A 288,358-nucleotide genomic window follows, 5' to 3' on the forward strand; every position below is an offset into this window, starting at 1 on the left:
ACAAGTCAGACATGGAGAGACTTCTGAATATAACGGAAATTGCTCTCCACACAGTTCTGAACCCTGATGTTCCAAGGTTCTCTGAAGACCCTCCACATGCAGAGGTTCTGCTTCAGAGTTGTTACCTTTTATGTGAATAAATTAAAAAATGGAGGTAGTCCCTATTCATATCTATTGCTGACACTTGTGCATACTTTCTTCCACTGCACAGAATAGTGATGGCTGACTTCCCTGCCTATGGGGCAGTGTATCCACTCTGGGCTTTAAACTCTAAACTCTGAGAAGATCTGAATAGAGCTCATGGCTTCATATAATCCTATGGGAAAGTACCACATGAGACACTGAGTGCACATCTGACCACTGCATCTTAGCACAAATATTGTAGAGTTGAAAAGGAGAAAATTACAAGTGATTTGATATGGCAAGAAAACATTTGGGGATTCTTTAGTTTATGGTGTGTGAGGGATGGGGGAAGACAACCAGGAAGAAACATAGTTGAAATAACTTAATAAAATTATGCTGGAGTAAACATATAATTTTTCTGTCCTAAACTTCATTTTATTTAGGTATCTCACTCATGTCTTCTTTGTTGTTGTTGTTTTCTAAACTAAAGAAATGCATTATTATAACTTACCTGGTGCTTGGCAACAGATACAGGAAAGATGAAAATATTTCTTTACACAATACATAATTTAACTGTCATCTTCCGGCCTACTATTCCTTCCAGCTATGCTCTGACTGTGTGGGGGAGAGGCTTGAGTACCCTAATGAAGTTGTGAACTATGCTGGCAGTGGTATAATAGCCACCGGTAGGGCCTCCCATGCCAGACAGGTCACAACCGAAGGGTCTGACCAAGAGCGCCAAAGGGCAGGATGGGCTCTCTAGCTTTATGGCAACCATCCTAGGAGAAGGAAAACTCTAATCCCAGACCCGGGCAGATGGTGCTCGTCTAACCCTGTAAGGTCAACCATCTAAGAGAAGGAAACTCTAATCAAACCTACGACCCGAGGACCTCGCTGCCACCGTCCATGCTTGTCAAGGCCTCAGCAGTCGAACCTCTGGTTTAAAGGGTGGGGCCAGTTCTGTGCACGCTGCGCTCCACCAGAAAAATCCATTGCACAGGCTGGAAGGATACATTCAACGTCATCAACGCACTTGTAGAAAGCATGGATGAATCCTTCCTGAATCTTCATACGTGAAGTAAAGCCAAGTTAAAGACATAATTTAATGAGGAAACTCCCTGTCATAGAATTTAGCAATGGCCAACAGAGTCGATATAGTTAAAAGGGAATGAGTCAAAAATTGAGGTGGATTTATCTATCAGTCTCTATTGACCATGTACAAACAAAAGCCCGTCAGTGGCCAACCAAAATGCACAATATACTTGTTGCAAGCTTTCAAAGCTCCAAGGGCTTCTCCATCAGGCAAGATATTACAAACCAGAAAGGAGGGGGAAAACAAAATAATAGGAGGTGTTAGTCAGATGCCTGCCTGTTATTTCAATCTTTAGTAAAGATGCTATGATGGGGAGGATATCTTTTGCAGACAGGCTCCTCCTCCTTCTGGCCATGCAGCAATAGGAAGATTTTCAACGTCCAGGAAATTTAAAGCCCATTTGAATCACAACAGGGATGCCTCTTTTGTAATCCAATATGTCTCTATTCCAGTGAGGTCACAGGCCTCTTTGTAGGAATGGAGACATAGTTGATTGCAAAAGAGGAGTCCCTGTTGAGATGCAAATGGACTTTGAATTTCCAGACTTTGAAAATCTCCCTATTGCCTGCAAAATATATCTTTCCCAGCATACCATCTTTACTAAGGAATGAAACAACATGCAGGCATCTAACATTTCCAATTGTTTTTATTTCTTCTCCTGTTTGGTTTGTAACATCTTGCCTGATGAAGAAGACCATGGAGCTTTGAAAGCTTGCAACAAGTATATAGTACAGTTTGGTTGGCCAATCTGCCATTGCCTTTTCACCCACATGAAAAACAACATATATGATATAGACTCAGTTCCATAGCCTGGAACAAATGTCCCTCACAACTGAAGGCAAGAGTGCCATAGAAATGCTAGTATGGATGGAGTCTGGACAGGGAAAAGAACAAGCACTGAAGAGTGGGTTCTTGCCTTGCAGGCCATGCATAAAAGGCTCTGAAGGGCCAGTGACCGGCAAAGTTTTAACCTACATGCAATACATTTTAATAATGAAAGCAAGAATGAAGCTCCTCAAATTGTTACAGGTCAACCAGCAGAGGCCTATCTTTTCTTTCTTGAGAATGAATGAACCAGCTGGTTCTGAAGATATGGATCATTCTTCTACATAAGCATGTGGCAGAAAATATATGGCTCTGAGAGACCCACAGTGGATTCTAGGTAAATGTGTATTTATGAAAGCATTTGTGTCAAAAAGATTTTACTGGTTGGCTTTCACTGATTGGCAATTTTAAAAATGCCCTTAATTGGAATCACTCGAGGTTATATTGTTGAACTTTTGAGGGCAAAGAGTATCTCTTTACATGTTTTAAGAGTTTAAAACTGACCATGTGTTTGCCAGTATAATTGTACACCTAAATCAACCCCCACCCTTTATATAGCTATTCCTCTTCTCTACCATAAATATATTACTGTACAACTTGGTTACTGATTTCACACTTTTTAATTTGCAACATTTTGATAAAGCTTTCACCTTGAGAAGGCAGAGAAGTACAAGATTGTCAAAATAAAATTCAGAGACACCACGAACATAGACATTTGACACCAAGTTCAGTTTAACAATACAAACAATACCGACAAGCAATTTGTTTTAAACTTAATCGTGTTTGACCTGAAGACTGGGCAGCTAATGCCACTTCTGTGTAGGTCAGGCCCTGGTGTTCACTAGAGATGCTGCAAAATGATGCCTGCAAGATATTTCCTTTTTGTTAAAAGTATATAAATTAACATTCCATTTCCAAGCATTGTAATGCCCGAGTAATGGATCATAAAAGAGGATAGAAGGTGCATGATGAAACAGAGTATGTTTTTTAAAATGATAATATGAATAATGGATACTGAGGCTATTTGTGTGCATGTGCGTATGGCTTAAATCTTGTCTTGGAGTAAACTCAAGCTGTCAATGGAACCTAGCTTGCCCATGTCACTTGCTGTATATCCTGAAGGCTTCATGTATTACTAATGCCAAGGATATGATCAAAGAAGGTTGAAATTTTGCAGGAATGCAGTCCCCAGATCTTAATGTCCCTATGCAGTCCTGTGATAAACATATTCTTTAGTTTAGCTCTATGAGATGGACATTCCAGTACTAGTGCTTTAGGATTGGACTGCAAGCCTCCAACCCACAAGTCACAAAATTCACGCAGAATGTACAATCACACTTAACACTGAAAAGGGTCCATTGAAAACTGAGATGAATTTCTAAGTAACTGTGCAGAAGATCAGGATATTTCTGAGGCATCAAGAGGTAGTCGCTATTTCAGCTAGCATGGGGCAAATTGCTACCCATGTCTTCAAGATCAGAAGCCAATGGCCTATTTATTCACATCTGAAAACTTGCTTTTGGTACCTGGAAAAACCTCTGCTGTTCCTCTCACAAAAGCTTGATGTGGTTAGTGTTAAGAAGGAGCCATTAAAGCAAACAAGTAGTGATGTTCCCAATGGAACTGTTTCCAATTATAGCTGTAGCACTTTAGGAAAAAAGATAACAGTGAATTTCATACCCTCCAACATTTCAGAAATGAAAATTGGGACACTTGTGGCTAAATAATACCAGAGTATGTTCAAGACTGCAAAGGTTATTAAGGAGAAGGACCACACAAGCTAAGAGAGGATGTTGCAGTTTGATTTTGCCTGAATTTATTGGGAAGGCCAAATTTCACACACTCCTCTTCCTGAGTTAATTCGGTACATACTACTTTTGCACTTTGAACTCAGATTGCAGCTTTGCAACAACTGAAGAAAACTGATGACAAATGAGGAAGGTGGAAGGAGGAGAGAAAAACTGGGACATTTTAAAGCAGCTGGAAAAGAAGGATGACAGAGGATTAAACTGGAATAGTTCCTGCCAATCTGGGACAGTTGGAGGGCATGGAATTTCTTAGAAAGGCTGCTGCCACATTGCAGAATTAATGCAGTTTGGCACTGCTTTAACTGCCATGGCTCCATCCTATGCAATGCTGGGATCTATATCTTTTTGTGGCACCAGGGCTCTCTGACAGAGAAGGTTAAATATCTCACAAAGCAACAAACTCCAGAATTCCACAGCATTGAGCCATAGCAGTTAAAGCAGTATTGAACTGCATTAATTCTGCAGTGTAGATACAGCCTATGCCAACTCAAAAGCTATAAATATAGGTTGAACAGGCAGGCCAAATCTATCTGGAAAATGTGAAACACTGGTTCACCTTTAATTGATATTAAAAACTAGAACTATCTTTTTGTAATCTATGTAACATCCTGAATAGCAGCTTGAAAAGTGTGGACATATCACTTTCTTAACTGGGAACAATTCAGTGCAGGCCCCATTGAAATGAAGGAGAGGATGCCAGCACATGGTTGTGCTTAATTGTGCCCCAAAGTAATTGCACTCAAATAAAAAAAAATATCCACATTAGGTATTCAAAGATCCAAAAAGTTAGCATATAAAGTATTAAAGAGGGGAGGACACACATGTCAGGTGAAATTTAAAGTCCCAATGAGACTCATAAAGTAAGCAAAGAACCTGGAGGGTTTGTAGTAGATCTTGATATGATACACTACCTCATACTTAGATGGAAGCAAATATTAAGCAGCCCAATGTAGAAGGTCTTACTTCCACAAGTCCTGAAAGGTAGAGGGGATGTGCCTCTGAGCAAACATACTTTGGAGAGTACTGTCACTCTGGCATTCAAATTTAGACTACCTCTAGTTCAGTCAAATGTGGAAGTACCTGGAAAAACCTCCCCATGGAGTCAAAAGGCCCTAATTCTTCAGCCCACAAGAAAATAGATTTCTCCAAAAACAAAACAAAAAAGATAAAATCTTATGTCTTTCTTTGATAAAATTACCAGCTTGGTAGATGAAGGGAATGTAGTGGATATAGTATATCTTGATTTCAGTAAGGCCTTTGACAAGGTTCCCCACGACATTCTTGCAAACAAGCTTGTAAAATGTGGGCTAGACAAGGCAACTATTAGGTGGATTTGTAACTGGTTGACTGGCTAAACCCAAAGGGTGCTCAACAATGGTTTGGTTTCATCCTGGAGAGAAGTGACCAGTGGGACCAGTGCTATTCAACATCTTTATCAATGACTTTGATGACAAAATGGGGGGTATACTTATCAAATTTGCAGATGACACTAAATTAGGGGGAGTAGCTAATACGCCAGAGGACAGGATCAAAATTCAAAATGAACTGAATAGAATAGAATAGAAAGCTGGGCCAAGGCTAAGAAAATGAAATTCAACATGGAGAAATTTAAAGTAATGCACAGATATAGGATGGGGGACACCTGGCTGAACGAGACGATGTGTGAAAGTGATCTAGGAGTCCAAGTAGACTACAACTTGAACATGAGTCAACAGTGCAATGTGGAAGCTAAAAAGGCCAATGCAATTTTAGGCTGCATCAATAGAAGTATAGTGTCTAGATCAAGGGAAGTACAGTAATAGTGCCACTGTATTCTGCTTGGTCAGGCCCCACCTGGAATATTTTGTCCAGTTCTGGGCACCACAATTCAAAAAGGATGTTGAAAAACTGTAGCATGTCCAAAGGAGGGTGACTAAAATGGTGAAGGATCTGGAAACCATACCCTATGAGGAATGACTTAGGGAGCAAGGGATGTTTAGTCTGGAGAAGAGAAGATTAAGAGGTGATATGATAGCCCTGTTTCAATATTTGAAGGGATGTCATATTGAGGAAGGAGCAAGCTTCTTTTCTGCTGCTCCAGCGAACAGGACCTGGAACAATGGATGCAAGCTACAGGAAAAGAGATTCCACTTCAACATTTGGAGGAACCTCCTAACAGTAAGGGCTGTTTGACAGTGCAACACACTCCCTCCTCGGAGAGTAGTGGAATCTCCCTCCTTGAAAGTCTTTAAACAGAGGCTGGAAGGTCATCTGTCAGGGATGCTTTGATTGTGAGTTCCTGCATGGCAGAGGGTTGGACTGGATGGCCCTTGTGGTCTCTTCCAACTCTATGATTCTAACCTTGAAAGCATGGAATTCTGGATATGTTCCAGGCTGGGGACCATGTGCAAATGGAAAGACTTATTTGTCCATCTCATTATCACAGATCCATCTGTGTTTTGTATATATCTATGATTAGGGTTGCAAAATAGTTTTTCTTAAGTTCATTTCTCCAAACACTTGCCAGTTACCAATAACACAACATCTTCTCTCAGTAAGACTTATTTTTGATTCTTTGTGAGCTCAGTGTTAAACACTGTTCTATCTCCACTAGCCTATATTTAACAGCACAACTGCAACATCAGAACAGTTGCTATCCAGCTCAGAGAAAAAGAAAAGAAAACATGGCTCATTATTTAAATTCTTGCATTGCATTCCATTTAAATTCTACATTTAATTCTATTTCTAGCTGTAAGAGTTAAAAGGTTTTGAAGGGTTCACACATATATTTTAATCACACTTTTCCATGGTAACCTCTAATCCAATCTCCTACTGTTTGTGCTTAGGAGATGAATGGTAAGGATGGCCTGGAAGTAAGTATTTCCCTTTGGAAAAGGGTCAGATCTTGGATTATTCACTGAAGATCTCCTGCTCAGTTAGGGGCAGCAGAAGCTGGTCCATTAGGGAAGATGGGGCACTACCTCAGTCTCTAGCTAATCCCTCTTCCCAGCCTGAGTGAATGCCTGCCTGCCTGTCTTTGTGTGTGTGCCTGTGTGTTTTTGTGTGTATGTATTCCCATTTTGCTCTTGAGTTTGCTGGTCACCCTGGCTCTGCTCATCACTAGTTGCTCGGCTATCCATTCAACAAACAGAATGGATACTAGCAGCTGCTAGGTTGAGAAAGGAATGCACCATTGGCCTTTTAGCCAGAACTTTTTAAAAGATGGAGACTGTCTTTGGTGCTGTGAGAGGCGACAGGGAGAAGGCAGAACCTTCAAATGAGCAGTGGTGCTGATGAGCCTGGTAAAGCAACAGTCACCCAAGTGAACATCACTTATGGAAATATGCAGCAAAAGAGCACAGAAGCTTTCAAAATAATCACTGAAAAACCACAACATGAGATGGCCTTGAAGGGCAGGAGAGGATGGATCATGACACTGGGGGTTGTCAAGAGGCCTGTGTGGCCATGCAGGCATCACATTTCACACAGCCCTCCAAGATTAATTTATCATGGAGGAAATCATGTTTCCCCAACAAATAAAATGGCCCTAGAATCCTGGAGAAACAGAATAGTTATACAACAGAAGTGCTATTGTGGATCCCACACCACCCAGACAACTAGATGAATCCTCTCCAGCACAAGAACTATGTTTGCACATTTCCTATGCAAAAAAAGAAAAAAAGAGGGGGCAGGGTGTCTTCTGGAAAACTATCCATGTCTGACAGTCATTTGGAGAGTTCCAAAGAATGCGTCTCTCTCTCCACCATTGCATAACTTTACTGTACTAAACTTAATTACTATCGAGCTATTAACTGGTGGTTGGCAGTTCCAAGACTGATATCATTAAACATTAGTGAATATATTACCTCTTCTAACATCTCATTCACCCTTGTAGTGACCATTTCAAAAAGTCCCTAATATCTGGACTGTGCATAGTCAGCTGTTAGACTGGGAACAAATCTATGCTTGCTTTTGTACAAACATAAGATTTCAGGAACAACCTTTTTTGAGGGCAAAGGCAGAAAAGACCACAGGAGAGTAGCCTAGAAAAAGAAGAGTAACAGATACCTATTTTAACAATCCATACAAATATATGACATTCAAGATGCTAAATAAAGTATTGTCAACAGCTACATTTCTCATATTTGAGAACTTGACATCTATAGCAACCTGGAATTTTTTTTTATTGCTTGACCAAAATATGTATAGAAATGCTTGGTTGTTTTTTTGAGGAAAATATCATACATTTTTTCTTTTTGTTTTAACAAAATAAATTAAATATACATGTCTTCTGTTAAACTCTATATAGAATTAAAAAGGTTTAGACCTTTGACTGACTTCACTTCTACGCCAATGGGATATTTACTATGGTTCAGTTTTGTTAATCCCTTCCCCAAAACTGAACTGAAATGAGACTGCATGATTTACTTCACAAAGTGAAGCTCTATTCCCTTCCTCCCGCCTCCCCCCATGCCCACAAGTGCATATTCAGCAAATTCATTCTTCCCTGGAGACTGATTATAGCCTTTCTAGTTTAAAAACTGTTTTTATCTCGCTTTGTGTTGTCATTTGTCAGCTCATAGTTTTACCACTATAAACTATGAAAATCCGATGACAGGTATTTAAGGGGAACATGATAAGTTTTGTTTTGTTTTTTTAAAAATTCAGCAGTTCAATTATTATTAGCATTATTATAATTAAATATAAACATAAACATGAGATGTAAAATGTCCTTTGTTTTTGTGGCAGCTGCGGGAGGTGGGGTGGGAGCAAGTAAAGCCCTTAGAAGGTTTTGAAAAAAGCCCTTAAGTGAAAGAGGGACGCCCATTCATGAGTAGCTTTCTTACTGCTAACTCGCAGGCAGTATTACAACTACCCTTCTCCATCCCCCTGGAAATAGCCAAGATGGTGTTTTCCCTCTTTGCAAGGCCCTCTGATGTGTCTGTGTTGCTTTGGCTTTGGGCCTCTGGTGCCTTCTTGCTTTCACTTCCGCTGAAGGAAAAAGTTCTTTTGTGCATGATCCAAAGGAAAAAGCCCTGGGAGCCTTGCTCATTTTCAGGTGGCTCCAGAGCAGACGCAGCAACAGAAAGAGAAGGTGACCAGACCTTGGTTTCCTTTCCTTTCTTCCTCTTGCTTGTACAATGGACCTTTCTGATTTCTCAGGGATACAAGTTGCTGTCTTTCACCCTGGAAATTCCTTCATTTTTCCTTGTCACAGTAAAATCAAACAAACAAATAAATGTTTTACTCCACATTTATCTTCTCTTTCTCTTTTTCTTTTTGGTTTAATTTAAATTTGGTTTCCTTCCCCACACATTGGCAGTATAAGCTGACCCAAAACAGTATCTATCTGTCTGTAGTACCACAAGATAAGCACCCAAACGTGGCTGCCTCTTAACATTGGTAATGAATGTGCTGGTGCTGGTGAACTTTTCCCTCCACATGTGAATGAGTGTGAGTATGAATGTCTGTATAAATCTTTGGGTACATTTTGGAAGCCACATTTGGAGCCAGGGCTGGCCCTTGGGCTAGCAAGTGCTGCTGTTGTTGCTGCACGACATATTCCTCATAGTTTATGGAGGAGATGCAGTCTTTATCTGGAACCTGGGGCACACAGACTCGGTCCCGGGGGTGAGGTCTATGTAGAGGAGTGGATGAAGGAGGAGAACACGGCTTCTTCTTGGTTTGGCAGAGCCACAGAAGGATGGTTCCAAAGATGAAAACAGCTCCTGCAGGGATCCCAATGATCACAGGCCATGGGAGATTGCTAGCAGAGGAAGGAGCCACTGGTTGGCTGGGTGGTTTGGGATCTGGATGCCAAGTTGCATGGGACACACACACAGAAAGAGAAATCGAGAGAGAGAGAGAGAGAGACAAAAGTTAATTAGAACCAGGACAGGGAGATTTAGACCAGATGTCAGGCATATGCTCTTTCAGATGAAGCTTTGTACAGTATTGTGTCACTTTTATTTCAGCCAGTTTGACGGATAATTTGCTAGCACCAGCACTTAGTCAGAGGGCAACTCAAAGAGGCAAAAACAAAACTCCTGTCAACAGTGCCTTCCTCTGATCAACAAACCAGAAATCTAAACTTCTGTTATATGACTTGCTCATGCAGTGACTCCATCTGGATGTGAGTCAGCCCTATGCCATGAGTTTTGTTCACTCCTGGATCCTCCTGTTAACCACAACAGGATACCTTCTGTTGAGCTGGTGGAACCGCACAGAGTGCTAACCCTACAGCCTGACACATTCAGAAGCTTTTGTGAGAAGCTTCTATTCTAGTTGGGACAAACCAAGGCTTGCTAGCCATACAGTCGTGTATTTTTGGATATGTATTGCTATTCATCAGTGCATTCAAAGTATTAATTCAAATGGCATAGTGGGAGACAAAAAGTTGGTTGCACAAAGTCCATGTTTTGGCAAGAAAGGTGGTACAGTGCAACCATAATCAATATATACTATGCAAACATGATACAGAATCTTGGTCAAAGACTTTCAAAAGCGTGCATTTTCAACGCTATTAAAAGAAAAAAAACACAAAAAAAAACCTCTTATATAGAACACCAGTTTAGAAAAATTTAGTTCTAGATTTCATGATTTGTTCCTTTTTCTGCCATTTTCATAGAATTGTTCACTGGTACAGCCTTTTAAATGGGGTGGTTCTGTTCTCACAAGATTCCACAAGGGAAATAGAAAAGAGTTGATGGACATAAGATGCCAACAAAGAATAGTATCCATGGGAAACATATCTCAAATTAATGAACTCTTTTTCTATGCATCCATTCTTTCAAAGTAATTTTTCATTTTTTTTCTTTCAGTGGTCTGTGATTTTTAACAGAAGGTACAAGGGAAAAGAGGCTTGCAGTGCACTGATTTCTAATTCTTATTTAGCAAGTGGGTTAATATGATTCCATAGTACTCTACCATGAGATCTTGTGAAAGAATCTGCCAGAATAGGTGTGTTAGCTTCATTCCCCCATTAGTGCAAATATGTAAAGCTGTGGGGCCATTTCACAATTACAGCACAATGGCCTGTTACAGACTGCCAAAATAAAGCTGCTTCGGGTCTCTTTGGAGGTATGCTATTTAAATGATGCATGGGTCCTAAGAGTCCGGAGGTTGCACCAAAGCCATACTACATTCCTAAGCACTGGAGGGCAACTTTTGGTGCAGCTTCCGGATTCTTAGGATGCATGCATCATTTAAATAGCATACCCCCAAAGAGACTCGAAGCAGCTTTATTTTGGCAGTCTGTAACAGGCCAACGATTCCTCGTTTAGTGCCATGCTCCATCCTATGGAATCCTGGAACTAGCAGTTTAGAAAGAGGCATTTCAAAGCCAGAGAACTCCTCTGCAGCCTGATAAAACTACAAACCACCAGATTTCTTGGAAGCAGCCACGGCAGTTAAAGTGGCACCATAGGTCTACAACTGTGCAGTGTGAAAGGGCCTCCAGTCAAGCTGACTGTGCAGAGTAGGTTGATTAGAATCCAGGCAGTTAAGCTCCAGTAGCAACATCAATAAACTGAGAGCCAGAAAATATACAAATAAAGCTGAAATCCTATGTTCCCAGGAAAGCATCCTAAGGGCCACAGGAAGATCTGTGACAATGCTGAACAAAGCTCTAAACATGTAGGAGGAAAGCCAGTTCCCAGATTCCACCTCTCAGCCTCTACCAGCAACAACAGTGATTTCTTGTTTGGCAGGGAAGAGCACATCAGGGTTTTGATCATGTCAGAGTACAGTGGGCCTTTTTCTTATGTGGGGCATCTATTCCGGATCCCACCGTGTAAGGGAAAATCTGCCTATGCTTGAGCCCCAGAGGAAATAATGGGGCACGTGCATGTGGTGGAGCGGCACATGTGTGCTGCAGGCACGCGTACCATTGTTTCTCTCCCGAAGTGGCTTTTCCATACACTGGAAGCTGTGTGAAATGCATCCGCGCATGGCGTGGGCGCACTGTACTGCACCCTCCCGTTTATAATGGAACCCTAAATGAAGAGGAAAAGAGAGGTGTAATGATCAGCAACAAAGGAAAACCCTGCACCCATGGTATCTTACCTGGCAGCACAGTGAGAAATGCACTTCGGAAGCTGTATCCCATGGTGTTGGCACCTAGGCAAATGTACATCCCAGCATCCTCTTCTTTGGCTCTAGTGATCATGAGTTTGTTCAGGTAGGAGCCATCAGGACGTGACCAGACCTCCCCTGTGGGCAGCACCACAAATTTCTGTCCCCCAACATCGATGGTGGAATTGTATTTGTTCTCAGTGCCATACTCCACTCTCTTCAGCCACTGAATGACAGGCTTGACATCACTTCTCACCTTGCACTGAAATGAGGTTGTCCCTCCATAGTCAACTGTTGTATTCACAGGGTGCGTTCCTGTAAGAATTGGCTTGGATCTTGTTCTCTCTAAAAGTAAGTACAAAAACAATAACTTTTTTTAAAAAATGCATTCAGAAACCCTTTAAGTGGTGGAGTGTTCAAAGGTTCTTTATATCAATGTTAAATAATAAAAATATCTATTAAGAAATTTTTAAGATTCTAAAGAAGCAATAAAATAAACCCTCTTTCAATAGACCATAACAACCTGGTGTCAGGTTAAATTAACTTCAGTCTTCTCTAAATTAGAAACCAAGGGGCTCGACAGCCTGCCCGTTTTTCCTCCTGAGGGACACCGCAGCAGTCAAACCGTGTGGTATCCCTCTGCACCAAAAAGACCCTGCTAAAAGCAAGTTCTTTTTATTGCATGCACCGGGCACCAAGACTGTGCCATTGGCGTACATCAATGACACAAGCATGGTGCCGCGACATGTGGATGCTGTGCCGCAGATGCGTTATGATGGCAGCCCCCATGTGAACCCTAGAATCGGCTCCAGGATGGCACTTCCTGCCTGTTTGTACCAGGCCTACGTGTGTTAGTTATAGGAATATGGAGTGTTTGCAATCAACTTCACCGTAGAAGTGATGGCAGCAAATTAAAGTGGACCTAATATTTTTGGTGGAAATGTATACGGCCATAAACTTTGCTCATCCAGCAAGTAGGGAATTCTTGTCTGATATTTCCTCTGCAGGCCAAGAAGGTTCCATATTGGCTTTAAAATCAGAACGAGAAACAATATACCTGCATCTGATTCTTGTGTGGGGATCCATATTAAAAACAACACCTGTGGTAAAGAGCTCAGAGTCCAGGATGTGAGACTGCAAATCATAGCACTGTATTCATGGCAGTTATAAGGGATTAAAGCTGGAAACAGAAGTTTCAATAAGCAGCTGAGGCTGACAAGTGACCAGTAGCTTCAACAGACGGTTTAGGTGAGGAAATGGGGTAAATCCTGAACTATCCTATACCATGCTGTCAAAATATAAAGAAGCCCTTCAAAAATATGTCTGTCCAAGTCTGGCAATTCTTTATACTTAGTTCACAAAAGCTAATGAAAACAAAGGATATATACATCATTTTCTTGATAAAAACCAAGATAAATGGGAAAAGAAAACTGCCTGGTTCTGATGAAGTGAAAATATTGCATCTGACATTGAGATGAGGCTTGATTCATTTTTCTGTCTCTGCTCCTGGTTTTAATGTAAACACATGTTTTTACTGCTTTTACGCAGCTGCATCTTTATCAGTCCCAGATGTCCAGCAGGTTTGTATAATCTATAAACAGAATCCTTCCACATGTGCTTTTCATCCACATTTTTACAGAGAAAAACAAGGAGTTATCACTGAGCATATTATTGCCTTCAAATGTGGGAATTTCCATACCAAAACTAATTTCCATATCAAACCTATGCTAAAAATAATAACAGGATACACGTCAGGTCTATTAAATCACTGAGAGTGATGCTACACATTACAGTGGACATGACCTGGAGTGTCTACTACATATGTGATGCACCTGTGATACTGGGACAGACAATTCATTGCACATGTATGGTAATGCTATACCCACATAAGGTAGTGTTTTACAATGGTTTTCTGAAGCAGTGACTGTAACATGCAACTTCAGGTGAATCTTACTGTTGGAAAGAAACAGGCAATAATTTGTTCTTTTACAAAGGTATCAACCTTTCCCTCTTGCAGCCTATAGGCAGTGCAACATTTAAGGCGATATATAGCCATATCAGAAACGGAAGATTTTGATTCAGTACCGAAAGGAAGAGAACCAGAATGGTATATCAGTTTGAGTATTGGACTACAACTCTGAGACCAGGGTTTGAATCCCTACTCAAACATGGAAACCCACTGGGTGGCCCTGGGCATGTTACACTCTCTCAGCTTCAGAGTAAGGCGAAGGTAAACCTTCTGTGGACAAATCTTGACAAGAAAACTCCATAATAGAATTGCTTTAGGGTCACCATACGTTGGAAATGATTTGAAGGCATGCAACAACATAGGAAATCAAGAGATAAAAGGTGATGCACAGACATACAAGAATTAAATATGTAAGAGGAGGGCAACGATGCTCTTGCTATACATATGAACTAATCCTATGAACAATTTTCTGCCTTTATCAACTGTTTTTGCTTAATTCAACAGTATTCTTTACTGTTTCTCCTCATTGACTTTTCAGCAGTCCTAATTATTTTTCCCTTGCCTTGAGATCAGTGCATTTGCTTCACTACTGAATAGACTAACATGAAAAAGTAAGAATATTTTTCCACGTTTATCTATTTAGGAAAAAAATGTACTCACAATTACCAGCTTTTGAAGATACATCTGTGAGATGATGATATTCTAGATGTTCTAGAGAACAATATTTACCAACTAGACCTATCATCACCATCACCACCATTTTCTACGAAATGATGCAGACAGTTATAATTAAAGAACAAAGACCTCAGTATACAATTTATAAATTCTATCCAAAAATAATATTTAGAGCCATATTACTGAAGATGAAACTACAATTCTTGAAATGTAACAAATCACAAATGGGTTGCATTTTATAGAAAGATCTTGTCCTTTTCTTCCACATAGTCATTCCATCAATTTGGGCCAACTCCAGTATTAAAAAAGACATTCCCTTATACTTTCTATCATAATACAGGACTCTTTATTTTAACAAAACCCATTATGATGCTTTTCTTAAAACCAAAATGTATAGAGTGCTTCCTCTAATAATTTACTTAATGTATTTTCTCCAAGTCATAAAGCTGTCCCTCTTCTTCTTCTTCTTCTAAACTGACTTAGATGATGGGTTGAAAGGAATCCTTATCAAGTTTACAGATTATACAAAACTGGGAGGGGTAGCTTCTCTCCCCAAATTTAGAAAACAGCTCTGCTCTAATCAGTCACCCAAACTTGTTCCACATGCCAGACCTGGCCCAATACAAGTGAAATGTTTTGATAGGCTTCACTTTCCATTTCTGTCCTGTAATATTCCTGTTTCACTAGAATGTACCCATTTGAATGCACTAGCTTTCTGCATCTTCCTGGAACCCACTACAATATTTACATCACAAAGGTAAGCAGAGGTAAGAGGTATGCTGTTGTACCCATTTTTCTTCCCAATCCCAAGTACTATGCTTCATTTGATTGAAATCTCTCTAAATTCACTTTTAAATCTGTATATGTAGGAGCAGAACTTCAGGATGTCTTCCTAAGAAAAATCTCCATCCATTCTCAAACTTAGTGGACTACTTACGGATTACTTCGACTTTGTAGGTAGCATTGATTTCCCCAATTCTGTTGAAGACCCGGCAAGTGTATTTCCCACTATCCTCAGGCTTCAGGTTTTTCAAATTCAGTGTCCATTTCTTCCGCTTATTCTCGCCGATCTCCTGTGGGGTAAGAAGCTTGCTGTCTTTCAGCCAGGTGATGTCAGGCCGAGGATTCCCACTAGCAACACATTTCAGCCGGACTGAACTCCCCACTGGTCGAGCAATCACTCTCCGTCTCATCTTGGCAGGCTGAGTAAATCTAGGCCGAGCTGCAAAAACAAGCAAGACATAGGGTGAGTGGTGGAAATCAGTAAAAAGAGATACACAGTGAGTAAGGCAAGTCTCCATATAAGGCACTATATTCTGCAGGTGAAGGAAGCATTGTTGTATGAGGCAGATGATGCTTTTTATGCTTCATAAAAACAGCTTTCCAAGTTCTACCATTGCTTTTGTTATATTTGGAACAGGTACCTACAATTACGAGAGCCTGTTGTGATGTGCAGTGGTTTGAATGTTGGACTAGAAATCTATGAGACAAGAGTTCAAATCCCTGCTTGGGCATGAAAACCCATTGGGCAACACTGGGTAACACACTCTCTTAGTCTTAGAGGCAGGCAATGGCAAAACCCCTCTGAAAAAATCTTGCTAAGAAAAATTTGCCTCAGGGCCACCATCAGTTGGAAACAACTCGAAGGCACAAAACAATTACCATTATAAGGTCAAAAGAGTGAATTTAAATAGCCCATTTTAAAATGCAAAACATAACACATGGCTGAAGTTAAATATTTATATATAAGATACTGTTTTGAATGGTTTCTACACGTCTATATCCTACAATGGAAATAAAATAACTGACATTCCCACATGTTCACATAAAGTAAACAAAGGCAAAATGGAGTCTACATCTTTAGATAGGTGAGGCTATTTAAAAATGATGACATAAATGGAAATAAAAGTGACGGACTGGTTGGATGCAGCCAAGGTATACAAAGAATTCACAGTGCAATTCTATGTCAGAATAAGTCTGATTGTGTTCTATGAAATGCCCAATGCTATGTGCACCACAGAATAATTCCCCTCGAACTCAACTGTTAAAGCACTGACACATTTTTATTCAGAAATAAGCTCCATTTCAATCAACAAGACTCTTACATAAGCATGCATAAGAATGCATTCTAAATATTGAAATGTGTAAGCTTCTGGCCAACAAGGCAAACACAGAGAAAGCTAAAATAAACTACATGTTACCTCTAAACACATTTCGAACTAAATTTTTATGTTTTGTTTGACTCATTTCCAGTAAAAATTAAAGACACTTTTAACATGGTAATAAATGGTACTCAATTTCATTCTGAACAAGGGGACTCCCAGAATGAAAAAGATTGTCTTCGATATATGTTCACCGCCTTGGGTCCCATTTTGGGAGAAAGACAGGATAAAAATAAAATAAATAAATAAAATACAGTGAAAAGATTACCAGTAAAATTTTTGAAACTGTATTATTATAACAGTTACACTGAACAGGTAGACTTTGATAACAAAAATATAAACTGGAATAATATAAGACCCTTGCAACAACAATATGTAAGAATTAAACATGAGATGTTATGGTCTTAAATGGTAGAATACCAGGATGCACTGGGGCACAGGGGACCTACACTATTACATATTTTTAAGTTTAGGAATTGATGTATATTTGCAGTAAAGTTATCAAAGGTACAAAACAAACTGCAGAAATAATCCAGTTTGAGACTGCTTTAACTGCTCTGGCTTAATGCTAGGGTATTCTGGAAACTGTAGTTTTGTGAGACATATAGCCTTCGCTGTCTGTGAAGGCCCATGGAAAATTTGGGGGGGGGGGGCTTTTTGTCCATGTTTTCCCTGAATCATGCTAAAATAAAATATTCCATAATTGATCTTTTCTTGTCCCCCCCTGTTTTTTCCCCAATTTTTTCCCAGAAAAAAAAAAAGGGAAAATGGTGCCACAATAAACTACCATTCCTAGGATTGCCTAGCACTGAGCCAGAGCAGTTAAAGTGGTGTTGAACTGGATTATTTCTACAGTGTCTTTTGGACCAAAGTCTCAGGTAGCATGGGTCAGGATACTCTGGGGGCAGGCCAAAGTATCATGGTCCTAGAGCTGCCCTGCCCGTCCCCCTGCCCCACATTACCTGGGGCCCTCCATTGTGATGCTAGATAGCTATTCATATCATGATGTAATGGGATTGTAATTCAGGATTCCCTAAACCTTTCTGTAAAATAAATTCTGAGTCAGTCTATGGCCCTATCTCCATGGGCCAAATAAACTGGCCTCCCCCATTCTCTTGGTGGGGAATCCAGAGGACACAGGGCCCAATCTTTGAGTCTGGAGTGGACAGACTGGACAATGTCCAGCCTGTTCAGCACCAAACCTGCGGCTTACTCTTCTTATAAAAGACTAAAAAACCTCCCTCCATTCCAATGTCAGGTAGCTGTTTAAAATATGCCCCACTCTCCCACCTGTCATGGCAACTTCTGGTTGCTCTGAGATCAGAACAAAGCACCCAGCAATGTGACTGAAGCTGGGCACTTCTGTCTGGCAGCTGTGACATTCTGGGCAAGAAGTATTTCTGAAAGTGAGTCCAGAAAGGAAGGAATTTTGATATTCTGAAGAACATCAAAATGGACTATTGACCTCCAGAGAGGCAAAGAGTTATTTTGGATTTTGCATAACTCCCAGGAAGAAGTGGTAGGCAAGAATGCAGTCCATCATCACCTGATTAGGTGGTTGTAGCTCAGAGATATGGTGTTACTGATGTAATAAGGAATCTTTTGGCAATGTACGTTGGCCCTCAGTATCTGTAAGGGATTCATTCTGGATCTCCTTGCCCCCTGCAGATACCAAAATTCATGGATGCCCAAGTCCCATTGTTCCCAATGGCAGTGTAGCCACGTGGCTGTGCCACCATTAGGAACAACAGGGCTTCTTACTGGCCTCTTGGCTGAGGGCTTAAAAAGTGATTGATGGCTCCCTCTGACCAGTGGCTGATGAGAATGTGGAGGAGGGGGAATGGAGGCAGCCTGGCAGGCCCAAAGTTAACTTTTTGTGTTCTGGCCAGGAGCAATTTCTCGGGCTTTGTGAACCCTCAGCCAAGAGGCAGGTAAAAAGCCCTGCTGTTCCTAATGGTGGCATAGCTGCGTGGCTGCACTCCCAATGGAAACAATACAGGCTTGCCATCCGCGGATACTTAAATCTATGGATGGCAAGTCCGCATATATCAAGAGGCAACTCTATAAATTATGCTTTGGTTCTATCAAGTTGGCAGATATCTACATACACAGGGACAAGGGAGAAGAGATGGGGAATTGCAAGCTTTAAAGTCAGATGGAAATGGAAGGCAAATAATAGAGATGGTGATAATTAGCTCCAATGACCCAATGGATAAATAACACAACCATTCTGATGTTGGCAAGTTAAACAGCAATGCTAATGCCCAGTGGGAGAGCAAGTTTGAGAAAGGGAAATTATTAATGCTTCTTCATAGAGAGAAATGACTATCGCTCTCCCCCACATAACTCAGTTTAAAGCCCTCCTGATCAATTTTTTTTCAGACTATTGGCAAAAACATTTCTGCCAACCAGTGGGAAGCAACCCATCCCTTGCCAGAGGTCCCCCCCCCTCCGGAAACCACAGGCCAAGAATCCAAATCATGGACCAAAAGGAAGGAGTAGTGGTCAATAGGCTTGACAAGTATTGTCAGATCTGGCCTTTCTTGATCTCTTTCTTGGTTATACCCACCTCCCAGTCCTAGATTAATTGAATTAATTCAACCAAATTCCCCCTTTGGATAATTCCACATATCTTGCCTTGAAACAAATACTCTTTCTTTCAAGCCTTGGCCTGTTTTCAGTGGCTTTCGATGTGCAACAACCAGTGGTATTCATAGATCTTAAAGTAAATAAATATTATATGATGGTCTTTTACAGGTAACTAAATGTCTGGGTTACAGGAAACTCAGTGCAAAGGTGTAAGAACCTGTCAGAGTCCTCCTTACGTGAAAGAGAACAGTGCAAGAGAAGTTACAATGATCTGAATTCTGCTTAATGATCTGTTAAGAGAGCATGGAGGAGAGGGAGCCAGCACAGGGAAGAGAGGAAGAACAGCTAAGCCCACCACCCCAGGAAAGAGGGGTGCTACCACCTATCCACTTGACTATTACCTGTTTGGGACTACTCCCTGCCAGAACCAGGATTCAGGCACCCAGACAGTTATTGGCTGTAGAGCCAGGTAGGAACACTTGTTCCCCTTCGGAAGGGATATAAGCTGGGTGCCTACTGGAACTGAGAGGAACCAGCATGGCAGATTGATAAGAAGAACAGCAACCCCAGGAAAGAGGTTGCTTGCTGCTGCTAGAGAAAAGTCAAGGAGGGCATGGGAGGGGAAGTAGCTCAGGGAGCAGTCACCACAACAGTAATGGGCAGAGGGAGATATGGCATGGGGAGTCAGCATGATTATTCTGGTAGAAGGGAGAGTCATAGGGTTTTGGTTACTCCAGAGCTGTCCCACATTTCAAATAGTCTGGATAGCCTTGGCTCCTGGGCTGAAAATGTTGCTGCTCAATGTCAGGACAGTGAATGGAAAGAAATCTTTGAACCAGGACTAGATTCCAGATGAGCATGCCTACCTGCTCTTGTATTACAGAGACCTGGCTAGCTCAAGCTGGGTGTGTGTCAATCTCTCCCAGCTTTCTCCACCAGTTTTGGTGGTTACATTGTTATCGCTACCTGGTAGGGCTTAGATTCACCCCAGGAGACTTATGGATCTGGATGGATTCTTGATAGCTCTTCAGGAGTTTCCTGTTGACTTGGCAGGTGGTCTTCTTGAAGCCCTGGGTGATTTCTGGAATAGGGAAATGGTCAGGGCAATAGACGTGATTGCCCCTAAGTGTCCCATCCCATGAAGTGGAGCCAAACAAGCCCCACTGTTCACTAGGGAGGTGGCGGCGATGAACCAGATGGGACATAGAGTAGAGCAGAAGACTCAGAATGAGTCCCACTGAACATGGGCTAGAGCCCATTGGAAGGTCTATGCCATGGTGATTGTGGCAGCGAAAAAATTATACTTCTTTGTCACCACAGTGTCTCCAAAGTGTCATCCAGTGGAGCTGACTCAAGTGGTCAGGGGCTTTTAACACTCTGGTCCACAAGGAAATAAAGATCATTCAACAGCTCACTGTGAGTAATTTGTAAGACATTTTGCAGACAAAACTGCTTGAATCCGCTCTGATTTGGATGCTGTAGACACACCACATGCATACTGGATCCTTGCCCTTCCTGTCTTCTGAAAGCAGCCAGAGGAGAACTGGCCAAGTGGATAAGGGGAGTGGCAAATGCTTCATAGCAGCAAGGCAGATTTCTATCCTGCCTAAAGGAGGCTGTGGTGAAGCTGTTATCAAAAAAGGCCTCCCTGGATCCCTCTGTTCTGAATAAGTATCGGCCAGTGTTTAACATTCCATTCGTGGGTAAAGTTCTGGAGTGAGTGGTGGGCTCTCAGCCCCAAGGGTTTTTAGATGAGATGGATTATCTAGATCCATTTCAATCTGGCTTCAGACATGCTATGGGAAAGACACAGCTTTGATCACTTTGGTGGATGACCTTCACAGGAAAGGTCTAGATAATTCAGCGGCTTTTGATACCAGCAACCATGCTATCCTTCTGGATTGCCTCTCTGATATGGAACTTGGAGGCACTGTTATGAAGTGTTCCAGTCTTTCTTGGAAGGGTGAACCCTGGGTATGTTGATGACACCCAACTCTGTCTCTCCATTCCATCTGATTCTAAGGAAGCTGTACTGAACCAATATCTGCTGTCAATAATGGACTGGATAAGGGAAAACAAATTGAAACTTAATCCAGATAACACAGAGATGCCCCTGGTCAGTCGTAAGGCAGACCTGTGCTGGATGGGGTCACACTACCCCTAAAATCTCAGGCTTGCAGCTTGGGTGTTCTCCTGGACTCAACTCTGAGACTGGATGCCCAGGTCTCAACAGTGGCCAGGAGTGCATTTGCACAGCTATAACTAGAATGCCAGCTGCAACCATTTCTTGAAACATCTGATCTGGCTAGAGTGATACATGCCTTGATTACATCTTGTTTGGACTATGGTAACACACTCTATGTGGGGTTGCCTTTAGAAACTGTTTGGAAACCTCAGAGGGTCCACAATGCTGTGGCTAGAATGCTGACGAGGATCAGTTACAGACAGTATATAAGTCCCTTGTTGAAACAGCATCACTGGTTACTGGTTTGTTTCCAGGCATAATTAAAAGTGCTGGTTATAAGCTATAAAGCCCTATGGCATGCGATAGACCATCCAAAAAGGGCAGTCTCCCAGCACCTAGTTTTGGTCCAGACCGCTTCCCAGTGGACCAAAAAGAACCTTTGAAAAGGAGGTTCTTCTTGTGAGGCCATTACGTCGCAGTGTGCCAATGGCACAGTCGCAACATCGTAATGGTGCCATGATGTGTGGACACTATGCGTCCGGCATGTCATAATGGCGGTGCCCGTCTGTACAGGGCGCTGCCATTTTGATGCCCTTGTCACGTGCGAGGGGTGAGGGGCATCCAGAAGCGCCACCCCTCACAAGTGACAAGGACGTCCTTTAACGTCCGTCTGGACTGGGCCTATATGACTTTGGTCCAGATTATTTGAAGAACTGTATCTCCTCATATGAACCTGCCAGAGCCTAAGATCTTCGGAGGGAAAGCTTTCTCTTGGTCCTACTGCCACTGCAGGCTCACTTGGTGAGGACACGAGAGAGAGTCTTCTAGATGGCTGCCCCCTTCCACAGGATACTAATAATAATAATAATACGTTTTATTTATAGACCGCTATTCCGCAATGATCATAGCAGTGTACAGTAAAAATTGAATACAATACAAATACAAGGTGACAATTAAAGGAGGGAGAAGTCTCGTCCTTCAGGCAGTCCCTGATGTTGCTGGGTCTGCCTGATCATTCCCTCTGAGGCCAAGATGACAGTTTAGGAGGGAGGGGCCTCTTCTTTCAGGCTGTCCCTGATGTTGCTGGGTCTGCCTGATCGTTCCCTCTGAGGCCAAGGTGACAGTTGAGGAGGGAGGGGCCTCTTCCTTCAGGCAGTCCCCGATGTTGCTGGGTCTGCCTGATCGCTCCCTCTGAGGCCAAGATGACAGTTGAGAAGGGAGGGGCCTCTTCCTTCAGGCAGTCCCCGATGTTGCTGGGTCTGCCTGATTGCTCCCTCTGAGGCCAAGATGACAGTTGAGAAGGGAGGGGCCTCTTCCTTCAGGCAGTCCCCGATGTTGCTGGGTCTGCCTGATCGCTCCCTCTGAGGCCAAAATGAGGAGGGAGGGGCCTCTTCCTTCAGGCAGTCCCTGATGTTGCTGGGTCTGCCTGATCGCTCCCTCTGAGGCCGAGATGACAGTTGAGGAGGGAGAGGCCTCTTCCTTCAGGCAGTCCCCGATGTTGCTGGGTCTGCCTGATCGCTCCCTCTGAGGCCGAGATGACAGTTGAGAAGGGAGGGGCCTCTTCCTTCAGGCAGTCCCCGATGTTGCTGGGTCTGCCTGATCGCTCCCTCTGAGGCCGAGATGACAGTTGAGGAGGGAGGGGCCTCTTCCTTCAGGCAGTCCCCGATGTTGCTGGGTCTGCCTGATCGCTCCCTCTGAGGCCGAGATGACAGTTGCGGAGGGAGGGGCCTCTTCCTTCAGGCAGTCCCCAATGTTGCTGGGTCTTCCTGATCGCTCCCTCTGAGGCCGAGATGACAGTTAAGGAGGGAGGGGCCTCTTCCTTCAGGCAGTCCCCGATGTTGCCTGATAGCTCCCTATCATTAAATAGACTATCTCCTCCCTCCCTTCCTTTCATTGGCAAGCTAAGATGCTTTTATTTAAGCAGGCGTTTAATATATAATTATACCAGAGCGGTTTTTATGGAGTATGGGTGTCTTAGTCGTGCCTTTTAACTTTTGTAATTTTATACTGTTTTTTTTTAATTATTATTATTTTAACTGTTTTAAATTTTATTGTAATTTTACCTGTGAGCCACTTTGGTTCCCTTCTGGGAGAAAGGCAGCATACAAAATAAATTAATAAACAAACAAACAAACAAATAAATATTAAAACTGCATGTTCCAGAGCTGAAAAGCTAAGAATGAATAATTAAATAACCAATGCTGGAATAACACAATGTGTGTGTGCTTGTGTGTATGGGCACGGATGTCTATATAGGGATGGGAAGGACAGAGAATTCACATGCCATGAAGTGTTCATTTATGCTGCACAGGGCAGTTGCATTGAGAAGCTGGATACACGCACTGGGCCCATACTCAGGGGATGGCCTAGAGAGAGACCATGACTGATGTCCTCGTTACAACCATTCCTCCTTCACTCTTAGTTCTTTCAGTTGTGTGTGGCTGCTGCCCCTTTCCAACACACAACATGGAAACGGAAAAGGATACATGTAACTCTCACTATGCAAGCAGGTTTCAGAGAACAGACTTTTCCTCATACCTCACCCCTATTCCCCTCCTGACCAGCCTTCCCATCTATTCTCACACACTGACCTCATGTTTCAGATACATTCAGTGGGAGAATCCAGCTCAAGCATCTCTCTCATGTACACTGTACCTCGAGGAACATTTTTAGCCCAAGCAGCAGCAAGTGTTTTTTCTCCACCCCACTCTGACATTCTGGATCTTGGCCACATCAAGATATTTTATTTCAAACTTTTCTTATGCAGCACAGAAATGCTTTGCTCTCTGCTCAGAGGCTTTCATGTGTAACTTAATGAACGGGAGTGACTCCAGCATCCAACGACCTAGCAGACAGCTGGAGTAACAAGTGTGATATCCTAGCTCATTCTGTAGGGATTGGTGTGTAAATGTGTAGGTATTCCCCAGTTCATCTCCCTGAAAGGGAGGCATGCCTAGCAGCAAAAACAATCACACTCTAAGGGAATTTGTTACAACTGAGCAGTGCTTTGACATACAGTTTGCCAGCATGGCTATTAAGACATGTGGTTACTGGGGGAGGAGAGAAAGACAAAGAAACATAGAGACATAGATAATGTCTCTTGGGTGCTCTGAAATAGGGAAGTAAAGATCCCAGCCTTACAATACTCTTAGAAAACTACTTAAAAGTCAACAATTTAAAAGTCTTTGAGATGGCAGAATTGCAAGGAATCACACTTCACTCAACATCTCAGTTGGAAGCTCCACTTTATTCCCTATTCATTCATGATCTAGGTGAGCTGAATCTGCACATAAGGAATCCCTATCCTCTGTCTCTAGTTCCATTATTCTCCTCACACAGAGATCCACGCCTCTGAACAGGAGAACTTCCTCTACATGCAGGGATCTCCACATGACTGAGGATGTTGGGGAAAAAATGTGTTGTTCACAGTTGTGGAAAATGTCCACATGCAGGGAAAGCTCCCCCATTCAGCCTCATCACTCTCCTCATGAGGAGAGCTGGAAATAGAGACAGAGCAGACCTAGCACAGTCCCTTCTTGACATGCTTCTTCAACATAATGCATGAACAGGGATACTGAGGAACTTCACACCATTTGACACACTTACTACTGTGTTGATAAACTTTTTGCAGAAGACTGCTTGGGCCAAAACAGGCAGCCAAACACTATTTCCTGCCAATGAATCTTCCCAGATTCAGTTAGGGGAGGAGAGATGCATCTTTCTGAGTTTGCTTCTTATTAAGATCTCAGTCAAATCTCAACATACAGGTTTGTAGTAACCTTTCTTTTCCAGGTTCAGATGTGAAGGACCTGTTTTGAATATGCTCATTGAACCAATGTGATTTGCCATGAAAGGACCTAGGCTGTGAAAGGATCCAGAATGGAACTCCCATCCATGCTGCCCTACAATACTGGACAAAATGGGCTCCATGATATTTTGACAAAATGATTTAATGCCAAAGGAGTTCGGGGAAGCATTGTTTCTTCACAACAGTCCTATTCAGACATTGACTCAAATGAAAAACAGCCTAAACTATTTAGGGGAATTGGTTGGTCTCTCTTTCTCTCTGCCACACACACACACAAAGACAGGTCTCTGCCCCAGGTGTCCTTGTATACTTACCTCTTCTCTTCTCAGTTACCAACCTGGTGAGCATTAAATCTTTTTTTTTCTTTTTTAGTATTTTTAATTGTTTTAACATGTGCTGTGTTCAAGCTTTTAACCTGCCTCCTCACAAAACTAGCTTTGCAGACTACTGTATATGTAGCCTTAAGGCTACATTTTGTCTATGCCATTTTCATAATAATGGGAACAAATAAATATGGGACAGGCAAACTTAGCTACCTTCTTCTGTGCTGCTACCAAGATGTCCCCCATAGAATGCACTCTCTGACTGCTGGAACACAATGCAGTCTACAGAACAGATACAGTGTTGGATTTTAGTGGGGGAAACCTGGGCTGAAATCCCATCACAGTTTTGACCAGTCCCTTTGGTGCTTTTGCCCTTCCCCGTCACTTTCTCTCAGCTTGCCCTGCCTCACAAAGTTCCATGTGTGAATATGCTATCATCCCCCAGAGGAGATATACAAGAAAGTTCTGAGGAAAAACAAAAAGTTTTACTCTTAGCATTAATGCAGAGATCAGTTTAATTTTATTTCCAGGCTTCCTTTGCTCCATAATAATATTCTATAGGGTTTTAGTCTCCTTTAATCAGCTCAAGAACAGCTTCAATTGCACACTTTTACTTCTCCTTGCTCCTCATTTTTTCCCAGGAATTTAGTTTAGTCCAGTGCTCATCTCAGTAAGAGACAACAGTTAGAAGGTAAAGCAAAACTTCTAGTCCTGCTTTCTTAATTTCTTTCTTTCTTTCTTTCTCTTTGAAACAGGCAAAGTGATTAAGATCCCCTCCACAGAGGCTCTCGGTTCCTCTGTGTGATACTGTATACTGAAATCAGATCTCCTCTGAAACAGTTGTGAAATGTCTTTCTCAAAAGAGAGGAGAGAGAGAGAAAGAGAGAGAGACTGAATGAGAGAAAGAGAGAGATGGGGATGAGAAAGGAAGTGGGAAGAAATAGGCCAAATTCAACAAAGGTACAAAGGTAGAGGGAAGGAGAGAGAAAAAGGAATGGGGTGGGGAATTAAATGCAAAGAAATTGAGTCTCCCCTCCTCCTTCTCCTTTTGTAAATGCGGGCTTCCAAATCTGTATCATCTGTTGAAGCTTGGTAATTCAATCAAGAGCTCAGGGACCCCTGTACAAAAGCATCTGTGTGTGTCATGCTCTTTGCTCAAGTGTTCCCTTACAAGTCTTCAGGAGTTTGCTTTGTAAATACAGACAGGGCGTTTATGTAGTGTAAAATTGTGCCGTATGTACAGGTTTGGAAAAATAGATGTCAGTAGAGGGAGCATACACTGAAGTTTCTAAGAAAATGAGAAATTAACAGCAGAATGTGTTAGAAGGAAACAGTTCAACATAGGCTCGAAACAGATGGGCAGAAGGAGGCGGCTTCCAGACACTCCAGGAGCTGCCTCAGGGCTGTGCTGTGGCCGCCTAATGTGGCTCAAAACCAGCTCAAAAGGAGCAGAACACACGTCCCCTAACAAAATGTTGCAGTGTGGGATGCTTCTGTTTGGACCTTTAGTCACTATATTCCATTTCTACCACCCAATGTTTCTGTTATCTCCAGCCATAGCCACTGAACTGTCCCACTGGATGTTTTTTCCCTCCATTTTTTTGAAAGGTGGCAGTAGACATACGGCCAATCCCAGCAATATGAAAATCTTTTATTTCTTCTCTGGTTTCTATGGGTAATTCTTATTTCTGTCCCTGGAAACATGGCAAGTATAGCCACTCAGTGTAAACCAGGAACTGACTTATTTAGAAATAAGATTATTTATTTTATCATTTTAATATCTATGGGTATCTTCTTCCTTCCTCCATTGCCGCACACTCCATTGCATTCCATTTCCCATCCCATGTTATTTTTTGTTGGTGGTGGTGGTACTGTTGCCTTCTCCACTTGGACAATGTTTTATGTTATATTGTTCTGATGTGTATTGGGGGAGGGAGTTTACTTCTAAAGTATTTTTCTAAAGAGTTTTTGTGCATTCTGCTGAAACTTCCCTCTTGCACATGAGTCCTCCTGTTAGATAGAGTTCCGTTAGATGTAAAGAGATAGGCTCCTGGGTGACACTGTTGTGATTGTGTGAAAATCTCAGCCATCTTTGTTCTCCTGTGTTGGTGCATGTCCCATAGCAGAGGAATTAGGTGAAAAACTGTTCTTTGTATGGAAGACCTCTATGCAGGGGTTCAAACATACCTAATTTGGGGCCCCGTTTGTAAAATCACATAACAGAGTAGAGACTAAGATGCCAAATTCTGACACAATGTCAACAGGATGGAATGTGAAAGTCCTAAGGAAACGTTATTAATTCATATGCGCCAACGTGGCTGGCAGAGGCTGATTAACTGAAGCAAGCAGACCAGCTAGAACCCATCCTGATGGAATTGTTGTTGTCGTTGTGTGCCTTCAAGCAATTCCAACTTATGGCGACCCTATCCTGGGGTTTTCTTGGCAGGATTTGTTCAGAGGAGGTTTGCCAACACCTCCCCTTTAGGCTGAGAGCATGTGAGTTGCCCAAGGTCACCCAGTGGGTCTCCTGGCCATCCTGGGAATTGATCTCTGGTTTCCAGAGTCATAGTCCAATACTCAAACCACCATGCCATGCTGGTTCTCTCCTGAGGGAATACACCATCTCTATTGATTACATAGTAGTAACAAAACCTGGAGATAACTACCAAGCAGGCCACCTAACTAAGGGGCTTGACAGACGGGCAGCTCCGTAACACCCGTCTGTGCCCCGCATCGTTGCCACAGCCACCAAGCGGCATGGCAACGATGCACTGCCAGAAAGAAGCTGCCTAGAACAACTACTTTTTTGGGGCACCAAAAGCGTCAAATGGCGCTGTCATGATGCCACTTCCTGCAAGTGATGTGTGCACGCTGCACAGCGCATGCATCATCATGGCGCCGCCCATGTGGACGGCGGCAAGCCATGATAGTGGCGTCCTTGGGGACTAGGGCTGCTGGGCATGTAAATGCCCAGCCTCATCTAGCCCTAGTTTGCTGGAGGATGCCGCTAATCGTCCATCTGTACCGGGCCTAAATAACAAGAATAAAATATATATTGTGGTATGTTAAAGTGCTTAGGCAGCTATGAGAGACATGATGTAAGAGCTCAGTTCATTTTATAAGGTTAGGCTTGTGGACAGCCAAAAAAAAACCAAAACCATTTAAAAAAGATGCAATGTTAACATGGCATATCACATGACCAGCTTTTAAGTCCCTGTGTGTATGTAACATATAGGCAACATTTTAATGTACACAGCGCTGTACATACAATCTTTTTAATTGGATGGTTCCCTGCCCTCAGGCTTACAATCTAAAAATTTCAGGCAAAGGAAGGTGAAAACTTTTGGAAATACAAGGTTGTGGCTGTTTTTCTAGTTTACAGTAGCATTTTTACATTTCTATATCTGTAACAACAAACCAATCCTTGCTGCTTTTATTTATAACATGACTGGATCTCTTAAAATTGATGTGTTTGTTTAAATCAAATGTTGCTAAGGGAACACTGACAGCAAACACAGACATTAAAGACCACTGAGCATGGCAGGTCAGTGAACTGTTCTGTTTCAAAAACATGCCCTTGGGACAACTACAGCATACTCAGGTTGGTTTTTGAAGACTGCGAGCAGGATACCTGGTGTGATAGTTCTCAGACATGTGCAAAGCCAGCTGCAGTAAATCCATTTGGCAATACTGTTTCCCAGTTCTGAGCAGCAGGTATTGACTGCACGTGACTTTAATCAGCTCTTTGGGAAAAGTAAATGACCTGGAGACACTCACACCTATGTGCTTTCCTCCTTATTGTCCTGGTCATAGGCGTGTTCCAGACGGGCAAAAAGTATGTACTAGGTACGTACTAGGGTTAGGAAAGGGCGTCCTTTCCGGATGCCCTAACCCTAGTACGTATCAAGTAGGTACAAAATGGTGGCACCCATTCTACCTGGGCGCTGCCTTTGAGACGTCATGACTGCGCCGTCTCCAAACAGAGCAGCGTGGAAGTGACATCCTGGTGCTGTGTGGGGGTGCCTGGGGTGCCCTTTCCGCGGCACCAGAAGGAGGTCCAAAACGGAGCTCCTTCCAGGTTTGTGTTGCTGGCGCAGCCTTTACACAGCTGCGCCAGCAACACAAATGAGAAATGAGCTGAGCGGCCCCTTTCTCTTCATCCCCGCCGCTGTCGGGTGTCCATGAGGCATGAAGCCCCAAGGACACCCCTTTCCAGGCCGCGGGGAAGCAGCCTTTTGCCACTTCCCCGTGGCCTGGAAAGCGGTGGATCGGGGCCTCAGAGGCTGCCGCTGTGGCAGCTGAGGCCCTGATCTGGCAGGGAAAGGGGCAAGAACAGGCCGCCCCAAAAGGGTGGTCTGTAAACCGCCATAGTTAACCTTAAAACTGTTTCAACAGTTCAACAGTTGTGTATATTCCTCCTCCTTTTCATGCATATGGAAATGAAGGTGAACTTGTAGTAACCATTTTAAAATTCAGAAGAATATGGATTTTTTTTGTCTGTGTGTGAAACAAAGTATTAAAAAATCAGTTTGGCATAAAAGACTGAAATATGAAAAAGATGAGATAGTGAATGAACATGATATAACCATCACTTTAAATAGATTCAGTGAAAACATGACAGATGCTTGATTGGCCACTGTCAGAAGAACATTTGACAATGTAAGTAAATAATAAAGTCCAACTAGCTGACTTCACAATTACCTAGAGCTACGTTCTACCTTTTTATTCTCACACATTGGCAAAGCTGATAAAATATTATGCATCTTTGCTTACCCCACAGTTTTCCAGAATGATCTTCTGGTTCACTGTTAGGACCTTCAGCTGCTAAGCTCTCCCTTCCTGAGCTGGCATCATCTGCAATGAAAGAAAGAAAGAAAGAAAGAAAGAAAGAAAGAAAGAAAGAAAGACGGTTTAAAACCATCACAAGGTAGTGTTTGGACAAGAGTGCAGTTCAACACTTTGCTAAGGCTGCGTTGGTGCCTTTGGAATGCACAAGCTCATTCCATTCCAACACAGTAAATATGTTTTGTTGCCTAGCCAGTTTATTTTCTTTCCTGTTTTTTGAGTTTTTCAACTGGCTACTAATATGATGGGACATTAATTAATCCTTCCATTAACAGAGAACCAAGGCCTCTTTGTTTATGTTTATGGGCTGGCATTCCCAAGGAGGAGATGGAACTGTTTTACACTCCTTGCAAATGATGGCATAAATCAAAATTATAGCTGAAAAGGCAACAGAGACTTCTGGGAATCAGTCATGCTGGAGGCAACACTTCACAGCTTTCAGAAAAATCCAGGAAGTGATAATGTATTTCATTTATTCTGAAAATTACACAGCACCTTACTACAAATTCTTGCTTATTTATACCAAGGAAGGGGCAAAATAAAACTGTTTGGGCAGGGTGTGACAAGGAGGAAAGAGGAGGGGGTAAGGATGAATGTAATACATTACCTGAACAGATACTAGGGTTGAAAGAAATGTGCTCTAACCACAACATCAGTGTGACGCAGTGACTGGACTAAGACTGGGGAGTCCCTGCTCCTTACTTTTGGAAAACAAACAAACAACCGATGCTCCTTGTAATAAGTGTTTTTATGTTTAGCATCAAGATGTCTTTGCAGTTTTGACAGTTTCATGGCTTTGTTGGAGTATACGTTGTAACATAAAACACTGTGGTAGTTGCTTATCTTCTGGTCTGTACACATGAAGCTGATTGACAGATATTCTTTGCTATAACATTTTTAACTTGATTGGAAGTTGAACAGGATGCACCTCCATCAACATCATCAGTATTTTTTATGTTTCAAAGCTATCTTGACACTCTGGCAAAATGTATTACAGTCAGCCCTCTTTATCCACTGATTTTTTAATCCATGGCTTAAAAATATTCCAAAATAAGTATAAATTCCCAATGATTTTTCATTTTATACAAGGGACACCATTTTATTATGTTATTGTATTTAATAGGACATCAGCATCCATGGATTTTGTTATCCACGGGGGGTCCTGGAACCAAATCCCAGCAGATAACAAGGGCCCACTGTATTCCAAAATTTATAACATGGAAAGGTCACTCTACCCAACAATAACCAAACACTTTTATTTGCAGTAATCGAAGAAGAAATACAATCATTTTCAATATTTCTCATTTATCATTACATATTCTGTCTGAACGCTCATTCACACTGATTGTGTAAACGACTCTCTTTTTGCGAGAGGTATTTCTTCTTTGAGAACATAATAATAATAATAATAATAATAATAATAATAATAATAATAATATAACCCGCCTCTCCCTGTGTTGGATCAAGACGGGTAACAGCATATAAAAAAGAGAAAACAATAAAATCAAAAGAACAGAAATGGTAGATAAAAGTACACTAGACTCCAGATTCCCACTCGCTCCTCCCCCTCTAAAATTAACGTTAAAAGCAATTCCTAAACAATGGGCAATAAGATCAGTCAAGAACAAATTAGTCCGAAGAGAACAATTTAGGCAAGTGAAGAGTGAAAGTAGGGGATCAATTTGGGAAGGCCCACCAGAAGAGATTCGTTTTTATTCCCTTCTTAAAAGCCTTCAAAGATGTTAGTTAGCGGATCTCATCCGGCAGATTGCTCCAGATTTTTGGAACGGCAGTAGAAAACGTCCTCTGGGAAGTAGTTACCAGTCTAGTTCTCTCTGATTGTAGTAGTGCAGGAAGCATTATATGGGAGGAGGCGTTCCCTTAGGTAAGCTGGACCTAGGCCACGTAGGGCTTTATAGGTAATAACCAACACCTTATACTGTGCCCAGAAGCTAACAGGCAGCCAGTGTAGGGATTTTAGAATGGGTGTGATAGAATCAGACTTGGAACTCCCAGTCACCAATCTGGCTGTCATGTTTTGGACTAGTTGCCCCATTTAGAGCACATTGCAGAAATCTGGGAAGCAACAGATATTCTGAGAATCTAATGGCACAACATGGACAATATTATAGTTCAGCACAGCTACAAAGGTGGCATCTGGCTGTATGCATGATAGCAAGAAATATCATATGCTTTCTTTCAGCCACTCAGAGTCATTTAATTGCATGTTCCTACTGCCTGCAGAAGTAGCAAGTGCTGGTTAAATATTTTTTTCTTTTGTTAACTCTTTCTTTCTATTTTAACTGAAGCCTTCTCAGACCCCCTGTAAGGATGTTGCAGCCCCTGGTTTAATTCTATTTTAATGTGCACTTTAAAAAAAACTGTATCCTTTAAAAAATTGTGAGCCACTTTGAGTTTTTATTTGGGGGGCAAAGCAGGTATGGAGAAAAGGCAGGTTGGAACATTGGTAAATCCATTCAGAGTAAACCTGGCAACAGTCAATGGAAGCTTAGCCAAGAAAAGGTTGTGGCTGCTCCCGGGAGCAAGTTTAAATAGGCTGAATGAGGAGTGTGGAATTAGATAGGGAATTGGGTTAGACCAGATAGGGACAGAGCTATGAGTGAGATTTAGAGATTTATTAGACCCTGAGGGGTTTTAACAGCCAAGGTGGCTGAGATACACTGCTGAACAGGGCAGTTGGAAGGGGTCTGAGTACCCACGTTGGCCTAAAAAGAGGTAAAATGAGGGAATTGAATTGGTGTGGCTGGAAAAGTCATAAAGTAGCAACGAAGTTTTAAAGCTCAGAGTTGAGTCAAATGTCTTATGTGAAACTGTAACCTAGAGACCACTTCTAGACTATAGTAACAGATACTGTAAATCGTTGTAACTGTTTAAGCGGATAAACACTGCATCAACTCTGAATATCAACCAGAAGAGAGATACTGTAACCTGCTATCTTGTAAATAAAGTTTTCTTTTGTTTTGGTTCAAAGTGTGGTCGCTTGAGGTATTTTAAGAAACTATACGCCAAACGCTACGAGGGATTAATAATAATTTTGTTGTTCAGAACACTCAAAAGAGTGCCCTGTCTTCCTACAGAGTGGCACAGAGTTAAACGAAAAGTGTGGGGGTCCCTCAAGCAGGGGATCCAAGTTCAAGGGTCTCATTGTGCAATTTGGTGGCAGCTAGGGAGGTAGCCATCACAGTGGGATAAAAAGACCCATTGTGCTGCCATCCAAGAAAAATAGTTGGGTGAGTGAGACTCACGGTCACAAAGTGGGACACAAATGACTATAATAATCCTAATATTAATAATTAATATCTCTTAGATGAAACTGGTTGTTTTGTTGTGGCTGCTTGGCTTCCATCCCACACAGTGCTGAAATTTAATACAAATCCCAGCACAGAATGATTGATAGATCCTCAAAAAGACATTTTGTACATACAGTGGCTCTAACACATGATAGAGCATGTCCTCAACAGAGGCACCAGCCCTATAGAAAAGGATAAATTAATATACACATTAAATATAATAAAAGGGTGTGGGAGGCAATGTTGTGTTGTGGGTAGAGCACTGGATGGAGACATGGAAGATCTGGCTTAGAATCATAGAATCAAAGAGTCATGGAGTTGAAAGAAACCATAAGGCCTATCCAGTTCAATCCCCTGCCATGCAGGAACTCTCAATCAAAGCATCCCCAACAGATGCCATCCAGCCTCTGTTTAAAGACCCCCGCTCAGCTCCAAAGCTTTCAGGAGAATCAAGGCCCATTTCTGCTCCCAGCCTAACTTACTTCACATGACTCGTTTGAAAATAAGCTGTTAGGAAGAAAGGCCTTTGAAAGCATTAACTGCTAACACACTAAATATACATTTGCACTGTCTTGCTGAGTGTAAATAATTCAAAAGATGCTCTGCTTCCCAGTGTACAGCAGCAAAGGTTCACCTGCCACTCTCCTTAAAACTGGGAACTGCTTGCAGATTTACCACTCCCAGTTACCCCATATCATACGTAAAATCAGACAGATATATTTGAAATCATTCAGGATGCATGTGGAACTATTTATTACAGGAAGTCAGTAGCAAAATTGACCCATAAAAATGAGACTGAAATTGAAAAATGTTTAAAAAGTTTAGATCCAAGCCCTGAAATCACCCAGGGATCTCTCTAGAGGCTCCCAGGACTTCCCTGCAGATTTTTAACAGAGGTTTTGTCAATTAGAAGTTAATCCTACACAACCTGGTACACTGTGACGGGCCTCCTCTCCTTTGTCTCCAGCCTCATGTTACAGTACGTCCACCAGCGCACAGGCCCCTCCTGCTCCCAACTCCACTCATGCACACCAACTAATTGGCATTCTCAGCAGCACTTGACAGGCTGCCAAGCCTTTCATGTGAACCAAATTGCTGTGAATGCGCCAGATCCTTTGAAGGTGCATCTCTTCTCGTTATCCAGCCAAATCCTCAAACTGTAGACCTCCATATAAGACTTAGGAAAACCCTTTCCCCACCCCCCGTAACAAAAGTTTGAGAGGGAGTGGCTAATTTTTTTTTAAGGAAACAACATAACTGTACCAGACAGCAGGGCTTGCAAAAAAATTACTGAAAGAGAAAAACCTATCAGCCTAGAACAAGAAAAATATACATTTTAACAGATGCACAGTGTGTGTGTGATGATGGGCCTTGCTTTTTTAGTCACCACCAATAAATAAGATGTTGCCAATTCTACAAAGTACTCTGGATTTTCCGGGTCTCCCTTTACATCCCAGTACAGGTTGATTTATAAAATAACTAGCAAGGCTGTAGTGAGACAATACTGATTTAAATCAGCAGGAAAAAAGACAAATTTAAGTTTTCATTTTGTAAATCATTTCTTTATATGGATATGAAGAAATGGTCATAATAAGTAGTTGCTGCAACAATTAAAATAAACTGGGTTGTAGTTCATAGGGAAACATTACAATAATCATTTAGAAACAAGGAGGTGGTGTCAATATTATTAAAGGTGTTCTCAGTGCATATACATTACAACAAAGTCATTTATTTGAAATGCCTAGCACTTACCAGATTTAAAGACTAGACAGGATGATATTTCTCCATGAAACACAGTTTCCATTGCTATTCTGCCAGCAGAATCATAAATATTCATAATTCAAGCAGTGAACACATGGCAGAGCTCAGTAGTTGAGAGGGCATAATATTGAAATAAAAATTACCCAAATGGTTTCAGTGGGTCATCCTGGTAAAAGAGAGAACTGTCTCTCCTAGATACCAGCACCTGAGTGTAGTAGGAAACGTACAATACGAAAATGTATCCTCTTTTGTATTGTATTTGTAACATTTGACCTTCAGGGTAAAGTATTTCGTTCCACTGCTCATTCTTTAAGAATAATTAACACTGTCTTCAAACTAGGTTGCAATCCCATATCCACACATCTGGAAGTCAAGTGTACTTACAAGTAAATCAGTTACAAGGATTCCATTGTCAATGTCAATAAGGCGGGATACAGACCGCTCCTTTGGGGCGGCCTGCAGGCGCCGCTATCCCTGCCGGATCGGGGCCTGAGCAGCCACAGTGGCAGCCCCAGAGGCCCTGATCCACCACTTGTCCAGGCCTCCCCCCGGCCTGGAAAGGAGTGTCCTTGGACACCCCAGGGAGCCGCTGTCAGGAGAGAAAGGGGCCGCTTGGCTCCTTTTCTGCCCCCGGCTTCGTTCCCGCAACCATTTGGTGGCTGCGAGAATGAGGTGCTCCCCAGGAATGAGCTCTGTTTCGGAGCTACTTCCGGTGCCACAAATAGGGCGCCCTATGCCCCTGTAGCGGCGTGAGCACGTCACGCCCATGCTGCACTATTTGGATGCAGCACGGCCGTCACATCAAAATGGCTGTGCCCATCTGTACAGGGCGCTGCCATTTTGATGTACGGAATATGTGCTAGGATTAGAGAGCGTCTGTAAAGGATGCCCCGAGGCAAACCTAGTACGTATTCCTTACGTGCTAAAGGGCCCGTCTGTCGAGGGCCTAAGAGATCAGATAGGCACCCAGTAAAAGAGAAGAACTCTGTGGATTCATAGGAGATTATTATACATGGCCAGTTCCATTTCAGTCCCACCATTATCCTGCTATTACACCGTTATTGTTTAATAATAGGACATTAACGATGCAATGATCGATCCTTTCACACAATTGCACAATAATGCGATGTTAGCATTTCAACAATGAAAAATTAGCGATTTTACCTTCCACACCTCAGCAATTTTAAGTGTTGGTCTCCTGAGATGCATATATAAATATATATATATAATTGATGTGGGTATGATTGAATATCTACATGAGTGTGTGTATATTATGTGTTTATATCATGGAGATGTGTGGATGTATAAATAGATAATATTAAAATAATTAAATAATTAAATATTTAAGTATATATCTGCAGAGGAATATAGACATACATTACAATTATCAACTATTAAAATAGCAATTATGTAGTATTAAACCTGCACCAATTAATCAACTTTTAAAAATAGGACTGAAAGATAGATAGCAAGAGAGCTCACATGTATGTCGGGTACAACTCCAAATTGACCCACAGGAATTAAATGAGCAGCAGACCGCTGGTGACAAAAAAAATATTGCAATAGCACTGATAAATCATCATTGAATTTTGCACCAGCAGTAATAACACTCCATTTATACTGTCAGCAGGCTGTTAATGAAAACAAAGTGTTAATACAAACTTACAGAATTATCACATGTTGTTAACGGGATAGGTACGGGATCAATGTGACATTATGTGATAATCTTTCATGCAATTGCACGAATATGACAGGAAAAGAGGTGGGTAAGAAAATAATAATAATAATAATAATAATAATAATTTATTACCATCTCTTTCACTAGTTATACTGCTCTGAACTTTGGAGTTTCATTTAATTATCATGGTTATTGGCCAGTGTTTGGTTTATCCTCCTTTAGCTGATCCTGCTGTCATAGATGAGATGCCTATACTGATCCAAGAACTTGAAAAATACCAGATAGAGCAGAACAATCAAACTGAAGTGTGACAGGGAAGTGAAGCTTTTTTTTCCATATCAGTTGTGACCAATTTTGAATTTGCAGTCACGTGTGCTGAATTTATTGTTTACTAATATTCCCCTTAATTTAGATGCTGTGGTGTTCTATTTGGATGTTTGTATTGATGCCCACAATGTTTTTCCTAAGCTTGTATTTTCCAGCTTTCCTCTCCATTGACGCCCCCTTATCGTGGGGGAGAGGCTTGCGTACCCTAATGGAATTGTGAGCTATGCTGGCGGTGGTATAATAGCCACCGGCAGGGCCTCTCATGCCAGACAGGTAACAACCGAAGGGTCTGACCAAGAGCGCCAAAGGGTAGGATGGGCTCTTAAGACGGATCTCTTCCAGCAGGCCTTCCCTACCTAGTTCTACTCCCCATTTACTGTGACTTATGTCACTCTGTCCACCAATTCTTCTCTTAAATTTAATGAGAAGAATTAAATTAAAATTAATTAAAATAAAATCCTTGCCTCAAGAAGAAGAGCCCTCCCTCCATGACATCACCATCAGACCTGGGAGGAAATTAAAAAGAGAGGCCCAACTTCCATCAGGCCTAACTGTGAATGTACTCACTTCGCTCTATTTAATTTTATTGTATTTTATTTATTTATTGTATTTTATTTTATTATCTTTATTTTTACTGTTGTAACCCGCCTGGATTCCTTGTGATTGGGCGGGCTATAAATAAATTATCATCATCATCATCATCATCATCATCATCATCATCATCATTATTATTATTATTATGGCAACCATCCTAGGAAAAGGAAAACTCTAATCCCAAACCTGTGCAGATGGTGCTCATCTAACCCTGTAAGGTCAACCATCTAAGAGAAGGAAACTCTAATCAAACCTACGACCCGAGGACCTCGCTGCCACCGTCCATGCTTGTTAAGGCCTCAGCAGTCGAACCTCTGGTTTAAAGGGTGAGGCCAGTTCTGTGCACGCTGCTCTCCACCAGAAAAATCCATTGCAAAGGCTCAAAGGATACTTTTCAGCTTTACTTGCAGCTTTCTTCTATGTCACTATTCTCCACAAGGAAGAGTTAACCAAATTGCAACAAATGTTCCACTATGCTGACCTTTGGAACTTGCCAGGAAAAAAAAAAGAGAAAAAGCTTATTTTTAAAAGTTAATTTCTAGTCGTCCTGCTTCTGAATTGCATCAATTTACTGTAATGCACACATCCTTTGGTACTGGACTGTGTCCCTAGGTTATGTCAACCATGAAAGACAGATTTAGCAGAAACTCAGATATCATGGAAAGGCAAGCCAGAGATTCTTTTGAGCCTGCCAGGAACCCCTTTAATTTTAGTTCAAAAGTAGGAACTAGGTTACCCATGTCCTCATTCATGGCAGGCAAGGAAGAGATGACTAGAAAAGGAAGGTCACATCCTGCACCAACTCTCTAATATTGGGATCTTCCAATTAAAAGAGTATCCACCAAGACAAAGAAATCAATCCTTCAATGCCTTAAGAAGATCGTGGAAGTGGCTGAAACAGCCCAGATATCTTCCAGGAGCACAGTAGTGTCCAGAGCAGCAGAGTTGGCTGGCTGTTCTGGGAACAGAGTGGACAGTGATATCCTCTGGCAGGAACAGGCTGGATTTGTAGGCTAGGACAACACATTCAGAATCCATCTGATGATTTTGACCTACTGGTGACCTCCTGGCTTGGATGAAATGAATAAGCAGAGAGGCTATATTCACATGTGACTGTGCATGGAACTCAGAGAAACACACTGTAGTAGAAGCCCTTGTAGGCCCTCTGTACAAACTTCCTCCCCCCCCCCCCACACACACACAGAGCATCTCATCCATCAGTGACAGGCAGTTTGCTGGTTACTCCAAATAATAGAAAAAACTGTCATGTTTGTGTATAATGTTTGGTTCTGAGAAAATATGAAGATGTTCATTTACAGACTGTTGCTGAGCAGAGATCAAAATAGTTTGTGCTTGACTTTCTGAGCCGGCAGTGAACAATTTGGTTTAAGCCAGGAACAGATTCTAATCAGGACTCTAAACAATAGCTCAGTTTATTCAGTTAAAAACATAACCCCTGCATGTCTCTGTGGTCCAGGGAGAAGTTCCCACTTGCAATGTGGCAAGAAGGCCAATCCCTGCACGGACTCACTAGGGCAGGTTTGGGAGCTTTTGATGTCAGGGGCCCTGAAAGCCCCATTTCACAGATGAACCAGCTTTGCATAAATAAACAAAGCGACCTTTGAACTGAAGCCTGAGACCTGAGCACACTTCAAAGACAGTGGAGGGGGTGAATGGGGAATGAAGCGATCAGTGCGCATCATTAACGCAGCTGTTGGCTCAAAGCACAACTCTTTGGAAGAACAAGGGGTGTGAATGAATAGACAGGGTGGGCAGCGAGTGAGACGAGAGGGAAAGTGATGTAATCTGGTCAGGCCTGAAAAATTATAATGAGATTTTCTCTTAGGGATACATGAAAGCTCTAGCACAAGTCCACTTTAGAGATCCATTACCAAGCTCCAAAGCAAGCCCCAAGTCCACTTTGCTTCCTGTTGCCATCTTAGGAAAACAATTTTGAATCTACTTCTTTATGGTCAACATGCATTAGATATTCATTAGGTCAGCTCTACAGAATCCTGGGAGGCAAATTCAGAATGGGCCTGAATCACAGAGAATGTGGATCTCTTCTCTCTTTAATTAGATCCTCACAGATAATCTATGGGAATATATACAAGTATGTAAGTTTGAAATGTTATCTTCCCTTCCAGTTGGTCTACACAAATCGAAGACAAACCACATCAATTTTCTTTTTAAAATGCTGCTATTTTAAAAATTCATTGCAGCAAGAGTAAATCACTAGAACAGAGGGCCTGTGGCCTCCCTGATTTAGTCTGTCAATCTGGCCATCTTCCTCTCTTTCTACTGCTCTCTACTTTTCCCAGCATCCTTGCCTTTTCTAATGAACCATGCCTTCTCATAATGTGGCCAAAGCACGACAGTTACAATTTAGTCATCTTGGCTTCCCAGATCTTTTCTAGAACCCATGTGTTTCTCTTCTTCACCATCCACACTATCCTCAGCACTCTACTGGCATGACATCTCAAATGAGTTGATTCAGCTTTCAGCTTTCTTCACTCTGCAGCTCTTCACTGTCCAGCCACAATCCATACATGGTGATGGGGAATACAATGACTTGGACGATCCTTACTTTAGAGTTCAGAGTTATTTCTTTGCACTTTAGGAACTTGTCTAGTTCTTTCATAGCTGCCCTTCTCATTGCTACAACAAATACCAGGAGAAAATCATACAAAATTAATGCTGTTCTATTGTTCTATTATTTGGGAACAGAGTTTCCAAATGTCAAGCAGTGAGTTTTCTGACTTGGGAATGAATAATTGCAAACACTGTTTTCATCCCTAGGACAAATTAATCTGCGCATGGCAATGAGCCCTGATACTTAAGCCCTATATGACCATTTGGATGGGTGGGTTGCAAAGTTGTTATGTGGTGGCAACAGTTTCCCCTTGAGGACAAAGAAATTATCCAGTTTGGGGAGTATCTGAAAAATTTCTCTCTTTTTTTATGCCTTACAGATTATTCTTGTGAAGCAGACATGGGTTACAGAGGAATGCTTAAAACTGTGCCCTATGCTAAAAGGCCTGAAAATTGAAAGGCTGAGATTGCCTCACAGGAAGCTGCCTTCTAGCAAGCCAAATCTTTGACTCACTGTTGACAGGTAGTTGCAATCCAGGGTTTCATTACCTGGGAGTTGTCAGGGACTGAACCTCCTAGGACATGTGTGCTAAGTTACAGTTCTTTCTTACTTATGTGCAAATACCTTCAGAAAAGTCACTGTGTTAGCAATACGGCAAATAAAACAAATAGACAAATATCCAGGAAAACGAATCAAGCACGAATTACATACCCCTTGAAAGTATGGCCTTTATTGTCACTGCAAAAAACTACTACTAAAGATGTTGATGCCTGTAATAACATGTCCTGTGGCTGATTTTAAGTTTTTCTGAGCAGGAAAGCCTGCACGAACTCTTGCTTCTATAAATGTGGAAAGCTGTGGGAGACAATTTTACCTACAAAGAGGAAAATAATAATCTCCTCCTCCTATTGAACCAAACCAAGTTGATAATTTGACCCTATCCCACTAATACAGATAACAGTTGCAAACATACTTAGCAAAAAGGTTTGTGATAGGCTGATACAAATGACACAAACAAGTCTTTTCAATACTATGTTTCAAATGAAGTGGTATATCATGGAAACATTTCTAATAATGCCACCTGTTTTCATTAATAATATTAAATTTCCTGCTTCTGGGATATCCATCTGTTTGACTAAACATAGTTTTTTGACTTGTCTTTTAAGAGCTGTGGACTACTACTATCTATTATTATGCTTTAACTGCTGAAGTTGTTTAAAATGGATAAGGCATCTGTGTCCAAAAACAGCAATTTGCAAGCCATAATCTCATACCAGTCTGATTAATGTGATACCCGAGATGTGTTTTCTTTTGAGACATAGGAGACTGGGTGGCTGAAAGTGCCAGAAATGCTGAAGGGTTAGGCTGAGGGCACAGGGATGTTAGCACCATTTTAAAAAGACACTGAACATAAGCTACTGGTAAGTTCTCTTGAAGAGGCCCTGTTGCTGTGATGGATTAATTTCATTTGGGCTTGTGTAAGAAAACTTCCCAATAATATATGATCACTATGTGCTTCATTCTAAAGTGGTATTATACAGTACTGACCATTGGTTACTAGATTAATTTTGAACATAACCCTAGGACTGACATCTATTATCTGGCAATTTAATGTGGGGTAGTGGTTTGAGCATTGGACTATGACTAGGGTTTGATTCCTGGCTCAGCCATGAAACTCACTAGGTTTGTGGTAGCGAACCTATGGCACTCGCCTGTTCCTCCTCACCCTGCCAACATCCCAGGCCTTCAGCTGTTTCCGTGGAAGTCCTGCCCCCAGAAGTCCCGACCCCAGAAGTCTCACCCCCAGAAGGCAGAAGTCCCACTCCATCGGTAACACCCTGTGCAGGAACACCTTTGAGTTTGGGCATTCAGTCCCTAAAAAGCTTGCCATCATTGCACTAGGTGATCTAGGGCAAGCCACTTGCTCTCAGCCTTTGAGGAAGGCAAGGGCAAAAGCCCTCTGGACAAATTTTGCCTTAGGGATGCCATAAGTCAGAAACAACCTGAAATGACTTGAAGGCACACAACAGCAGTCTTTCACACGAAGAACTGCTGCTCTGGTGAATTATCTGTTCTGCAGTTCATATGGGTTATTATTTGACTCTCAATATTGCTTCTAGTCTGAAGGAAAGTGGGGAAGGGATACTCAGACTGTGCTTCGAGTTCAAATTTTCTTGCGTTTACGATACAACTCACTTCTGAACAGGAACACACATGATATGTTGATAGCAAAGAAAAAGAACACAAATTCTTCTTGAAGAGAATTTCACATATAGCCACATTATTATTGAAGGGTGGCCCTTTAAAAAGTACCCCATCTTTTAAAATATCAGTAAACAGAAATTTATGGGAACATCATACATAGTATCTTAACAAGCTTCAAAATGCAACCACAGATGCCAAAGTAGTTGTTTGAAGCCAAAGTATCCTACTGTTATTCTGCTGACATATTTTTCCTCAGTGGTGGAAATGTAAGCTTTAAAGACTATATTGCAAAAGCAATAACTGAAAGAAGCATCTTGCAGGCACATGGGTCATTCAGGCAATGTTATCAGAGAGCCAGCACTAGCTGTAGGTTCCTGCTGTGGGTGCAGCCAATGGCAAACTCATGTTTAAAGTCACAGAATGCGTGAAATGTGCCTGGGTTATCCATTTTATCTAGATTCTTTTCAAATCAGTTATAAGCATTATAATGAAGGGTACCTTGGCATGTCAAATTTGATGGAAAGGGAAAGGAAGAGTCTGGAAGAGTTTTGCCTGGGGTTCTTGATGGCCCCATTCCAACTGTTCCACTGAAAATACAGTGAACACAATACAAATGTTACAAATGAAATTTTGAACCAACTGGGTTGTATGAATGCATTAGATGCATGTAGTTATGCCCAGGGCTGCATCTGCACTGCAACAGTAATGAAGTTTGTCATGACTTTAACTGCCATGGTTCAATGTTATGGAATTCTGGGATTTGTAGTTTTGTAGGATATTTAGCCTTCCTGTCAGAGAGCTCAGGTGGCACAACAAACTACAAACCAAAGGATCCCATAGCATTGAGCCATGACAGTTAAAATGGTGTCAAAATGCGTTATTGCTTCAGGGTAGATACAACCCAGCTCAGGTTAAAACATATCAATGATAGAGTTACAAGCTTTGTAGATCAGGAGATTGCTGTGAATGTAGTAGATCTTGATTTAATTAAGGTCCCCCATGATATATTTGCAGGTGGGATTGTCTACAGTTAGGTGGATTTGTACTTAGTACACAGAATGAATCCAGAGACTGCTCACTAATGGTTGCTCTTCATCCAGGACAGAAATGACTTAGAGGGGGGTGTCTTGGGGTTCTGTTCTGAGGCTGGTATTATTTACCATCTTCATGAATAACATAGATGATTATGTATAAAGCATGCTTATAAAATTTTCAGATGACACCACGTTGGACAGGGGGGATACCCTAGGGGACAAGAGCACAATTCAAAATGACTTTGATAGACTGGAGAGCTTGACAAAAATTAGTAAATGAATTTCAGCAGGGATAAATCTAAGGTAATACATCTATGCAAGAAAAATGAAAGCCACAAATACCATATAGGGTGGCTTGAAGGTAATACATGTGAAAAATTTTTAGAAGTGTTAGTAGACCACAAAGTAAACATGAGTCAACATGAGTGTGATGCAATAGCCTGTACTCTTGCTGATGCAGCCCAGATTTGCACTGGCTTTTTTGGTGTCAAGATTGAAGGAAGTAGTGCCACTGTATTCTGCTTTGGTCAAATCTCAGCAGAAATAGTGTGTCTATCTTAGTTCAAGAAGGATATTGACAAACTGGAATATGTCCAGAGAATGAACAAGATGATCAAAGGTCTGGAAACCAAGCCTTATGAAGAATGACGTAGAGAGCTGGGTATGTTTAGCTTGGAGAAGAGAAGACTGAGGTGACATGATAACTGTCTTTAAATATCTGAAGGGATGCCATGTAAAATATGGAGCAAGCTTGTTTTCTGCTGCTTCAGAGGCTAGAACACAAACTAATGGATTCAAATAGAAAGAAAAAAGATTCCCCCTAAAGTTTTTTACTATAAGAATTGTTCAATAGTGGAATGGATAGCCTTGGAGAGTGGTAAGCTCTCATCTTTGAGGGTTTAAAGAAGGCTTAATTAGAAGACATAGTTCTGGAAAATGATGTATGGTAATTTTACTTTGGATGGCGTGCTTTAGTAGTGTATTCCTGCATGGCAGGTGGTTGGACAAGATGGCCTTTATAGTTTATAATTAGCAATAGCAAGTACATTTCTATACCACTTACCAATGTATTAAGTGGTTTACAAAGTGTAAGCTAATTGCCCCAACAAGCCAGGTACTCATTATAGCGACCTACAGAAAGATGAAAGGCTGAGTTGACCTGGAGCTCCTGGCTGTTATTGAACTTTAAACCTTGTGGTTTGTGAATGACTGACTGGCTGCAGTACAGGAATTTAACCACTATGTCACCAGGGCTTCATATTATAGTTCTATGATTCTATCTCTTTCTAGCCATCAGCTACTTCATCCTTCAATTTACTTACACACACACCCACACACACACACAATAAATAATGAATGAAAATTTTCTCAATCCTCATCCTTGTCTTTTAGCCTGACCTTGAGTTTTTTTTATTGGACAGGCAGCAACATTACATTGGTCAAGAATGCATATATCTCTGATGGACACAAATACAACAATATGGAAGGTGGGATGCGCAAGCAAGGGAACAGTCAGTCCTAATAAGGGTTGATACAGGGACTGGATTAGGAGAAGGCAGCAGATGTTGCCCTCTGCTGGTACTAAGTCCTAATTGCATGTACATATAGCTAAAGGCTAAGTGTCACTTTGATATGATGTACTGTTGTCATTTGTTGTTGTGTGCATTTTAGTCGTTTCCGACTTATGGCGACCCTAAGGTGACCCTATCATGGGATTTTCTTGGCAAGATTTGTTCAGAGGAGTTTGACTTTGCCTTCAAAACACTGTTCGCTGTTTGCATAACTCAGAGATTTAGTATCTGCACAGTAAAAATAAATTTCCCTTTCCCTTTTAAATGAAATATTAATCCACAAATACAGTATGTCTACACCTAATTGATTGAGGGTCTTAATGTTTTGCACAATTCCACTGGGCCCTTCCCCGTTACTTTTACCATGCTTTACCATGCTTTTACCATCCCTGAGGTGCAACCTGTGATTTGCCTCTTCCCCTTCATGTACTAGATTAGGTACCCTGAAGCTGCTGACCACAAACAAGAGGTCATTGTAGAAGGGTCTGTAGCTTAGTGCAAATGCACACAGACAACATGGTGCCTGAGTCCTTTCTAAGCAATGATAATGGTTCTGGCCCCAGGATCCCTCTACAACTAACCCAAACAGAAATGCTAGAACATGATGGAAGTGGAAGAATTGGCTCTTATAAATGGATATTGAAAAACAAAGGGCAATTTAAGTGAAAGCTCAGCACTTGGCAAACATTTTTATAAGAAGGAATGAAAATAGCTTCCCACACAGTGTAAAATAACACATTTGAATGCTGAATGTTGAAAATAAGAACACCACATGGCTAGGCTTTAAAGTTGTATAAATTCCTATAAAGTCATAAAAAGTAATAAAAGCATAGAGCCACAACAAAAATTACAGCATATACAACAAATGGCTACAGTAGCCTTTTAAAAGATGCTTTCATAAGGACCACTGCAAAGTTGATGAAGAGCTGTGACACCTCTCCAAAGTCTACTCACTAGCTAGTCTAGCCATGTCTCAGCTTTCATGATCAGTGAATGAAGGTCTTTATGCGGTCTTGCCATAGAGAGCAGTAGACAACACAGAATTCCTCTAGATTTCTGAATTATATAATACACTGCAATGCAAAATACAGGGATTAGGCAACAGAGGATTCCAACACTTTCCTGGACATACAGCATTTCATACTAACACCTGGAATAGCACTCATTAGCTACATTATTCCACAATGCCATGTTACATTTAGTCTTTATCAGAACATTTTCCTTAGTCCTCTAGGATAGGGTAGACTTCAGATTTGTAGGTTCCCTTTTGATTTTTATTAGACACCCTAAGGTCCACCATCCCAGGAATGCAGGCTCAGCCACAGTAATCAGGAACCCTTGATAATCTCTAGTGAATCACCCAGAGATCTACCTGTAGAACTCCATTTACATTTGGCTCATCCAGACCCTACAACAAACACCTGGTGGTGCAGACCAAGGTAAGAGATGCCTGGTGCTAAGTGCCTACTCAGTGTGTAGATTTATTGGTCAGGCAACATGAGGAAGGGCACAGGATTCTCCTTCAATTCCTTGTGCACATTCTCATCTACAGCTGCTGGGCGTAACTTTAGCAAACATCAAGGAGAACAGGAGGCTTTGCTGAATTAAAATATTTAACATACTGGCTAGTCATCGTTCCCTTTGAAACCAATATCCAACTGGGATTTGACTGGATGAAGGCTGCAGCAGTCTTGCCATACCATGTCCCAAAAAAGTTCAGAAGGGAAGCACATTGTTGTATACTGGATGTGGACTCCATGAATGAAGGGTCAGAATATCCATGGACAAAGCCTTTTATCTCTCAGGACCTAACCTCTGACAGCAACCAGGGCAATTTGTTGCTTACTTAAGTAACAAAGAATAACAACAAATGATGGTAACAATGGAAATATTTGTTGTTGTTGTTGGCATCATTATCACATCTAATTTATTCACATGACACTGTGATTGATGTTCATATTTGAAAAAGAGCTGCTTTGATTAGGATACTGATCCTAGTGGCTCAGTCTAGGCAAACATTATACTTGAAGTCCCTGCATGAATTTCTGCATGCATTTGGTTGTTAAACTGACATTATCCAATTATTCTTCTCAATTGTGATTTCTTGGAAATGCTCCCCTGAAGAGTAATTTGAGGTGTAACTATGTGATTGAAAATAACAGGACACATGCAGTTAATTATCAATTTGACAGTCTCAGGGAGCTCTACTGAAGAAATCTCAGCCACATGAAAGTAACAGAAGCATCATGGGCAACATCTCACTACTTTAAAAAACAAACAAGCAGAAGAGGAGCAGAAATGAGCAGTTCTTTGTACAGGTGGGCTTTATCTCTGTTAAGAATGGGCTACATTACACCTGCAAGGGCCCTCATCATACAGACAGTATACCCATTGGCCAGCACCTGGCATTGCTGAGAGTTCAGGCTGGTACTAAAAACATTTATGAAAGAATAGAAATGACATAAAGTGAAAATGGGACATGGACTACCCTACAACAGCTTTTCTCAACCTGGTATCTTTCAGGTAACTGCCATGAGCCTTCCGCTGCTACAGCCAATGCTGTGTTCAAAGCCATCTTGCAGATTACAGATTGGACATGGCTACTCTTAGAAGAGGGCTGGACAGAGAACACCCCTAGGATTGCATGCAGCCTCCCGTGAATATTTCTGTGGCCTGTGGCTCCTCCAGAATGGCCTTTTCTGGCCAAAAAAAGAGGGTGAATTGCTGCTCCTGGAAGTCTCCAAGTGCAAAAGGTTATCTTTTAAGTAGGTTGCAAAGTTTCCCTATCCTGTTTAATATTCAAAACAGAACAAAACAACACAAAACACCTATTTTTGAGAACCAGAAGTGGATTGCTGGCCTCTTTCAATTTTTGGAGGTTCATTTTTGGGATAGTCTATGTAGCCCCAGAGGGTCCCAGGGAGTAACAGTGTCCCCTTGAATTGCCACAGTTGCCCATCCCTGTCTTAGAATGTGTTTATGGGGGGTATTTTTATATGATGCCAAGCAAGGGCCCCCTAAATGATGATTGCTAGAAGTCTACCAAGGTTTTATCTGAGAAAGCCTGCATTGCCTTCTTATATTCTCCACAAAGAGAACACACCAAGGTCGACTTCAGTCCTTGTGTATATTAGCACCTGTCCAAGACCATAAAACTAAACTCTGAAAATGTGTTCCAGTGTTTAAAAACAATAACAAAAGCCTCCTTGCCCCTGATTTTCCAGAAATATTAGCCATTTCTTTCCCACTCTACCCTTGGTAAATCAGGTAAACTGAAGCTTCAAAGTATTTTTGCCTTAATAAAGCTTTGCCTGCCAAAGACAACAGAACCTCTCAGATTTCTACCAATGTATTTACACACTTGAGCTTTTTATACATTCAATTTCCTCTTAAACTGGCTTTTTAAAATAAAAATATACCAAAACCCCAACTAGCTGTTTTTTACAGCTAGTTAAGGAGGAGGAGGAGGAGGAGGGGTTGGAGAAGGAGAAGAAACCCTGAACAAAATGGTTGATATTATTCCAAGCCAAAAGATTACCTTTGTGATAAGAATAAGGACTGTGTAAAGGTTACAAACAATGAACGTTAACAACTTTGAAGCAAAGTATGAAATCCTTCTTATCTACCCAAAAGGGGCAATTATCAAACTTTGCAAATAGCATGTACACACACATTTCACAGTTTACTGTTACATTTATTTATTTTTGAACCACAATTTGTGTTGAATGCTGCCTGAGGAAAAATGTGAGGGAACGAGGGAAACGACTGTTAGCGGAACAGAATAAGTTGTTCTCAATTTAACTTTTACTTTAAGAGGATTGTGAAGTGGTCAGAACAGAAAAACAGAGAACTTGCATGATAGAGTAGTTAAAAGAGAGTCAGATAGTTACCAGCGCTAAGGTTAAGGTAAACTCCTCAGTTGGTGACAATGAATCAGTTACACAGACACACACATACTGTTTTCTGTGTGCCAATATGCTCACAGTTGTTGATGACAGAGTTGTGATGGGGAGACAGGTAGTGCTTTGAACTTCTGGGCAGAAGAGCAGGAAAAATGGAAATTTGGAATAAAAATCTGACGGTGAAAGCCAGCACAAAAAGAATGTATCTCCCCTTGATTCCTGCAAGCGATTCAATGATCCACCTACAAACTAGTCCTAGTCTTGGCAGGGAAACAAAATGTTGTAGGAGACAGCAACTGCCATTTCTGATGCTTTAACTGCTACCTCCTGTTGAACTTGTACAGCAAACTATAAGCAACCGGGACACTGAAACTGAGAACCAAGAAGAGGAGTGATTTGACCACCATTCTCCACCATTTCCTTTGACCTAATTGACTGGGGACCGGAAGAACTCTGGACCGAAGCCAGGGACATTGGTAGAGATAGAATCTACTCTAGTTCTAACTAAAATATGTCAACAATTTTTTTGGGGGGTGGGGGATAGCCCACAGAATCGAAACAGCTGAGTATATATTCTAACCCCCAAGAAAGGAGACAGGAGGGATTGCAGTAATCACAGAACCATTGCATTAATTTCTCATGTAAGCAAGGTGATGCTTAAAATCCTACAACGCAGACTGCACTTTTCACTCTACCACATGCATCTGAGGAAGTAGGCTCAAGTCTCACAGGTGTTGCAAGATCCTTTTGCATACTGATTTTCCAGACTAACATAGCTATGTCTTCATTTCTATGTATGGTTGTGAGAGTTGGACAGTCTGAAGAAAGCTCTCAACTCATTTGAGATGCGGTGCTGGAGAAAGGTTCTGTGAATACGCTAGACTCCTAAAGAGACCAATAAATGGGTCCTAGAGCAAACCAAGCCCAACCTTTCCCTAGAAGCAAAGATGACTGGACTGAGATTGTTATATTTTGGCCATATCATGAGAAAAAAGGACTCACTAGAAAAGAAAAGAATGCTTGGTAAAGTTGAGGGATATAGGAAAACAGGAAAACTGTACACTGGATGGATAAATTCAATCAGAGAAGCCACAGCCAAGAATCTGCAAGAGTTGAGCAGGGCTGCTGCTGATCGGGTGACTTGCACGTTTGTCATTCACAAAGTCACCAAAGGTTGAAATAGGTCCAAAACATGCTACAAAAATAATCTAGTTTGAGACCACTTTAACTGCCCTGACTCAATGCTAGGGAATTCTGATTTTGTGAGACGTTTAGCCTTCTCTGACAGAGAGCTCTGGTGCCACAATAAACTACCATCCCCAAGATTCCCTAGCACAGAGCCAGGGCAGTTAAATTGGATGACTTCTGCAATGTGTTTTGAACCATAGACTTGAACGCACTTAAAACAACTCTTCCACCATTTGCCTTGTAGCCAACGAAGAGAAAGTGAAGTCCTCACTGTATATGAGCTGCAAAGACTGGAAGTGCAATGAATTGCAATCTTCTCCTTCTGTATCCATGCAGCCACAGCTTAATTACAGCCAGCCTTATTTCTAGATTGGATTTAATTGTGATTTACGGTTATTGTAAACAACTTGGAAGCTGTGATGGCTGAACATCAAGTTACAAATATAGTTAAGGGTTTTTTTTTTTTGCACTTAGGCCATTCCCACTAAAACTATGTCTATATTCTGGTTGTGAAAAATGATATGCTCAGGCCTTTCATGACTGAAAGCCTGATCAATACAACACAGAATACCACCCTGAGCTGTAATGAATAGCAAACTTACATGGTATCTTGACTTCATTCTTTGGTACAATGGGATCAATGGGACTTAATAAATGGTACTAGCAATAGCCACATGGGCTAATTTGGTGGGGAAAATGCCCTGGGTGGCACAGAGAAGCCACCCACATGATTTCTAAATGATCAGTAGGGGATACATTGTTAGGTGGTGAGGGCTAACTAAATAACCGTGAGGGATCTATATATTTGCATTTTCTGCAGTTGCACTTGCAGCTGCAGAAGGCAAGGAGCAAGTTATACAGAAGTGTGGAAATTCTTGGTACAGAAAGTTCCACAGGCATACATCTACTGTGAGTAGCATTTCTACCACTTTAAGGCCTTTCAACAGAGTATTCCAGGGAGAGATCAGATGTGGTCTTAAATTTGCTGAATTCTCAGCCTGTTTGATACTCTGGGCTCAAACCACCTGCCCCTTTGGCCATCATACACTGGCAGGGTTATGAAAGTGGTGGATGGTCTGCCACATTACTCCCCACCCATGCACCCACTGCTACTTAGGATTTATCTTCCCATCCCAATAGATGTTGCCAAGCTTTACTTCTTAAATAAAGAGAAAAAATTCACAGGCTAACAGGATGTTATCATTCATTCTGAAGTGATCTTACAGGATGCAAACCATACTGTGATCTTGAAGACTTCCAAAACCCATGACAATGGGGCCTGAGCAAGAGAAATTTCTGGTGCATCTGTTTCTTTATGTTCAGGCTGTGTTTATATCCAGGGCAAACATGTATGTGAAAAGTGACAATCTCCCCTCTAGCCATCTTATTTTTAAATTCCTTTCACAAGACATTACAGTATTAAAAAAAATCAATAAAGGCAAAATTATAATGGTAAAATCAAAGAATTCTGGACAACTTAAAATAAAGTCTGTATTTTTCTTTTCCTTTTCTACAGCTGCATTTTCTCAACAAGGTTACAGTCTCAGACTCAAATAACTCTAAATTAATTGATTCAGAGAGTTCCCCTCACCATTCCTCCTTCTCCTTGCACCTAAACCCATTGGCTAGTCTGTAATGAAACAGTATTGGGGGGGGGGGGGGGGCAAACTGAAGAGCAGAGGGATGTGTAGCCCAGCAATAAGAAAAGAATCTTGCACTTATGATATGCCCACCACAAGGCAGCCATTAAAAAACCACAGGCGAGAATAGAAAGAAAGCTCTTAGAGATACAGACCACCCCTCCCTGCAGCTATCTAGTACCTTTTTCAAACAGGGTACTCAACAAGATAAATCTGCTGCTACTTAATGAACTACAAGCTTTCTTTTCTCTTGGACAAAGGTCTTTCCTTTCTTGAGCCTAATCGGAGGCAAATGAATCCCAGCTAGAATGCCTATTACAATCCTATTCCCTCTTTTTAATGCTAAGAAGCAAGATAAATGACATTGACAAGAAGAGGCACTCTTGAAATGAGTTCCACCATGAGATCAGATCCTGGAGGCCACATCTGTCGTCTCATTATAATGATCACCACTGGTATTTCTCCACTACACTTAAAAACCAATTTCATTCAATTTTAAATCTCCATTCCCTTAATTTGATGGAGTGGGAATCTATTTTCTTTTTTCTATTTTTACTTTTTTTCCACACATTTTCTATGTGTGTCATTCTCTTCTCCCATGTATTAACACTGAAATGCACTCTCTGATTGAAAGTATATAATGTGCATAATTAAGTTAGATCTAAAATTTTGCAAAGTCAATCCTGCAAACCAAATTTTTAAGGAGGTGTGCAAGACCTAAGCAGGGCAGTTGATGACTGAGGCTCTTTAATGTTTCATTCATAATGGCTGCCACAAGTCAAATTCCACTTGGCAGCAAATAACAAAAAAATAAAAAAGTAATGGCAAACCTCCTCTGAAGAAATTTACCAAGAAAACCCCATAATAGCCTTATGGCCTTAGGGTTGCTGTAAGTCAGAAACAACTGGGAGGCACACAACAGAAACAATACTAATAATATTATCTGCACATTTTGCTGTTTGTTATTTGTCTCTTACACTCAGGTTGCTTTTATGCCAAAGAATTCCAGAAGTGTGGAAGGATTTCTCCCTCTTTGCCCTTACCCAACAACCCTGGGAAATAAACTGGTAAACAACAAAATATTAACTGTTTCAAGATCACCCAGAGAGCTATATGTCTGCACAGGGATATGAACCAGGGATGCAAAGAATAGTTGCAAAGATTCACATCTGCAGTGAGAAAGACTGTTTCAACTGCAGCAAGATTTTTGACATTTCAAGACTGGCCGGGGAGGGTGTAACAGTAGAGGCATTTTAAGGAACTGAAAGCTGGTCAGTCCCTTCTCTCCACTGCAGCTTTCTGTCTACCTTCAAGACTGAGTTAGCTTTCAGGTGGCACGGAGGCCTGACAAGAGAACTGAAGGGAGGAGAAAAGATGGGCTGTGGCTGTCAGCAGATATTTGGACAGATGTGTACTGGCATGTCACTGTTTTAACAGTAGAATTGTGTTTCTGTTCATTCAGAACTCAATTCCGCTGCAGCTGATTCCTCTTTGAAATTTCCTCTATGCTATCTTTTTAAAAAAAGTCACTCAATATAAATTGTTGAAATACCGTATATACTATAAGTCGACCTCATGTATAAGTTGAGGTCAGGTTTTGAGGCCAAAATTATGGATTTTGCCATGACCCTTGGATAAGTCAAGGATAAAACATGGAGGCTCCTTTTGTACATTTGGCAAAAGAGACTCTAATTGAGTTTTTTTGCTTCATCATTTCAGCTTTCGTTTGATCCATCACTCCTCAGACTGTAGATGAGAGTGGGACTCTGTCTAACAGCAATTAATCACTCAGGGTTCTTTTTGCTTGGTTCAAGAGAAATAGAAACTACCTTCCCACCTCATTGGGAAATCTGAAAGAGCTGCTATCACATTACCATACTGTCCCATAAATAAATCAACTTGGGATTTTTGAGTCAATTTCTGGGCATAAATTTTTAGACTTATAGATGAGTATATACAGTATTTTCTTGTTGTTGTGATTTCTGCTTTCTCATTGGCATAGTTGGAGTAAAATAAAAACCAACTAAACCTTACTCCTAAATTTGCTTCTGCAAGTGGCTGAAACAAACAAAATAGTTAAGCATGTGGGAATGAAATTTAGTAAATAAGTTCTTTCCCAGACTTAAGAATATGATATCTCTCAGTGGATGCAGCTGTCTCTCAGTGGATGCGGCATTGACGCTTGAAGCTCAATATGTCCAAATTGGAGCTTCTCATTTTTGCACCTAAGTCTACTTTTCAGCACTCCTTTTCTGTTTCTCTTGATGACATTTCTATTTGACCAGTCCAGGAAGCTCGTAGTCTTGGTTTTATTTTTTATTCTTCTCTGTGATGTATCCCCCAGATCCAGACCACAGCTAAGGCATGTAGATTCTTTTTTATACAATATTGCAAAACTCCTACCATTTCTCTCTGCCTCTACTGCCAAGATCCTGGTCCATGCCCTAGTGGTCTTGCGACTTGATTTCTGTAACATCCTCCTGGCTGGGCTTCCTCTTTCTCACCTCCGTCCTTTAATTTCTGTCCAGCATTCAGCTGCACACATTATTACATCCACCCACTGCTCTGACCATATCTCTCCTTCACTGGCTCCCCATCCCTTTCCGTATTCAGTATAAGCTCCTGCTGTCGACGTTTAAAGCCCTCCATGGGCTGGCACTTCCTTATTTATCAGACCTTCTTCTTCCCCACCTTCCCACTCGGGCCCTCCATTCTGGTAGTCAAGGTCTGCTGTCTCAGCCCAGGATTTTCTCTGCATGGTCCCGAATTCATCCCATTTCACTTGCTGCCCCTCACTCCTGGAACCTCCTTCCCCCACAAACACGGGTCATCACTTTAACTAGTTTCAAAACTGAGTTGAAGACCATTCTGTTCAGAGAAGCGTTCCCAGGCATTGCATGACTATTATTTGCTATTTGACATTTTTAATTTGTTGCCTGTTTTATTGAACCCTTTCCTGTATTGTCATGTATTATTTATATGTATTATGCTACTATTTCTTAAGCTTGTACGCCATGGTCAGGTTTACTCGTTTCTATTTTATTGTTTGTATGTACAGCGCTGTGCAAATCTGCAGAGCTATATAAATAAAGCATACTACTACTACTACTACTACTACTAATAATAATAATATATAATCTTTATTTCAGCCAACAGGCCATAAAACAACAAAGTGTGTATAAAACACATAAAACATATAAAATATATAAAGCTTATTAAAATGGGGCTATAGAACAGATATTCATGACGTACTCATAATATGTACATTTGTATATATACAGAAGCACTCACAGATGCATTAGATAATACTAAGCCATAAAACACATAGCCAAAATGAATATTTGTTTGGGTATTCAGAATATAAAAGATAAGGCTGTTCATTTAGTTACTACTACTAATAATATATCCAATATGTACAGTCAGCTCTCTGTATCTACAGATTCTGTATTCACATAATGAAAATATTTCACCCCATCCAAAAAGCAAAGCTTGATTTTGCCATTTTATATAAGGAACATCATTTTACTATGCCATTCTATATAACGAGATTTGAGCATCCAGGAATTTTGTATCTATGGGGGGCCCTGGAAACAAAGTTCAATGAATACCAAGAGTCCACTGTAACAACTTAGAGCACAAGGCCTTGATCTGGCCAAGGCTCAGACACTTTACACTTTTAAACAGCTTGAAACGGGAAATATTTTCAGATTGATTACTTTTGTAACTGTGTTATTTCAAAGCAAGCTAACAATGGGTAAATTTTTACATCTCTAATAATGTTTATATGAGCTTATGGTTTTGACTTTTAAATTGGAATTTTAACATGTTCCTTTTTCTCTTTCTTTCTTCCTTTTTAATTTTTTTTATCTGCAAAAGCTCAGTCTGAAGGATTCTGATTTTTATTCTCAATTTATGTAACATCAGAGGCAGACCTGATTTCATGGCAGACATGTATCAGTCCTATCTTACACACTGATCAGTAACATATATGCACTGTAGTTTTTGAAAGGCTTTATCAAACCCCCTCAACAACGGTGCAAGATTTTGATAAAACCAACTCATCAGTTCTGTGTCTAGCAAACATTTCCTACATCTCTTACTCAATTGCTTTCATGTTCTTGTGAGAGAATATAATTAAAATTGTAAAAATGTTCCCTTCACATCATGCAATTCCTGAAACATGCAGAACACTTTTATTTTGTATAAATATTTAACCATGACCATATCCAGCTACATGAACACAGCGCATGCAACTAGGTAACTGCCTCAGTTTCTCTCATCTGGCTCAAATAGCAGCTTCTTAAGTTGCATTGATATGGAGGGGTCACTGCTGCCTGGCATCTGAGGCCAAAGGGAATATGTAAGAGCTTCCCTATAGACCTTGGAGAAATTGCTGCTGGCTAGAGCAGACAGGTTGGAAGGAATGGTGGACTTTCTCAGTCTTCAGGGCAGCTTCAAATGCATTTCAGTTTGCTCTTTATGACTGAACCCATTAATAAAGAACTGGAAATGATGAAAGAAAAGGTGATTTTCTGATGAAGCATGACGCATAGGGTGTAGAGTCCAAATGTTTCATTTCAGACTTAAGAAAGCCTCTTAACTTCATTCAGTCTACAGCATAAATATAAGAAAAGATTAAAAATGGGATCTACTTAAACTGGCTCAGGAAAATATACTCTGACATCAGAGTTCTTAGCTGAGATTAAACCCTACTCTCATAATCTCTCCAGTGTGACATATAGAGAAGGAATAAATCATTAGTCTAAATCAGTGGAACTTCACTCGCTTCTCTAGAATTATAATAAAATACCTACATATGTGAGGATAATGCACACTGTCTATTAAGGACCATTTCCTAACCTTGCTAAGCATATGTGTACAGTTAATATAGCAAAACAAAAGAAATTCTCATGATTTCCTGCTTTAAAGATTAAGCAATGAAAACAACACATGAGACCTTTGTGGGATTTGTCATAGAGCTACATTCATTTTTTTTGGCCTTGTGTGAATAATACACTACCTGAAACTGAATATCATTCTCAAGTAATACACAAATAAGACAAAGAGGGAAATGCTTATTTTTCAGCTGGAGCCAAAAGCAAAGCAGAAGCCAAAAGTTAATGTGGTGTTTGTAATATATAGAGAATAGGTTAGCAATGCACTCTCTCAAGCTGCCAGAGAGGACAACCGGGTTCACTCTAGACTACCACCCATTAAATGTCCCAGCATGGTCCACTCAGCTACAATTTTTAGAGCTTTGCCCTGCAGAGAAGCACCTCTCAGAATGGCCTAATTTCAACTGTTGTTGTCACTTCCAACTTGTGGCAAGGACCCTAATGCAAACTTATTACAGGGTTTTTGTGACAAGATTTGTTTAGAGTGCCTTCCTCTAAGGCTGAAAGAATGTTACCCAATGTCAGCGGGTTTCCATAACAAAGCAAGAATTTGAACTCTGCTGCTATATTTTTGGATTATTCTGTCATTGTGCATAAGAGTGGGCAGACTTTAAGCTCATTTGCTCTTTTGTGAGTGCTTAATTTTTTAATGTAAAAATTAAACACAAACAGTATGTTATCACCATGTGCAAACATTAAAAAAACCAAAACTAGAATGACTGATCAGGCAACCAAGACATATATTGCAACTGTAATCAAAATATAAAGATAACCAGTTATGATATGATGTCATTTCAAAGATCAGTACAAGATTGCAGAGCTACCACTGTACCTTCGTTTTGATTGATATAATTAATAAATGGGGACCATATGCTTTTTAAAATAAGTATTTATGTCTTTTTTCCATTATTATTTTTAATGATTAATCTGATTTGTGAGTTTATCCATAAAAGCAAGTAACCACAGTGTTTCTTTCCAAAGATCTAATGATTATGCACACCTTTGCATTGCTATACTATCATCAGCTTTGCTGCTGAACATAGAAAGGATACACATTCCTTGTAAGACAGATGTTTGTCATCATTTATAAAAAATGAAAGCTGGAGGACACAAAACCCCAGTGCTCTATGTGGTAATTGCAGTCATTTCCATAATACTTTCTAACAAAATTGTGTGATTATTTATTTCATATGTAAATACAATACCTTGAAGACGTATTAACCTCTTCCTCCCCCCCTTGACTTTTTAATATTTTGTTGTGTTACAAACTGGAAATAAAAAAGATTTAATTAGAATTGTCACGTCTTCATGTACACAAACTAGCCAACTTCAAAGGGTACAACATATTTTTATTGGAGCATGAAAGTTAAGTATCCCAAAACAAACTGTTACTTGCTGGCTGCATATTCACCCTCTTTGCTGTTACACACTAATGCAACCCACTGTCTCTAGAAGTCACATAAGTATGGAGTGCACCTGTGAGTAGTTCCACAGTCACATGAGCCAAAATTCAGTACCCTTCAGTACACTTTTGGAAGGCCCCAAAGTTTGCTAAAAAGGCAATCTAGACACAGCATCATGTAGACCGGCAAGCTATCCAAACTGTACCAATTAGGATTTGATTATAAAAAACAAAACCCAAACTATGAACACCACAAAGAGCGCCATTACATCCATTACTACAAAATATGTTACAACCACAGTGCCCCCTAGAGAAGTCTCCTAAAAGGAACAAGTATTGGCGAAAATAGAATAAATGATCCAGTAAAGAGACTTCAGCCCAGACTAGGTAAACATAAATACCTAGCTATTCTAAATGAATTAGGTTTGCAAGGTCAGATGAACTGTACTTAAAGCTACTAAAGGAACTTGCAGATGAAACCTTAGAGCCACAACCAATGATCTTTGACAATTCTGGGAAAACAGGAGAGATTCCAGGAGACTGGAACAGGGTGAATGTTGTCCCCATCTAAAGAGGAGAGGAGGGGAGATTATCAGAGCAGCTACCAGCCAGTCAGCTTAATGTCAGTACCAGGAAAGGTTCCAGAACAGATAATTAAACAGCCAGTCTGTGAAGTAAAATGCATTGACTACAAAGAGCCAAGTCATGCCAGATGAATCTTCTCTCTTTGGATAGAGTTACAAACTTAGTAGATCAAGGTAATTATATCGACATTGTATAGCTTGATTTCAGTAATGCTTTTGACAAAGATCCCACACAATAATCCTACATGCAAGATGGTAAAATGTGGGCCACTGTTACATGGATTTTTAACTTGACCAAATGACCCAAGCCATGCTTATCAATGGTTTGGCTTCATCCTGGAAAGAAGTGACTAATGGAGTTCCTCAACAGCTTTTCTTGAGCCTGGTGTTGTTCAATATGTTTAGACATGACTCTGTTTTAAAACCTCCAAAGGCGGAGGTTCAACTTATATATGGGTCAGTATGGTAATACCAATGATGGAAGTTCATTCAGTGACAAAAACACACACACACTCCTCACCACTTTCCCTCCATGCATGGGAATGGGCTGCTGGAAGCAAAGAGAGTGCAGGGCAATTTTTATTTCTATGGGAGCAACGGCTGATCCAGTCACAAACACACACACCTTTCTCCCCACTTTTCCTAGTCCAGCATGCATACACACACACACCTCATCATACCTCCCTACACTGCTAAGTAACAGCATGATGCTTTCCCCCAAATCTCAGGATTCTAGACTAATATAACATCCCATGATAATCATCATGCATGTAGAAAAGGAAGTTGGGAGACAAGCACATCTGTCCCTGTAGAGAACTCGAATTGTAATGAATATTACTGTGTTTTAGCTGAACTGTACAGCTGAATTTATTCTTTTTCAGAAGCAAAAAAAAAAAAAATTCTACAAGACAAGTTTCGAGCTTCAAATTTTATATGCAAGTATAGCTATGTGCAGCAGTTAGTAAGATTATTTGTGCCTGAACAGGTATAACAAGAGGAAAATATGTATAGTTATTTTTGAACCCTATTATATTTATGTCACACATTCTGCACAGACTAGCATTTGATGCATATTGCTAAATTATGTTTTTGTTATGTTTTGTTTAGAATTATTAGGCATGTTTTCAAGGTGGTAAATTAAATCTGGAATTGATAAGTATCTCAGCAGGAACAACTGGCCAAAAAGAGCGACAGTTCTCCTAATCTCACTGGACCTTCACTTGCTGTCTCAACAAAGAATCTATTTTCTGATATACTAATGGAAAGAGACCTGAAAATATGCAACTGAAGCAGAAAATACATTCTTCTATAGCTCAGTTTATAATCTGACATAGCAGTATGCTAGGAACAGTCAAAATTAAGCATTTTCGACATCATTATCTTTAAGCCATACTTCAATTCATATTAGTCAATACAAAGGCCAGTCTAGAGTAACTCATGGTTTAGGGAATAGATCTTGAAACTGACACAGTCAGATCCTGCTCTGCAAACAAAAGTGAGCAGTCAAAGCACTGGTTGTGAGCATGTGTACAAATGTTTTTGGGCTTTTTAAAGCCATACTATGGCGGGTTACAAACCGCCGGGTTGTGGTGGTCTTCCGCCGCCGTCGCTTGCAGCTTCCAGGAGCCGCAGCTGCCACACCGCAGGGCTCCCGGACGCTCTGAGGAAGGAGCGCGGAAATCACGCTCCTTCCTGGGGCCCGGAAGTGGCGCCGCAAAGCGCAAGGCATGCTTTCGTGGTGCCACTTCTGCCGCGACACGTCTGGATGCTATGCGTCCAAGATGTCAAAATGGTGGCGGCCGTGTGGAACGGCCGCTGCCATTTTGTGCGCGCAGAGCGCGTACTAGGGTTAGGGGAGTGCAGAAGCACCGCCCCATCCTAAGCCTAGTACGCGCTCCGCACGTACTTTCTGGCAGTTTTGTAACCCGCCTTAGTCTTTATGCTTTGAGAGTCAAGGGTAAGGCTGCCAAGCAGGGCTGGCATAAAAAGCTCTTTTTCAGTAGAATAGGGGCATGCAAAATGCACGCCAGCTATCAGGTCATGAATACAAGTGCCTGAAGAAATGCTGAGAGCCAAATCATAAGGGTGAAAACAGGCATCAATCCGGTGCTGTCCAATAGCTACTGCCTTGAACTTGTCTTGTAACTAATACTGCCAGTCTGTGATCAGAGCCCTAATCGGCTTAGGAGAAAGTTGGTTGTATTTTAAATGATAGTAAAATAACCTCCCAGCTACCTCATATATTATGTTGCTGAGCTCTCCGCAGGAATATCCATGCCCAGCTGAGGAGGACAAAGGCTCAGCCTCTTAGGAAAAGATGGGACAATTAGCCCACAACATTAGCCAGGTCAGTCAACTGCAGTTAAAACTCCCCCCAAATCTGTCTTCTGTGACTCACATAACAATCTGCCTCTTTCTTCCCCAGATAATTACAAAGAAAACATGACATTTTTGTACCACACTGAGTGTTTTTACTCTAAAAAAAATCTAGGCAGGATCACCTGATGAAGGAACACATTAACTTTGTACTGCTTTCCTCTATTGTTTTGCTTAATGGCCAACACTTTCTATGTTAGGAATTAAACTGAAGTGAGTACACACAAAATTATGCACCGCTCCTTTCTGGCACCACCATGTCAGGAGTGTTGAATACAGTTCTGAATCCTGGACTTATTGGTTGTATATTGTGAGGGGTTAGACATGGGTATTACTTTTTTTGTGAAGCACACAACCAATTTTTCTCTTCTCTTCTGCTTTGTTTACTATTCCATGCTTTATACATTTCTAATACATTGGAGCAAACAAAACAAAACACTTTGCCAACCCTGATTTAAAAAAAGAAGAAGAAAGAAATACTCTTAAACACAGATTGTTTTGCATTTTAAACTCACGTCATGCATAACGCCATCAAGATGACAGGAATAACATGGAGTTGCTTTCTGTTGCCCTGATGCTACACACAATTTACTTGTGAATAACATATTAAAATTGTAATATTTTAAAAGTTAAAATAATAAAATCAAAATCTGTAAGCCATGTACATCTTTCCAGCTATTTACACTCTGACTATAAAATAGTTTTGCTCTTATTTTTTAAAAAATAATAACAAAAGAAGGATGCTGCAGAGACTAGTGTGGTAGCCCCTGTCTGCTCTGAGGCTGACTCCAAGCCTATTTGCTGCTGCTTCATCATCTGATGTTTTCTAGAGGGCTTCCTAGACTATGAGGTCTCCTGACTTCAGCACTAAGCTCCTATTCTAGCTGTACCACAGCATACTGCTCTTTGATGTACTGTTGGGTTATTTGATGTACAATACATTAATGTGAATTTTAATACTATACAGAGAATGATTTTTCTGGAAAGACTTAGGGGCTAAACAGACTGGTGATGAATAGCAGCATCAGGGCAGAGTGGGGCATGCCACACACACCCCGATGCCGGCATCACGCCGCTCGCCCAACCAGATGACATCATGCCGTTTCTTTGGTGCAACGTTTAGATACACTGCACCAAAGAAACCCTGAAAATGCTGCCACTGCAGCAAGAGCACCTTTTTGCTAGTGCTAAAAGGAGCTGCATTTTGCCGTTCTTTTTAGTGCCAGCAAAGTGCCAGATTGGGGCCACTGTGTGCAGTTGCTGCGGCTCCGATTCGGTGAAGAAAGGGGCAGTGGGACGCTGCTCCAAAGATGTGGTCTGCCTTGCCCTTTAGTTATCCTTAGATTTAGTTTGGATTTCACAAAAGGGGCAGCACAGTATCAAGGGGCTTGGAACTTGTCACAAACTGGGCCTTCTAGCAGACTGACTATGTGCTGTAACAGAGCCCTCTACCAGCTATTGATGCAATCCAATGGAGAAGCCTGAAAACCTATAAAATACTTGTTTCTAAGCAGGTCCAGCAGTCTGAGCTACTTACTACAAGATGCAATGCAGGCTGACTCTCTTGCCTTGCCTTCCCATGGCTCATCTGTCTGCCTCACCCTTGCCTTGCCTTGTACCTATTCTTGCTTTGCTCCATATCCAGCCTCCAATTTGTTCATTATTACACCTGTCTCCTCCCTGTGCTATCATTACCTTTCCTGTATGTGTCTCAGACATATTCTGTGACAAGACTGAGAATTGTGTATGTCTAGAAAAGAAGTTGTTATAAGTTTGGATTGACTTACTATCTCCTTATTGCACAAGTAACTTGTTCATGCAGTTGTGGCACATAGCACCAAAGTATGCATCTACCTCCCACACACCTGCAAAGCAACTGTGACAATCTTTTAAGTCAAGGATCATACTACAGAATGGTTGTCTGAGATTTCTGTTCCTCTGATGTTACTTGGATAAATGGAATCACTGACGTCACTCAATCAACCCAGCACTTGTGGCTGAAAAGGAATTTGAACAATGCCTTTCTAAGTCTACGTTTAGCCCACCCTCCCAAGCTATCATTGTAAGGGTTACAGTTGGAGCTATCAAGAACAATAAGTTGCTGAAGTGCAGAAAATACTTGGCTGTTTATATGAAAACCGAGGTGATAGATGTTCTTCAGATAGTTTACTCTTGATCTCCTTATTCATATGAAGACAGAAGGGGAATTAGATAAATTCATGGAAGTTAGAGACTTCCATGATTCATAGTCAAGATGGCAACATATCACTTCCAGTATTGGAAACATGGAAAACTACCAGATGACATTGGTGAAGTCACACTCTTTCAGTCTCAGGCAAAGACAAACCCTCTCTGAACAAATCTTGCCAAGAAAACCCAACGATAGCTTCACCTTAGTCACCATGTATTGAAGTCTTTTACTCCAAGTCTCAAGTTAAGTCTCAAGACCTTGCAAGATACTTTCAAGTCAAGTCTCAAGTCTAGAACCAACTTTAACTGAAGAAAGGAGGCGGTAATTAGGTTTAGAGGATGGAGGAGTTTCAAAAACTAGGAAATAAAGAATACATGCACAAATTAAAATTATTTTAATTGGATATTACAACTGTAACCTGTACTGTATGAGGCAGATTGATGATAGTCATGCAAGCACTTGGAGGGATGATTGCAAGAGAACAGGCAAAACCCGCCCCTGAGTGTGAATTTCTTAGAGGGGAACAGCAAATGCATTTGGCATGAGCCCTGCACACTAGTTGTGAGTCTTGTCAGAATCCACCTTCAGTCAGGCATTCAGGGTGTATTCTGCCATGAGGTTTAGATGATAGATAGATAGATAGATAGATAGATAGATAGATAGATAGAGATACGCATATAGAGATAGGAAGTAGAGATATAGATAGACAATCACTTTGAGAATAGGGGGATGCCACCATGAGGACTGGGCCGGATGGTCACATGGTGCATGGCAGTTAGGCAGTTTCATGAGGAGTTGTTGGGAATCTGAAACCAAAGATGCATACAGCCTTAGATCTCTACTTGGTAGAAGAGCTAGGAACCAAATGGCCAACCCCCCCTCCTTTCCCCCTTCAGACCAAAGGGAGAAATTCTACATCAAAGGCTGAAACGTAGAGAACCAACTCAAAGGGAGGGGTTTGGGGAATTGTAAGGTTTTGTCCCTATTTGGAGTTCCTCAGATTCAACAAAGACGTGGCCAGAAATGCTTCTTACTTATTTAGTCCTTACAATAAACTTTCGGATCTAACTGAAGTTTGCTGTGGATTTTTTGGTCAGAGCAATTCCGAGACTCACAAGTCTTGCCCGCTGCTTTTATAAAATGCTTTAGAAGGATCCTTCCACCTCAAGATCATTGCCAGTGCTGCTCCCCTCTGAGAAACATTCTGAATGTGTTGTTACTGAATTAAGCCCAGCAAGTCAGTCAATAAAAATATACAAGTCACATGTCAAGTCAATGCATCAGCTATTGCTGAGTCATGTTCAAGTCCGAGTCAGTCAACTCGAGACTATATCACTGACCATAAGTTAGAATGACTTGAAGGCACACACCAACGACAAATTGGAGACATATGTCTCAGCACTCCAGCTGTAAAGGAGCATGAAGTGGATAGTGCAGTTGTAGTCATGTCCTGCTGGTAGGCTTTTCATGGGCAACTGCTTGACCAATATACTAGTTGAGATAGACTATGTTTGTCTGATTCAACATGATTCTTAAGTTATTAATTATTTTTTCATGGCCTGGCAGGTTTTTAACAATACCAGCAACACTATATTCTCTTAGCTAGAATTGTTTGTAATTTATCCACTCACATGCTTAAGAAAATCTTATCTGTACTACTCTTGGCTTTGCAACTGCTTATTGCCTTCACTAATCAGTGACAGAAGATATTAATCCAAGATGTGTAGGGTGCAATGCACAATGTGGTTATATTTACTTCCTTTATTTGTACAAAAACAGAGAGGGGGAAATAGTGCATACTGAAATCTCAGTCACAATGGGCTTTTAAAACATTAAACCAGCAAGGTGTTTTATTTCATTAACAATATAAAAAAGCTAATTACTTCTTAGCAAACACAAATTAAATATTAGCCCTCTAAAATGTCAGAAAGGGTGGGGTTTCTCTCACCTGCTGTACTGGCAATTTATTATTACCTCTTTCCTCATGTAACATTATCCCCCTCTCCCATCAAAGCTATGCGAGCAAACCTTGAATCATTGTCCTTGCTTGCTTTGTTTACAAGAATGTCTTTTGAGCAGACAAGTTGCCATATTTTTCTTCAAATCCTCATTTTAGTGCCAAGCCAAGATGACAAAATCATGAACATCATTGCTTGATGAAACAACAACTCACAACTTTTGAGTTGGTTCTTTTCTTATCCTGAAAGTTTTCACATAATAAATGTATATAAGAACTTATCATCTTGAGTCCTTTGGCACATCATCATAACCATTATCATCATCATTATTTTATCTATATCTCATCTTTCTCCTGAGTCTAGGAAGCCACATTGATTTTTATTATTATTTTTTAAAAAGACGTATAAAAAAAAGCATCAGCAGAAGCAGGAGTGATCATGTCGAGATCATACAGGTGTGTGGGGTAGTAGGGGGAGAAGAAAATTTAACCCTTTTGTCTTCTGCTGCAGATCTGAGAAAATCCCTCCTGGAATATGTTTTGGAGGACAAAGACTTGAACTGTGAGGAGTGTTGAAGTCCCCTTTTGTGGCTACTGTTATACTGATATTTATCACACATATATCTCCTTGTCTATTTAACCAATAAATGAAAATTAACTTCATATGTTATCTAGCCCTCACATTCACTTCTTTAAAAATGTGCAAACACATTTATTTATTTTAGGGAGAATACATGGTTTATACCTAGGCTGTAATTCACAGTTCATTATTTCTGAGTTACACAATATTAACTCAAAGGTAGACTGCTTTCCAAAATTATAGGAGTTCCTGTCAGTAAATGGCAATCACAGCTCAGCTGACATTATGTTTCTTCGTGCATGTGGGCTTGTAGGAATGGCTGTGACAACTTCAAAATAAATGTAATACGTGAAATTAAGTGCTTAAAGTTTTCTAACTATTATCACCCTGTAGATTTTGTTCACTCACTCACATGAGAAGGTGACACTGTGGGACAGGATCCTTGGAGATCTTGCATTTGCTTTGCACTTGTTAGCTTATCAGTACTGCAGGAATTGGGTGGGAACAGGTTGAGTGGGCAAGAGTGGTGTACATTCATCATGCCTAGGAGCCTGTAAGCAACCTTGAGCCCAGTTGTGGAGGATAAAGGTAGGGTATGAATAAAGCCAGTAACTGGCTGATTGATACCTAAAAAAGAAAGATATGGTAACTACCCTGTATATACTCATGTATAAGTCTAGAAATTGTATGGTATGTAAATTGTTTTTTTAATTCAATAAAATTTATTTTAAAAAAAAGAAAGACATTTTAGTCAAAAAATTGACCCAAAAAACCTGGTTCGACTTATCCTTGGGTCAATGTAAGTACTGTACTTTAACTCTCATATATATGCCATCCCCTCTACTGTCTCATCCAGCCAGCCTTTAGGATGAGCACAAACAGTTATGCCTGCCAGAATTTTCTAGGTTCTCTGGGATCATTTTCCATTGTATCATCCTTTACATCCTTTGTTACATGCTCCTAACTTTTACCCTTGACTTATCCATGGAGTGGATAAGAAAGGAGTGTCTCTCTTTTGGTTCTGCAGCAATTTCAGAAAGTTATACTAGATGACTACTCCACAATAGTTCCTGGAGATATTTGAAAACAAATGAATAAATGGAAAACTGCAGCATTCCACAGACCAATGGCCATGAGGTGGGACAAAATTCCCCAAGCACTTTATGAGACCATTTATTCACAAAGGCTCAAACCAGACTAACACTGTGCCTTCTATATCCAGTGTGGATAAATGATCCAATAACCATGGTTGATGGTATCAAAAGCCACTGAAAGGTCCAGGGAAACAAGAGAATTTCACTAATCTGAACAATTCCACAGTGTAAGTCATTGGTATGGGTGACCAGGGCTGATTTTGTTTTTAAATTAGGAACGGAATGGATCCAAACACTCAGCATCCTCTCCAACTGAGATACTTCTACATGCTCCAATGCCTTAATAACAGATTTGACACTGAGTGGTAATCAGCAGAAGAATACATTTCTTTTTAAAAGTGACTGCAAGGGGCTTCTATTTCCTTCTGGAGGCATTAATCACATCTGAGGTCTAAAAACACAACTCAGTTCTGGCTGATTTCTCTGGTGAGAAAGGATACAGACAAGAAGGAGTGTGACTCTGTCCATTAAGTAGTTAGACTATAGTTTTTAATCAACAATTTAAGTACTGAACCTTACCTTTTATCACAAAAGGAACCATCACCTTCTCTGAATAGAGTGGCAAAAAGTGAGAGCTTAGTCCATCCTGGAAGAACCTAAAAGCAACACCTGTGCCCTCTACTCTCTCTGCTGTGGCACAGTGTCTGGCCTTATTGAATGCCTGGCAGTGACTCTTCGGTGCTTCCCCTCAAAGGAGCATTGAGAGAGTAGAGAGAGTTGATGCTTCTTGTAAGTTCTCTCGGGATGGACCTAAGTTCTCACCTTTGACATTCTATTCAGAGAAGGTGATAGTTCATTTTTGATAAGAGTTAATACTCCACCTTAAACTTTACCTTAAAAAGTAACCATCCCCATCTCTGAGCAGAGTCACAAATGCCTGGGTATGAAAATGGCAGTGGCAGTGGTAATAAACAGCTGACCCCATGAGACAGCACTGGCCCTTTCCCCTCTCTGTAGAATGACCCTTGACTTATTCTTGGGTTATATCAAAACCCATAATTTTAGCCCCCAAACCTCCCTCAACCTATATAGACATGAGATTGACTTACACATGAGTATATACGTTGATGTGCTAGAACAGTAACACACCAGTTTGAAATACGATGGAAATTTCTGCAAAAAGAACATTTGGAACGGGACAATTTACTAGACTGTTTTCCTGGAACTAATCCTCCCATACCATGTTATCCATCATGATGTGAGCCTGAAATATGTTTTCCCAAGATCTCTATGTGTCCAGTTCTGTTATTGTTGTCTGGCTCTTTGAGCAAATGCTAGTTTTAAAATAGCCAGTATATACTTTGTTGAGAGCATGCACCTGGGCTGAAACATGGCACTCATTAAACCTATCTTATATATTGTTTTGTTTTCATTAACTCCTGCACCCACCATCATGTAACATGATCACTGTTGGCATACCCAATGGCAATTTCAAGAACAGATTATGTTGACTATGTTGCTCCTTAACAATTAGACCATGACTCTGTTAGCAAAACTCATTAATTGCTGCTTCTTTTATCCTTTTCACATGACACACTTAATGAAACCATAAGCACACCATACCAACTTAGTAATTACAGAAAGATTAAGAACTCTCTCTCTTTCTCTCACTTTAAAGCTGCACTAAACTACTTTTGCAGCAAAGCAACTTTGTGCTGTGTGGGGACTAATGTAGTAAGTACATGTTGTTTTATTTAAAACCTTGACTTTGGAGTCATTTCACGTCACTTAAATACAGCAACTTTTCCAGCTGCAAATTTCCCAGTTTAGATGTGTTGTCTTGGAAGGCTAGCTTCAAAAGATTTTGAAAAACAAATTGGATTTAATTACATCTTGTAATCAGGAACTAATGAGCAAATGAAAATGCATTTCAGCTATTTCATGAGCTGAATCTGTATAAAAATAGAAGACAAAAGAATACTCCCTGTGAATTGGCATGAATAAAGATGCACATATGGATGATGTTTCCAGTATTCCCAAACTGTTGCGTTTGCAAGTAGCTACAAAAACTGTCTATAAATCAAAAACAAAACAAAAGAAGATAAACATTGCTATGCTGAGCTGAGTAAGCCAGGAGTGATATATTTTCTAGACTACTATTTTCCTACTTCGTCATCATTATTAATATTTTGCTGGGTTCAGTCCAGTCACATTAAGTCACTTGAAGGCCCTATCCTATGGATAATCACTTGGGAAAAAGCCTGCTTGTGCTCAATAGGCCTTAGCACACATAAGACCTAAATCTTTAAGCCCCATTAGTTACAAGGATTGAGTAAAATACACACATAAAGTTGAACAATGTGCTTTGGTTGCAAAACATTCACTTATATGCCAAGAGTATTCTAGGTCCTCTACAGCCATGATTCATAGTCAGAAGGCTTAATGTGATGTATGTTTATGGGGTAGTTTTTGATTTCATTCAGCCAGAGTACTCCCCAAGCCATTTATATTATCAAAAATGGGAAGGATTCTTCTCATGTCTGCTTATAAGAAATATTCAGCTGTTCATCTGATCATATATGAAGGAGGAGCTTGATTATTTCTGCTTGTTCTGGCCCTGAGAGAGAGAGAGAGGGGGGGGGGGGGTCAGGGTAGCTCCAGGGTCAGAATACTGGGCTGCTCCTGGAGTATCCTGGCCCATGCAGACACCACTCACATCAGTGGTTTCCAAACTTTGATCCCCAGATGTTGTTGGATTAAAATTTCCAGTATCTCTGATCCTTGGCCATGTTGGTTGGAAGCTGAAGTCCAACCACACCTGAGGATCTAAGATTGGGAACCAGTGACATACATATAAGAGACCATGCGTTGCTTTCAATTTTATAATATTTAGGAACAGCATTCTTACATAATTTGCTGCTCCTATTATACTTCTTTAATGTGTTCAGGGAACTTTTATTCCAACTTCTGCAAGTCCATTCTTCAAGGTTTACTTTATAGCTGGGGTGGCCCACAGTTTACAAAAATCACTTTTTTGGGGGGGGGGGGATCTTGTCCCAAATGTCTTCAGGGGGAGTTCTGGTATGCTTTGGGTACCCCCTAGGACATTTTATGTCTAAGGGAGGCCTTCCTCCAAAACAACATGATGTGAACTGGATGTTGAAAAAGAAAAAGAATTATTTTTGCAGTGATGGGGAGCATGAATGTGATCCTTTGAAACTTCTTGAGGGCGGGGAGAATGAGGCCTCTTAATCCACAAGTCCTGCCCACTCCTGATTCAGGGAAGCAAGACTTAATCTCTGTCCTATGCTGCTCTTGTGAATAACCGAACACCCTTCTGTTTATCTATATGCAGCAAAAAGGGTTACAGCAAATCATAAACAGATGAAAATTTCACAGACACAAATTCAAAGTCTTATTTTTGCATACAGGGATGGAGCCAGCTGGAAGCTGAGGAGGTGGGACTAGGAAGTGACAAGAGACAATGGAGAGTTAGTGAACAGGGTCAACACAGCTCAGGCCATAAAACAAAGTACATGCAGAGCATCAAGCTTGCAGAGGCAAGCCAAACTATTCATCACAAGGCAAGCCAAACATGTAACATCTATACTTTCATGATATCTTTAAGAAATTAACCATATATACTACATAAAGTCTATTTGTGAAGATACTGAGGCAATGCAGTAAAAGTGCCAGGTCAAAGTACATCCATTCAACATATGACAAAAATTATTACAGCTCTCTAATCATCACTATCAGAGACATCTTTCACTTGGGAACACTGCAGAACAATATGGCTTTCCCAAAACATCTGCTGAAACTATGCCAGAAAACAATCACATACACACCTTCCCACAGATGCCTCCCTGTTGTGTGTTCTTGCTGCATTCTCTCTCTTTCTCTTTCACACACACACACTTTTGGAGAGCAAGAGAGCATTTATTTCATTTTGTAGACTGAGAACATGAAGACTGAGAGGAAAATGGTATGTTCAAGCTTGGTGAGAAATATTAATTATATCGCTGTCTTCTTTTTCACTACGATTAAACTTAGTGTAAGTGAGATGAAAAAATTCAAAACATCTATTTTGCATTAACTAAATAATAATAATAATAATAATAATAATAATAATAATAATAATGGGATTTATTTATATGCCGCCCAATCACTGGGAATCCGGGCGGCTTACAACAGAAGGGATAGTAGATGGTTCCCTGCCCTCAGGCTTACAATCTAAGAAGACATGACACAAAAGGAGAAGGGAATGGTTGGGGGGGGGGGGGGGAGATCAGGTCCAGCATTCTTCTCTCCCTCTGAGCCCTGGACCAAGGCAGATGGACTGGAGGGAGGGCTCTTCTTCCAGACTAGCCCTGATGGAGCTGGGCCTGCCTGGTCAACTCCCTCGCAAGCTGGAAGATGACAGTTATGGAGGGAGGTCACTAGACTTTGCACCATAGTCTTGGGAGGGGTCATAGATGACATGCAGAAGGCCTTGTTATCTCTTTGACAGGGCTGGGAACAGCTCTGGTCTAAAACCCAAAAGTGCTGCCAATTGTTTATTTTACACCCTGCCTATGTTTAACTAGGAAAAGTACTGATCTGCAACAGGTAACTCTGGAATAAGGTATCGCTGCTTTTAAAAAATAAACATTTTTATTAAAATAAATTTTCTGTAGTATAAAACTACATATAATGGGAATACAAAATACAACAGGGAAAGGGGGGAAGAAAGAAAGACAACATGAAAACATATGGTTACATACACACACACACACACACACACACACACACACACACACATCTGATAACCAACTTCCTATATTGCCAACCTTATCAGTCCTGTAAGTGTATGTGTTAACTGCTTTCAAGTTGAATATGAATTTTCTTCTTATCAGCTTTCTAAGTCCTTGGTTCCTTGACTTTTTTCAGCAATTGTTCTAGTCTGTGGAATTTTCTGATAGTACAGTCGGCCCTTCTTATACACTGATTTTTTATACACGGATTCAAGCATACACGGTTTGAAAATGTTAGAAAAAAGTATAAATTTACCTTGATTTTCCATTTTTTATAAGGGACACCATTTTGCTATGTCATTATATTTAATGGGACTTGAGCATACACGGATTTTGTTATACACGGGGGATCTTGGAACCAAACCCCAGTGTATAACAAGGGTCCACTGTAGTATGGTACTACAAGCAATAAAGGAAAGAAGAGAAGCAAAGCAAAAGGGAGATAGGATAAAAACTAAGAACCATGAATGCAACAGTTTAATGGCTAGTGCAAAAACATATTGGCGGGTTACATACCGCCTATTTGGGGCGGGCTGTACCCGCCCCTTTCCCCGGTGTATCGGGGCCTCAGCTGCCAGAACGGCAGCCGCTGAGGCCCCGATCCACTGCTTTTCAGGCTGTGGGGAAGCGGCAAAACACCACTTCCCCACAGCCTGAAAAGGGGTGTCCTTGGGGCTTCAAGCCCCAAAGACACCCCGTGGCGGCGGGGAGGGGGAGAAAGGGGCCGCTTGGCCCCTTTCTCCCTTGCTTCACTGGGTGCAGCCATCTGAAGGCTGCGCTCAGCGAAGCAAAGCGGCACCGCAAACCAGGAAGGAGCTCCGAAACGGAGCTCCTTCCTGGTCCGCGGAAAGGGTGCACTAAGCACCCTGGCGCGGACCGACAACATCACGTCCGCGCCGCCCCGTATAGAGGCAGCGCGGTCGTGACGTCGTCATGGCAGCCCCCATGTGGAAGGGGGGCCGCCATTTTGTACAGACTCAGTCCGTACTAGGGTTAGGGGGGTGCGGAAGCACCGCACCTTCCTAACCCTAGTACGGACTGAGTCTGTACTTTCATGGCGGTGTGTAACCTGCCATAGAAAACTTGTTTCTTCACATTCACTGGAGTTAGGGGCACAGGACCCCCGTGAATGTGGGGAAACCACACAAAACACTATGTTTTTATCTGCTAGAACACCTCTCTAGGAATCTTTAGGTCCTCCAGTTCAACTCTGTGATCAACCTATGCCAGACATTGACCATAGAATTGCACTGGAGGAGCTACAAATGCCTAGTGGAGTGTTTTCTCTAGGAATCTCTAGATCCTTCAGTACAACATTTGGTTAAGGCTGACCACAGAGTTGGCCTGAAGACCTAGATATTCCTAGAGATGACATATTAATAAAATCAATGACTGATGGAGAAATTAACATATAATATGAAATATTACTCAAAACAACAAAATCAAAGACCTGTTCAGGAAAAATTGTCTCCTCTTATAGACTACATTAATACAAATTTTACATCCGTTTCTCCTCCATCTAGCCACTGTTCTTTATGGTCAGATTTATTTTAAATGAATTGAATTGTGTAAAATTTTAATAAGGAAAGTTTTAAATGACATGAAACTTTTTATACCATTATTTTATAATTGCAATATTTTGTATTATGAATAAAGTATTTTTAAAAATTAAAAAAACATATTAATAAAATCTGTGAATAATCTAATCTGCAAATGTCAAAGCCGCAAATGAAGAGGAACAAGTGTACAAGGATCAATGCAAAGAAATAGAAGTCACCAACAAAAAGGGAAGAATGATATATCTATTCCACAAGATATGGGAAGTGAAAGAAAATTTCAAACCAAGGACCAGGTTGCTCAATGATAATAAAAATAACATAATTTAAGACCAAGAAAGAATAGAAAGTTGAATGCAATACACAGAAGAGTTATATAAAAAAGACAACAAAATGAAGCACATGGAACAAAGAGCCATATGAAACATGAACCCCAAATATTAAAAAATGAGGTGGACGCTGCAATAATGGAAATGGTGAAAAACAAATCACCAGGAACAAGTGATATTCCAGTCAAACTGCTGCAATCCACATTGACAGAGTCTGGAAAAACTACTAAGGAAGATCAAGGGGAAAAGGGCAAAGGCAAGACTACTGTTGAACATAAAGAAAAGAAAAATAATGATCTCAGGCCCCATACAGACAGGCAAAAATAAAGCTGCTTCGGGTCACTTTGGAGGTATGCTGTTTAAGTGTCCAGAAGCCACGCCAAAGCCATGATCCAGTCCTAAGGACTCAAGCACAGCTTTGGCGCAGCTTCGGGACTCTTAGTACGCATGTATCACTGAAACAGCATACCTCCAAAGTGACCCGAAGCAGCTTTATTTTGGCATGTCTGTATGGGGCTACAGAGAATCTAAACAAATTTAACCTAGACAATGAAGAAATAGAAATAGTAAAAGAATTTTCATACCTGGGATCAAATATTGATAGGAACAGTGACTGCAGCCAAGAAATCAGAAGAGGATTAAGAATGGAGAGAGCGGCTATGAAAGAACTAGAAAAGATCCTAAAATGCAAAGATATACAACTGAGCACAAAAATTAGAATCATACAAACCATTGTTTTCCCTATTCCCATGTATGGATGTGAGAGCTGAACAGTTAAGAAAGAATATAGGAAGAAAATCAATTCATTCGAGATGTGGAGGAGAGTGCTGAGGATTCCATGGACAGCCAAAAAGAAAAACAAATGTGTCCTGGAATCTCCTTGGAAGCCAAGATGACAAAACTGATGTTGTCATACTTCACACACATCATGAGAAGGCACTACTTACTGGAAAAAACAATAATGATAGGAAAGGTAGAGGGAAGTAGAAAAAGAGGGCAGTTAACAACAATGAAGTATGGTGTCATCTGCATATCATTTGTTGGTGTTCTTTCCTCCAATTTACACTCCCTCTTCTGTGTCCAGTCCTTTGAAAGGGGAGTTAACAAATTCAGAGCTCAACCTAAATTCCTCATTGTCATTAGAAGCCTGTGATTTGTGTGACAAGGAACCCCCCACTAGCAATTTCTGCTGGTATGCCAACTATGTTCCTTCATGGTCAAGGATAGCCTGGGCCCTGCAGACCATGCACTGGTAAGTATACACTTAGGCTACCACAGTGAACTTTATGTGGGACTACCCTTGTGCTCAGTCTCAAACGTGCAGCTGGTGTAAAATGTGGTGGTCAGGATGCTGTGTAGGCCACCTGGTTGTATACATATTACCCCAGCTTTGAAGCAACAGTGTTAGCTATCTGTTGGTTACCAAACTTTATTAATGATCCTGTTGCTGGAAGCTCATTTTCCCCAGTATTGACCTTTGTGACAGCAAGAGGTCTTGTTGGTTGTGTATCAAAAACTACACATTGCCATCCAGTGGCAGGGTGGAAGCCGACCTTCTCTGTGGCAGTATCTAGCTTGCTGAATGTTCTTTCTTCTGATATTTGGCATATGCCATCTTTGGTGTGCTAAAAACCTATCCTTCATCCACATCTTTCTTTACTCACTCTATTACTCAGTTAATTTATTGCTAGTTTTCTGATTGAAAACATTTTTGCTGAAAACCGTGTTTTATTTTTTTTTATGCCTGCTTTCTTTGCTTGATTTTGTACCATAAGTGTTTTAAAACACTTTTGCGGACTCCAAACCGTGTTTTTACAGTGACTGTCTGACTGAGGAATTACGAGTGGTGTGTAAGTGACTGACCAGTTCCAAATGGCTTAGGGCATGCACGGCAGGGGTGAGCTCAATAAATTAAAGAAAGAACTGATGGCATAAAGAAGGCAACAATCTTAGCCCAGGCCCCTCTCCACACCCCACAGCATCTTGACAACTGAATTCTTGGTCAGCCAAGCTTTGGTAGATCATGAGCAACTGAAAAGCATTTTTGTTTTTCAATCTGCTCCTGCAGAGCTCTTGCATTTTTAACTTGTCAACAGCTGTAGACCATCAACTCAAGAGAGAAAGGGAAAAAATATCTCCATAAATGAGGCAGGACCCAGAAGGATTACTGTTACTTGTTAAGCATACCTATAGAAAACTATTTGCAAACACTATTCTGAATCAGGGCCATCTCTCTTTTAACTGTAGTAATAGAAGGGTATAACCTTTTAAAGAGAAATAGGTCAAACAGGAAAGGAGGAGGAGCATTATATGTCAGGGATATTTACACCAGTAAAGAAATCCATGACATCAGTCCTGGAAGCCAGGTTGAAAGCATCTGGATAAAAATTAAAGGGGAAGGAAACAACAGAGATGCTATTGTGGGAGTTTACTACAAACCCACAAGTTAGATGGAGGAACTGGATGATATCTTTCTAGAACAGATGACCACACACTCAGAAAGGAGAGATGTAGTAGTGATGGGTGACTTCAACTATCCTAGTAAATTCCTCACTTGCCTTGAAGGGGTAAAATCAGAAAAGCTACAGGGCACAATGAACTCAGGCTTGCTAGAGATCAAGAAAAATAGAAAGGGCTTTGTCCAAAAGGTGGAAGGGGCAACAAGGGTGTCAGCTATTTTAGATCTGATTGTACCCAATAAGGATTACCTGATTAATGGGGTGTGAGTGGTGGGATCCTTAGGAGGGAGTGATCATGTTCTCCTGGAGTTTGTTATACGGAGGAAAAGAGAAGCCAGGCATAGTCAGACACACATTCTAGACATTAGGAGATCTGATTTCAGTAAACTTAAGAGAAAAACTGAGGGTGATCCCATGATCAAGAATACTAAAAGAGAAGGGAGTTCAGGACAGATGAGAGTTTCTCAAAAGGGAGATACTGAATGCACAATTTAAAACATTTCCAGTGAGGAAGAAAAATGGAAGATGTCTCAAAAAGCCAGGATGGATGACTAATGAACTTTCAACTGTGCTAAGCTAATGGAAGATGTTTAAGAAATGGAAAAGGGGAGAAATCATGAAAGAAGAATTAAAACAAATAGTGAGCATGTGTAGGGGTAAAATCAGAAAAGCTACAGGGCACAATGAACTCAGGCTTGCTAGAGATCAAGAAAAATAGAAAGGGCTTTTGGGGGTATGTCCATAGCAAAAAGAAGAAGAGGTAAATGGTAGGGCCACTGTGCAGAGAAGATGGCGAAATGCTAACAGGGGACAGAGAAAAGGCAGAAATTACTCAATACCTTCTTTGCTGCAGTCTTCTCAGAAAAAGAAAAGGGTGGTTAATCTGAGGAAAATGGAACAGAGGACAGAATGGGGGAAATTCAGCACAGAATAAGTGAATAGATAGTACAGGAATACTTGGTTGATCTAAATGAATATAAGTCTCCAGGACCAGAGGAACTATGTCCAAAGGTTTTAAGAGAACTGGCAAATGTAATATAGGAGCCACTGGCAATAAACTTTGAGAACTCATGGAGAACAGGAGAGATCCCAGCAGACTGGAGGAGGGCAAACGTCCCCAACTTCAAAAATGGAAAAAAAGAGGATCCCAACAATTATCGTCCAGCTAGTCTGACATCAATACCAGGAAAGATTCTAGAGCAGATCATTAAGCAGAGAGTCTGTGAAAATCTAGAAGGCAATGCCATAATCACAAAAAGTCAACACGGGTTTCAGAGAAACAAGTCATGCCAGACAAATCTGATCTCTCTTTTTGATAAAATTACAAGCTTGGTGGATGAAGGGAAAGCTGTGGAAAGAGCATAACTTGATTTCAGGAAGGCCTTTGACAAGGTTTCCCATGACATTGTTGCAAACAAGCTTGTAAAATAAGGGCTTGACAAGCTACCTGTTACATGGATTTGTAATTGGTTGACTGGACGAACCCAAAGGGTGCTCAACAATGGCTCCTTTTCATCCTGGAGAGAAGTAACCAGTGGGGTCCCACAGGGCTCTGTCCTGGGGCCAGTGCTATTCAACATCTTTATCAATGACCTGGATGACAGAATTGGGGGCATACTTATCAAATTTGCAGATGACACCAAATTAGGAGGAGGAGCTAATACCTCAGAGGACAGGATCACATTTCAAAATGACCTGAATAGACTAGAAAGCTGGGCCAAGGCTAACAAAATGAAATTCAACACGGAGAAATGTAAGGTACTGCACTTAGAGTGGAAAAATGAAATGCATAGATATAGGATGGGGGACACCTGGCTGAATGAGACTACGTGTGAAAGGGATCTAGGAGTCCAAGTAGATCACAAGTTGAAGATGAGTCAACCATGTGATGCGGCAGCTAAAAAGGCCAATGTGATTCTAGGCTGCATCAATAGAAGTGTAGTGTCTAGATCAAGGGAAGTAATAGTGCCACTGTATTCTGCTTTGGTCAGGGCCCACCTGGAATACTGTGTCCAGGTTTGGGCACCTCAATTCAAAAAGGATGTTGAGAAACTGGAGAGTGTCCAAAGTAGGGCGACAAAAATGGTGAAGGGCCTGGAAACCATGTCCTATGAGGAATGACTTAGGGAGCTGGTTATGTTTGGCCTGGAGAAAAGAAGGTTAAGAGGTGATATGATAGCCCTGTTTAAATACTTGAAGGGATGTCATATTGAGGAGGGAGCAAGCTTGTTTTCTGCTGCTCCAGAGAACAAGACCTGGAACAATGGATGCAAGCTACATCAAAAGAGAGTCCACCTCTGACAGTAAGGGCTTTTCGACAGAGGAACAAACTCCCTCAGTGTAGTGGAGACCCCTTCCCTGGAGGTCTTTAAACAGAGGCTGGATGGCCATCTGTTGAGGTATGCTTTGATTGAGAGTTCCTGCATGACAGGGGATTGGACTGGAGGGCCCTTGTGGTCTCTATTATTTTATGACTAGAATAGACGCATTCAAATTATGGAGTCATTCAAGTAGAATATATGGAGCAAAATGATTTAATTCCCTTCTCCATTGCCATCCCCTTTTCATTTTATCTTTTTAGATTGTAAGCCTGAGGGTAGGAAATGTCAAATTAACAGCTGTCAACTGTGTAAAGCACTGATGGTGCTATATAAAGAAATGATAGTGATAATGGTGGTACCAATAATTGCTTAGCATGTTTTAAATATGCTAAACTATGTGCCCATCTTTCCAATGCACACTAATGACGTGTTTTCCAGCTTCAAATTAATTCCCTCTTACATGTTTTACAATTTTATATATTTTACAATTTTATATTTTTATTAAAAAGTTGATTTTTCATACTTTTTTATTTACATCTTCTTGATAATTTTAAAGGCGTTTCTGCTCCTCTTCCACATGTCCCAAACATTTCTTGTATTACATGTAAGAGAAGACTACTAAGTTATCACAGAACTACTATGGTACTAGAGAGGGAGAAAAGGAACACAGTAATTTTCTTTTGATAATCAGCAACCTGCAAATGTTTTTAATGAAGCCCCAGTGTTTTTGTGCTTTGAAAAGTCACAAAAAGTACTTGCAAGAACTACTACTTGTGTTTTCTATGCATGAAACTGGTGTAGATGAAATCAGTGTTGTAAGTACATCTACTATCATAGCATACTAGAACAAAATAAAAATTCTTCGGAAAAGAAAAATACCGTAGTCCAGTATACATTATGTAAATACAAGACATTTATTAGCATATTTCTAATTTCATATAATGCTAATTTTTAAAAAACGTGTAATGAAATAGGTGATGGGGCAACAGGCCCGCCTATTAACCATTCTAACAACCCCATCTATTAACCATTAATGTGATAGAACAGTAAGAAAGGAAAAGATGCTTATTAATTACACTAGTTCAAGTTTGCTAGCTATTCTTTTAAAAAATCACAAAATTATTTTCTAAACTTTTTAAATCCGTTAATGGCAATGGTTAATCTTGTCGTGCTGTTACAAAAGTATGCCTTTCATAAACTATGTATATTATATTTAATAAACAATATACACTATTTTTATGGATATAATTTGAGCATAGACCAAAATACCTAAAAGTGATCTTCAAGAGAATTAAGTGAAAACACAATGTGGGTCTGTTTTGGCTTCTAAATAAAAAATGTTTGTAGATACTTGCCTATTTCCAGATTTCTACATGGCTTAATAAACAAGGTTTATTAAATAATGTCAAATAGATATGTGACCAGGTGACCAGTATCCCAACTCAGCCATTTGCCTGTTCGAAAATCTTATTCAATCACACTTCTTCTCTCTCTGCTTTCATCAGACAGTAACCACACACCTTTATGTACAATGTCATTGCCATATAAACTAGGAAAAAGATAATCATGATAATCTTTGTGATTATATGGGCATTATCTATTAAAGATGTTGATAATACTAGAGACATTAAAACAAAGTGGTTTCTGGTTTTGTGTAGGATACCTTAGCAATGCTGGTTTCCAGTGCATCACATCTGTATCAGGCAATGCTAATAACTATTTTGGGTAGTTGGTCAAACACTGTAAGGCCAACATTGCAAGTTCAGTAAAAATAGGAATGTATTGGTTCTCATTTGTATGGCTATTGGAAGCTGGCCCAATCCTGTTTCTTACATGTTTCTGTACAAGCTTCTATTTAGTGTTTGTAGTATCCTTATTACAATTAATACCAGCTTCTTTGCTTTCATTTCTGTAAAGAAGTAATCAATACACATCTGTTTTCACCCACAAAGATCCCATACGCCAGGGGAGGACACTATAAAAGTATGTCCTGTGGCAATGAACGTTTGAATCTCTGTTTAGCCATGTAGTTTCTGGGATTATTAGGAAAGAAATTCCCTTTTTGGCATAAATTGCCTCTCAAAATATTAGGAACATAAACGAGCTTATAACATTGTGTAGAAAGTGTTTGAACAAGTGCTGCAGAGCTGACCAACAACAAACAAGTCTTCCATTAGCATTTTAAAATAACCTTTTCTTACAACTCAAAAACCAAACAAACAAACAGGGTAAGCAACCATGGCACCTGTTATAACCTTCACTAAAATCTACTGAAAACTCCTTTTCTTAGAATCAGGGTTGTGGCAGGTACAACATAAATCCTAGCCATTCAGTTCTCTAATCTCACACCTGCTCTCCCAGGTCTGAATTCTCTCTGCTACAATCCCTTTGCTCTGAATCCATGGGAGTAAGTTTACATCATAGCTCTCTTGACATAGGTCAGGGGTCAAGGAAGCTAGTAAATCACAAGTAAATAGTGTATTGCAAGAGTTACACTAGGGAAGAGAAGAATTCTGGTAATGAGAGCATCTCTGTAGCTTTGATAATGAACAAATGTGCATCCTTACTATCCTGAAATGCATTCTCTTCTTGCTGAAATTGTATTTGGGTTCTTAGTCATTTGTTTCCTGAGAAGTCTTACTGAATGGCAGGTTACTTTGAGCAATCTTTAAATAAGATTAAACTTTGGCTATTAAAAAAACTTGTGCAGCAAAGGGGGATGCACAGTGACAAAATTGTTAGAAAATAGGGTTGTTTTTTCTTGGGCGAGAGGTTGGCACCTATTTCCTATTATAGCATGGCAGAGATTTAAAATTACAGTAATGAGTTACGTTGCCCCAATCAAAGTTTATGCTTAATAGCATGAAAATAGAGCTATCCAAGGAAGACATGCTCCTAAAACAGTGTTGTTTACATTAACAACAACAACACTGTATTTCATATAATGAAATATTTTAATCTACTAGCCATATTACACAGAATGTACTGCTATGTATTTATAGTACTTCCTATTCAGCAGTCATCTTCAATCTTTACAACCTCAGGGCTCACTTTTAGCCAACCATTCATTATCCACCTTTTATTCAGTTGAGAGTCCCAATCTATCAGTTGCTCCAGAATACCTTGAAATTTATCAAGACAGTAAGGCTCAAGGCAGGGTGTGTTTGTGTGAGGGGGGGATTAGAGTGCCGTTACATAATAAGCAAATATGTGCAATTTGAAAACTGATAATATGGAGCTGGAAAAATGGGAGAGAAGGTAAGACCATGAAGTGTTCGTTAAGTACTTCCATGACAGATAATTTTGCTGAAAAAAGAAAAGCTGAATTTTGGAATGACACCAATTTTGGCTGCACAAATTTGATGAGGCAACAGGAATGACTGTGGTCCTATTGTGTCACTGAGTTGGGATTTACACTGGAGCCACCGGACTGTCCTATTAATGAAATAAGTCAGATCAATACATGATTTAGGGCTGTACAATAGATCGGAATCACTGGTTCCTGTGGGGAAAGGGCCATTGTTAAAGAGCGCAATCTTTGGGTAAATCATACTTTGTGAGTGGTTATTTTTTGTTTTATTTTTCATTTGTTAATGGAGAATTGTGCAGTTGGAATATGAGTGTGCATGCTAAGGCAACTAAGGCAAACCTACCATGGGGTTTTCTTGACATGATTTGTTCAGAGGTGGTTTGCTTTTGTCTTTCTGAGAGCATGTCACTTGCCCCAGATCACTCAGTGCATTTCATGGCCAAGCTGGGAATCAAACCCTGGTCCAGAGTTGTAGATCAACACTCAAACCACTATGTCATGCTGACTATTCCATGCAGTTGGAAGATATGCTTTACAAAACAAAAAACAAAATCCTGGCTCAAAGAAGCAGATGAAAGAGTATAGCAACAAAAAAGAGTTGCATCCCATTTTTCCAGAGAGGCATTTCTGATTAGGATCTATCTTGTGAATTTATTAGTAAACTCCACTTAAAGTCCCAAGCAGAAAATTATTGCTAAAAATTGCATGCTTCAATCAGAAAGTAAACCAATGGTTGCTTAGTTAAGAATAGACTATATTTGATATGCTCTTTCCCAGTGAATAACACTTCTATTTTCTTCAAGAAGCCATGATAAAAGGGATTGTTCTTCTAGGGCAGTGCATTTTCTCTTACAATTGCCCTGATAGTTAGAGAGAAATGAAAAGGCAATCTTATTACACTGTCTTTAGGTTAGTTGGCATTCCAATCATCACATAATTTCAACTGTTTCATTAAACCAGAAGAAACTGTGCTCAGGTTTGTGGGGCACTTTAGCAATTAAGAAGTGAGTAAACCTTTGTCTCTTTATGCCCTGTGTTAATTTGATAGTTGTCAAAATGAATACACAAAGAGGGACTTTCAGGAAATAATGAATGAAACAAGATTGTTCCAGGTGCAGACAGATCCAATGGTGATTAATTTTAAGGACCGTATGAATGCAGAGATAAAGAGGAATTGAAAGATTTTGAACAGGTTGAGCAAACACCATCTCAAGAGGGATTGGATACTAGTCCTCACTCCCTTCCTCCCTCCTTCCCCCTCCGAGGCTCCTCCCAGGGCTTGGGTTCAAGAGTGGTTCAGAGATGGGGGCTAGAGTCCTTCTGAACCACCCCCAAAGCCAAGCCTGAGGCAGAAGCCTTGGAGGCGGAGGCTAGAGCCCCACCAGCTGGAGGGAGCCAGGGCCAGGACTGGGGCTTGGGACTCAGAGCCCCCCAGCCCTAGGGCCAACACCCGGGCTTCGATACCCAAGCCCTGCTGCCGGCTCTGGATCCTTTCTTGCTGATGGGGCTCTAGCATCTGCCCCTACCCCAAAGCCAAGCCTTGGGTAGTAGCCGAGGGAGGGAGGGAATTCAATCCCCTTATCCTCAGTGGCGATGGATGGTATCGGGGGGAGGGGGTCTAGAACAGATTCCCTGCGGATACTGAGGGCTGACTGTATAAGGAGTCTGTGCAAACTGACGGTTCTATAAAGTTTCTCTGTTGAAATGAATAGTATTTTAAATACTATTTCTTCTGTTTCTCTTACATTCAAAGTTTTAGTCAAGCCTTCCACCGCATAAGGAGATCAGGTTAGAAATTCTTTTAATTAGTGCAAAAAGCCAAAGCAAAAAGATATTTTGTGTCATTTCAACAAAATTATGTCTCCTAATTAAATCCATGTTGCACTGTGCTAATATGAACAATTCTGCTCTGTTTGCCTGAAGCACTTAGCCATTTTCTAGAAGCAAACACATAACAAATATTTTGAAGAGCAGGGAGCTGACTTGAACCAACAGTCCTGTTTTATGGGTTTTTTTCCATAGCATTATCAAAATGTTTATGTGAGAGGAGTAAGTCAGTGGTGGTTGAGATAGTTAACTTAAAGGAAAATAACCACAGAATTCTCTGTGATTAAAATCCTATTTTTGGCATAGTGCTCAGAGCTTTTATTTTAAACTGAGTAGTAGAAACCAACATAGCATTTTCCTGGCACCACACACTGGGTGGTTGTTATCCTGCAAAATACACAAAATAAAACATTCGTGCTTTGACTAGTAAAATATGATGGGCTGCTGCTGTATTTGACCCCACTGCAAATTCAATTCTACTTTCAACATTTAACTCCCTAGTATCAAAGGAAGATTCTTCTTATCCTTTTTAGACACCTATCAGAACTTTTGGGGGTGGGAGGATCGAAGAACAAATGCGAGGGGGGGAAAGGATGTGAAGAAGCACCTGCTGAAGTAAACTGAAGCTTATGCTACCAACTTCTCCCAGCTTGTTTCAAAGGTGTCACACAATTCCTTTACATACTGATCCAGACTAGCTATACCTTTTGAATTCACAGAGACATGTTCATCCAACTTCTGCAGTCCTCAGATATTTAAGAGTTCCTCTTCCTTGGTAACAGATTAGTTAATCTTTTTGTTATTGTTGTGTGCCTTCAGCTTATGGCAAACTTAAAGTGAACCTATCAAAGGGTTTTCTCGGCAAGATTTGTTCACAGGAGGTTCACCATCGTCTTCTCCTGAGGATGAGAGAGTTTGACTTGCCCAGTGTCTCCCAGTGGGTTTCATGGCCGAGCTGGGAACTCTGATTTCCAGAGTTGTAGTCCAACCACCTTGGCTATCAATTAACCTTTTAATAGATGTGTTTTCCAGCCCGCTTTTTGGTTCATTGTTCAGTCCTTTTGATAATATACAAAACCAAGGGCTCTTAATAACTTAAACACAGAGACACATACACACATCAGTATTTTTCACAAAAAGAAGAGCAGCTAGTACCAAGGTTCTAGGCCAAACCTCATTTTTCTTATACAAAACAAGATTTTCTTCCTACCTAAAACTGCATCTGTAGTTTCAGTCACAGACACAGTGCATTGCTGCATGACAAGGAAAATAAAGCTCTAGCATGCTTATTAAGACTTCTGAAATTTTTGGCAGAGTTGGTCAAGAGGGTTTTTGTTTTAACCTAGAGAGGGGAGACTACCTCCCCCTTTAAACTTAACTTAGGGAAGAGGATAGAATCACAGCAGAAACTGTGATTTACCGAGCTGATCCTTTACAAAAAATAAAATTAAAAAATCCAAGAAGAATATTTGGCTACTTCCTCTGAATTTAAGTCAGTTATTTTCACATCAATAGTCATTATTTGTCTCTAACAGAACTAAAACTATATTTTGTTTAATTCAGCATTTCTCTTCGTGTTCTGAAGTAACATTTGAAAGTAACTTTTAACATTTGAATTTACAAGAGAATCATGTGCATAATAGTGTACCTCTGAAATAAAAATGTACATTTTCATCATGTGTGAAATGTTGGAGGATATATATGAATTACTGGACTCTTTGAAAATACAACTTTAACAGAACTTGGAATTAGTTTGGGATCTGTTGGAGGGAGTGCCAAAGAACAACTGCTATCATGCTTAAACAAAAGGAAGTCCAATTGAATTCTGTGACTTTTACTTCTGAATAAATGACTGCAAAACATAATTGTTCACAGAAAAGCCCAGTGTTCTTGAGAGTCTATTGACTTGTCAGCAGGAATTTTCAGTACACTGAAGAAAGTGAACAAATGATACCGGAAGAACCTAGATTAAGCTTGACTGGTTTGCTAAGCGAGCCTATTGCAAAAGCTTAGTATTTATGTATCCTATCTTTCTGCCACAAATACAATTAAAATATAAACAAATTAAAAACATAATACAATGAATCAAAGGAGAAACACTACCACTCAGTCAAGACCCTTTAGAAACTGTCCAATTGAGATACCAAGGGCTGCCTAAATAAAACAGTTATCATCTGACAGCAGATAACTGATAAGATACATCCCAGGCTTACTTGGAGGGGAGCTTCACAAACTTGGAATAGCCACTGAGAAGCCCTCTCATGTGTTCTTTTCAGATGTGGCTCCAGGGCAATACCCAGAGATAGGCTCTGGGGATGCCACAGGTCCCCCCTACTGAGCCCTGATCATTTTCAAGGCTTCAGAAATGTTGAGAGGAGAGGCGGCTACACAGACCAACTGGACAGTCTTTAGCAGCCACTCTAAAGCAAGCTGCAGTTGTGAGAGCCAGTTGTTCACAGTATACAAAATATTTTGTGTTTTAAGACAGTGCTTTCACTGTAAGATTCCTCCTCTTAGCCTGAAGCCTGGTGCAGAAAGGTCAGGTTTAGAGATCTGGCAACTCCAGGCAGGGCTGAGCTGATCACAGAGAAATTACTATGGCAGTACTATGGTGTGAAACGTTTAGATCTGAGACAGAAACTTCTTTTTACAGGAATTCACAGTGCCCTTCTATGTCTACTCTGAAGAAAGTCTCACTGAATTCCAAAGCTTTTTGCAGACAGGAGTGCAGCCTCAGTTTAGACCTCCAGGCCCATTTTCCTATATCACTGGCTGCGTAATTGAGTTCTTTGTGGAAAAGTAAGGTACCCTGACATTCTAAAGCTATGCTGTTCTTGCTTAATGAGAAAACATTCCAGCATGTGTCCAGTGTTGAAAATAAACCCTCTTAAACACCTCTATAGAGTAACCAGTGACAGTGATCTGTGTTTAGTTATGGTACACAAAATAAGAGCCAGTGTGGTGTAATGGTTTGAGCACTGGACTGTGACTCTGGAGATCAGAGTTCAATTTCTTGTTCAGCCATGAAAACCCACTGGGTGACCTTTGGGAAGCTCCCAATAACCCTGTGATAGGTTGGCCTTAGAGTCACCATAAGCTGAAATCAGCAGAAAACAAGCTTGCTCCCTCCTCAATATGACATCCCTTTAAGTATTTAAAAAGCGCTATCATATCACCTCCTGACCTTCTCTTCTACAGACTAAACATCCCCAGTTCCATAAGGCATTCCTCATAGGGCATGGTTTCAAGACCTTTCACCATTTTAGTTGCCCTCCTTTGGACACACTCCAGTTTCTCAATGTGATTTTTGAATTGTGGTGCCCAGAACTGGACTCAGTATTCCAGGTGGGGCCTGACCAAAGCAGAATAGAGTGGCACTATTATTTCCCTTGATCTAGACACTATACTTCTATTGATGCAGCCTAAAATCATATTGGTCTTTTTAGTTGCCGCATTGCACTGCTGACTCATGTTCAACTTGGAGTCTACTTGGACTCCTAGATTCCTTTCACTCGTAGTCTCGTTCAGCCAGGTCAGAAATGAGGAATTCTGGGACCAGGGCATTTTCCCAAAGAAAGAAGATGAGCTACACAGCTAGTGATCCCATGCTGTTGTTGCTTGTCTTCAAGTCATTTCTGACTTACAGCTAGCCTAACACAATCCTATCATGGGGTTTTCTTGGCAAGCTTCTTCACAGCGGGTTGCCATGGCCATTCTCTGATGCTGAGAGAGAGCCCCTGTTACACCTTCTCAATGAGACTACAAATGCATTCTCTTGTTTGCAGCCAGAGATCCCTCTTTCACTTCAACAGAGAAAGCTGCATCACGTTACACACTGGAATTTCTAAGCCCAAACTCATGATAAATAATGGTGCTTTTGTTTCAAAATTTCAATTACCACAGCTTTGTCTGAGTGCTATTTTCTTTTTTGACAGATACTATACTTTTTTGGACTCTTCTCATATATAAGTGACAGTCAACTAAGAGCTGGCAACAATTGTGGGACGACGGCCTCCTGCTCTATGCGGGGTTTTACTTCCTCCTCCCCCCCCCACATTCACACTTTCCTTCAAAACAAACAAACAAACAAAAAACAGAAGAACATCTTCAGCCTCTGCCATTTCAATCCCAGATTAACTGAGTCGGGGGGGGGGCCTTCTTTCACCCATTTGACCATGCACCTGAGAATGGCTATTCCTCGAGAAACAGAAAGCTGCTGTGAGATTAAGGAATGGAAAGCTGTGGGGCTGCTTTCGAGGAAGTGGAGGTGGTTAAGCAATTGCCCTCATGCAACTCCCACACATCACCTCAGCCAAACAAAGGCCAGGGAGAGAATTAGCCTCTGCAACTAATAGCCTGGAGGCAGAGAGAGAATTAAGGTAGGGAAATGGCAAGACAGGAAATATCAACATTGCCCTCAAACCACACTAAGCACATATTCAAATCCCTACCCTGCTCATTTTATGGCTCCTTAAGTAAAAGGTTCTGGGAGTCTAAGGCTGCATCCACACTGAAGAAATAATCCAGTTTGACATTGGAATCTGGAAATCACTCTGCTCTGGGGCCACAACAAACTACAGTTTCCAGAATTCCATACCACTGAGACATGGCAGTTAAAGCAGTGTCAAACTGAATTATTTCTTGTGTGGATGTAGCTGAGTCATGGTTCCCCCCTACCACATCCATGCAAGAATATATCCAAACCCCTCTGAACAAAGCTTGCTAAGAAAGCCCCATGATAGGATTGCTTTTGGGTCAATTTGACCCAAAACAATTAAAAAACAATTTGAAGGCATGCAACACACACATACACACACACACACACACACCAATCTCAAGGGCTTTGAAAAAACCAGGTACTCTTTGACATATGAGAACCATTTAAGGTGTTTTGGAGCACAGCAATATGAGGAATCTAGACTCACAAGTTGCTCGGCTACCTTGTCTACACCCTCTCTATAGGAAGGCTGGAAGGCAGGCAGCCAAGACCCCAAGATGTTCCAGCCACCAACACATGGCTTTGCTTTGATTCAGTATTTATACAAAGTAAACACAGGGATGCAGATTTGGGCCCTCAGACAGAAACCTAAATATACAGACCAAAATCTCCGAATATTAGCCAGAAGCTCTGGAGTGGGGGAGGATTTGTTTTCCCAAATGAGATTTGCTTAAAAGGATACTAGCAGATATAAACATCTCACTGCAGTAATAACTTAGCAAATTAATTCAACACTCTGTTATGCTGCTTTGTCTGCTGTTACGCTCCAGTGGGGAGGATTTGTTTAGAATACACTAGCTATAATTCCTCCATATATGCTTGCATACAGACACACACACAAACAACCCTCTTTCTGCAAGCAGATGAAAACTATTGTTCTCAGCTAAATGTCACCCCTCTCTTCCTGTTCCCTCTAGCTAAAGATGCTACTTCACCCCTGGATCAAAATGTGCTCACTTTCACCTCTAAGCCTGCTAACTTACAAGGCAAATTCCCAGATTCATGGTCTCTGTCCCTGACATTTATTCTAGAAGAATTTTCTGTTGGCATCAAATCACCAAATGCTCTTCTACTCAACACAGTACACTCACCCCTCCACATTTGCAGCTATGAATTCTGCAGATTTGATTATTCATGAATTTTATTAAAATGTTCTCTCTAGAAATCTCTAGGTCCTCCAGGACAACTCTATGGTCAACTTTAACCAAAAGTCGGACTGGAGGATCTAGAAATTCCTAGAGAGAACACTCCACTAGTTATCTGTAGCTCCTCCAGTGAAATTCTATAGTCAATGTCTGGCAGATGTTGACCAAAAAGTTGCACTGGAGGACCTAGAGATTCCTAGAGAGGTGTTCTCTCAGGTAAAAGCATAATGTTTTTGTTATGTGCAGTTTTTCCGCATTCGTGGGGGTCTTGTGGCCCTAACCCTAGCGAATGTGGAGGGAGAGTGTACTAACTGTAGCCTATGTAATGCTGACTGATGAAAAATACGTTCCCCTCCATCTTATTGGAGGACAAGTGCTTGCAAACTCTGTGGCCAGTGAAAGTTAAGAAAATTAGTATCCCACTAATTTCACTGGGAACATTACTAAATACTTTCTCATGGAAACATAAATTTTGTCATGGAGCTAATCTGGGCAAACTATAAATGCCACCTCTTAACTGACAGATGAAATAGGGACTAGGCACTCATTTCGCATGAAGCCAGTTGCTACCAAACTAAAAAACAACCCAAGAATGTATGTATTTAATTTTCTTAAATTATTATTTTTTAATTTTTGAAGGCTTGTGTGTGTGGGGGGGAGGCTTTTGTTTGTTTTGGCCCATATTATGCAGCATGGTGTAGTGGTTTGAGTATTGGATTACAGCTCTGGAGATCAGTATTCAAATCACCAATTGGCCATAGCAACCCACTGGGTGACCTTCAACAAGTCTCACTCTCTCACCCTCAGAGGATGGCAAAACCAACCCCCCTCTGGATAAATCTTTCCAAGAAGACTCTGTCACCATAAGGTTGCCATGAAATGAAAATGACTTGAAGGCAATAATGATCAAGCTATCCCTAAATACATCATTTAAGGTGCCAGGGCTCCTGCTAAGTCACTGGCTTGCTTGGAGAGCTAGCAGCCACTAGCATTATGTATCTGCTGCCAGATACATAATTATAATCTACAAAAAAAATTAACTGTAGGGATGGAGGCAGAAGGATCTGTTGTCTGCTGCCATGTGTATGCATTGTTTGTCTTGCCAGAAAACCTCACTAACAATACTTGCAGCAAGTGCAAACCAATGGCTCTCTTGGAAGAGGAGGTCAGTGCTCTGCAGCTACATGTTGGGACTGATCAATGCATCAGAAAACACAAGTACTTCCTGAACAGAACAGAGGGAGAAAAGATCCTACAGAACCAACAGGAAGAAACTGCTAATGAAAACAAAGAGAGCTGTAACACGGTTGGACCACCCTGGAGGACAGTCATTGTCAGGAGCAGATTGTTTACAAGAGATTCAGAACCGCTCCAACTAAGCAATCGCTTCATACATGTTCCTCATGTATGAGGTGAAGAGGTGTAAACAGGAGATCAGCTGCAAAAGTCACTGCATGCCAAGGAAGGAGCCAATCTAAACAACCAACTGCAGCAAGAAGAATAAAAGGGTGCCAATAGCAGGGTAGTAACTGCTCAGGGATGTAGAGGGAACTGTGTGCTAAACTGACAAAATTAATTGGGAAGTGTGCTATCTTCCTGGCTTGTGTATCTGGGATGTCACTGACATGATGCCAAAGTTCATCAAAAACACAGAAAAATATCTGTTTCTTCTGGTTCATGTGAACACCAACAACACTGCAAAGAACATCTGTGAGCAGATCACTTTGAACAATGAAGCCCTGAACAGGAAAGTGAAGCATTTAGATGTACAGGTGATTTTTTTGCTAATTCTATCTGTGGAAGATAGAAGGGACAGGAATATACTACAGGTGAATTGGCTACACAGATGTACTCAGCGGGAGAGGTTTGGCTTTTGGGATCCTGGTCTTTGTTTTTTAGGAGGACTACTGGCTACACCTCACAAAAATAGGAAAGAATGTCTTTGGCAGAAGCATAGCAAGTCTGACCCAGAGGGCTATAAACTAAATCCCTGTGGGATTGGAGACAATCGCTCAAACACCTATCCAATGGCAAGCTCTAAACAACAGGGTGTGAATACTAAAGGAGAAGCTGAGGGAGAGGATGGGAGCCACAGAAAAATGAAGTAAAATTAAAGGAGAGAACAAACAAGCATTGGTTTCTACACCAATCCACAGAATTTGGAAAACAAATAACTTATGCACAAAGACCAAATGCAGAAAGGTAAATATAATTGTATAGGTATAATAGAGACTTAGCGGGATGACTTCTATGGTTGCAATAAAATTTCAGAGTATAACCTCATATGTGTATGGGACAGAAAGGGAGTCTTACAGACAATTTCCTATTTCTAAGGGTAGAGAAGGAACAAGGGGATCAGCAATCCTCGGCGTGATCCTAACCAACAAGGAAGAGCTGCTCACTAGAATCAAAGTAGTTGGTACTTTAGGGGGAAGTGACCATGTAATTCTAGAACTCATGATTGTAGGACAGGCCAAAGCTCAGTGCTGTATAGTCAAACATGGTCCCTGGATTTCAGGAAAGCTGATTTTATCAAGCTCCTGGAAATACTGGATGGCTAGAGATAATAAAAGAAAAAGACACTGTGCAAGGGTGGGAGTTTATGAAAGCATTGATAAAAGTACAACAATAAACAATTCTATTGAAAAGGAAAAATGGGGAACATCTGAAAAAGCCCATGTGGCTGCACAGCCAACTTGGGGAGGAAGTGAAGGGAAAAAAGTGCAAGTATGAAGAACAGAAGGAAGAACAAATTACCAAGGAAAACTATAGATATGTACAATTAATCTATACAATTAACTTGTATTGCGCAATTAATATAAGGAAAGGTCAGAATGAGCTGAGTCTGGCTAGGAAAGCAGCGAACAACAAAAAAGGATTTTTCAGATAAGTTCCAAGCAAGAGAATGACTAAGGAAATGATGGTCCAGCTGTTCAGCAAGGTTGGAAAGATTTTAACAGATCAAACAGAAAAGCAGAACTGCTTAACACCTATTTTGGACAAGCTTTCTCCCAGAAAGTTTGTTTCCTGCAAGGGGTCTGGGTTGCAAATCAAAATTCACAAGGATGGTCTGAAATCACCTAACGCAACTCAAATCAAGAGAGCAAGATGAATGGCATCCCAGAGTACTGTAGGAACAAGCTGATGTTCTCTCTGAGCCAAGTGCCATCATTTTTAAAGAAATCTTGGGAAACAAGTGAGATGTCAGATGTTTGGAGATGGGCAAACTTTGTGGCTCTCTTCAAAAAAAAAGGCAAATATGCGCCCGAACAGTCAGGCCAAAATAAAGCTGGTTCGGGTCACTTTGGAGGTATGCTGTTTAAATGATGCATGTGTCCTAAGAGGCCGGAAGCCGTGCCAAAGCCACGTTTGGTGTAGCTTCTGGCCTCTTAAGATGTGTGTGCCATTTAAACAGCATACCTCCAAAGTGACCCGAAGCAGCTTTATTTTGGCCTGTCTGTTTGGACCCTATATATCCCCAGAAAAGTACAAGCCAGTCAGTCTGACCAGAAAAAAAAAATAGAACAGATTATACATGAATAAGTTTGCAAGTACCTTGGTGACAGTTAGTAGGAACCAGCATGGGTTCGGCGAAAACAAATTCTGCCAAAGTAACCTTTTATCTTTTTTTGATCGAGTTACTAGTTTAGTGGGAATGCTGATGATGCCATTTATATGAATTTCAGCAAAGCATTTCGTAAGGTCCTCTATGATTAGCAAACTGACTAAATATTGAATAGATGCAAACACCATCAGATGGATCCAAAATTGGTTGGAAAGCTGTGCTCAAAGAGCTGTCATCAGTGTCTGTGCTTCAAATTGGAAGGAGATCTCTAGTGCTGCAGTCTTCTGTCCTGAGGGCAATGCTTTTAATATTTTTGTTAGTGATTTAGATGATGTGGTGGAGGAAATCCTTATCAAATTTGCAGATGATACAAAACTGGGATGGGTAGCTAACACATTGGAAGATAGGAACGGAATTCAAAATGACCTTGATGAACTAGAAAACTTGTTCTTGTTGGGTGCCTCCAAGTCATTTTTTACTTATGGAGACTCTAAGGGTTTTCTTGGCAAATTTCTTCAGATGTGGTTTGCCATTACCATCCTCTGAGGTTGAGAGAGGTTGACTTGCCCAAGTACCAACTGTGGAAATTAATAAAATTAATTTCAACAGAGACTAATGCAAAATTTTGCATTTAAGCCACAAAAACCAAATGCACCTTTATAGGATGTGAAATATATGACTCAGAAGTACTAGATGTGAAAAGGACCTTTGCACTACTGTTGAACATAAATTGAACATGTTTCAACAGTGTGACGCTATAGCAAAGAAGGCAAATGCTATCTTAGCCTGCATGAATAGAACTATGTTTTCAAGTCAAGAGAAGTAATAATCCAACTATTTCTGTGCTTGTCAGGCCTCATCTGGAGTACTGTGTTCAGTTTTCAGCACCCTAATTTTAAAAATGATATTGACAAGTTGGAGCAAGTTCAGAGAAGCCCAACAAGGATGATAAAAGTTATGAGGAACAAAACATATGATGAGAGCTTGAAGGAGCTCAGCATGTTCAGCTTGGTGAAAAAAATACTGAAGGGTGATTTGATTTCATTCTTTAAATCTCAAGGGCTGCCACAAAGAGGCTGAAGTTCCTGTATTAAACATGGGGTTAAGACCTAATTGCCCATGAGGCCCCTTTCAACTCTATGATTCCATGAAAGATTATATGCCAATTTTTTGCTTTACAAAGTATATAACCATTAACATTTCATTCCAAGAAGAGATAAAATATTCTTATAGTATGCTACCTAATAATGCAGGCTGAACATCATTGACAGCACAATCCTCGGTGGGATACAGACCGCCCAAAAAGGGCGGTCTGCCACCGCCTCCATTTCCGCTGCCGGGAAGCCTCAGCCTCCAAATGGCGAGGCTTCTCGGCGGCAGAAAAGGAAGCCGCAAAAAGCAGCTTCTTTTTGCGGCACACAAGTGATGCCGCAGTGTGCCATTGGTGCACTCGCGAAGTCACCTGGGCGCTGCGACGTGCGGACGCTAGGTGTCCGTTACGTCAAAATGGCGGTGCCAGTGTGAACAGGGTGCTGCCATTTTGTATGTACTCCATACGTACTAGGGTTGCGGGCGTCTAAAAGAGACGCCCCTCAGGCAACCCTAGTACATACGGAGTACGTACAAATGGCCCGTCTGGATAGGGTCTTAATCTGAAATACATTGCACTGGGTTCAGTGGGATGTATTGCCAGGTGAATGTGTGTAAGAAAGCAACTATGGGGAGGTAGGAACTCTCTACACATGTGTTGGGGGAAGGAGGAATTCTAGCATATATCAAACAATAACAAGTCATTTTCCTTCATTCTGATATCTAGTTTTCTATATATTAAAAGCATTTAATCATGTTATGATTAACATGCAGTCTGAAGCTATATAAGGCCTGAACAGACAGGCCAAAACAAAGCTGCTTTGGGTCACTTTAGAGGTATGCTGTTTAAATGACACACACATCTTAAGAGGCCAGAAGCTTCGCCAAAGCTGTGCTCCAGTCCTTAGGACTGGAGCATGGTGTGGCTTCCAGCCTTTTAGGACGCATGCAGCATTTAAACAGCATACTCCCAAAGTGACTTGAAGCAGCTTTATTTTGGCCTGTCTGTTCGGGCCCATAGTTCACATAATGTCAGTTTTATGACACAAGGGGGTACAGAGCCAGAAACTCAATTTCCTGACAATCTTGAGCACATTGGCCACATAATTTACTGGACGATAGTCTGTGCTTATATTTTGTGTGAACCTCAGTTCGAATCCATCCATTACTCTTTGCTCTTCTCCTATTTGCTAAAGACACAAGTTACTAATGGAATGCTATAGAAAAATGCCACAGCTTGACATTTTAATCCTGTGCTGGCAGTTATGTCTAACTAGAAGTTCTCAACCACCATCATAACTGGTGAACATTAATGCTTTCTTGGTACTTCCTGGTACAAGTGATTGGTCTGTGACATTTAACAAGTAACAGTTCAATGATGATGCAAAGCAAAGCAAAGCAAAATATGCCACTTAACAGGCTAAGGATACAACCCCCAATGCCAGTCTGTTTAGTGACATGGAGGTGTCAAATTCATAAAAGATGTTATCAGGAAAGATGAAAAAGCTGTCTGTTTAATGAAAAATCACCTTTTGCATAAATCTTACTGGATATACTTTAAGCCTGTTATCACATGAGGTCACATGAAAAAGCAATGTTGGTCTTGTTTGGCACCAGAGAGAATCTCTAAGCCTTCATTTACACCTCTTTCCCATTCATATCGGAAAAGATAAAACAGTAAATCATTTCAATTCAGGAAGTGGGACTTTCCCAATACTTCTTCCTAGGAAACAATCCCTCCAGGCGCCCCAGGAACTAAAATGGAAAACCTGACACCTTTTACAATTTCCTGCTAAGTATATAACTGTCAGCAATGTCTGGAGTTTATAAAGACTAGCAAGGCAGGTTGCACGTGCTCAGTTTTCCTGCTCTTTCCAGCATCACTACAGCTGTGTTTTAAAAAAACATTTAAAAAGATATCATGATATATTTTACAGTCACCCCCTTCCTTCCCAGAATGTTTAATCAGCAAAATCATTGAATATGGATTGTTGAGTTCAGATGTACAATGTGCTATCTTCCTAAATCATGTTTCAATACACTTACTAATCCTCAAAGATTGGTTAAGTAAAGAAAGTTTTCAGTCTGCTTCCCTCCTGTCTCTTGAAAACAGCCATCCTAGAACATTTCTGAGAGACATTCCTACTGATGAGAAGCACATCTACTAAACTTTCTCTAAACTTCCATGACAGAAATCTGGCTCTCAGCCCAGTGTCAAATCCCCTCAAGACCAGTCTGCCTCTGTAGAGGAAATGAGTTTGTCCTCTTTTCTTGCTGACTATTTACTGGTCCATGTGGGGTGGGGGCTGCTGATTCTCCTTTGATTTATTCCTTTTTTAAAAGGCAATTTCAAAGTCATTCTGAACAAGCACCATGTACTGTCCTACTAATATTTGGACTAATATATAAAACAGCATCTAATTAATGGAACACATGTCTTAGAACCTAAACTTTAAATCTAGAGTAGCAGAGATTCAATGACGCACAGCAGGTAGACAGTTTAAAACTGGTGGTGGCAGCTAGTAGTATGAGCAAGTGTTTTAGAAAGGGGCATCTCTGATTTTTTTTATTTTGTTTTTGACAACAAAGCCAAGATGCTGGATTTTATGGGGAGGGGAAATAAATTAACTTTAAGGCAGCGTTAGTCAGCTGGCTCAACTGCCTACTTTCCTCTCTGGAAAACTACAGAACATTCTTTTCACTTCCCCTCCACCACGGAAAAAGAATGACATCACTGCCACTTAAGGGGATCGATGGGCCAATAAAAATAACAGTTACTGACCATGAACACTATTGCAGGGAATATTTTTGGAACCATAGTCCGCATTCCTGAAAGTCCCTTGCTCCCTTGTCCAAACATATCATGGCCTAAAAATTCCTCACATTTTCTTAACCAGTGTTTCTTTTGGGCTTGCACAATGGTGCCATTCTTTTCCGGAGCTATACTTGTGTTTCAAAATGGAATGAAAAAGAGCCTGCACCACTAAATAACCCATTAGGCATCTGCTAGACCCACAAGATTATTTTTAAAGGCAAGGTGAGGCAGCAACAAAGCGGGGATCTGCTTTGCAGTCATTCAGAGAAGAAGGGCAGAACAGCCAAGTTCCTCCTGTTCTCTATATAAGCCTGAAACCCAGCTTTTACTTCTGCACATAGGGCACTAAGTGCTGTACAACTGGAGTGGTAGATTTGAGGGTTGTGTCTTGGATGACACAGAGAACCAGGATGAATAGGCATCCACACCTTCTCTTCCACCAGCTTCTCCAAATGTCCAATGAGAGAACACCAAGGGCTTGGGGATCTCAGATTGAGGGCTAATTCATCATATCCAGTTCTTACAAATCCCACACAAAATGCACGGGGAACAGGAAGCATCAGTGCTTATCTCCAGCCTCTCCTAACACACAAAACACTTAAGAGCACAGAGTCTTCAGTCTTGTGCTTTGTAAATGCTATGTTGTATTTTGGAATCACATGAGACAAAAACTGGAGGCCATTTTAGACTGAATAAGTTGCAACACAGCTATTTATTTCACTTCTATTTAAGAGACTGCAAAGCACCCTTTCAAAATACATGTATAATTCCCCATCACTACCTATGAAATATAATGCAATCATATTAAAACTAACATCATTAACAGTTAAAAAATAAGAAACAAGAAGAGCAGTTTTAAAAATTGAAATCAAGTCATATTATGAAATCTTAAAACACTTAGATTAATAAAACTTATAATGCAAGCTCTTTATTAAAAGCAGCCTGAAATAAAAATAAGTCTAGTGCTGCCTAATAGAAGCTGACGTTTCAGAAGAAGTGAATTCCATATGTAAATATGGAGTCATGCCGTAAATGGCCCTAGCTCATATACCAGTCATCTTAACTATTTTCCCAATATTAAAGTTAATACTAGCATTTTGAGTTTGCCTTGGAAGCCAACAGTCAGCCAGGGCAGCTGAGGCAGAATTGGTGCAATATGGCCTGAATGCCAGGGGGTTATTAGCATCTGTTGTTGCTGTTAACTGCCCTTGAGTTGTCCCCGACTTATGGCGACCCCTGTATATGAGACATCTCCAAGCCTCTATCCTCTACTATTCTGTTTAAGTCTTGTAGATTCATGCCTGTTATCTCCCTAATTGAATCTGGGGTGTGGTCTTCCTCTCCTAGTGCCCTCCACCTTTCCTTGCATTATTGTCTTTGCTAATGAGTCATGCCTTCTCATGATGTGGCCTCAGTTTGATCATCTTGGCTTCCACTGAGATTTCTGTCTTTATCTGCCCAAGGGCCCACTTGTTTGTCCTTTTGAATGTCCATGGTATCTTCAACACTCTTCTCCAGCACCTTATCTTAAATGAATAGATTTTCCTCTTATCTGTTTTCTTCACTGTCCAGCTCTCACATACATACATAATGATGGAGAATATAATGGTTTGCATGAATCTAACTTTAGCGTTCAGTTGTATACCTTTAATCTTTATGATCTTGTCTTGTCTTCATAGCTGCTGTTCCATTCCCAATCTTCTTTTTATTTCCTGACTGTGATCTCCATTCTGATCAATATTTGATCCAAGATAAGGAACTCTTTAACTATTTCAATTTCTTCATTATCTGTGTCAAATTTATGTAGTTCCTCTGTGAACATTATTTTTGTTTTCTTTATGTTCAGCATTAAGCCTGCCTTTGCACCTTCTTCTTTTACCTGTTCCAAGTTTGTGACATTTTTCACTAGTAGTATGGTGTCATCTGCATATCTTAGATTGTTGATGTTTCTTCCTCCTATCTTGACTTCTTCTTCTTCTTCTTTGTCTAACCTGCTCTTCTTACGATATTTTCTGCATGCATGTTTGAACAAATAGAGTGATAAAATGCAGCCTTGCCTGACCCTTTTGTCAATTGGGAACCAGTCTGTTTCTCCATATTCTGTTCTAACAGTAGCCTCTTGTCCTAAGGACAGATTGCTCATCAGGAATATTAGATGTATTGATACTTCCATGTCTTTAAGGGACATTGATAGTTTTTCATGACCTATGCAGTCAAATGCTTTGCTATAGTCTGTAATGCACATGCTGATTTTCCTCTGCAGCATTTGGCCACCTCAGGCAACCCTAGCATGAATCCAGGCCGGTGCAAAGCACCGGTCTGGATAGCGCCTATATTACACTTCTATAGTCAAAGTGGGCAGGGGCATGAGTAATGGAGGCAAGATCTCCTACAGTATATCTAGGTAGGGTTATACAGTAAAGGCTGAGTCTCCCTTACCAAAATACTTTGAACTGTGGAGTTTTTCAAATTAAAGAATACTTGCATATACATAATGGGATATCTTAGAGATGGAACCCAAGTCTAAACATTAAATTTACCTATGTTTCTTATACACCTTATACAGCTAGCCTGAATATAATTTTATACACAATGTTTTAAATAATTTTTTGCATAATAGAAAGTTTGTGGACACAAAGCAATGCCATTCATGTAGATAATTTTGGATCTTGAAATATTTTGGATTTTGGAATTCCAGATTAGGGAGCCTCAATCTGCAGATCAACTAAAGTAAAGGGTACCTCTAGCCACCACTGTCAAGTACACTTCCAAGAAGGTCCCAAAGTATATGAATAAAAACATTTTGTTTATTTAGTGTGTGTATTTTCATTTGCATATTCATGCATTCATTCAGCCATGCAGTCCATAAGGGAGGGGTCAGCATATTTATGCTCTCTCAATCTAATGCCTGGGTTACTGTGAAAGTAAAATGGGAGAGGAAAGAATGTTTTATGGTGCTTTGAACTTACCGGAAGAAAGGTGATATATAAATGCAAGCAACCAATCAATTATAATTAAATGATACTAGTGAAGAACTTATTGCCTACATAGAGAAATCTCAACAACCAAATATATGCCCCAAAAGTTACATTCTGTACTTCATTACACAAGGTCCCATTAGCCCCAGCACATGCTGTGCAAAGATTGTGAACAGCTTCACTTCACACCCATAATTTCTGCTACAATTTTCTTTTGCATATAAAGTTATTTTGGATCTTGCTTTGAAGCATACCTATTCAGAGAGATATATAGGCTTCAAAATAATTTAGACTAAGCTGAGCTTTGCAAAAGCACTCTTATCTATGACCTTGCATTCCTTCTTCATTCTGTGTTTCTTTCCCATCTCCTCTGCTATACTGGAAGAAATAAATCCAAATTTCGAAAGTATGCTTCACTATCCTTTATAAAAAGAAAAGCATTTTTTAGCCTTCTCCAGGCCAGTTTCTTACACTGTTGCCAGTAAGATCACCTCTTCTATCAGGCTGAAATGTGCAGGACCCCTTATTCCAATGTTTGCTTTCTTTTAAGACTTCAGCTTACCTATCAACAGTGGCTAAGCAGTACCATTTTACAACTGTCTTCCTCTTATGTCCCAAACATATGATATGGACCCCAGCCAGAAAATTCTCTACTAAAAGTTTATGTAACCCATCTATCCCCCTATTCACAGCTTTCTTTTTACCTAGTTTTAAATGGTAAATTAGTCCATATATTTTCCCAGGTCTTACTATCAACTGAAAGGGAAAGTTCTGCTTCCCATCCTGCCTTATGAAGTGCTGGGTTCCCAAATGTTTCTTCTGGCAGACAATTATATATGCATGCTATTTGGCCTTTAGAATATATAGCCGGAGAGATGCACATGTTTTAAAAAAAAAGTATGTGGGCGAGGATATTCCTGTATCTGAAGCAGTTTCTTTAAGAATAATTGTATCTGTATTCTTTGATACCAGTTCTGATGACCAAGGCCCAGAGCACAGATTAGTTGCTCCATTGTGATAGTCGTCCCATTGTGGAACAGGTCCCTAACTGTATACAGGCCATAAACCTCCCAACCTCAAAACTGTGCATATTTTTCTGGGCTCTGGAAAAGAGGGTGAGTAAGAAAAGGCCATAAAAGGGAAGGGTAGAGAGTCAAAAGATGCCTCCATTTCTTCCACAAAAACAAGGCAGTGAGCAAAAAAGGGTTATTACAAATTTTAGTGAATTTATATATAGATTCAGAGAAAAAAACTAATCAAAGGTAGCAGGGGATGCAGTGTTAACTTCAATGTCTACCCAACTGGTCAGACTGTTTCTGCTAATCAACTGGGCGATCTGACTTAGCTGAGAAGCTTCAAAGTAAAGATCAAGTTTTGGAAGTGACAACCCTCCATATCCAGTTTTAGAATGCTTGACCGCTTTTGAGAAGCGTGGGCGTTTCCCATTAAAAACTAGGTAGTCCACTAACTTGTTCCAGCATTTAAAGTATGAGTTTGGTGGTCTATGTAACTCACTGCTCCTTCATACTACATGCTTGGACAAAGGGCAAAGAAGGCAAGTATGGACCAAATTTATCACATGGTGATAAGAGAATCTCTGCTGACAGTAGCTCCCAACTTGGTCTGCATTGATCCTGAAACTTCTGTTGATTTCCAATGGTTGAGGTTTGAAAGCCATGATCACAGTGGAACAGCCTAGCAAGCTGGCAATCTTGGGTTAGTTTGCTATGGAACAAAAGCTGCCCACATCCTTTCATAACATCATGATCCATCAAGCCCAGCATTCTGACCAGATGTGTTTGGGAATGCAATAAACAACAGGACATAAAATTAATCTCCTCTCCCTCTCTGTCTGCCTTCCACCAACTAGCATTCAGGTGTCGGCTGCCTCTGCATGCCTCTTCTTCCTCCTTTCTTTGAGTTTCTCTAACACACTATTAAAACCAACTGAAGAAGCACAAACACATCTTCCATCAACATGGTCCACAGGCTAATTCTGGTTTATTTCAAGTATTTTATTTGTCTGAACCAGAGTATGGAAAAACAGCCATTCTGAAATGTGTAATTAAAAAGTAACTTCTCTAAGCTCCACTCCAAGCTCACTTTCAGTTAATTTCATTCAGTGGTTCTGACTATACCTGTTGAAATGCCTGATGTTCTTGTTGCATCTGATAACCCTATTCTTCACATTGATGACACATGAATACATGTTGACTCCTTTGAGCATATGATAGGAAAATCTATGAAGTATTTTACCAGCTATTTTACTAATTGATGTTATTGTGGTAACTTACTATTGTTACCAATCATGATGCACATAGGTAGACAAACAAATATATGCACTGTGTGTACTGTAATTTCCATACAGAGAGAAACAAAAAGAAAAGATACAGATGGTTAAAAGAACATGGAGCAAACAGGCATGCATGGATTGATACTTTGCTCTGCTTTTATCATTAGCTCTATCTGCAAGGACGATACTAGTTAAGCTGTGGTAGCAAGAGGAAATCCAGTGCTGAGGAAATCGACATTGATTTAATGTTTACTTAGGATCTGCTCCACCAATGAATTCCAGATGTAGGCTTTAATTGTCACATTCTGGTATGCTGCTCCAGTATGAATCTATAAGGGTGCTTTCTAAATTGTTGGCCAGACTCACATTAAATCCTGTTCTTTGCCAGCTATTGTAAGAAAGAGGATACTCCTAAAATACTAAACATTCTGTGTCTCTCTCTGTGGTACTGAAAAACTATGTGCAATTTCAGCTTCCAATTGAAAAGAGTTCCTAATACTGTCGACCTTTGTCTAGTCTTCCCCTTTCTTAAACACATGATAATTTAAGCTAAACATTAAGCTAAACACAGTTTGATCCATGTGTTACACTGTGGGCTGGTTTGCTATCAAATGCAGGGGCACACAAAAGCACAGGACTGGGAGATATGGTGGGATGCATGTGAAACATTACGTCTTCTCATACACACATACATGCTTCTCCCCATATTTCTTCTGGTTCTTCTCTGAAACTGTGGGAGGGGGGTTGAGCAAAGTACTGTATATACTCATTTATAAGTCACCATCATGTATAACAGTGATGGCGAACTTTTTGGAGACTGAGTGCCCAAACCGCAACCCAAAACTCACTTATTTATCGCAAAGTGCCACGTCCCTCTGGCTTTCTAGTAACAAACTCTAGCAAACTCTGTGCTGGGGAGATGGTGTATATGCCCACAGAGAGGGCTCTGAGTGCCACCTCTGACACTAGTGCCATAGGTTCGCCACCCCTGATGTATAAGTTAAGGGCATGGGGGGGGTGTGAATTACGGATTTTGATATGATTCATGCATAAGTTGAGGCTAAAACATAGAAGTATGTAACAAAGTTTGTAAAGAATAGACATAGCAAGGGACTTACAAAATTCTCTCAGGCATAACTGTGCTCCTCCTAAAGACTGGATGGATGGGGAGAGGACTATGGTAAATGGTAGCTCTGGGATGTATGGAGGAGGCAACCAGGTGCAGGAGAGGCTAAGAAAATGTGGACATGTCAAGAAGGATGTAAAGGCAAAGCAAAGAAAATAGCAACTACATTTGCAGTGGCTACAGCCTTTGACTTTAATGCAATAACTTTGCCTGATTTTAACCATGAAAATCTGACAAACATACATAAATCTCTTATTCAGATCCTTCAAAGCCTGATTCTTCTCAGCACTCCTTTGAGGGTAAGTGCCAAAGAGCTGCCATTATTGCTATTTTGCCACCAAGGGATTCAAAAAGGTCAGAAGTGGTGTCATGGTGGAGAAAGTAGAGGGGACCAGTTTGTTTTAGGTGATCCCAGGACAGACTAAGTTCTCACCTCTCGTCACTGAACTCAAAGAAGGGGATAGTTACTTTTTTGATAAGAGTTACAATACAGTACTTACTCAGGGATAAGTCAACCCAGGTTTTTGGGGTCAATATTTTGACTAAAATTTCTAGATGTATGTATGAGTATATACAGAAGGCTCAGAGGAACTCCATTCATTTAAAAAAGAGAACCCACCATGGCAAACCCCACTCACAGGTACCAAATGGCCAAGCATCATAGAAAGATTTCACAACCAATGATATCAAGTGCCACTGAGATGTCTAACAGAATCCAAAGGCATGGATTCCCTCTGCCTACCTCCCAATACACATTATCTATCAAGATGGCCAAGACATCTCTGTTTTGAAATCAAGCATTAACATACACTAAAAGAATCCAGATAATCAACTGAGAAAAACCTGAACATCAGGACTATGTCCCAAAAACACAGATTAGACATTGACTGATAATTGTTAGAGGTGAGGAGAGACAATGTAAGGCCTTTTCAGTAAAGATCCTACCAATGGACGCTAGATAGATGGCAGCATTAAACATCTTACTGTTTCTAATGTGAAGTCCAAGAAAGAGTGAATACAAGTAATTCTATCAGCAAAATGTTTTGAAAACACTTCTCCTTCTTTGGAGGTTTTAAACAGAGGCTGGATGACCATCTGTTGAGGTGCTTTGATTGTATATTCCTGCATGGCAAAAGGTTGGACTTTTGTGGTCCCTTGTGGTCTTTCCAGCTCCATGATTCTAAAAACCTGTCATAGAAGCTTCAAATTGTTCTTTCTTAATTCCCTAGGAAACAAACTTTCTTAACAAAACAATCTCCTTAACAAAAGCTCCTTAAAAAAGTTTTGGAAAGTTATTTTCTGGTCTCCTGATCCCAGAATCCTCCAGTCAGCATGGCCACAGTAAAGAAATCTTTCCATTTCCCCTCACCATAGCTTGGGAAAAGCCATCCTGAACATGATAGGTTATTGAGAGAGTTGTGGTCCATAACTCATGGAATCCTGAGAGTACCACAATGCAAAACTATGAAACAGAGATATTAGTGTTGTCTCTTAAGCCCTAACTATAAATTTAGGGCAGCAGGCTCATATCTTTTAAACACGGTCCTCTTCCATTCACATTCAAAACAAGGATACTATCAGTTAAATGAACAAATAGGCATAAAACAGAATGTGCCTGAAACCTCCATTCATATTCCCTAAGTCCCAGAGACCAGGTCCCAGATGCTGAGCTGTTTGGAATCAAATACTTGAGGAAAGGCTACAGTGAAGAAGCCATAGGTGGCAAGAAATTGTACTCACACACAAACATACATATATAAATCTGTGTACTGCTTTGTCCTTTTAAACTGTTCACGTGTGGGTGCGCATGCACAAACACACACATTTATGTGTGAAAAGGGCACACCCATCTTTAAAAACTTGTATTATAAGTAGTTTGGGCTGAGAGAAATTCATAAAGGGGGCTTGTTTAAAGTAACAGCTCCCTCTAATGAGAGCACCATAAGGAAAAGTAAATGAAGAGTAATATTCTTTGGCTCTATCCCCAAATAGTTCTCTACAAAGGTTCTTTTCACATACTAAAGATCACATCATTTTGCCTGAATTAACTACTGCTGTGCTCCTGACTGGCTTGCCTATGGCCAATTTTGGAAGAGGGACTGCACAAGATCAGATGTTACCCAACCATTAATATTTGTTGGAGTTCTAATTCAACTCCATTCCAAGACAACATGTACTTCAAGGCATTGGGATGACTGGGAAGGAAATTTAAAACATTCATCACAAGTAAAATGAATTTCCAGAAAGCTTTCATACTTTTCTTTTCTGGAAAATTGAACTTTCTACACCTAGTTCTGAAAGATGAAACACTTCCAAGATTCCCCTGTGGATAACAAAATCCGTGGATGCTCATGTCCCATTAAATATAATGACATAGCAAAATGGTGTCCCTTATAAAAAATGGAGAATCAAGGTTTGATATTTGAAATTTATACTATTTTTTTGAACATTTTCAAACCGTGTATGCTTGAATACGTGTATAAAAAATCAGTGTACAAGAAGGGCCAACTGTACTGCAATTTGTATTTTAGTGTATTAAATATTGTTACACTTTGTGGGAAAGGGAAGGGGTACTGCTGAATGTTGAAAAGAAGCCACTGTTGTCAAAAGGTGTTCTAAGATTTTACACTTTCCTTTCCCCCACACCAAACATCTTGTGCTGCAAAGGCAACACACTTCACCTTGCAAACTGGCATTGGTAAGTGGTAGAAATCAATGGTAAAATACAGCACATAAATTCACTATTCAGTTGAATGTTGGTACACTGTTCTCTAGAGCATCTGTTCTATCCTTAGTTGCAGGACTGCTTATAGTCCAGATGATATCTGAGGCTGAGCCTTTTTCTCCCACCCAACGCTTCTTCGCATCCCATGAAGCCTGCCCCTAGTGCCACCTAGGCTCTTTTCTCAATGCAAAAAGAGGCACAAGTCAGAGATAAAGGCAAGGATTCCTTTTCTAGGGCTAGGGAAAGGCAATTTTCTCTAGACTGGGACAGAATAAGGGGCGCAGGAGGGAAAGCCTGCAGCAGACAGAGCAGTCACTCTGCATCACTGAAAAGACAGTATTAACACTACAAAGGGGGTTCATGTCCCCACGTTGTCCACTGAGCAGCCCCTACGACAGTAATAATTTTAACAAGACTGCAGAATCAACAGGATAAGCTTCCTGGGACAAAAGGTTTGGAATATGAAAGAGGTGGAGGGAATATCTCCTCCTTAAAACAAAATTTCAGGCCTCAGCATAGAAACTGGAAAAGTGGAAGCAGAATCAAAGTGCAAATTTACAGCACTTTATAAATAAAATACAATAATAATAATAATAATAATAATAATAATAATAATAATAATAATCTGGAGTGAACAGAAATGGGGATCAAAGGTTCTTAACACTTGGAACCTTTCCATTATTCCTTCAGAAATATAAGGATGACTGAAACATATTCAGAGACAACTATCTCAGAAGGAATGCCCAGCAGTGGTGAGAAGGCCCTTATTTGGAGGTTTTTAAACAGAGACTGCATGACCATCAGTCGGGAGTGTTTGATTATGTATTCCTGCATGGCAGGGGGTTGGCCCTTGTGGTCTCTTCCCACTCTTATGGTTCTATGATTATACGGTGGGACCTTGTTATATGCTGGGGTTTAGTTCCAGGATCCCCTGTGGATAACAAAATCAGTAAATGCTCAAGTCCCATTAAATATAATGACAGAAAAAATGGTGTCCTTTATATAAAATGGAAAATCAAGGTTTGATATTTGAAATTTATATTTTTAAAAACATTTTCAAACCATGGATGCTTGAATCCGTGAATAAAAAATCCCTGAATTAGAAGGGCTGACTGTATATAGCTCCTTGCTCACCGCACAACAAACAATGCAGAACAAAATACACAATTTGGCTATCACAAAGATACACAGACATACACAATTTGCATAATGTGCACAGGTTACATGATTCATTTTGAACACTTTGACACTTTGAAATGATCTTCTCAATGACTACTTCCTTTCATTGGTATATAATCACTTCCCAGCCCTGCAAAAAATCAAAATAATGATCACATCTTCTTTCTCTGCAAATGGCTTGCATTGGGAATTCCTAGAATTACTTTACCCAAAACTGTAACTCTGAGTTCCCCTGCAGGCCACTTTCTTTGCCAAAGTATATTGTGGCTACCAGAAGAGTCCGTAGTGGGCTTGGAGTTGTCAAGGGACACTGCAAACAAACAAAACACAAAGACTGGGCTGTGATAGGGGTTTGTGGCGCCGTTACTGTCCTCTGAAAGATTCCTAGAATTTCTCTGGAGGGAGCAACAGGCAGGTCAGGGAATTCCACATTGCAGGGGAAGTGTTCTTTCCTTCCTCTACCACCTGCCAGTCAAGAAAAGAATTGTCTTCCACTCAGTAACGTGAAGAGGAGATTGTGACTTCCAACCACATATAAAACAGAAAAACAAAATTCAAACAAAAGAAAGCGGTACCTGCTGAAATAAATGAAGATGCCTTTTCAGTGCAAAAAGTACCACTGCAACAAGAAGCAGGTAATCCAGCCCTGTTGGGAAATCAGACCCTGCACCCCAAATAATTATTCTTCTATTTTTAAAATTACAATCAAAACAGAATTTTATAGACACAAGTGTAATTGCACTACATGAGACTCCTCAGTAAATATATTTAGTATTCATTCTCTCTATATATTCTGTAAAAGGTGAAAAAAATCTGATCCTGATAAAACAGGGCTTGAACACATTTCTGGCTCAAACCTCCATGATTTAATTTCAGAGAGGACTGCATAACCTCTTAAATGCAAATGAATCACATTTTAACAATGCCAATTTAATCACACCATGCCAATTAAAGCCAAATCCTAAGGTAACCAAGGTTGCAGCCTAGAGTAATGGCTCCGAACAGCATAACACTCAGTAAGGGAGTGGTCCCTTGGTATCCACAGGGGTTTGGTTCCAGAACCTGCCATGAATACCCAAATCTGTGGATGTACAATGGCATAGTAAAATGGCATCCCTTATATAAAATGGCAAAATCAAGGCTTGCTTTTTGGAAAATTAATACACACACACATATATAAATTCAAGCTGTTGATGGTTGAATCTGAGGATGCAAAATCTGTGGATATGGAGGGCTGACTGTAAACCTACTCCAGCTTCTGCCTGAAACTCAAGGAGCACATTTCTCACTCCAAATCCTGGATTCTCCAGTCAAATTTAGTTTCTGTGGATCCCCTATGCTCAAGTGGGCTTCCAGTTTTACAAGCCATACCAAAAATAAAAGGAAACAAATTTAGAGGTTAAAAGAAAGGTCTATGGGGAAAATGTGATCTCTATCCTCCCCGCCCCCTGCCCCCAATTTTCTTCAGTACTATTATCATATAGCTGCATGGTGCCAGAACAAAATTGTTTTCATTTTGTTCCCGTTGTTGGTCCCCTCTGCCGATTTCTTTTTCATCACTTTCATATGCTTCACTTGAAAGGATTCTTTACAGCATGATCCCAACTAACCAGAGACCAAAAAATGAAAACAATTTTGTTATGACACCATGCAGCTATATGACAATATCAATGAAGAAAAAAGGCCAGTCTGCTCTCATCCCAAATATATTCCCATTACCCAGGCAATTAAGTTGATCTTTCATCGATTTGTTTGTGGTGCACTACACAACAAGGCTTTAACTTAATCCACTCCTAGTCCCACGCAGTTATGCATGCCTACCTGTTGCCCAACATGGATGCTCAACTGGATGTGCATCCAGTTGAAAGTAATAGGATTGAAAACAATGTATCAGAGATCAGAGTCCATTATATACAGCTGTGGATTTCACTGAAATACGTAGTATGGATTTCAATGGAAGGGGTATTCAGTTGGTCTTCTGAAGGTGCATCCTGATGTTGTTGTAGTCAACTATGCATCCCTACAGTAGGTGAGGCTAAAGAAGCATACAGTCGTCCCTTCATATCCACAGATTTTTTTTATCCACAGATTCAACCACCCATAGTTTGATTGTGGAAACAAAAAGCGGGATATAAATTAAAGTTTTATTATTTATTATTTAAAATATTAAAAAATAATTTCCAAAAAGCAATCCTTGATTTTCCCATTTTATATAAGGGACATCATTTCACTGTGGCACTTTATATAATGGGACTCGAGCATCCACGGATTTTGGAATCTACAGGAGCTCCTGAAACTAAACCTCAGTGGATACCAAGGGCCACTGTATTTTCCATCCCACCCAACTCTAGTGCCTTATGTAAAGTGTTGTACGCTTTGCTAAAAAAAAAAAAAAAGTGAAAGAGCTCTAGGAAAAGAAGTGAATTTTATGTGGAAATATATAAACGTTCATTTCAGTAGCTATTTAAATGTTCACATAGTGTGAGAATTCTCCAGGTTGTCTTGTGCTACATCTTGATGTAGAAGGTTTTAATTCTCCACAAAAAAGGAAATCCTTTCACGACTTCTCCCCAAAAACACCCACCCACATATGAGGCAGTGATCATGGATGCGGCAGTAGGAGAGTTCCTTCTTTACTGTGCAATTTTTTTAAATGGAAAAGCACTGGGTTCTTTTTATCTTACTGGATTTTGTATTATGAAATGACTGCTAACCATTTAATTAGTGTGCAAATAATCTCATTGTTCTCCATTGTTTGTCTTCTTATTGTACAGTAACCCATTACAGAATCACAGCATCCAAAGAAAGATGAAGACTGGGGCATTTTTACATGGTGCAGGTTCTTCTAATTCCTTGTTAACACAAATCTGTGTTTTTCCAGTCTTGTGACTTCTAAAAGATAAATCCTAAAATGTCAAATGTTTATCTTCACAGATACAAACTACATCAGAAAGAAGACAAGTGACTTCTTTTACATAATGTAAGTGCATTTTGCTTATTTTTTTCAAGAGAAGGGAACAGAGGAGAGAGAGAGAGAGAGAGAGAGAGAGAGAGAGAGAGAGAGAGACCTACTCTGCCTAGGCAAGCAAAACGTGTCCATGTGTTATGAATGGTGGCATTTGATGAATAATTCCCCATAGAATCACAGAGTTGGAAGAGACCACAAGGGCCAACCAGTCCAACCCCCTGCCATGTAGGAACTCTCAATTAAAGCATCCCTGACAGATGGCAATCCAGCCTCTGTTTGAAGACCTCTAAGGAAGGAGACTCCACTACTCTCCAAGGGAGTTTGTTCCACTGTCGAACCACCCTTACTGTCAGGAAGATCCTCCTAATGTTGAGGTGGAATCTCTTTTCCTGGAGCTTACATCCATTGTTCCGTGTCCTGTCCTCTGGAGCAGCAGAAAACAAGCTTGCTCCCTCCTTAATATGACATCCTTTTGACATCTTGACTTCTCAGCCTCAGAGTTGTGCAGCTGCACAATTTTATGAAAAAAACACACCGGAAGGCACCTTAAACACAATAAAGCTGTCAAAAGAAATAATCTTACAGCCATAGCACCCTTGCAGCTTGGCAGACACTGAAAAATGCAGCACAATCTGGATGTTAAATCATATAATTCTGCCATCATTAGCAGACTAATAGGTCATCTTTGCAAAATGAGAGTGGTCATCGTTGCAATGGCCAACTGTTTTTAGAAATTCTCAATTGAATAAATGAATATTTATACAAAATTTAGGAAAGTCCCTATACTGTTTGGTCCCTCATGTCTATTTTCACATTTATTACCAGAGGTAAGCACTGTAAATAAAGTTTTCTACATAAGAACATGGATCACTATATAATAAGAAGGATTAGAATGCATGCTATACTGCTATTATAGAAAATACAGTACATTCTTTACTGGTATCATATACTGAGATATGTGAAGTGAATCTTTAAAAATATTTTTCATACTCTGTTGAAATTAGATACTGAAATCCAGTTTCAGCATGAAAATAAGATATTATGTTATTAGAATTAAAAGGCACAGGTAATTTACATTTAAATGGTGAGTACATGTTTATAGGTAGAATGCGAAAGACTGAGAAACAGTTTCTGAATTGGTAAATACAATTACTGAAAGGCACAGGAATGGAAGCAATTATGACGTAAAACCATTTTGCCTAATCTCCACAACCAATGTTGACTTATATTGCTTGAAGAACACTTCAAAACAGCCAAAGGACAGAACAGAAATAATAACCTGTAATGGCTGAGAAGACCAACTAGTAGTAGGCACTTGACTCCCTCAGTTCATTCGCAAGCTGGCTTCTTACTACCATGCTCTTCCTTAGCACCTGAGACAGAGCAGACTGTAGTAATTCAGAACTATAAACAAATCAAGCCACCTTTTAAGCAACAGTTACCAAGGACTTTGTTTTCTGTTTTGGATTTTTCCAGATATTGAAATAACTGCATATATATAAAAGAAATGAAAGGAAGATAGAAACAAAATCTTGAATACTTCTGTACAACAATTAGTTCATAAAGATACGGTATAATACTACAAAAATCAATGCAAAGCAATAGAAGCTGACAACAAAAGAAGAATAAGAACAAGAATAACAAAAGACTTCTTCCCCAAGATCTAAGAATTCAAAAAGAAGCTTAAACCAAGGGTGGGGTGTGCCGTATGATCAGAAGAGAAAGAACCATCACACTAATTTCCCATGCAAGCAAAGCCATGCTCACAATTCTGCAGCAAAGACTCCTACCATACATGGAACAAGAAATCCCTGAGGTGTAAACTGGATTTAGAAAAGGAAGAGGCACTAGAGAGCACATTGCAAGCATATGTTGGACAATATTGAGCACCAAGTTATTCTAGAAGAAAATGTGCATGTGCTTTATTAACTATAACAAATACAGTACAGTGCGCCCGCGTCATACGCAGGCGCGCTTTACATGGACTTGAGCTTACGCACTCAAGCCACGGGGCGCGTGCGGGGTAGAAGGGGCGGCACGTCCAATTGAATGGGTGTGTGCGCCCGTTGCGCCCGTTGCACCCTGTACGCCGCCGCGTCACCGCGCACGAGCCCCATTGTTTCCAACGGGGCTTGAGCATAGGCGGAATTCACCTTACGCGGAGGGGTAAGGAGAGGGTGGACTGTACTTTGACTGAATAGAACATGACATGGCTTGTGCTTAGAGGAACTGGAGTGCTGCAACATCTGATCGTCCTAATGCATAACCTGTACTCAGGATAAGAGTCTCTCGTCGGAACAGAACACAGAGAAAACATAGTGATGCCCAATCGGAAAAAGGGTCAGACAAGACTGTATATTATCACCCTATTAACAACAATTTATTACGGCATACAGCCAGTACAAAGATAGAATACAATCATGACCAAATATCCATATAGACACAATATGATCAGGATGTCCATATATATCAATGAGAAATCTAAAATGGGATAAAACTCTCTACCGTGTGGCGAATTACAAGGGAATTTTAAAGAATTACAGAAATATTACAAAAGGGTTTCTTTGGCATAGTCATTTAAGTGTCAATAGCAAGAAAATAATAATAAATAATAATAAAAAGGCATATCCCATCCATATACATATAGACGGGCATCGTCAATCAATTTGTAAAAGCAGATAAAATTTCATACAACAAGTCACATAATATCTGGAGTAATAATGGCAATTATTTCACAAGGTTTACTGTATCTGTTTCAAATATCTTATACGGAGAGTAATAGCAGCTGCAAGGAATTTAGCAACTCTGCTGGTTGCACATTCATTACAGTCTGCTAAAAGATATTTGACATAGAATTTATTCTTTCTTCCAGGTAGTTGTTTAATAATAGGAGTTATATAAAAAGCACAGGTCTCTATATAAAGGGGGCAACAAAGAAGGATCTGACTGATTGATTTGACTTCCTCAAGGCCACAAGGACAAAACCGACAATGGTAAGGTACTTTTTTGTATCTTCCTTCCAGAACTGTAGATGGAAGGATATTTAACCTTGCTAGCATGAAAGCCCTTCTTTGCTTAGGGATGGTCAGATATTCAAAGTATCACCCTACTTATTAAATCTGTATGCAGAAAATATCATACACCGAGTGGGCTTGGACTCAGAGGCAGGAGGAAGGGAATATAGGAGGAAGGAACATTAACAACTTAAGATATGCAGATGACACAATACTACTAGCAGAAACAAACAAAGATCTAGAGTAATTATTGTAGAAGGTCACAGAGAAAAGTGTCAAGGTTGGATAAATGCTGCATATTAAAAAAAAATGACCACAGAAGATCTACAAGACTTCATCCTAGACAATTTGAAAACTGAAAGTCAAACAGCCTCCATACCTTGGCTCAAATATTATTTGGAATGGAAACTTCAGTCAAGAAATCAGAAGACGACTAGGGGAGCATTCACATTTACGTTTTTGTCCTGCAGAGATCCAGATCTCCAAGATGATGCAGTACAGGATCAATGTTCCCACTACGTTTAATGAGACCAAATCTCTCCAAGGCATTTAAATCCTCTCTGGCATTCACACATGCACTGCTTTACTTCAACATCGAAGCGCCTCCATGTCCAGAAATGATCCCCACGATCTGGATCGATTCAGTAGCTTACTCCCATTACTGAAGATCCAGATCGCTCTGGACCTTTTAAAAAGACACACTTAACTACACAGTGTCAAATACACTGGGTTAATTGGGTTTTTTCATGCCCTCCCCCCAAACAGCGCCGGGTGCATTAAGGACCAGTGGGAATGTCACAGAAATATCCCGCTTTCATACCAAGTTATTTCCACACTATGAATAAGGCGTAGGATTGGGAAAGGCTGCTATAAAAGCTTTAATGAAGGTAAAGATTCTGTAAAATCCTGAAGTCAGAAATCTTCTGAATTTGTAAAACATATACTATGGACACAATTTAGTCATACTTTTACACTGAAAGACATGGCAATCTGAATAAAATAAATATATACTGTAGAAATCAGTTTAACTTAGACACTAATTCCATTTCTACCACTAAATGAAGTGAGAGGTATATAATGAGCCAGATCAAAGCAATAGTAGAACATCAAGACTAGCCAGCATTGTGTATTGCTTTCTTGCAAAATAATGCTAATAATTAATACATTTATTAAAATATGGAGGCTTGATGCCTATATGGATGTAACAGCAACCACACACTCCATGGCATCTGCAAAGGATTGTGGGTTAAACAGATCCATATGTCAAGGATTTAAATTTACCCTGGCAGTAATTCTGGTTTGCATTTGTCTACCGCAGGATGGTATATGCTGGTGAAATTGTATACGCATACATATGTGTATGAATTTCATGCTTACAACCATGGAAAAAAAATCTTTTCATTTTCTTTAAATTGTGAACAGGTGTTGTCACCTTCTGAACTTAACTCCTATGTTACAACTTCATGAGGGAGAAGGAGAATGATGAAGAGGAGAAGAGGGGTCTACTGGAAACTAAGGGCCATTTGTTGGCTAGTACAGGATAAACCCTACAGTGTAGGATATCACTCTAGCATAAGCCCTACAGCAGAGCATGTAAAAAAACAAAATGAAACTAATGAGGGAGGAAACCTTGTCACAGAAAAGAAGAGGAAGAAAAGAATGAAACTATTATTTTAACATAAAAACAAGCAATTAAAATTAAGATTACCATTGCCCACATCCGACTCTTGCTTTACTGGTGAAGGAATCAAGGCTCATAGCTACCAGTTATAACAATGTCACTTCCTGAATAACATCATTATATTTACACTGGGCCACAGTCTTGTCTTTGCATTTGCACAGCACAGGAACGTGTCTCCAGTCAAACATCTCAAGACATTCAAATCTCACAGCACAACTGTATAGTCATTTTGTAGACCTCCTTTATAACAGTTTTTGGTAGCTTCAAGTTGAGTGTAGAACCTCAGTTAGAAAGTTTTTAGCACAAGGAACGATGAGAGGAAGATTTAGTCATCAAGTACAATCCACATGGACATGCTCTTAAAGTAGTTTCATTTAAATTAACAGAAGATGTGCAGGAGAAAATACTGTATCTTTGTGAAGTTCCGATTCATTTTAATGAGGCTGGCCCTTGAGAAAAATCCTGCTGCAGTAGTGTGCGAATCACTCTGAGAACTTCCACTTCAAATGCCAAAATGTTTTGGAACAGTCCTGAATCTACTTGCTACTAGTTACCAATATACATGATAACATAAGAGATAACTGCCATCTACCTTTTGTTAAATACAGGGGCACTGTGTTATTATGCCATAAAATGCACTCAAAATAACTGAAAAGGAACCTGGTAGTAGGCACGGATGCAACATATATGAATTTAACATAAAAATCTTGATGCTATTTATTGTAGGAAAATATCATACTACAAAATTAGGCAAGTTGGAATCCAATGTTACAAAACTACAGAAGGGATGTTTTTCACTTTTTTATGCATTGGTCCATGCACATGAAACAAAAGAGTGGCTCTGTGATATGAACTAGTACGAGACAAGCCTATTCTTAGTTGATTGTTGTCATTTTAAAATTCCCTTGAAAGTTTTAAACTTTGTTTCACCTTTCTCTGAAAACTGTGCACAGTACATTCACTAAGTAATTGGCAGTATGAGAAATATTTGCTAGGAAGCAATTGTCACAAGCCCCCCAAAATGATTTTGTCACGCTCTCCCCCAGGTAGCAGATGGATTCTTATTTTGCACTTCAGAATTTTTTCACAGCTTAAATGATTTTGAGACACAGATTAATGAAGTCCACAGAGAGAACTGTCGCATAAACTGTATTTTATACAATGTGTCAAGAAACATATTAAATAAACAGAAAATGGTGTACTTTCAGTGTACAAACTGAGTTTTATAAATCTATAAAGACTCTCTTAATAGATTTTCTTTTACACAGGGTAATGATGTATTGGCTGAGACCTGACATCACTGATGTAGTTACAGATGTTAAACAATATCATCCCCTGACCTGACTCCACATCCACTCAATCTGCCTTAATAACCAGCGGCCACCAAGTGACTGAGGTCTATTCTGCTGGTGACTGAGGCACAACAGGATGAAGTTTCCAGCTCTCTCCCCAACAGTAAACAAGGCTGCAACAAGGGGTTGCAACAGGGGTTTTGCTTCTGATTGTCATGTTCTTACTCACTGGCAGGAAGAGGATGAAAATGTCATCTTGTGCTTCCATCATTGGCAAAACAAACCTCCATTGCTCAGTGCAGCTGCTGGCTATCAAGGTAGGTTTGGAAGAGCATTTAGGGAGTCCTGGTGGCACAGTGGTTAAATGCCAATACTGCAGCCACAACACTGTAAGTTTGATCCTAGAGGAAGGCTCCAAGGTCCACTCAGCCTTCCATCTTTCGTAGGTCAGTACCGCAGCTTGTTGGGGGCAATTGGCTTACACACTGTAAACTGCTTAGTTCACTGATAAGTGGTATAGAAATGTACTTGCCATTGCTATTTGTACTTGTGTGTCAAGGCTGTAAACATGAATACCAAGCAGTTACCAATGTATAGGAGTGTAACTTATACACTTGCAACTGCACAATAAGATACCAGTCAATTTATTGTGTACAAGACAAAGAAAACATAAAACCACAATTAACTCAGCAGGGAAAAAACTATTTTGAAGGAAATTCTGTGTATGGTAAATACTCTTATAATCTGGGTGAGTCAATGTGTGATTTGAACAGAGAAGCAAGAACTTTGCAAGTTGCAGACAAAAACTGAAAGCTCAGCTTCACTTATACAGTGCGCCCATGTTATACACATTTTAAGTGAATGGGGCTCAAGCATAGGTGGAATTTGCCTTACGCGGGGGGGGTGGGGTCTGGAATGGATCCCCGCGTAAGGCGAGGGTCCACTGTATATTAGATCAGAAAGAGACACTCCTTCCATTTGCTTCTGGCTCCAGATATGGTTAACAACTCTGTGCAGAGGCTACTCTTGTTAGGTAATAGCTTCATGTGCTCTTCCTTTTTTAAACAACTTATTTTTTAATAGCTTACTTACTTTCAGCTTACTTTTGATACATTCATTTGCTGAATGACTAATGGTAGCAGCCAAAGAAAAGAGATTTACAGGATCTTTGCTATACACAAGCTGTACAAAATACACAGCACATTTGTTTTCCTGGTCTACAGATAATTCTGTCGGATAAGAAACTCTTGTATTTGATCCCTGGAATGCTAATTCTGATTAAAGATGAGTTCTGTCTCTCCACTGTAATTAGCATCTCAAATCTTGTGGTAAGCCGCAAAACCTATTAAGCTTTGCTGTGAGAGGGAATTGTGCCTTCTACTTAGACTGGCTAGGTTTCTACTTAGAGTAATTGGGCTTATAAGGTTTTGTTTTGTTTTTGCTGAGAAGAATATAGCAAGATTCTGTAACTGTTAGGTCCCAACATCCATTTGCAATTACCATGTATACTCGATTATAAGTCAACCTTATGTATAAGTCGAGAGAAGGTTTTGGGACCAAAATTATGGATTTTGATATTACCCATGGATAAGTCGAGGGTAAAATTTAGGGGCATCTAACAAAGTACGTAAAGGACAAAGAAAAGGAAAACAATGCCAAAGAACTTACAAACTTCCAGCAGGCATAACTGTTTGCATTCATATTAAACGCTGGAAGGATGAGAAAACAGAGGTGGTTCAGTGCTTCCAGGGCAGATGACATTCTTGCCTTTCACTAGAGGATGGTTCCTTTTTTTAATGAGAGTTAAAGTACAGTACCTACATTGACCCATGAATAAGTTGACTCAGGTTTTTTGGGTCAATTTTTGGCCTAAATTTCTAGACTTACACATGAGTATATATAGTAATACTACAAATACATCCTATTGCAGACACAGTTAACAAGGAAGAACATCACTTTTATTTATTTTTATACTTATGAGGGTATGCCGTCAATTGTCAAGGAGGATTAGATGATATCTCTTGCATATGGACTTATGCTTCTGCCTGATGACTCTATAAACATATACAGTGGGCCCTTCCCTTATGTGGGGGATTCATTCTGGACTCCCCCCACCCCGCGTAAGGGGAATTCCGCATATGCTCGAGCCACATTTAAATGAGGCGCGCCATTACACCTTACAAGGTGTGCTGCCCCTTTTCCCAGCACAGCTTTCAGCGTATGCTAAAAGCTGAGTAAGGCGTGCCCGTATATGACACAGGCATACTGTAAACCACTATATTCCACTTTAACTGCCATGGCAACATCCAATGGAATCCTGGGGCTTGTAGTTTGATTAGAGGCACCGGAGAAGGTCTCTGGCTGAGAATTCTAAATGCTCCCCCCTAAACTCCAAATCCCAGGATGCCATAGGATGTTACCAAGACAGTTCAAGTGGATTATGGCACTGTAGTTGTGTAGTTCAATGGAATCCTGTTGTGAATATTAAAGATGATAAGAGAAAGTAGCTTTGTACTGCAGGCCAGTAGGTTGTAGCAGTAATTTTTTTAAAAATTAAACTAAACAGCAATGCCTTTAAGTTACTTTTTAGAAGTGAGAAAAGCATACATTCTTTTAGAAGCCATAACAATGATGGTAACTGATACTAGAGAACTTTGGAACAGTAACAGTGTTATTATTTTTATAAAATAAAATAAAACTATGGATTGATGCGATTATTCAGTCTGAAATCTAAATGAACTGTATTTATCTTCCCTTAAGTCATAAAATCCTAAAAATTCTGAAGTACTGTTTTTGGAGAGGTTCTCCCTAGAGTAAGCCCGTTCAAATAAGACTTATTAGTCACAACCAACCTGAGTCTCATTGATTTTGATGGGCCTTCTGTGGATAGGACTAACACAGTTTTAGCCCATAATGTATAGTCCAGACCTTTGCACAAAATAAATGGGGAAACCGGAAGCTTTCATAATAAAATGTTTTAAAGTACTCTTAACATGTGCTGAGCACATTTAAAATCTGGAGCCGAGGTGAAACCTTTGAAAGAATCAGACAGTCACCCCTTGTGCTCACTTGGAGCCCTTCACAGGAGGTATAAATAGAATTTAAAGAAACTGCATTAGTAGGAGAGAAATATGAAATGCCTGCCAAAGACAACCTCGGGAACAATAAAATCAGACAAATAAGCTGTAACTGTTGTATCAATGAAAAACACTGGTTCTAAGACATTGCAGCTATAATCCTATATATACTTACCTGAGAATAAGTGTCACTGAAATAAGTGGGACTTATGTCTAAGTACATAAGGACTGCACGTAAGAAATTATATTCTTAGATCTCTTTTAGACAGAAGAAAATAACCTTTTAGCAAGTATATCCTTACTTTACCCTAAACCCTCCTAGACTGCATTAACAGCATGGATGGGGTCGGGGGGGAAATATCTTACAGAAGGGTTAATTGTACTAAATTTATACTTATTAGTAAGAACCTGAGGAATGCCAGACAAGAGAAAAGAGGGCATAAAACATGTAAAGTATCTCACACACCCATTTTCACGGACTTCAAAACTGTGTCTCTTGGCCGTTTGGGGGCAGCAAACAGAGGGGGACAAACTGGGGCACGGGTTTGTGCTGCCATTCAAGCCACCACGTTTTAAACAGGGATGGTACAGTATTTGCTAATTTTATTCTCCAAGGAAGCAATGAGTAGTTTCAACAATATTCTTCACACTGTAAGAAAGTCTTCAAACACCATTCATAGTTTGGGACTTATACTGTGCAAAATGTGCACATCTTTTGTGCAGAAAACAATATTAGCTGCAAAGGGAATAATATTTATGTGCGAAAAATAATATTTTTCAGCAAAAGTATTATTTTTGATGGAGAAAATGCTGAGCAGAAAGTGCAGGTTTATTCTGCACAAAACTTGCACACACTTTTTGTGCAGAAAATAGCATTTTTACATTGAAAATGCTTTTTCTTGAAAAAAATTAAAAATCACATTCTATCACAACTTTGGACAGAATGAGTCTCAAGTTGCAAAGATTCTAATCAATCCAGGATTTTTCCCCATCAAGATTTCCCAATATTTAAGAAATACTTTTTTAAAAATAAATATTTTTTTCAAATGTTTTTGAACAATCTTTTCCATCCTTAGTTTTACACTAACAAGTGATTTTCACTCAAGGGAATAAAATGCAAAGGCATAGAGACTGAATGTAATTATTATCCTGCCCTTAGAAGCGTTATTATGCTGTAGAATGAAGAATGTTGTGCTCTCTTGTGTGACTGCAATAGATACCACATTTTAAAAATGGACCAGCAGGCACAGACAGAAAATACCCTCTGTGCCCCTGTTTTTAAGTTATCATGAGAACAGGAAAAGTCTTAGACCTAATGCCAGTCTGGTGCCATTTGTTGTTATTCTAGATGATAATAGTGACCCCACTGTCCTTGCTATGCATGAGTTTAGAGAAAGGGTTGTTTGGGAACAACTGTGTTCCAGCAGAGATCACAAAGGCTAGTGTGACCTCGCCTTATCACCCAACTTTTCCTTTGTGGAACTCACTGCGATCTGTGTTTCAGTGATTATTGCATCACTCCTGTTTATTTGTAACCTTTGGCACCAGTACTGGCTAATCTTATCTTGAAACTGCTGCCTGTGACAGAGAGATGTGCAGTACTGTATGTAGCCTTGGCCATCCTCAAATATTGGGACAGGCTAGTTTTACAAGGCTGGTAGATTATTTACAGAGTGGATTTCCAACCTCTGGAGGCAGATATCGCCTCTCAAAGAACACAGGGAACTCTTGCTGTACTCACCAATCACAATGAGGGTATAGTTTACATTCATGCTGCCAAAACCGTTGGTGGCCTTGCAGATATATGTTCCTGCATCTTCACTTTCTACGTCCTTGATCTTCAGCCCTTGTTGGAGGACTCGGAATCTTGTCCATCCACTATGGATGGTTCGTCCATCTTTCATCCACATAGTGAGAGGAGGCGGATCACCCTCCACTGGACAAAGCAGCTTGATTGTTCTTCCTAATCTCACAGATTGCCGGTGGATCACTTTGTCAGCAATTCTGGGAGGGCCTGAGAAAGAAAAGGAAGAAATCCCAAACCACTTTTTTAGTTTTATTGTTGATATCTTAAAATACCTTCATTCAGAAATTATGGCCTGTTACAGACGGCCAAAATAAAGCTGCTTCGGGTCTCTTTGGAGGTATGCTATTTAAATGATGCATGGGTCCTAAGAGTCCAGAGGTCGCGCCAAAGCCACACTCCATTCCTAAGCACTGGAGTGCAGCTTTGGTGCAGCTTCCAGATTCTTAGGATGCGTGCATCATTTAAACAGCATACCTCCAAAGAGACCCGAAGCAGCTTTATTTTGGCAGTCTGTAACAGGCCTATGAGAATTTACTAAGAATTATGTATGCATAAAAACCAACCACTACTGCTTAAGCCTAAACTGGGAAACTCAAAGTCTTCAAATGGGTCAAGTAGCCCTATGAGAGAACTACTATGGATACTCAAAACATAAGAGTCTTCTTCCAGGACAGAAAGGGATAAAACTGAGGAATGTCACCTCCTACAGTTGGAAAGCAGATTGACATCTCTAGATAAAACAAGCCTGGTATCAGGGCCAGATGCCTGGACTTTTTCCTTGGTCAGAAAAGCAACAGCAACTTTTGAATGGCTGAGACTTGGATATGGCTGCTCATGATTCCAGGCTAGCCATGACTCCTTCATTTGCAAGCATCTAGTTTCACTATAGAAGAAAAGATCATACACACATTCTGAATCAAATGACATGTTGCCACCAATAGCAAATGCATAGATGGAAATTACACTGATTTAATTTTAAACTCTTGTTGCTCTTATTCAAACATCATAGGGAACAGACTTCTTCACTACCCCCAACTGCTAGTTGTTTGAAACATAACAAAACCCAAAAGTAAAATTAGTAACAGCATTGGCAGTTAAGACAATACATTTTCCCTTAATGTTTGCATGTATAGCAATTCTCTTTAATAGTGGCCAGCTGGAGTTTGTTCAACAAACAAAGAAAATCTTATGGAAGTTAACTGGGAATGGCCCTAGGCCACAAAGAATTTGATGGAGAGGGACTCCATTAAGGATACAGGATATCCTAATACAATTTATATCACTCTATTTATGTGCTATTAAATAAATAAAACAGCTGAATTATGCAGAACTCTCCTGAGATCGTGCTACATGAGACTGCATGGTAGCGTGGCATGTTTGAATGATACCATTGCCATGATGTGTGTTAATCTGTCTAAAGTAGCTAGCTCTCCATCATGAAGACAGTATCTTGACGTTAGATGTTGTGCTTGCCTCTGACAACAGCCAGGCCACCATCACAGTGACAAAGGTCATCATGATGTAGTAGTTTGAGCATTGGACTATAACTCTGGAGATCAAGGTTCAATTCCCCACTCAGCTATGGAAACCCACCTTGGGTAAGTCATACACTCTCAGCCCCAGAAAATCCAATGCCTTAAGGTTATCATAAATTGGAAACAATTTGAAAGTACACAACAACATCACAGTGGTAAACAACTGCAGCATAGTCAGAGCAGCCACAGCTGTTCCATTTCTACCATCAGAAAGTGTAGAAAAGTTGGGCTAGAGCACAGGGTCACTGCTAAAAGCAACATTGGACACCACTTGTGGAAGGTATCTGCCTCAGTTCTTGCATCTGGTTAGTCAGAGTTGGGAAAAAACAACTCCTGACGAAAGGCCTTGATACAGAAAGAAATATACTCTGGTTTCTCTTCAGATCAGATACAGAAAGGAACATTTATTATTGTTTATCTGACTCACAACAGGACAAACCCAGTGGGAATGGATATATGTATTCTTGGATGTCCATTTGAAAGATATGAGTGACAATATTCTCTTGTTCTTCTAAAACGAGTTAAGACTATTTAATCAAATTATGAGCCTTAAAGAATACGTTTAATTACATTGCTATGGGTGGATGCAAACATTGGGGGAATTCACTTGACTTGACAAGCCAGGGTTCTATGGGAAGCCTAGCTTGTCATGAACAAGTGGTATACAGCAGCAGGAGTGGCTAAATAGACTGTGGAGCTTCATGTCACAGTAGCTTTATTGTGTCATCTAGCAATTGCAGGCTTCCCTTTGGTAGTTATTACTTCCCAACAAACCAAAGAGATAATCTAGGGACGCAGTCTTGTCTTTATTCTCTGGTTTGTTGAGTGGGCTTTCTGCCAGATGACATAAGAAACCAACCATGGAGCCGAGCTTCATGGTTTTTTTTATCTGCATTCTCTGCAAAGGGAAATGCCTTAACAAGGAGCAGCAGTACACTGGTTGCTCATAACAAACTGCAGTTCCCACAAAGCCCTGGATTGTTGTATGTTACCAACATACATTATCATCTTCTATAATATTTAAGAAAAGTATTCTGCCATTTAACCTCATAGATCAACATTGCAATCCTTTAAATATTGAAATCAGTTTCTTTTCTACAGAAGAAAATCCAACTACTGCTTTAACTAAATACGGTTAAACTAAACACAACTTTGATACCATTTTAGATAATAAGAAATGCTCATGTGCTGAAATAATTGTAGCTAAATATTTCCAGGATATAAAAAGGCTTAGGGCAGGATTTTTACATCAATCCAGAGATCATCTCTTCATTACTTTTAACACTTATAAAGTTGTAAAAAGCATGTCACTAATCCAGTGATGGAGTCAGGGAGAGATGTGTTTGACACTGACACCAGGTTAATACAGGAATAAGAAACTGGATAATTGTTTATACTGGAGGAGTATAAATGTGGGCAGACTATATTTGAAGTATTTTATGGTGTCCAGTTGCGTCTCAGAAATTCCTGCCTCTCATATACTTCTCGAAAACTCTTGAGCTTTATTCCTCCTTGTGTCTTAGAGGTATCACTAGGCGTTCTTTAATGCTTAGCACCTCTTCTCATTAATCATCTAGCAATATACGTATTTGTGCTGTCAAAAATGAGAGTGTTCACAATTTGAGTATCATTTATACTAATAATACATTAGCCATGAGGTGCTTAGTTTCTCCTTTTACTTCCAATGTCCTCAGTGCCCTTTAACTCTCTCTCTCTCTCTCTCTCTCTCTCTCTCACTCTCTCTCTCTCACACACACACACACACACACACACACACACACACAAACAAACAATATACTAGTCTATGACTGGATAGAACCAAACTGAACCAAACCAAGGGTATTAAAAGAACTGGCAAAAGTAATATCGGAGCCATTGGCAATCATATTTGAAAACTCCTGGAGAACAGGAGAGATCCCAGCAGACTGGCGAAGGGCAAACGTTGTCCCCATCTTCAAAAAGGGGCTAAAAGAGGATCCCAACAATTATCGTCCAGTTAGTCTGACATCAGTTCTAGGAAAGATTCTGGAGCAGATCATTAAACAGAGAGTCTGTGAACATCTAGAAGGCAATGCCATAATCACAAAAAGTCAACATGGGTTTCAGAGAAACAAGTCATGCCAGACAAATCTAATCTCTTTCTTTGATAAAATTACCAGCTTGGTAGATGAAGGGACTGCTGTGGATATAGTATATCTTGATTTCAGTAAGGCCTTTGACAAGGTTTCCCATGACATTCTTGCAAACAAGCTTGTAAAATGTGGGCTAGACAAGGTAACTGTTAAATGGATCTGTAATTGGTTGACCGGACGAACCCAAAGGGTGCTCAACCATGGCTCCCTTTCATCCTGGAGAGAAGTGACCAGTGGGGTCCCACAGGGCTCTGTCCTGGGCCCAGTGCTATTCAACATCTTTATCAATGACCTGGATGACAGAATTGGGAGCATACTTATCAAATTTGCAGATGACACCAAATTAGGGGGAATAGCTAATACCCCAGAGGACAGGATCAAGATTCAAAATGACCTGAATAGACTAGAAAGCTGGGCCAAAGCTAACAAAATGAAATTCAACACAGAGAAATGTAAGGTATTGCACTTAGGGTGGAAAAATAAAATGCACAGATATAGGATGGGTGACACCTGGCTGAATGAAACTACGTGTGAAAGGGATCTAGGAGTCCAAGTAGACCACAAGTTGAACATGAGTCAACAGTGTGATGCAGCAGCTAAAAAGGCCAATGCTATTTTAGGCTGCATCAATAGAAGTATAGTGTCTAGATCAAGAGAAGTAATAGTGCCACTGTATTCTGCTTTGGTCAGGCCCCACCTAGAATATTGTGTCCAGTTCTGGGCGCCACAATTCAGAAAGGACATTGAGAAACTGGAGCGTGTCCAAAGGAGGGCGACAAAAATGGTGAAGGGTCTGGAAACCATGCCCTATGAGGAACGACTTAGGGAGCTGGGGATGTTTAGCCTGGAGAAAAGAAGGTTAAGAGGTGATATGATAGCCCTGTTTAAATATTTGAAAGGATGTTATATTGAGGAGGGAGCAAGCTTGTTTTCTGCTGCTCCAGAGAACAGGACCCGGAACAATGGATGCAAGCTACAGGAAAAGATATTCCACCTGAACATTAGAAGGAACTTCCTGTCAGTAAGGGCTGTTCGACAGTGGAATGCACTCCCTCGGAGGGTGATAGAGTCTCCTTCCTTGGAGGTCTTTAAACAGAGGCTGGATGGCCATCTGTCAGGGATGCTTTGATTTGGATTTCCTGCATGGCAGGGGGTTGGACTGGATGGCCCTAGTGGTCTCTTCCAACTCTACGATTCTATGATTCTATGATTCTATGATTCTATGAATTCTCATTCATGAGCACACACACACACACAAACACACACAACTATTTTTTTTCAGGAAAATGCATAAGGAATATGAAGTTTCATAGATTAGCAGAAGAATTTCAAGCTATCCAGTAGCCTTTGGAGATCAGTTCTTATGTGGCCTTTGTGTAGCAAAACCTTAATTCTGAAATTCCTTTCACAAGAAGATCCCGAGTTATTTCCCTCATCATTGGCCTTTACATTCAAAATACAACTTTCAGAGATATGAAAATTAGGCGAATTTGCAACCGTTTTATGCTTAAACTAGACATCTTTTAAAAATATGTTAAATTAATTTTACATTGAATGGGGGACATTTAATGATGCTGAATCTAATTCGGTATTTAAATTTGTGATAAATTACTCCACTAAAACTTTGCTGGGATTCAGGTGAAAAACCCTGTCCATTATTTCACTCCTTCACCCCAACCTTGTTCCCCTTGTGAGACTGAGAGAGAAGGAAACAGCTGCAATTTTTTTTTAAATTCCATATCTCACTCTCCCCCTTCACCCCCCCCCCCCAAGGGAGCGAGTAAAGTTAAAAAGAAATGCAGACACAGGAAGGATGCAGGAAATAAAAACCTTTATCTATAAACTATAAGCCAAACCAAACCTCATCAACAATAAGCAGACTACCTTCTATCAACATAATCTGCAAGAATATCTCTCAAAAATCTGTTTAAAAAGCAGTGACAGATTACAGTGGGCCCTTGTTACACACTGGGCTTTAGTTCCAAGATCCCCCATGGATAACAAAATCCGTTTATGCTCAAGTCCCACTAAATATAATGACATAGCAAAATGGTGTCCCTTATAAAAATGGAAAATCAAGGTTTGATATATGAAATTTATACTTTTTTGAACATTTTCAAACCGTGGATGCTTGAATCCATGTATAAAAAAATCCGTGTATAAGAAGGGCTGGCTGTATTTAATATTACTATTTGTTGGGGGGAGAGTTTTTTGGTAAATCAGAGGAATAATTATACATTGTTATTTTTCTCTTTGTTACTTGTTATTCTGTTTTAAATTTTAAAAAATTAAAAAAAGAAAAGAAACAGGGACAGGGACAGATCAACTGCTAAAAGTCATCTTCAAATATTTCTTCCTCGCCACCAATTCTTCTACAGTCCATGTGTCTCTTTGTTGCTGTCTTTCTCTGATGGCTAAGGGGTAGTTTTGTCTCTCAATTCTCCATCCCTCTTAGGCACTCATTTTCTTGTTTCTCCATGTGTCTTTTTGTCTGACAATCCTATATTGTTTTTTCCATCTTCCAAGTGTCCTCTTCACTCCACTGGGTCTTTTTCATCTTGTATGATTCCCTCAGCTTTTTTCTATTTATCTTCTTCTGCTCCCTGTTTTTTTTTTCCCATCTTGTTTTATCTGTTCTTTGTGTCCCCTCTTTTCATTTTCTGCACATATTGACCTTCATTTCCCATGCATCCCTTGGCATCACAAGGCAGTGTCACACAGGCTTCCTTCTTCTGCACCTCCTTCCCTCCCTTCTGTTCTTTGCTGACCATTACATGTGCCACTCAGAGGCACAAAATGGAAACGCCACTGATGGTGGTGGGAGACTGGAGGTCAGGGGGAAATATAGCAGATTAAAATGCTATCACCACCATATAGTTCCTCTGAAAACACTCATAATTCATGTTTTGGGGTTTTTTTTGTCCTACTTTATGTTCTAGCCACACATACACACACACCAAGAAAGAGAGAGAGAGAGAGAGAGAGAGAGAGATGATTTAATGAAACTAACATCAACACATTGCCTTTTTAAGGGCCTTCTCCACCTCAGCCCCCAAGCTCTGGAACTCGCTTCCTGGCAAGCTCCACTCGGCCACCTCTCTGGACCAATTTAAAAAGGGGCTTAAAACATATTTCTTCCAGCAGGCATATCCCTAATACCCACGAAGTAACTCCTTCTCTCTCCTCAGTATTGCAATTGTGCTAGTTGGAAATTTTATTGTATTAGAGTAGATTTTAATTGATGTTTTACTGTTTTACTGTTAATACTGAGATTGCTTGTTGTCTTTTTATTGTATCAGTTTGTACTGTGTTGGATTATTGGTTGTAACCCGCCTTGATCCCTGGAAAGGCGGGCTAAAACTAAGTTGTTATTATTATTATTATTATTATTATTATTATTAAAATCTCTGGATAAAAACACAGTGTTCTGCCAAACTGTCCATGGTTCACATCACTCTTCAATTTTGCAAGAATATTCTTTTTCATTTTAAAGAATGCATTTATCTCTTTTTAATTTTTTTACACTGTTGTTTTTTATTCTTTTTATGGTTTTATTGTAAATCGCTTATTGAGCTAAATTCCCTTTTTAGTCCTCTCTAGAACAGACCCATTGTGTCCATTAGGTTTACTTCTGTGTTGACTCACCATTCAGCAATTGATTGAATGGGTCTGCCCTAGTTGAGATGATCCAAAAGGATGCCAGCCATTGAATGGAGGGACAAAACAAAATTACATTACATAAATGTGTATGAAAGGTGACATACCATTATGTCTGCATACTTGACCTTTCATATCCAAAGACATATTATACATAAAGGGTGTGCCTACATTGTAGAAATAATGCGGTTTGACACCACTGTAGCTGCCATGGCTCCATCCTACAGCATCCTGTGATTTGTAGTTTTGTGCGGCACCATGCATTTTATGGCATAGTGAGATAGTGCCCCTGTATTTAACAAAAGATAGATGGCAGTTATCTCTTACGTTATCATGCCAGACAAGAAAAGAGAGGGCATATATCTGGCAGAGAAGGCTTTTAAAGAGCTTGTAAAACTGAAGATCAAAGGATTCCATAGGACAGAGCTACAGTACATGAAGTGGTGTCAAACTGCATTATTTCTACAATGTGGATGCATCCAAAACACGACAATAAGCATAAACAATAGGCAATGGGAGTAGAACCTCCTGCTGGATTATGTGCCTCAGGAAACTTGAGACTTCTGCAGTGGACATCCTGTGGATCAATATTTCTTTCTTTATTTATATTGCTGCTTTTCTCCCATAGTGAGTCCCAATTTAAAAAATAACTAGAAACGACCATATAATAGAGTATAAAATCATTCTTGGGTGCTAGCAATATCTTGTGTGCCAGCATGAATTCATAGGAGTGCAATAAGCATTGATGATAATTTCATTTGTTTAAACAATTCAGCTCATATGTACATAGACAAATGTGCTGATTTATTTCCCCTCCTCAGACCTACAAGCAACTGGAATCCCCATTCTGTTTGGTTATTTAAAAAGAGAGAAAGAGGTCATACACCTGTCTCCTCGAACAGCTGAGTCATCTTAGGTTTAGATCCCACTGTAGTGGTTCCTCTTTTACCAGATACCATTGGGGGAGGGAGGAGAAAGTTTTATTTGCTATCCTGCTGAAGCTTTTAAAACATACAGTTGTCCTTTCTGACGTCAAATCCCCCCACCCCATATGAGCTTACTGAGAAGGCTCACTTCATTTTGATGACATACATTAAGAATGCAATTAAAAATGTGACGGACTCCACTCAGGAGACCTTTGAAAGTTAATTGTGGAAGGCCTCTATCTATACCAGAGCAGTACATTCTGTGAGGACAGGCGGGCTTTAACTAATTATTTTAAATTACCAAATGGAAATTCAGTTTGAATTCCCAGTCATGCTTCAGACATTTTCTGTACATAAATACATACCAATTGTTTGCTCTAACTATTAATATCGTTAAATAGAATACATAGTATAAATAGAGCCCATTATATCTCAGTCCATTTTGAAAACCAGCAAGGACGTTAATATCTCTTTATAAATATTAGTTACAAATGTGTTTATAGTTGTTAACCTAAAGAGTATTTTTATAGTTTTAGGAAAATGTACACTGATTAATGGACTACATTACTCTGCTTATTTGACCTAAAATGCTTATTCCATTTATAATTTGTATCAAAATACTTTAGTACTGCAACAATCCAAACCTGTATTTTAAATCCAAATGCAAAATTATTGCTTGCTTCTTTCCATGCACCTTGGGTAGGCCCTTTATGGGCTATTACTGCCCAGAATTCAAGGATCATTCAGTCCAAAAATACATAAAAATTACATTTACAATTTTGGCAGAAAAGTCTTCAGATACATGATTGCTTGATAGTGACTTGTATTCAGATAAGAATTATTTAGTAAGTCATCTCAAACTGTGAATACTTGGAGAACTAAGAGGGTGTACAGACTGGCACTAGTGTTCAGTGGGGGCTGAGTGTTTACACACTGGAAGCCCTTGTGCTGGCATCTGGGCGCCATCTTGGCACGCGCCCAACCAGACGGCTTGTGCCATGATGACGTCGCTCATGCTCAGAGCACAAGGGGCATCATAAGGCCGTGCCACACAGATAGTACCAGGTTGGGGGTGTGGCGTGCAGTTGTCGCGTCCTCTACCCAATGCATAGAGCTGCCACTTACAGGCGATTTGTACAGCCCCTAAGTAACCTATGCAAGTTGTTTAGTGTGGATTTCAAAAGCCTCTTCTCCTGTCACTTACTGTTTACATATAAAATAAACAGTCAAATACAATGAGTCTCCTTTCCAGTTTCTCTCAAGGGCTGCAGTTTGAGGTAGGTCATACTCCCCTCAGATCTACTACAAACATACAATGTAAGATAAACTGATCTGAGCACCCCAGTGCAGTGGACATGAAACCACACCTAGGATTTTATAAACTTGACTAACACTATGTCAGTGAGCCCTGGTGGCGCAGTGGTTAAATGCCTGTACTGCAGCCATTCACTCGAAACCACAAGGTTGCGAGTTCAAGACCAGCAAAAGGGCCCAAGCTCGACTCAGGCTTGCATCCTTCCGAGGAGGGAGCTAAAATGAGTACCCAGACTGTTGGGGGCAAATTAGCTTACTTGCTAATTAGCTTACTTGCTGTTCACCGCTATGATCTTTGGAATAGCGGTATATAAATAAAACAAATTATTATTATTATTATTATTATTATTATTATTTCCAGAAAAGGAAGGCTCACGTGATTCTTCCCCCACCTTTTCTTTTTGGTTCTTTCTCCAACAGTGAGTTCATAGTCCCTTTCCTTGGGGCATGCTCAGTTCTCACTGCTCTTACCCCAAGGTCTAGCCTCCTGACCTCTTGCTTGAGGCATGTAGCTGAGAGCCTGCCTTCAGTGCAGGCAACTAGCCATGACCACATAAGGAGATCTGACTGGCTCAGCATGGGGGAAACTCAAGAGCACATGGCCAGGATAGATCAATCAAGATCAAAATCTATATAATCCATTCACTGAGAGGAATGATAGCGAGTGATAGACCTTGGGGTTACAAATGAACAGAAACCCAAGTATACTTCTCTCTGGAGAAGATACAGTCAGCCCATGCCTTACATGGGCTTCATTTACATCGCTTTCAGCTTACGCTGAAGCCGCGCTACACTTAAACCTCCACATTAGGAGGAATTTCTTCAAAATAAGAGCTATTTGACAGTGGAACACACTCACTTGGAGGGTGCTTGAGTCTATTTCCTTGGAGGTCTTTAAACAGAAGCTGGATGGCAACATATCAGTGATGCTTTGATTGTGATTCCTGCATGGCAGGGGATTGGACTGGATGGCCCTTGTAGTCTCTTCCAACTCTATGGTTCTAAGATTTTAAGGAAGGAAATCTGTGGCTAAACTTTCAGGTGAGCAACAAGGGCATTCCACATTCCTTATGCTGAGCTGTAAGGAGGCTGCAGAAAGGGATTCCTAGAAGCCAGTTCTATTACAGAGTCTCTGTGCCCACGAACTCAGAGTAATGTTGCCCCCTCATGTGTCTAGAAGCCAGAGAGATAATTTGGAGAAGCAGTAATTCAGCTCAATGTGTCTGCTAATGGACATGTTTATGAAAGCATCACTGCTCAGTTTTAAGATAGACATTTAAGCTTTGTCATAACCTGTTTGGTTAAGTCAGATTTTACTTTAAACCTGCCTGTTTAAAAACACAAACACTTTGAAGTCCTTTCTGTACCCACTGCAGCATTTGCTATTCTCTCACTCAGGATAAACTCATTATCTATCCTCTTAAACAAACTACAGAGTTCATGCAGACATTCAATACACAACTATATAAAATGAGATTTACAGTTTTGTAGGAAAAGTCTTCAGATATATGATGTTTTGATAGTGACCTGAACTGACGATATAATTTAATAACACCACTGCAAGTGAGGGTTAAGTACTTTCCCACTCCACACATTCCAGAGTACACACAGGACTCCTTTTACTATGGGATCTGAGCAGACAGGAGGACACTTTGCCAACAATTGTTTAAATACAGCCTTGTTATTTTTGTGCAGAGGAGCTATTATCTAGCTTGAGGTTGACACAGGGCCTTCACACAATTGTTGAACCATGTCCTAGGAGACCATTTGGCCATGACTGAGTTCAAAGTGATCTTTATTAACACACTAAACATAATTGCAAAAGAGGAAATTCCAAGGAAGGTCAACTAGGCTGGATAATTTCTTGAAATAGGAAAGTCATATATATTGCATTTTCAAGTTTATAAAGCAGTTAATTTAAGTTTTAGTAGCCTCTTGGGGAACTATTTGTATTATTTGATACCAAACATGCTAACGTTTTCCACAAAGATAAGATTTCTTAAGCAGCCTAGCCATTCTGCTTCATTTATGCAGCAAACACCAAGTCAACATGCACACAAAGTGTGCAAGAAATGTAGAGGCAGCATCTCAGGGCTTGAGGAGTAATGAACAGAGAAAGAAATTAAGAAAATTATGTTACAATTAGGATGTTTCAAGGTAGCAACACCTGAGAAGCACTTACTGTTACATTTCTTTTGAAAATAAAATAATTCTGTGACCTAAATTTCTGGCCACACTGTTTACTACACAAGGTATAGCTAAATATGTATTATGTTTTCGAGACCCGTGCTTCTTAAGCTGTCCAATATGTGGGACCGGCAATTCTCCCCCCCCCCCCCCCGACCTCCATGTGCCAAGGACTAGTAATGTATTTATGCCCACTAGTTACAATTCTTTCTGGAAATTCTCCAGGAAATGGCAGCTGATGGCAGTTGATGGCTGGCGGACCAGCACTGATCAGCGGACCACCACTTTCAGCAGTACTGCTGTAGACAGGAGGCTGTGAGACAGATGTGTATTAAGCTGCACAAGCTATGCTTGTCAAAAATAGTCAGGCTCTGCATTAAAGCAGATGTTCATCTAGCAGTAAAGGCTTGGCTATTATAGAACACGTCTGATGAGGCACTGCTTACATATAAATATATCAGTACATTTAATTTATTGGGATGTATATAAACTGATAGTGAGACATGTGACTTCACCACTTCTTGCAACTTGAAGGTGTTTCACCTTCACAATTTTAATCATAGGATTGCTTTACCTCAGACAAATATCTTCTAGATCACCTGCCACCTGATCCTTTGAAGTAGAAATCTGCTTTGTGTCCCAATTTGGGGGAGGGGGTTTAGGGTTATAACTAACTAAATAACTAAATAACTAAATATGATAGCAGGAGCTGAACCTGGGAACCTCTGCAAAGATATGAGTGTTACTTTTTTGGAAAGGCAGGGAGTAAATTAAACAAATGCACAAGTTAGGGGCGAAAGAGAAGGGCAGGAAAAAGCAGCTTGAAGCTGCCTTTTCCGAAGCCGGACTGAAACCCCACCAACCAAACTGTCTGTTTTGTGTATGTTGTAATCATCTCCACGAGAGGTGTCACGGTTGGGGCATTGTCACACTCACCGCTTGGGTATGGCAGCTCCACCCCTTTTAAATGCGCTCCTGCGATGTGGCATCTACATGTACAATTAGGGTTAGGGTTTAGAAAGAGTGCTTCTTTAGAGCCACCCTGGTGTCGGTGCATTTATATGTACATACGAAAGTGAGCATTATCTGGAAAGAAGCAGAAAAATCCAGCTCCTTTGTAGTCTGACTTTTCTCCCTGTAGTGCAGCTTGGGTGTGCTTTCCGGGCAGCTTCAAAGCATGCATTGTCTAAATGCCCCGTCTCAAAGTTGGCCGAAAACTTGCTTATTTTGATGACCTGTTTTGCCCCTCAGGTGCATGCCTATCATATCCTAATTAAAATTTGGCAAGACTGTGAGTGGCTTGATAATAATGCTTCAGGGATTATTTCAAGGTCACGTTTAAGCCTAGAACTTGTAAAATGAGTGCCTTATCCTAGGTCAGCATAGCTGAATATGCTAAGTCTTTTCTGATACTTTGCTTAGACAGATAACATATTCTAGGTAGCTTTGTTGGCCATATCGCAAAGTACAACAACATCCAATTTCCACAGAACAGTGATACCTTTATTTGGCAAACCAAAAATGCAAAAAAATACATGATACAAACTTTTGAAGCTCCACTGGCTTCTTCATCAGGCAAAGGTGTTTAAAATCACACAGGATGTCTGTGGAGGGATATATATTCATGCAAGCCCCAAAGGTACCTCTTTGTATTGTCAAATGGAATTCAGATTTTATCTCCTGAACTTTGGAATGCTTTGCTCCCAGTGCCACATGGCTGGAAGGAGAAAGGGTTTGCCTGCATAGATGTCCCTGCACAGAACACCATCCCAAAACACCTTGGCCTGTGATTAACATTGTCATTTTTAATGTTTTTTTTTTCTCTTGTATGATTTTTAATGCCTTTGTCTGATAAAGATGCCAATGTAGCTTTGAAAGCTTGCATCAGGTATTTTGCGTATTTAGGCTGGCCAAATAAAGGTATTACTGTACTTAAAACAGAAGGACATGTGATTTCTAACATGGCTGCTACTTATAAAAAATATAGAAAAAATGAGTTGGCCTAGCAGGAAAAGCTATGGAATCATGCTAGTCCTGCTGTGGACTGTTTCACACTACACACTTAAGCACAATGCTTCCATTTTAACTGCCATAGTTCCACCATCCTATAGACTCATGGGGTTTGCAGTTTAGGGAGGGATTTTCAGAATTCTCAGAGAGAGACCTCTACTGTCTCACCAGTCTACAAACACCAGGTTTCCACAGGAGGCAGCCTGGGCAGTTAAAATGGAATCTGTGGAGATTATCACACGGGGATAAGAAACGGGAGAAAAGCGCTATGCTCTCATCATGTTTGCATGAGCTCAAAAAGATTTTCACATGATGCCGTGCACATACAGTACTTGTCCCATCACTGATGCATTGTGCTAGTGCATCTTCTCATTAACAACAAAAAAGTGTTAATGGCTTACTTCATTAGCGCTATCGTGAATGTGTTAAAGGCAATAATGTGTGAAAGCGCCATTGGAAATCCATCATTAAACCTTCTGCAAATAAACTGAATCCCCCAGTCCCCAGTATGTCATTCAGCAGAATCACTTCCTATGTCACACTTGTGAGTCACAGGAGAGTTCCTTAGTAGTGAGAGATTACCTGTTTTTTTTCTCTCCAATCACACACATGGAATAAAAAAGATTTTCTTGGCAAGATTTGTTCAGAGGTGGTTTGTGAATCATTAATACCCCATTATTGTGACACCATGTGAAAGCAAGTGTTCCAGTTGCAGTGGGCATGGCATCTCCAGCCTACCATCCCAGGGTAATTGTATACCAAGGGGCTCATCACTTGGGCAACTTAGTTCATCAAGTTATAAATCCAAGGTCAGAAATTATTCCTGCTATAAAGTTTTCTCAAGCCTTTAACTGTTGAGCTAAACTGCAGCATTTAGTGGACAATACAACTTCTAGAATTGTTTAATTTTTGTTTACAAAAAGCTTTATTAGTGGATTACAGGGGGATTTGGGAATGAGAAGACTTTGCTGAAATTACTCTGAAAAAGAATACCAGTTAGGATGAAAGCAAACATTTTATAAGCTTCTCATAATGAAGATGGATTCACCTTTCTTTGTTTGAGATCATATTTTGACATTGCTCAGTTGTTATGGACAACGTATAAAGAGATTTTTACTTCAAATTACATGATAGAAGAGGAATTGGTTTAAGTTCACTGGTGCATGCTACCACAGACAGATAAAGATCTACTCCAAAATTTAATTCATGCTAAAGTAATTCCAGGATAAATTTTGAAAATATGGTTCCTTAACACAATTTAAATAATGTGACCCACAGAAAGGTAAAGTTCTGAGTTCTCTCATCCATCCTATCTGGCACCTATTTTTAAAATGGATTTTTAACATAACTCTTCACTAAGTTTCTTGATGAAGAAAGCAAGTAACTTAATAAATTATAAATAAGAATTGATGTAGTTGTCATTGTTTGCCTTCAGGTTGTTTCTGACTTATGGCAACTCTATCATGGGATTTTCTTGGCAAGATTTGTTCAGAGGTGGTTTGCCACTGCCTTCCCCTGAGGCTGAAGGACACTTCTGCTCTGCACAGCTCCCAGTGCCAGCTGCTTCCTAAATTCATGCCTCCCAGGAATCGTCAATGCCAGGCACTGAAGGCAGATTAACCCGGGAAACTGCCTATGCAATTTTGAAGTGCCAGGTTTGTTTGTTTTTTGTTCTGTTTTGAAGTGGCCACAATAGTTCTACATTAAGCCCTCCAAATCTGTGGTAAAGGGGAGCCTGGCAGAGCAATAAAGGGGAGTAGTGTGATGCAGCGAGCAGCAGTGCATTACTTCCTGCCTCAGGCAATGGGAAACCTCAGGCTGCCAATTCCAGTTCTGGAACTGAGAGTATATTCTACACGCAGCCTAAAACCTAGATTTGGAAACAGGAAGCATGGCAAGACTTGCAAATATAGTGCTTCCAGCCAATTCAATTCCTCACTTGGATTTATGGTTATCCCCTGCTAGTATGACAGTGCTAGAATGAATAAGAAGACCGATAAATATTTCACATAATATCTCTGAGTGTGCTAACTGAGAAGCAACTGTTTGCCTGAATTCTGTGACCACTGTTACAAGATAAAATTCCATGATGTCATTACGTTGGCAGAAAAGTTAGTGGGACATACCTACCTGATGAATATGGAGATACAGGCAAACTGGAATACCATTTAGCATAGCTCAGTTACCTCACAGTCTAGTTATGTGAAATCCCCAGAGCTCTTTCCTAAGGAAGTAGAGGAAGTGTATAGGAAAAAATATATAACAAAATGCTTCTGGAAATCTTAGCACTTAAAACTTGTATTGCATTACTAAGCTTATAAACATACAGATAGATTTTTGATGTGGGCATTGCAATCTGTCATGCTGTGTATCAGTACATTGACTGCCACCTCTTTAAGGTACCACAAGACTCTTTGTTTTTGTTATTTGCTTGCTAGAATTTTGTCAGGCCAAGCCTGGACTTTTTAATCACATGCAACTGAAATGCATTAAAAATGCCACTTGTGACAAGTTTCCATGACTAAGAAGGGCTCTGTTGTTAAAATTAGACACGGTACTGGATATATATAATGCTTATAAGTTAAAATATGATTATACTTTATTGTCTATCCAACAGATGTCCCCCATCAAGAAAACTGTACTTCTAATAATCAAGAAAAAGGGAGCAGTAGAAAACCAATATACACAACCAGATCTGTACATTAAAACTGTGTATATTTGGAGAAGTGATCTTGTGATTAATCTGTGTTCATGTCATGCTCTGATAGAATCACACTCAAGCCAATGAGCAAAGTATTATGTGACACTGTCAGGTGAGATCCTTGGGACAGCATCAGATAGGATGGACATTCTGAATCATGAAAACTGTAAGCCCGACCAGTGCTTCTTAAGTATCTGATGTGGCCAACAGACTGGAAATGCTCAATATATATACCAATCCACAAGAAAGGAGATACAAAAGACTGCAGCAACTATAGGACGATAGCACTAATCTCACATGCAAGCTAAATAATACTCAAAATTCTGCAGCATACACTCCAACCATACATGGAGAGAGAAATTCCAGAGGTGCAAGCAGGATTCAGAAAAGGAAGGGGCACTAGGGACCACATTGCAAACATGTGATGGCTAATGGAGTGCACCAAAGAATTCCAAAAAAAGAATCAGCATGTGTTTTATAGACTACAGCAAAGCAGTTGATTGTATAGCGCATGAAAAGCTATGGAATGCACTCAAAGACATGGACATGCCATTACATCTGATAGTCCTGATGAGGAATCTGTACCAAGGACAAGAGACCACCATCAGAACAGAATTTGGGGAAACAGAGTGGTTCCCAATAGGCAAAGGGGTCAGGCAAGGCTGCATCCTATCACCTTATTGTTTAACTTATATGCTGAAAACATTTTAACAAAAGCAGAATTAGAATCAGAAAAAGGAGGAGTAAAGGAAGCAACATTAACAACCTAAGATATTCAGACAACACCATAATATTAGCAGAAGACATTTGGTAACTGGAAGGTCAAAGATGAAAGTGCAAAGGCAGGTCTGATGCTGAACATTAAGAAAACAAAAATAATGACCACAGAAGAAATACACAAATTCAATCTAGACAACAAGGAAACTGAAATAGTTTAAAAATTCCCACATCTAGGATCAAACATTGACCAGAATGGAGACTGCAGTCAAGAAATAAGAAGACAAGGAATGGGAAGGGCAGTTATGAAAGAACTGGAAAAGTTACTGAACAGCAAAGACATACAACTGAGCACTAAAATCAGAATTGTTCAAGCCATTGTATTCCTAATTACCATGTACGGAGGCAAGAGCTGAACAGTGAAGGAAGCAGACAGGAAGAAAATCAACTCATTTGAAATGTGATGCTGGAGAAGAGTACTTAGGAGACCATGGACAGCCAAGAAGACAAACAAATAGATTCTTGAACAGATCAGACCAGGGCTCTCCTTGGAAGCAAAGATGATCAAGTTGATACCATTGTACTTTGGCCACATAATGAGAAGACATGGATCACTAGAAAAAATGATAATGATAGGAAAGTAGAGGGTATAAAAAAGAGAGGAAGACCACAAACGAGATGGATACTCAATCTGGGTGATTATGGGCAAGGGCTTGCAGGATCTGGGCAAGGCAGTGGAAGATAGGGATTCTTGGGTGGGTTACAGACCGCCGAAAAGCGGCGGCCTGTACCCGCCCCTTTCCCCGGTGTATCAGGGCCTCAGTGGCCAGAGCAGCAGCTGCTGAGGCCCCAATCCGCCGCTTTCCGGCGCCCTTGCGCAGAGCGATGGCGGCGCGTTCGTGACGCCATCATGGCAGTGGCCGTGTGGGACAGCCACTGCCATTTTGTGCGCGTGGAGCACGTACTAGGGTTAGGGGGGTGTGGAAGGACCGCCCCTTCCTAACCCTAGTACGCGTTCGTCGCGTACTAATATGGCGGTGTGTAACCCGCCATGGAGATGTCTCATCCACAGGGTCGCCATGAGTCCAAACCAACTCGAGGGCAGCTAACAACAAACATGAGCAGGTTTTTCTTCCTTAGGGTACCAGGGATCAACACGTTTTTGTCCCCATTGGCTACAATTGTTTCTTTTCCCCACCTGAAAACCTGCTACAGGCTGACAGCTAATGGCTAACAAAACCAGCAGCAGTTCATGGGCTACCATTTTTAGTAGCATTGAGCTTTTCTTTTGCTCTCACCACCTTCTCCAGAACTGAAGTATAGGGAGTATCCCACCATCTGTATTCAGCATCCAAGAGTATTAAAAGAACTGGCAAATGTAATATCAGAGCCATTGGCAATAATCTTTGAGAACTCCTAGAGAACAGGAAAAGTCCTAGAAGACTGGAGGAGGGCAAATGTTGTCCCCATCTTCAAAAAGGGGGGAAAAGAGGATCCCAACAATTATCGTCCAGTTAGTCTGACATCTATACCAGGAAAGATTCTAGAGCAGATCATTAAACAGAGAGTCTGTAAACATCTAGAAGGCAATGCCATAATCACAAAAAGTCAGCACGGATTTCAGAGAAAGAAGTCATGCCAGACAAATCTAATCTCTTTCTTTGATAAAATTACCAGCTTGTTAGATGAAGGGAATGCTGTGGATATAGTATATCTTGATTTCAGTAAGGCCTTTCACAAAGTTCCCCATGACATTCTTGCAAACAAGCTTGTAGAATGTGGGCTAGACAAGGCAACTGTTACATGGATTTGTAATTGGTTGACCGGACGAACCCAAAGGGTGCTCAACCATGGCTCCCTTTCATCCTGGAGAGAAGTGACTAGTGGGGTTCCACAGGGCTCTGTCCTGGGGCCAGTGCTATTCAACATCTTTATCAATGACTTGGATGAAAAAATTGGGGGTATACTCATCAAATTTGCAGATGACACCAAACTAGGAGGAGTAGCTAATACCCCAGAGGACAGGACCAAAATTCAAAATGACCTAAAAAGACTAGAAAGCTGGCCCAAAGCTAACGGAATGAAATTCAACATGGAAAAATGTATGGTACTGCTCTTAGGGCGAAAAAATGAAATGCACAGATATAGGATGGGAGACACCTGGCTGAATGAGACTACATGTGAAAGTGATCTGGGAGTCCAAGTAGACCACAAGTTGAACATGAGTCAACAGTGTGACGCAACAGCTAAAAAGGCCAATGCAATTTTAGGCTGCATCAATAAAAGTATAGTGTCTAGATCAAGGGAAATAAAAGTGCCACTATATTCTGCTCTGGTCAGGCCCCACCTGGAATATTGTGTCCAGTTCTGGACACCACAATTTAAAAAGGATGTGGAGAAACTGGAGCATGTCCAAAGGAAAACGACTAAAATGGTGAAGGGTCTGGAAATCATGTCCTATGAGGAACGACTCAGGGAGCTGGGGATGTTTAGCCTGGAGAAGAGAAGGTTAAGAGGTTATATGATAGCCCTGTTTAAATATTGGAAGGGATGTCATATTGAGGAGGGAGCAAGCTTGTTTTCTGCTGCTCCAGAGACTAGGACCCGGAACAATGGATGCAAGCTACAGCAAAAGAGACTCCACCTCAACATTAGGAGGAACTTCCTGACAGTGAGAGCTGTTCGACTGTGGAATAAACTCCCTCGGAGTGTAGTGGAGTCTCCTTCCTTGGAGGTCTTCAAGCAGAGGCTGGATGGCCATCTGTCAGGGATGCTTTGATTGTGATTTCCTGCATGGCAGGGGGTTGGACTGGATGGCCCTTTTGATCTCTTCCAACTCTATTATTCTATGATTCTATGATCCATTCTGGAGGCAAACATCACTGACACAGATGTGAAAAGGCTGCTTGGGATGCAGTGTAGAAATACAAGCTGTTTGATTCTGCCAGCAGGCCCAAAGACATGAGATACATTTCAAAAGCAAACAGTCTTTATAATGGTAAACTGTACAATAAGCAACCCTGGTAAGTTGAATAATAAGCAGGTATTTTAGCACTGACCACTTTTACCATGTGTGGCCCTAATCCAGATCAGACCAATGGTGCATGTAGAGAAAGGATTTTTTCTATTTACATCTTCCCTCTCTGTACCTTTTCACCACACAATCCCCCCCCCCCCACATTAGTCACTATTTCACTACTCAAGGCCCTACAGGTACTAAACCAGGTGTTTCTACCTTGTATATAGTTACTCACTGTACATAGTTAAGAACATACTACAGATAATTGTGTTTTCATCAGTTTTAGCTTTAGATGTGTCAAAAACCATCAGTTAAAACACATGCATCGGTTAAAAAGACAGGATTTTATTTATAAGGTTCATAGCATCATAGAATCATAGGTTCTAGGCCTGCAGTTGTTGCTTCTCAAGAAAAGAAAAGAGTAAATAATAAGTAAAGAAATTAAGTGACCATAGCTAAGCACTTGTTTGTAGTAACATGCAGTTTGCATTAACATGCAGTTTGACCTTAAGATCTAAATTTGTCTACTGGCCTACGGTGTTGCATATTATTATTATTATTATTATTATTATTATTATTATTATTCACATTGGATGCCTTGGTTCCTCACTTGTGCAGAGCACAATATATTGCAATAAATGAAACGACATCTCTCTTCTCAGTTGCTAGACATTCTGGAGAAGGCAGGATTGGGGAGGATGCTGAGTTGGCTACCCTCAACTGAAGCAATGTGCATGAAAAGATTACTTCCACTCATGAAGTTTAAATATCTGTGTTTGCCTTTTCTCCTTGTATTTATGATACTTGAGAAGATTACTGAAACAGGCAAAAGGAACTGCATACACATTTAAGCCAATCATTACTTAAATCTATGAAAATGTCCTTTGCATAGTGTTGAGGAAAAGGGAAAAAAAATCTACAACTTCTCCAGAAATTATATTCTTATATCAAATCTCGTAAAGCATATGCTCAAAGTTTGGGAGTTCTAGAGAAGGAGATCCCACGACCTCTCTAGGTAATTGCTTCCATTGCCAAACCTCTCTTATTGTCAATAAGGTCATCCTCAATCTGTAGAGCTGTACATGTGCACCTAAAACACAGGTGGAAATCATGCAACCCTTCCATTACTGCTGGTTTGCAACTCCCTGGACTCCTGAGCAGCATAGCCAATGGTTAAGAAGACTGGGAACTGCAGTCTAAAAGCGACTGGAGGACCACATGATTCTCACTCCTGCTTTAAATTTATGGTTGCAGAAGAAAGGCTGGATATATTTTTAAATAAGTATAGAGGCAATACAGCCAGTGTGATATAGTGATTTGAGTGGTGGACTAAGACTCTGGGGACCAGGGTTCAATTTCTGCCTGGCCATGAAACCCACTGGGTAACCTTGGGCAAGTCACACTCTCTCAGCCTCAGGGGAAGGCAATGCTAAACCTCCTCTGAACAAATCTAGCCAAGGAAACCCCATGACAGGGTTGCCTTAGGCTCATCATAAGTCAGAAATGACTGGAAGGCACACAACAACAATAAAGGCAATGGCTCTCTAAAGCGACAATTCTATGCACACTTACTGGCGAGTAGGGCTAACTGAATGCAGTGGGGCATAAGTAAATATTCACAGAATTGTATTGACTGTAACAGAAGAATGATATACTATTTTGGCTTGCCTTTTCAGTATTTAAAAAGATGAAACTAGCACTTGGATAGCCTGGCAAATGAAGCTGCCAGAGTGACAATTTGGAGAAGGCTCCTGTACATTGAATCGTTATGTAGATGAGGAAATTTCTGCAGCTGTTCATTACCTGGTTGCATGACAAGCAACAGCTGGTGAAATTCCCTCTTCTACACAACTAATAAGTGTACAAGAGTCCTCTCCAGTTTGCACTCTGGCAACCCTATGAGTGGGAGAAGCGGCAATAAACACACACAGTGGCGAGTGCAGGCATTGGTGGGGAAAAGAAAAATCAGATTCCCCTCTTTCCTTTTATGGACCCCATTCCCTAATGTGAGTTGTGATCTGTTACACTTTTATTGAAAAACATTAAGTAAAATGTCACAGTCTCTCTGAAATGTTTATCACTCCGCTGTTCTTAAAACTAAGAGATTCAAAATAAAATTAATTTGAATACAAGAAGAGAGAAACAGAAAAAGGACATTCTCCTGAACAACACTGTTTTTTAAAACAGAACTTGCACCAAGGTGAACTGAATTCCTAAGCCAGGATGCTGGAGTACCACACTAGCATAAAGATGGCAAGCAGCACTTTCTCAGAGGTTACTTAAGATGGGCCCTATTGCAGCCACTGTCTACAAGTACACACAGGTTTCTTTCCCCACTTTTGACTCGGTGGGTGGACATGACACAACAGCAAAGCTCAAGTCTGTGGTGCCCACTGTGCAACTAACTATGAAGTTGTGGGATACAGTGTTATCTATACTGGTGTACATTTATACTAGGCTAAATGTATACTGGATCTTGGGGATAGCAAACAGCCAACTACACTAAGAACGGTTCGTGCTCTCAAGGAGACTCACGTGGCCTTTTTCTCTAGTTTTTATATTCACAAAGTCTCTAAGCAATGTATGCATTCAACTCTCTGTTTGCTTCATTCTAATACAAGCTTTCAGTATGTATTTTTAGTGGTTTCTTTATAATCTGAAAGGATTTTTCCCCTAGAGCTATGAATCAAGTCTGCCAGTTGTTATACATCTTTATAGTCCTCCTACTTTGAAAGAAAGCAAGAAACCTGGAAACAGCTAAAGGTTTTCAAGAATTAGCCCCAGGGCCCAAACAGATGTCATGAGCCACTTCCTACAAATTAGAAAAGGAAAGTAGACCCTCAGGTTAATTACTAAAAGGCCACACACAGGGTAAGCAAGAAGATAGAAGTCTGACACAGAGACACCGAACTTAATATTGTAGTTCAAGGAATGAAGCATGAAATTTGTCATTACTTTTATACAATTTCTCTTTTCAGTAAAAAACAAAACAGCTGACCATTCATTTTGAACTATGCCCCTTATGTAGTTCGTAGCTACACTGTCAGAACATTTTAATCATACCAAGTAAACATTTACTGTATGTTATTTCCTTCACTTTCTTCCTCCGTTTTCTAGCCTTCTTGGGCCCCTAAGCTTTAACACTTCCCTCCCCAATCATCAACAAGCGATTGTGAGGCAATGGTATAACTGAGTGAAGAGAAATGATTAATCATTTGCACTCGTAAAAGAGTGGGTTGGTTGCAAAAAGCAGTTCTATAATCCCAGAGATTCTTCTCCTCCCCCCCCCCCCCCGCGATCAAGACAGAATTTAGTTGTTGTGGAGTTTAATTGTCAAGAAAATTAAGAAATGCAAAACTAGCTGAATGGGCATAACAATGTTTTTGAACACCTTTTCCCGGGTTATGATCCCTTCCCCACCACCTTTCATGAGAGGTTGTTGATGTTGTTGTGTGCCTTCAAGTCATTTTGGCAAACCCAAGGCAACCCTATACACTTATCCCTCCATATTGCTAGGGTTAGGGGCACAAGACCCCAGTGAATATGGAAAAACCGCAAATAACAAAAATACCATGTTTTTACCTGAGAGGACACCTCTCTAGGAATCTCTAGGTCCTCCAGCGCAACTCTGTAATCAACGTCCGACAGACACTGACCATAGAACTGCACTGGAGGAGCTACAAATGCCTAGTAGAGTATTCTCTCTAGGAATCTCTAGGTCTTTCAGTGCAACTTTTAGTAAGTTGATCACAATGTTGGACTGGAGGACCTAGATGTTCCTCGAGAGAACATATTAATCAATCCATGAATAATCAAATCCGCAAATATCAAAGCTGCAAATATGGAGGGATGACTGTAATTGGGTTTTCTTGGCAAGTTTCTTCAGAGGAGGTTTGTTATTGCCATCCTCTGAGGATGAAAGAATGTGACTTGCCCAAAGTCATCCAGTGGGTTTTTATGTTCAAGCAGGGACTCAAACCCTAATCTCCATAGTTCCACTTTCAAACTACTACACCACACCAACCAGGAATTTAAAAAATTCAGAAACACTTGAGCACTATTTTTGAAAAGAACCAAAATGACATTTGCAAAGGACAAGGCAACACTGCAAGTAAAAACATGGCACCATCCAAGTGACTTAAAATGACTCTTTTAAATGTACCTGAACTTAAGGCTTGTACTTACTGCCTTCTTTTGTCCATCTTTCTCCAGAGGTAGCTAGGCACACAGATAGCTAACAGTCTGGATTAGCAAGCAGTTAAACTGACCTATCAATTCTGGGTGGCCATCCTTAAGGGTGAGCAACATGTCTCCTGGGTACCAAGCTGAAGTGAGTGCAGAATCAAAGGGATACCACACTAACAGAGTATCTCTGTGTATGTGTGTGTGTGTGTCTTAGAAACCCCAGTATCTGCAAATGCAGGTGACATTACTTTTGGCCATCACATAGGATCAGGCACATGGTTGATAGAAGTGGTAAGGTGGGGCCCTTTCTCTTTTACTAGTTTAGCAGGCCTCTCATTGTAGATCAAGCTCTCACTATCTACACTGATGGAAACTGGATGTTTACAGTGTCCTTATGAAGGCTTGAATGACAAAGATGCAATCTTTTTACTGTGCATTCATGCTCTTAAGTGAATTATTTTTGCTCCTTTGGACAAACTGAGCCTGGCTATAAAATGTATCTCTGAGAGACTGGAAGGACCACTAATGAGTCTAAACCAACCATGGTAAGATACAATCTTTCTTTGTGTCTCGAAAACAATAGATAAGATTGTTCAGGCAGACTTACGTTACCTGCCTCTGTTCAAGAGTCTATTATTTAAAAAAAAAATCAATGTGGAAAGATTTCAACTAGCAAAAGAGTGAATGCCACTTAAGACTTCAAGGCAAAGTGTCTCTCTAAGGAAATTTCCTGTGGCAGTTACCACAAAGAAAGCTATGAGAGTGGTGTGAGGCCAGTCCTCAAAACAAGGGAAACTTTCCAGGCTGAGTAGTGGATACGAACAGCAGCAGGCCACAACACCAAGATCTGTGGGGCCAAGGAAACAGAAAGAAACTCTGTTGGGAATTTGAAGGAGCAGATATCCAGGAGAAACACCACCCAGAAGGAAGAACAAGGACACACTAGAGCCATGGAATGGAGAAGATGGTGAAATCCAACAGGGAACAAAATGACAATGGAATAGCTGAACACCTACTTTGTCTTAGTTTTCTCCCAAAAGCAAATTAGTGCTCCACCTGGTGAAAACAGGGGAAAATGTGGTAAGGGGACTAAAGCCCAGAATAGGAAAGGATGTAGTATAGTATAGCTACGCTGAATGAATTAAAATCTCCAGAGCCATGTGAACTGAATCCAAGAGTACTAGAAAAAACTTGGAGAGCCACTATCTATAATCTTTTAAAATTCTTAAAGAACAGAAAAGGTCCCAGTAGACTGACAGAGGGCAAATGATGTTGCCATCTTCAGAAATGAGAAAAGTAAAAGATCTGGAGAACTAACAACAATTCAGGTAAATACCAAGAAAGGTTCTAGAACAGCTCACAAAACAGTCAGTCTATGAATACTCAGAAAGGAATGTTGTGATTACAAAGAACCAATATGGGTTTCTTTAAAACAAGTCATGCCATCTTATCTCTTTCTTTGACACAGTGACATGCTTGGTAGATCAGATGAATGCTGTGGATATAGTATGTCTTGATTTCAATAAGAATTTTGACACAATATACTCTTGCAGTCAAACTGGTAAAGTATGGGCTAAACAATGCTACTGTTAAGTGGATGCTACAGTTAAGTACTGCCTGCCTGATCCCTCACCAATGATTTGTCTTCATCCTGGAAAGAAGTGATTGGAAAGATGCCACAATGTTCTCATCATCTTTATAAATGACTTGGATAGTGGTATGCAGAGCATGCTTGTCCAATTCGCCAAGGCCGTCATATTTTGTCCACATAATGAGAAGGCACAAATCACTGGAAAAGATAATAATGCTAGGGAAGGTAGAAGGCAGTAGACCACATGCCAGATGGACAGGCTGAATCAGAGAGGTCACAGGCCTGAATTTTTATGAGCATAGCAGTCGAGGATAGGGGTGCTTGGAGATTTACACAGGGTCATCATAGGTTGAGAGCACCTAATAATAAAACAAATTATGAGGAGCAGCTAATGTCCCAACAGGCAGGTTCAGGATTCAAAATGACATTAACAGCCAGAACAACATTTCAACAGAGATAAATGTAAGGTATTACATTTACTCTAAAAAAAATGAAATGCACATGTATAAAATGGATGATGCCTGGATTGTCAACAGTAGACTTCAAAACAATCTTGTAGTAGACGACTGACTAAGCATGTGTCAACAGCATGATGTGGTAGTAGAAAAAACAACAACAATGCAGTTCTAACCCATTCAGATACTAAACACAAATATAGTGTTTGTATGGCTAAAGTAACAGTCCCACTCTCTACTGCTTTGATCAGGCCTTGTTTGGAATACTGTGTCCAGTTCTGATCAACTTAGTTCAAGAAGGATTTTTGACAACCTCGAATATTTCTAGAGAAGAGCAACCAAGAAGGTAAAACTTCTGTATCAATCCCTATGAGGAACAGCTTACAGGACTGGGTATGTTTAGCTTTGAGAAAATAAGATTTAGAGGGATTACAGGCCTAAATACCCTAAACGCACATGATCCTATCTAATTTTGGAAGGTAAGCAGGATCAGCCCTTGTTAGTATTTGGATGGGAGACTGCCAATGAAATCGAGGTACTGTAAGTGCACGCTATATTTTAGAGGAAGGAACTAGCAAAACCACCTTTGAGTATTCTTTGCCAAAAAAAACCCCTATGAAATTCTGGATAGTCATCTTTAAATATTTTAAAGGATGTCATGCAGAAGATTAAGAAATCTTATTTTCTGCTGCCCCAGAAAGACCAAAACACAAGCCAGTGGATTCAAATTGGAAGAAAAGAGATTCTTCCTATATATTAGAAAGAACATCTTGACAATAAGAGGTCTTGGACTGCCTCACCGATGGTGGACTCCCCATCTTTGAAGGTCCTTAAACAGGTAGGATGGTCATTTCTCAGGAGGCACTGCAAGTTGTTGGGCCAGATGGCCATTGTAGTCTCTTCCAACTGTAATTCTATGATATTATAATTCCCACCTTGATTTCAACACAAGAAGCTTTTGACACAAATTCTCATGCATAACAGTATGATGTGGCAGCTAAAAAAGCCAATGAAAGTTTAGGCTAACATTAATAAAAGTATAGTGTCTAGAACAAGAGAAGTAATAGTGCCACTCTATTCTGCTTTGGTCAGGCATCACCCAGAATACTGTGTCCAGTTCTGGGCTCCACAATTCAAAAAAGAATGTTGAGAATCTGGAGTGTATCCAGAGGAGGGTGACTAAAATGGTGAAGGGTGTGGAGACCATGCTTTGTGAGGAGAGACTTAGATTGCTGGGTATATTTAGCCTGGAGAAGAAACAGTTAAGAGGTCTCTTAGCCCTGCTTAGGTATTTGAAAGGGAGTCATACTGAGGATGGAGCAAACTTGTTTTCTGTTCTAGAGAATAGGACCCGGAACAATGGGTGAAAACTACAGGAAAAGGAATTCCACCTAAACATAAGGAGGAACTTCCTGATAGTAAGAGCTGTTAGATAGTGGAGTGGTGGAGTCTCCTTCTTTGGAGGTTTTTTAACAGAGGCTGGATGGACATCTGTTCGAGGTGTTTTGATTGTGAATTCCAGCATGGCAGGGGGTTGGACTTGAGGGCTCTTGTGGTTTCTTCCAATTCTATTATTCATTCAATAATTCCCACATGTTGCCCCCTGGTTGGTACAAACATTCATGTGTCCTCCTAGACAGCAGAAGCTTAGTCCCAATGTCACACTTTCCACAGGCCCCATAAGCCCTGCAAACCTGAACAAAAGGACAATGGGCAAATGCACACAGCATGTTATTCATCCTGGGCCCCTGTCTCTTCCAGCTCTGTGATTTTATGATTTTATATTTTTTGGTTTTAAGTTATAGATATTTTAATTGTTGCAAGATAAAAGTGATTTTTGGTCTAGAACAATCCTTGAAAATGACTTGGAAACTTTAGCTGTGTAGAGTATTGCTGAAGGCATTCAGACAGATCATATTCAGTCTTATCTGGTTCAGCAAAAATGGCTTACCAATTTGCTTCTCAGCCCAATTCAAGTGGTTCTTTTTAACCATTAAGTCTCCTAATGCCTGGAAGCATCATACCACAAGAACTGTCTATCCACTTCCTTGTTTAGGCTCAGCGAGCAGGCTTTGTTGTCTGGAAGTTATGAACATTAACAGCTGTGTAAGATTTTTACAGTAGTTGTTTTAAAATTGTGGAAACTTCTTTCAGCAGAGATTAGGGCAGCTGCAAGATTTTCTTTCTATTTTGCTGAAATATTTCTGTCTCTGTTTATCTTGAATACTGTTTCTGATATGTTTTTTGTTTTATTTTGTAGTAGTGATTTGTAAACTGTACTGAGGAACTGAAGAGTTATTCAAAACTCTTCATATAAATAAATCTATCTACAAGGAGGTAGCACAACATTTATTCTGTCTCTTTAGCTATGAAATTACTTTGCAACAGCAGAAGCAAAACTGGTCCCAACATAAAGAAAGGATAAAAGGTTTCCACAGGCAGATTTTAGATTCTTTAAGAGTGAAAGTTTGTTATTAAGATGCCACTTTTTTAATTTGTTGCTACATTGTGTTGTTGTTGTTATCCACCCTCAAGTCGATCTAGACCCATGGCAACCTTGTAGATGAGACATCTCCAAGACTCCCTATGCTCCACTGCTCTGCTCAGGTCCTGCAAATTCATACTTAATAGAGTCTATCCATCTAGCATCTGGCCTTCCTCTCTTTCTGTTTCCCTCTACCTTTCTTAGCATTATTGTTTTTTCTAGCGAGTCGGCACGCCTCATGATGTGGCCAAAGTATGACAGCCTCAGTCTAGTCATCTTGGCTTCCAGAGAGAGTTCTGGTTTGATCTGCTCTAGAACACATTTGTTTGACTTCTTGACTGTCCATGGTAACCTCAGCACTCTTCTCCAGCACCACATCTCAAATGAATTAATTAATTCTCTTCCTATCCGTTTTCTTAATTGTCCAGCTCTCACATCTATACATGGTAATAGGAATACAATGGCTTGTATGATTCTAACTTTCTCAGTTAGTATGTCTTTGCATTTTATTTATTTATTTATTTATTTCCCGCTCTTTTCCCAGGACTAGGACTCAGAGCGCCTTCACAGCATTAAAAAAAATAGTACAATTAAAACATTAAAAAATAAATAAATAACGTACATTAAAAAGAATTTTTAAACTGGTCCAACATCGCAGCCTGTCCTTATAGCAATTCCTTAAATGCCTTTTTGAACAGGTAGGTCTTCACCTGCCGGCGGAAGGCCATCAAGGAGGGAGCCATTCTGATCTCCCTGGGCAGGGAGTTCCAGAGTCTAGGGGCAGCCACCGAGAAGGCCCTCTCTTGTGTCCCCACCAACCGTGTTTATGATGGTGTTGGGATGGAGAGAAGGGCTTCTCCAAAGGATCTCAAAGTCCGGGCCGGTTCATACCAGAAGAAACTATTTTAGGATATTTTCTAGTTCTCTCATAGCTGCCCTACCTCTTCTTATGATTTCTTGACCGCAGTCCCCACTCTGATCAGTATTTGATTCCAGGTATGACAATTCTTTTATTGTTTCTATTTCCTCATTGTCTAGGTTGAATCTGTGTAAATTTTCTGTGGTCATAATTTTTGTTTTCTTTATGTTCAACAATAAGCCTGCCTTTGCACTTTCTTCCTTGATCTTCCTTAGCAGTTGTTCCAAGTCATTGTTGTAGTGGGGTGTCATCTGAGTATCTTAGGCCCGTTACAGACCGCCCAAAAGGGGCAGTCCTGGGCCGCTGCCGGTTGCAGCGCGGAGGAGCCGCAGCAGCCAAATCGCGCAACTCCTCCGCGCTGCAAAAAAGGAGTGCAGAAATTGCACTCCTTCCGGCAACCCGGAAGAGCCGCTGCAAATGCCAAAGCGCGCACTCGCGACGGCTCTTCTGGGTTTAGGCGTCCGGACGCTGCGCGTCCGTTACGTCAAGATGGCCATGCCCGTCTGTATAGGGTACCGCCATCTTGCCGTACGGAATACGCGCGAGGGGAAAGGCGCGTCCGGAAGCGCCGCCCCTCGCGCATATTCCTGGCACAACGACGGCGCCGCTTAGGCCCATCTGTAAGGCGCCTTAGATCGTTGATATTCCTTCCTCCCATTTTCACTACTCGTTCTTTTGTGTGCAGTCCTGCTTTTCGTATATGTTCTGCCTACAAGTTGAACAGATAGGGTGAGAGGATGCAGCCTTGTCAGACCCCTATGCCAATTGGGAACCATTCTGTTTTCCTGTGTTCTGTCCTGATAGTGGCCTCCTGTCCTGAGTAAAGATTCCTGATTAGGGCTATTAGATGTGTTGGCACTCCCATGTTTTTAAGAGCATTCCATAGTCTTTTGTGATCTATGCAGCCAAAGGCCTTGCTATAGTCTGTAAATCACATGCTGATTTTCTTTTGGAATTCTGTACTAAAATACAAATGCTTGAGAGTAGAATAGGTTTCCATTCCACTGGCTTCTATTCAAAAGTTACCTTCCTAAGCATCAAATGTGGGAACAGCCATAGAGCAAAAGGCTCCCAGGCAGCTGCAGGTAACATGAACACCAGTCTTTTTGGTAATCAGCAGTACATCCACAACAAATGTCGAAGGCCTCACAAAAGATAACACCGCTTTTCTTTGTCATTTATGGGATGTTTAAATGATACTTCTTCCCAAGTTGCATCTTATTTTGATCTTCTGGCTGTGTACTGATAAAACTGCTTTTAAAAAAAAAGAATCCAAAGCCAGAATTACAAATTGTAAAGTTAGAAAGGATTCTCCATACAGATCCTGTAGGTTATCAGTTCTTTGCTTGCCTGGTGGTAATCAATCCTGGTCCCTGATCAATTTCACAGGATGGACCCAACAGGAGGACAAAAAGACCTTTATTCCTTTTGCTTATTATTATAAACCCTAATTCATGGGGAAGGGTAATGTGGAGCTGGACATGGGTCCTATCAAGTAACATTAATGTTCAGCCAAGATATGAACCCTGTGTTTGAACAAGAGAAACAGTCTTTGAAGAACATAATCTGAGCTGCCACAATGGCTAATGCAAAATTAGCTGCTCCAGTTACCTTATGGGATGAGGTCTAGCAAAGCGTACCTGGGCTCTTTATCAAGATCCTGGATTTTTATAATTCAAATGGTAATTGCCTAGAATACAAAATGCATTGTCTTCAAAGGGCAGGGAAAAGGAAAACAGAGGTTAGGTTTCTTCAGTTCACATTAAGGTTGCACATTTCTGTTCATTGCTATGGGAAAGAATACCAAACCATTTACTGTTTTATTCTCTTCCAACCCCCACCATCTCTCCCACTTTCCTGTAAAATCTAGGCCAAATGCAGACTGACTCAAGGGCAGGTTTTCTTCTGGGCCAGTTGCACCCAGTTAGGCTTGGACTGTTTATAGCCCACACTGTTGCCTTGGATAAGTCATTATTCCTCAGCCTTAATACCCTATGCATAAAATAGGCATGGCAACAGCCTACTGATGTGAAAGCAAATGTGATTAAGACTGTAAGAGCTATGGGAAAGGCTATAAAATGGCAAAGTAAAAATCAGGTATAATTTCATATTATACCTTTTCGTTGTGGTGGTATGCCTTCAAGTCATTTCTGACTTATGGCAACCCTGTTCTGATGTTTTCTTGACCAAATTTGTTCAGAGGGGTTTGCAATTGCCTTCCTCTGAGGCTGAGAGTCTGTGACTCACCCAAGGTCACCCAATGGGTTTCCATGGCTGACCCAGGATTCAAACCCTGGTCTCTAGAGTCCTAGTCCGACAACACTATGCCACACTGGCTATCTCTCTGTAACTACATTATATATCTTTCTGTTTCATTATGTTAATGGTAAAATTCTAGGATCTCCTACTTGCTTACCCCTGTTGTCACAAATTTTTGCTTTAGACAAATCTAAACTTTAAAAAATCAAATAGATCTCCTTGTCTTGCCTCTTATTCTCTGAAAAGCAAGTACTTTTTAATCACTTTGGGCACAATTTATTGAATATGCTAATATGTTAACATATAAGCAATATGATTTGTATATTTTGAATCAAATGAACTATTTATTTGATCCTTTGTAAGAAAGAAACTTTAAAGACTGAGTGAGGTATTGAAGCATCCTTATAATGTTCTGCCCTGAATTTCCAGAAAGTAATGACCATTTTCATTACAACTCAAGCAGCTTTAAACTTTGTGCTTTCACTATTTCTCCTCCCTTGTCTCCCACATATGACAAAAGGAGATTAGAACCATCTGTCTGTGGTTTGTGGCAAATCACTCAGCAACCATAGCTTACTGCACACCAGAAGACACAGCCTGAATCCTGTTGTTAGTCCTCATGAGAGTACAATCACTGAATCAGTTGGATTCACCTACATATTGACTCACAGAATCATAAGAGCTGGAAGGGGCCCCATAGGCCATTTCAGACTACACCAACAACAACAACGCCAATGCGGGAAACACAGCTAAAACAACCCCAGCAGGTAGCTGTCTAGTCTCTTTTGGAAGATGTCAAGAAAAAAAGATGTAATTGGTTCCACTATCAAACTGCTCATACAGTAAAAAAAAAAAGGTTCTCCTACTGTTAAATCTAAATCTACCCTCCTATAACTTAAAACCATTAGGTGTGGTCCTACCCTCTGGGGCAGCAGAAAACAAACCTGCGTCATCCCTGATTACAATGTAAAGATTGCAATCAAGTCAATGTAGTATAATGGTCTGAGTGTTGGACTAGTATATTGGGAGAGAAGGGCTCAAACCCCACTCAGCCATGGAAACCCACTAGATGACCTTGGGCAAGTCGCACACTCTCAACCTTAAAGGAAGGCCAAAGGCAAACCACCTCTGAACAAATCTTACCAAGAAAACCCCATGATATAAGTCAGAAATGACTTGAAAGCATACTGTAACTATAATCATGCCACCCTCCATCTTCCCTTCACCAGGCTGAATGTGCCCAACTCCCTTAACTTTCACCATATGTTTTCATATCCATACTTCTTTTCATCCTTGTTGACCTTCTATGATCCCACTCCATCTATCCTTAATATGAGGAGCCCAGAACTAAACACAGTAGTCCAGATGAGGGTTGAAGAGCACAGAATATAGTGGAACTGTTACTCCCCTTGGAAACTGGCTCTATTAATGCAGGCTAAAACAGCATTTGCTGCAGCATCACTTTGCTGGGTCCATCTGACAGTGTTCTCATTTTTTGGAAAACTGTGTTGAAACCATCATCACCAATGGCTGTGCTTCAGACTGGAGGGAAGTCTTACATGGATTTGTTTGCTGTTGTGTGACTTCAAGTCATTTGTCTAAGGGAAACCTATCATGGGTTTCCTTAGCAAGATTTGTTCAGAATTCACCATTCAACAATTGATTCAATAGATCTACTTTAGCTGAAACAAACCCCATGAATCAGACCACATGTTTCTTTGTTCTAGCATTCTGCTGTCTTTAGATTGGGCTGTGTGCATCCTATTCAGTTCAGCCTACTGGTGAGTATATCAATATTTTATTTTTCCTTTTTTTGAAAGGTGGTGGAGGAAGGATTCTAGACTTGATGGCTATATAGTTATGCTGAGAAGCAGGTAGGTAATTTCAGATGAAAAACTGAGAAAGAAAAGAGTTCCCTGATTCCCTCATTCCTCCCGTGGCCCCATCTTAGTGATGGTTGAGGATCAACAGAGGGATATCAGGGTTTGTAGTTTTTAATTGTTGTTTTTATGCATTGATATTGTGTTTGAATATGTTATACTGTTTAATACTGTCTTAAGGGGGGAGGGATAAAGTGTTTTTTATTGTCATATTTTATATTTTACTGTTGTTAACCGCCCGGATTGGTTTGCCAGAGGGCGGTATACAAATAAATATTATTATTATTATTATTATTATTATTATTATTATTATTAGTTATATTGATACAGCTTCCAAGGTTGCAGGGGTCAAAGGCTCAATGTCAGGGAAATATCTTCTTCCTTCGAAGGCTCATGCCCCCACCACATAAAATAAAATTATGCACAATACATTGTGCAAATTTGCATATTTATGTAGATTGAAAAGTCAATGTATATAATACAGGGTTATTTATTTATTTATTTATTTATTTATTTATTTTAATGATGAAATATACATAGTCCTGTCCTTACTCTTCTATATTGCTAGTCTCCCAGAGGAATCCCATAGCATGTCTTTCACATTCTAAAGCAGGGGTAGGCAACGTTTTTGAGCCGGGGGCCGGGTTGCTGTCCCTCAGACAACTGGGGGGGCCGAAGCCAAAAAATAAACAATTAAATAATTTTTTAAAAATTAAATAAATAAATAAACTGGGACAAATGTAGGACAAAATTTTCAAATGGAGGACACTTTTTAAAAATGGAGGACACACAAAAAAATTTGCTGATTTTTTAAAAAATCTTAATATAAATGCATGTTTCTGAGGCTTCTATAGACAATTGCACCCCTTGCCCCCGCTTGCCCGCCGCTTGCCCGCCACTTGCCTCCTCCTGATAGGCCAAAGGCCCTGGCGGCAATCGGCGGCAGGACCGGGCTGGGGCTGGTCCCAAGGCCTTGCTGGGCCGGATCCGGCCCGCGGGCCGTAGGTTGCCTACCCCTGTTCTAAAGGATCAGTGAATAATCTTTTTCTCTTGAAGGGACTGGATTATGGATCTAAACCTTCAAAAAAATGCCAAACATTATAAAAGTCATCATTAATCTGAATTAGTAACCTACTTCTGACAATGACCCATTTTAGATAGCTCTGTAGTAAATGTGCAAGAAACAGAAAAGTGATGAAGAGCCAGAAAGGAGAAAATCACATTGCCACAGATTTTTCAAGATGTTTTAGTTCTGCTGACAAAATGTTTTAAAAGGAAACATAAAGGATTTTTCTTCAGGGCAAGATCATCATAAAACTGTGCAAGAATTATAGTATCTTCTCCATCATTTATTTATTTTAGATTGCCTTCTCTGACGAAAAGCAATTTATAAGAAAGATTCAAATAATCGTTTTAAAAGATAAAATACAATTCACCATAACAATATTTATTTTAAACATTTACAAACCATACTTCCATTTGGAGAAAAAAAGTTTTCAAGGAAATAAGCATAAACATAAAATATTCAATATAATCAAACATATGGACTTTTTTAAAAAATGCAGTAGTTGTTACAAGTACAACAAACGTATTATTCAGTAGAACAAACAGGTGTTTCCAATCCATTTTAAAACAATCAACAGGGAAAACAAACACGCTTCCTATGAGGAGGAGGTTCTCAGTGACAGAGCCACTACCAAAGAAATCCTGGGCCATCCTAACAGACCTTATCAGTAGGCCCATTAAGGCTGCATCCACATTGTAGAAATAATCTGCTTTGACCCCACTTTAACTGTCACGGCTAAATTATATGGAATTCTGATCAGTTGCCTCAACAAACAATAATTCCCAGAATTCCACAGCACTGAGCCTTGACAGTTAAAGGAGGGGGGTGGGGTTAAACAGGATTATTTCTGCAGTATGGATGCAGCCTATGTTGATCCCTCTGCAACCAGTCTTAATGCCCAGGCAGGCTAAGTGGTTTACTGTACAGGAAGTCCTTCAAATAACCTGGTCCCAAGTCATTTAAGGGCTTTAAATGGAAGCACTTTAAACCAGAAAGTACTTTAAATGAGGCCCAGAAAAACACTGGCAACCAGAGCAGCTGGACACTTGGCAAGAAATCAAGACAGCTGTACTTTGCACAAACTAAAGCTTCCAACCTGCCTTCTACACCAGGGTTAGGCAACCTACGGCCCGCGGGCCGGATGCGGCCCGACAAGGCCTTGGGACTGGCCCCAGCCCGGTCCTGCCGCCGATTGCCGCCGGAGCCTTTGGCCTCTCACGTGAGGGCGTGGAGCCTTTGGCCTATCAGGAGGAGGCAGGCAAGGGGGGGCAAGCGGCAGGCGGGGGGGGGCAAGCGGCAGGCAAGGGGGGGCAATTGTCTATAGAAGCCTCAGAAACATGCATTTATATTAACATTTTTTAAAAATCAGCAAATTTTTTGTGTGTCCTCCATTTTTTAAAAAAAGTGTCCTCCATTTGAAAATTTTGTCCTGGTTTATTTATTTAATTTTTAAAAAAAAAATTAATTATTTATTTTTTTGGCTTCGGCCCCCCAGTTGTCTGAGGGACAGCAACCCGGCCGCCGGCTCAAAAAGGTTGCCTACCCCTGTTCTACACCTTATGCAAAGCATAATACAGTAGCCAAATCAGGATGTGATCAGGGTGAGGGTGCCTAATAGGTCAAACATGACCAACAGCATCAACATTATGTGTAGTAAGGGATCTCAAGTACAAAGCATCAGGGCTGGCACCAGCAGAAAGCATGGTTCAGCATTTGCAGGGCCCACTTCCAGAGAAAAGGACGGATCACTACTACTGTTTCTCACCACGACACTTACACAGTCAGAATTGAGGGTGAGAGTGTGATCAGAAGACAATAGCAATAGCAAGGAATAGCAAATACATTTCTGTGCCACTTATCAGTGCACTTAAGCACTCCCTAAATTGTTTACACTGTGTAAGCTAATTGCCCTCAATAAGCTGGGTACTCATTTTAGTGATCTACGGAAGGACGCCAAGCTGAGTCAACCCTGGGCCCCTGGCTTGGACTGAACTCACAGCCTTGTGGTTTATGAGTAAGTGGCTGCAGTTCAGGCATTTAACCACTGCGCCACAAAGGCTCGAAGGCTGTTCCTCGGCTGACTGTAATAGCATTGATAAAGGCTAGATAAGGAAATGTGTCCACTGTTGTTTTTTAGTTCAAAAAGCCTGTAGCCAAACACTTTCTAACATACTAACCACCCCTGCCAAAGATGGATTGGAAACGTGGCAAAGACACACCATAGCCCCACTCCACCTTGAACCTGGCCCAAATAGGAGCCAAAAAGGCCCTATTGGGCCAGGAAAAAGCCAGCTTTCCCAACCCTGCTGCAGCCCCAGGGCTGCATGCTGCTGGAGTGTCTTGAAGCCGCCCACGTCTGGACAGTCACCCAGCTTCCGAAGATGCCTAGAAGCGGGCTTTAAAGGCCTGTCTGTTTCAGCCCTTAGTCTCTTGCTTTAAAAGCAATTGTGCTGTTTTGGCTGCACAGCTGTGTCAATCCCCTCACTTGCCATTGGGAACAATGGGTTTTGAGCATCCATAGATTTTGTTATCGGGGTGGAGGGGGTACCATGGGCCAACTGTAGTATTTTCTGCATATAAGTTGAACAGATGGGGTGAAAGGATGCAGCCTTGCTTGACCCCCTTGCCAACTGGGAATCATTTTGTTTCTCCTTGTTCTGTTCTAATACAGTGTGCCCTATAGTTGCTGCAGTCTTTTGTTTCTCTATTTTTTTTTTTTTTGTGTGTGTGTGGATGGGGATGTATATTGATTGTTTCCAAATTGTTGGAATACTGTATGTTATCTTAACCATAAGAAGCAAAAAGGCAATACCAAAATACTTTATTTTGTATATATTTTAAAAGATCTAGATCTATCAGAAGTATTTGAGACTGATACAGTAATAATTTACTAGTGCTTTTGTGCTCTTATCTTCTTTTGCTGAGTCCCTCAAATAACCCTGATAGGGGTAATGTGGTCCCCAGTACAGGATAATACTTGAAAATCTCAGCTGATAGTCTGCACATACATGCATAGCTGGTACCAGCTGGCTCAAAAGCAAACAGTCAGTTCACAAGGAAGAAAAAATAACACTTTTCTTAAGTTTAGAATGCACAGGGCTAGGCAGCCTTTCCCCAACCTGACACCCACCAAATGTGATGAAGTACAACTCCTTTTATCCCAAGCCAGCATGATCCCCTTCTCCCAATAATACAGAACAGAAGCTGAAGCTTTATTCTGGTGTTACTGCCAAACAGACTGGAACTGAACAATCATTTTTTAAAAGTATTTTTGATTATCAGTTCAACCCAAGGCTAAAGAAGTACCAATTTGGACCCCCACTTTCAAACTGCAAATTCTTGCCAGCCAACCTTTTCCACCTGAGGTTTTATGAACAGTATAATTGAAGCCATGCTGTCTACTGACCAAATCATGATACTTTTAAGTTGTTCCTGCTAGTTTTGACAATCTGTATTGTCACTAGGTAAAACCTACTTTCTCAAATCACTTCTAAGAACTGATTTAGAGCAGGTTGGGAGCCACCAAACCACACAGCAAGTGCAGCCCATCTGCATCCCAGGTTCCAGGCCACTTTTCCAAGCCAGGAGCTTTCAGACTTTGAAAAGCAGCCTCTGAAGCATGCCTGGGACCCAGGCTGCACCTGAACTGCACTCACCCAGTGGAATCAGAGGCGAATAATGTGTGATAATTCCCTCCTGCATCCTGTACCCAGCTGCATCCCGTTGGGGTACAGTTGGGTTTTTTGTCCATGCAATAAACTCCTTAGTCAGAACCAGAAAAGTGTTACAGTTGGTTACACAGCTACAGTTACTAGTTGTACCTAGATATTTACCAATGAGACTAAACAGAAAAGATCATCTGGGCATGCATTACTCCTGTTCTCAGTACAGTGAACAGGGCTGTTTAACAGGAGGTTAGAAATGTCTAAAACATAGCTCTGTGCACACTACGCAAACCTATGTAAAAACCTCACCCCTTTGCCTGAAGTATTTAAGGAGAATATCATTGTGACCTTGTGGGAGTGATCAGGAGGGATGAGGCCAATCACCCCTCAGAGACACATGTGTGCATACACACAGCATCATGGGCAAAACAGTTTCCATGCATCTGGGTGAGTATAAAGGGGAGCCATCATGTACAATTGGGGAACATTTAATGAGAGTGCCTTAAGAGCTTTCTTTTCCCATTCCTACACTTAGCAGTGACTTGAATCAGACCTTAGAGATCCTAATCCAAGGGTAGTTTTTAGCCACAAAAGAAACACAATATTACTTTTTACACTGCAGAAATGTTTGTGATCGATAAAACAGAACTGCAGACAAGTCCTATCATTTTATAGCAGCTTGGCAGCTATAGACTAATACTTCTATTTTTAACATTCTTCAGTATTTCTAAAACAAGGCATAAGGAAGAATGAGAGTCCCAAATAAAAGTCAATGGCCTGTTACAGACAGCCAAAATAAAGCTACTTCGAGTCACAGTGGAGGTATGGTGTTTCAATGATGCATGCGTCCTAAGAGTCCAGAAGTCGCACCAAAACCACACTCCAGCCCTAAGGACTGGAGCGTGGCTTTGGTGTGGCTTCTGGACTCTTAGGACGCATGCATCATTGAAACACACTACCTCCACTGTGACTCGAAGCAGCTTTATTTTGGCTGTCTGTAACAGGCCAATAGGAGTTTCTGCAGGTAATAACACCACTTATTCATCGCATACAGATGACCAATCAATAGCCTCCCCTTTATTTCTAAGATACCCTAGGGCATGCTAAAATCAGACACATAGGAGCATGTCATGAGTTTATTTGCTTTTCCTACCACTGCATTTGCTTAAAACCCCACAGGAATACAGTCTCGAAAGCATGCAGTTATCTGAGAAACTGGAGAACATTACCCTTCCAAGGAAAATGAAGCCTGTGTTCTCTATTTATACAACTTTAAGAAAACGGAGTCAGAGTATAGTGGTTGCCTTAGTCTCCAACAGTACTGTAGCTGCAACACCATGTAAAACAGCTTTAGGATAAGGTGGGGTGACTTTGATGAATTCCAGAGTACAAATGCAGCCTTGTCTTCTTGCCTTCTAGTAGGATATTTCTTTAAGCCAGGGGTAGGCAACCTTTTTGAGCCGGGGGCCGGGTTGCTGTCCCTCCGACAACTGGGGGGGGGGGGGGGGGGGAGCCAAAAAATAAATAATGAAATAATTTTTTAAAAATTAAATAAATAAATAAACCGGGACAAATGTAGGGCAAATTTTTCAAATGGAGGACACTTTTTCTTAAAAAATGGAGGACACGCAAAAAAATTTGCTGATTTTTTAAAAAATGTTAATATAAATGCATGTTTCGGAGGCTTCTATAGAAATTGCCCCCCTTGCCCGCCTCCTCCTGATAGGCCAAAGACCCCACACCCTCACGCGGCTCCAGCGGCAATCGGCAGCAAGACCGGGCGGGGGCCGGTCCCAAGGCCTTGCCGGGCTGCATTCGGCCCGCGGGCCGCAGGTTGCCTATCCCTGCTTTAAGCACTGCATGGAGTGATCAGGCTACTCTAACACAGAGGCACAATAAACCACTAAAAGTTGACTCTATCAGCAGTGAAGAACACTCTGGAACAAGCAAGAGAAACACCTTTCTACATCTCCAAGTCATCTGAGCTGTCTGTCTCCTCTCAAAACATGCTATTGGAATTTTTGTCTTCATCCTTTCTCATCTGCTACATAATATCTAAATATAAATTGATTTCAGTAAGGCCTTTGCAAAGGTTCTTAATGACATTCTTGCAAACAAGCTAGTAAAATGTGGGCTAGACAACGCAACTGTTAAATGGATCAGTATTTGGTTGACCATCCGAACCCAAAGAGTGCTCAGTAATGGTTCTTCTTCATCCTGGTGTGCCACAGGGTTCTGTCCTGGGCCCAGTACTATTCAACATCTTTATCAGTGACTTGGATGAAGGAATAGAGGGCATGGTTATCAAATTTGCAGATGACACCAAATTAGAAGGAGTAGCTAATACCCCAGAGGAGAGGATCAAAATTCAAAATGACCTGAGTAGATTAAAAAGTTAGCCGCCTCGATTGACCTGAAAGGGGCGGGATATTATTATTATTATTATTATTATTATTATTATTATTATTATTATTATTATTATTATTTTCAAAGTGAATTTTAACAATGAGAAAGTACTGCACTTAGGGCAGAAAAATGAAATGCATAGATATAGGATGGGGGACAACAGTACAGTGTGCTCTCCCCTTACGCAGGGATCCGTTCCGGATCCCTTTGTGTAAGGGGAAATCAGCGTATGCTGAAGCCCCATAGGAAGTAATGGGGCTCGCGCCATAGGCACACGCCCCATTAGTTCTTTCGGGACGTGTGATGGGCTCTTCCGGCACGGCTTTCAGCATATAGTGAAAGCCGTATATGGCGCACCATGTGAAAGGGATCTAGGAGTCCTAGCTGACCACAAGTTTAACATGAGTCAACAGTGTGATACGGCAGCTAAAAAGGCCAATGCTATTTTAGGCAGCAACAATAGAAGTATAGTGTCTAGATCAAGGGAAATAATAGTGCCACTCTATTCTGCTTTGGTCATGCCTCACCTGGAATCCTGTGGCCAATTCTGGGCACCACAATTCAAAAAGGATGTTGACAAGCTGGAGAGTATCTAAAAGAAGGTGACTAAAATGGTGAAGGGTCTGGAAACCATGCCCTATGAGGAATGACTCAGGGAGCTGGGGATGTTTAGCCTGGAGAAGAGAAGGTTAAGAGGTGATATGATAGCCCTGTTTAAATATTTGAAAGGAAGTCATATTGAGGAGGGAGCAAGCTTGTTTTCTGCTGCTCCAGAGAACAGGACCCGGAACAATAGATGCAAGCTGAAGGAAAAGAGATTCCACCTTAACATTAGGAAGAACTTCCTGACAGTAAGGTCTGTTCGACAGTGGAACACTCCTTCCTCGGAGTGTAGTGGAGTCTCCTTCCTTGGAGGTCTTCAAACAGAGGCTAGATGGCCATCTGTCGGGGATGCTTTGATTTGGATTTCCTGCATGGCAGAGGGTTGGACTGGATGGCCCTTGCGGTCTCTTCCAACTCTATGATTCTATGAAAATACCTTTACAATAAATTCTCAGGAGAGTTGTAGCTATTTTCTTTTTTCTCAGCCAAGTAAGAAGAATCTGGTACCAGAATCTACTGGAGATGGAGGCCTTCAAGAAAAATCTTGACAACTATCTGCTAGGGATAATTTAATTCTGCATTGCCTACACTGGGCCAGGAATTGGACTACAAGGCCTACAAATCCCCAACCTCAGCTCTATAAAATTAGCATGAAATATCATCAAATGGCGGCAAGAGAAAAATGGGTTTAGAATCATGTTTGCAAGAATTGCTAGAGGGGAAAGAGTCCCGAGAGTAAGTGGGGAAATGAAAGAAGGATTCGGCATCCCTTTACTACATGCAACTTCATCTGCAAAAGTACCCCTGCCAGTGATGTTTTCCAAGGAAAAGTGAACAACAGCTAAAGACATCAGATGTCAGGGCAAGCAGTTAAAAACAAATTATCTTTTATTCCATGTACTACACATGATAGAAATAAATCCTTACATGCTATTTCCATGTAATTTTGCAGTCTCCAGTTCTCCACACACACAAAAATGTACAAAATGAATATATATGGGTAAAATACATTAAAAAAACCAAGAATAATAAAACAATAACATAAAAATTATATAGAGGAACATGTTTCTTATGGAAGACTGCAAAGAAGGTATCAATTTTCACAAACACTAAAATGAACACAGATTTTTGTGCCAACTTGAAAATACATTCACGAACTGGTTAGGAAATTAGGGGAAACACACTTGTGCTTGAAATATATGTGAATCTAAAGTGGAACAGTCATAGTCATCCATTCCTACTCACTCATAGAAGTAAACCAGCTCACAACTGATTAAGAACCTTGCACCTTTTCTTCTCGTCTCCTCATGGTGGTTCTATTCTTTACCTGAGCCTTCTGTCCTCTTTTGTACTTCTAACTGGAGCCAAGTCTTTTAAATCTGCATTACATGCATATTTCCTGAACAGTCTCTAAACCCTCTTTCCTGTTCAGTCATATTTAATTTTAAACTGTCAACAAGACAATTTGGGATCTGGAGTGGAGGACAACCGGAAAACTGATGACCCATTAATATCCATACAAAATTAATAAAAGCAACAAATCTTTTTCCATTCTATCCCAAAGGATAGATTATCTTTAAAAAGGAGCCTCAATACATTTAAATTTCCATCCTGTCCCAACAAGTATGTTATGCATCCCTGCCATCTATATTACTGCTGATACTCACTTTTACACCATGGCCTTTATCTTGCTATATTTCAGTAGATAGCTAAACTATGCACAACAGACTTGTTGGAATCCAAGCAATGACTAAGTTATCAGGCGCAAGAGAGCACGAGACTTGGGATCTTACTGGCAACCTTCAGAGGCTGAATGAGATTAAACAGGGGTTTTGGACACTGCAAGAATGCCATCAGTTCAAGAGTCACACACAGACTCACTGCTGGGCATGATGGCTAACTCAAATGGAAAGGTGAAAGTACCAAAAAGAGATGTTTTGTTTTAAGCTGTAACAACTTGTTTTCTTTTTCTATAAATCTAGCAGGCAGCCCTGAAGGACAAGTTCTGAGAAGTGTTGACCTTATTACACAGTATCCTTTACTGGCCAAAGGAGAATTGTAGAATTGTCTGCTTCAGTTGATTGGTGTTACTATGCCTGTCTGGTAAAAACCAGAGACAGTTTTTAATAATAATTTTTAATAATTGTGCAAAAGAGGGGATTTCAGCAGGTATTGCTTGTAACCTGTTGCATGGCAAGCAGCACCTGATTTCCTCTTCTGCTCAACCATTAAATTACAGAAGCGCTCTCTAGTTTTCAGTCTGGCAACCTTAATGCAAGCACATGTATAGTTTCCTTCTTTCCAGTGAGCTAAGGGGCTGCTGAACTGAATCCATTATTATAAAAAAATCATTTATATTATAAAGAGATGACCACACAGAGAAATGCAAAAACAGCCACAATTGCAATTACAACTCATTAATTCTTCCTGAGCATAGACCAAGAAGCAGACTGGTGCATGGTGAATCTGAGCAGAAAACTGAAAGCACAATGCTTCAGGGACAAATGAGATAATTTGTCTCGCAAACATTGATATGCAGTGCTCTAGTCTACCGTATGAGTGGGGAAAATATTGCCTGCAGGCAGCCTCTTCGGACCAAAAACTTGTTTTATCCCCAAATGTCCCCTAAGACAACTTTGAAACTTTTGGGACCCTGGACCACTTTAGGCCCAGGAGGGACCTCTTTTTTTTTTTTTTTTTACCAACAGGAGGTAACCCAGAAGTTGTCCTCACTTTCTGTAGAAAAAAGGCTTTCTTGAATCTAAAATGGCCCACAATGGGCCAAAAGTGTGCAATTTCTTTCAAGGATACATAAAGAGCATTTGTGAATAAATAAATGCAATTTTGTTTTTCAGGGGCACAGCTCTCCATGGCCTCCTGAGGACCAATATGGCCCCCTAACCCAACTCTAGTGTAACAAGAATATATAGGTGCTTGTTGTTAACTGCCCTCAAGTCTACATCAACTCATGGTGACCCTGTGGATAAGACATCTCCCATATCCCCTGTCTTCCACTGCTCTGCTTAAGTCTTGTAGATTCACGCCCATGACCTTCCTAATTGAGTCTAGCCATCTGGCATGCATTCTTCCTCACTTTCTACTACACTCAACCTTTCCTAGCTATGTCTTCAAAGTATAATCTAGTTTTAGCATGAGAGCTGATTAGGTGCTTCTTGGTAAGGCAAGTCAATATGCTTGGCTTCCAGGGAGAGTTTGGGCTTGATCTGTTCTAGGATCCATTTGTTTGTCCTTTTGGCTGTCCATGGTATTCCCTCCAGCATCACATCTCAAATGAGATTATTTTCTTTCTGTCGGCTTTCTTTATTGTCCAACTCCCAAATACATTTCATGGTGATGAGGCATACAGTAGCTTTAGCGATCAGAGTTGTATCTTTACATTTTAGGATCTTGCCCAGTTCTTTCATAGCCTTTTCCCAGTCCTAGCCTTATTTTAATTTCTTGACTGAAGTCTCCGTTCTGGTTAATTTTTGATCCAAGGTATCAGAACACCTTCACTATTTCAATTTTCTTATTATGTAGTCTGAATTCTTGTAGATCTTCAGTGGTCATTTTTTTTATATATATTCTTGATGTTCAGCATCAAGCCTACCTTGGCACTTTCCTCCTTGATCTTTTTCAGCAATTATTCCAGTTCTTTGTTGGTTTCTGCTAGTAGTACTGTGTTATTTGCATATCTTGTTAATGTTCCTTCCTCCAATCTTCACTCCTTTGGCCTCTGTGTCTAAGCCTGCTGTGCATACAATATTTTCTGCATACAGGTTGAATAAACAGGGCAGTAGTATGCAGTCTTGCCTAAACCCTTTGCCAATTGGAAACCTCTCTATTTCTCCATATTCAGTTCTGATGGCAGCCTCTTGTCCTGAGTACAGGTTACGCATCAGGACAATCAAATGTAGTGGCACTCCCATTTCTTTGACAGTGTTCCATAGCTTCCGATGGCCTAAGTGCAACAAAATGTTATACCCTCTCTCAAATAATAAATTACTTTATTATTTTACTGCACAAAAGAGACAAAGTAAATTTTCCATTTTTAAAGTTCATGATAGCCAATTATGGCTCATAAGTGAAATGCCAATCACTCCCTCAAACATCCATATCACGATGATGTTTTATGAAAGGTAATGATTTTTGTTTAACATATCATACACAGGGAGAGAGAAAGAGAATGCTGCTTGATGTAGCCTCAAGCACAGGAATGTGTCTCATTTTGTATGCATGTGACACCTGCAAAAATAAGATGAATGAAGGCAAGCCTCATCAGAAATGGAGAACCCCCTTGGAAAACAAAGAGGAGTTGGAACAGAGTCAAAGTGGCTATTTCAACAGGAACAGACTGCAGCTCCTGTGGCCCAACTCACATCACACACTAAACTCTTGAAAAAATAGATTACTGATTACATGCTATCTGAGCTCTCATAAGCCTGAATTCATGCTTATTAGCTAACATCTAGAAAAAATGAGTCTACTCCAGGATGGCATTTCAATTGATAAATCTGGAAAAGGTGAAATTCATTGGGGGCGGGGGGGAGAGCTAACACTGCTGTAATTCAACAATGGGAAAGGTTACAAGTTATATCATGAAATATTCTGGGTTTGATTCCAAGATAGGGTCTTGTAAAAGTTCTTCCTAACAAATAAGCATTCTTATCAAGTTACCCTATAGTCTTAACAAACTCTAAAAATTCTTTGATTTTTCTCCTCCTTCTTTGAGACTCTATTATTCATCGTGCAAAGATTGGAGTCCAGCTGTGCTGAGCACTGGATAAATGGTTAAATAATTTACACCAAAACTGAATAAGAATAGACAACTGAAAAGGAAGTTGTATTTCGTGGATCCTGAGCGCTGCCATTTTAGAGAAGCTAGAGAACACGTACTATATTGTATTTACACACAAATTGCTAGCGTAGGCCAGTGCTAATATACAAGAAAGCAATTTCTTGGATGGGAATAGGTGGGCTGCAATACAGAGATAATTGTTTATTTCACCTCATATTTCAACATTACTGCCACCAAGTTAGGTCTGCTAGCAAATCTAATCAAAGAGGTAAATCAATGCCACTGCATATTAACAATGAAAACAAGAGAACAGGAATAAATTAAATCACAACAAAAACTAGAACCAACTGAGCCTGGGTTTTTAATGGCCTGTGGAAATTTGAAAACAGTATTTGATTGCTACAAGGAAGACTTTGAATTTGGTGACAGGTGGCATCTCTAGTTACAGAGCTCCAAAGACAGGGTGCCTCAACCTCAAAACTTTCAGACGTCAAGTTTGGGTGCCTCTGAACCTGACCAAAAAAGGGTGTGTTGGTGCAATCAGGCCCACCACTGAATTGATCTCTACATCCTAAATGCCAAATAGGAACTCCCCAAAGGCTGCAAGAACCTCTCCTATTACCATGGGCTCCACCCTTATTGGATTATCCAATTCTGCAGAGTGAAATGACTGATTCTGGTAGTTATAGAGCTCTGAGAATTTTAACTTCGAACAAGGAGGACTCTGCCCAATCAACTCAGCATGGAAGAGTCAGAGAGGGAAACATAGGCCACTCTTTCCAGGATTCCTGAAAAGAAGTCTGTTGGGAGTTGCAGAGTCTAGGGGAAGACACTAAGAAGGCCCCCATTTGCTTCCCCGTCAATCAGAAAAGGACTTCTCCTGAGGATCTCAGGGCCCAGGCAAGCTCATATGGGGAGAAATAGTCTGTCGTATAGCCTAGACCTAAACCATAAGATTTCCTGTTCCTAGTTTAAAAATACCCATAGCCACCCAAGTTTAAATGTAACAATTTCATTTGAAAGCAGACTTCCTCATGGCCATACCACAGTGAAATAAAAGATAAGGAGCAAACAGGAGCCCAGGCATCACACACATAACGCTAAAGGCCACATTTTTGGCCAATGAGAGTGATAATTTCTGTCCTCTACACTTCCTTCATGCCTGTCCTGCAGTGGATTTTATTCTGCCGGTCTCAGGCCTTAATTTTTCCCGCCTGTCTTGGCTTTAACATGGTAGTGAGGGTGGCTATGGCGGCAGCACAGCAACAACAGCAAAAGTCCACACACTCAAATTCTTTTCTCATTAGTCAGGTGACCTTTGTGTTGATTTAACTTTTTTCACAGTCTCCCAAGATTGATCTTTCCAACACAAGCCCCATTCACATTTAATCTCAGCCTCTGTTTAACTTGTCAAGGCTTCTAGTAAATCCAGACAGCCTAAGCAGTGTCTTTGCAGCATGTAACTGTTGCTTAAGGTTACTTCTCTTTGGCACTGGACCATGTACTCAAAGCAAACTTTATGAATGCACACATACTTTTCCCTTCAAATTTAGAAGCTCCCTCTAAATCAGTTAGGGGTAAAACACCCATGTAACTTGGATTTAAAGTTCTTTCCCATCAGGAACTACTCTGGCATGTGTTACTCTGTAGTTATTATTTCTGGGGCTCAACACCTTGTGCAGATACCTTGTCTCTTGATCCATGCATCTCTTGGACACCAAAATAAAAGATGTACTCTGGTATTGTTATGGAGGAAAACAGTGATAAGCCTTGCTGTTGTTAAAAGGGCTTGCTAGTGTATTTCAGGAAGACAGTTCTTCAAGAGCTGGTTCTTCTATTTCTCTCTTTCTGTGGCCAGAGTTTCTAGCACTGAATCCATGGAATCCATAGGAAAACCAGCTCTTGAAGAAGGGTCTTCCCAAAATGTGTCAGCAAGACAAAAGAAAGGCCTTTTTTTTTAACAACAGCAAGGCTTATCAACATTTTGTTCCATAAAAACACCAGAGCACCTCTCTTATTTTCATTCAATTCATGGTGTTTTCTCGCCTTCAACTCTTTCCTCTACACCAAAACCAGGACTTTTCTTCAGTATGCCAGAGCACATTTGTTTGTCTGTGCCTTGGAAGTGCCAGAAGAAATGAGAGATACAAATCTTTTCCATGAGGGAATAGTGTACCACATACTAGGACAAACTGCCAATACTATTAAATGCAGAACACTCTGTAGACTCCAAACTATAAACTTGTCTGTCTAGAGTCCAGGTATGGCACACGTCAGCACATGCCTTTATACAATCATCACAATACAGACTTAAGGACAATCCATTAATTGCCTCAATTAAGCATTTCTAGCTTAATAGCCACAGGCAGCTGGTATACTGCCTAAATGAACTTTCACTGTGACCTGTTGTACCCTGTAATTAGCACTTGATCCCCATTCCACAGAATTCTAAGCAGCAAGAGGAAAACAGTTACATCCTCTTTAAAACAATTTTTTACAGGTAACATCAGTCAATGCATCATCTAGGGACTTGGCACTTCAGGTCAAAAAACTCTGTCTTTATCTGAACTGCAAGTTCTTTCCCCTCTATCTTCTTCTTCAATTAAGTAAGTTTTTATCTGCCTGATTTGGTGGGAGGGGGGCATTCTTAAAAACCAAAGCTTAAGACCAGGATATTCAGAATTATCTGCAGAACGGGGATCTGTACTTCTTGAAAGCTATTCAGGCAAGTGCTGTACACCAAAGTGACAAATCACCTTACATGAAACCTAACTTAATTCCTGGTGTCCTGCTTTTTTATGACTAAAATGTGTGTGTGTTCCTGATTTTTGCTGCAGAGGTACTGTTAATTTCTCAAATAATTTAAATAAACAACAGGCACCTTATTATTATTAGCCATGGAGACACCATGGTCAAGACACCAGTATTAATATGTCTTTCTATACCTTTGGCCAAGATATAATAAACTGACCCTAGTCACCCAGCCAATTCGTAATGAATGAGCAGGTATTTGAACTAAGAACTCTATGCTCATATACTGAAAGCTGAATAACAAAAGAACTCTCCTACTAAAATAAAGTCTTGGTTGCTTAATGCTGTTAAAACCTTAGCTGCTGTAGTTTCAGTTCACCTGTTCCCAAGGGGCAAACTAGAGTAATTAATTTATATCATAATATACATCATAAAAGCTGAAAAAGAATGGAAGTATTGCAAGACTCACAAAAATGCACTGTTGCTTATGAATGGAGAACTACTCCAGAGATTACCAAACGTCAGTTCAACTGCCATGCCATCCTTTCTTTATTGTTGTTGCTTGTGCCTTCAAGTCTGACTCAAGTCTCTCACTTACGGTGACCCTAAGGCAAACCTATCAGAAGATGAAAGCATATGGCTCACTCAGAGTCACCCACTGGGTTTCCATGGCCAAGGTGGGAATCAAATCTTGGTCTCCAGAGTCAAAGTTCAACACTCAAATTACTACAGCACACTGGTTCTCTTCCTTATATCCACTGTCAAGAGAACTCTTTCAGAATGCAGAATCGGGGACAAGACTACAATAGCATCCACTTTCATATTCATATTTGTCATGAAGAGGGATATGGTAGCTTAGTGGTTAAAGATGCTGACACTGATGATTGCAAATTGGCTGTTCAAGACCCAAGCACCACATGACGGAGTGAGCTCCCATCACTAGTCCCAGCTTCTTCCAAACTAGCAGTTTGAAAACATGTAAAGACGTAAGCATATAAATAGGTAAAAGTTCCATGGGAACATAATAGCATTCTGTGCAGTCAGGCTGACCACATGACTACCAGAGTCATCTTTGACAATGCTGGCTCTCGGCTTAGTAAAAGAGATGAACACCACCCCCTACAGTCAGATATGACCCAACAATCATGTCAAATGAGAAATTTTTACCTTTATTTGTCACAAAGACTGGTGGGCAGAAACTTAGAGGAGCTGGATCAGATCAGCACCAGGGTACTCTGATTATACATAATGCGGCAACATCATCATCTCATTCACCTGTAATTTATTACATTTGTATTCTGCCTTCCATTCAGTGAGATTGAGGAAGTATGTATAGCTGTCTTCCTCCCTGCTTTAGCCTTACAATGAGCATGTGAAGTACTGTATTTTCTGGCATATAAGACTACTTTTTAACCCAGGAAAATCTTCTCAAAAGTTGGGGGTCGTCTTATACGCCGGGTGTTGTCTTATAGGACGGGTGCTGAAACTTCCGAGCCGGACTGGAGAATCTGCGGTCGCGGCATATGGTGGGGGGAGCTCAAAAATGGCCGAGGCCACATCCCCTCCAAATGTGGCGACCGTATGAAAGCAGCAAGGGTGGTACTGTACAAGTATGGTAAAAGAAAATCTTGGAGACAAGAAGGGCTGGGCAGGCAGGGAGAGATGACCAATCCAAGCAGGGTTTGTATACAACAGGTTTTCCTGCTAAGTACCTGCATGTCACACAAAATTTATTTGGTGTGCATTGGAAGAGGGGTAGTCTTATACGGTGAGTATATCCCAAACTCTACATTTTAACTGGAAAAGTTGGGAGTCGTCTTGTATGCCCAGTCGTCTTATACGCCGGAAAATACAGTAGTTCAAGCTGAAAGAGACCAACTGCTCCAGAGACATCCACTCAGTTTCATGACTCAATGGGAATATGAGCCCAGATATTCAGGTTTCCAGGCTTTTAACCTAATCTCTAGACTGCACTGATTCTAATGTTATCCATGCGATAGGCAGGTGCATGGAAAACTACCTATGCAGAATTGCTTTCAACTGTTCTTTTGCAACATCTTACTGTGCCCAATATTCAGTATATGTTTTATGTTATGCTATGGTGAGCTGTGTTTACTGAGGGCTGAAAGGGCCCTGATTTTCTTTGTAGCCAATGAGACAGTAGCATTTTCAATGGAGGAAAAGAATATAATAGTTTTAAAACCAACAGAAAGCCAAAATTAACATGTGGACTTGCTAGCCAATTACAGTATTATTATGGTACCCAATCAGCAAATGTAATGTAACAACAACCAGCAAATGCAGTAAAGTCACTGAACAACAACATGGAATAGTTACTGCCAAAAGGATCATTTTTTTCTGTTGGGGTCAAAAAAATAAAGGTCAAGGGCTTGAAGTAGCCAGTAGAACAGAGCCAACAGGCTACAACAAGAAACAGCAGGACAAAACACATATTTACACACCTCAGTGCTAGGATCAAGGACAGTATACATCTGTTCTGAATTTCTTCTTGCACCCACCCTAAGCACAATCACCATATCCACTGCCCAACTGAAAAATTCCTGGCTCTTTTATATGAACTGGGCTAGAATTGGACAGTTTTTAAAGTTAATGTTTCTGTCCTCTACACTCTGTAATTATGGAAAGTAGTTTGTGAAGTCTAACATTAAAGAAGGACCACAAGATTACAGAGGGATTGTGGGCAACCAAAGATGAGCCCACCAAAGCTGAAATCTTGGGCACTCAGAACAATACAAGAAAAATGTTCAAGTGAGGCTCAAAGCCTACTAAAAACAATGTTTGTTCTTGTTGTTAGGCACAGTGTGTTTTAGGTATAGCAAACTAAAAGCAATATTTGTATCCTATTTTTATCCCACAGGACATGCAACCAATGGGATGCAGCTCAAGTCAATGTTGGAGGTTTCCCCTGGTCATTTTAATATTCCTGTTAAAAGAGCAGAATATCATTTTGAGAATGCATCACTTCATAACCAGTTTTGTGAATTTTAACATCACAGTCTAAAGTATATTTTGATTTCTATGGCTTTTAACAGAACTTTTTTTCCTGAGCAATTGCTTAGGATTGCAGTTATCATGCACCCCTCTTGAGTCATGCTGAATTACCAGCAGGGAAGTGAAAAAGGAATCTTAATTTCAGTGATTCCCATGAGAGGCAAAACCAGGTTTGTCATCTAGAATTTCTGAAAGAATGAATGTTCAGCCTTTGGGGAGTACCACTTAAAAGACGTCATTTATCATAGCTGCAGCTGGGGAGAGGCCAACTGCTGACGTCCATCTCTGCTACAGCCCCAGTCTTCTCCTGAATGAGCAATATTCTTGCTACTTAGAGCAATTTCTAATAAGAAGCATTACCTTTACAGACAAATTAACTGAGTGTTGCTGGTGTACATTTTAGATCAAATAAGGAATATAAAACACACTTAGTATTGTAGCCAGGAGCCTGAGGCTGCTGCCACAGGTTTTTAAATTGTCTTTTGTTTGTTTGAATAATATGTGACTGTTATTCATACATGATATAAAAGAGAACATAATTTTAATCAAACATGCATATGCTTCAGTGGAAATAGAGATGCAAGCAAGTATGATTTAAGAATACTTGCGAAAATGGCCCAATACAAATTCCAAACCAAACCAAACCAAGTAATTCCAAAATACAGTCAGCCCTTCTTATACATGGATATTTTTATACACGGATTCAAGCATCCACAGTTTGAAAATGTTAAAAAAAGTATAAATTTCAAATATCAAACCTTGATTTTCCATTTTTTATAAGGGACACCATTTTGCTATGTCATTATATTTAATGAGACTTGAGCATCCATGGATTTTGTTATTCATGGGGGATCTTGGAACCAAACCCCAGCGGATAACAAGGGTCCACTGTAATAACTATAATGATATAAAAACAATCACTGCATAACAACACTTCTAACTTCATTATAACAAACTCCTGTAAGCGCCTAAGAGTATTCAGAAAGAATTTGAATTACAGTTTAGGAACAACATATAGCAAAAAGTTTGCAAGAAGAACTTTCTGTATGCAACAGCCCTTCAGTCCGGCTTCCTTAAATTACATTTTACAGAACATAATTGTGCCAGTATCTTCAGCAGCAGCAACCTCAGGCACTTTATAATCAGCATCAATTCTTCTCTGTCCAGTTGACAAGAGTTCCACCATGCACTTTAGTAGCAATGCCAGCAGCTGCCCTCTTCCACTCAGTCACTGGGGTTAGCTGTTGGAAAAGTCCCAGAGTACTTATCTTCCTTAGTTAGAAGCAGAAAGATTTCACCTGCCATTCTAGCTGGGAGGAAGAGCCTAACATGTATGTAGGGTGGAAGAATCATGGCCTGCAACTCAAGGAAAATGTTGGTAAGAGAGCCTGATCACTTTCATTTCCGCAGCACTGGACAGTCAACAGGATGCTGGAAACCTCAACACACACTTACTTGACATGCAAGAGACTTGAAGGACAGGCTCCAATGTGTGTGCTCCCCTTCTTACTATTTCAACTACCATAAGCAGGCAACCCATTCAGAGATGGCTCTCACCAAGGTGTAACACTGGCCCTTATCCACCATGTTGTTGGGACAGGCTGTTGTGCCTCCAAATATGTGTAGAAGGATCAGGAAAAAATACCAAACAAACAAAAGTGGACAATTTGCACACCATCATCTTATTGTGTGTTCCCCTTCCAGTATTCCCTTGACTAAACATGCTCAGGTGGATACCTATCAAAGCAGGAAGATAACTCTTTACTCTGTAGTCTCACTAACACTGCCACATGTGCTGCAAGGAATAACAGAGTGCAACAGGCATTTCATCTAAGGAAGTTATAAGGGCCAGAAATAATGGCTGACAGCCTGCATCAGGAGATGTACATGTTATGAGAAATCACGTAATATACAACTCTCACATAGCTACATCTCTCTAGCTATGTCTCTTGATGCTACCGCCACTGATAAACCACCTTGTAAAATGCATAGCCCCCCCCCCCCCCAACACAGGCATTTCTGACTTACTGGAAAGTGAGGAGGATCAGTGGTGAACAGCCAGCTGTTTTCCTATAGGTGAATGCACTGAGACAGGCACTGAAAGGACCACCGATTTCCCTGCAGATGAAATCCTTGCACTGTGTCCAACTAGGAGAAAATAGATGGATATACCACCACGAATCCTCTTGCTATCTGACAACCCAGAATAGGGTGTGTTGGGGGGGAGCTGTGTGGCTCACAAGATGGGCTTGAGAGGGGTTGGTCGTTGTATGGTCCAGACAGAACTCCAACCTGCACAATGACTGAAAAAGTGAGTTTCAGTGGTGCAAGCAGACTTGCATCATAGTTACGAAAGGGTAAGCAGCTTGGAAATGCCTTTAAGTACTAGCTTGGGGCATATGCAACAGATATATGAATGAGTTAAAAAAATATTGCAAGATCTAACAGTTATCAAATGGGTAAAATTCAACTGGGAATTAATACATAAACATACATACTTATGTGCCTATAAATAAATATCAATATTTACTGATTAGCCCATTGGCCATCTCCAAGTATCACAATACAAAATATGTGCTTATAGTTCATTCTGAGTGCCAAATAGTACCAGAAAATGTGGAAGCTTGGGAGGAGATCATAATTGGTGGGGGGGGGGGGATGGAGTTCAAAACTTTTAAGTAGCTGAGAATTAAATATTTTCCACTCCAAATCATGGGCTCACCTAAAGTAGTTAATCCCTTTTTGCTCTTTAACAATAACAGTTAAGGGATATTTAGGCAACAGCCTGCGTATGTTTAGTCTCTCTGTCAGATAAATTCATATGTTTGGAAAACAACAAATACACAGGGAGTATCAGAATGTCTACTGTGCAAGCCACCATCACTCAATGTGACCTTCATTACAGGGTTTTAGGATAACATGAAATAAAGATCTGCTGTAAGCATCCTTGGAACATGTCTAAACTTAACATTTCCCCATAACAAAGATGTTAGTTCATCTGCCTTAGCACTGTCTATGCCATAACTACTACACCAGAGTTTTCTCCTTGCCCCAGTAAATTTTGAAATTCATTAAGTGAAACCCATTGACAGGAGATGGCAGAGATCAAATCCAGTCCCTGGCTCCTTGGAGTCCTAGGCAAACTGCAACTTTGATACCACTGCACATACTGAGTTGCCAATGGTGTCATCTGATCTTACCCTCTAAATGTTCAACCAAAATGGTCTGTTTGGCCTTTCCTACTCCTCTGCAGGCTTGCTTTCCTATTTGGCCTTTGCTACAAAAAAAACTCTCCCCATTGTAAAGACCCTGGTGGACTTAGCTGTGCCTTAGCTGGAAGCCCTTATTTCAGGGGTTGGCAGAGGAAAGTCACACAATACAGAGTGATGGAGGGCAGGACAGATGGGTCCGTGGGGATAGGGATGGTAGAAATGTATGTGTTTTAACTTCTCCCTGAGCCTGCCTATGGTAGTTTGTTGTGCATGTGTGTCATGGAAGTGAAAGAAATTGGGCAGGGATAATACATGGCAAAGAGTGAAAACATTTTCCTTCTGAAGAACAGACATTCAGTTTGAAGCAGAAAACTAGGGCCAAACATGATTTTATGTTTTGAGGATCAGTCCCATTGCTGCCTGGCATTCAACTTCTTCAGAAAGTAACTTTTTTTTTTTTGAAGGAGCAGCTTAGGGAGCTGGGTATGTTTAGCCTGGGGAACAAAAGGTTAGGAGATGACACAATTGCCATGTTTAAATATTTGTAGGGATAAACTGAGGATGAAGCAAGCTTGTTTTTTGCTGCTCAAGAGACAAGGATGCAAGTAATGCATTCAAACTACAGGGAAAGAGATTCCACTAAATATTAGGAGGAACTTCCTGACAATAAGAGCTGTTCAACAGTGGAACACGCTGCCTGGGAGAGTGGTGGAGTCTCCTTCTTTGGCCATCTGTTGGGAATGCTTTAATTGTGTCTTCCTGCAGGTAAGGGGGTCAGACTGGATGGGCCCTGTGGTCTCTTCCAATTCCATGATTCTATAATCTCCCAGCTAATATATGTTAAATTGGGGTGTTTTTAAAATCCAAACCTACCACTACCAATTATGAACAGATTCCCTCCATGGCAGCCATTTTTTCTAGTGACACAATACTTTCTCAACATTCTAAATGTATTCCAAAAGGCACATTGAGCCCAGAAATGGGTGGGCAATCTCTGTTGTAAAGTGCCAGAAAACTTAAACAATAATAAAATAAACTGTTGTTCAAGTGATTTCCAACATATGGCAACCCTAATATGAATCTATCAAGGGGTTTTGTTAGCAAATTGGTTCAGAAGGGACTTGCCACTATTGCTCTCCTCCGAGACTGAGAGAGAGTGACTTGTCCAATGTCACCTAGTGGATTTCCATATCTGATATGGGATACGAACCCTTAAACCACTACACCATGCTAGCTGTCACCAACTTCTTTGTGATAGTTGGCTACAGAGAATGACTGAACTGCCAGACCTCATCCCCAGCAAGTAATCTAGGTCATTTTCTTTGTCATTTGTATCAAGTTGTATCTCTATACACAAATCATGCTCCATTTAGAACTAGAGATCACCCTAGATAACCCCCTAATTTGCCCATATGGTTAGTCTTGCCAAAGACTGAACATGGGAAGTTAATGTGGGCAGCGCTGGCATCATTCAACTACCTGATGAAATCTACATAAGAAAATACCTGAACAATTGGTAAACTGCTTAAAAAGCACAGACATTCATCACACTGCTTTATTTAAATTGCTGCCTTGACCCATTATAAGGATTTACAGCATGCTGCAATAAAGACATATCAGATATCATAATGAAGTCAAATTAAACCAACCAAAATGAATTTTCAGCTGGTCTGAGTACGAAGGAGACAAGGGAACCTTTGAGGTATACAGATGGCAAATTACTTTCAGCTTTTCGGGAATAACAGATTAATAGATTATCCACCACTGCTAAGACTAATGGATTATCTGTAAGTGTTAAGCAAATTGTATTTTCAGTTAAAACATATGCAAATTTCAAGTGAGCAGGTCAGCCTGCACATTAAAGCCAGAGAATGAGTACACACCTAGTAGCAAACTGATACTCTAAGGTGCATGCAAGGGATAGACCGCAACTCACAGCAGTCAGCCAGAATGTTTTTTCTTAGACTTTGAAAGATCTGATCAGGAGAGATTTAACTGAATTATGTGGGGGAGGAAAACAGTATTCTTGAGAACAGGAGTTCATCAAATGCTAAAGGTAATAGCCCAATTGTTATACAGAGAAGAGGGCAAATAGAACAAGAAACCAACAGTGGGAGGGGGAGAATTCTTTAAAAGGTAGATAGGAGGTATGGCCTTTGAAGTCTCTATATTAATGCACAGAGCATGGGAAATAAAGGGGATCCACATGAACTCGTATTACAACAAAGCAAATATAATATAATAGCCATCACTGGAACCTGATGGGATGAGTCTCATGATTGGAATGTAGTAACAGAGAGGTATAACATATTTCAGAGAAACAAATCAAACAGGAAGGGAAATGGAACAGCATTATACATTAAGGATATGTACACTTGTGAACAGATCCATGACTTAAATCCTGGAAGCCAAGTTGAGAGCATCTGGATAAAAATTAAGAGGGAAAGAAACAACAGGGATATCATTGTCAGGGTCTACTACAAACCTCAAGCCAAGCTGAGGACTTGAATAATGCCTTCCTGGAACAGATGTCCACACATTCAGAAAGGACAGGTGTAGAAGTAATTAGGATTTTAAAGAACCTGATTTTTGTTGGAAGTCAAACTCTCAAAAATTTAAGGTCCAAGATATAGATGAAGGGAATATTTTGATTTCAGTAAGGCTTTTAACAAACTCCCCCTTGATATTCTTGCAAACAAGATAGTAAAATGTGGGCTAGACAATGCAACTGTTAGCTGTATTAGTAATTGGTTGACCAACCAAACCCAAAGGGTGCTCAGTAATGGCTCCTCTTCATTGGAGAGAAATGACCAGTGGGATGCCACAGGGTTCTGTCCTGGGCCCAGGGCTATTCAACATCTTTATCAATGACTTGGATCAAAGCATAAGGGACATGCTTATCAAATGTGTCAATGACACCAAATTAGGAGGAATAGCTAATATCCCAGAGGACAGGATGAAAATTCAAAATGACCTTAACAGATTAGAAAACCAGGCCAAAGCTAACAAAATGAACTTCAACACAGAGAATTGTTAGGTATTGCTCGGGGGGCGGGGGGGGGGATGAAATGTATAGATATAAGATGGGGGACACCTGGCCGAACAAGACTACGTGTGAAAGAGATCCAGGACTCCTACCACAATTCAAAAAGGATGTTGAGAAGCTGGAGCATGGAGAGCGACAAAAATGGTGAAAGGTCTGAAAACCATGCCCTGTAACAAAAGACTTAGGGAGCTGGGTATATTTAGCCTGGAGTAGAAACAGTTAAGAGGTGATATGATAGCCCTGTTTATGTATTTGAAGGGCAGTCATACTAAGGATGGAGCAAACTTGTTTTCTGCTGCTCCAAAGAATAGGACCTGGAACAATGGATGCAAGCTCCAGGAACAGAGATCCCACCTAAACATTAGGAGGAATTTCCTGACAGTGAGAGCTGTTCGACAGTGGAACACACTCCCTTGGATTGTGGTGGAGTCTCTTTCTTTGGAGGTTTTTAAACAGAGGCCAGATGGCCATCTGTCGGAGGTGCTTTGATTTTGAGTTCCTGCATGGCAGGGGGTTGGACTGGATGGCCCTTGTGGTCCCTTCCAACTCTATGATTCTATGCTTCGAAGAAATTCCTCACTTGCCTTGTAGATAATTTCATTTTCCAGTAGCTAGAAGAAGTAACTAGGGGGTCAGCAATTTTCGATCTGGACCCAACCAACAGGGATGATCTGATTAATGGGGTGGAAGTGGCCGGATCCTTTGTTGGGAGTGACCATGCTTTCCTGGAGTTTGTCATACAATTATTATTATTATTATTATTATTATTATTATTATTATTATTATTCCGCCTTTCCAAGAGGATCAAAGCGGTTTACAAAATTACAGTGGAATGGGGAAGCCAAGTATAGTCAGACATATATTTTAGACTTTAAGAAAGATGATTTCAATAAAGTTAGGAAAATACTGGCAGCAATGCCATAGTCAAAAATACTAACAGAGAAAGGAGTTTGTGGGAGAATGGAGTTTCTTAAAAGTAAAGGGATAATTTCAAACCATTCCAAGGAGCAGAAAAAATGGGAGGTGTCTAAGGCGGGATACACACCGCCATTTAGTACGTATAGAATACGTACTAGGGTTAGGAAGGGGCGGTGCTTCCGCACCCCCCTAACCCTAGTACGTATTCTATACGTACAAGATGGCGGCGCCCCTTTCACATGGGCGCCGCCATCTTTGCGTATCGGACGCTGAGCGTCCGTACGCGTCGCGCCGCTTGTGACGTAGCGAGCGCGCCCCTGGCGCCTCGCTACGTCGCAAACGCGACGGTAAAAGAAGCTCCATTTTGGAGCTTCTTTTTCAGTCCGCGCGGGAGTCGGGCCGTCTGAAGGCTCCGGCTCCCCCGCGGACCTACTGGCGGCGGCGGCAGACCGCCGCAAATCGGCGGTATGTACCCCGCCTAAAGAAACCAGGATGAATGTCTAAAGAACTTTCAACTGAGCTAGAAGAGGAAATCACGCACGCACAAAAAAGGATTCAAATAAATAGCCAGCTCATGCAGGGAGAAAGTCAGAAAAGCTAAAGCACAAAATGAGCTCAGTCTTGCTAGAGAGGTCAAAAACAATAAAAAGATTTGGGGTTGTTGTTGTTGTTGTTATGTCTGTAGTAAAAGAAAAAACAAGGTAAGGCCACTGTGTGGAGAAGATGGTGAAAAGGCAGAACTGCTCAACAATTTCTTTGACTTCTCCCAAAAGGGGAACAGTATTCAACCTGAGGAAAATGGAGCAGATGATGCATTAGGGGAAATGCAACACAGAATAGGTAAAGAGATATTACAGGAATACCTGGCTATGCTAAGTGAATTCAAGTCTCCAGGACTAAATGAACTACATCTAAAGGTATTAAAAGAACTGGCAGAAATAATCTCAGAACTATTGGCAATAATCTTTGAGAACTCCTGGAGAACAGGAGAGGTCCCAGGAGACTGGAGGAGGGCAAAAGTTGCCCCCATCTTCAAAAAAGGAAAAAAGAGGACCCTAATAATTACCATCTTATCAGTCAGTCATCATTACCAGGAAAGATTCTAGAGCAGATTATTAAACAGACACTCTGCAAGCATTTAGAAAGGAATGCCACGATCATTAAAAGTCAGCATGGATTTCCTCAAAAACAAGCCATGCCACACTAACCTTATCTATTTTGTTGGTAGAGTCACAAGGTTGGTAGATGAAGGGAATGCTGTGGATATAGCGTATCTTTATTTCAATCAGGCCCCCCATGATATCGTTGCAAAAATGCTAGTAAAATGTGGTCTTGATAGGCAGATTTGTAACTGGTTGACTGACCGAACCCAAAGGTCCAACAATGGCTTCTCCTTTTCCTGGAAAGAACTAACTAGCAAAGTGCCAAAGGTTCTGTCCTGGGCCCACTGCTATTCAACATGTCCATCAATGATTTGGATGACAGAATTGGGGGCATACTTATTAAATTTGCATATGACACTAAATTAGGAGGGGTTGCTAATACCACAGAGGACAGAATCAGAGTTCAAAGTGAGCTCAGCAGATTAGAAGGCTGGACCAAAACTAACAAAATGAATTTCAACAGGGAGAAATGTAAGATACTACACTTGTGAAGTAAAAATAAAATGTGTAGATACAGGATGGGTGACACCTGCCTGGCTTGATGGCAGTGCATGCAAAGGGGATCTAAGAGTCTTAGGAGACCTCAGAATGAACATGAGTTAGCATTGCCAAATAGCAGCTAAGAAACATTAGGAAGAATTTCCTAATGGTAAGAGCTGTTTGACAGTGCCTTGCAGAGCAGCAGAGTCTCTTTCTTTGGAGGTCTTTAAACAGAGGCTGGATAGCCTGTCAGAAGTGTTTTGAGTTTGTGTTCCTGCATGGCAGGGGGTTGGACTGGATGGCCCTTGTGATCTCTTCCAACGCTATGATACTATACAGAATTACAAAAAGCATACAAACCTTCAAAGAAACAGATAGGGAAGCTGGCTTACCGGATACATTTGTTGCCCTATGAAAAATTACCTGCTGAGTTTTCTCTGTGAGGAAAGAACAGCATTCAGCCTGAGAGTCCCCACTATTAAATATGGAGAAAAACTTCTGAAGACCAATTTCCTTCCATCTGGAGCAGGAGCAGTTGGTATTGGCCACTGCCCCATGTCATTCATTAGCTCCCTAATATAGAATCCTCTGCAGTAAGGGGGGGGGGACATTTCCATCAATCTGAATGTGATCCTTTGCTCTGTCTGAGTACTTGGCCTTTGTTTAACTAATAATGCCCATAAACAACAAGCCTATTCTTTGTGAGTGATGCTAAAGCACAGACAACTCAGATATAGCAGAGTTCAGAAACTGTAATCAGAAACTGCAGACAAGGTTAAAGGAGTGGGAGAAAAAGGAGGCCTTATCAAATACACTGGTGGCTCCACATTGAACCTATAGAATCGTCTTAATTTGAGGGGTAAAGAGCACAACCTATTGCACAGACTATCTGGATAAACAGAGGGACATTTATTGTCACCTTGCTCTCCAGCGATTCACAGCAAATTATAACCAGAACTACAGACATTCTCACACCACCATTTAATATGGCCATACAAACCCCACCGACGAGTCATTTTGGGTTATAACAGTTAGTCACAGAATGGAAGTTTCATCCCTGGCCTGCCTGGCTCCAGAAGGCTTTCCTCAAGGACACTGATCCTTCTGGGGCCTGAATGCCGCCAGGCCTGCCTAGGAGACTAACCCAGTTCCTCTGGCTGTGCCCACCTCCCCTGGATTGCAAGCTCAGTCTGAGACCACAGTAACAAGGCATATCTGGTTTCTCCCTCATCTGCTGATTGGAACGACATGGTGCTTTGCACAGTCTTTCACAGACTCCTTATCTTGGCTAAGGGAGGGAGTTAAAGCACAAGGACAGCCCTGAAGGAAGCTGTCTGCTTCTCTGGCCCCTACTTATAGCAAGCAAGCCTGCCTGCCTGCTTGCTTCCTTGTTCTCTCTCACACTCTCTCTGACATTAAGCACAAGTGCAAGAAAGCCAACACAACTGTGGTGGGAAAAGTGGGGTACAAGGAGAGGTTAGCATGACAGAAGCTTGCCAAGGCAGGCCATTCAGGGTGGGTGGGGAATCTGGATGGTTGGTTGCTTTCAACAATGTCTTTGCAGCATTTCCTTATAAACTTTCAGCTGCATCAATTAACCCATGTATTACCTCTCTGTGAAAACTATGCTTCCCAGAGGAACTGAGTTACTTTGCTGGGGCGGGGTACCAACATGCACTTAGTGTGTGACTAACAGTTCAGTGTACTTTGGAATCTCAACGCATTTTGAAACACAGCGCTTCAGACACAAGTGGCTAAGAGGCTGCAAGGTCTATTCATCTAGGTACATTTCTAAACCTCAGGCCAGTCTCACAGAAAAAGTGAAACTGAGATGTCATAAAATCCAAACAGGTATCATAGGCGTGTTATAAACGGGCCTTTAATACGCCCCCGTCACGTGCTACGGGTTGGCCGAGGACCTAGCGTCCATACCGGCCTCACCCCAGTACGTGATGGGGGCGTAAAGATGGCGGCGCCTTATACACACGGGCGCCGCCATCTTTACGTGGTGGACACGTTGCGTCCGCACGTGTCACCCCAGAAATGATGCCGCAAATGCACCCCTTGCGCTTTGCAGCGCCTCTTCCGGGGCCTGAGAAGGAGCGTGATTTCCACACTCCTTCTCGGCAGCGTCCGGGAGCTGCACCGTTTAAAGGCTGCGGCTCCCGGATGGTGCAAGCGGCAGCGGCAGCAGACCACCGCAATCCGGAGGTCTATAACGCGCCATAGATTCCCAGGAGGCACAGAATTACTAAACCAATATCTAGTACACCATGCTTTCAACAGAAGAATTATTCGTATGAATCACTTTTGCTGGTCCACGTCATTTAGAAATAAAAGGTGGGAGGGGACACAGTTTTATAGTTTACTGTTTTAGAATTATTCTATACATTGTTAATTTTATAATCACCTGCTTTTTGCTCTTAAACTGAATGCAGTAGATAGGCTTTTATTTAGATTTTGATCGCTCGTTATGTAAAGTGCTGTGTAAACTTACAGCACTATATAAATAAACTTTAATAATAACAACAACACAGATGCTTAAACTGTAATTCAAATACTTTCTGAATATTCTCAAGCTCTTACAATTACAAGCCCTGAGACAGTACTGATCTATCCTTTTGTTGTCCCCCTTTTTTTTTTTTCTTTTTTTTTTTGGCTTCCTTAAAAATGTCCCCCTTTCTTTTTCCTTCTCCCTCTTCCCCTGCTTTCTCTATTCTTGTAAACAGAGTCCAAAGTGCAAAAGGTACATGTAGACTAATGCAGCCTTTCCTAGCTCAAATGTTCTTCCTCATTAATCACTTTTGCCATCTTGACCATACTCTGGTGTTGCTCAGGCACATGTGTTCCAGTTTTCATTTGTGAAATGTTGGAGAGTACACAGAAGTGAAAGCCAGCATGGTGTAGTGGTTTAAGCATTGGACTATAACCCTGGAAATCAGGGTTCAAATTCTCCACTCAGCCATGAAAGCCCCCTGGGTGATCTTGGGCAAGTCACACACTCTCAGCCCAGAAACCCCCATTTTGATTCACCTTAAGTCAGCATTGCAATAAGTCAGAATTGACTTGAAAGCACACAACAACAACAACAACAACAACAACAATGCAGAAATGCCTAGAATCCAGTTGACTTGCACTGTTCTGGGTTGAAAAAAGAGGCAAGTGTAATAGCATAACCCTGCCATGCAGCAGCCTGTCCCACATCACCGCTCCTTAGAAAATATGCTTGCATACTTAAAGTAGTTTAAGTAAACAGATAGCCCTGTTTAAATATTTGAAGGGATGTCATATTGAGGAGGGAGCAAGCTTGTTTTCTGCTGCTCCAGAGAACAAGACCCAGAACAATGGATGCAAGCTACAGAAAATGAGATTCCACCTCAACATTAGGAAGAACTTCCTGACAGTAAGGGTTGTTGGACAGCGGAACAAACTGCCTTGGAGTGTAGTGGAGTCTCCTTCCTTAGAGGTCTTTAAGCAGAGGCTGGATGGCCATCTGTCGGGGATGCTTTGATTTAGATTTTCTGCATGGCAGGGGGTTGGACTGGATGGCCCTTGTGGTCTCTTCCAACTCTATGATTCTAGTTTTATTAAAGATGTACCATTGTATTTTAGCAGAAACAGCAAAAAGTCTTCAGCTTTTGAGGGGAAACAATCTACTGTACTGCTTAGAAAGTTCAGCCAGACAAAGCATGTCCTGGAGGAATAAACTATTAGCTCCAAGGTGCCAAGAAAGGCTAGGATTATTTTCTTTCTCCTCCTGCATTGTAGTGCTGAAAGAATCTGAAAGGCTTTGGCACTGATCTCATATCCCCTTAAATAATTAAGGGAGAAAAGTCAGGACCATCATCACCTCAGCCAAAGCCTATCAGCATGCTGAAAGAAGAGTTTACATAGGTGGAAGCTTTGTATTCATTTTTCCTGTGGAAACAACTTAAAGCATCTTCTCTTATGTCCCTTTGCCCCCTCAAAATCTCTTTGGAACTTAATCTTGATCAACGATGCTGGTAGGTTTTGATAACAGAGGTGCTTGTAGTTTGTATTAATTTCCAGTTCATTTGAAATTGTGAAGATCTTATGGGGTGGTTTCTTAGATAAAAAAATAAAATAAAATCCTGTGCTTCTCATTCCACAAATAGTGAGAAATACCAAGAACATCCAATTACTGGATGAGCTTTCTTCAGTGGAGATTGACCTGTTCTATGTGCACTCATCCACACAGAGACATCTTCTCCCCCAGAATTATAAGAACATAAAAGCAGAACTGAATCAGCCCAAAGGCTTATAAAGTCCAACTCCCACTAAGTAGGAGGTGGCTGGAAACCCATAGGCCAGAACTTAGGTGCAAGAGCACGACCTTACCATTTATATTCAGTTCATGTGTACAGTTCATGACGGTTATGCCACATGTACTCACAACAATCCCATGAAGAAGATTAGACCCAGCAGTAGCAGACGTTTTGCAAGGCATCCTCAAAATTAAGATGATTTCTATTCATAGAATCAAACTACCATTACAGTACTTCTCTACTTAGCTTCTATACATGGAGGGAAGTATCACTGCACTGTTGCTTCTAAGACCATCAATCACCACTCTACAGTGCCTATTAAACTAAATGCCAAGTTGCACAAAAGCTGGAAAGAAGATTGATTGTTTATCCAAAGAGGAAGTTGTGCTCCAGTAAAATCAACAAGGAATCGTGTCATTTTGAAGACGTTCTCTCCAACAGTAGCTCTACACACCAAAATACCTTACTTGTGTTAGCAACAATTCACAAGGCCAGGAAGCCTGTACCAAATATGGAAACCAAATAGTATAGGGGAGAGAGGCTGTAGCACATGGGTTGGAAAATTAGCTTATAATGAGTCACAACACAGACCTGTGCACAGCTGTGGTCTGACTACCGACAGGCTGGGGGAAAACATTGAGGAAGAGACAACAGCTGGAGAGGAAGCATGCCAAATAATCATAGCTTTATAAGTACAGGAGCAATCTGACTATTTTTACATACACAGTATTTCCTTGAAGATTAAGCACAATGAAGAGCTATTACATGCTCAAATTGTTAATTTCATGGCCACACTCCATAAAAATGACAAGCTCAGCTTAAACCATGGTCAGGGAAGCAGGAGTCTCACATGTAAATAGGCAAAGGTTGGAAATGTTGCTTTTTAAGACAACAGTTTCAAAATACTCCCAGCCAGCATGTTCAGATTTTGGCTAAGGATCAGGGGTGTTGTAGTCCAAAAAAAGTAATCTTAGGGCCCGTACAGACAGGCCAAAATAAAGCTGCTTCGGGACACTTTGGAGGTATTCTGTTTAAATGATGCATGTGTTCTAAGAGGCCAGGAGCCGCACTAAAGCCATGCTCCGGTCCTAATGACTTGAGCACAGCTTTGGTGTGGCTTCTGGCCTCTTAAGATACGTGTGTGTCATTTAAACAGCATACCTCAAAAGTGACCCGAAGCAGCTTTAATTTGACCTCTTTAAATAGAGCTTCAGTATTCACTATAGAAATTCTTGACTGATTCAGCCTTTCACTCTACCATGTTTTCTCAAAAGAAATGGCAGCTATAACAAGAACTAAAAACTTGGTCAAAGAGCACATTTGCTAAAGAACCCCCTACAAGCTGACCTCATTGGGATCTTTTGCTTAAGAGTCCATCATAAGTGTACAGTGGTGGGATTTCGATCACCTAAAATTTCATTAGGAAATGACTAGGGTGTGACTAGAGATATTTTTAATATCAGCTAAATCTAGAACCTCAACCCCCTGCCCTGCTAAAAAAACAGATCCAAGCTGTGACCTGCTACTTGTGCAGAATTTACAAGACATACGGTCATAGCAAGGCTGAGTGTCCTGATCCAACACAGAAAAGCAGAATTCCATAGAACAACCATCCCCATGGGGTCAACAGTAACCCTAAGACCATTTCAAAAATGTTGTGGGTGTTTAAATTACAAAACACCAGGGTACGAACACTCAGGGTTTACCTACACTACTTTAAAAATCTTCAAAAACCCACCCATCCATCCCCCCAAATCTGGGAAATAAAGCCATATGATGATTAGCCCTATCCACCCCAGATTGGGGGTATCTCACCTTACTGTGGGTTTTTTACAATCTAGAGTTTTCTCCGGCGTTTGCTTTGACAAGTACCACCTGTTAAATGTCTGGGCCAATTCCCAAACCTAAAGAAAGAGGTTTTCCCCTCTTTTCCCCGTAGCACTGCTGGTGCCAGCTCACAGCTGCTTGTTTTTAAGGTCAGACCAGGTACCCAAATCACTTGCTGGGTGCCTCGTTTGCATCAGAGCTGATGGGCATGCCAAGGGATGCAGTGGTCCTGAGGGAGGAGGAGGGGAAAACAGTGGCACCTGCCAGGCTCTGTCCTGGCTTTGAAAGACAGTGGTAGGAGTGGAGGCAGCAGACCCAGGAAACTCCACAGGGACAGTCAGTTAGTGTAGACCCAATCTACCCAGTGTCCCTGTGGAGAAGGTACATGGAGTGGCTCTGGGGCAGGGCAGTTCATTCAGACTTCTGTCCCTAGTGTAGACTAGCCCTGAGATCTACAAAATACCATCAACTGACAGATCATACAGCATCCCTTTCTCCTTGACCTTTGTGCATGAATGAATTCAGACAGAATTGACTGACGAAGATCTATAAACATACCCTAGCTCATCAAGTCTATGTCATATACAGTCGTTTAATTCATGATTAATCATAGACAAAAGATGTTTTATGGTGTAGCAATCTGTAATTCACAAACAGTATCAAGAAGAGTGACTGTAAGCCAATGAAGCATCTCCAGTCCATTTGCATGGTGAAGGGATAACTACTGTATCTTAAAAGCCCTTTTCATCTGACCTATGCTGCCCAATCTCAACTCCCATAATTTTTCACCCATCATAACCTCAAATGGGTTTTCTCTCTGCCCTCAAGATTTGGTAACAATATTACTAAATAGAAAATTCATTAATGTTACTCCTTTTCATCAAAATTATTAAACTAATTTGTTCCAATAATAGTGTGTTATTGAGTACTTTTAACTTTAAAATGTCAATTAAAATGACTACAACTAGCCAAAACTGGCCAAAACTCTTATCAAAATTATCCCCCCCAAATGAATTAAAATAATAGCAGTGATAGGTCTTCTTAAAGCCATTAATACCATTGTCATTTAACAATTAAAACAATTATTTTTAAACTCATTGTTATAATGTGATGAATTAAAGGAAGTGAATTCATTTTTAACAAATTATTTCTAAGCTTTGGTTAATATCAACATTGCTCAAATACGTACTCAGACAACTTAAAAGGTACTAATGGCAGAAGTTTAAAAGCTGACAGTACAAGGGCCAAGAGAAACAGAGGAGACTGCCATAGAAATGTCCAGGAGAAAAGATAAAAATATTGTTAAAATACAAACAAAATCTTCCAACTGGCTACCAAACAATATAAACAATGTCACACAACCATCAGTGGAAGTGGAAGCCCTACTCAACTGCAACACCTTCAGGGCTGAGGTTTTAATTTGTCTGTTTCAGCTGTTTCAGATCTGATCTAAATTCCTCATATTTTAAATTCAATTGAAGCAAAATATATATTTTAGTATATATTCTGCACTTAATGTTGTTTATATTTATGGATTTTGGGTGCTTTTCTTTAAAAATGGGTTGACAATAAGACTGTTCCAATGATGATGACGACATTGTCGTCGTCGTCGTCATCATCATCATCATCCTGGGATGTTTTAGTAAGTGCCCATCCCAGGAAATCACACAAATATTTGTCTCCGTTCAGTTTTCTTTCATTCCTGGATAAGACATAAGGAAAAGTGATTCCACCTAAACATTAGGAAGAACTTCCTGACGGTAAGAGCTGTTCAGGAGTGGAATAAGATGCCACTGAGGGTGGTGGAGTTTCCTTCTTTGGAGGTTTGTAAACAGAGGCTGGATGGCCATCTGTCAGGAATGCTTTGATGGAGTATCCCTGCATTGCAAGGGACTGGGCTGGATGGCCCTTTTGGTCTCTTCCAAACCTATGATTCTATGAAATGAGATAACAAGATGGGCAAGCATGGAACAAACCTAAACCACTGATTTTCTGCCTCAACCACTGAAATGACATAATACTATCAAATAATCTTTATTGTTAAGATATCTAGGATTCTAAAATATTTAAGAAGTCACTATTTATGTAACTCTTTCATTATTTCAACTCTTGTTTTCATGTTTCAACTCAGAGCTAACTATTTCATTTTATTACATTTACATATTGTCTAATAGCTGAAACTCTCTGTGTGGTTTACAAGACAGTGATAAAACCATTAAAGTATCTTCAAAAAATTAAAACAGCTACAGAATAAAACCACAGTAAAAACAAAACAGAAGCACTAAGACCTGAACGAATGAGCACAAACTTCTGTTTAAGTACTAGAAACCCTGAGACAATGAGATAGTATTCATATGGCACCAAAAGACCATTACATTGGTACCAGGTAAGCGTCTTATTATCCTATATTTGAAAATTAAGTACTCTTCCAATTAATAAATTCCCCCACTTCATGTGTTGAAGGCTCTTGGGGAAAAGGTCTTTGAAATTTATTTTAGGATGTGATGATATATGAAAGAGGATGATAGTGATAACTTGTTCCCAAGTCATTTAGGGCTTTGAGGGCTGATATGGACAGGTTGCTTAGCTGTAACTGTAGTTCTTCAAGTGGTCATCTGCAAATCCACACAAATGGGTTATTCTGCGCCTGCACAGCATTTCCGGATCCTACTGGAATCGCTAGGGAAGACTTTTTGGCGGTAGCTCCACCCACCCTCCATATAGGCAGGATGTCTTCCTGCCCTTTCTCAATTCCAAAAGGTCTGCCGTAAGAGCAGACAAGGAAGAGAGAAGGACACGAGAGAGGGGAGGATGGGCGGGATTTGTGTGGATTCGCAGATGACCACTCGAAGAACTACAGTAACAGGTAAGCAACCTGTCCTTCTTCTTCATGGTCTCTGTGAAGCACACAAATGGGTTAGACTGGCAAGCTTGTTCCTCTGCGGAGGAGGGAGTGTCCTGGCAATAAATAAATAATTAAACCAGAAAAACAGTGTGATTGTCAGTTATTTGACAGGTGCCAACTAACCTTAGTGCATTCTGGAAAGGAGAACAGCTCTGCCAAAGGCTGCTTCACATCGGTGTCTGGTATCAAGTCTGTAGTGCTTGATAAAGGTCAGAAGTTGTGACCATACCGCAGCCTTGCAAATGTCCTCTGAGGGAATTCTGGACTGGAAGGCTGAAGATGAAGCTACCGCCTTGGTGGAATGGGCTCAATTTCAAGCAGGCAGAGTCTTTCCAAAAATCTCATAAGAGAGGATGATTGTGGAAGTCACCCATTTGGAGAAACGTTGAGGTGTGACTGGAAGCTCCATTTTGGGGTTGGAGTAGCAGACGAAAAGTCTGGGGGAACGACGAGAGGATGCAGTCCTGTCGAGGTAGAAAGCTTGAGCCCACCTGATATCAAGGGAGTGGAGCCGATGTTCGGTGTCAGTGGTCGGGTTCAGGGCTAGCATTGGGAGAATGATGTCTTGACTGGACACGACTTTTGGTAGAAAGGAAATGTCCAGACGGAGGATAACCTTGTCCTTAAAAAATCTGAGGTACGGTGAGCCCATATGGAGGGCACAAAGTTCACTGGCCTGGCGTGCTGAGGTGATGGCTACCAAGAAGGCTGTCTTCCAGGTGAGGAGCCTGAGGTCACAGGAAGGCAGAGGTTCAAAGAGTGAGGTAGCAAGTGCTGCCAAGATGAGCTGGAGGTCCCAAGCGGGGATCACTGCTGGTGGTCTCAAGTTGGCAAGACCCTTGAAGAATTTCTTCATGAGTGGGTCAGTGAAGAAGGATGGGCAGCCAGAGAATTGGTAGTGGGCACAAATGGCCTCAAGGTAGCATTTTAGGGACAAAATTGAAAGTCCAGATGCTGAGAGGTGGTGGAGGAAGTCCAAAACAATGGAGACATTGACATCTGAAGAGGTGAGTCCCACTGAGGACTCTTAAGGGCATAAGAGCACTGAGTGGAAGGCTTTTGAGAACCCAGGATGATTTCTTGGACCGGTACCGAGAGTCAAGGCTGGATCCTCCATGCCACAAGATGGAGAGTGTCCATGTCGGACACTCTCCTGATCCATGTCGGATCAGGAGGTTGGCACGGAGAGGCCATGGCTGTCTCGGCCATCAAGGGGTGATCAAGATTGCATCCGATCTGTCTGTGCGTAGCTTTGCTACCACTCTAGTGATCAGAGGAAATGTAGTACTTTTTGCCGGACCACTGGAAGAGGAAGGCATCCTGGAACAGAAGTGGCCACAATGGGTCACTTTGGAGGTATGCTGTTCAAATGTTGCATGCGTCCTAAGGACTGGAGCACAGCTTTGGTGTCACTTCTGGCCTCTTAAGATGCGTCTGTCATTTAAACAGTATACCTCCAAAGTGACCCGAAGCAGCTTTATTTTGGCCTGTCTGTACAGGCCCTGAGATTCCCTTGTTGCTATCTATTGCTCTGTCATCAGCTCCATCATCATCACCCCTAAAATACTGGTGATTATTAGTAGCAATACCACTATTATAATTATTATTATTTTGGCAGGTGAAGGAAGTTTCAAAAACCTGACTAGAAATCTGGTCAATGAGTGATGAGTCTCGTGTGTTGCTAAAAACACAGCTTGCAGAAGTCTTAAAAACAGAGTGAGAGAAAAAAAATAATTGATGAGACTGGGAAACTAATTTCAAGTCAAAGAAATATTTTTCCATTTGTTATGCTTTGTGGTTTTTAGTTGAATGACATGTTCTGAGCAACCTCCTGAAGCATCATCAGAGAGTCTCCCTGCCTCGTAACAAACCAATACCCACCCCACCAGGGATCTATCCTTAGGTCTCATGTTAGGCCTGATCTCACAACCCTAGTTCTGCAGAAAGGATAACATTTATTCTTCTGGCAAAGCCTCATATGCTTTTCATACGAGGCAAAAAGTGGAATTCGGGTTCTAAAATGTTTGCCATTAATTCAAGAAAATTAACCTACTAAGTGTTGTGCTATATTCTAAAAATGCTGTATTTCTGCATGTCAAGCTATTGTTAAAAACCACAGGAGCACAGAAGGCAGGAACAGGGACTAGCAAAGTATTCTGAAATAGAATGATTACTAGAAGGTGGCCAGATGCCAGGGAACAAAGAATATATGTGCAGAAGAGGGAACGTTAACTATTGGGGGGGGGGGGGGGGTGGAGAGTTGCACTCACTGAAATGTTTTAACAACTGTTAAACCTTCTTTCCACTGTCACATATGATAGGGTAGCCGTGTGGTAAAGGGGATTGCAGGGTGAGGAGCAGGAATTTTCAGGTGAAGCTTTTCACAGAGTGGATTATCATGACCTTCTGATAGCGGCAGATCAATCAACCATTAAAGGCAGGGGCTGGTTCAAAAGCTGGCAGCCCTTCTGTATGAATGCCTAAAACATTACCTGTAAAGCTGCATTCATATTAATCAAACACAGACTGAAAGTTCAAGAAGAAGTTCTCATGTTTCTGCAAAACATACTGAATCCACAGCAAAAGAGAATGAAATCGCATACACAAAGAGCTTCTTGCTACCAGTAACTCCTAATGGGAGATAATGGAACCTTCTTTCAAATGAAACATCTAAATGGATGCAGAGCTTGTTTTCTCTGAATGCAGCCAGGCATTACTGCTGCCACAGTCAGTTTCAATCAAGCTTTTACTGTGAAACAAAACAAAGGAAGAAGTTAAATCCATGGGAGATTTCCAATGAATACTTAAAAATCCTTTCTGGAGATGAAATGGGAGGGCAACAGCAGAAATGACCTTAAAAAGCTGGTTTCTTCTTAGCCTTTAATTAGCTTATCCCCAGTACTATATGGACTAGAAGCAAAAGCAGCAGCAGCAGCAAAAAGGAAATAGGAATGGGTTCTGTTTACTCAGTGTGGGAAATTTAATATACAAATATGGCACATTTTCTGGAAACAAATAACACATGCCACACATACACCAACTTATGTGCTAAGCTGCATAGAAACCCTCACACATATGTATACTTTTATGCAGTGCATGTAGGCATCCTTTGTATATCAAATGCTTCAGAGTTAGTAGAGCAGAAGCATGATGTACTCTAAGTGAGTGACAGGCTATCTTTCTGTCATAAAACCAACAAATGGACAGACTGGTGATAGTTGGGAGGAGAGGTGTACTCAGTGGGCATATTTTAACTCAATACACTTTTTTTTTTTCAGAAAGCCAATGTGGTTTAGTACCTTGAGCACTGGACTACAACTCTGGAGACCAGGATTCAAATCCCCACTTGGCAATGGAAACCCCGTTGATGAACTTGGATAAGTCACACAATCTCACGGCCTCAGAGGAAGGCAAAGGCAAAACCCCTCTGAACAAAACTTGCCAAGAAACAACTTGAAGGCATAAGTCAGAAACAACTTGAAGGTACACAACAACAATAATAACAAGCTTTTTTCTCTTGTTTGAAGATGCAAAGGCAATTCATTTGGAATGGGATATTTCCTCTCCAAATTCTCAAAACTAGGCTAGAAGGAGGTTTTAATTCTGATTCTATGTGTAACAGCCACATTGACTGTTACATTTTATGACATAATTTCTAGATTACATGACAGAGGAAGAAATAAATACAGCCCCAAACAAGTTTTGGATTTTGTTTTTGTTTTTCTAAAGCAAAACTATTCACAAAAGGTGAGATATGCTTATCTATTTTCTTTCAGTGAAGGTTTTGCTTAACATTTTGGAGCACTCCCAAGCAAACACACTTCTCAAATACTGTCACTGAATACATTTAAGAAAAAAGATGCTAAATTTAGCATTGCACATCTGGCAAGTTAAGATGGTTACATCATGTTAATTTATTGAAATGTGGAGACTTTATTATCTGCTAGCTATGAACTGAGTAATATGACAAATATAAACCAGGTAAGATGCTTCTCTTCTTAACACTCGTTCCCAACTGTTACCAGGTTTAAAGGATGTATAAATGGATTTGCCTACATTCGTTCCTTCTTATCCAGTTTTCAGCATTGTGTGATTTAGGAGATTACTGCACTGTTGTTAATAGTGGAACAGAAGCAGGATTTTAACTGTCGAGGAGCCCTGGTAGCGCATTGGTTAAATGGCTGTATTGCAGCCACTCACTCACAAACCATAAGGTTGCGAGTTCAATGCCAGCAAAAGGACTCGAGCTCGACTCAGGCTTGCATCCTTCCGAAGTCGCTAAAATAAATATCCAGCTTGTTGAGGGCAATTAGCTTACAGTTGTAAAATGCTTAGACACTGCTATTTCAGTATGAAGCGGTATATAAATGAAGCTGTTTGTTTTTGTTTTGTTTGTTTGTAATGGCAGAATCCTACTACACAACCTTGTGGCTGGGAAGTAGCTATTTTGTAGCCAATCTGTGCCTGTGCCACTACTTTTATTGAATGGGCAAATCCGTGTATATCTGTTAATTGTCCTGTTTATCCATTACTGAAGTATCCTGTTTCCCCAAAAATAAGACATACCCATAAAATAAGGCATAGCTAGATTTCTAAGCATTCGCACAACATAAGCCATACCCTGAAAATAAGACATAGTGACAGTCCTGGCATGGAACGGAATGGGGCGGGAATGGATCTAAAGGAAATGGAGTCACAAAAAATTAGGATGGAATTCCGGGTTTGGAGAGTTATGACAATGTTCCAGAAGAAGATGACTTAACTATATTTGAATAAATGTAGATTGTTGTATTATACTTAATAAAAATAAGACATCCCCTGAAAATAAGCCACAGTGTGTTTTCTTGAGGAAAAATAAATATAAGACAGTATCTTATTTTGGGGAAAACATGGGATGTGCAATAGGTAATTCATGGGGTAATTCAGAGACGGATTCTTTCATGTAGTGTGAGTGGGCGTTACTCCCTTCTCTCCCCCGCCTACCCCCAAACATCCATAAATATTTACTTCTGGGGCTGATAAGAGAAGGAAGTACATATTAACTCTTTCCTCAAAACAGGGTTCTCTGTGCATCCCCCCCTCCCCAGCCTGCCAAAGAAGGAATGGCTGCTTTCTTCTTTAACAGGAGGAAGAGGGAGAAGAAAGGAAAGCAAGAGGTAAGGTTAAGGAGGAATGAGTGAATAAGCGAGTAGGAAACCTCAATCGTGCAAAAAGCCCCATCACATTATGGAAGAGAAGTGCAGTATTACAAGTTCCAAAACCAGTATGTTTTCAGGGGGGGCTTAATAATGCAATTGTGGCAAAAGTGAGGCAGGACCAAGGCTTGTGTGATAATTTCCTTACACTGTAAACTCCTCGGCTTCACGCTGCCCATAAAACTTTATAAAGCATCATGAACCAATGATGTTGCATAAATAGTAACAACATACTTAAAGGAAATGTGTTAGCACTCATCTTGTAATCAAGCAATTCCAATGTGTTGTCAAAATATAGACAGCTACAGGTTTGGGTCTTGTCATTTAAATGTAATCCACATTATGGATGTTCCCTGTAAGTACACGCATATTTGACATTCAAATGTATAAGACAAAAGCAATCCTCATAACAAGTACCTCAGCTTTGTCTCATCCAAACAGTTGTATTTATTTCTTTGGTCACCTACCAATGTGTGGTATCCTCAGTGTATCAATGGGAAGCACAAGGACTGAGGGTACCACACACTGGTGGCTGGCCAAAGTAATATATGTCTGCTGTGATGAATTACAATGAGTCAAGCTGAAAGTAAATGACAAGCACAAGAAGTTGATGGGAAATAGTTCTGCTCTCAGGAACCCACAGCATTAACTGTGAATGCATCCTCTGTTAAATGAGAAGGCAGCCAGTTAGAACCTCTTTTCCTAGGTTCCTAGGTTCCTAGGCTTCTAAATATCCAATTCATGTGATTTTTGGGGAAACTGCAAGGCCAAATTCTTCACTGCAAACCTGAACCTTCTCCATTCAGGAGTGATTATTATTATAGATGGAAATTTGGAATTTCAATGAATTGTTTCTACTATAATAATATGCACTTAAGCCCCAGAAGTGAACTCTACAACAAATCAGCTGTTTTATGTTCCAAAATGCTAAAATCAAATTGAAAAATCAACACAAAATTTATTGGCATCCTATTCTTCAAATATGGACACAATGTTGTTTATTTGAAGCCCCTAGAGTTGATGTATACAGAGAAAACTTTGGCAGTGTATAATAGATGAAGTTGCTGTCTTGTTGCATTGTACATCCATACTGCATTTACGAATTAGCCCAGCAAATGACTCAGTTTATCTCCATCTAGAACAACAGCATTAGCTCTGCCTACTACTCTCTAGTTTCTCATGCTTTCAGATCTCGTATCTCATTCTAAATTTATCAGATGTTCCAGTGACTTTGGCCAACATAAGAAAAAACTGCCCATCTCCTCCACCTCCAGTTCCATTTTGAGGCAGAGGAAAAGCATCACCTTGCTACCAGCCTGCCTTCTTTTCTATTGCCTCCCTCCTCCCTCAGGGCAGAAAGAAATGACAGAGATGGTGGTGCAAGTAGCCTTCAAGGCTGGGTTCAGAGGAAACTACTAGGGTCCTTGTTTCAATGTGTTCACTGCTCTGGTGGTCAGATCAAAAGAGCAGAGACTTCACACCTACCTTTCTGGGAAAGGACGTTGTTGTGGGAAGCCACTTCAAGAGAAAGCCACTTCAAGGACAAGCGTTTCAGATCTTACCCGGGTGACACTGATTTTCTGCCAGCTTATAGTTGCTGTTCTCATTTGGTGGGAGCAAGAGAGAGGGCCTTCTCAGTGGCTGATCCCAAGCTCTGAAGCTTCTTCTCTGCTCTCCTTTTGACAACAGATAAAGACATTCCTGTGCTATCATGCCTTTTCAAACTGACAAGGGCTGAGATTTAAATGCTGTGCAATTTAAATTTTAAGGTTTGTACTTTTAGCAAGTTACATTTTAATTAATAACTGTTTTAACTTTTAAAATTGTTTTTGAATGCTTATACATTTTAATGTTTTTGTACTGTTTTTAAATTGTATTGTTTTAAATTTGCTGTTTGCCACCTTGAATCCCTATATGGGAGAAAGGAAGGCTATAAGTAAATAAAATAATAATTCTGCCTCATCTCTCCTATCTTCTTGTTTGTCTGTATACTCTATTGCTAAAGATCCTTCCCTGTAATGAAGTGCCAACTACAACTGGCACTTCTTGGCAAAGAGGATTTTGCCAAGGCAGGAAAGTGATGAATGGTGGCAAAGTGCAGAGGGACCTGAGGCAGAAGCAGCAATGAATGAAATCACGACACAATAATGCACTGGGGACGGAGATGAAATAGTGGTATCAGAGCCATCAGGGGGAAAGCATCACAACTGGTGACTCTTGGCATTTTCCTGCATCTGGAAGCCATCTACTCAGTCTAATGGTACGCTGGTATTAGTAACTCAATAAGTTTCTTCTTGTGCCTGAGCAACACACTTTCAAGAAAGCCTATGCCAGAACGAAAATGAGCACACGCACTCTCTCTCTCTCTCTCTCTCTCACACACGCACAGAACAGGATTTTAAAAAATAATAATAAATCTTCAGGAATGAGTTAAAGGTGGGGGGGGGCACTTAAAGCCTCCCAAAACAAATGAATACCAATCTTCTTTTATTCTTTACATCCATAGTGATGGGGCACAAAGGATTTTTCTCACTTAATGTAGTATACAGACAAGTTCATACAGGAAGGAAGGAATGTTTTAGACATTTTGGTCCTAAATAATTCAATGGAAGAGAATCTCACCAAAGACAATGATCTTTCAGCAGTCTGAACCAGAGACAGGTACCTTAAAGGTCTGAGCTAGCTTTAGTCTCCCTAGAACCTGAATTTAATCTCATCACAACACAAAATGAGGTGGTCAGTCTTTCATACGTACTTCTATTACACATTTTAAAAATTAAAAATAGAAAAGAAATGGGGGAAAATAATAAGATCATTCTTTAGTGTTATGAAATTTGTCCATATTACAGATTTTAACTAATTTGGGATTTCTTCATGCATTATTACTCCAGTTTAGTTAAACTAAAACCACATCCCACAGAAAAATTAGAAAAATATCGGTAATGTATCTGGATTTATACAGTGACAAAATTGAACAGAGTAAAGGGAAACCTTAACAAACCCAAAAGACCAGGAGTGAGAAAGAGGTTGAATGGTGGAAGATGCTTTGTATGTGGAGAAAGATAGAACCCAATACTGAGCAGCACCAAAGAAAGAAACTGAAAATTTCAGTTCAGGGGGAGAGAGAAAGCCAGGGGAGTTACTGTGTTGGGTTGAGAAATAGGAGATCAAGTTCAAGCCACCACTGAGCCATGAAACTTACTTTGGGTCTCAGGCTTTATAGGGTCATTAGGAAGGAGAAGAATTATGTGTTCCTCCTTCAAGTCACTGGAGGAAAGCAGAATATAAATGTAACAAAGCAATCCACCCACCCATTCAGAGTTAGAGACCATTTGCCCTAAGATATACTCTAGGTTTTTCTGACATCCTGATTTAACTGAAGTAATGCAACCTCCCTCCCTGAGCATTCTTGCATGCCAAGATCAAAGTCTTTTTGTTCAAGAAACCAACAGAAAATTTGACCAGCTAGGAAAAGACAGAGGAAGATTTCAAGCTTAAACTTTGCCACTCTCAATTTTTTAATGTGTGATTTCTTCTTCCAGCATGTTTACCACTGTTGACTTTCTCTGTTCCTTAACCCAACTTGCAAGTGGCTTCTCTCTTCCAGCTGCCTATCCATTTTTTTACACCAGGTGGAAAAAAGTTAGGCAGCGTGTGATTAAGAACAAAAAAGGTACAATTTTTGAAGGGGACCATGCTGCAGGAAAGGATGGAAAATCTGCAGTGAAGTTCTTTGGAAAGACATTATGCTCTTGCTTTTTAAAGCTTGTTGTTGTTATGTTTATTTATACCCCACCTTCCTCCCAGTACAAGGATTCTACGCGGTTGTTGTTGCTGTTGTTGTCATCGTCATTGTTGTTTAAGCAGGTGGTTCTTCTGCCATACTGGGGCTTGCCAGCAAGTAGGGGCACTGCTTAATTTTAGAAAGTGATTTCTGGTACTCTCAGGCTTATGGGGAGCCTCGCCACCTGCACTAATAGCCTTTACTTAGTGGAAAAAAACGCCATCACTGTATATTCAAAGGCACTTTTGCTATGTTCTTGCTGCATGATAGCCTGTTCTAATAATGCTAGTAATGCACTATGTTCCCTTTAAAATCATCTTAGATTGACTACCTTCCTCACAATCCTTCTTTTTTGCTTACTGACCCTAATAAACTAAGATATGAATGAGCTTTTTGCTCATGAATTCAGCCCCATCAATCCTTCCTTTGTGTTTCTCCTGACTGTAACGTGGAAGTCTTCAAAAGGTTTCCATTTTGTATAAACCAGGAAACTATGGCTGCCAACTTCAGAATAAGCCAGGCTCATAAACCTATTTGAATATAGGATAGCCTGTCCAAAGTCCTGAGGAAGCAGACCAAGTCTGTGAAAGCGTATGCTATAATTTGACACTGAAGACTTTCACGGCCAGCATCCATAGTTTTCTGTGGGGTTTGGGGGCTATTTAGAATTTATTCCTGACGCTTCGCCTGCATCTGTGGCTGGCATCTTCAGAGGGTAGTGGCATGGAAGTGTGTGGACTACATATACCTGTGGGAATCTTGTTTGTGAGGAAGTGGTTTTTACATGTTAAGGGTGGAGCTAGTTTGTGTGTTACACTGTGCTGAATGGCAAAGCCTGAAGATGAATTGTGGGGGATATGCGAGGGGGATTTGTGTACATTTAATTAGCAATCCGTTGTCTGTGGGAAGCCCCCTGACCCTTGGTGGTGTTCATTTGCATGTGTTGAGTCTTGATTTTGGTGTTTTTCAGGCCTGGTAGCCAAACTTTGTTTACTTTCACCTTTTCTTCTTTCCTGTCGAGGTTGTCCAGGGAGGTCACTGAAATCCACAAACACCTGGACAACTTCAACAGAAAAGAAGAAACACTAAAAGTAAACAAAGTTTGGCTACCAGTCCTGAAAAACACCAAAATCAAGATACATGCAAATGAACACCACCAAGGGTCAGGAGGTTTCCCGCAGACAACGGATTGCTAATTAAATAGACACAAATCCCCCTTGCATATCCCCCACAACTCACCTCCAGGCTTTGCCATTCAACACAGTACAACACACAAACTAACTCTACTATTAACATGCAAACCGCTTCCTCCCAAACAAGGGTCTCACAGGTATATACACTTCCATGCCATCAATCTCTGAAGATGCCAGCCACAGTTGTTGGCGAAATGTCAGGAATAAATTATTCCAGAATGAAATAGCCTGAAAAACCCACAGAACCCAACTAGTTGCAGGGGGAGGAGGGGCATCATGGTTAGCCAGAGACGTTCTAGCTTAATCACAACTAAGATAAAATGACTCCATGCACAAAATTATTTCAACCATATCTTTTTGGTTTAATAAGCCAATATTAGGTTACCTTGAAATTTTGAAACTAGGCTATGAAATACTTAGTACAATCTAGGTATTAAAGTTACACATAGAGTATTACTGAGGTCAGGTCTTTAAAGAATAGGATACTGTGTTCCCTCCACGACTACCTCCAACATAGAATAACTCCTTTTCTTGATATACATAAACACAACATGCATGAGGCACAACACCCATGAGAAAAAGCTTACTGCAAAGATTTCAATGCTTTCTGGCCCATGACTCAAAATCCTTTCTTTTTGTTCGAAGCTCCAGTAGAACCCTTCTTGCTAATCTTTTTCCATTTCATTAAAATAACACAGACTGCCTGTCTCCAGAGAAAGACTGACACAGGATATACAGAGAAATCTATCATTAGTAATACATGGAAGCATAATTTACAAATGTGTCAAAGCCATTTTCTGAAGGAAAAAAATGGAGTCCAGCTCCCCCCTCCCCAACCACTCACCCGCTCACCCACCCGGCTACCCTTTTCAGTTACCAGTAAGCAGTCAGACATAACCCAATTAACTTGCTTTGGAGATCTCTACAATTAGCAAGTGGCCTCCAAGTCAAAACCTCAAAGTACAACTCCTCTTGTTTATATTTTGGCTAGGCCAGTCATCTGTTACCAGAAAACCCAGCGGCTTTTATATTAATCCCTCAACTGAATATACAAAATGCCCTTCTTTGCATCTTTCATCCATGAACAGAGTACATGACAATGCTTACTGCACTTTGCCTAATGCTCCTGGGAGGAGGGTAAGTGGTACCCCCTTTTTTCATTAAGGAAAAAAAGAGTTACAGATGGATTAAGGGATTACATACACGTTTGCTCTTATCCAAACAAGCTATCCTTATCTCACCATCTCTGTGGAGTGACTCTACTCAACAGGTTACTTGGATTTAACTCTTTTCCCTCCTCTATGAAGAGATCCTGGTTTTAACTAACAATACAGGAGGAGGAACAGGCAAAATAACTCAAAAGGGAGGAATATAAAATGCGAGAAATGAAAAACCTATATAGCAAAGTTGGATTATTTATTTATTCATTTAAGTTAATCATCTCCTGACCACAAAGAGTCCTGAGGTGATGAACAGTTAAAAGATTTTTAAAACTATGTTTAAACCTAGGAGTTAAGGAGAAAAAAAAGTCATCAGTAGTACACTGTAAATCACTTCTTCTAGTCAAAGACCCCTAAAGAGCCACATGTAACAATTATCCTAACAGAAAATGGAAAATTGTTAAAGAGTCATAACTCTCTGTATAGCACGAGGTCTGTGGTGTTTTATTTCCAATGCCTATTATTTTGGCTGTATGAAATAGAGAACATCAGAAGGACAAAGTGGCACCAACAGTGGGGAAATCAAAGAAAATTACTGTATGTCCTGCTAACTTAAAAAATACATGTTCTGAAGGAATAACTTGAGAGATGACAGCTCATTACTACATTTCTAAGCACATCTTCACTGCATATAAAAATATATAGAATTTGTGGCCATAGCAAGATTTGCTGGTTTTCTAAATATATAGAATTTTGTGGCCACAACAAGAGTAGCCAGTTTCCTATAAACACAAATCTACTACCTAGTTTTCTATCTCCCCCCACACACATAAACACAAACACACTTAAATGCTATTATCAAGAAATTTGCCTCAGCAACAAAAATATAATTTCACATACTGACGGCTAGAGAACTGATAAAGTGAATGGACATAGGAATGTTATGTATTAGAAGTTGGAAACAGGGTTGTCTGCTGTAAGTTGGATGTGCCTTCAAGCTGACTATGACTTATGGAGACCCTCTCCTAGGGTTTTCTTGGCAAGATTTGTTCAGAGGAGGTTTGCCGTTACCTTCCTCTAATACTGAGAGAGTATGAGTTTGAGATGTTTAGCCTAGGGAAGAGAAGGTTAATAGGTGATAGCTATGATTAAATATTTGAAGGGATGTCATACAGAGTATAGATCAAGCTTGTTTTTTGCTGCTCCAGAGACTACAACATGGAGCAATGGATTCAAACTACAACTAGCCCTCCATTTTCAAGGGGGATCCATTTTGGATCCCCCCATAAAAACAGAGGCTCGTGCATATTCAAACCTCATAGGCTTGAATGAAACATGCCCCGGCATGCATGGACCAGACACGCGCGCCACTGAAAATAGCAGAGGTTGCCCCTCCATGCATATTCAAGGGCATGGGTCCCAGATCTGTGAGTTAGGAGGGGCAATTGTACAGGAAAAGAGATTCCTCCTCAACATTTGGAAGAACTTCCTGACAGTAAGAACTGTTCAATGGTGGAACATACTGCCTCAGAGTGTGGTGGAGTCTCCTTCTTTTCCAGGTTTTTATTGAACAGAGACTGTTCAGATTCTGAACAGTGGAGGGACAGGGTGCCTAATCTTGTCACCAGTCAGTGATTACTTCAGTGTCCAGACCTGTACTACTCAAAGTATTGATCTGCAGATCAGCACCCTGCAATGAATCTCCAGGAAATTATGCAAATATTATAATATGGCACAAAATTGTATTAGACCCTGTCACACCGTTCAGATGGCTGGAGAAGTACTGCTCTACTCTGCTTTGCCAAGACACTTCCCTTCCCCCTATGAGTAAGTTTCCAACTCATGTTTATTTCTCAAAATATCCATTTGGAATCCAACATGGAGAGGAATGCCAAGAGAGACAATTCTGAACAAAAAAGTAATGGGCTAAGGAGTGGGAGTGCCAGCCAAGTTGTACATTATGTCACTTGTCTCCTGTCTCCCAGTCCCACACCAAATGAAAAGCAGCCATCAACTAGGCTCACAGCTCCTTGTTGTTTATTGTACTGTATTATTCTCCAAGAGTTGAAGTGAGGAGTGACTGGAGTTCTCCATCAGTGTCATTATTGGAACCTGTTCCCAACGTGTTTATATAACACCCCCTTCCACACACACACATACACCTAATAAATGCTTGGATGTGGAAGATCAAGTTGTACACACTCATTGGTGATTTCCTCAACTTGGTGTTAGAAAGGAAGGTGCCCTATACAAGTAGTTTTGCCAAAACAGGAATCCTATTCAATCAAGGTTCCTGAATGACAGGATTCTGTGTAATGGCATCAAATGCCCAAGAGGTAGGGGATGTACCAGTGGGTGAGTCCCTCACTACATGCACAAGAGATGACTACAGTAAATATCTGCTGGAGATAAATTTTGTAAATATCTGCTGGAGATAAATTTTGCTTCATTGATGTCCTATATACTGAGTCCTATATACTCTATATACAGAGTTAATTCATCTTCCAATTGTAGATCCCTCTGTTACCCCCCCCCCCCCGCCCAAAAGTGCTACTCCTATGGAAGAAAGAAGTAGCAGAATACTTAGAAAAATAACAAAGTTTGCAGAAAGTTTGCAAACCCAGTCCAAGGAGACCTGAGTAGCCATAGAATACTGGCTGATTGTTAGAGGACAGGGGAACAAAAAATGAAGGGAAAGGGGTATTGAAATGGAGTATCCTGAAAAGAGAATACGGCTGGCTGGCACCCACTTGCTAAATCTCAGTCTGCAATTGCCTGGAATCATGCCACACTGTGCGACCACAATGGCCTTATTTCTTTGATATTTCCTTTTACAAGTTTCTCGGTTTGACAGCCCATTAATCCAGACACTGATGTGTGGAAATTCTTACATTGTTTGCCTGCAACCTCCATCATGTATAATTGTAGTCCAGTTAGAATATCTGTAAAACTGTACAGGCTTTTTTCTTGAGGAAGATTAAACAGCAAGCCTAAAGTTGCTGTTAAATCAACTGGTTTTATTTAACAGCTTTAATGGGGAGGATGTAGAATATTGTCCCTTACAATAGGAGAATGCATGTCTTCCTAACGTCATGAAAAGTTCAAAATTATATTCTTTAAAATCTCATATAAAAATGCAATATACAGCATTGCGCTCTCTCTTGTGAGCATGCAATAATATTATTGTAAGCATGCAATAATATTAAGGGAGTGCCTTCCCCGGCCTCCTGCACATTCGCCAAATGTGCATGTTTCTTTTTCTGCATGCTGCTCTTTGCTGAGTCCAGGAGGAGGCTCTCATTCTTCCCAAAGCTATCCTTTTGCATGAGCTATATACCTCTACAGTCACCCCTCAGTATCCATGGATTTCTTACCCACAGATTCAACCACCCATGGTTTGAAAATATTTTAAAATTTATATAAATTCCAAAAAACAAACTTTGGCCCCATTCTCACTGGCACTTTTGCACTGGAAGGAACTGGGAAGCTTCGGTTTCCCCCTCCCCGAATCCCTCCGGAAACAAGTGATGACTATCAATCAGGGTATTTTAATCCAAATGCCCTCTTGGAGAAATCGGGTTTAAAATGAAGGCGCCTGCTGTCAATCAAATTTCAGTTCCGTGATCATCATAGGTGACATTTCCAGCACTCATTGGGCAATCAGAAGTGTGCTTTCCCCCCCCCTCCTTTTTTTAAAGAACCAGGCACCAGAATGCATACATTTTGTTAAATTTAAAAACCTTGTGAGTGTGTGTGTGTGTGTGTGTGTGCGTGCTGTGGGGGTTTGGGTCAGTGCAGGTTATGATCTTCCCTTGGCCCCATTTTCAACCCCAAAATGCAAGCTAATGCCATCTCTGCATCCTGCATCCTCCCTCCTTGCCACCCCAGAATGCCTCATGTAATAATAATAATAATAATAATAATAATAATAATAATAATAATAATAAATTCCTCACCTCGGAATGCCAGAAAAGGATGCGATGCCATGATTTCTTTGCTTTCCCTAGGCTACCCCTGAATTCCTTAGAGACCGTAGCAAAAGCATTCTGTGTATCAATTGGCCAATTTGCCAAATTGGAAAGAGAAACATTGTAACATTCGCATTGTAGCATTGATTCACAAAGGAAAAAAGCACCTTGCAAAGTGCCCTTTGCAGCATTCCCCTTTGCTGGAAGTGAGGAAATGAAAGGGAAAGTGAACAAGCAGCTAGCCACATTCTATCTAAATATATATCTACCTGAAGCAAAAAACATGCACATTTTTTGCCAAAAATAATTTAAAAAATAAAAATAAAAAGGGAAAGTTCCCTGCTGGAGAGAAGAGGCTTGGCTTGCTCTGGCCCTCTGGCCTGCCCTGAATTGACCCTTCCTCCTGCTCACATTCTATCTATATATCTATTGCAAAAAACATGCACATAGACTGCCAAAAATAATTTTAAAAAATTAAAATAAAAAGGGACAGTTCCCTGCTGGAGAGCAGAGGCTTAGCTTGCTCTGGCCCTCTGACCTGCCCTGAATTGACCCCATCAGTCACCCCGATTCCCTCTTTTTGCCTCCTGTCATTTGCCTCCTGTCAATTCCCCTTTTTTGCATCCTCTCTGGTTCCTTCCTCCTCCTCTTCCTCCTTCGCCCCAATGAGGGGAGGGAATGCCCTGCCCACTGCCCTCCCTCTGACCTAAATCCCTCCCCTGAATGTGCCTCGATCATGATCGGGGGCAAGTTCATATTCAGCAGAACCCTTTTTTTTTTCCAAAAGAAATGGCTTTTGCCCTGATTGCAAATGACCTGTGCTAAGGGGCATTTGACACGAAACACTTGTGCAAGCCTCTGATTCACTTGTGGGAGATTCAGGGCCAATATGAACTTCACGTGAAAGAATCGATTTCTAATCCGGGGTAAAGTGTAGTCTGAATGGCCTGTTTGATTTTGTCATTTTATATAAGGAATGTCATTTTACTATTTGTTGTTGTTGTTAACTGCCCTTGAGTCGATCTCGACCCATGGTGAACCCATGGATGAGACATCTCCAAGACTCCCTGTCCTCCACTGCTCTGCTTAAGTCCTGTAAACTCCTTAATAGAATCCATCCATCTAGCATATGGCCTTCCTATCTTTCTATTTCCCTCCACCTTTCCTAGCATTATTGTTTTTTCCAGTGAATCGTGCCTCCTCATGATGTGACCAAAGTATGATAGCCTCAGTTTTGTCATTTTGGCTTCCAGGGAGATCTCTGGCTTGATCTGCTCCAGGACCCATTTGTTTGTCTTTTTGGCTCTCCTTGGGATCCTCAGCACTCTTAAATAATAATAATAAAAATATAATTTATTTATGTTTCCCTGCCTCTCCCGGTGGATCGAAGCGAGGTTACAGACTAAATAACAGCACAAAGTGTTTACATCAAAATTCAATTAAAAGCAGCTAAAAACAAAAAAATATCCAACATCAGACAATAACAATAGCATAAACAAGCAAGGCAGGGATCATACACAGATGGGGGCATATCATTCATATCATATCAGGGGGCTATTCATATCAGGTGGGGTATGCTCGGCTAAAAAGCTCAGTGTTAACTGCTTTTCTAAATGTTTCTAACAAGGCCACCAAGCAGATCTCCTCAGGAAAACTATTCCAAAGCCTCGGAGCTGTTGATGAGAATGCTCTTTGTGAAGTAGCAACAAATTTAAAGGTTGCTATTTCCAATAGGTTCTTACCTGATGTTCTAAGAGTGCGGGGCAGAATATAGAGGGAGATGCGTTCCCGTAAGTAACTCGGGCCCAAGCCATGTAGGGCTTTATAGGTAATAACCAACACCTTGTACTGTGCCCGGAAGCAAATAGGGAGCCAGTGAAGATCTTTGTGTAATATGGTCGAACCTTGATGAACCTGTGACCAAACTGGCTGCCATATTTTGCACTAACTGAAGCTTCCGAGTTTGGTACAAGGGTAGCACCATGTAAAACACATTACAGAAATCTAGACGAGAGGTTACCAGAGCGTGTACCACTGTTTCAAGGTCCCTTTGGTCTAGGTAGGGTCGCAGTTGGCGTATCAACCGGTTGATAGCAAGCACTTCTGGCTGTCACATCTACCTGAGATGTCAATTGCAGAGATGAGTCCAGAAGTACTCCTAAACTGTGAACTTCTTCCTTCAGGGGAAGTGTGACCCCGTCCAGGACAGGTTGGGAAATTTCCTTCCTTAGACCCGAGGAACCTATCACAAGTACTTCCGTTTTCTCTGGATTCAGTCTGAGTTTGTTTTCCCTCATCCAGCCCATTACCAACTCCAGGCAGGCATTCAGAGGAGAGATGCCATCCTTAGTCCCTTTATCAGTCGGAGACATAGAGAAACATATTTGGGTGTCATCAGCATACTGATAACACTGTGCCCCATGTCTCCGGATGATCTTTCCCAGCAGTTTCATGTAAATGTTGAACAGCATGGGGGACAGAATAGCTCCTTGAGGGACGCCAGATGTCAGTTCTCTCTTAGAGGAGCAAGTGTCCCCCAGCTTCACCATCTGGAATCTGCCTGAGAGGTAGGAACAGAACCACTGGACTGCAGTGCCCCCAATACCCAGCTCCCTCAGGCGCTCCAGAAGGATACCGTGGTCAATGGTATCAAAAGCCATTGAGATGTCCAACAGCACCAGCAAGGCCACACTTCCCCTGTCGATGCCCAGACAGAGATCATCGACTAAGGCGACCATGGTAGTCTCAACTCCGTATCCCGCCCTGAAGCCAGATTGAAATGGGTCCAGATAATCAGTTTCATCCAAAACAGCTTGGAGCTGGAAGGCGACTGCTCTCTCGATCACCTTGCCCAAGAATGGCAGCAGGGAGACCGGTCTATAATTATTTCTCACCAGGGGGTCCAGGGAGGGTTTTTTCAACAGCGGTTTAACCACTGCTAATTTCAATTTAGATGGTAATTTGCCCTCCTGGAAATTTGCCCTCTTCTCCAGCATCACATCTCAAATGCATCGATTTTCTTCCTATCTGCTTTCTTCACTGTCTGGCTCTCACATCTAAACATATAATAAGGGATACAATGGCTTGTACGATTCTCACTTTTGTGTTTAGTTGTATATCTTTGCATTTTAGAATCTTTTCTAGTTCTTTCATAGTTGCTCTTCCCATTCTTAATCTTCTTCTAATTTCCTGGTTAAAGTCCCCATTTCTATCAATGTTTGATCCCAAGTATGAGAACTCTTTTACCACTTCTATTTCTTCATTGTCTAGGTTGAATTTGTCAAGATTCTCTGTAGTCATTATTTTTGTTTTCTTTGTTTAGCAATAGGCCTGCCTTTGCACTTTTTCCCTTGATCTTTCTTAGTAGTTGTTCCAGGTGTGGGAGGTTGTCTGCTAGTATTATGGTGTCATCTGCATATCTTAGATTGTTAATATTCCTTCCTCCTATTTTCAGTCCTCCTTCTTCTGTGTCCAAGATTGCTTTTCTTACAATACATTCTGCATATAAGTTGAACAGGTAGACTGATAAGATGCAGCCTTATCTGACCCTTTTGTCAATTGGGAACAATTCTGTTTCTCCATGTTCCATTCTGACAGTAGCCTCTTGTCCTGAGTACATCATGACTACCAGATGTGTTGGCACTCTCATATATATAAGGGCGTTCCATAGCATTTCATGATCTATACAGCTGAAGGCTTTGCTATAGTCTATAAAGCAAATGCTGATTTTCTTTTGAAATTCCCTGGTGCGCTCCATTAGCCATTGTATGCTTGCAATGTGGTCCCTAGTGCCTCTTCCTTCCCTGAACCTTTCTTGAACCTCTGGGATTTCTCTCTCTGTGTATGGTTGGAGTCTATATTGCAGAATTTTGAGCATAATTTTCCTTGCATGTGAGATCAGTGCCATGGTCCTATAGTTGCTGGAGTCGTTTGTGTCTCCTTTTTTGTGGAAGGGGGTGTATATTGGTCGTTTCCAATCTGTTGGCCATTGTTATGTTTTCACATTTTCTAGCTCTTCACTATTCTTTACAAGCACTTTGCCAAGAACTTTCCAAGCCCAAGTACACCCCCAAGGGCCCACTGTAAATGTTACAATATTTCCACAGTTTTTGTTCTTAAGGTAGGAGAAGGTGTGCTAGAATACCTTTCATGCATCTTCACATTAACAAATGTGTTTTCCCCTGCTGGAAACCTGATGTTGAAGAGCCCAGAATCAAATGATTCTACTGAATGTAGACCTTTACTTCTGTAAATTCTGTAAAAACTAATTAGGACAGGATTAGTAAGACACAACATTCAGTGAGACAAGTAGTGATATCTTTAGAGAGCTGCACTTCCAGATGAAACTTTAAAATCCTGTTATAGGAAAAGTTCTCATTTATAGTAGCAAGCTATTTAAACATTCACTCATGTTGTAGGATTTTTCCACTTTTAACTTCCAGAGTTTGAGGATCTTTGAAAACACCAAAAGAACCATCCTTCTCTTCCATGGCAGCTGTCCTTTTCACACTGGGAGTTGCCTTGTATAAATACAGTTCATGAAATTCCAGTACTAGGACTGGTTCTGTGCTTGATGATAAAACAAGAAAAAGTCTCGTGGCACCATAAAGATGAACATAGTTTTCCTGGCATAAACTTTCTATGGTCCACAGTGTGCTTCAGAAGATGCATGTAGTGGTTTCTGTGGGATCTGGCCCACAAAAATTGATGCCGCAATAAATCACTTTAAGTCTTTACAACACCACAGTTCTGCTGTTTTTGCTGTTACAGACTATCCTTTTGAAATTTGTCAATTCTGCAAAATTTACTGGGGGGGGGGGGGATAATTACAGAAGATATTAGCTTCTTACAAATGTGCTATTACTAGACAGCTGATTTAGGTTTTGCCCAACCAATTCTGACAAAAATCACACATGAAGACTATAATGTCTTCATGTGACTATAATGTAGCACTGCCATTTTTTTCTTTCTTTGGAGAGTACATAGGTACCCTATGTCAGGCTAAATATTCTAATCTGATCTTGAAAGCTAAGTAGATTCAGCTCTGGTTAGTACTTGGACGGGAGATCACCAACAAATACCAGATGCTGTAGGCTGTAGTTCAAAGGAAGAAACTGGCAAAACCACCTCTGAGTACATCTTGACTAAGAAAACCCTATGAAATTCATGAGGTCACCATAAGTCAACAGGCATATACACACTTACCTATGCCTATAAAATCCCTCCCCCCCCCTTGCTGCATCTCTGATTGATTTCTACCTAAAACAGCAAAAGACTTGATGTCTTGGGAAGAATAACATTTAACATTAGTTTGGTAGATACAAGCAACATTTCAAGCTTTGATTCAGTGTGCTCATGTTTACATGTGGCCAAAGGCTTCTGGTGAGAACAGGTGGTTAAGTTCAATGATAGCTATACACAGAAAAGATAGGTTGCCTAGGAAGCATTCCGTTCTTTTTATTATCCCTGTGGATAGCCTAAGGACAGGTGTTTAACTTTATTTGAGTGAGAACCAAGAGGCAGACTCCTTATCGCATTGCCCTTTCCCATCCTTTCCTCCTGAGCTAGGCGTGGGATATAAACTTTTAAACACAGATTTAATTGCATGCCTCTATGCCCATGCAGGAGGCACCCCATACCCAATTATGGCAGCCTGTATCCAATCCAGAATTCTCTAACACATTTTGAAAGAACTGGATTGTCCTGCTATCTCTTAGAAGGGATGAGGGGATCCCTATCTAACTTCCCTCCAACTCTATGCTTTAAATAAAACCAGCCAAAAATGCTCATAGTATGGTAAAAGCAGCGACATCAGAGCTTTATCTACAGGAAGTATTAGACTGTTTGCTTTACTTTCAACCCCCTTTCTTTCGTTTTGTTTGTTTGTGTATAGGCACCTTTTTATACCACTGTTCAATCCCTAAAAAGGCCTCAAAACAAAATACCATCAAAACAAGCAATACCATGAATAAAAGAAAGCATTAAAACCAGGACAGTTAAAACTATCAGTCTCAGAACAAAAATCATTAAAAGAAGAAAAACTCCATGGCCCACAACTTGACTTTTGCAAGGATGTAACACTTTCCTCTGGTACTGTTACTGAACCACCAACCACTATTCAAAGACGGCCTCTTGTTGCTACCAGTTTAGAAACCATCAGCTTCTATCACATTAGGTTTATTTGCTCTAATACACATCACCTTACATTTGCCTACATTGAAGTGAACTGCCTTTGCCATTCAGTTTTTGAAGTGGCACCATTCTTTCTAGGTACAGACACTTGGGGAGAGTTAAAGCTAATGTCCCTCTATCACAAGAACTACTTGTTTACTTCAACTCTCTGCTTCCTATTTAATCTAGTTACTGATCCCTAGAAAGTCCTGTTCCCTTGTGCCACAGCTGTGAAGTTTACTCAGGAGCATTGGTGAAATGCTTTTGGGAAGCCCAAGTATACCGTGTCCGCACAAGATCACCACTATCAATGTGTCTGTTATCATTCCCAATGCAGTTTTAAACATGCTGGTGAGGCAGGATGTTGCTTTGCAGAAGTTTAGCAAAATGAGAAAAGGCATTTGTCAATATGCAAAAGTGGACCTTCTCAGGGAAGCTAAAGAAAATAGTTTTTTTCTGGCCACTTCCAACATACATAATGCTCTCAATTCTTTCCTTGACAGCTCCTGCTCAGATCTCAGCAGCTGCACCCCATGGAACTATGACTTTTCTTCAGAGAGGGCCCTGCTCTTTAGAAACATATAAAATAGTTATAAACATTATTGTTTGGCATTAATTGACGGGTAGAATGAAATTGAAAGAGGAAAGCTGTCTGAAGTCCAAGAGTTGCCTTTCAACATCTCATTTGTAATGTGACAGAAGGAACAGCTGGGGGCAGGCAATCTGCTTTTTGTCAATGGGAAAGTGACAGGAGGACAGAAGGAGCCTCACCAGGAATCTGCCCTGTTATTTCAAAAGCCTCCGGTGAAGGGTGACTGGGCTTCTACCTCTGACCTGACCTCCACCCCTCAAGAAACCTCACAAATCTTCCCTGGCAACTGCAGAACAGCACCTCAACACAACAACCTACCCAGCCTCAAGTAGGCCATACTCCATTTCCCTTGCAGCACACCCAGGCTCATGCTATGAGGAAAAGGTAAGAGGGGATGCTCCTCATGCAGGCGGCACATCAACTACTGGCCTGATCTGAAAAATCCACAATGCAAAATATACACCTATAAGCATCTACCCTCTGGTGGGTACACAACTCTCAGGACAATTTAAAATGTAATAGTAAAAGTAATAGCAAAATACAACAAAATTACAAATTGGCAATCATAATGCAGTGTCAAGAAAAAAGAAACATCAAACTTGAAAATGAGATCAAATCTACTCATCTCATAAAATAAAAAGCCTTTCTGCACAAGGAGTTCTTGGCCTTATGGTGGTAGTGACAGACCAGTCTCCTGGGAGAGAGAATTTTTCTATTTTAAGCATGACCACTAAAAGGTTATTTTCCTTGCAATGAGGAATAGGGTTGCCAGATTACACCAGTTTGTTTCATGGTCTCTTGTCAGTAAGCATTCATGAATCATGATTGCAGTTGTGGCTGGTTTTGCATTTCTCTGTGTGGCCAACTCTTCATAATCCACTTCAGCAGCTCCTTAGTTCACTGTAAAGAATGAAATTATATAGCTGCTTGCATTAGATTTGCCAGGCTGAAAATTGAAGAGGCCTCTTGTATTTTAAGCAGAAGAGGGGATTTCACCCGATGTTGCTGGTCATACAACCAGGTAACAAGCAACACCTGATGAAATTCCCTCTTCTGGACAACCATTCAAGGTACAAGAGCATTCTCCAGTTTTCAGCTGCAAACCTCCTCCTCATCATCATCATCACCACCACCACCACCTTGCCTTTCTCCCAGATTGGTACTCAAAGCAATAACCACCCACTAATCACACCACCATAGGTGGAACATAAAAAAGGATCTCCATGCAAGTCTTAGAATGCTACAAGTTGATGAGGGAATAAGTACTTTCTACATTATTCTAGGTCTAAGGACATCAATTTAGGGCTTCAAAGATCATCACAACCACTTTGACTTGTGTCTAGAAATAAACTGGTAGCTAGTGCACTAATGGAATGACCTTATATGCAAGTGCCCATCATTATCCTTGCTGTTTTAGCCTTGACCAACTGTATTTCCAAAGATTCCTCAAAGGTAGCCCTCTGTGGAGCACATTGCAACAATGAGATGTAACTTAGGCAAGTGTCCTCATGCCATGGCATGAACATAACTGATTCATGAACCCAAGCTTGCTCATTCGGCTTGGGTCCAGACTATTTGAAGGACCATATCTCCTTGTACAAGCCCCCGACAATATTGAGATCATTGAAAGAGGCCCTTCTCTCTGTCCCACTACCCTCTCAGGTGCGTTTGGTGGGAATAAGAGAAAGGGCCTTTTCAGTGGCTGCTCCTAAGCTCTGGAACTCCCTCCCTAGGGAGGGCAGGATGGCTCCATCCCTGCTGTCCTTCCGGTGGCAGGTAAAGGCGTTTCTATGCCACCCGGCTTTCCCATGACAGGGATGCTGTTTTGTTTTGCTTTTTATTTTAAAGAATTTTAAACTTTAAATTTTAATGATGTAATGATTTTAATTGCTTGAATTGTTTAATTGTTTTTAAAACTTGTATTCTGCATATTTATAGTGTTTTAAGTTGGATTGTTTTAGATTTGTAAGCCGCCTTGAGTCCCTGTACTGGGAGAAAGGTTAGATATAACCTCACGCCACGGCCCCAATCTGGGCTTTCGGGGGCACAAAACAGAGCCATAAAAAGTGGCTCCTTTTTGCACCCTCAAAAGGGTGCCATAGCCATGTTGCTGCAGCTGTATGGCGCTCTTTCAGAGCTGCATCATATGGCCGCAGCGCCAGAAAAGCAGTATGATGCCGTGTGACGTATGGAGTGATACACAGCACCAGAGCACCCTGGAGCAGAGTCGGGTGTGCATCGTGATGACACTACGTCCTGACTCAGCCCCCATGCCAGCCTTAATGGCCGGTGTGTACAGGGCCTAACTCTGATCCACCCATTGCTGCTTCCAGGTACAGATTTAGAGTATCAGCAGCTTCCTCAAGCAAAAAAAGTCTAGAACATCATCCACAGATTGGTGATATCCCCAGATGTTATCTTTCAGCAGTCTCCTGTAGTTGTCAAATAATAACAGGGGACAAAACTGTACACCAAAGGAACACCAAATACCAGAAGCCAACGGGTCAAACAAGAGTCCCGCAACATAAACTTCTGAAGCCAGCCCTTGAACTATCAGAACTACCATAAAATGCAATCTCATAAACCTCACTAGGGAAATCTAGAAGGATACTATGTTCAATGGTATCAAAAAAAGAATTCAAGCATAACTGACAAGGACATGTTCCACCAATCTAGTTCTCAGTGCTGATCCTGTACCAAGGCCACCAATGTTATTTCAGTCCAAAACCCAAGTATGAAAGTGAACTGCAACAGGTTTAAATAATCTGTTCCATACAAAATGCTTAGAACTGAGATGTTACCACTCACATGACATGCCCCTTAATGGCAAATTAGAGAATGTCCAACATGATGGGACCAAGAGAGGGCTTCTTCAGTACAGGTTTCACAACTGCTATCTATCTTCAAGCCAGATACCATTAAACATTCCTCCAAAAACAAATTTACCATTATGTACCAACAGAAAGAGCCCTCCATCGCTGCTTTAATCAACCAGGAAGAACAAGGAGCAAGCACACATGCAACTGATCTGATGCTACTAAGGATCCTGTCCACATCAGGCTGTACTAACTGAAAAGTATACCCTTTAACAGATCAAGCAGGCACCGATGGTTGATTACTGGGATGTGGATGTGATCAACTTGACCTGCAAAGTACAGTATATAGAAAAAAGTGTCCCAGTAAATGCCAAGTTGTTTTGCATGGGTTTCATCAAGTTATCAAGTTAAAACAACAGGTAAATTTAAAACAAAACACAACAGGGGCAGGAAGAATACAACACCTCCCATTAAAACTCCCATGTCAGCAGCCAGGACAACAGTAAGGGGATCAGCCTAACCCACTTTGGACAGTTTGAAAGCCCTCTGCACATTATGAATTGGGGGGGGGGGATACTTTGTATATATGGATGTACTATTTTCACTGTTGTGAGCTGCTTTGATTGTTTTAACAACAAGTGGAGTATAAATAACAGTTTTATTATTTATTAATCATGTGTAGGGACATCAGGGGAGTTCATGCCAAGGCATGGAGCTAATAGTGCAGCCATGGTCCTTTCTGGGGATTTTGTAATACTCCTTCATATAAAACACATGTGAAGACAGGTTGTGTATTATGACTCATACAGATTCAATAGCCGAATTCTGACTTATACAACTCCAGGCTGCAAGTAGCGAAAGTCATTTAAATGTATCATAATTGTCACTGTCATCATCATCACCTTTATTTATATCCTGCCCTATTTATGTGTGTCCATGGGCCTTCAAGATGCCTGATGACTTATGAATTTTTCATAAGGTTTTCTTAGGCAAGGAATATTCAAAGGTGGTTTTCCCACTTCCTTCCTCTGAATTATATCCTACAGCACCTGGTATCTGTTGGTGGTTTCCCATCCAAGTACTAATCAGGACTGATCCTGTTTAGCTTTTAAGATCAGATAGGATCTGGTGCCTTTAAGGTATTTGTTGTTGTTGTGTGCCTACAAGACATTTCCTACTTATGACAACCCTATCATGAGTTTTTTCTGGGGATGAGAGTTGCCAAAGGTTATCCAATGGATTTCCATGGCTGAGCAGGGAATTAAACACTGATGTCCATAGTCACAGTCCCATGCTCAAATCATTCTTTAGGACATTTCGGCAGACCTGATTTGTACCCTGCCTTGATTTACACATTACTTAATATAAGAAGAAAACTCTACTAAACATTATCTCTAGTGTGCAGGAGCTTTTTATGTTGTGAAATATTTTAAAACATGTTCCCCACAGAACAACAAAACAACCACTTAAGTTTTCCAAAAGAATGTTAATCTACGTTTACTATAAGTAAAATTTATTGTTCCAAACAAAAGACAGATAAAAAACAGATGCAGATTACCAACCAACAACCATCATAAAAGATCTTGAAACCATCCCCTATCAGGGATGGCATAGGGAGCTGGATATGTTTAGCCTGGGGAAGAGGAGGTTAAGGAGACATGATAGCCATGTTTAAATATTTGAATGGATGTCATGTTGAGGATGGAGCAACCTTGTTTTCTGCTGTTCCAGAGAATATGACACAGAGCAACAGATTCAAATTACAGGAAAAGAGATTCCAATTTAACATTAGGAAGAACTTCCTGATAGTGGGAGCTGTTTTGACAGTGGAACATAGTGCCTCAGAGTGTGATGGGAGTCTCCTTCTTTGGAGGTTTTTAAACAGAGGCTGGATGGCGATCTGTTGGGCATACTTTGATTATATATTTCTGCATGTCAGGGGATTGGACTGGATGACCTTGTTGTCTCTTCCAGTTCTATAATTCTATCATTCTAACCATTCACTCTGCACACTGTGCACAAGTATTGCTCATTTCTTCTTGATTGCAGTGTAGATTCCTAAAGACTAAACTAGTTACAAATAGATGCAATGTCTCCTAGTTTGTATGTGATAGGAACTACTTTTTTACATACCTGTCCAATCTATGAATAAAGTGGGTGATAGATCATCTAATTTTAATAACAAAAGGTGCAAACAGATGATGGGAACTAAACCATCAGATCTCCATTAAGTGAGCTAAAGGATTGATAGACGGTCCAACAGGGGCAGCTCTGTGCCACCACTAGAAGCACAGGGTTGGGGACAGGGCAAACGGGACCCCATGCTCCCAACCCGCTCGAAAAAGGATCTGCGAAATGCAGCTCCTATTCCCGGCATTACAGGGGCGTCATAAGGTGAGGCCTTATGACGTCCCTTCTGTGCAATGCGGTGTAAACGCTGTGTATGAGTGATGTCATCATGGCGTGTGCCATCTGTACAGGCATGTGCCATGATGGTGCCCAGAGGCACGTAGTAGGGTTGCAGAGTGTGTAAATGCTTAGCCCTCACACAACCCTAGTCCGCGATCGGGCCACCCCATAGCTAGAAGAAAAGTGCTCAACATCACAGAGGCAAAGTTATAAAACAGTAAGGCAGAAAAGAGGGATGGGTTACCAGTTGCTCCCACCTTTATATATGAATGAGATGAGATAAAAGAGCCTATGTTGCCACCTCTAGTTTGGTCGCAAGGTACTAAGAGATAAACCCCTTGGGTTTCCGTAGCCTCCATGCAGGGCAGAAGTGTTCATGCCTTTGGAAATATAAGCTACTGGCAGAAGGGAGATTTGACCCTCACCCATTGGTAATTGGTCTAATCCAGAAGAAGGCTATAGATGTGTGTGTGTGTATGGGTGTGCGTGTGCATGCCTTCAAGTCGCCTATCAATGTATGACAGCCCCATTAAATCCACATGGTTTTCTTAGGGAAGGAATATTCAGAGGTGGTTTTGCTAGTTCCTTCCTCTGACATATAGCAGCTAGTATTTTTATTTTTATTTTTTTTGGCCTCCTCCCTTTCAAGTACTAACCAGGGCTGACCCTGATTAGCTTCCAATATCAGACAGGATCTGGTGCCTTTATGGTATTTAGGCCCTTGTGAAAAGCTGTATTTGACAATAACTTCTTCTTTAATACTATCACCATCACATTACTGACTGTAAAATGGTCTCTAGGTATTTAATCTCCAGGGAATTATTTTCCCTTACTTCCAGTCAAAGCAGTTTCATCTCCCTTGCAGTTGCATCTTCAGGGGCTGCTAGAAAAGTGGGGAGGGGGGGCACTTCATTTTCCAATGAGAGAAAATCTTAGGCTGACCCTGTTTAGCTTCCAAGATCAGACAGGAGTTTCTACTTTTAGGGCATTTAGGCCCTAACCCAAAACCGCACGCTACAAATTGAATATGGCATGCAATTTAGTCCTGAGGATGTCAGTTCAGCTCTATATGAGTCAGAAAATTCTTCAGTTACTTCCTGAAAAATATAAAGAGACTACTCACATGGTCTAACAATATTAATTTTGTGTGGACCACTACTGTAGCTAACAAAACAGTTGACTCCTTGTGGATGATTACACTTTTTAGGGCCGTCTTGCCTGTGTTTTGAACTCCTGTGGCATTACAATTAATTTGCTCTTCTGTCAAGCTCCAGCACCTTGTCATTGGAGTCAACCTCATAGCTGCCTCTTCTATTCCCAACCTACCCTTATAGCGTGTTATAATTTATAATATTTTATGTTTTTATAAGAGTGTTATATCTATCGATTTTAGTAGTCTGTAACTCCGCTTCGAGCCACTGGGAGAGGCGGGGAAACACAAATAAATTTTATTATTATTATTATTATTATTATTATAAAGTGTGTTATAATATATATGGTGTGTTATAATTATAGTAACAGAGTTCTCATATTTGGGATTAAACATTGATCAGAACGGGGACTACAGCCAGGAAATCAGAAGAAGATTAAGAATGGGGGGCATGGAGATGTCTCATCCATAGGGTCGCCATGGGTCAAGATCAAAGCGAAGGCAGTTAACAACAATAAAAACAAATGACATGTGGATTAAAAGAAGCAAAGTGAACCAAAACAGATTTATATATTTATATATTTATTAATTTGATTTATATTTTGCCTTACTCACGAAACTGGGATTAAAGGAAGCTCACAAGATATTTTTAAAAAGATACAAATAAAACCACAATATGTTATGATACTGAAATATAATTGCACAATTATATTACAATGCAACCAATTTTTAAAAATTTAAAAGCACATAAAATATAGCCCATCCACTCCTTCCCATTAAAAGCCCTTTCCTCAATAACTGGTGGATTGCTAACAGACCACCTGAGCAAAAAGGCCTTTACCTGCACACAGGACAACAAGGAGAGATCCAGTTTAATTTCTCTTGGAAGGAAGTTCCCCAGCCAGGAGCAGCCACCAAGAAAATTCCCTTTTGTGTCTTCATCAAACATGCCTTCCAGGGCAACTGTGACTTATGATCGAAAATTAAACTGGAAGTCACCACAAAGCTTTGGCTGATAGTGGATATTAAACTTGGCACCTGGTTTATGCTTGGGCCACACTCTCCCCACCCACCCCCCCTCTCCAAAATCAGCTCTCACCAAGAACAATGCCTTTCCTTTAGTGGTTGGGGTTTCTACAGCTCATGCTACATGTACCTCGCAAAAGGGCAGTAGCTACTTTTAAAACGGTGATGGATTGTATGAATAGAAGGCTGCATTCCATAATCAGGGTATTGTTCTCTCTAAATGGACCCAGACTCTGCAAACATGCTTCTCAGCACAGTGCCAGGGAAGGGTGTGTGTCTTGTTTTTAAAACAGTAAATTATGTTAATTCATTTCCTCTGGCCAAACAGCAGTAATAAACTTGGGGAAGGGAGGAGGGGGAAAGTAAACAGGAGTCAATTACATGAAGGTGAGAGGAGAGTAACTGAATAACATAGCCAAATACCTCTTTAGAAAAGGGCATTGATTTCCCTGCAGAAGTGTTCCTTGCAGTCTGCCATAATCACACTGAAAGCATACAAGTAACCATTTTTCTAGTTTCCAGCTTGATGGACAGTTCACAGGATCCAGGAAATCAGACTATATTATCCACAAACGTTGTCCTTCATCCCAGGGGCTTTCTTCCACATGCCATGTGAGGCATGGGCTACTACTGCCAACATGCACACTTGGAGCCAGTTTTGTTGTTTTCTGTCAAGAAAATCATCTCCTTTGTGAGCAGTCAAGGTTGAACTATTAGCAGTTTGGAAAAAAGGCAACACATGGTCCTGGGAATTAGTGTGCCCAGCCCCCAACTTGACAAAAAAGTGTGTTTTTAAAACAAATCAAAAAAGCCCTTGGAAGACTACACTAGAATTTAGTAGATTTAGGGGAAATAAAAGAAATATATGCCTCAGATTCCACTTAGTGAGCTGGTATTGTTCAGTCCATCAAAAGTTCCCCAGGCTTTATATAGGTTAAGAAGACTGCAGGAGCTCAAGCCCCATCTTGGCAACTCCCTCTGAATAATTTTAGCTATCAATTAACATTATAGTAAACAATGTAGAGGCCAGGATACTCTGCCAATCTGAACTGATATGGAACTAAATCCCACCTTTTTCCTTTAAAATAATGTTCATACAAGCCCTTTGTTTCTTACTTAGAACTGAAACTTATCCTGCGAGTGACTGTGCTTCTGTAGATGTACACCAGGTGAACGCTGCACAAAATCCTATCCAAGTATGACAGAAATATCATCAAGCATGAACTGTGGGCCTTCTTATGTTAGTGCCCTACAGGTCTCAATAATCCTAGCAAATACCATATAACCAGTGGTGGAGAGCTATGGGTGCTGCAATACAATAACTTCTTAGAGTACCATGTCCACCTTGTCATACAAAGGAAGTGCAGAAAGCACATTTTTTCAGGCCCACCTCTGAAACCCTGCAGTTATCTTTTTTTTCAATGTTTCAAAATTTCTTTTTTCCAACACAGAAATATAGGTGGGATACAGACCGCCCAAAAAGCGCAGTCTGCCGCCGCTGCCTTTTCCACAACAGATAAACTGAACGGCTTCCCGCCAGCGGAAAAAGAACCTGCAAAAAGTGGGTTCTTTTTTCGTCGCTTGCGACACCCGAGTGCACAAATGGCATCACAAGTGTGCCACGACGTGCGGATGCTAAGCGTCCGTCACGTCAAAATGGCGGCGCCCGAACGGAGTACATACTAGGGTTAGAGAGCTTCTGAATAGTGCACACTCCCTAACCCTAGTACCGCCGCCGCCACGCCACATTTTGCCTGTCTATAACAGGCCATAGTTAGTGTGAACAAATAATAAACCTCTTATCTGGGATCAAATATTGATTAGAACGGGGACTGCAGCCAAGAAATCAGAAGAAGATTAAGAATGGGGAGCCTGGAGATGTCTCAACCATAGGGTTGCCATGGGCCAAGATCAACGTGAAGGCTGTTAGCAACAATAGCAATAACAATAATAACAACAAATAGCATGTGGAAGAAAAGAAGCAAAGTGAACCAAAACAGATGTTTCCATGAGATGAAAAAATCTGTGGGGAAATATTCTGGGAAAACGTGTGATTGCCACCATGATATATGCACCATAAAGTCTGCATAAAGTGTGTATTTCCACCCATTTGAAAGAAACATTGACTGATTGTGTAACTCAACTGCGTATAAATAGTCACAGGTTGCATTTTAAGGCATACATGCATAATAGTTTCCTTCTTGGTCTCCCAGTTCAGCTAAAAGTGTTACATTTCCTAGAGGAAGAACACTTCACTGACATTGCACAACTCTCATGAACACTAGATTTCAGCTTGTCTGCACAAGGCATAAGGCAGGTGGGCAAAAAAAACTGCAGGTACATCAGATACTCCTTCACTGAAAATGTACCACAACAAATGAGTTCTGTTTGCATTTTAATACAGCATCCTATTTTCATGGTACAGCTATATTTCAGTTAGCAAAGCAGAGGTGTTCCTGGATATTAACAACAAGTTTAAAATAAAAGTTATTTATTTAGCTTGGTATCAGAAGCAAAAACAACACAGAAAGAATAGGGATAGATTCCATAAAAAGCAAGAATAGTTCAACATGTTCCATCAAATATTTTTTTCAAAACTAATAATGTTAATGAAACAACCAAGTAAGGTAAGTCTTGCATAAGGAAATGGAAATATTTTGAATCTACTTGAGACCATATGAAAGTTTCTTCCAAAATGTATCAAAGGATACTTTTGTCCTTCACAAATCTCTATTTTCTAATGATTTCTATACTTATAGATCTCTGCTTTTTTAACATCCTGTGGGGAGTTAGTAAGGTAGGCTTATCTGATTTCCCATTTTCTCTTGGTTTTGTTGTTTATACATGCTCAGTAAGGAATTAGGAAAGCATTTACTATTTACCTTGCCTGCTGTAGGCAGGCCCATACAGCTACAGTAGGACTGGCTACAGTATAATCCCAAGAGATTATCACACACAGACGGGGTAAGGACGAGATCGCTCCGTCATTCTTAGCCCATCTTTGACTGTGATCCCATGAAAGGCTTTCAGATCACAGTGCTACTGTCTCATCATTGAAGCAGCACTGCCTTACTGAGAACTCCCGTTAATGCAAATCCCAGGCAATGCCACTTCAGTGATAACAGTGATGGAGAAATAACAAGATATGTGTGACATTGTTTGAAAGTCTTTCATGCAATCATAGTCAATCACGCTTTCCGGACGGGCTAATGTCTGGGTAAGTGCAACATCGTATGAAAATCTTCTTGCGATCACACTATGAGAACAAGGAAAGGACGGGACAAGGACATTTTCTCCGCTGTCTGATAATCTCCCCAGTCTTTCCCAGCTCAAACTTTATTGCATGGTTTGTTGCAGACACATTGCTGTAACTCAGGGGTTCCCAACCTGGGCTGCCTACATCCCCAGTGGGTGCAAGATGGAACTTCAGGGGGTGCAACAAAGAGCGGCTTGTGCCTTTGAATAATGAGTCATCACTGGGTTTTTTCCTGAATAAATTAGAATCTAATTGCTCTATTTAGATTTGCAGTTTATGTACTGAGTTATTTTTAAGGTTCAATTTGTTCACCTGCAGCATTGTATGTGATTCAGAAATTAAAAATTATAAGCTTCTTAATCTTCAAATGTGATATTCCTTTCTAGGAGGTGTGAACGTTAATCAAACATTTTCTAGGAGTGTGGGAAACAGAAAAGGTTGGGAACCATTGCTGTAAATGATACCAAAAATCTATGTTATTCCAGCCATCCCTAACCATATTCCCAGAGCCAATACTGCTAAAAAGCTTCCAGTTAAACAGAGGATAAGAAGGGAAAGGTGGAGGATGCGCAACTATTTAAAAAACTTTGTTAAAAGGGGCTTCTTTGTCAAAGGCTTTGTTAAGTGAGCTATCTCTTACTGTTTCATATATAAAGATTTGCATGAGACGACACATCACATTTGTTTAAATTGTTGGACAGGAATGATTTTTCTGCCCATCTGGAAATGAACCTGCAGCCATCAAACTATGGGTAGCAAGCTTAAAATGTATTGCTATAGTACAAACAACAGAACTTTTGTGCACTAGCGTGCATTTAATTGTCTAACACTTCAACATCTTTTTTAGGGAGTCGTGTCTTCTCAAGATAGGGAAAGTTCAGGCTTGATTACCCATTTATTTGTATTTTTAGCAATCCACAGTATCTGTAGAACTCTTCTCCAGCACCACATTTCAAATGAATTGATTTTCTTCCTATAAAGCAAGCCAACAGCTACAAGCCAACCCCTTAAACATTAGAGAAAAAAACCAAACCTTTTTCTTAGTGGCTCACTAAGCAGGAAGCCCCAATCTCATTAATCCTTGACAAAATTAGTGTGGACAATGCAGTGTTTTGATTGACTCAATTACTTCTATTGACATGCATATCCAACAAGCAGAAACCTGTTACAATGTCTATTTTCTCTTTCTCTCTGAAACCAGAAGAGAAAGCTGAAAAGAAAACATTCTTTTTTAAGACTGAAATTTGTTCTCTAGCACAATTCAGATTTAAACTATCACTAAAAGCCATAATTCCCATCTATGCATCCAACATATGCTAGCAGATTTTAAAAAATTATTTGGAAGGAAATATGGGCTAAATGTGATACAGGCTGGGTCTCCCTTAACTAAAATGCTTAGCATCAGATGTATTTTGGATTTCAGATATTTTCACATTTTGGAGTATTTGCACATACATCACGAGATATCTTAGAGATGGGATTCAGGTCTAAACAAGAAATTCATTTATGTTTCATGTACACCTTATACATATATTCTGAAGGTAATTTCATACAATATTTTTAATAATTTTGTGCATGAAACAAAATGTGTATATACTGAACTATCAGAAAGCACAAGAGATCACTATGTCAGCCACCCATGAAAAAAGTTTTGGGCTTTCATTTTTTCGATAAGCAATACTCAACCTTCATCATAAATAAATCCACTCATTGTTGGTGATCTGAAAATTCTCCCTTTGTCACACTGGAAAGAAGAACTGGGAGCTACTCATAATCACAGATAATCATAATCCAGATGGAGAAATGCATTGAGTTGTTGCAGTATTTGTTACCATACATACTACAAATGACATTTCCCTGATCCCTGGATATTTTGAGATTCCCTCTCAGCATTCTAAAGAATTTGGTTCCTCCTCAAAAGTCATTTTTTAAAAAGACACATTTGGCTCATTATGTGGGGTTTAGTTTTGGTTTCTTAAGATTCTATGGACCTAGTGATAAAGTGCTAGGTCCTTTGTACCTTAGAGATGATTCCCTCCCCACATATCCATTCAATTAGACCAGACCAACCTGCTACCTTCCAGATATGAGACAAGCTACACTTCCCACTATCCACAGCCAGCATAGGCAAGATCAAGTTGGTATATGCCAGCTCAATATAGCAGGGAGCCAAATTGAAATGGAGCCCTGGTGGCGCAGTGGTTAAATGCCTGTACTGCAGCCATTCACTCAAAACCACAAGGTTGCGAGTTCAAGACCAGCAAAAGGGCCCAAGCTCGACTCAGGCTTGCATCCTTCCGAGGAGGGAGCTAAAATGAGTACCCAGACTGTTGGGGGCAAATTAGCTTACTTGCTAATTAGCTTACTTGCTGTTCACCGCTATGATCTTTGGAATAGCGGTATATAAATAAAACAAAATTATTAAAGAATCCTAGTCCATAGATGAGGAACCACTGTGTAATCTCAGCAACTTTACAGCTTTGTAATGTGAATGGAGTGGAGAAAATTCTGTGCGAAATCCCCTGAGGGAGAAAGGCCTAGCCTGACAAGGATGCAGTGGTCATCACAGGTAGCTAATACTGGGAGAGGGTAGCAAGGGGCTGGAGGAGAGTACATGTGCCGTGCCCACCTGCCCACCCACCTCAAACTAGTTTGCTGCCTTCTTGTATGGTGAAAGATGCTCTGCCTTTGCCAGTGTTAAAGGAAGAGATAGATGACTTTTTAAAACATGAACTAGGAAGGGGTGTCATCTCATTCTTCTCATTTGGCAGAAAAATGTCTTGGACTTTGCCAATGATTCAGCTTTAACTTCAAAATAAGAAGTTCTCACCTTGACATCCATCCTAGATATGTCCTTCCTTTGGACTTTCAGAACCAGTTTTAATTTCTCCCCACATCTGCTCCTGCAAGAAATCTCCCAAATATATACTTACTTGATTCTTATCCAGGGGACCATGCTAGTCTCTTCCTCTTCTCACTGGGCTTTTAACTCTTTGGACATTTAGGCTGCATTCACACTGCAAAAATAATCCTGTTTGACTTCACTTTAACTACCATGGCTCAATGCTGTGGAGTTCTGGAAATTGTAGTTTTGTGAGACATTTAATCTTCTCTGTCAGAAAGCTATGGTGCCACAACAAACTACAAATCCTAGAATTCCACAGCATTGAGCCATGGCAGTTAATGTGGTGTCAAACTAGATTATCTGTGGGATACATGGAACTTTGTGCACAGTAATTCTGAATGAATTCTTGTTAGAAATATCCAGCAGGGCCTGGAAAAAAAATATGGAGCCCTGGTGGCGCAGTGGTTAAATGCCTGTACTGCAGCCATTCACTCAAGACCACAAGGTTGCGAGTTCAAGACCAGCAAAAGGGCCCAAGCTCGACTCAGGCTTGCATCCTTCCGAGGTCGCTAAAATGAGTACCCAGACTGTTGGGGGCAAATTAGCTTACTTGCTAATTAGCTTACTTGCTGTTCACCGCTATGATCTTTGGAATAGCGGTATATAAATAAAACAAATTATTATTATTATTATTATCTGTGCAGTGTGAATACAGCCTTAAAGAGTTTAGGACCCAGTTCACAATTAGGCCCTTGGCCTGTACCTACATAGTACAGGATCAATTCAACAATTAATTTCTTTGCTTGGGATGGATTTCAAGGAGACCACCACAACCCAAGATTTACTCCTCTACTTTTCAAAACAAGATAAAATGCAGCCTGTATAAATGGAGAGGTAATGGAAGGAATGCTACGCTACACAAAGCATTATTGTGCCAGATGTCCTGCAACAGCCTTTTCACTGTTGACATGAAAGACCCTTTAAGCCTGGGAAGTAAAACATGAGAAACAATTTTCAACTTACACTCATGGGCAAATGAAAAATACAGGTGGGAAAGTTATTGGTGCCCCTCCACAACACAGAGGGAGGGGAGAGGGAGACAGAAAGAGAGAGCAGGGGGGAGAGAAGGGAGGACGTTTAAACCAAAAAGCTTCCCAAAGTTCTTTCTAGGTTTATCAGCTTTCATATACAAATACTGACATTTCCAAAAATGCCCATTAAAAGGCAAGAGAACGTGAGAAGTATCTAACTTGTGATACATCTTCCATTACTCCCTCCACAGTCACTTGACAGGATACCTAAGATTGTGTAAATCTTTCATGAAATAAATTTACCAGGCATGGAGAGAAATCATTTTGTTTCCTGCCAAGAGTGAAACTTTTCCTCAGCAATTATTGGAGTGGAGGGAGGTTGCAGGCTAGAAAAGGGTAGAAATCAAGACAAATCTAAGTTTTCTCCAAGAAGTCTCTGTTCCCAATTTACATTTTTCTTCCCTTACTGACGTTCAAAATTAAGTTTGAGCACTTAATGGAAGAAGTAGCCTGGAGTTATTGGCTAGATTTCTTCCTGAAAATTGGATGGGTTTTGATGAAACAAAACTGTTAGGTTATTCAAAGGACTGCTGGATTCCATGTTTACAAAAATACAATGGCGAGACTGTATAATCAGGGCAACTAAGCAAATGCAAGGCAGCCGATGTTTATCCGACTTGGGAGAGGGAGAAAAACCAAGGGATTTTGTTTGGGAGGTTGACAATTTACAATACATTAATATATAAAAAACAGACTTGGGACTACCCTAGTAAAACACTCACTTCATAATGCTGCAGTTATTCACAAGATTTAATTGCAATGCTCCCTACACAGTCTTGGGTGCAAATTTCTAAGGTTCTCTTGATGCTACCTTCTAATTCTTGTATCCCCTATTCTTATTCTTTTGTCCTTATTCAGGCCAACGGCATCAGTAGTGTTTGATGGGTATGTGTTTCGTGTGTGTATGTATGTATGTCTGCGTGTGCACATGTAGAGATCCCAATGCTGCAAACTGGTGCTTGACAATAAAGTCACATTCAACACAGAGCCAGGCTTGGCTGCAACTCCCTGTGCAGCAGAAGCAAAGATAAACTTAAATCTGTGACCATAAAAAACAACTCTCAGAGTTACACTACCACGTCACAAAGTGATGCTAACTTGGTGTAGATGCTGTATATTAACTGCAGGTAAATATGCTGGTCCAAATTTCTAGATTTAGCCCACCAGATCCATGTACAACATAGGGAGGTCTGCAAATTGCTGGAGCTACTCTATCATTATAATGAACACTGTTATAAAAAGAGAGTAAGAACAATGATCGTTTTGGGAAAGAGTTGACACTACACCACAAGTGATAAAAGGTGCATATCTTTTTTCTTCTCTAAAGCTCCACAAAAATGAGTCATTTTGGCCCTGCTGTGTCTTCTTCCATTGACCTACTTGACCCAGGACTAATAGTGTTTTCTTTAGCCCAACATGTTTTAAGTCAATGCCTCATCATCAGAAGCACTGGACAAACAAAGCAGTCTCTTCTATAGCAACTCAGAGTAATTCTTCAATCCTTTCTGCACTGGGGCCCTTTCTCCCTTCCTTTCCAGGATTAAAATTCATAGTGAATCTTGCCTGACGAATGACACCTTTTCCTTGTGTTATGCCTTGAAAGACTTTGGTTTGACTTGCTGTGCCAAAATCTGAGAATCCCAGAAACACTGTTGAGGAATGAGGGCCTGGTTCTTTACTCTTTCCTTATGATAGTAACCTACTAATTCTAGTGATGCTTTCACATGAATAAAACCTATGATTACAGTTCTGGGATGTTTATTTTGTAGATTATGACACGTAAAAACTAGTTATTTACCAGTATTCACCAGCAAAGCAAATGAATGCAATCAATAATTTATTAAAATAAATTCAGAGTTCCTAGACAAAAACAAAACAAAGCCTTTTTTATATTTCTGGCAAAAAAAACAAAACAAACACCACTGTATTTGTCACTCCAAAGTTGAGATATCACTACAGATAAAGCCCTCTCTTTTATAAATTCATATTAATGCATTTCTTCTGTTTCAAGAAGGGCCTCTTCTGAAGATCTCACTGCATAAGAGTATCTGGGAGGAGATGTTCTTATTTAGAGTAGTCCAACTACTATGTCTTTTACTGCATTACAGCTTTAAAGCTACAATCATTAGAGGAAACAGCAGCAGGAGCAGAAATAGTACCTGGAGGGAGGTGAACAGATGCCATGACACCAACACTGCCTTGAGTCCTCTGGCACACCCATGGAGAATTCAGCTGGTACAGATGTTACACCATGAAGGTCACACAGGGTATTCGGTAGCACAATGAAGGCAGACATTTTGTACAACTTGATTTAAACATTTCCTGCTATTCTTTCAGGTTTGATTTACAATGACCCTAAGGTTTAGTTGGTGCAATTTGTTCAGAGAGGGTTTGCTACTGTACTCATCTCAGGCTAAGAAAGTGTGACTTACACAAGGGCACCCAATAGATATTCATGACTGAGAGAAGATTTGAACCCTAGTCTCCTGAAATCCCAGCTCAGTATTCAAACCACTATCCAATGCTGGCTACCTTGGTTTAAATATCACCTAGAAAAAACAAAAAACTCATAGAATCATAGAATAATAGAGTTGGAAGAGACCGCAAGGGCCATCCAGTCCCTGCCATGCAGGAAATCCAAATCAAAGCATCCCTGACAGATGGCCATCCAGGCTCTGTTTAAAGACCTCAAAAGAAGGAGACTCCACTATACTCCGAGGGAGTTTATTCCACAGTCGAACAACCCTTACTGTCAGGAAGTTCCTCCTAATGTTGAGGTGGAATCTCTTTTGCTGTAGCTTGCACCCATTGTTCCGGGTCTTAGTCTCTGGAGCAGCAGAAAACAAGCTTGCTCCCTCCTCAATATGACATCCCTTCAAATACATCCCTTCAAATACTTAAACAGGGCTATCATATCACCTCTTTCTCCAGGCTGAACATCCCCAGCTCCCTAAGTCGTTCCTCACAGGGCATGGCTTCCAGTCCCTTCACCATTTTAGTCGCTCTCTTTTGGACATGCTCCAGTTTCTCCATATCCTTTTTAAATAGTGGTGCCAGAACTGGAAACAATGTTCCAGGTGGGATCTGACCAAAGAAGAATAGAGTGGCACTGTTACTTCCCTTGATCTAGACACTATACTTTTATTGATGCAACCTAAAATTGCATTGGCCTTTTTAGCTGCCGCATCACACTGTTCACTCATGTTCAACTTGTGGTCTACTTGGACTCCCACATCCCTTTCCCATGTAGTCTCGTTCAGCCAGGTGTCTCCCATCCTATATCTATGCATTTCATTTTTCCGCCCTAAGTACAGTATATTACATTTCTCCATGTTGAATTTCATCTTGTTAGCTTTGGCCCAGCTTTCTAGTCTATTCAGGTCATTTTGAATTTTGGTCCTGTCCTCTGGTGTGTTAGCTACTCCTCCTAATTTGGTGTCATCAGAAAATTTGATAAGTCTGCCCCCAATTTTGTCATCCAAATCATTGATAAAGATGTTGCAAAACACTGGCCCCAGGACAGAGCCCTGTGGGACCCCACTGGTCACTTCTCTCCAGGATGAAAAGGAGCCATTGTTGAGCACCCTTTGGGTTCGGCTGGTCAACCAATTACAAATCCATGTAACAGTTGCCTTGTCAAGCCCGCATTCTACAAGCTTGTTTGCAAGAATGTCATGGGGAACTTTGTCAAAGGCCTTACTGAAATCAAGATATACTATATCCACAGCATTCCCTTCATCTAACAAGCTGGTAATTTTATCAAAGAAAGAGATTAGATTTATCTGGCATGACTTCTTTCTCTGAAACGCATGTTGACTTTTTGTGATTATGGCATTGCTTTCTAGATGTTCACAGACTCTCTGTTTAATGATCTGCTGTAGAATCTTTCCTGGTACTGATGTCAGACTAACTGGACGATAATTGTTGGGATCTTCTTTTTTCCCCTTTTTGAAGATGGGGACAACGTTTGCCCTCCTCCAGTCGGCTGGGATCTCTCCTGTTCTCCAGGAGTTTTCAAAGATTATTGCCAATGGCTCCGATATTACATTTGCCAGTTCTTTTAATACCCTTGGATGGAGTTCATCTGGTCCTGGCGACTTAAATTCATTTAGATTAACAAAGTATTCCTGTACTATCTCTTTACTTATTCTGTGCTGAAATTCCCCTATTCTTTCCTCTGCTCCCTTATCCTCAGTATGCCCTCGCTGTTTTTGCAGCCCTTAGCCCCTTCAGACTTCCCAGGCCAGCCTTTTTCAGGCAAAAAGGGAACAAATTACTTCTTATAGAGAATTCCAGAAGTACAATCCAAATTTTAAAATATGTTGCAGAGTCCCAAATCAGAGCTAGAAATGAAAATTTGAGCTGTGTTTTTATTTTATTTATTTTGGCATATGGGGAAATCTGTGCAGCCCACATAAAGTTCTAGGGCAGAAAATTGGCTCTTGAGATTTCTGCAGTGGATACTCCTGTTCTAATACAAAAATACTGTTGCCTAGAAAAAATGATTGATGCCACCATCCATCGCACATCTATTGAAAAGTAAGTATTGCAGTGTTCAAAGGCTAGTATATAGAGGAGGAGAAGTGAACTCACTCAGCCCTCCTATTAACTCTCACCATTAGCTGACCTGTCTAGAGCTGATGGGAGTTAGGGTCCAATGATACCTGGACAGGTATAGGATTGCAACTTTGATTATGGAACAATTTCTTTTAATAACATTCAACTACAGATACTTCCTTCTAGACTCCGTACAATAGTTATCATAAGTCTTGAGGAAAATCTTTATAAAAGTCAAAATCATTATTAATGATACCAACTTGATGAAGGGAAAGAGAGAGAGAGAGAGAGATAAGAAGGCATTTAGATAGATAAGGCAGATATCCCGCATATTTTGGACATGGCTTCATATCAAAATCCAGTGGCTAAAAACATTAAATATTATTTGTTTAAATAATTTTTACCCAGTTCTCCTGCCAAAATGACTCAGATCGGTTTACAAATATAATCCAGGATGTGACAGGACAATCACTGTTCATGGACCCTGACAGCATCTTTATTCAACTTGTCTAATATATGGCATTGGCTAGCTTTTTAATACACTTTTAAAAGATTTGTTTCAGGAAAATCTAAGTTGTTTTGTGCCTCAAGTTGATCCGAGTTATGACTACCCTAAGATGAAGCTATCATGGGGTTTTTGTAGCAAGATGTGCTCAGAGGGAGTTTGCCTTTGCCTTCTTCTGAGGCTGAGAAAGTGTGACTTGCCTAAAGTCACCCAATGGGTTTCCATGGCTGAGCAGGGATTTAAACCTTGGTCCAACACACCACACTAGCTCTAAAATCCAAAAACTCCTGACTGAAGAGAAACCTACACAGAGAAATAGTAGATAAATATTAATAGTATTCCACATGAAATTAAATGTATTTTAAGACATAGTCTTCAATGTAAAGTGATATAGAAAGCATACATTTTTACACGAAATGAAACTATTGTTTTTAGTAAAACTTGGGGGAGGGGGCGAATTTTGCACTAAATTCTGCAACACTGGGATTAATTTGAAAGCAGACTTGTTGAAAAGCATGATTTTACAAGCCATAGCAGACTCAGGTCGGGTGTTGTATATCTACAGAAACAGAATGCTGCACTGAGACTTCTTAAACTGAATAAATACAAGGAGGTCTTTTGGAATATATTTTTTCCCAAGGGCAAACTAAAGAAGCCCTTTGTGTGAGTACATCTATGAGCCAACGCAAAATACACTAAAACCCAACGTCTGTATATCAGCCTCATTTACCTTATTCTGCTCATAACAATATTCACAAACCTAATTTAGGCTGGAGAAGGATCTTGTAGCAACTCTGAGACAGAAAAAAGTTGGTATGAAAGTCTACAAAAGCTTATGCTGCTAACTTCTTTTTCTAATCTAAACTAACACAGCTATGTCTTTGATTTAAGCCGCAATCCTGTAGGCACTCAAATGTATTAGAGGAATTCCCATTGACCCCAATGAGGCCAAATTCTCAATGAACAGACATGTCAGCAGAGAATACTGAATAGAATCACATCTATGTGTTTCAGTGACTGGCCAGACTCTGGTGAATACTGACTATCTCAGAAAAGTTATATGAATGTCCATGAACTGAGAGACACAGCAGAAGTACTGACAGCTGGCAAAACAAGGTTGTTGGATGCACAGTCATGAATCTTGACAATGACAGTAACTTGTCTGAGATTCGTAACATCCACCAGATTTTGGGCATTCATTGTAATTCTACCAGTGAAGGTAAATGAGAAAACATTAAGATTCTAGTTTAAGCAGATACAAGTTGGTAGAGTCCCATTTTCTGCTTCATGGTTTGTAAAATGCCCTTTAACTTTTCTGGACATTTGTATTAATCAACAAATGCCACAAAATGTTGTCAAACACACACTAATGACACATACTGAAAATGAATTCAGTATAAAATGTGAAGAGTTTATTTTTATTTGATTTATTTATTTCATGTATATGCTGTCTTTCTCACCGAAGGGAGCTTTTAAACAGAATATCTAATGAACCATCCTCATGGCTCATGCCACACACATTAGAGATTACTGTTTCATTTCAGGAAAAAGATTAAAAAAACAAAACAGATAAACAACAATGCCACAGAAAATACATTTTATTTTTTATAAAACAATCACAACAGAGTCACACATATAATTCTCTGTGGCATGTAATTTAAAATGAGATGAGTGGAGTAAAATGGTTTGTAGCTGAATAATGATCTAGTGATACACAGCAACTTCTTATCTCCTGCCAGAGAAATCTGAATTCTTGAGCTAAAGTTCATGAAAATCACACTCAGGTCAATAAAACCTGGGAAAAGATTTCAAAGGGTCTTGGGGCTAAGTCTTAGAAATCCTTCATTCAGACAAAACTGGAATTTGTCATTAAAACTGCTGAAATAAAAGGAAATACAGGTGCAAATCAGGCAACAGGTGCCTTGCTTGTTTCAGTATCAAGCACACTGACTCCGTCCTTATCAATTATTATATTCAAAGAAAACTGAACCTACAAAGCCAACATAACAAAACAAAACACTGAAACAAAGTTATTTCTCCATGCATATTCATTTTTCATCATCAAATGATGCTGACTTGCAGCTACTTTGATACAGTATTTTTAGCTCAGCTCAGTAACAGTAAAATTATGGGGGTCCTTTGGTCACAAGAAAACCACATGCAGATAGAGAAATCAGAAAACTCACCCAAAAATGAAAGTGGCATCCATTTTCAGGAAGAGCAGCAATTTATGAATCAGTACAGATATTTATTTGTCCAAAACTTCTAAACACACCATATGATATCTTATATAAACCAACGTAGCCAGCCAAGCGCATGCTAGCTTGACCATATATGGCCACCAAGTTGAAGAGGATGGCAACTTGACAGATTTGGAACAAATACTGGACTGCATGTCATTGCAATACGATGTGCAGAAAAAACATCAGATTGGATTACCTGTATTTGACTGATGGAACACAGAAGCCAGGGAAATACAGCTAAACATGACGACTGCCACAGGCTGGTCGTATCCTAATGGTCTCAGAAACCGCTAGATAGTCTGCATCCACTAAGCACAGGTAAAGTTTCTATTGGACAGATCCCGGTACCATTCCCATATCACCTGATATCTTTATTTTAAAAATGACTGCAAACTTTAAAGAACACATACTGTGGGCAAGTGTATATCCACGCTGTCTCCTCTTCTGACACTACAGGTAACATGAAAAAGTAGCTGCTATTCTATGCTGCATTCTTTTCCATGCACTACCTAAAATACAATGCCTTACACTTCATATAAATTCAGTGAATTTATCATGGTTCTACTAGAAAGTGCCTCAAAAGATAAGAAAAAAGCAACAGAAGAAGTGGTTTCAAGCTTTACTCAAGTTCCTGAAAGCAAGTTTACTGTAAGATATTAACATTTAGTTGCATTAACGTAGTTTAATGAAATCTGATTGCTGTGTACCAAAACTATCCAATGCAACTGGATGTACCAGGAAAAGAGGATGTACCAACTCATCTGCCCTTTTTACTGGATACCACTTTACTTCCACATAATAGAATATGTCTTCACTGCATGTTTGTTCCACACTGAGATGGGCTCAGAGGATACCAGAACTCATAAATGTTAAAAGGGTATAAACTGATTGCCACAAAAATCTATCCTATTCTCCACTTCACATATTGCCACATCTTCTTCCGCATGCTGAAGGATGGGACAAATTATTGGAGTCATTTGCATCACTCCTATTCTTCCTCCAAATTTTCCTGCCAGAACATGCCATTGTGTTGCCCAGATGCCCTAATCCAAGCAAAAATCTGCCCATGGGATCTAGGAGGTTCATACAATCATTGCAGGTTGGTGGGGAAAAAACAACCTGATGTGAGATGGATCCGTGAAACCGCAGGACCAAGAATAATCCAGAATAAATTTTTCACATTCTACTCATGCTGTCACTTTTGAATGTAAATTGCCCAAATGCTCCTTGGATTTAAAACAGTATTTGTGATATTTCAGTTTAATTCTGTTTCAAATGAAGAATCCCATTTTATTTTACTCAGTCATGTCTGTGTAAATATACGTCTGCAATCTGATACAGAATCAATTAACCCAGTTTGACTAGGGAAATCGAGCTGTCAGGATACCCAAAAGTGCTGAAGGCATCCAGTTCTACATTCTTCATTCCAAGGTTTCTAGCTTGAACATTCCTCAGTCCTGATTGATTATTTATATGTACTGTATTTATATGTATCTACTCTTCCCTATCTTGAAGTCTCTTTGGTAGGTTACTGGGAAAGCTCAATAACTGGGTTCCATAAACCTCCTTTACTTTGTAGGTCTAGGATAATATAACCAGCTTCACCAGTACAATTTTAGCCCTGATTCTCTTCCAGTGTGTCCTATGGGTCATTTCCAGATACCATTCTACTTCAATACCTTCCAACATAATTCATTCTGTTCCTACAGAAAAATCATGTTTCTTAACCAGAGATGTGCCATTTCTGGGGATTACTGTTCTCCAGACAATGCTTCTAGGAAAGTAGTTTTGTCATTGAAACAGATTTCTCAGTTAGAGCTTAAAAGAGTTATTAATGTGATTAGGATTCACCACTGAACTGTACACAAAGTATGTGTGACCAGACCAGGGGCATCCTAAACAGTTTCAATAATCTATTTCAGCTAACATATGAGAGGAAGAGATAATCAGTTGCAAGAACACTTTAAAATGATTGTTTCTAAAGGTGGGCTGTTGCATCTAAAACAAATGACAGTTTATGACTCACAAGATGCTTCTCAAGTTTCCTTTTCAGACTTCAGCAACACTTCCATCACCTTTCAAGGGAGATGTATATGTGCCACCTTATTGTACTTGCTGTCTAAAACATACTACATCTTACTACTTTCTTTGGACTTTTGTCCTGACTTTAACACAGTTTCATGCAAGTGACTTATTTTTTAAAATCTCTGTTCTGTCTATTATTAGTCTACTATCAGTATCCAGAACTTGACAAACTTTCATTCAGGTATAGTTTTTTCAAGTGGAGTTTCCTTCATCTGTGAACACTACAAAATCCAAAAGAATGGCCGTAATTTTTTTAGGTTTAACAAAGCCCTAACCCAAGTCACTTGAACACAAATGTCACACTACACTGAGCAGTCTGCATCTACCATGCACACTCTCAATAAAACACAAGACAAAGGTAGTAAAAATGTTGCCATTAAATTCAGTTCTTTTGAACCGAATTGACACAAAACTGTTCTTGTCTCTAAGTCATTCTGAATTCTTTACTGAGCTCCAAATGACATGTTAATCCATAATCTATGGAATTAATATACATGTATGACTACTTAATCCATTCGGTGCTGTATACTGCCTCCATCTTAAGACTGACTCCATTCAGACTTTTAGGTCTTAAAAAGCTATATACTGTTTGCCTTTCATCCAGCATGTAGAAGGATCAACTTACACTGCTACTGCTTCTATAAAATATTTGGTAGGGAGTGAGTGCAATGGAGAACTATGCATTATCCAAACGTCTACTGTTTTTGCAAGGCTCTGGCTCGCTCCTCCCCACCATACTGACTCACAAATGTGTTAACTGATAGCAAATTTTAAACTGCAGACTTATAAATATTGTCTTATAATGAACAAGTCTATTTAGTTCAGTACTGTCTCCACTGAATGGCAGCTATGCTCCACAGTTTCAGGCACAATTATTTTCCATCCCCTAACCTTCAGATGCGAAGAACTGAATACGGGACAGAAATAGGGAAGAAACGTAGTTTAATAGAAGTGCATATGCTTTATGTGCAAAAGCATAAGCACTTCTATTAACCTAAGTTTCTTCCCTGTTTCTGCAAGTCAAAGCTGCAGGCCTGATCATTACGAAGATCAGAGTTCAAGCACCAGTATTAATTAGTTGAGCGCATCAACATTCAAACATATGCAAAATTAAAATATTAAATCATTTCAACTGAACAGGGGCAATTTCCAATTGGGAGAGTTCTCACTACCAAGATAATAAACTCTGAGAAATAGAAAGGGTCTGCAACAGTTTTCATGACCGTTGCACTTTTCAGTACTTGGAATACTTACAGTATTTATAATCCTTATAAAAAGAATTGAGGTTTTTTACTCCCTTAATTCTTCTTCTCCAGTCTCTCCTTTTTTAAAGGGAATCTGATCACACGTTAGACCCCCGGTACTAAAATATGCACTAGCTGTTGAGAACTGTCACTTGTCTGTCACTTGTGGGGGGGGGGGGAGTTAATGGGTTTGTTTGTTTAGTTTGTGCTGCTGGGAATACAGAGCGACTTGGGGGAGATTACAGGAGGGGAGAGGCTCTCCTGATCCACCAAGGAATGCAATTGTTTTCCTTGTACTCCAGACGGAAAAGTGGAAGCCAACTGAGTATTTTCACTCCTAAGAAACAAGGGCGACGGAAAGCCCCCAGAGCACACCTGCACCAGGACGGCAGGAAAGAAGGACCCAAAGAGAAAGGCAATGGCTTGCTAAGATGCAACACCCCCTAACTGCAAGGAAGGAAGGAAGGGGCAAGCTAGATTTCCATGCCACCATTGCTGCAAGAAACCCAAGGGCATGCACAGAGCATGTGCTGACGTGTAACACAAAAGAGAGAGAGGGAGAGAGAGGGAAAGCAGCGGGCACAGGACATGTGTAAAATAAAGCTTCCAGGCAGCTTGGAGCTCATTCAGCTTACCTCTCGCCGAGTCAGCAAGCGCCACAGCCCCCACAAAAAGCAGCACAAACTGGAAGCCCATGTCGGACGCCGGATTTGCTCTCCTTGTTGTTCTTTCCAGGTTGTTCTTCTTTCCAGACTGAAACCAAGAAAAGGAGAAAGAAAGAGGTTAAATAAAAAGCAAAGAAACCAAACACACAAAGAGGGAGACCCCACAACAACCAAACTGGGAACTTCCATCAAAACTCAGCGCATCCAAAGCTGTCAGTAGTGGAGATTTAAACGGCAAGACTTTCCTGGGAGCAGTCAGTCAAGTCACTCAGGGGTTTTAAAAACAAACTTCTCTCTCTCTCTCTTGCTTTGCATGATCTAGCAGCCAAAATAAAAAATCAGGAAGGAATACATAGCAGAGATAGCCATAAGTTGTTACAGTGATGGCCCTTGTAGTCTCTTCCAACTCTATGATTCTATGATTCTATTCAATAATTTTATATTAGCTATACATATTATACACACACACACATATATATATATTAAAATGTTTAAATGTTCAGTTTTGTACATCACAACTTGCTACATAATCACACGACTGATGCTGCAAATATGACAGCTACGTAGTTGGTTGTTATTGCCTGTTATTTACGCAAAGGCCATTGGCCAAAAGCAACAAAATTTGACTGACTGAGGTCCAGAACACACTGCAGAAATAATCCAGTCTGAGACCGCTTTAGCTGCCCTGGCTCAGTGCTAGGGGCTTCTGGGAATTGTAGTTTTGTGAGACATTTAGCCTTCTCCATCAGAGAGCCCTGGTGCCACAACAAACTCCAATTTCCCAGGATTCCTTAGCACTGAGCCAGGGCCATTCAAGTGGTCAAAAACTGGATTATTTCTGTAGTGTGTTTTGGATCTGACTCTCTCTCTCTCTCTCTGTTTCTTTACTCCTGGAGTAAAGGCTAAATGCTACCAGGGCTCTGGAGGCCTTCCAAGCTTGGCAGCCAAAACCTGGTCACCTGGGTTCCCCTTCCATAAAGAGAGAGAGAGAGAGAGAGAGTGATAACGAAAGGAAAGAGGAGGAGGAGAAGTCCTGAAGGCAGTCGAACAAAAGTGAGGAGGAAGACGAGGGGAAAGGTAGTGTTTTCGCCTTAGGAGGGGAGAGGAAAAGCCATTCTTCCACTCTCAATGACCAACTTTAGTTGAGGCTGCATCCACACTGGAGGAATACCCCGGTTTGGTACCGCTTTAACTCTTTGTCTGTCTCAAGGCTGTGGAATTCTGGGAGTTGGAGTTTGTTGTGGGCCCAGAGCGGAGCTCCGCTCCGCTCTGGGCCCCACAACAAACTCCAACTCCCAGAATTCCATAGCCTTGAGACAGGGCAGTTAAAGAGGTGCCAAACCGGGTTATTTCTCCAGTGTGGATGCATCCTCAATTAAAGTTGGTCACTGAGGCTGGAAGAATGGCTTTGTCCCTCCCCTCCTGAGGCGAAAAACGACAGTCCTCAGAATGCCACCGCCTGGATCTGAAACCGTTCCCATCGCGGTTTAAATCCAGCAGTGCGGATGCAGCCCAAACGAGGCTCATTTCCCAACGTCGATCCCTGGCCAAAAGCAGCCTCTCCGTCGCGACCTGAAAGGCGGCCGGGGTTCAGATTCCCCCTCGCTTCTAGCGAAAGAAAAAAGAAAGAAGGGGAAAGAAGACGATAGGAGGAAAGAAGGAAAGAGGAGAAAGACGGAAAGGAGAAAGAAAGAAAGAGGAAAGATGGAAAAAGAAGGGAAAGAAGAAGGGAAAAGAAGGAAAAAAGAGAAAATAAAGAGGGAAAAGAAGAAAGAAAGAAAGAAAGAGAAAGAAGAAGGGAGGGAGGAAAAGAGGAAAGAATGAAAGAAAGAGAAAGAAAAGAAGGAAAGAAGGAGAGAGAAGAAAGAAGGGAAAGGAAGGAAAGAAGGGAAACCGACCTCCTCCTCCTCCTCCTGCTGGGCACTTGTTCCCTGGAGCCCCCCCAACAGCCCTCCTCCTCCCCTCCGCTTACCTGAGCCTCAAGCCCCGCGCTCCATCTCCTCCGGAATCCCGGGGGAGCCTCCGCTGCCGGAGCAGCCGCCGCCGCCGCCGCCGGCTCCTCTCCCCATGAGAGAGGGATGGAGGAGGGATGGAGCGACTTGCGAGAGGAGCCCCAAGTCCAGCCCCAGCAAGGCTGGCTCTCCGGGCGGCTGGGACCCTCGCCTTCTCCGACCCAAGGGCCCCCCCCACTCGGTCCGGAGGATGGCAAGCCTTGGCCACTCTCGCCTGCCCTGCCTCCCTCTTCCACCTCCTGCTGCTGCTGAAGCCTTTGCTGTTCTGGGCAGCAGCAGCGCAGTTCGGCCAGCCCCGCCCACCCCCCAAACTTCGGACCAATCAGGACCCTCCCTCCGCCCCCTTCTTTAACCCTTTCACCTCCCCCCCAAAAAGCTCTGGCCCGCCTTCGCCTTTGGCGGGAAGGAAGACGGTGCCTAAGGCCAGGGGTGTCCCTAGGGCTGGTGTCACACACACCCCTCCACCGCTCACCTCCTCCTCCTCCTCCTCCTCCTGTTTCAGCCCCATCCTGAGCCATGCCTTTTGGGGCACTCATGCTCCTCCTCATAGCTTAAGGACGAAGTGACATCAGAAGCTGAAGAGTGATTAAGAGGAGTCTGATTTCCTGCATGGCAGAATGGGGGTGGACTGGATGGCCCTTGGGGTCTCTTCCAACTCTCAGATTCTAAGAGGTGCCATGACAGCCCTGGTGAAGTATCTGGAGGAATGTTATATTGAGGATGGAACTTGTTTTCTGCTGCTCCAGAGAACAGGGCCCAGAAAAATGGAGACAAGGGCAGGGAAAGAGATTCCACCTCAACATTAGAAGCACGGAGTTGGAAGAGACTGCAAGGGCCATCCAGTCCAACCCCATTCTGCCATGCAGGAACTCTCCATTAAAGCATCCCTGACAGATGGCCATCCAGCCTTTAAGGAAGGAGACTCCACTTCACTCCGAGGGAGTGAGTTTCACTGTCTAACAGCCCTTACTGTCAGGAGGTTCCTCCTAATGTTGAGCTGGAATCTCTTTTCCTGGAGCTTGCATCCATTGTTCTGGGTCCTGTTCTCTGAAGCAGCAGAAAACAAGTTCGCTCCCTCCTCAATATGACATCCCTTCAAATATTTAAACAGGGCTATCATATCACCTCTTAACCATCTCTTCTCCAGGCTAAACATACTCAATTCCCCAAGTCTGTCCTCGTAGGGCATGGTTTCCAGACCTTTCACCATTTTAGTCGCCTTCCTTTGGACACGCTCCAGTTTCTCAATGTCCTTTTTGAATTGTGGTGCCCAGAACTGGACACAATATTCCAGGTGGGGCCTGACCAGAGCAGAATAGAGTGGCACTATTACTGCCCTTGAAGTAATATACTTCTATTGATGCAGCCTAAAATCGCATTGGCCTTGTTATCTGCCGCATCACATTGTTGACTCATGTTCAACTTGTGGTCTACTTGGACTCCCAGATCCCTTTCACACGTAGTCTCGTTCAGCCAGGTGTCCTCTTCCTCCTCCTCCTCCTCCTCCTGTTTCACCCCCTACAGAATCCTTAGCCCTGCTTTTTTGGCATTCATGTCCCTCATAGGTTAAGGAGTAACATGAGAATGTTCAGAGGTGATATGAGAGCCCTGTTTAAATATCTGAAGGGATGTCATATTGAGGAGGGAGCAAGCTTGTTTTCTGCTGCTCCAGAGAACATGATCCAGAACAATGGATGCAAGCTCCAGGAAAAGAGATTCCACCTCAACATTAGGAGGAACTTCCTGACAGTGAGGGCTGTTCGACAGTGGAACACACTCCTTCCTCGGAGAGTGGTGGAGTCTCCTTCCCTGGAGGTCTTTAAATAGAGGCTGGGTGGCCATCTGTCGGGGATGCTTTGATTGAGAGTTCCTGCATAGCAGAATGGTTTTGGGCTGGATGACCCTTGTGGTCTCTTCCAACTCTATGATTCAATTCTATTCTATTCCACCTCAATATTAGGAGGAACGTCATGAAAGTAAGGGCTGTTTGACAGTGGAACACACTCCTTCCTCGGAGTGTAGTGGAGGCTCCTTCCTTAGAGGTCTTTAAACAGAGGCTGGATGACCATTTTTGTGATTTCCTGCATGGCAGAATGGGGTTGGACTGGATGGCCCTTGGGGTCTCTTCCAACTCTAGGATTCTATGACTCATACATCGTCATTCCGCCTACATTGCTGAGTGTCATGCTCATGGCTGCGACACAAAATGACGTGCAAAATTCAAAATGGATGCCTTCCAATTACAATCTCCTACGCGCTGCCCCCCCTTTTTTGGTCAGCACTGTTTTGCCGGCATGAATTTTATTATTTTTATTGAACTGTTTTAACTTATCTGTATAGCTGTATTATTGTATTATTGTATTTTGTTGTGCACCGCCCTGATTTTAAGAAGGGCGGTATATAAATAAAAATTTTATTATTATTTATTATTATTATTATTGACACACGGTAAAGATTTGAAAGTGTTTATTGCATTCATTCTCTGGAATTTAAAGTATGGATTGTTTGGATATATGGAGAGAGGATTTAATTTATGTGATGGGTTATTTTACGAATTCTGTGTATTACGTAACATGTTTTATGTAACATGTTTTATGTTTTATGAATCGAGGTACAAATAAATTATTGTTGTTGTTCTTGTTGTTGTTGGGTTCAAATGCAATGTTTCTTTTTTAAAAATTAAAAAAATAAATTAAAATTTTGCCATTTGAATTTTTAAAAATGCTGGGGCTTCACCCCCACTCCCAACGTCTTTGAAAGCATTGCAAATGGAAACAGGTGGATGCCACAGCCCATTTTTGCCCAAAAGTAGTTGTTTGGGGAGCATTGGTGTCACCTCCCCTTAAGGTGTTACCAGGTGTGGTCCACACCCCCTGCACCCCTGTGGTGCCTCTCTTTCCCTGGGGGGGGCGGGGTTTGGGACAAGGGCCCCCTTCAAAAGAAAGAGGTGAACAAAGCACACTCCCTCAACCATATGCCGGGGGGAGGCCACCTCACACAGGTTGCGTCCGCAAAGTCGGAATAATCCGGTTTGGCACCGCTGTAACTGTCATGGCTCTATGCTATGGAATTCTGGGAAGTGCCATTTGTGGCAACACCACAAGTCAGTCAAAGCTCTCTAACTCGTGCCAAGGCCCTTCATTTTGGCCTTTTCTCCCTGGCTTATTGCATGAGTATTATCCTGTTGGTTGCAAAATTTTTGTCACTGGGCTGTTAAAATTAGAACAAATTGTTAAAAAGGGGTCTGACTAAGGGATCTATATCCTAGATCATAATCGAAACAATCTCCGATGTTGTCATCTGACCACTTAATTTTATTCTTAACCTTTTGTATTATAATGTATTTTAATGTAATCTCTCTATTTTATATTGGTTTATATATTATGCAAGCTTTCCATTTATGTGATCTAAATTATGGTATGGCTCGACGAGTCTATTGATTGTAAATAAAGACTGATTGATTGATTGATTGATTATATTGTCTTGAATGGTTTTGGGTTGCCATTGTGTGCTGTTTCCCCCCCCCCCCCCCCCATGTGCTTCTGGAATTCAGGGAAAATGTTATTGAGCCCCCTTCCCTTTCTCTCTTTTCAAGAAGTTGATCATTTGTCGCATTCTCTCCACACAGAATAGCTGGCTCTGGACCCAGTTTTCTGGCCAGGTGGTTCATAGAGATTAATTAAATGCTTTCTTTAGAAATGTTTGGGTCTTTATCTACCTTCACAAAATTTCTCAAGGTAGCCCAGATGACAATGAAAGAGTCTTATTCACAAAACATAACATAAGTGAAAGGATACTGACACCATTTTGAGCCTCTTACCTTTCAGAATTGTTCAGATGATGGGAACAAACTACAATTATCATCCTAGTGTGAGTGATCTGGAGAAAGAGAATAAACGTTACAGAAAAAAAAGGAACAATCCAGTCTTGCCACTTGTTATCTTATGGCTGTCCAAGTTACAGCCTATGCCCTCCACAAGAGGTGCATAAAAGCATTGGCTGTTCTTGCTACAGAAAACTGGCACATCAGATCACAACCACAATGGGCAGAAACAAGCTACTTGCCTTCATCACTTTGAATGGGAAATCTGAGCCTGCCACCCCTTGAACCTATTTTCACTGTGAGGGGACGATATAAGCCACTCTACAACTTGCTGTGGAGAATTTGCCCAACATCTCACAGATAAAATAGCTCAGATTCGTTCTGACATAAGACACCAACGTTGATACAATTTCTATGGATCTTGCTTGTCCAGTATTGACGGATGCTTTCCAATTTGTACATCCTGAGGATGTGGACAGGCTCCTTGGAGAGATGAGAGCAACCACATGTGTACTAGATCCTTGCTCCTCCTGGCTAAGCCAGAGGAGGACATGCTGAGTGGGTAAAGGAAGGGATTAAGGCCACTTTACAACAAGACAGGGTCCCAATATGTCTGAAAGAGGCTGTGGTGAGACCTCTTCTGAGAAACCCTTCCTGGGATCCTATTATATTAGCTAACTACAGGGAAGTCTACAACCTTCCATTTTGGGGCAAGGTACTGTAGCATGTGGTGGCTTCTCAACTCTGTGGATTCCTGGATGAAATGGATTCTCTAGATCCATGTCAGTCTGGTTTCAGGCCTGGTTATGGGACAGAAACTGCTTTGGTCGCCTCAGTGGATGACCTATGCAGGGAGCCAGACAGGGGCAGTGTGTCCCTGTTGGCTCTACTGGACCTCTCATAGAATCTCTCAGTGGCTTTCAATACCATCAGCCATGGTATCTTTTGGGCTCCCTCTCTGGAATGGGGCATGGAGGTACTGTTTTACAGTGGTTCTGTTCTTACCCAGAGTGGTACTTTCAGAGGGTGGTTCAACTCCTTTGGCATTGACAGGGTTCATTCTTGTCCCCTATGCTGTTTAACATGAAACTACTGACAGAGATTGTCCAGAGCTTTGGAGTAAGGCATCACCTGTACACTGACGATACCCAGCTCTATCACTCCTTCCTACCTAATTCCATAGCACTCCTTTCTATCTAATTCCAAGGAAACTGTTCCAGTCCTAAACCAGAGTGTGGAAGCTGTAATGGGCTGGATGAGGGCAAACAAATTAAGCTTAATCCTGGCAAGGCAGAGGTGCTCCTGGTCAATTGAAAGACAGATCCAGGAATAGGGGATTCAGCCTGTGTTACATGGGCTTACACTCCCCTTGAAAACTCAGGTTCATAGTTTGGGAGTACTCCTGGATTCATTTCTGAGCCTGGAGGCCCAAGTTTCAGTGGTAACCAGGAGTGCGTTTAAACAATTAAAGCTAGTGAACCAAATGAACCTGTTCCCAGAGACACTGGGTCTGGCCATAATGGTGCATACTTTGGTTACATCCTGTTTGGATTACTGTAATGCACTCTATGTGGGGCTGCATTTGAAAAGTGCTCAAAAACTTCTTCTGCTTCAAAGAGCTGGAGCCAAGTAATTAACTAGAGCTGGCTACAAGAAGCACACATCTCCCTTGTTGCAACAGCTCCATTGGCTGCCAGTCTGTTTCCAGGCACAATTCAAAGTGCTGGCTTTGCCCTATAAAACCCTAGAATCATAGAATCATAGAATCATAGAATTGTAGAGTTGGAAGAGACCACAAGGGCCATCCAGTCCAACCCCCTGCCATACAGGAAATCACAATCAAAGCATCCCCGACAGATGGCCATCCAGCCTGTTGAAGACCTCTAAGGAAGGAGACTCCACTACACTTTGAGGGAGTTTGTTCCACTGTCGAACAGCCCTATGCAGCTTGGGTCCAGATTATTTGAAAGGCCTTCTCTCTGTCCCACCACCTTCTCAGGCTTGTTTGGAGGGAACAAGAGAGAGGGCCTTCTCAGTGGTTGCTCCCAAACTCTGGAACTCCCCCCCTAGAGAAGCCAATCCTTTTGGTAGCAGATAAAAACATTCTTATGCCATCAGGCTTTTTCAGACTGACTTGGGCGCATTCCCAACAGGCCCTATTGGGCACCGTCAATACGCGCGAGGGGCAGCGCTTCCTGACGCGCCTTGCCCCTCGCACATAATGAGGGTGTCAAAATGGCAGCGCCCTATACAGATGGGTGCCGCCATTTTGACGTGACGGACACCTAGCGTCCGCATGTCTAGGCGCCCTTGTGATGTCGCAAGGGTGCCATTGGCGCCTTGCGACGTCACAACAGCGCCGCAAGAAGAAGCCGCTTTTTGCGGCTTCTTTTTGCTGCATGGAGGAGCAGCGTGGTTTGTCCACTGCGTCTCCTTCGCGCAGCAAACAAGGGCGCCGGCAGACCACCCTTTTGGGCGATATGTAAGGCGCCAAGGGTTGGGCTTTAAATGCTGTGTAATTCATATTTTAAGGTTTATACAGAGTTTTTAACACATTTCAGTTTTTAATACATAACTGTTTTAACTTTTAAAATTGTCTAATTGGCTTTTACTTTTTTTATATCTATATATTTTAATGCTTTTGTATTGTTTTTAATTTTGTTGTTTTAAATTTGCTGTTCACCACCTTGAGTCCCTATATTGGGAGAAAGGTGAGATATATAAGATTATTTATTCATTTGTTTATTAAGGGCGGGGTATAAATACCATAATAAATAAATAAATAAGAAGGGTGTTTTCATGAAAAGGAAATACAGAAACAACAATACAGATGGGACAAATTATTATTATTATTATTATTATTATTATTATTATTATTATTAACCTTTATTTATACAGCGCTGTAAATTTACACAGCGCTGTACATACAATCTTTTTAATTGGACGGTTCCCTGACCTCAGGCTTACAATCTAAAAAGACACAACACAAAAGGAGAAGGGAAAGGTGGTGGGGAAGGGGCCTCTCTAGTAGGATAATACATATAAAATACATAGCAATACAGGAAATGATTCACTAAAACAGAACAACAAAAAGCAAGTGACAATTATGCAATGCCTGGGAACGCTTCTAACAGGATGGTCTTCAGCTCCATTTTGAAGCTGGTTAAAGAAGAGATGGCTCTTGTTTGCGGAGGAAGAAGGTTCCAGGAGTGAGGGGCAGCGAGTGAAAAGGGGCGAATCCGGGATGGGGCAGAGGAAATCCTGGGCTGGGACAGCAGACCTTGACTACCAGAACGGAGGGCCCTGGTGGGAAGGTGAGAAGAAAGAAGGTCTGATAAGTAAGGAGGGGCCAGCCCATGGAGGGCTTTAAACGTGGACAGCAGGAGCTTATACTGAATGCGGAAAGGGAGGGGGAGCCAGTGAAGGGATGCCAACACAGGAGAGATGTGGTCAGAGCAGTGGGCGGATGTGATAATGCATGCAGCTGAATGCTGGACAGAAATTAAAGGACGGAGGTGAGAAAGAGGAAGCCCAGCCAGGAGGACGTTACAGTAATCGAGTCGTGAGACCACTAGGACATGGACCAGGATCTTGGCAGTAGAGGCGGAGAGATATGGTCGGATTTTGGCAATGTTGTATAAAAAGAATCTACAAGCCTTGGCTGTGGTCTGGATCTGAGGGATACACGACAGAGAAGAATCAAAGCTAAAACCAAGACTGCGGGCTTGCTGGACTGGTTGAATAGAAATGTTGTCCACAGAGAAAAGGAGAGTTGAAGGGTGGGCTTAGGAGGAAAGACAAGAAGCTCCGTCTTGGACATGTTGAGTTTCAAACGCCGATGGCGCATCCACTGCGAGACAGCTGCGAGACAAGATGAAACTTGCTGTTCAAGCCTTGGAGAAAGGTCAGGGGTGGAAAGATACAACTGGGTGTCATCGGCATACAGATGGTAGGAAAAACCAAAAGAACTAATGAGTTTACCTAAGGACAGCGTGTAGAGAGAAAACAGAAGGGGACCCAGAACCAGAGCTATCATAAAACATGTAATCTAAATAAGTATTTAGAAGATAAAAACAATCAACAGTGGGGAAATAAGTGTAAAAAGCATTGGTAAATAAAAATGCTTTTGACGAGTATCACAACAATAAATGAGGTGCTAGTGCAACTGGTAGGGAAGAACATTTACTGAATTCAGGCATCACCACTGAGAAGACCCTCTTGCTGGTAAACAGGTAATTGATGTATAAAGCACCAGCAGAAGGCCTCAAGAGTAGATCTAAACACACTTGGATAGTGGGGCCCTTAATGGTAAAAGGCTATTAAAACCAGCACTTTGAACTGAGTCCAGAATGAACTTGAAGCCAATAGGGTTGGCATGGCACTGGCATAATCGAACAGCCGCATTATGCACTAACAGCAGCTTCCAAAAAGTCCTCAAAAGCAGACCTAGTCATGCCTGAACATTAATAGGGTTGTCTCTCTTTGGTGGGGGAGTCATAGTTGGACACCAGCCTAAGCTGATAAAATGTACTGCCTGCTATGGAAGCAAGCTGTGAAAAGGATGAATTAGAGAGTGTCCAGAAGATGCAAATCTCTCCCTTCAGGAGAAGTATAACTCCCAGGGGTTCACGATGAGCACCATTCCTTTGTATAGATGCAGCTCTCACACACTTCACCATATATGGACTGGTCTTCAGTTTGCTAGCCCACCATCCAGCACATTGTTGCAAAGTCCAGACACTGATTTAGCTCTTTCATATCTTTGCCTCTATTCAGTAAAAGAAGAAGAAGAAGAAGTGGGGTGTGTGCAGAGGGTGGGAGTCATCCACATCCACACATTTCCAGATGAACTCATCTAGCAGTATTCCATAGATACTGAATAAACTGATCAGGACCTTGCAGAACCCAAAATGTAAATGGCTGGGGGTCAGGTGGTGGTTCTCCCAACTACACCTCCCGAAACCAGCTTCTCAGTGGCTGCTCCCAGGCTCTGGAAATCCTTCCTAAGGAGAATAGCCTGGGCCCCTCCTTGCTGATCTCCTTCTGACATCAGATATTGGCATTTTACAGACTGCCCAAAAGGGTGGTCTGCCGGCGCCGATGTTTGATGTGCGAAGGAGCTGCAGCGGACTGCTGCTCCTCCGCAGAGCAAAAAGAAGCCGCAAAAAGCAGCTTCTTTTTGTGGCACCATTATGATGCCGCAAAGCGCCATTGGCGCTGAGACTTGCGGACGCTAAGCGTCCGCTACGTCAAAATGGCAGTGCCCATGTAGAATGTGCGCCGCCATTTTGTACGTGCTTGGCATGTACTAGGGTTAGGGGCATCCGGAAAGACGCCGCTTCCTAACCCTAGTACATGCTGAGCACATACTTTTGGGCGGTGTGGAACCCGCCTAAGAATGTTTTATTCCAATAAGGTCTGGTGAACTCTTTTATAAGAAAATGATATTTCTATGTTTTATTATTTTTATCTTTTGCTTTTTAGCAGATATGTTTTAAATAGTTTTTGATTCTCTAGACAGTTTAATTGCATTTCAAACAAGTTGTGTGTATGGGTTTATCTATATGTATTTTTGCTCATATTTCTTTTTAACTTGTAAACTGCCCTGAGTCCAGCTTTGAGGAACAGCTGAGATATAAATAAAGAAGAAGAAACAAACCAAAGAAAACAGAACAATACACCACAACAGAGTTTGGGGGGAAAGATATAAATGAAAACCGTCATTCCTCTACATTTGTGAGTTAAGCATTCGTGGATTTAATTATTTGCATATTACTGTATTTGCCACCACCTTTGCTGCTGTTGTATATGGGGCCAAAAAATTATATTCTCTATAGGCCTTTGTAGGTTCCCCAGCACAATTCTATGGTCAAAGATGGCCACAGAATTTCTCTGGATGACCTACAAATCCTATTTACATGTTCTCTCAAGTAAAAAAATAAAAATATTTTATATTTGTAGTTTTTTCAATTCCGCGGAGATCTTGCACCCCTAACCCACATGAAAGCTGAGGGCAAATCATAATTATCATTACTGCTGCTGCTGCTGCTGCTGTTACTGAAGGCCTTGTCTTTCATTTTGCTTTCTAACATCCTAAATTGTTAGAAAGGATGCCATGGTTACATTTCCCCACATCAGTGGTGGACAACTGAGCTCTCTCTACCAAGCTCTCTCAATACCGTGTGATGTCTGCAATCTTTGCGCCAAACATACCCTCACCATGCAGTCTACACACCCATCACAAACCCACCTAACTCTATGTCCAGCTCTATGACTGGAGAGGGACAAATCTAAGAAAATCCCCATTGTACAGTATTGTAATAAAGTGTAATCATGAAGTATCATAAAATGTTTCATTTTAATGTGAAGTCGACAAAAAACCATGTTTCATTTTAATTTAGTGTTACATACCGCTGAGCTGAAATGCTCCATTTCTCCAAAAATAATGTAAACCAAATCTGAAGACACTCACAGAATAGACTAAATACAAGCAGATGTTTTTTTTAAAAAAAGAAAGTATAAAGATAAAAACAACTGATACTATAGCTGTGATCTGATATTAAGTATCTGATGTAAAATGTCCCCAGTTAAGCATCTGTTCCTGATAGCAAGTATTTGTTGTTTTCGTTGTTGGTGCAGTGCATAGACACACAACTGCTGAAAACCTTTTGAATTTGTTCTGCTGTTGCAATAGCTATGAATAAGGGATCTCACTCACACTTTCTTTATTCATCTCAGCTCATCTGTTTCTCACAGCTTAAAATTTCTATATACAAAATTCATTTGAATAGCATCCAGGAAATAAACTAACAGAATACCAAAAGAGCTGTTATGCATTCATTCATTTGATATAGTATTATTCCAAGGATTTCAACTGCATATAATATTAAGGTACAATAAAGTTAAGGTGGTTTTTAGCCTTATACCAATTACCTCCATAACCCTGGCAGTATCCTGTCAGAATGATCTGGCATTTTTGCCTGACCACTGCCATTACCACCACCAACAAGCCTGATGGATCAGGTTAGGGAATTTTCTGTTGTAACTGGTGGGATGCTCTCACTGAATCTCTCGTTGATTTAATGGTTACGGAGTGATATGAACAGTTGACATGGTCAGTCCTAATCACCTTCTCCCACAGAAACAAACTCAATCTATACTTCTTGTTCATGAAGAAGCTTTACACCATAGACCAGAAGAGATTACAAATTGAATGCAAGTGGCCGAAAACACAAGAGGGAGCCCATCTCCAGACCTTGCTCTGTGATCAATGGTGGCAAAGAAATGTTACTCTCCCTTCACTACTGCACTTGTGCAGCTCTGTGCCTCAGATCTTCAAAAACAGCCTTCTACAGTTCGCATAACAAATTGCCTTTTCAAAGGTCTGCTGAGATTATGTGCTACGAACTTCTAAGATAAAGTCTATCAGATTCACCTCAGCTTGGATGTCATCAGTTCTGTAGTTCAGCTGTAAAATATGTTCAGGGTATAGTCCTATATTGTTGGATTAATTTGGTACTAGCCAGACACAAGGTCACTGACAAAGTACTTGGAAAGATGTTTCCAACCACCTGCTTACTCCCTCCTGGAATCCTTTGGCTTATAAAGCATCAAATAGAGCCATCAAACCGTCAGAGAAATAATCAACAAGGTGTAGCCTCTTTGCAAAATAGGATAGTTTTTACCACTTTGAAAGAGGTAGGCATGTAGTCACCCCTCAGAGAAGCTTTCTTTAGACCTAGAAGAATGTTCAAACTCTCTGGCAGTTGCACGCCTTTGGGGAAAGTTCCTCAACCAGGTGGAAACTTTGTAACTTTGTAATTGCAGGTACATTTTGAAGGACATTGATGATGTGGGTCAGTTCCTTTCTGGTTTCTGACTTTGTTTTAGCACTGGAAAAGCTGTGGTTGCCAGGAAGAAAAATCTATGGAAGAAGGAAGATGAGAGGAGGATTATAACCCTATTAATTGTTTTAGGAGATTATTGTACACCAAATCCGTGCCCGGTTACACAGGGGTTGTAACCATCAGTGACAAATCTTATCTCATCATTCCATGCCCAGGCAATAGGCAGCCCGTATCCAACCCAGGCTTCTCCCACAGTTTTTCAAGAATGGGAAAATCCTGTTCTTGAAAAGGTGCTGGAGAAGCCCAGGTTGGATATGGGCTACCTATTGCCCGGGCACAGAGTAATGTGATAAGATCTGTCACTGACCATTACAACCCACGTGTAACCGGTGAGGATTTCACATGTGATAATTTTCTGAGGTGCCTCAATGATGTTCAGTACAATTAACAATATTATTTCTTTGGACTGGACATCTGGTTTGAAGATTAAAGAGACTTCATTCCAGGAGTTTCATTCCCACCTGGAAGTTAGTTCTAGAAAGTAATGCTTTTAGACTATTGCTTTGCCCTGTGGTACTTACACTACAGCATCCCATGAAGCTCTGCTTTGTCCTGCAAGCCTATTTAGCATCTCTGTGGAAGTGCTGAGTAAAGTTATACAGAACTTTCAGGAGACATCCTGCCCATCTGCTGATGACATCTTGCTATATTTCTACTTTTCATGTAATTCACGTGAGGCTTTGAACATGTTCAACAGTGTTTGAGTAGCCGACTGGTTGAGGGCAACAAATTGAAACCTAGTCCAGACAAGATGGGAGGTAGTGTTCCTATAATATGCGATTTTGTACCTGTTCTGAACAAATTTGTCCCTCTCCAAAGGGTTCTTTTAGATGCTGGTTTAGTAGTAGATATCCAAGTAGTATTTGTGCCATATGGAGCTAGTATGGTGGTAAATCTGGCCACTATTATTGCTATTTTGGTATCATCCCTGCTCACATGGTTGCTGGAGGTGGGTGGCATCAGGAGAAATGCTAAAATTTTCCAAGGCCTCTTGGAACAAGCTTGCATTGGCATGTGTTTCCCCCCGCTACAGTTTTAAATTTTAATTACTTTATTACAAGGAGTGATGGAACTGCAGTTAGTACATCCAGAAGGCCACTGCATACACCCACAATGCCTCTATTTGATTGGTGGCCTGTTGTGAGGTAGCATCACAGCATGAGGAAGGGCTGAGAGTGGAGAATGGCAACCATCAGACTGATGCTTTCTTCTGCATTACCATTTGCACAGCGGGAAAACTTTGTTTTGGCTTTGTTTAAAGCAAAGAAATGTTTGGATCTTCCTCACACCTGCTCTTCCAAAAATGCTTTTTTTCTTTGTTCACTTTCTAAAGGAAAACCGTTGCTAAAAGATTCAACTCTGCTATACTTTTTTTAATTGTAAATCTCTTTTTTTTTGAAATTCGTAACATATTATTTTGTTATATTTCTTAATTTTAAGCATTTTAAAATTAAAAAAATAATAAATGTTTTCATGAAATGTTAAAATAAATTGAAATTAAATAGATATATAAAAGCTAAGAAGTGAAAATGCATAATAAAATATGTTTCCCTAACTTTTAAATTGCCAGGCAGAGGACTTGCTTAACTATAGGACCACATTTCTCAGCTTTATTAAAGTCTTATAATTTGGGTTCTAAATGTTTTATATCTGTTGCCACCTAGCGGTCAAATTGAAAAAAGCTGCTTACAGGCTTCTCGAATCTGGGGCTTTTCCAAGATGAATGGCAGACTAGGTTCTTTGTTGGCTAATAAGAAAATAAAGCTGAAATCTTGCTTAGCATTTCTGGTGTGACTTCCAAGTACTATATCTCCAAGAAGGAGAAATTCAAAATTAAATTTCTAAGTCACAAAAACAAAAGTAGACAAGACCATCTTCCTGTGTCACCGGAAACAACTTGAAGGCACACAACAACAAATTATATTTGATAACTGGGTTATTATTATATTTTGTGTTTGATGTGGAATCCTGAAGAAGCTACATTTTCCCAGCTGCAAAAGGGTTGCTTAGGTCACTGTGTCTCTCCTCTAGTAGCAGATCTATTCCACTACATACCTTGATTGCAATAGCACATCAACAAGGCATTAAACCTTATTTTTCTCTTTCATTGCTTTGTCCCTTACTTGTCATAAAACATTGTTGCATCCTGTCAAACCCACCTGTGTGTCACTCTACAATCTCCAAAGCCCTCTTGCTCCCGGAAACCATCCTACCTTTTCTCATTTCCTAACCTTCATCCTGGGTAGGGAACTACCAGAGGAGGTATTAACAGTGATATCAGAAATTAAAGCCTCTTTCACTTCCAGCATCTCTGATTCCCAGCATTATTAAGAACAGTCTTTTCCCAATCACACATCTGATGGATGGCCAGAAGGACTGTGGTTATCCCTAGGGGGTTATAGGCCAAAGGCTGTATGCGGGTGGTGAGTCTTGGGCTACTGATCTCCACTATGCTGTGAATAATGTTAACTGAAAGAACCAGCATGGTGTATTGGTTTGAGCATCTGACTACAACTCTGGAGACCAGGATTTGAATCCCTGCTCAGCCATGGCAACTCACTGGGTGATTTTGGTCAAAGGTTACACTCTCTCAGCCTCAGGGAAAGGCAATGGCAAACTCCCTTTGAACAAATCTTGCCAAGAAAACACCTTAGGGTTGCCATAAGTCAGAAACGACTTGAAGGCACAAAATGACATTAATTTAATCAATTTTTTGTTTCCTGTTTACTTTTGCCTTCATTCTCTTTCTCTTTTTCCCTCTGCTTTCTGACTGTAAACCCACTGGGTTACGAGCTTTCCTGCTCCTTCTTTGTACTGTTCCATGTGTGTAGTTCATGCTTTATTAATAATAACAATTGACAAGAATTAAAATGTCTTGGATCTATAGATTTTTACCATGACTGTGATTCGTTACTCCTTCCCTCTATTTATATTTCATCCCCTTCTTCATTTAGTTACATCCAGACAAACATAACTTAGTTTAATACAGTGCTTCTCAATTATTTTCTGTTATGCCCCCCCTAGGAAGAAGAAAACATTTCGCGCCCCCCACGCGACTGTAAATAGTATCATTTGTCTATAAAATTGTTATAAGTACACCTCTGCATAACAGAGCCTCGCGCCCCCCTTTACGGAGCCTCGCGCCCCCCCTGGGGGGCCTGCCCCACTATTTGAGAAAGGCTGGTTTAATAAGATATGCATGACACTTTTGCTTGTTTGTGTAACTCCTTCAGATCTCCCTTTGCACAAGCTATCAAACAAACCAGGGAATCATCACTTCAGCACAGTTTCCCGTTTCATCCACAATGGGAAACTATAGTCAACAGCTTTAGAACAAGCCAATAGCAATAGCAATAGCATTTACATGTCTATACTGCTTCATAGTGAACTCAGCACCCTCAAAGTAGTTTACAATGTGTAACCCAATTGACCCCCAACAGGCTGGCTACTCATTTTGCTGACCTATGAAAGGATGGAAGGCTGAGTCAATCTTGGAGCCCTGAGATCGAATTCACAACTTTGTGGCTGTGGTACCAACATTTAACCACTGCACCACCAGGGCTCCTGATACTATAACCATTTCAAACTCTTCACAACAGCTTCTTCTGAAGTTGTTAACCATGTTTCCTGTGATTAAATGAAATGATAAACTCTACTTAACTGAAAGAAGTTAAAAGAAGAAAAATGTCATATTGATTGAAGAATCACCAGTTTGGATGCCTGCTCCCACAAAAGGTCTGCATATGTCTTTCTACTGACATTTTTTGTAGTCCTTTGGGTCTGATTGCCTTATTACACCAGACTGTTATAGCACTGTATTCCATCTTAACAGTCATGGCAACATTCTGTGGATTGTGGGCCTTGTAGTCTAAAGAGGCCCAAGAGCTCTCCTGCTGAGAATTCTAAAATGCCCTTCCCTAAACTGCAAATCCCAGGATTTCATACAATGTTGCCATGGCAGTAAAATTGGAATATAATACTATAACAATGTAGGGTAAATGTAATATGTCCATAACTGAATAAGTATAAATTTACTAGTATAAGGTTACTCTGCCACTACTGTTGTGTAATCAGTGGAGAAGCAGATTATTTCAGAGTATGGAAATTAGAATTGGGAATAGTTAGCTATAGAGAGATGTACCCATGTTAGACCTTGCTCAGTCAAATATGTAGTGACTTTAGATTTTAAAACAAGTTTTAAGCCACAATGAAGCAATTGAGCAGCAAAGGCAGTTGCAGGTTCAAGCCAGGTAGCAACCTTATACTAGTAAAATTATACTAGCAAGAGATAAGCAGTCAGGAGATGCAATGGGAATAGTAACAGCAATGGAAGTCACCATTAAAGTGACATTTTGACTGGTATCTGTGTGCCTAAAGATTACACAGAAATAAGAATGACTGGTCAGATAAATGTTGGCCACTGGATTACTCTGGATCTGCTGTCTCAAGATAATGGTCAGAGATTCTCACCAGGTTATGGTTAGAAGTTCTCACACAGATTAGCAAAATAATCAGAATGTACAGCTTCAAACTTTTTTCATTGCGTCTGTCAATCAGTGAGAAAGTAAATAAAAATATCTTATACAAAGATCATGTATGTACTGGCTCTATGCAGCAAGGACAGAGATAGCAAGAGCTTGGGAGATATGGCAAGATTTACCATCCTTTGATGGCTGGACAGAGCTTGCACCCTTGTGCAACTAGAGAAACTGACATTTCAGTTTGCTTTGTTGGAGGTGAAGCAATTGAAAGTACTCTTGAGAATGCATGGTACCTACTTATAACAGATATATTTACATTCTGGACAAGGCCCACTACTGAAACACATGATATTCTAGAAACTGTGAGCACTTTTGGACGTTTAACTTGCCATTCTCTGCTTTTGTTTTTGACTGACTGATTGTATTTTGAATCATGAAATTTTGTGTGTGGAAGGAGGAGGGAAGGGAGGGAATAATTTAAACTGTTTTAACTGATTATAATTCTTTTCTAAAGGAGATATAGTGGGAACGGACAGGCAGGAGTCTTCTACCACAATTCATAAAATCACAGAACTTCCACAGCTCCATCCTAAGAAAAATCCTGGGATTTATAGTTTGGTGAGGTCCCTGGAATTTTCTGCTAGCATTTTAATATTCTCCCCAGCACTACAGCACTGTTAGAGCTCTGAAACAAAGAATTCAAAGTATTTTACCAGACTACAAATCCCAGGATGCCATAGAAAGTGACATAGCAGTTAAAATGGTTTCAAAGCACTTTATCCACCCTAGACATGCTCTGCATTGACATAGGACATTCTGGGCCTGGAAAAACACTGTAACCTTAAGTAGCTCTCAACAGGGATATTCAGGCACAAACCTGTGGGCCAACTGTCATCTGAAATTTGTGTGGATGATGTCCTGAAATTCTCTGCTGGGTCTACCTATAACCTGGCAGGCTTCTTTCTTATATAAGAATACCAGTTTGCAACTGGTGACTGTCGTGTTCTACTGTATCTGGCAGCATTTTGATCCAAAATGTACAGCTGCATCATATTCTCTGTAAAGTGGAACTAATTCCAGTTTCAGTAGGAATGTTACTAATGGGAGTGGGGGAGGAGATTTAGGAAGATTGATCAGAATGAATGATGCCAGGAATGCATTTGTGTAAAGCACCACAAAAAAAGATAGTGACCGCCTTTAAAAACCAGCCTTGGTTCAAATTTCAGTCTCACATTTCTTAGCTTAAGTCAACTGACTCCAAAGAGCTTGCTTAGGATTTTGTTTGGTGCACATAAGATAATAAATTTGCCCAGTGTTTCACACTTATATACAATAATTGCAAATTCATGTATGGGGCAAAAGAAAGTTTCTTCTCCCTCCTTCTCCCATCCATGGCAATGTCAGTTATGCTAGGTCAAATGAAACTTCAGTGAAGTGTACATTTAGTTGGTTACAACTAGCATGTCTGTCTCCGCAAAGCAAAGGCACAGAATCATAAAGTTGGAAGAGACCACAAGGGCCATCAGTCCAACCCCCTGCCATGCAGGAACTCTCAGCATCCCCAACAAATGGCCATCCAGCCTCTGTTTAAAGACCTGCAAGGAGGGAGACATATGCCATGTACACACTGTACAATTACTGCACTTTGATACTATTTTAATCATCTTGGCTCTGTCCTTTATAAGACTATAATAAAGCTGAGAAATGTGGTCCTATAGTTATCCAATTCTGGGATCTGCAGTTTGGCAAGGAACGTCTCTCAGCTGTACCTCCCCAAACTACAAATCCCAGGATCCCACAGGATGCACCCATGACAGTTAAAGTATTGCCATATGGCTATAACTGTGCAGTGTGGTTATTCAGTTTGTTTTTATATAGATACATAAATAAAAGCAACCTTAAATGCTCAAATTTCTGTAATATCAGTAAGAACCACCCAGGCATATAAATTAAATAATCTATATTGTTATTGGTATTGTTTATACAAGCACATAAAAATAAAAGATTATTTTTAAAAATATTTAGAATATTGTTGTTTTCGTAGCATAAATCTCAAAACACATTACTGGAATTCCTGGGTCTGTGTAGCATCTGATATGTTGCCCTTACTGTTGTCAGTGTCAGTTCATTATTGCAGACCTTATTTTTAAGTGACAGTGTTTACTTCTCTTCTGCTTTTAAATTAAAAAGTCCTTATTGTGACATTTAGTTGGTAAGCAAGTCTTAAAATAGCCGTAAGATTTAATTCCCCCCTCCCAAAAATGCTATTTCCATCTCTTATACTACTGCCTGTTTTAATGGTGTGTGTTTTTTTCTTTTTTCAGTTTTATTGGATTGTTAACCCATTTACTTTGAAATTCTACATTGATGTGAACTACCCCAGTACTATGACTGCACTTTAAATATTATTTCCTTAAGCAAATAAAAAAGATGTTATGGTGTTGTGCATTTCTTTTTCCCATCAGCTGATAACATTAGATCACACATCTATGTGTATGTGTGTGTATGTATGGATATATTCCTGCATCTACTCACACACAGCCTTTGTGTATGTTATGTATAAATAACTGGAAAACAGCAACTGACCAGTACAGCCTTTACCCCAGAAGAGTACAGTTAGTTGCCTGAACCTACAGATTCTGCAGCCATGGATTCAACCAAATCCATGGCTTGAAAATATATATATTTTTAAAATTGATTTTGCCATAATATATAAGGGACACCATTTTACTCTGCCATTGTATATTACAGGACATGAGCATTCATGGATTTTGGTACTGACTGTGGATATCAAGAGCCCACTATACAATAAAACTGAAATAGATTAAATAAAAGCATTGAAAGCAGGTGTTTATAAAAAGCATAAAATGATTCAGTTTTCACCTTCATCAACATGTGTGTGAGTTCACATTTACACACATATATTGTGGTTTGTATGCATCTGTATGTATATTTTGGATCCATACCACGTAGGCCTTGTCTGCATGGGCCAAAAGTCCAATTTTCCTTCCATTCTGCAATCATCTTGTTCAGATAAAGCACAGTCAAACCTCTGTTCTGGAGCAAGCAGCCCAGACAATATCTGGCACATTCAGCACCAGAACCGGGGTGTAACAATCTTAAAACAAATTTTAAAAACTTATATCTTACTCTAGATCCTCTGGTAAGATCAGGTGCCCTCTGTTTTCATGCTGGCGTGGTTGTTTGCATGGGCGTCACACTAAGCTGCTTCATACATCGACCGCTGTCACCAGTTGTTCACTGTGAAATCAGAACAAGGCACTCAGCCCTGTATTCATAGAATCATAGAATCACAGAGTTGGAAGAGACTGCAAAGGACATCCAGTCCAACCCCATTCTGCCATGCAGGAAATTACAATCAAAACATCCCCAAGAGATGGCCATCCAGCCTCTGCTTAAAGACCTCCAAGGAAGGAGACTCCACTTCACTCTGAGGGAGTTTGTTCCACTGTCGAACAGTCCTTACTGTCAGAAAGTTCTTCCTAATGTTAAGGTGGAATCTCTTTTCCTGTAGCTTGCATCCATTGTTTTGGGTCCTGTTCTCTGGAGCAGCAGAAAACAAGCTTGCTCCCTCCTCAATATGACATCCCTTCAAATATTTAAAAAGGGCTATCATATCACCTCTTAACCTTTTCTTCTCCAGGCTAAACATCCGCAGCTCCCTAAGTCGTTCCTCATAGGACATGGTTTCCAGACCCTTCAGCATTTTAGTCACCCTTCTTTGGACATGCTCCAATTTCTCAACATCCTTTTTGAATTGTGGTGCCCAGAACTGGACACAATATTCTAGGTGGGGTCATCGCTGGGCATCTCATTCTGATGTTAGAAGCAAGTGACTGGCAACAGCAGTGGACACACTAGGTAGCTCAGCAGGATGCCTATGCAAACAGCTGCCCCAGTCCCGAAATGGAGGGCCAGGTAATGGGGTAAGTTGGGGGAGGTTAGGGCAACCCCAAGGCCAGGATATTCAAGGCTGCCCTGAAGCATTCAATGCAGATGAGGCCTCAGTCATAGTCACTGAAGAGCCACTGAAATCATGACTAAATGAAGTCCTCCTGAGTTCAGTGGGATTGATCTTAGTTTAAGCAAGTCTGGATCCAACCCATAATATTCCAGTGTAAATTCTGTTCCTCCTATTCACTATTTGTGCTTTCTCCTTTCACATTGCAAACAATTGCCATTTTTTCTCTACCCCATAATCCTTTTTGATTATGTATTGGTCTCTTTACATTCTCCTCTTTCATAGGCCATCGAAGGGCCTAATCTGGTCCATACCTGTTGAATTTTCACAGTGTGGCAGTGACAACCGCTCTCAGATGATTCCTAAACCTGATTCCTAGTGTTCCCATTGTGTACAGAGGTGCCAGGCATGTTGTATTTCACAGAGGATGAAAATATGCCTAGCCAATTTAAGATACTCAACTAATATGAAAAGATGTAACATTTTCTCCAGCAGAAAATACGCAGGCCAAGTATATTACTGATTTTTATGGAAAATTAAGTGAGGCTGTATTTATTAATACATGTCTTGAGTAAGCCCTACTGACTACAATAGGCTTCCAAGAAAAAATGCAGAGGATGCAGATTGGACTTAACACATATATATTGCATGAGAAAGTTTTTAAACAAAATTGTGGCTTATCTCTCTTGCAACAAAATTTGCTTTAGCAGAAACAACTGAAATAATTTCACTGGTGCAACTAGTTCCATGTGTTCAAATCATCTATTTGAGTTAATACTTTTATTTCTTCTCCCTAGTGGATAGGACAGGACTGTGGGTCTGCCTGTCTTAAATGCAAGAGTTATCCCACAATACCAATGAGACTGCCTTTCTTCACTACCAGCCCTGGCCCAAGCCTGCCTTACAACTGCATTATTGTGTGGGTGTAATTCAGTGGAAGAAGGAATGGATCAGCGCACAGCTTGGCAGACCTCAATAAAAGGACTGTGTTTTAAAGAGTAAATAGACACATTTTGACATAATGGAATAACTCTGGCAGTGCTTTAAAAGAAAAATGAAATAATACCCTTTCCTAAAATAGAACGTCGATTTTAGTCTTGCTTTTAAAAGCACTCTTTCCAGATGAAGAATGGAGCCCCACTTCATGGCATGGAAGGCAAGGATACTTCCAAATGCAAATGTTACAATGGAAATAAAAACTGGGGAAGATTTTAAAAGGCACTGAAAAGCTCTCCAGAACAAATGTGTTATTCAAGATGATCAGAGAGAGAAAAACCTCCTAGGTTCAGAATTTTTTTTATCTATCTGTCACAAACTGGGGGGAGGTCAAATTCCTGGTCAGTTTGTGCTGTTTTAACAAAACGAATACCATTTAAACATTTGATAAGTTAATTAATTTGACAGCTTCTTAATAGTGCCTGTATTTAACCCAATAACCGTTGGTTAAAGTGAGAGGTTGCAAAAAGGTACAGGGACTGACAGCTTTAGCAGAACATCAGTAGAAACTATTATTTTAAAAGGTAATTAAAGACCACTGGAAGTTTCAGAAAGACATACTTGTGAAAGCTCAGGTAGCAAGCTATCCCCTTACAAAGGAAGAATGGGGGAATTCAGAGAAGGCAGAAATTACTGTATCGGAACTGATCATCTAAAAATCAAAAGTGACTCTTAAGGCAAATAGAATAAGGGTGGGTGGCTATACAAAGTTGTCCTTGGCTATATAGTAATTGTACATTGGAAGAAAAGGGCTCAATGCAATGCACGATATAGAAATTGTATGCCCATGAGTCCTATTTAATAAGCTTATCAAAATGTGAAAAGCAAAAAAGGACACATTTACCAACTGACTACTTCAACCACTGATCGCTAAGACAACTCTCACTTTAAATACCCCTGTTACATGAGTTGTGAGAATTGCTACTAGAATCATAGAATGATAGGGTTGGAAGAGACTTCCAGGGCCATCCAGTGCCAACCCCCAGAAACTCACAATCAAAGCACTCCTTAAAGATGGCCATCCAAGCCTCTCTTTAAAAGCCTCCAAAGAAGGAAATCCCACCATATTCCAAGGCAGCCTATTCCATTGTCAAACAGAAATATCCCTAACCTTTATTGTATTTAAATAGCAACCATTTAATTTACTATTTTTGTTGTTGTGTGTCTTCAAGTTATTTCCAGTATAAAGTGAACATATCATGTGGTTTTCATGGAAAGATTTGTCCAGAGGGGGCTGCCTTTGCCTTCCCCTGAGGCTGAGATAGTGTGACTTGCTCAAGGTCACCCAGTGAGTTTTCATGGCCCAGCAGGGATTTGAACCTTGATTTCCAGAGTCGTAGTCCAACACTCAAACCACTACACCATGCTGGTTCTATTATTTAGTGATATTTAATAATACCAGCAATTACTTCAGCAATATCCCAACACAATCTGGGATTAGAGACCCATTCCTCACTCCTACAAGTCCACAACTCCAGCGCTGTAGGTTCCCACAACAACCCAGCAAGGTAGTCAGCAGGGAAAACTGTCAGAGGATCCAAAACAAAGAGCTATAGACAGTGAAAGGGGCAACAGACAAAAAGGGGAGGGGGGCAGGGAGATAAACATCTAGGTTTTGCAGAGAAGAGAGAAGTCCACAGCCATTCTATATCATGCAGTAGCTCTTTTCTCACCAGAGCTGTTCTCCATGAGCCCCATCAGTGCAAAGTGATGCAATTCAATTCACAAGCAGTAATCTTGGCCATCTCTAGCGATCAAATATTGTCTATATGGTGCTTTGTTTTTGTCCCAAAGATTCCCAGTGGTTAGATTTACAAAGGCTGCTTGCTTTTGAGCTTCAGAGGTATGTGGGGGTTTTGTAAGAAAACCCAGGTATTAAAAAAAAAAATGCCAGACAGTCTTTTTCAGTTGTGAAAAAGAGTACTTGGAAGAGTACATATCTTTACGAAGAATAATCCTTTATTTATGAATTGGCAGGGGACAGTCCTCTATTTGAAGGCCTCACTATTTGGATGGGTGGCTAGAGGAGTGTCATCATATGAAATTCTCTTCTGTTTGAAGGGCTGTCCAGTCTGGATATAAAAACAAAAACTCATAAAAATTGAGAGCAGAGCCTTGAATTTGCCCATAAGCCTTTTGGCAACTGGGCAGCAGATTGAGCCAGCAGACAAGCAGTAGAAGAAGTAGCCTGGTGAATTTAAAAATAATAATAATAATAATAAATAAATGGTTTATTTATATACCGCCCTTCCAAAGATCAGGGCGGTTCACAACAAATAAAAAATTACATAAAAATTTCAATATACAAGGTTAAAATACAAACTACATAAAAAGAAAAACAACAATAAATGCCCCCAGGTTAGATACCCATTGCCTGTGCGGTCATATGGCGGGGGGGCTTATAAGGACTAATCGGGGAATGCGATGCCAAACAGGTGGGTCTTCAACTCCCGCTTGAATTGGGCCAGGGAGGTGACTGAGCGGAGCTCTATGGGCAGCGTATTCCAAAGGGCCGGGGCGGCGATGGAGAAAGACCTCCTGGAAGTGGAGGATAACCTCGCCCCGGGAACCCTAAGGAGTTGCTGCCCAGATGTTCTGAGGGTGCGAGGCGGAATGTATGGGGAGAGGCGGTCCTTCAGGTAACCTGGGCCCAAGCCATTTAGGACTTTATAGGTCATTACCAGCACCTTGTATTGCGCCCGGAAGCGAATGGGCAGCCAATGGAGGTTTTTTAGAACCGGTGTTATATGGCTGGCCCTGGATGTGCCAGTGACCAGCCTTGCAGCCATGTTCTGCACCAGTTGAAGCTTCCGGGTTAGGTACAAGGGCTGTCCCATGTAGAGCCCATTGCAGAAATCCAATCTCGAGGTTACCAGGGCATGTACCACAGTTTCAAGGTCCCTCTGGGTCAGGTATGGGCGCAGCTGGCGAAGAAGCCGAAGCTGATAACAGGTGCTCTTGACCGTCGCATTCACCTGAGCAGTCAGGTGAAGGGACGAGTCAAGAAGCACCCCCAGACTGCGCACGGAGTCCTTCACAGGGAGCGTGACCCCGTTCAGGACAGGTGGAACCACCGCCATTCCTGGACCAGGGGAACCTATCACGAGTACCTCCGTTTTCTCTGGATTTAGCTTTAGTCGGTTTTCCCTCATCCAGCCCATTACTGACTCCAAACAGGCCACGAGAGGAGAGACGCCATCCTCGGTCACTGCATCAGTCGGAGACATAGAGAAAATAATCTGGGTGTCATCAGCGTACTGATAACCCCGCGCCCCATGTCTCCGGATGATCTCTCCCAGCGGTTTCATGTAAATGTTAAATAGCATGGGAGACAGAATGGCCCCTTGAGGGACCCCAGTTTTAAGGGGTCTCTCATCGGAGCACACGTCTCCCAGCTGCACCATCTGGGACCTCCCGGAGAGGTAGGACCGGAACCACTGGAGCGCAGTGCCCCCGATCCCCACCTCTGCCAGGCGTCCCAGAAGGATACCATGGTCTATGGTATCAAAAGCCGCTGAGATGTCCAAAAGCACCAACAGGGACACGCTTCCCCTGTCGATGCCCAGACGGAGATCATCGACCAAGGCGACCATGGCCGTCTCAACCCCATAACCTGCCCGAAAGCCAGTTTGAAATGGGTCCAGATAATCCGTTTCATCCAAGACCCCCTGAAGCTGGATTGCAACCGCCCTCTCGATCACCTTCCCTAAAAATGGCAGCAGTGAAACAGGCCGGTAATTATTATACACCAGGGGGTCGAGGGAGGGCTTTTTTAACAAAGGTTTTACCACGGCCAATTTAAGAACAGATGGAAATTGCCCTTCCCTCAAAGATGTATTAATTATCCGGTGCAACAATGAGGTTACAACCGGTCCCCCCTGGGCTGCTAACCACGAAGGACAGGGATCGAGAGAGCAGGTTGTCTTCCGAACGCTTCCGAGGATCCTGTCCACATCCTCGGTACTAACCGACTCGAACTGATCCAGCTTAACTAAGTCCACGGAGGCCCTGGACGCCTCTACATTAGGTTCTGCCTGAATGTCGGCGTTAAGACCTTCGCTTATACGAGAAGTTTTATCCACGAAGAAGTCATTAAATAAGTCACAGCAGGCCTTAGAAGGTTCCAGGATCTGGTTCGGGGCAGGAGGGAGCTGAGTTAGCTCCCTGACTACCCTGAACAACTCTGCTGGACGCGACTCCGCGGACGCGATACGAGCACCATAGAACGAATTCTTTGCTGCTCGTATCGCCTCTCCGTAGTCCTCTAACCGTTGGGCTAGGAGAGTCTTGTCGTGTGAGCGAAGGTGTTTCCGCCAACGGTACTCTAGCCGTCGCAGTTCCCTCTTCCTTGCCCGGAGATCTTCCGAATACCAGGGCTTACGTTTGGAAGCGGGTCTGAGAGGGCGCTTGGGAGCGATACTGTGTATAGCCCTCGAGAGACCGGTATTCCAGATACCAGTCAGGGCATCAACAGAATCGCCGTCGCTTCCAACCATGTATCCCTCAAGGGCTTCCTGGAACCGGCCAGGTTCCATTAGCCTTCGAGGGTGGACCATCCTAATAGGTCCACCACCCCCGGGAGGGATCTGGGTAGAGACCTTGATTTTCACCTCAACCAGGAAGTGATCCGTCCATGGCAAGGGGGAAATATCAGATATTTCCACCCACGGATTTTCCGCATCAGAACAGAAGACCAAATCGAGGGTATTACCCACACAATGCGTAGGACCCTGAATTAGCTGGGACAGGCCCATGGCAGCCATGGTGTCCATGAATTCGCGAGCCGCACCGGGTGGAACATAGCTGGCCGTGAGTGAGATGTTGAAGTCGCCCAGGACAAGTAGCCTGGGCGTCTCCAACATCAGCTCAGCGACCAGCTGTGTCAGCTCGTTAAGGGAGTCCGTTAGCGCACGGGGTGGCCGATACACCAACAGAATCCCTAGACTGTCCCTAGCTTTAAGGGTCAGGTAAATACACTCGATATAGGACGTCTGTCTAATGTGGTTCCTAGTGAGGGACACGGTGTTCCTATGTATCAAGGCCACACACACCCCCGCCCACCTAACCTGGGCTGGTCCTTCACCGAGAACCCGGCAGGCAGGGCCTGAGCCCACACTGCATCCCCTTCAGGCCCCAGCCAGGTCTCGGTAATGCAAGCCAGATCACAACTACGGTCCTCCAACAAGTCGTGGAGGATGTGGGTCTTGTTATTAATTGATCTGGCGTTGCACAGGAGCAGCGACAGGGTTTGTGGCACGGTTGGAGCGACCCTCAGGTCCCTTAGGTTGGGAGGGGGACCGGAAGGAGAGATGGATATGAGGCATCTATCTCTCCTTCCCCTGGAACGCAAGTCCCTCCTCCCACCACCATACCTCCCCCTGCCCCACACTGGGTTTACTCTGGGTTTTAGTCCAGGTTTTAAAGGAGCTATCCAAGGAGCTGAACTCTAGCCACACAATAGGTTCAGCACCTTGGACAGCCACTTTTAAGATTTGCACTCAATCCCAAAGAAGGTTCACCACTCTAATGATGTAGGGCCACTGCACACAAGTCATTGGTGATCGCCTTCACTACCAGGATGAGATATATATCCTACTCTTGTTTAAATTGGTGTCACTTTTTCTTAATTTAAACCCACACATATTTTATACAAATAGGTGTCCTCTACTGTTTTTCCTTTTTGTGATGAATTTCTCTCAATCTCTTCTTTCAAACAATGCATAAAAGGGCATCCTAAATGAAAGTGAGCTCAGGACAAAATGGTGTGTGTGTATTTCTCCCAGCAACCAAAGACATACCAGGCTCACAACTCACATGAAGAGCAAGAAGGCTGATTTTCTGTTGGCTGTGTAAGGTAACTGGGTATGTTCTTATCCACTGTGGAAGGTATGAAATGATTGCCAGATTAATGTGGGTCAGCAAAGAAGAACCCAAATGGCCCACAATAATATGGCAAATGTCATAGTTGTCTGAGAATCACTTCTGTTGTATTGAGTTGGCTTTCACTTTAGTCACTCTTTGGTGTACTGTTCTGAATATCTTAAGTGGTTTCCAAAACATTTTTCCCATAGAAACACCCATCAGTATCTCCAGAGTAACAGAAGATTTTATTGTTGTTAATTGTCATCAAGTTAGCTTCACGTATGATAACCCTATGAATGGAACACCTCCAAGTTATACTGTTATCAACAGCCCCACTCAGGTCTTGCAAACTCAAAAGTCTGGTTTTCTTAATTGAATCCCCATGTAATGCAGTCTTCTTCCTTTCTTACTACCTCCCATTTTACCAAGCATTATTGACCTTTTAAATAGTCATATCTTCTTATGATATGTCCAAAGTATAACAGTCTCAATCTGATCATTCTGGATTTGAATGAGAGTTTAGGCTTGCTCTAGGATCCATTTCTTGGTCATTTTGGTAGTCCACAGTATTCACAGAACTCTCCTCCAACACCACATTTCAAATGAGTTGGTTCTCTTCCTGCCAGCTTTCTTCACTGTCCTGCTTTCACAACCAGACATAGAAATTGGAAATTCAACGGCTTGGATAAGCCTGATGATGATATTCAGTGTTATATCTTTATCCTTGAGAATCTTATCATGGTCCTTCATAGATGCCCTTCCAAGTCCTAATCTTCTTCTGATTTCTTGACAACAGTCTCCATTCTGATTGATGACTGAGTCAAGGTATAGGAAATGTTTACATATTTAATCCCTTCATTGTCTACTTTAAAGTTTTGTAAATGATATGTGGTCATTATTTTTGTTTTCTTAATGTTCCGCTTTAAGTACATTTTAGGTTAATTTATATAGAAATAAAAATAATTATCAGTGGGAGATTTTATTTGTGAATAATGAAATTAATCTTTTAAAAAATACTAATCCAATTAAGTAGCAATTTTTAAATGCTATTTTAAGGAACCAGCATGGTGTAGTGGTTTCAGTATTGGACTGTGACTCTGGAGATCAGTGTTCAAATCCTGGCTTGGCCCTGTAAACCTACCGGGTGACCTTAGGCAAGTCACACTTTCTCAGCCTCAGCTGTTTTGTAATGACAGGGGAGTACAAGAGAGTGGGGAAATTTCTGTTAGAAAAAGTAAACCAAAATACTAGAAAACCCTACATGGCAACTGGGAAAAAAAGGAGGAAGGGGGTGTTGAGGCATACCAGTAAATATAACTAGGCAGGATAGAGTGCAAATGCCAAGGGAAAAGCTTAAATCTCAAAACTGATACTATACAAAGCTAAAGGATGTGGGGAAAGTTCTTTTATTTTGTTTTTTAGAAGTATCATCTTCATCTCAAAGAGTTGCTCAGGCCATCATTGGGTTTTGGTTTGGTAGCTGCAGCTAGTTTACCAATAAAACAATCATATTTTGAGCATCTTGAGATATGTCTCCAGTTTTTTCTATGGATTCTGCCAGTAGGTCTTCTCTTGAAGGAATTGTATCGGCTGGCTGCTTCCTGCCAGGCCACATTTAAGATTTTTAGGTCAGTATAAAATCCCTAAACAACCAGGGATTTTATGACCTTAGACATCCTTGCAGTTAACTGAAGAGACCTTTTTCATGGTGGCTACATGTCTGAAGTCAGTTCCACACTTGCTGGCCACAACGCATTTAGCATGTTACCACTATCATGTGTATGAACCCTGCTCCAATATGTTTTCATTCTGGATGCATGGCAAATACTTTTTTCAAGCCTTCTTTGTGTAATCCAGTCTACAATCTACTATTATAGCATGGTGTAGTGGCTTGAGTATTGGACTAGGACAGTGGTAAACCAAGGTTCAAATCCCCATTTGGCCATGGAAACCTACTGTGTGACTTTGAGCAAGCCACATACTGCCTCAGCCTCAGAAGAAGGCAAAGACCAACCTCCTCTGAACAAATTCTGCTAAGAACCTCCTGTGATAGGTTTTTCTTAGGAGCATCATCAGTTAGAAATGTCTTGAAGGAATACAACAACAACAAATCTGTTTTATGGATAGTGTAAATATTTATTTTATATGTTTCATTACTGTTGTACACTACTTTGAAATGTCAGAATGTAATTGGTTTACCAGTACTAACTGGGAGAACTCCAATTTTTGGGTGAATTAAGAAGGTTTTATTTAGGAAAAAAGAACTCCAAAGATGGTTTTCCAGATTAATTTGTTATATTTAAAAAGTGAAATCCACACTCACAAACACACTCTGTCACTCTCACACACAAGAACTAGCAATGCAAAGGTAGTATGAAATAGCCAGTTGCAGGGTGGCTAAAAGGAAATACTGTACTGAGCCGAAGTTCCAATTGCAGGTTTACTGGAATCAAGTTAGCTCAGTAGCTGCCTGGAAGATGTGGGGTGGCCAGCTACTGGGGTGTTCAGCTGAAATCAAACAGAGATTTTGTCCAGCTTCAAACTAGACCTATTTCCTAATGTCTGGGCACATGTATTTATAGCAAGGATTGTGTCCTGAGGGCAGTGTTTCAGGAGTTGAAAACCTTAAACAATTTCCAAGTCCAGCTCACCACCATCACTCCCTTAGTGAAGGGATTATGCAGATTCCGATCTTAAGCAATCTTGGCTAAGTGCTTGTGGCTTCTTCCATGCTGAACCAACCAGATGTCCTAATATGGTATGGCTGGTTGTGGGAGTCCTCTGATGGCTACCTGCCAGCCACCTCCCTTTTGATATTAATTTGATATCAAAGGTTGAATAGGAGTGACTGAGGGTTGGATCCTGTGGTAACACCCTGTTTCTTCAGCATGGGATAGCATACTGAATTTTGAGGGGAGGAATGTTTCTCAAATCCCTTGAGTGGAATTCTCTTGCTACATCTCCTACTGCTTTATCACACTAGAGGGCAAACAGGATTTAAACAAGAGTTAAAAGAGAGTTAAACAGGAAATGTCTGATGTTTATCACACAACATTTCCTGTTTAACTCTCATTTAACTCTCGTTTAAATCCCGTTTGCCCCCTAGTGTGATAAAGCAGCTAGTTGTTGCAGGTCTGCATTTAAAAGCAATAGGCCTACAGGACTGGTGCTTGTGCTATCTTTGCACTGAAAAGATGCAATTTGTTGTGCTATTGTGCTACCTGAGGACTTCTTCCCTGCATTACAGTAGCCATAGCCACAGCCTTGCTGACTGAGCACAAGAATGGCTACTAAAAGGAGAGTCACCAGCTGGCAGTCCAAGAGTTTCTTCAGATAAGATTGCCTCCTCTTCCCATGGCAGTGAATTGCATAGATGTGATAATTTAGCGGCTTGCTAATAGTGCAAGCAGGGAAGTTTTAAAAAATTGCAAACCCAAAAGATTTCTTTGCTAACTATTATCTCTTTGTATACTCTCCCTTCTGCAGCATGAGTATATAATGCTAGCCTGTTTTAGAGATTTTGTAAAATTAGTAAGAAATGTAATCATCCTTATCATCATAGAGAATGCCTGTGGAAAACCTGAAACATGTCACAAAAATGGACAATGCAAATAATGAAACAACAGCTCCCTTTCTCAATTGCCTGGAACCTGGAACCTGTTCATGCCTGAGTATCACAGAGACTGAGTGCCAGAGAGCAATAAGCAGCATAAGAAGCATTTAAGCATCACCACCATCCAGTAAGGAAAGCATCACACTTGAAAAGAGCTGTCAGTGAGATTCTTCTTATAATGGTAATGTAACTGGCCTTTGGTCTGATGTGTATGCCAGTCTTAAGATATGTTTCCTCAGAAGTAAGTCCTAGTGAACTTAATACGACTTCTTTCCTAGTAGGTAAGCTTAGGATTGTAGCGCCCATTTCCAGGGGGATCAAGACATTTCCCCTTGTTCTCAGTAACTCTATTGAAAAACAACTGCTCGTGTTACCTTGTCTGAAACTCAGTGTGTATCCTGGCCACTGAGGGGAAAGGAGAAGGGAGGAAGCAGGAGGAGAAAAATTTGGAACTCAGGAAGTGCCAAGGGTTGAGCAAAACCTGGCCACTATTTATGTAACAAAAGAAGTGAAATTCAAAAGTTATATATGTTCTTCCTGCATTCTGTTTCAGTGGCCAGCATATTTTGGCATGCTGAGGAAATGTGAACAGAAACCTTTGAAATACACAACCTGCAGTGTCAGCACCAAAGTTGCCGTTCTCTATAAACAACAGCCCAGTGCCATACCCCTGCTTCTATACACACACACACACACACACACACACACACACACAACCTTTCTTGTTCCTTTCATGTTTCACATAGGAAGACCCCTCCATCTAACGTCAGGTCATACAAATTGCAGGAGCTCATGACTACGCTGCTAATTTTAACTGAAAACTGATTTTAATTTTGTTTAAAAATGTAATTATTTCTTGAGGTTGTTTTTTATCCCTCAGATTAGTAGTGTTTGTTCTACACAACAGCTATCCCTCTCTAAGAACATTGCAAGAGCTTCACTAAGCGAGACCAAAGACTCATTTAGTCCCACCTTCTGTCCACACAAGGGCTCTCCATTTACCTACGGCAAAGTCACAAGCTGCTGCTGGCTTTCCTGTCAATGGGGAGGTTAATCCATCTGGGTTTTGGTTTGAACTCTGAAGGATCAATCCAAGGTCCTTTATCCACAAAACTGATGCTATACCTGTGAGAGCCCCTGTAAAGATTGAACTAAAAGCCACCTGCTACCACAGCCCCCAAGAGGGCATGGGCATGACAGTTTTCTCCTGCTCATCTTCTCCAGCAACAAGGCTACAGAGACATACTGCTTCCAGTTCTGGACATAGCAAACAGTCATCATGACCACAGATGTTCTTACCTAGTACAAATTTTTCCAACTCAGACATGGTGATCAGAGTAGAGGGTTGCCTGAGGTACAAGGAGGGGAGGGAGAGGCAGTGCCACACAGATTTTTTAAAAATGTATTATTTTGGAAAGCAAAGTATCCATGAACATAGGCTGAATTATTTTTGGCCACAATGCAGTATCAGACTTACTGTTGACAGGTGTGGAAGGTTGGCGTTCCTTTTCGTTAACCATTTTAGAAGGTCTCCCACTGCAAGCAGAACTTTCACCATCTTCATGAAAAATTGATTGTACTCTAACTGTCATTGTTGAGCACTCCCACCTTCACAATATAGGCTTACCTCAGTTCACAGAACTTCTGACAAATAAGTTGCTCTTTATAATTTTCTGAAAAGTTCTCCCAGCTCCCCTTTCCTCCTCCTCTTCTGTTTAGCTAGCCTTTTTATAACAGTATCTGCACTCAGAGAATAGTGAAGTAGAGGCTGGAGAAACACAAATTTTCAGTTCCAGGTTGCCACAGAGTGTCTCCAGTAAACATACCAGGAAAGAGAAGGATTTTATTCTAGCCAGTCCTAATGTTGATGTATGTGCTTGCCTACAACAGACGAGGTAAACAGCAGCTGCCTGCACAATCTCTTCCTAAGCATGAATGAACAGCAAAGAAAGAAAGAAAGAAAGAAAGAAAGAAAGAAAGAAAGAAAGAAAGAAAAGGAGATAGCAGATTAGCCCGCCTCAGCACGTTTTTTAAAAAAGCATATATCTGCCCATTTGGCCAACAGAATGAAAAAAGTAAGAAAAGTGGAAATGGTGAAATTAAAAAAGTCCCTTAATACATTTTGGAAGATGTTTTCAAGTGTCAAATATTTTGGTTTATCTATGCAAGAGGTGTCTGACTTCATGGTTTCATTTCCCATGTGCATGTTTTTGGTTTTACATGAAACTGTAACGTGCTGTAATATGTTGAACTGCTCCTCTTTTTTGTGGCATAGGAACTTATCCCTATTCTGACCAGGTTATTTTTGCCTCAACAAAGTTAGCACCAGGCACTTGGGGTAGAGTATTTCAAAGTCAAGGTGCCACCCTGAAGAAGGCTCTAGCTTGCATTACTATCTGATCTCCTTTCCCTATTGGTGGGGTAACAAGACAAGCCTTGGCTCTGTTTCTGAAAGCTTGGGCAGGGTGGTCCAGGGGAAAGTGCTCCTTCAGATTCCTGGAGGTATCTGAAGCTTCATAGGTCAGCAACACCTTGAATCTGCCCCAACAACAAATAAGCAACTAATGCAGTTCTTTCAGGATTGATGTTACATGAAGTGTCCTTGTCAGCATCCTAGCAACTACATTTTGCAAGAATTGCAACCTGTTGATTTTTCTCAAGAACACTAACATGCACTGCCATCATCCAGAAGAATCCACAGATATAGAAATATGATAGTCTGCCAAACTGGTGATGGCAGTAATATATATATATATATATATATATATATATATATATATTACGAAATGACAGTGGAACATAACAGCCAACCTGTTCAGCAGTCACTAATCAGGAAGTTTAAAAAAAGGGAACATGAACACCAAAAGTGGAACCATTTTTCCTTTAAGAAGAACGCTAGTCTGGACCTGGGAGAGGCCAGGTTGTACATTGCTAATCAAAACAACTAGAAATATAATCTAAGGTGAAAATAAAACAGCTTGAACCTTCCTTTGAAGTGGCATGAACTATTTTGAGCTGCCGGGTTTGCATGGTATCTGGTAGAATAGCGATTTCCTACCAAGGACATAGCAAAGCCTCCCCTCTCTCACACACAGAGCAGTCACTACTACTACTACTACTTCAGCTAAATGTCATTCATTCCTCTCTGCCAGTTCAAATGTCTTTCCCAAGCAGGATTTTTATTTATAGCCTGCAGTTTCAGAGATAAAAGTAGAAATGCCGGGTGGTCAGGATCAAAATGCAGGATGCACATGGTGTGAGGTGCTTCTTGACAATGAAAAGGAATGACGATGCCCTCCATAGTATGGGCAGATTTTACCCCAGGGAGGAGCAAAGCTTGCAAGGTTCAGCTAAGCCCTACCAGTTTCATATCAGCAGTGGGCCACCATCACAAGACTTGGCTCTAGATCTGAACTTTTCCAAAGCCAAGAGCTCAAGGGAGGCTAGAGTGATCTTCAAATGAACATGAACAGAATATATTCCATACAGCCTGCGCCTCTATGTCTGACAGAGCAGGACAAATGTGGAATAAAATGTTGGTTTGGGGCCTCAGAAAAGGGCATGTGTGTGTAAGGGAGTTTACTACAAGTTCCAGGACATGAGGTTTCTAGGAGCTATAGTCTCAAAAAGTAATTTTTTTTGAAGCTCTAGTTTTTCATTGGAAACCCAGATTCTAATTCTTGTTCAACCAGGAAATTCAATAGATACATCACTCATCTGAACCTTAGCAGAAGTTTGCATTACTTTTACGCAAAATCAGTCTGGGATGGGGTGGTCAGAGCAAAAGGTGGGTGGAGTAGTGGGTTCAGTGTGCAGTTGGGGGTGAGGTGAGAGACATTTACATCCAAGCTTTCTCCTTCTTCGACTTATGCAACTCTTCTTCCATTAAACTTTGCAGCTGAGGGACAAAGCAGAATAGAGAAAATAACCTTGGTAAACAGAAACATGCTAGTCAGAGAGATCAAGCCTGGGAAGAATCTGAAGACACAAGACTCTTTCTCACTATGCAAATATGGTACTTTGATACCACTTTAATTGCCATAGCTGTCTCCTATAGATTCCTGGGATTTACAGTTTGCATACTCTCTGGCAAAAATTAGCATTGTGTGTATATATATGCCTTTCAATTGGTTATGGCAACCCCATTAATTTCGTGGGGTTTTCTCAGGCAAAGAATACTCAGAGGTGGTTTTGCCAGGTCCTTCCTCTGAAACGTAGCCTATTGCATTTGGTGGTCTCCCATCTAAGTACTAACTAGGGCAGACCCTACCTATCTTCTGAGATCAGATGAGATCTGGTGCCTTTAGGGTATTTAAACCCCAATTATCAATGTATCCTTCTCTAAATGGTAAATCCCAGTGTGAAAGCCCCCCCCCCCTTGCCAAAAAGATCCAGTTGACAGTGAGGTTTGGAAGCGGATATTTTATCCTTGGGCTGAAGGAATCCCACCCATCTATTACAGGATCATTGTAGGGATTAAAATGCTCCTGTGGCATCCTGATAGAAAAGTAAATTTAACAAATAAGATGGGACGGATCTCCTGGGGCTTCTGGATTCCAAAGACATCAGGCTGAATTCCAGTGACATGCCTGGGATGCGTGTGGCAGGAGGAGTTGTATATTTCAAGGTCCCTGTGAGTTCCCCCACCCGGTTGGCTCTCTTTCTGCCAGCAAGTGAAAACATTTTTATTCAGACTGTGCTTTGAATGTTAATTGTGGAGCAGTTGCATGCGTGTGTGTGTGTGCGTGTGTGTGTGTGTGTGTGTGTGACAGAGAGAGAGAGAGACAGACAGACAGACAGACAGACAGACAGACAGACATAGTGTGCTGTTGTTGTTTTTTACTGGTGATTATATTTTAAATGTGTTTTAAAATTGTTTTTAACAATCTAAAAATAAAATTGTCATTTCATTCTTTTATAACTTTGTAAACTAAGGTTTAAACTTAATCTTTAAAAAAAAACCTGTCTCGAATCCCATCTCAGGCGAGGGGAAGACAGGATATAAATTTATTAAATAGATAGAGTGCACTGGAATATCCAGCATATCCCATGCGGTGACTCAATAGCAGGAGTGAACGTTTTGTCATTAAGTGAAATGATGGATCTTCCCAAATGAAATATTTTGCTCCCCCCCCCCCCCCCGCAGTGGTAACACAGAATTGCTAAAAGATTCTGAAAAAGAAGTCCAGATACAATGTAAATATTTCAATATTTTCTAGAACATACGGTATTATATTTATAAGAAGGCAGATGCTGTTTTTCAAAACATTTTTTAAAAATCACAAAAAACCTCTCAGTTCTGTGCATCAAAAACTAAACAGCTAATTAATTCATACAGATTTATCACCTATCGCTGAATTGTTTTCCTTGCTGTATTATTTCTATGGTAACTGGCTAAATATTTGGGTTCCTGGGTCATAAAATCTAGCTCCCTGAAACACATATCAGACTTGTGACAGTTAAGCTTCTCACACTTTTTGACTGAGATGGTGCAATAGCATGGAATGTTTCTAATCACTCCAGCTCACCCAGAAATGATAAATGTTTACTTAAGATTGCAGGACAGTTGCAGTGTAACACTTAGAGAATGAGGGGAAATTGTAATTTTGCCAAGGATGGATACCCCACATGCACTTCATGAGACCTGCTGTGAACTGGAAAGTGATTCTGAGATACAGCAAGGAGCCCAGAGACAATTTGCCTGGTGGAAGTATGTGCAGTAGGCAGTGGATTGACAAACAAGAACTTGAAGAGAGAAACACGAAAAGGCTTTGAGGAAAAAGCAGCAGAGAACAGTAGTTGAGTCATGGCCAAAAGAGGACCCTGAACTATGCTTATTCCATGAACAATGCTTATTCCATGAACAGGAATGTTAGAGAAAGTGCTTAGAGTGGCTAACAAAAGTAGGACAGAGTGAGAAGTGTGCTAAAAAGAGAGCTCTGGTGCAACTACTCACAGTGGCTCAAGTAAAAAGGAGGAACAAAGGAGAAAATAGGGTTGGAGCATAACCTTACATTAGGATCTAGGGACATGAAGGTTATGTTCTACTGGCAAGGCAGAAGCTAGGAGGCAAGGGAGGTCTGGAGAGGCAATCAAAGGTTTTAAAGCTGCTACATTTAGTCTAGTGTCTAGACTTGGCAGGGCTACTGTGCCTTTCTGTGAGTTGTGGCTTCTAGTATAATTGAAGCATTGTTATGTGGCAACCCAAGGAGGCCGTGAGTGTTGAGAAACAGTCAAGAAGGGGGAGATGAATTTCACATAACTGTTTTGAACTTAGCCAATTCCCTTCTTTGCTGGCAGGCTTGAAATTGAATATTTAATGCTAGCATTTTGTGAAGAAGCTAATACAATTTTTTTTTAAAATCATGCTTCGTCTGGCAATCCTGTATATGTCTGCTCAGAAGTAAGTGCTATTGAACTTAACTGAGCTTAGTCCCAGGAAAGTGCAGCCTAGATATGATTAAAATACATTACTGAAAGTTGCTTAAAGCTTTCAGTGTTATTACAGTGTTAAGTAAATAAGTATTTTTTATTATGCATGATTATGTTTTAAATGGATTAAATTGATTGCTGATTATATGAAATATGCTCACTTGTGCATTGTGTGTTGTTAAACATAACAATTTCCCACTTGGACACTTACCTGTAAAAGAGATTCACAGGGCAGCCCCACAGTCAAACCAAAGCACTTTCAGGTTGGAATGTTCCAATATACCCAAAGGTGTTAACATACTCTGCCTCTACCCCATGCTGAGTATGGGGTTTCATATTTTCGTATCTAGAGCCAGGCATGTTTTAAGAGGTCATAAAGACTTTAGAACACTAGAAAGTTTCCCATGGGAAAGGCACACTGCCCCAAAGACATGTGGAGGATCTAGACAGCCCTAACTAAAGGCTAAATGGGTTTGCTGATCACTCCGTTCCCCCGCCTCCCCAGGCTGCCCACATATCCTTTCACAGTAGGGACTAAGAAAGTCCCACCACAAAGCAGTTTAAAGACCATGTGCCCTTCTCACCTTCATCTTTCACATCCATTCATCAATCTATCCAGGGGTTGTCTCAAATCTGATCAATGTTTTGTTACTCCAAAGTTAAAGCCAAGGGAAAATACTAGCCCTGGTACCAGGCTACTTGCCCTGGTGATTTAAAGAGGTACTTTCCGTCCTTTTTGCTTATAATGGGAGTTCAATGGCAGCAATTAGAGGAAGCAGCATCCTTCTATGATGGCTTATGCCAGAAAAACTGCTTAGAGCCTTCTAAAACTGCCTGACAAGTAACCAAGAATTAAAGCTATGATTTTGAACAGGCACATTTGCTATATTGTTTTAGATTAAAAGGTCATATTAGTACAGTTTAGGAAGGCAGAAATAAGGGCCCACTGTCATGGGGTACAAATATCATGCAGTTAGGATTCTGTGGTGTGGAACAACAAGGTAATTACTTGAGAAATGGCAATCATATATTTGTAGATTTCTAGGGAAATATTTGGATATTGAAAATGGGAGTATATCAATACCTTCTCATCCAGAGGAGCAACAAAAGAAACGTGACTCTTCCACGAAGGGCTCAAAAAGTACAATTTTGTAGCCACATACTCCAACACACAAATTAATTGGTATTATTCATGGATAGGATAACCATGATTTTAGTATTCCCATAATAAAATTTGCTTTCTGATTATTATGAATTAATCTGTCACTGTGCCAGCATGGTGTAGTGGTTTGCATACTGGACTACAACTCTGGAGATCTGGAAAACATCCGGGGTAGCCATGTTGGCCATAAAGCTTACAACATGTATATTGTGCTCTTTTTTTTTTCTTTTTTTTTTTTTGGCCCAATAATATCACTGTTTGGTGGATTTTTGATGTTACTGGATGTTTTCTGGATTTCAAGGTACCACATTATAGCTGCAACAGCGGAATTCTAAAGAGAGAGCCAGTGGATTGGGACTTTACTATTTGAGGTTTGAACCTGCAACAAAGGAAAAACTTTTTGTTCCTCTTAAATTGGGGTTGGATTAGCATGTTTTACCTCAACACCACCTAAAACATTCCTGATGCAAAAGCATGAAGACTTCTTGAAATAGTGTCTTCTGCCTAACAGAGGCCTGTGGCCTCACAAAGGATGGAGACATACAGTATAGGATTGCAAAGGAAGTAACTTTTTGTTTTGGAAATGGATGTTAAACTTCCTGAACTTTAAGAATCTCCCAGTAACCACATAGCCAGGAGGAGGAGGTGCCAGCCTGCAAGATATACCCCTCCATACCAGCTGAACTAAGAACAAAAAGAGCAAAATGCAGGGCTATGACCAAGATCTTCAATTTTTTTTCTCCTATATGGTTTTTAACACTTTGCCTGATGAAGAAGCCAATGGAGCTTCGAAAGCTTGCAACATGTATAGTGTGCATTTTGGTTGGTCCAATAAAAGCATCACTGTTGGGTGGGTTTTTGATGTTATTGGATCTGTAGATCTGGGTTCAATTCCCCACTGGGTGACTTTGGATGAGTACTCTGTCCCAGAAAGCCTCATGATAGATTAAACAAGCTAACTTGTTTTCTGCTGCTCCAGAGACTAGGACCCGGAGCAATGGATGCAAGCTACAGGAAAAGAGATTCCACCTCAACATTAGGAGGAACTTCCTGACAGTAAGGGCTGTTCGACAGTGGAACAAACTCCCCCGGAGTGGAGTGGAGTCTCCTTCTCTGGAGGTCTTTAAGCAGAGGCTGGATGGTCATCTGTTGGGGATGCTTTGATTTAGATTTCCTGCAGAATGGGGTTGTGCTGGATGGCCCTTGGGGTCTCTTCCAACTCTAGGATTCTATGATTCTATGATTCTGTCTGTCCCAGAATGCCTCATGATAGGTTCACTTTAAGGTCACCATAAGTCAGAAATGACTTGTAGACACAAAACAACAATAGCAAACGGTTCTGTTCAATGTGGCACCTGATAGTAAGTCGGAGGTTTTGAAAAAGAAATGTTAGTGGCTGAATTTATTTTCTGGGTGAGCAATTATGCTACAGAAGTAGGTCCAGATACCTACTTGATAGCTTGTCAGTTGTCAGTACAACGTCACTTTGACGGCATTGACAGCAATTGCCAGTGTACGTACCGTAGGATAAGGAAGAGAATGCTATGTCTTCAATGTAGGTAAAGCAAAGTCTCTATGGGTCTGCTGTCTTTTCAAGAGCACTGTTTTATCTTAATACCTTAAGAAAGAATAAGGCCTCTCCTTAAGGACTGAGTCAGCCAGAAATCAGACCAAACTCATAGAATCATAGAATTGACATAGAAGACCATGGATCCTCTCTCCTAGCTGTCTGTGTAAAGTTTTTTTTCCTTCCACTATTGGGTCCTTGCACTATTTACCTTGTTCCCTCTATAATAGCTTGAATATTATCGCCAGCCCTTGATGAACTCCTGCCTTCCAAAGTACTGTCTCCCTCCCCCACATAACTCAGTTTAAAGCCCTTCTGATCAAATTGTTGAGACTACTGGCAAAAACATTTCTGCCAACTGGCGTGAGGTGCCACCCATACCTTGCCAGAAGCCCCCATCATGGATCTCTCCTGAGACTAGATATTCCTGGCACCATTGTTCTCTTAACCAACCAATCTGACTGCAGTACTTCCATCCATCTAGTGGTACAATCCTGCTGCATCCTTTACAACAAACCTGTAAGGCATGTTGCTAGTATTATCACCACACTGCATGTGGAGGCACATAAGGGCTAAAAGAGAGTGGCTTGCATAAAGACATCTATTAAATACATGGCAGATCCAGGATTTACATCAAGAATTTTAAAGTATAATCTCTTATGTTCTTAACACCAGTTCTCAGTGTTAAGAATAGACCTAATTGCTTCTAGGCATAGATTGGTGTTGTGTGTTCTTTTTTTACACATATGTTTTAACAGCTTGTGGCCAGCTGCCCATATTTCTGGGAGTTGTGGCCACATTGGTTGCCATGATTGACCATCCCTCATACATTTGGAGAGGGCCACACAGACTTTATTTGTTTCTTCCCAGATGGGGTCATTTAGCAGGCAGCTTTCAAGATACGATGCTTTAATGCCATACTTGTGGGTGGTGGACTCTGGGATGAATGGGATTTTTTTTGGAAGTAGTTTCCTTCTTGCCTCATCTTCACTGCCAAGATCTCTCCAGAACTCTATTATGGATAATAACCACCAAAACTGGCTTAAGACATTATGGTGCCTGAATGTGCAATAAATGATCCCATGACCCATTCAAATAATGATGCCATCCTTCCTGTCAGTTACAGTCTGACTACAACCTAGATTCCAGAGGTCAGCAAAAATATAAATGACAGCATTATCTCCAAGGTCTGCTCCAAGGGGAATCGTTGCATAAACACTTCTCCACATCACTGGAAGTAAAGATAAAATAACAACAAATCAAATAAATTTTCATGATAATCCAAAATCTGCAGCCTGAGACACCTGGTTCATCCTGATGAATAGTAGAATTGCAGCAGATAGGGTTCCTGGATGTCCTGTTTTGCATGCAACATCCTGTATTTGGGATTCTAAAATCTCATCCTGTATTGGGATGACACAGGATATCCAGAATCCTCTATTTGAGAGTGGGCACTAGTCACGTTTCCACCAGATTTACTCTCAAACAATTAGTATGGATGCAGCAATCAAACCTTATCTACCCAAACACTAGGATCTATTAGTTGGAATTGTGGCTGGCTTCACTCTGTTCTTCCTCATCTTCATCTAGTCAGGCTGACGACAAGCAGCAAAATAATATTTTCAGTCTGTGATTGTGAATCTGCCATTGCGAAGTTTGCATTGGTTTTAGGATTCCTGCAAGATATGAAATATCACATGAGCTCTGACATCTCACAAGAAGCCCTCCTCTTGCTAGACTTGAGACAGCCTTCTGTAGGCCTGCCTCAAGCTTCCCATATTAATCTAGAGGAAGAATGGATTAAAATTGAACTTTGGGGGTGTGGAAGTGATTGAGGTGTTGTGGAATGCTATCCACTCTTCCCCTTTCACTATCATTTCCCTTATCAGATAAATGTTGAAAATTCTTATCTTCTGAAAGCATGGAGCTAGGTAAAAGCAATGGTAGTGCTGAAAGTAGTGGCCAGTGAATAGCTCTTAGGCTGCATCTGCTCTGCAGAAATAACGCAGTTTAGCACCACTTAAACTGCCATTGCTCAATTCTATGGAATTCTGGGATTTGTAGTTTTGTGAAATATTTAGCTGCCTCTGTGAAAGTGCTTTGCTACCACAAAACTACAAATCCCAGAATTCCATACTATTGAGCCATGACAGTTAAAGTGTTGTCAAACTGCATTGTTTCTGCAGTGCAGATGCTGTCTTAAACCATAGTCGGCTTGGCTGTCATTTGCAGTTTTGCTGTACTTTAGACAAAAGCTGATCTCCACACTCCAGATTGACTTATGTAAAGCGTGCATATGCCTCCTCTGGTGGCAGGCTTGTTATATTCAAGTGCCCCAGACACAGGCAACGTCTTTGGCATATTAATGAAAACAATCTGTAGGACATATTTTCCAGGACATATTTTACATTTCTTTCAACCTTCTGACCAGGAAGAATTCTAAAATGTCTTCCATTTTGAGCATGACTAAGAAGCCCACTGAGTAGCACCATGTTTGCTGTTCCCCTTCAAGAACTTCATCTACTTGACAGCCTGTCCTCACTGCAAATTGGAGGATAGGTTGGGTCCTTCTAATGTTCGTTCTTAGGAGCAGCAGTAAACAAAACCTACCCCAGGGCAACAAACATTTAAGGCAATGAGTTGCTTGAGGACACAGTGCAAATGTTGAAATGGTTTGTTCCTTAATTTCAGCCCAATGGACAAATGAAAGGAATAATTTAAATGTAGATTTAGTCAAGGGTTAGTTACTTGTAAAGTACAATTTCATGCATTTGTCTTGCTTGGTGTTCTATATTGCAAGCCAACAAGGGATTTTAGCAAAGATTGGTTCATCTGGAAAATATGGTTGAGTACCTAATAAAACACAGTATATCTAATATGGCTGTAAATAAACCATATGAATCAAATTATATTAATATAGTAATATATTAATATCCTACCTTTTTCTTGAATGTCCTACATTTTGAGGTACCATGTTTTCCTTTCCAGCTACATCTGGTCACTCTGCCTTAGGAGAGCACATCCCTGGGCACCAGTTTGCAAGACACACTGTGCTCCCCTAAGAATGGCATCCGCATGGGTAGCATAGAGCACTATGAAGCAGGCTGTCGTGAATGCAATGATATTCATTTTATGCCTTCACACTACTCATGCAGATTGTGGACATGACTGGTATTTTGTTAGTCAGCCTTGTGAGGAAGCTCATTTAATCAGTAGAATGTATAAATTATTGTTAAAAATAGAACAGAGTTAAAAATTAGAAAGTATTTTAACAATAATTTATACATTCTACTGATCAAATGAGCCTCATCATTTGTACACATCTGTAATCCAAATTCTGTTTTTCCTTGTTCAAACCCAATTTTTTTTATTCTTTTTAACTTTCAATCAGTTGTCTGTAACAGATACCATTGAAGGTCTTCGGCCTTCCACAGCAGCTCCTCATTAGATTTAAATCTATATAAACCATTTCCCAATTTCAACAAATGTTGGTAAGTCAGCCAACTTTCCTTCCCAAACTTCTCAGTTTAATCAAAGGCTTCTTGTGTAAATATCCAGGATGGGGGCTGTTTGCTCCAAAGTCTTTCCCTGATAACATTACTGTATGGAGATCTTGTAATGTGTTCTTAGGAGTTTATCAGACAAGGGAAATTGGAAGTATAATCCAATGGCAATCCGAACGCAATCATGGGGTTTCACGTTATTGCATGATAGACTACCACAGGCAATTTCGGGCAATGGGAAGTCAGTCCGAAAGCCATCATGGGGTTTCACGTTATTGCGTGATAAACTCCCACACTCAATTTTGGACAATGGCAAGCTATTTTTGGGCAATGGGAAGTCGGTTCGAGCGCAATTCGAATTCACATAAATTCACTGTACTAGCGTATTCACGTGAATGCATTCTGGCCCCACTTAAGAGAAATTCCTTCTGTGTGATAAACTCCCAAGAAGTGGGAAATATGACTGATCCTGCAATTGAATCTTGTTTATCAAAAGAAAGCAAAGGCAGGCCTTTGAGGCTAAATGTCTGTCAACAGAGTGAATTCTTCTTGGATTAGGAGAAGTACATTCTGATGTTATCACCCTGCACAAGAAACATTACCTTTGGTTGGGTTCTCATCTACACACCAAAAATCTGGCCTGAATTCACGTACAGGTCAATGCCACTATTCTCATTTTTTGACTCGGTAAATCTGCTTGCTTTGACCTGAAAGGGAAACACTTTTCAGTAATTTGAAAAAGAAACGGAAGACAAAACAGTTATACCTTTATTATTCAGTAGGGTGTATTTGAAATATTTTCAAAGGTTTGTGGATATATAGGGACAGCCAAAACAAATGCCCTTCTGTCAAAAATGTGGTTTGCTTCTGCCAAACTATTTTTCATAAGTAGGAACGGTAAAAGGAAGTCAGAGATCATGGATCACTTTAGCATTCATAACGTTTCTAAAGGATGTACTGAAAATATATGACAGCTTTTGAAGCCAGCATGCCCCAATGTCACTCTAATATTATAATCTTACCCATAACTCCTCATTGTAAAAGACCAGTGGTCCCTTTGTATGCATGCACCATAGCAGGGAGGCTGTTCTAGCATTGTAGAATTCCCAAGTATCGGCCCATGCTTTGTGAATTGTGTAGGGGTTGTCTTTCCTATGGAATTCATATCTTTGGCTTGTATGTTGCAGCTCAGGAATGCCTTCATAGGCATTCACTGATATGGCTGCACTGCAGAAGTAATAAAGCACAGTTTTTTAAAGTTACTACTGGGATGGCAGCTGCCTATTTTTTGTTCCTGATGGCTCTCAGAAAGGAAGGAGTCCTATTTTGCCTTGATTAACTGTTTTCTGGATTTGGGCTTCTTTGGAATGCTTCCGTTTGGGTTGTTAGCTATTACAGAATGCTTGCAGCTAGCATTTTGTTTGTTAAATTATCCGGGAACATCTTGCCTGATGGACCAAACTCTGGATCCCCTGATTCTGTATGTAGCACACATACTGCATGTATTAAGTCCCAGCTCCAGCCAGTCATGAGTACCCATGAGATATCTGCGCAGATTGGCTTACTCAGTACAGCAGCATAAGTGCCCAGGTAAAGTCTGATTGCACCTGTTTGAAACCAACAGCCAATCGTGCTGTTTTATGCTCATGAATTGCATTCCTATAAATGCCCCCATGTGAACTGAGGATTTTATTAAGGATGTTCTGTATCTGGGGTCTTATACAAAATTATGTATTCCAAAACCATTTTCATAGCTTTGTGTTTATGATGACATGAGATGGTTAAAGCTCAACAGATCTTGGTCTGGTCCATATCTAAATAACAATCAATCTAATGAGTTCTATGTAAGCCACTTTGAGTTTTCGGAAAAAGACAGCATAGGGATGCTTTAAAAAAAAGAAGAAGCCCAGGACATAAGTTATTGTTAAACTGAAGCTCCATCGCTGGCAATCTATTGGACATTTACAGATAAGATTGCCATCTTGTGGTTGCAAAGTTATACAGATAAGAGGCATTGCTAATAATGCACTTAATCCACAGTAGTCTCCCCATACCAGCATTCTTGCCACATTTAACATGTATCGCTATACCAATCATGGTCTATTTTCAATACATACCCACTTCCTCCTACTGGAATTATAGGTATGGCTAGTGTTATTTTTCCTCTTTGTGATAGTGCACACATCTGTCACAAGCACAGTGCACCCTCGTATCAAATCTGTATGCATGCCCTCTCCCCACAGGTGCATATCTTCCTAGTTGGGTTAGATATAATAACTAATTTGATATTAGTCTCTAGATGTCATGGTCAAAACCATGGCTGAAACCAGGTATCCAAACTCCAAACTTGTAGCTTTATATTCAACATCCATAAGAAATATAAACTGAAGCCTTCTTTCAATGTTTGGTTTGGGTTGCAAAGCTGGGTTGCTGCTACTATTGTTCAGTTTGTCATTCATGATCACTTAGTAAACAGGAAACTAGAGAGGAAATAAGGTGAACTGAAATTGTTGGAAGTTGACTTCCAAATAATGGGCATGAGCAAACCAAAATTATGCACTGTTCAGTTACACCATGGAAGATTCTGTTATAAATGATCTTATGGAGATCCACTTTTTAAGGAATAGAATAGAATAGAATTTATTTACAGTCTTTGACCAAAAAAATCACAAAGTTACATAAGTATTGACCAATAAAATCACATTTACAAAACTAATAAATCTAAATAAAATCAGATTAAAATATAAATGTACAAGTAAAGAGGAAGCAGTGCACACCAACATAAAGGAAGCAGTTTCCCTCATTTAACAATAGTTCTGGTCCTTGATCATTTGTTTGCATGTAGCAATGACAGCAGCACAAAATCGAGCCATGTTCTCAGTTATTTGTGGATCTACATCCTCAAGTAGTAATGACAGGTAGTGATTAGCTGTTCGACCCGGGAATTTTTGTAAGATTGGCTAAATTAAAGAGGAGCACACAGCACGATAGAATGGGCAAAACAGTATGATATGCTGGAGCGTTTCAACTATCAGAGCATGAGCATGTCTGGTTCTCCTATGGAAGCTTCTTGTTGTAGCCGCTTTGATTGTCTTGTCACAGAAAAGCGGGATATAAATAAAAGTTTTATTTATTTATTATTTGTATTTTCCTTCCAACACTGCAGAGAGAAGAATGTTAAAGCGAGCTGCAGAGAAGGCTGCCCTAAATTTGGGTACTATTAGCTTGGTCAAATATCTTGGCCTAGCAAAGGTCATTTCCAAGCTTCCTAAAACTGAGATGTTCCTGATTTTACCCCTATGATTTTATAGCTCTATATCCCAGATACGTTGTCTGAATACTGATTTTGCCCTTTCATGGCCCATTTGTATCAGGGTAGTTTGCAAGAATCCACATTTACTCAAGATGCTGTCCAGGAAGAGGAGAAGTTATCTAATAGGACCAGGGGAGTCATCCTGCATGGGGCAAATGAAAGTTTAAGCCAGAAGTTAATGATCAGAATCCAAACTTGTGCTTTGATAGTAATCAGGCTCGCCTCAATGCGCATTGTTGCATTTAACACAGAACATGGTACTGAAAAAATACCTCTTAGAAATTTTATCTGTATTATCTTATCAAATTTATTATAGGTACAGATTTGAGCTCCATATAGTAAGACTGAGATCATTTTGGTTTCAAAAACTTCAATGGCAGCTGGTATATAATGCCCTATTTTGGTATAGAAAAAACTCAGCTGTCATATTCCTATAAGCATTTTTAATTGCCA

At 40.8% G+C, this 288,358-nt stretch overlaps 1 protein-coding gene across 2 annotated transcripts; it reads right to left on the reverse strand.

Annotated features, from left to right (window-relative positions):
* Window positions 1-2,656: 2,656 nt before the first annotated feature.
* FGFRL1 (fibroblast growth factor receptor like 1) lies at window positions 2,657-241,470 on the reverse strand. 2 transcript variants are annotated; one of them, XM_089510977.1, is made up of 7 exons: window positions 241,225-241,470; window positions 239,223-239,340; window positions 121,122-121,394; window positions 30,386-30,466; window positions 15,483-15,767; window positions 11,893-12,246; window positions 2,657-9,638 (listed from the first exon to the last, which is right to left on the reverse strand). In XM_089510977.1, the coding sequence occupies exons 2-7, from the start codon at window positions 239,281-239,283 to the stop codon at window positions 9,223-9,225; spliced, it is 1,470 nt and encodes a 489-aa protein (XP_089367103.1). In that variant the 5' UTR covers window positions 239,284-239,340; window positions 241,225-241,470; the 3' UTR covers window positions 2,657-9,222. The 2 variants fall into 2 exon arrangements, with proteins under 2 accessions (XP_089367103.1, XP_089367104.1); XM_089510978.1 differs by lacking the exons at window positions 239,223-239,340; window positions 241,225-241,470 and adding an exon at window positions 137,079-137,158.
* Window positions 241,471-288,358: the final 46,888 nt, after the last annotated feature.

The sequence above is a fragment of the Sceloporus occidentalis genome, unplaced genomic scaffold (genome assembly GCF_023333645.1).
Source record: "Sceloporus occidentalis isolate IW3139 unplaced genomic scaffold, rSceOcc1.0.p SCAF_2, whole genome shotgun sequence".
Classification (NCBI taxonomy): domain Eukaryota; kingdom Metazoa; phylum Chordata; class Lepidosauria; order Squamata; family Phrynosomatidae; genus Sceloporus; species Sceloporus occidentalis.

Bases quoted from the DNA above. Each gene is read 5' to 3' on its own strand.
- FGFRL1 (XM_089510977.1), bottom strand. From the start codon at position 239,283: ATGGGCTTCCAGTTTGTGCTGCTTTTTGTGGGGGCTGTGGCGCTTGCT. The intron at 30,467-121,121 runs GTGAGTACAGCA...CTTTCATTGCAG, and splicing joins CTATACCCTCATTGTGATTG to ATGATGCCAGCTCAGGAAGG. The intron at 9,639-11,892 runs GTAAGATACCAT...CTTGGCATCCAG, and splicing joins ATTTCTCACTGTGCTGCCAG to ATCCCAAACCACCCAGCCAA.